General features: G+C 35.9%; 2 protein-coding genes across 5 annotated transcripts; one reads left to right on the top strand and one right to left on the bottom strand.

The window, feature by feature from the left end:
• Positions 1 to 131,220: 131,220 nt before the first annotated feature.
• Positions 131,221 to 253,125, bottom strand: ZW18 (Putative serine esterase family protein). Of its 3 annotated transcripts, none has more exons than XM_089797694.1 (16): positions 252,383 to 253,123; positions 252,157 to 252,243; positions 217,632 to 217,717; positions 198,136 to 198,290; positions 197,648 to 197,712; positions 197,238 to 197,432; positions 197,041 to 197,089; positions 165,125 to 165,406; positions 164,806 to 164,936; positions 164,230 to 164,422; positions 164,027 to 164,086; positions 163,666 to 163,932; positions 132,925 to 133,183; positions 132,617 to 132,822; positions 132,416 to 132,466; positions 131,221 to 132,328 (listed from the first exon to the last, which is right to left on the bottom strand). In XM_089797694.1, the coding sequence occupies exons 2-16, from the start codon at positions 252,225 to 252,227 to the stop codon at positions 132,041 to 132,043; spliced, it is 2,358 nt and encodes a 785-aa protein (XP_089653820.1). In that variant the 5' UTR covers positions 252,228 to 252,243; positions 252,383 to 253,123; the 3' UTR covers positions 131,221 to 132,040. The 3 variants fall into 3 exon arrangements, with proteins under 3 accessions (XP_089653820.1, XP_089653821.1, XP_089653819.1); XM_089797695.1 differs by lacking the exons at positions 252,157 to 252,243; positions 252,383 to 253,123 and adding exons at positions 218,181 to 218,221; positions 218,404 to 219,260; XM_089797693.1 differs by having other exon boundaries at positions 252,157 to 253,125.
• On the top strand, positions 244,997 to 250,831 carry LOC149542807 (uncharacterized). Of its 2 annotated transcripts, XM_089797697.1 has the most exons (3): positions 245,784 to 245,914; positions 246,057 to 246,775; positions 246,886 to 250,831. In XM_089797697.1, the coding sequence occupies exon 3, from the start codon at positions 247,313 to 247,315 to the stop codon at positions 247,781 to 247,783; it is 471 nt and encodes a 156-aa protein (XP_089653823.1). In that variant the 5' UTR covers positions 245,784 to 245,914; positions 246,057 to 246,775; positions 246,886 to 247,312; the 3' UTR covers positions 247,784 to 250,831. The 2 variants fall into 2 exon arrangements, with proteins under 2 accessions (XP_089653822.1, XP_089653823.1); XM_089797696.1 differs by lacking the exon at positions 246,886 to 250,831 and having other exon boundaries at positions 244,997 to 245,914; positions 246,057 to 246,490.
• Positions 253,126 to 288,358: the final 35,233 nt, after the last annotated feature.

Genomic DNA, 288,358 nt, shown 5'->3' with positions numbered 1-288,358 from the left:
TTTTTGAGAGACTATGAATGATTTTCCAATGGAGATTATTATTTTTTCTTTGTAAACTATTTTTTTTGCCATAAAAAAAAAAATTTGTCAAGTGTTTTACACCTTTCGCCAATTTTTTACACCTTTTCTAAAGGAGGGGTTTCTTAAAGTATACCCTATGCCACACTCTCAGCCATTTCATTTGGCCTTGATACATCTACAGTACATTATGTTGTGTTCTCATTGTTTTTTCTATTTGATATTGTAGCATATATAGTTGCTAATCTTTGTTTTATCTTGTAGGTACCACTTGTCCCTAGGGGACAAAGTGCAGGAGATGAGCCAGCACCCATTGATAAAGGAAAGGTAATTAGGTATTTTCTATTTGATTAAATATCGATGCATTCTTGTAAAATATTTGCGGTAATGAAATTAAATTACATTCTTTATTGTATATAGGGCATGGCTACTGGCAATGAGCCTATTCAGATTTTGTGTCGTAGATGCTCAAGCATTTCCATTTGTACCGAGAGCCCCATTGTATGTATAAGTATCATTTATTTTTTATTTTCCTTATCTTCATAAATAAATTTAAAATTGATTTCTGTGATATTAACAACTACTATTTTGTATCTCATAGGAGACTCCTATTTCCATGATTTTTATTTTTATTTTTTTCTTTGGTCATGTTCCTATGCCACTCAATGATATAAACTAATCTATGAGAGTGGTCGGGATGGTTCATGGTCATCTTTTGTTTTATGTCTATTAAAATGTACCTTTGAGAGTCTGAGGCATGTATATATGCCTTACAAATGACAAGGTCATTTTCTATCTGCATCATGCTTGTTTATGCAAAAGGTTTACATTTGCACTCCAACCCTTTAAGCCATGATGCATTGTATTCCATCTATCATATCAAAATAAAGCTCCAATAACATATAGTGCACTGTCTAAAAAGAAAAAGTCCTCACCTCATTCTAACTAGTCCTCATATCATCTCCTTGGTCTTCTATAATTCATCTCATTCACCACCACCATTATCATGTACTCTGATACATCCAAATCACCTTCATCTTGCATTCTTTCTTTTTTGCATCATCCTACAGTGTCTGTCAACCTTTTATGGCTCTCCACCAAGTCTTTCCTTAGTCTGACCTTTTTTTGACCAAGTTCCACCACATTTGACCATTTTCAACTAATTTAACCCATGTTATGACCTCTTTCCATTCTTTTGGGCATCCACACAAAGTTTCAAGTTATTCTGAGTCTAGTCGAGCTAATTTTGGCCCTCCAAGCCTTCTGGGGTGCAATCTACACTTTCAAGGCATAGTCTACACTTTTAGTGCATATTTGGGCTTCCCAAGTACACCTAGGGTGCACTTGGTACTATCATAGCACACTTGGCATGACCAAGTCCACCCTAGGTGCACTTGGGTGCATTTTGGGCACACTTGGAGTAGTTAGATGCCTAGAACTACTCCCGGAGCCCCTAGGTTGCAATCTAAAGCCCATAACATGAAACTACTCTTGTGCCCCTAATCAACCCCCGTTCTACACTCTGGACCTCATAACTTTCACATTTTAGCTCTAATTTGAAATTTGTCAATTGCTATGGCTTTTTCTTCTCATTGTCAACAAATTAACCTACCATATTCTTATCTAATTTAATTTCTTGGGGGGCATCCATATATATCACCCCTACTAGGTCATGTTGTTGTGGCTTTCTCATCAATGTTCTTAGACACAACGCTCTAAATCGCATTCTATCAAAGACAGGCAAAATGTAGACACTCAAAAATGGTTTGTGTCTATGGTTTCATCACATTTTCATACTAAATAATCCCATCTTGTCATTCCACTAATTATAATCTTTTGGCCAAATTGATTATATCTCAACAATGTCTATCATTCATATCCCCTTTCACATCATATCAAATCAACTCAAAATAATATCAAATCAACATGGAATCACCCTAAATCTACACAAAATCAACCATAACCAACCCAAAGCATGTCAGACATCCCAAATCAATCATCATCTATCTAATCCTAGATATTATTGTGGCTTTTAGTGCCTCAAAAACCTATCAATCTATCAAACCTATCAATGTAACCTTAGTATTATCATGGCTCTCAATGCTATTTCAAACTGGAATTCTTATCATTTGATCATTGACATTGTCGAGTCCCTCAATGTCAAGTCATGACACTACCATATCAATTTAATAACATTGACAACATATGTTGATGTTATTATGATCAACCATATCAATCAATCTCAACCCTTTGGCATTTATGATATTAGTCAAAATTTTGTGTCCTTAATTCTTTGTCATGTGTCCTTAATTCATGTCATGTGTCCTTGGCATGTTATCATTTTTAATCAAACCTATAAATCTAACCTTAGTACTATCATGGCTCTTAGTGCTAGGTCAAATCATCATTCTTGTCATTTAATCATTAACATTATCGAGTCCCTTAGTGTCAAGTCATGACCTCATCAAACCTTTTTAATAGCATTGATAGCATTCATCCATGTTATTATGATCAACCATATCAATCAATCTCAACCTTGTAGCATTTATGATATCAGTTAAATTTTACATGTCCTTAATTCATGTCATGTGTCCTTGTTGTGTTATCATTTTTAATCAATTAATCAATTTGACCATGGCCTTGGTCTACCCGTCACCATCCTAGTCAATCTGCATTATCATCACATTTTCATTAAAGGATACTATCATACTTCTTTAATCAAATTGGTCAATCATCTACTAATTTTCTCCATAGGATTAAATAATCCATAATTTAATACTATGTCATTTCACTATTTATTCTTCCTAACTAACCTTTTCAAATGATTGATATTTTATTATTTAATTGATTCATATTCACAAACTATGGGAATTTACAATTTCCTAGGTCCCATTTTCCACTCATAATCTCCAAATTCCTAATTTCTATTTGTGTGGATATATTGATTTTTAATTCAGATATTTGATATAATATTGACATAATCTTGACATCATCATGACACATCATGGATTCTCCATTTACACTTGGCTGAGATATGTCATAATCCATATATTCTTATTCCCTTATGCATGTCTATATTTAGATTCCATTCTTGGCTTTAAGTGGGTTTGAGGTGTCACATGACATGTCATAGATCTTCTTCCATTTTTAGCCATGTTTTACTTCCAATCATCATACAATCCTACATTTGGAATTTTGTGTCATATGTGTCATGGATTCTCAAAGGAATCTCTTGCCAAGTCACATATCCAAGGTGACTTTGGTCCTAAGTCCTAAGTCCTTCAAGTCCCTTGGATTTTGGTCTCTCATGCTCAAATCACTTCTTCTAGTACTCTCATATCATTATCATAGACTTTTGCTTCCTAAGTGTGTGCATTATAGGCAATCAGAGCTACATCATATGGAGAAGAAAGAAGGACATGGGAGCTACAAATGAAAGAGGGGGTTTTTAGATTTATGTTGCTTCCTTTGTTTGTTTGGCTTTCATGATAGACTAGAGGGTATTAATGTATGTTTATTGAGTTTGTGATTTTCTCATAGTATGTTAGATAGTAGCCCATTTTGTGGTCCTACAACTATTACATAGCTAAAGATGAAGACAATGAGGATGATGTAGATGGATATGATGAAGAGATAGTCTTTATTTCTATAAAAGAGGAATCCACTAAAAAATGAGTTATCAAAGAACAAGAGGAAGTAATTACACGAATGGGCAAGAAAAAATAATTAAATCATTGAAAATGGATGCACTTATCACATGATTGGAGATAGACAAATTTACAACCATGGATTACCCTACATGATAAAAGGAAAAGGTACAATTAATCTACCTTATGATATTGCATGTGATGAAGTTTATTGGGTTGATGCTTTACAATACAATCTTTTGGGTTTTTCATAATTGAAAAATAAAGGCAATAAGTTTGAGTTTGGTAATGGAAAATATAAAATATTTGAAAAAAAGTGTAAGACTATTTGCTACCATTGTATAGATAGAAGGTAATCTTTTTAAGTTACATACATCACTAGGATAGTATTTTATTGTGAAAGTTGAAGAAAGATAGTTATTGCACAAGAGATTATGTCACATAAAATTTGATAGTATAGAAAATGTGAACAAGAAGAAAACTATAAGAGGAATTCTAATAGTAAACAAATTGGAGATTTCTATCTATAAGGAATGTCAATTCAGAAAGATTACTTGTTCATGTTTTCCAAGCCAGGAATACTCAACACAAAATTTCTTAGATCTAGTTTACAAAGATATGTGTGGTCCTATTGATCTATAAAACTAACATGGAGATGAATTATTTATACTATTTGTTGATGGTTACTCAAGTATGGTGTCCATAATGTTTTTAAAAGAAAAATCAGGAGCATTTGATATATCTAGGAATTTAGAAGCATCACATAAAGGAGGTGAGTTTACATAAAATGAATTCAATCAATATTGTAAAGAGAATGAAATCAAAAGACAATTAAAAATACTAAGAACACCCCAAAAAAATGGTATTGTAGAAAGAAGGAATAGATCTATAATTGAATATGTAAGAATTTTTCTAAGTCAAAACAATGTATCACACAAATTTTGGAGAGAATTTATTAGTACAACAATATATACTCTTAGTAGGGTACAAATCAAGAAAGGAGTAAATAAAAAACCTTATGAAATATAGTATGGAAGAACACCTAATGTGAGCTATCTTAGAACATTTGGTAGTAAGTTCTACATAAAGAAAGATGAAAGAAATGGAAAATTTGACACCAAAAGTGAAGAAGGAATATTTTTGGGCTATTAAAAAAAAAGGAAGGCATACAAGTGTCTGAATTTGAAAACAAATAAAATAATTGAAAGTGAAAATGTAAAAATAAATGAATTCTCATAACAGAATGAGGAGAATAGTAGGAGAAAGTCTAAGGAATATGACGACTTGATTTACTTTGAAGTAGAGAAAAGAAACATTCAACAAACAAATATAGAAATTGATAACACTCTACTAACAATAACTCCACTATCAAATTGAGGAAGAAAATGCAAACACATAACTAGTTACACCAAAAAGGATCAAAATAAATCACATCTTGTCAAATATAATTAGAGACAAAAATGAAGCAGTATTAATAAGAAGTCAACTACGAACAAGAAATTATACATGTCTTATATTGGAAATAGAAGCAAAGATGGTGAAGGATGCTTTGAAAGGTGAAGACTAGAAATAAGCTATGAAGGAAGAAATTGATCAAATAGAAAAGAATAGTACCTAGTCACTAGTTTGTAGACTCAAAGATAAAAATGTTATCAGAACAAAGTGGGTATCTAGAAATAAGTTAAATGAAAGTGGTAAAGTAATCAAAAATAAAGAAAGATTGGTTTGCAAAGGATATGCCCAGGAAGAAGGATTAGATTATGGAGAAATAGTTTCCTTAGTAGCCAAACTTGAAGGAGTAAGGATATTGTTGGCATATGAGGGATTTAAAGTCTATCTAATAAATGCCCAGTCAGCATTTCTAAATAGAATATTGGAAGAGAAAGTGTATGTTGAGCAACCTAAAGGTTTTGTTACAAAGCAAGGAAAGGATCTGGTATGTAGACCACATAAATCCTTATATGGATTAAAACAAATTTTGTGCCTTTTATGAGAGATTATACATGTATCTTATCAAAATAGGATTCGTAAGAATAAGTGATAATTGTAACCTATATGTGAAAACTCAAAGTCGAGACAAGGTCTTAAATACTAAAATATTTTTGGATGAGATAATATTTGGAGGAGATGATGAACTAAGTAGGTAATTTGTGGAGGAAATGAGGAATGAATTTGAAATTTCTATGATTGGGAAGATAAAGTTCTTCATTGGACTTTGAGTACAATAGATGAAGAAGGGTATCTATACTACATAGTCAAAGTGCATAAAAGAAGCATGAAGACATTTAGAATGGAAGAATCTAAACTTATCAGTACACAGATGGTTATTGGTTGTAATTATCAAAAGAAGATGAATATTAAGAAGTGAAGGAAACCTTGTATAGGTAAATGATTGGGAATCTATAGTATGTTATTTACAAAAGACTAGGTATAGCTCAAGCTATAGAAATTGTGGTAATATTTTCATCATAGCCCAAGGAGACACATTAAATAGTAGTCAAAAGGATGTTCTGATATCTTGAGGGTACTCAAGCTTTTAGTTTATGGTATGAAAAGAAAGAAAATCTTGATCTAAAAATGTATAGAGATGCAGATTGGGGAGGTAATATTGATGATAGGAAGAGCACAAGTAGAGGAGCATTTTTTCTTAGAGAAAGGTTAGTTGCATCGATCAGCAAGAAGCAGACCTATATATCACATAATAGCAAAAGTAGAGTATGTAGTGGTTGCAATCAATTGTCAATAGGTTGTGTGGATAAAAAAAATTATGGAGCGTATGTAAGAACCAGTAGAAGAACCTATTGTTATACATTGTGATAAAACTAGTGCCATTCACATTTCCAAAAATATTGTATGCGCTCAAAAAAGAAACACATCCATAAAGTATCATTTTCTAAGAGAGTAGATATAGAATAAAGAAGTCAAATTAGAATACATTCCAACTAAGGAACAAGTTATTGATATCTTTATGAAGCCACTACTAAAATAAAGTTCTAAGTATTTAAGGAGTATACTTTAGGTTCTACCCTTATTGGAAGTTAAATAGGGAGATGTGATATGTATCAGTTCATGAGAAAATTAAAAGTATATTTTTATATGAACTGATAAAGGTAGTGGTTTCTCTAGAGTGTAGTAGTCAAGAAAAAAAGAACACGAAAATAATATGAACATCAAAATATGAGCAAGTTTAGCAAGGGTATGACACCTTTGGCATTGCTATCAAAGAGGGAGAAGGAAAATTATCAAATGAAAGAAAGAATTAGATGAAAGGAAGATTAGAAAGGAGGCAAAGATGATAATAAAGATGGATCATATTGAATGGGGTATATCAGCATAGATTTACATTGCCAATTGGTTTGCAATCAATGCCAAAGGTGGAGATTGTTGGCATAACTAATTTACAAGTTGATAACTTAAAGAGAACTATGATTAAATTATTCATAAATTATGTTTTCTTTCAATGATATCAAACAATTAATAAATGATTTAATGTTGTTACTATATCTTCCAAAATTTTATTAGTTGAAGGTACTAAGAAGCAATAGCTAAAAGAGGTAAGTGGAAAGTAATAGCTAAAAATGGTAAGTGGAAAGAGTTTTAAGTGGTGAATTATCTTATCAAAAAGAAGAAGGTTATTAAAAACTTATGTCTTATCAGTGAATTTGTCTTTTATCGATGAAGTTTAAATGTAAAGATAACTTTCTAGGTTAAGTTTAAGAGATAATTCATGAAGTTACTACATGCATGAAGGAGATGTCCTTGATATCATATGATTTAGGTTTAAGGTTTGAAAAGGATGAGAGAGAGGGGGGGATAATAGTTTTTGAAAGAAGAAGTGGAGTTATCAGAGCAAAGAAAGAAGGAAGAAGGATAGTGAATGGTATGAACTAGTATGTTGATAAACTTAATTGGATTTGATATAGCAAGGCATTACAAATCACAAATCATTAATACTTATGTTACTTTCTTATCATTGTAGTAGTCTGAATCCCTTGGAAGGGTGGCCTTAATCGATCTATTGTAAAGTCTCTAACAAGGTGACATTCTTTGATTAAAGTGTAAAAATCCTTTAACAAGGTTACCCCTAACAGAATAAAGATCCTAACAGATCTAGAGAGAAATTATGTTACAAGCTACACTTGATAGTGTTTTGTAACCCTTAACCAAGAAAGCTCCTCATATAGCATATTCTAGAAGATTACTTTATTTTTTGGGCACTTTTCTGACACTATGGTTTTTACCCTAATCGGTTTTCCACTAGATAAATTCTTGTGTTGCAATTATCTAATGTTTTTACTATTTGTTTTAAGTTTATTGTATGTTTAACCAATAATAGGACTATAGGTATAACTATAACTTATTGGTAAACTATGAGAAAGGAATAACATAAAAGTGAAAAGTTGAAATTTGGTCATTATTGATTCACCCCCTCCCCCCCTTAGTAATCAATCCTATATCTACAATAATGTCAACATGTTATGTCTAGTATGACAATACTAGACACAATCATGTTATGTCTATGTATAAGTATAGTAAATTGTGCAGAGGCTTAATAGGTATAATTAGGTCCGGTTAATGAAGCAACTACCCAAAAATGGATTGACTTCATCAAATAAATGATTGGATCAACTAAGGCACTATAAAAAAAAATATAAATCTTGAGTTTCATGCTTTGACTAAGCCATGCATGGGACACATTAGAAACATCACATTTTTCAGTTACTTCATTGTCTATTTTAGAACATTATGATAATGATTTTTTTTTAACACTATAAGGAAAACATGTGTATTACCAAAGACTACCCAAATCCCTCCACTGAAAGAGTGTGGTGGAGGGATGATGCACAGTGGGTTTTATACAAAGATTCAAATTTCAATTCTATCAAGGAAATTTTAGCTTCTAGAACTCATACCTTGGATCTTGAAACCATTCAGTATATTGTTCATCCAAATGATGACCCTTATAGAGAAGACCTAATTGCAATGCAACAATACAATGTAAGGTTGGGATAAAGGATAGAGATTATTGTGGTTGAACTAGAAGGTAAATCATCTTCTGAAGAAATGATAGAGACTTCATGTGAAGGCTCTAAGGTATGTTGATTTCTTTAAGTCAACTTTCTCTTTGATTGTTATCATGTAGGAAAATTTAGTGATGGTTTTTTTGTGTATGTCAAGAATAGGAGGAAGAGGGTCTAAAATTGAGCCAAGGGTGCATTACCATGAAAAACAAGGAAACCTAAAATAATATTCTTCTTGAATGGCTAGACAAATAATTAAGGCTCTAGCCAAGGTGAAATAAAATTTGATGTTCAACATTGATAGTGATGCAGGAGCATCCATACTGTAAGAGTAATCTTTCATCAACCAAAACTATTTTATTTTAGTTGTTTGAGTAAGGGTTATCTTAATGAAGAATTTTTGTCTATGAGGCTTTCTACTTAGTAAGTTAGTCATACAAGCTTGAAATGTCCTAATTTCAGAGGTGGATATTCATCTTTGATATATTAGCCTACCAATTGAGGCTCAGTTCCATATCATGAGTATTCATGTATTTATCATAGATTTTTGGTGTGCAATTTTGGTATAAAAACTTGAGGCTCAACTGAAGGGGAATGCAAAGATCTAGTGGTAGGAGATTTAGTTAGAGTGAAATAGAAGAGGAAAGGACAAAATCGCTAGATAGGACCAGATGCTTGCTAAATTGAAGAGACAATTCATTCCCATGGACTCTGAGTTGGATCTTCTAAAGAAAATTCAAGGGTTGACGTAAGTGGGAAGATCTATTCAAGAGTACTATCAAGTTCTCATTAGAACTAGTCATGTAGAATATTATAAGGAGAAATTTTCTCATTATCTTTATGAGTTAAGGAAAAGCATTTAGGAGGATCTAAGTCTAGTTCAAATGACTGGTATTGAGGAGGCATACTAGTTTTCCCTAAAATTTGAGTAGAAGCTAAGCAAAAAGTTTGATAGTAAGAGTAGTGGAAGAGGTTACACTAGATGATCTAGTGGACATTCTTATGGAGGTCAAAATGATGATCAAAATAAAAATAATGAGGCAAGAAGTAGCATTTAGAACTAGAGGGGAAAAAATTTAATCATTTCAAAGATCAAAATAATAGATATCAGAGAGCAAGAGGCAAAGGGAAAGGATTTGGAAGAGGAGGTTTTCATGGGAAAAAATTTAATTGCAGAGAAGAAGGGCATAGAATGTTTGAATATTCCCAATGCCAAGGAAGGACAAATTGAAGAAATGAAGGCTAGGCCAGAGTTGCACATATTGAGGAAGATGACAAATCATCCCATTCTGAATAAGTTGAAAGAGGAGAAGTCTTAGTTAATAGAAAAGTCCTATTGAGTGATGAAAATGAACATGATCAAAGGAGGATTTTGTTTCACACTAGGTGAAAATATGAAGATAAGTGTTATGATGTGATTATTGATGATTGAAGTACTAACAATCTAGTGTTAGAAAAGATGCACACAAAGTTAAAATTCAAGAGGCAAAAACACTCGAGTCCATACTGTAGACACCTTAATTTGATTACATCATTTAAGTAACCCTATTTAGTCATCACCTAAGGCATTATTAATTAATTCTTTAATATTTTATTTATTTATTTTCATCCCCTATTTAATTAACTCATTTAATTAGCTATAGTCTAATTGATAAATTTAAATGATAATCCAAAGTCTAAATTATCAATTAAATCTCCATTCTCCTATTAAATTAAATAATTGCACTATGCCTATTTAATTTAGTATCACATTCCCTTTTATTAAATAATTCATTTAATAGTAGCTAAGGAAATGGTAGAGAGGAGAAGGAAACTAGGGTTCTCAAATGTTGGTGGAAGGCATCGTGTATAGTAGAGCAGAGATCAACATGAAAGCTTTAGGTTTCCATGGAGACCACCCAGATTTTAGCCTAATAAGCATAAAGAGCATAGGGAGATCTAGAGATATGAACACTGGCACATGAATTATGGTTCATTCTACCAAAAGGATGTTACTCCCCCAAGTTCAGGATGATGGGAGATATAGGGAAATGGATCAAGAAGGACGTCAATAGGTGGCCAAAAGTAATCTACTTAACTAAGGACTCCCTAGAGACAAATAACAATAAGGCGATCAACATTCAAATTGATCTGAAGAAATGGAAATGGAAATCCACGGTATCTCTCTTGATACAAAGGGCTTTCTTTATGAAATGAGGTGGGGGGGGGGGGGGGGGGGGGGGGGGGGGGGTGCGCGGGGCGGGGGGAGGATGGCCATCTTTGGCAAAGATGAAACAATAGATTATAGATACTAGGCGCTTCTTTTTAATAATTATGAAGTCAAAACTAGAGAAAACTAGGGTTATGTTCAATGGTCCCTTTCTAATGGATGGAGTGGGTTTCTTTATTAAATATTTGGTTCCTAATTTCAAACCTAAACAAGAAAAGTTGGAGGAAGTGTTGATTTGGATCAAGTTGTACAATCTTCCTCATGAGTACTGGAACAAGGATATTTTCAAATTGATAAGGGATAGACTGGGTTCTTTCATTAAAGCAAATGAAGCCATTGAGCAAAAATATTTTAGATGTTATGCTAGGATTTTTATTTTGTGGAAATCTCATCCTTTAGTCCATCATGTTATTGAGATCAGAATGGCTAAGGGTTATTGGTGGCAGGAGATAGAGATTGAGGAAGCTATCAGCCGATGTAAACTATGCAAGATTTGGGGCAACAAAGAGGAAGATTATAAAGTTAACAAAAAAAGAAAGGAAATGGTGGAGTTAAGAATGGACTGAGCCCCTATAGGTACAGTAGGTGAAGAACCTATTCAAGTTGAAGTGGCAATTGAGTTCCTATTGGATCATGGCTTGGGTCTCAAAATGGATTGTCCTATAATAGAGGAAGATGTTGCCAATGAGGAAATGTTGGAACCAAAGTTTACAGGGACAAAAAATATTACTTTGGATGGTTAGGATGTTGATAGAGGGAAAGTCTTGAAGGCTACATAGGAGGATTCTTCAAATTTTTTGGAGGCTAGGATGGAAGATAATGAGTATTTGGATAACTAGGAAGGAGAGGAAGGGACTTATCTAAATGTTTTACACAAAATTTCTAAGGATCTAAAGGCCTTAGAGGTTGAGGATGGGATCAACACACTCTCCTCACCCATAAAAAGGGGGGTCTCTTATCCTAGAGGAATATTGGAGATTGAGGATTGGTTGGGAGATGGAGACTCGGTAAAAGAGGAAGGCCTAGGGAATGTAGAGCCACATACTATTTACAGACCAAATCATGCAATACTAATAAGCAGTCAAGAGGGTTGTAAAAGAAAAAGGGAGGAAAAAAAACTTGGAATTACTAGCAGATGCAAGGAATATGCATGGTCAAACCTTGAGATTTGGTAGGGACATTGTCTCTCCTAGGAGACTATGAAATTCTTTACACAGAATGTTAGGGGCTGAAATTCTCTTGACAAAAGATGCTTGATCAAGCAATCCCCTGATCAAGCCAAAAGTACACATTGTATGCATTTAGGAAACTAAGATGGAAGTAGAGGAGGCAGAAAAGGTTTTTGGAGTCAGAAAAAAATGGTTTGGGTTCTTTGTTTAGGTGATTGAAGCTTGGGAGGTTTGGGTATACTCTAGAATCCAAGACTTCTCAAGGGAGATCCTGTGGTGGAGGTAGGATTTTGGCAAGCTTTTAAGTTCTCTTCACCAATGATTAACTTTTCAATGGATTTAATCAATGTATATAGGCCCACTAAAATAGAAGACAAAAAGGTTGTTGGGGGGAGATTTTTTCTTTCGATGTGATTTCAAGTGATTTTAATGTCACTTTGACTATAGAGGATAAAAGGGGAGGGGTTTACTCTCTAGGTTTTGTACAGGAAGACTTTCATCTTTTCATACAAATCAATTTACTCTAGGAAGTACCTACTAAAGTTGGACATTACACATAGATAAATAGAAGGAAAGGCTTCACTTATATTGCTAAAATATTAAATAGAATTTTCCTATCAGGAGAATGGTAGATGTTACTGGTAGTCTTTGAAGGAAGAATTTTTGAATTATCAGGCTCTAACCATTATCTAGTCTCAATGGTGGTACAAAATGATGGCATATCAATCAGGTGCCCTTTCAAATTTGAATTAATGTGGTTTAGAGAGGAATGATTTTTTGATAAAGTGCTCCACCAATTGAAGGTAATGTGGCCTTTTGATTTTTTTCAAAGCTTAAACATCTTAAGGCCATGCTCAAGGAGTGGAACAAGAATCATTTTGGGAATATCTTTCAGAAGAGGGCAAGTATTGAAGCTGACCTTATGGCTTTAAATAGCAAAGTGTTGAGTACAAGGATGGATGATGTTGATTTTAGAATGGAGTAGGATCTTTTAGGTGAGTACAAGGAAGTCTTAAGAAGAGAGGAAATCTTCTTTAAAAAAAATCATAGGAAAATAGGATTAAGGCTGGAGATAGAAACATTAATATTTTCATAGCTCAATGAAGACCAGGCAAAGTATTAATCGAATACTATCCATTGAGAATCAATAGGGAGTTCTTTTGAAGGATATGGAAAGCATTAACAAGGAGGCTATGGAATTTTTTAAGGAGTTGTGGAGGGAGGATTAGGTGGATAGGGGTAGAGCACAAGAGTAGATTTTGAGTGTTATCCCATGATCTATTTTTGAAGAAGATAAAAAAATTCTTGTGGAACCAATCAAAATGAATGAATTGAAAGCTATTGTTTTTGGGCTTGGAGGTAAGAAGGTTCAAGGTTCAGATGGTTTCTAGGCCTTTTTCTATCAAAAATTTTGGGAGATTCTAAAGGATGAATTGTTGGAGGTTGCAGAGGAATCAAGAAGCATGGGTTTCATTTTGGAAGACTTCAAAAATGCATTGATTTCTCTTATCCCTAAGAAAACACATCCATCCAAGTATGAGGAATTCCAACCTATTTTTATTTGTAACATAGTTTATAAAATTATTACAAAAAATTTTGCAAATAGGTTAAAGTTGTTGTTAGATTCAATCATTATCGTAGAGCAAAGTGGCTTCACCCTAAATAGAAGCATTGTGGATAGTATGATAGTTGCCCATGAGGCAATCCATTTAGCAAAGAAAAGTAAGGAAAGAAAAATGATGCTCAAACTAGACATTAGGAAAGCTTATTATAGGGTCGATAGGGGTTTTCTTATGGAAGTCTTATGGAGGTTCAGCTTTGAAGACAATTGGTTGAATTGGATCAAGAGTATGATCTTAAATTTTAGAGCTTTAGTGCCAATGAATGGAAGTTCACAGGGGTTCTTTAGCACCAGTAGAGGAATTCATCAAGGAGATCCACTATCTCTTTTCTTGTGTATTATCTTGGTAGAAGCCCTAGGCAAATCTATTACAAGGAAAAGGGTCCAAGGATCATGGAAAGGCATTTTGATCACCCAGGGAATAGAGACATCGACCTACTCCTAGTTTATTGATGACACTTGTTTCTTTGGGGTTGCATCCATGGTGGAGGCTAAATGCATGAAATAGGCTCTAACCAAATATAGCATGGATTCAACGCAATCCATCAATTGGGAGAAATTAGAAATTTATTTTTTCAACACCGAAGTGGGGTCCCAAAGGGCAATTACAAAGTTTTTTGGAGTCAAAATTGGCACATTACCAGGGATATTTTTAGGCACGCCTCTCTTTGGTGGGGTAGGAAAAGGGCACATGTGCGACAAGTTGACTAGAGACTATAGGAAAAAGATGGAGAGCTAGAAGGGACAATGGCTGACTTTGGTAGGAAGAATCACAATGCTAAGAGTAGTTTTTCAGCCTTCCTGATCTACTAAATGGCTTGCTTTAAGATCCCTAAGGAAATTATTCTTTCAATTGCATGAAGTATGCAAAAATTCATTTGCAATGGGGCTAAGGAAGGTGAAAGGGTCCCTCTCATGCCCTGGTCAAAAGTTTATAGACCAAGAGGAAGGGGGTGCTAGGCTCAGGGACTAGTCTTTCCTTAACTTGTCTCTAAAAGCCAAACTGGTCTAGTAGATCTATAATGTAGGTAACCAAAGATGGGTCAAGAGCCTCTAAAATAAATATCTTGACATGATGGAAGATAATTGCATCTTGATAGTGGAAGATCCCCCATGGGGCTTTGCTATGTGGAACTTCATGATAGAGTGCAGATTTATAATCATAGACCACCTAACAAGGAAAATTGGGAATGGGAAGTAGGAAGAATTTTGGAGGGACTCTTGGGATAGCGTCCTTCAACTAGAGAATTCAAGAGTCTCAGAGTAGTTGGTAGATACTACTAGGTAGCAGTGGGGGCAAAAAGTTGAAATTTTCATTCAGATTCTAGCCAATGGCAAAGTAGTACAAGGAAAATGGAAAGAGTTTTCAGAATTAAATTTGAATCCAATAGACAAACTTAGCTTGCAATAGATTTTCAATGAAAGAAATTTAGTTCTTTCTAGAAATAGAGACCAGCTGATTTGGAGCAGCTCTAAGAGAGGTAAATATTTAGTCAAATTAGGATATTAGATCCTTGAAGGCATTCATAATCATATACCATGGGAACAAATTTTGTGCTTAAATAGTGCATGCCTTCCTAAGGTGGGAGCCTTCACACAGCTGGCAGGTAATGGAAATATTCTCTCAGAAAAGAGATTGCAAAAAAATGGGCTTTCAAGGTCCTTTCAAATGCCCTCTATGTAAAAATGAGGAAGAAACTATAGGCCATCTTCTTCTCCATTGTAGTTTTGCATAGAAGACATGGGACATGGTAAAATCTAAACTATGGTAGGCAAGCCCATTATCATCCACTTTAATAGAATGGTTGGAAGCCTAGCTAGTAAAGAAGAACAAATAAGTGTTTAGGTCAGCATGAAGGATCATTTCATCCATAACATTATGGGAGCTATGGAAAGAGAGGAATAAAAGGATTTTTTAGGACAAGGAAGAAGTTTGGTTGAGGTTTGGATACGTGCTTAAAAGGGTGATTATAGAAGTAATATCGTCTGCATCATTAGTAGATAATGCCCTAAACTCATTATAAACTAGTCATGATGCTTATTTACAATTTGATTTCACATCTATCAAGTACTAGCCCATTCATAGGCATATTGGGGCTAATCTAATCTTGAAAAGGGAGATAGTGTTATGGACACCTCCAAAGGAGAGATGAATTAAAATTAATTTTGACAAGGTGGTAAGGGGAAAACTAGGTGTATTAGGGTGTGGATGTATGGCAAGAGAACATAAGGGCAACATACTTTTGTTTACAACTAAATGCTTGTAGGATGGTACAAATAACATTGTAGAATGTTTTTTTGCTAGGGAAGATTTTGGATTAGGAGCAAAAATTGGATGTAAATGTATACATCTAGAAGGAGACTCATAAATCATTATAAATGGCATTAAGAGAGGAAAGATGGAGGTATGAAATTGGGATCAAAGTATATGACAAAATCAAGGAGCTACTTTTGGATTTTGATGATTTTAAAGTTTCACATTGCTTCCATGAAGCAAATAGAGTGGTGGATCAATTAGCCAATTTAGGTGTCAATTCAACATTAGGACCTCAATATGAATTTTTTGAGAACTTTCATCATCTTGTTGATTAAATAGGAGAGAAAATTTGTCTAGTCATTAGATTTAACAATTCAGTCCTGGTAGTTCAATTTGGAGTCTGAAAGGAATGGCATCATGATTTTGACTTACGATGACATTAATTATCCCAAGGTACACAAAGATCTCCATGTTACCAATGTATCCCTTGCAAGTATCAAAGGAGTGTTTGGCTTGCTTAAATACTTCATTTCAGAGAGATCTGAGGTAGTTATATTTAGGTTAAAGGTAGGGAAAGTTCATTTGTTTTTCTCTAAGTCAAAAATGGAGGAAAATTTTCCTTTCAGCTCAGATTCTTAGATACAAACCTCTGAAGGCCGAATATCCACATGGTGCCTGAAACATATCTTTGTTCTTGATGACCCAAGCTTTTTGAAAGATGTTCAATAGCTATTATGGCCAAAGTATCTAGAGGCTTTCTACAAGAGGAGGTCAAATTTGGATGTGGCATTACTATTTGTGGTTCTTGCATTGTTGGTGGGGGATCAAAAGAAGAGGTTCGTTGGGTCATGGCTACAAGTGTAGACAAGTAAGGGCTTTTGGGACTGGATGACAGTATTGAGCAAGTTGTTATAGGTATTTGACTTGAGATGGATTTTGAACCTTGGCGGATAATTGGTGGAGGGAATTCTTCCATTCAACCACTGGTGGTGTGACCCTCTTCAAATCTGCAAGGAACTCATATCCCCAAAGTAGAATAGGGTTGGAAAATGATCATGGAATACCTGACTGAGCACATTTGTGAAAAGAAGGAGGAGGAGTAAGGTTTTATGAAGGCCACACTAAGGAAGAGCATGCTAGCCCCTAGACAAAAAATTCACCATCCAATTACAAAGAAATATCATTTGCATGAGGGTGTGTCCACAATAGATGGAATACGGGTTGATGCCTCTCTACTTACTGATGAGGGGAAAGATAGTGGAAAGTGTCGTAGGTTGACTCAAGGGTTCCCAGTGAAGGATGACCACTCAACCCAACCTTTACTCATGAGGAAGTAGTGAATTGGTTCAAGAAGTAGCTAACAATGGGGTTGGTGGTGGCTCTTTTTGTTTTAGAGATTGGTTTTATGTAGGGGTGGGTGGTGTGTTCTATCAGAGTATTTATACTCTACTTTTTGTTTATCTAATGGTATCTCTAAGGGTAGAGTAAGGGTGGTTTAAACCATAAGGCTCTCAGCCATATTTCCATAATGTACTCTCTTTATCAATACCAATACAAAACAAATATTACTTATATAAAAAAAATCATTTAGTAAATCAATCCCTAACCCCTAACTATTCCTAAATCTCTATCATTAGCTAAATCTAACCCATTCACTCATGATAACTTCATTTAGACAATTAATTAAACCCACTTGAGTACCTAACCCACATGCACCCTAATTTTCCCTCTAATCCAAGCCTAATCCTCACCTTAATCATGTGCACAACTTTAATCCTAGATTAATAATTCCTAAGCCAAACCAAAGTCAAACCCCCCACCCACATGCATTAAAGGCTCTTACAGAGACTTAATGGCCTCTTATAGATCCCTTAAATGCTCTTACATTCCTCTTACACACACCATCCCCCTCATAACTCCTTTGTTCCCCCACTTTCCCTCCATTTTTCCCACCTTCTCGCATTCTCTCTCCTAATTGTGGTACTTATCTCAAGGCTATGGATTTGAGAAAGCACAATCCATGTGCTTTCCTTTCCTTACATCCTAGCCATCCCTCATCTTTGCATTTTGACCCTCCATACTCACATTGTTTTCCTATAAATGAAATCCTCTCCCCTCACAATCCATATCCACTTCTATTCTAATGCTATAATGCTATTTTGAGAGCGTAAAAACTACCAAATACCCTTATAATGGAAAAATGCATCCTCACTTGCACTATCTTTTACTATCCATTGAAAGCTCAAGGTACACTTGACCATACATCTTCATCACTTGTAAAAATCCTCTTCAACTTAGAGCTTCTTGGAGGAGTGAGGTTTGCATTCCTTTTGTTATCATCTTGGTTTCTTGTTGAAGGTCTTTTCATGTGTTAACTTTTTTTGTTTTCTTGAATGCTTTCTCTAATCTTAGTATTCCATTGGTAATAACAATATGGGTCTACATTTTGGCACACCTAATGGGAGCTCAAAATAGCTCATTCATTAATCTACTTCAATCTAGTTTCCTTACATAGTAACAATCTAATATTTGTTGTTGCTTGAGTGTGTTGCAAGGTCTAAACTAATCTTTGTGCTAGATTTATTATTGTATGACAATTAAATTGACTCTTTGTGTGTGTAGCATAACTATTTACTAAACTATTGGATCTTTATGATTTTGGAGTATGTTGAGTAGCTCCTAATTGTGCACATTCTCAACTGTCAAATTATCAAAATATTTTTTTTATGAAAGTTATGGGGCATTGCGTATAGATCTAGAAAACTATCCAAAAAATAAAAATTATGATAGTCAAATTCACTCTTGGTGTGTGGTGCATAACTATTTATTAAACCATTGGATCTTTCTAATTTCGGATTATGTTGGGTAGATCCTAATTTCACACATTCTATACAATTAGATTGTCAAAATAATTTTTTTATCAAATTTATGGGGTACTATTTACACGTTTATAAAACTATCCCAATAAAAAAAATTATGATAGTAAAATTCACTCTTGGTACATAGAGCATAACTATTTATTAAATAGTTGGATCTTTCTAATTTTGAAGTATATTGGGTAGATCCTAATTTCACACAATATCAATAGTCAAATTGTCAAAATAATTTTTTTAATGAAATTTATGGGGTACTGTTTACAGGTATAGAGAAGTGTCATAAACAAAATTTAAGAAAACTTTTCCTTTTTCTTTTTATTCTTCACTTTGTCATATTTGTGTTGACTAATTTGGAAGAAAAAGAGGATGCCTAGGATCTTGAGTAATTTCAAAGGTAAGTGAAACTTAGTGGTGCTTTCTTTTTATTATTATTTTGGTGATACTAATCAAGTTACTTCTTTGCAGCATTGCAGATTGGAGCATTCTAGAAATAATTAACAATGTGTCTTGTAGTTTTTCCTTAAAATTGTGTTACTTTTTGGAATGAACTTGAATGATTAACCATAGTCTTTGACTGAATTTGTTTAAATATTTATAAAATTAGATCCACTCTTGAATGATTAAAAAGGCTAAAACAATCAAATCCAATCTTGAGCGCCTAAATCAATTGGACAAATCTTTCATTGAATGAATGTTGCTAAAATCAATCTTGAATTCCATGGAATAAAATCTAAATATTTCATTTTGACTAAAAAATAAACACAATATTGAATGACAAGGATAAAAGAACCATTTCTATGACTCACACTTCAATTTTGGCATAAAATACTTTAACTCAATCTCAAATGCCTAAAAATAAATTAACATTGTAAATTGACACACTTTAACTTTGGGGCTTAAAAAGAACTCATACAATCTTGAATGATCTAAAGGACAATCACTCTTATTTCCTCCTTCTCAAAAAAAAATTTGTGATTTCCTTTTATTGAATTGATTTATTTTGTTGACCATCATTGTCAAGTTGGAAAGAACCTTGCATGCTAATCATGTGTGTCTTCAAATCATAGATAGAAAAATCTAAAAGATCCAAAGTGGAATTAATCATGTGTCTTATGTGTTTTAAGATGTGTTTTTTAACACATCTTTGAGCTATCTTTCTATAGTTGCAAAATAAAACCCTTTAAATAAATGATGCATGTATTGAAAGTTGTTAGCGAGAACATTCACAACAATCTAGGAGTGCTTCTAGCTAGTTCATCATCCTTTGGGAAGCATTTCCTCTTTCAATAGAAGCTCAAACTGGTAAAACCCTCTAGCTGGTATATAAATGAGAAGAAAGGTAAAAAAAAATTCTCCATCAAGCAAGTTATGGTGGTGCATTTCTAGGGGTAGCCTAAGGTGGGAAAACTTTTTGATGATTTTAGCATGTCCAAAATAGATCCTTAAGTGAATCACATACGTAACAAATAATTGGATAACTCCATAGATCTAATTACAAACCAAATTAGTATCCTACATGATTCACCTCTAAAAGTATCATAATCCTCATGGAGGGATCAATCCAAGTGGACTACTCAGATCACCCAAAGATTTTTTACACTCACAATTTGTACTCCATAGGATGAAAACATGCATTAGGTTTCTTTGAACTTGAGGTTCACTCATCCCCCAACATGTCAATTCTTGTGTGATACTTAGCATGGGAAAGGACTTGATTACTAGGACACTTCAAGGATAGTGTGTGTTTTAATTGTCTTATGTATAACATGACCTCATGAAATTTTTTTAAAAAAATACACATTGGTTACTATCAAGTCCTTTTGATAAAGTGATCACTTGTCTATCTCTCTCAAAGTTGCTTTGTCCTTTGAGAGATTTTTTTCTCACAATACATCCTATGTATCTTCAAAAGATTATTATGCTTGTCTCAAAATAGTTTTCAGCAAGTCCATTTCTAACAACCCTAAGTCTAATTTTCTCCACTTTATATCTTGTATCATCCATTGGTAAATCATTTCTTTCCCACTTAAACTCATTTTTTTATCAAAAGATTCATTTTTTTCAACCCAAGTGAAGGCATACTTAGTGTAGTCACTACCTCATAAGAGATTCATCCAAAATTCCAAAATATTTTCATCCTAATCACACCCATTTTGTTATCCTATGTTGCTTTCCTCTAGTATCATCATTGCTAAAGTCTTCCATCATGTCCTCCTTTTCTCTCCATGTCCTAACTAGCCGAGTTTTCTTCATCATTTACCACCCCATTTCCATCTTCCTTGTAGTCTGTCCTTCCTCCCATTCTAATATTAATCTAAATCCTAATATAATACTTAGTGTTCATTTGTATTCATCCTTCATCCCTACCCAACTCATCATCAGAACATGATATTGCAATCCTATTATGATGAGTTTGGTCATCCCACCTATTCTCCCACTCCATTTTATTCCAATGATGATGAAGGTATTGTTGACCATGATGGGTATATTGAAAGCCTTACAGATCTTCCTCCAAACATCCTCCAAAATCCAAACATTCCTTCAAACATCCTCAAACATCCAAAAATTCCTCCAAACTACTTCATCATGCCTCCATGCAAACCTGTTAGTACTCCTTATCATACCTTTGACAAGGGAAAATCAAATATTGTCCTCATCCACACCTCCTTACTATATCATGCCTACATGTTCCCCTCATACATTAGCCATCTCTCCATCTTCCTCCACCTTCATATCCCAATCTCTACCCTTCTAGAACAATGATAGTAGCTACATCCCTAGTCCAAACCCACCATCTCAATATCCTCCAAACCCCTTTCCAAATCCTCTAACCAATCCTAGTTATAAAATCCATCACCCTAATCCTCTTACTCTTCCCAATCCCACATGTGCATCTCCAAGGATTTTTACAAGAAAACCAAAAGAAAATATATCTCCCGCACCCATAATTCCTCTTCCATTATCCCATTGCTATAATCCTTATTTCATCCACCCCACTTATTGATCCCCTTCCATCTCCTACCTCCAATCCATCGAGTCCCTCCAAATCTTATACAAATATACTCCTCTTAGCATTACCTAAATCCCATGTAATGAACCTAATGAGTCCCTCCCCCCATCAACTCATCCCCATCAAAGAATCTCCCACCCATCCATCCACCTCACTTAAAGAAACCATACGTACATCTCTTATCGCACCATCCACTCCAATCCAATATTGTCAAGATCTTGTCCAAAAGCATGTTGAAATATCTTATGGGACAAAGGAAGATCCCACCATCCCACTTATTCCCTTACATTATCCACTTTTACCATTCACTCCATCTAAAAAGAAGTCACCATCTCCTCCATATCAAGATCCTACCCTTTCATACACCACTCCACTTCAATATCCTCTTGTTTCCTTCGTCCCTCCAAGTCAAGATCCATTTCCATCAATCCATAAAAATCAAGATCCTATCCTTCTATACCCTATGCTTCATGATTTTACATCTCCCATAATCCATTATGATATATCTACAGAAGAACTAACTATCATAACTAAAACTTCAACTTTTTCACCTATCAGTGGACTCACATCTTCTGTTCCAAATGTTGAAGATCATATTAAAGAAAGAAATAAAAGAGTATCTCTAGATTTTGGTGTTCCTTCAATCCCTTCATGATCCAAAGTCCTTCCATTTCCACCCCAAATTTATCTTCCATCTTATTCCACATCTATTTTGGGCCCTTATCCTACTACTTCTTTCCATCCCTTCATTTTGGGTCACTACATCCCTTATCTAAATCCTCCACCCTTTCCATTCATTTTGGGTCCTTATATACCTCATCCAAACCTTTTATCTCCTCCATCTATTTTGGGACCTACTCCTTCATCGCTTCCATCTATTATAGGTCCTTATACTTTATTCCCTCCATCCATTTTGGGAAATTATATGCATCCATATCCTATATTCCAATCCATCACTTCATCCCCTCAAATCCACAAGATAGATTATCAAAGGTGCACATCCTTGAATCCCTTCCAAACTTCAACCCCTATCATTCCATCCATAATCCCTCCATATCCTCCATGCTCTCATTCACATAACATGGCTAATAGAAGCAAATTGGATGCCAAAATTAAAAGGCATGAATCCAAAAATCCTCAAAAATCTGAGTATCAACATATCCCATCTACAAAACATGTTCAAGAAGATAAATATTTGATCCAAATAAAATAAAAATTCAAAAGGCCACAAAGGCTCAAGCTAAAAATGTTAAAAATCATGTGGATAGCCAAGATGCTCATAAAAGAAATGCATCTCAAAAAAAATCTCAATTGGAATCCATTCTCACTACTCAAAAAGCTTCATCCATTCATTCTTTATCCAAATCTCCATATATACATCCTTCATTCCCCCCAATCCATTTTGAGTCCCTATGCTTCTTATCCTACATTTTCAATCCTCCATCTTCCAACTTTACTTTTGGTCCTTATATTTCACCTACTCCATTTTCTCCTTAATCTTGTTTAAAACCATCTTTCTCGCTAGTTCATCACCTTTCAAGGTGTGTGCTAATGATGACCTTTCCATTTTCCTCATCCATTTACCCACAAGTATTAGGCCTTCCCATCCATTATATTCCAACTTCCACCCATCCTATCAACATCTATGAGTAAAATCCATCAAAAAAGTCAAAAAAGAGAAAAAGAAAAAAAAAAGTAAGTAAAGAAAATTAAAGCATCCACTAGTGAATACTTGGCAATTCAAGCGTCTTGGACAAGTAACATGATGCAAACTTGGCAAACAAGTGTCATGTGTAATACCTCCATAAAAAATTAAATACACACTTAGGGGCAGGTTCTAGCACCCACCATATCCTCCTCATCCCACCATATACACGTCTTATCCATTTACCTCCTCCCTCCTTCAGATCATGATAAAAAAATGAAAGGACACCACCAGATGCATGCTTTTGGGCACCTTTTTTGACATCCATTTCCCCATTACAACTTTTATCCACCTACCTTTTATCCACCCATTATTTCTTCCATATAATCCCTCCATCAACCTCATCCACCCATCATAATTACCCTCTTTCATTAACCTTTCCCATCCTAGCTTCCATCTACCACTTCATCCTCTTCTTGTCCAATCTTCCATCCTATCACACCCCTCATAATGACCCCCTCATGAATAAAATATGATAACTGAGGGCACTATATTTCTTAGAGACTATGTCATGTTCATCTTTCTATCTCCCCATTCTAGATCCATTTCCATCTAGTTATCCCCAAAACTATTCATCTCCCAATCCCTATCTTTCTGTATTCCTCTACCCAAATTCTTCTATCCACCATTCCTATTTTCATCTATCCTTAAACCTCCTAACATTGCCTCCATATTTCCATCACCTAGTACATCTCTTTTCATTAGTATCTAGCTCTAAGCTATCCCCATGTACCCCAATGTCATCCATTCATATCCTAAATGCTCCTAGAAATCTACCATCAAATACACCATCCCATTGCACATCTTTCAACTCATCCACTCACCTTCTTAATCTTTTGCCCAACCTTTTTGCAAGCCTTGGTCACAATCCAATAATTATCATTGGGATGTATCCTTCCCACTCCTTGTCTTAAGATATATCTTTCTATTCTCTTCATCACCCTATCCATCATCAATCCATTTTTCTTTTTCAAAACTTGACTAGGGTACCATCATATATTTCATCCCAAGATTTTTATCCCACTATCACCTCTCCTCAGTTTTCCATCTTCTATTTTTTCATCCTAAGCTCCTCATCCTACTATCACATCATCCTAAGCTTCTCATCCTACTATCTTCTCACCCTAAGCTTTTCACATGCTATCTCCTTATCCAAAGATTTTTCACATTGTACTATATCATATTAGTTCTACTATCCTATCATACTAAGATTTTTATAGTGATATTTGTAAATACCATGGTTAGTCAATTGTACATCCCCCAAATTCAATCCTTATCTTAGTACCATTGTATATCTCTCACCCCTTCATGTCAATTCATGTCTAATCAAAATCTATAGTTCTCCTCGCTATGCATTTCATAAATTCCTCATGTGAGATCCTTTGTCATCAAAGTGTTCTCCTAAAATTTTTAGTTTTCCTCAATCACATCATCCCTCTAGATACCACTAATAAATCATTGCAGGATACATGTATAATCTTGGTCCATGTGTCTCCCATACTACCAATCTCTTTGGCAAAAGGTTATTTTCTATTTATTTACTCTTTCTTTTGATATTGGATTTCAATTTTGGTTCTTTGATTATATTTTCTAAAAAAATTGGTTGTTCCCTCCTCAAGGTCACCATGATCTTTTATATCCTAGTGTGCTCTAAATGGGGCAATTCGAGAGAAAGATCTTGATCAGGTCATTTTGTTATTTATTTCTTCTTGTGAGTCAGTTGGACATGACCCTTGAATATTCCAAACATATGACCAATTTTGGTTACATGGTGTACTTTGGAAATATAATTTTCCTATGGGTTACCTAGTGTCATTTCCACTCTGACTCCTCTGATATTTACGTGTGATGTTGGATTAATCCTTGTGTATTTTTTTTGCATCAGTCCTATGTAATATTGGTAAAAAAGCCTTGATTTTAGTCGTAATCTTGGTATGTCTCTAATATTTCTATATTAAACTCAATGCTCAACTACATGGTGGTACTCTCCTTTAAAGAATCCTCAAGCTCAAGCTTCAATGGGTTCTATCTCCCTCCACTCCTCCAAAACACTAGCCACTTTTTAAAATCCTACAATATCCAATTAAAAAGCCCATCCAAGAATCCAATCCAATCATTCCTACAATCATGATCTACCAGCTCTATCAGTCCCAAAAGTATCCAAAGTTTCCACACCTCCTTTATCTCACCATCATCACCCACCTAGATTCAATTTAAATAGAAAATCTCCCCCCTATCCTAAACCCAAGTTCTTAACCCATGATTATTCTTATGCACATGGTTCTCCTTTGTCTCATTATCCCATAGTGAGAATCTAATTCCCTATTAACCCTCTCTTAGCCAATCTATGTCCTCTTGCTCACCATAGATTCTCTCACTTTTCTAAAAGCCATCAGGTCTCAACTTCTCTCCCCGCCACCTTCTTGAGGGGGCATCACATAGTCTATTATCGCCTCTTTCTTTTTGAGACTAGGGCAACTTTATTGCTTTAAAAATATTATTTGTGTTGTCTATGTTCAAACTTCTTTGAAATAGTGTTCTCCCAACACTATGTCAAAAATATAGACACCTAAATCTGATTACATCATTTAAGTAATCCTATTTAGTCATCTCCTAAGGCATCATTAATTAATTATTTAATATTTAATTAATTTATTTTCATCCCCTAGTTAATTAATTCATTTTAATTAACTATAGTCTAATTGATAAATTTAAATGATAATCTAAAGTCTAAATTATCAATTAAATCCACAGTCTCCTATTAAATTAAATAATTGCACTATGCCTAAGTAATTCAATCCCATGTCCTCTTTTATTAAATAATTCATTTAATAAATCAATCCCTAACCCCTAACTATTCCTAAATCTCTATCATTAGCTAAATCTAACACATTCACCCATGCTAACCTCACTTAGCCAACTAATTAAATCCACTTTAGTACCTAACACACTTGCACCTTAATTTTCCCTCTAATCCAAGCCTAATCCTCACCCTAATCATGTGCACAACTTTAATCCTATATTAAGAATTTCTAAGATAGACCAAAATCAAACCCCTCACTCACATGCATTAAAAGCTCTTATAGAGACTTAATGACCTCTTACACATCCCTTAAATGCTCTTACATTCCTCTTACACACACCATCCCCCTCATAACTCCTTTGTCCCCCAACTTTCCCTCTATTTTTCCCACCTTCGAGCACATCCTCTCTCCTTTTGATTCTTATCACAAGGCTTGGATTTGAGAAAGCATAATTCATGTGCTTCCCTCTTCTTACATCCTATTCATCCCTAATATTTGCATCTTGACCCTCCATCCTTGCATATATAAATGAAACCCTCTCCCCTCACAATCCATATCCACTTCTATGATCATGTTATGATGCTATTTTGGGAGCATAAAAACTACCAAAATAACCTTTTAATAGAAAAATCCATCCACACTTGCACTCCCTTTTACTATCCATTAAAGGCTTGAGTTACACTTGAGCATACATCTCCATCACTTGGACAAATCCTCTTCAACTTGAAGTTTCTTGAAGGAGTGAGGTTTGTATCCTTTTGTTACTGTCTTGGTTTTTTGTTGAAGGTCTCTTCATAGGTGTTAACTTTTTTTTTTTAGTTGAATGCTTTTTATAATCTTAGTATTCCATTGGCAATAATAGTCTAGGTTCTACATATTCCATATTATTTAAGTACAAGATGACCACAAGGTCATGGTCAATGAGTAATTTCTAGTGAAGTTCAAGATTAGAAGCTACTAGGATGAGGTACTTTGTGATATCATACCTATGGACATATATCATATGTTTCTAGGTAGGCTATGGAAGTTTGATAGGCATGTTGTACATGATGGGTAAGAAAATACCTACACTCTAGAAAAGGATGGAGTAAAACATAAATTGAAGCCATTAAAGGAGAAAGAAGAAAAGGTATGTAGTGCTACAAGAATATGTTTTGTTGATGGAAAGGAGTTTCTCAAGGGTATGAAGCATGAGCAAGTGTATTTTTCGTAATCCCAAAAGATGGTAAAGAAGAATTAGAGGAGGTACCTATAAAAGTTGCAGACCAGTGAGGAAGATCATTCACCAGATGGATTTGATTCTAGGAGCCAATTTTCCAAACAAGGTAGCACACAAAATGACAATAGCCAAAAGTGAAGAGATAAACAGACAAGTTCATGAGTTGTTGTAGAAGATGTTGATTCAAGAGAGTTTGAGGCCATGTGTTGTATTAGCACCAAAGAAGAATGGAGAATGGAGGATGTGCACATATTCATGGGATATAAACAAGATTAAAATAAAGTGTAGATTTCCATTATGAAGGATGGATGATATTATGAAATGTTTAGTTGGAGTTGTGTATTTCACAAAGATATATCTAAAGAGTGGGTACCATCACAATTACATCAGAGAAGGAGATGAGTGGAAGACTGCCCTCAAGACAAGGGGAGGATTGTATGAATGGTTAGTCATGCTTTTTGGGCTAACAAATGAACCTATTGGAAATATAAGAGGAGTAACTACGAGGGGAGGGGTGAATTAATTACTACAAAAATAATTCCAAATCCCTTAGATGTCAATACAAACTTCTTCCTAACCGAAATTCTTGCACTACTCGGTTACAACTAGATATACACTATAGCTCAGTTAACAAAGTAGTTTAATATATTAATGTGTATTATCCTTAGTAACTTAGTTGTAGAAACATAAAGTAGTAAAAAAAAACATGGATACATGAGACACCAATATCTAATGTGGAAACCCAATTTGGTAAAAACCACCAATGAAACTAGTCACAACTTTTCACTCTTTTGAAGTGAGCCCTAATAGGAGCCAACCTTGTTAAAGGTTACAAAACACACTGTTAAGTGTGACTCTATTAAAAGATTTGAATCACCCCATTAGGAGTGGCCTTGTTAGAGGTCTTTAGACACTTCAATCTAGAAATTCTACCTTATTAGAGGATTTACAAAATGACTATTAAGTCAACTCTATTAAGATATTTCTTCACTACTACAATTTTTAGATAGTAATAATAATTGACCTAATTTATGAAGAAACTAGCTTTGTTGATTAAGATCATTGTTTGAGTTTATCCTCTCAATCCTCCTTGATCATAATATTCATTGTAGCTCTTTGGATATTTTTTCTTCAATTAGATATCCTTCTTAATTTGCATCTTTTCATATTCTTCTTATTTCACACTTCAATCCATAACTTGACCTTTCATATATATATGAATCCCAATGCCAAGTTAGCTTGAATACCCTTTCAAACAATCATTTAACATCCACTAGGTCAGCTTGCATTAACCATTTAAATTGACAAATGTATTCTACTGTCAGTCAACTAACACTAAAAAAAATCACTCGATTATCATAGAAATCCTTTGGTAACCAACCTAAGTCAGTTTACTCTGAATTTCCTTTGGTAACTAACCTGACTCAGTTTATTCTGAACTCTCTTTGGTAACTGACCTGACTCGATATACACTGACCAACTAAACTTGGTTCCTTCTAACTTATGCTTGGCTAATGTTGGAGTCTTCTTTAGTGCCCAACTGATCTTGGTTAATACTAGTTGTGCTCAGTTAGAGTATGGCATTTATGTAACATAAATGATAATATACAATTGAATAATTGATTTCAAAAATCTCCCTCTTTGGCATTGATGGCAACACAACATGTCATTAGCAAAGAAAAACTTAGAGCAACAAAATGATTTATAAAATTTTATAATATCCTTAGGTTCATTCTAATTCTCCATCCATGACAACTCCCTCTAACATTTTATATTTGGACTCTATATGATCAAATTCTCTCTCTTGCTTAAATACAAATCTTTTCCTCTTATTAGTCTCTTATTGTTTGACATGACATCAATCTCTCCCTCAATGAATATGAAATCGATCAATCTCTCCCTCTTTGACTTCAAATGCCAAATACTTTATACAATAAATTTTGCAATGTACCTAATATATTGATTCATATGCAGTGTATTCTGAAATTCGTGCATTAACTTGATAATTTTGTCAATGAAGCTCTGTTGATGCACTATTGATGTGTACTCTAGTGAGCATCGAATAGGGGAATGACCCCTAGCTTACCTCTTAGATAAAAAAATGCATCTTTTGATAATGTCTTGGTGAATATTTTAGCAACCTACTCCTTGGTGTTTACATATTCCAATCTTACCTCTTTTTTATGAACTAATTCTCTAATAAGATAATGCTTGATTGCATTGTGTTTTTTCTTGGTGTACATCACTTGATTCTTGGATATGTTGATTGCACTTGTATTATCACAATATATAACCACTAGGTCCTTGAATTCTTCCTCCATTTCTTACAACAGTTGTTTGAACCAGGTTATGTTGGAACAATTAACTATTGTAGCAACATATTTTGCCTATGTTGTAGACTGAGAGATGCAATTCTTCTTCTTATGTGTCCATTATACTAACCTCTTTCCAAAAAAAAAATCTTTTCCACTAGTGCTTTTCCTATCATAAATGCTTCCTTTCCAATCAACATTAGTAAAGGATTCCAATTCAAAGTTTCCTCCTTTCTTATACCATAGACCATAGTCTTGAGTGCCTTTAAGATATCTCATTATTTTTTTAACTACCATATACGAGTTTCTTTAGGATTTGCAAAAAATCTTGCAACTATACCAACTGCTAATGCAATATTAGGCCTTGTGTGAAACACATACTAAAATTTCCCAATCATGGATTTGTACGTAGTTTGATTTACCTCCTTTGAATCATCATTCTTTGATAGTTTGTGTCCAATAGACATAGATATTCCAATTGGTTTTGAATTTTTCATTCTAAAGGTCTTCAATATTTCTTTGATGTATTTTGACTGAGTTGTGTAGATTTCATCCTTTATTTGATGAACTTGTAAACCAACAAAGAATTTTATCTCTCCAAACATTGACATTTCAAATTCTTTACTCATTTCTTTAGATAATGATTTACATAATTTATCATGACCTATAAATAATATATCATCCACAAATATTTCTACTAACAATATCTTATTATGTTAGCCTCCTTTAATAAACAGACTACTATTATCATTTGTTCTTTAAAAACCAATCATTACCAGATATCCATGTAGTATTTCATACCATGCTCTAGGAGCTTGTTTCAAACCATATAAATCTTTGTGTAACTTGCATACAGTGTCTCTTTTTATTTGGATCAATGAAACCTTCAGGTTGATCAATGCAGACTTCTTCCTCTAGAATCTCATTCAAAAAAGTTTATTTTACATCCATTTGATACACTTTTAATCCTTTATGTGTAGCTTATGCAAGTAGTGTTCTGACTCCTTCAAGACTAGAAACACAAGAAAATGTTTCTCCATACTCTATACCTTCTTCTTGAGCATATCCTTTACACACTAATCTTGCCTTATTCATTGACACTTTAACATTTTCATTTAATTCATTTCTAAAAACCCTCTTTGTACCAATTACATTTTTTTTCTTGGGTCTAGGAACAAGAGTCCAAGTATTGTTCCTTTTAATTTTCTCAATTTCTTCATTCAATGCCTCTATCAAACTTTCATTATTCAATGCATCTTTTATAGTTTTATGTTCAAATTCACTAAGAAAATAGGTACCTTTAAGTCTAATCCTTTTCATTATGCCTCACATTTGATCCCCAATTATTTAATCAAGTGCATGATGTCTTTTGACATATCTAGTAAGTACATGTTTCTTTTTTCTAGATTTTGGACTTGTTTCACTTGGTTCTCCATACTCAATTTTTTTGAGAACTTTTGGACTTTGCTCAGTTCTTGCTATCTAAGACTCAATTCCCATTGTCTATGATTTTAGTTCCTTTATCTATAACTTAGTTTCAATTGTCTTTAGCTTAGTTTAAATTGGCTACAACTCAGGTTGCACTATAGACTTGGGTGACTCGAGTGGTGCATTCTATTGAGGTCCAATCACATTTTATTGAACATGGGTAAAATTTCAAGCTCAAAGTAAACAAAAATTTTGTTGTCTTTAGGTTCCTTGTACTTTGTTCTTGATTCTTTTCTCCAAACTCATCAATTCTTATATAACACTTTCTATAACTTAATGATTAGTAAGATTCAAATAGTTATATGCTTTTCTCTTGTTGGAGTAGCCTAGGAATATGCCTTCATCACTTTTTCTTTTCTTTCTTCTTTCAAGATATAATATTTTCTTCCAAATACTTTGAAATAACAAACATTAGGTTTATATACATACCATAATTCATAGGGTATTTGATTTGTACCTTTCTTCAATTGAACTCGATTCAAGGTATAAAGTGCTATGCTAATTTCTTATTTCCAACATTTGGTTGCAAAATTCCTTTCTAGCATTAGTGTTCTTGCACAATCCATAATGGATCTATTTCTTCTTCTTTTTATTTCATTCTACTGAGGTGTACTAGGTGCAAATACTTGTCTTTTTATTCTTGTTTCATTGTAGAAGTCATTGAATTCATTAGAAATGAATTCTCCTCCTATCTGACCTTAGGGATTTTAGATTCTTTCATGTTTCTTTTTCAACTCTAGCCAAATACCACTTGAATTTTTTAGAAGCTTTAGATTTTTCTTTTAGTACATCACTATCATCATCCTAGAATAATTATCAACAAACAAAATAAAATAATTGTCTCCATTGTAGCTCTCTATACCTATTGATCCATAAAGATTTGTATGAACTAGTTCCAAAACTTCTTTAGAATTGTAGTTTTTACTTTTGAAACTAGTTTTTCTCATTTTTCCATTCTAGAATTGTTTGCATATGCCCATTTTAGGTTTCTTCATATTTGGAATACCTCTTACTCTTTTGTTCTTTCTTATAGTAACTAGATTATCAAAGTTTACATGACACATTATTTTATGCCATAGCCAACTTTCCTCTACTTGTGCTAAGAAATATGAAATTTTAGTGAGATCTAGATAGGATAAATTACCTTTAGTTTGATTTTCAATCCCAAATAGGTTTCCTTTACCATCTGTAAACTTGGTTTTCCCATTCATGAATTCTACCTTGTATCCAGTGTTGTTCAATTGTGCCACACTCAGAAGATTTTGTCTTAGTCCTTCAACCTGTTAAACATTGTCACATTTGATTCTATTAGTTAATTCAATGCATCATTTTCCTTTCACATATCATGGTTCATTGTTTCCAAATCTAACACTTCCACCATCATAGCGCTTAAAGTGTTCAAACTAAGTATTGTCACTAGTCATATGATGAGAGCAACCACTATCTATTATCCATGTGTGATTCTTGCTAACATGAGAGATAAGTGACATCTTTTCATTTTTCTCATCATCTAATTCATCTTTAACAATAATATATATCATTTCATCTTCATCATCAGTTTCCGAATCTTTAGCAATATAACAAGATTTCTTACCTTTATCTATGTAGTCCTTGTAGCTCTTGAAATCTTTCTTGCCTTTGTACTTGTTGAATTTTCAATCATCTTTGCTTTCTCTTTTTGGGCATCTTGCAGCAATGTGACCAACTTCTTCACAAGAGAAACAAATCAATGGAATTTTTCCTTTATATTTACCTTTGCCTTTTGGTAACCTTCTTGCAATAAGGGCTTCAATAGCTTAAAGATCATCCTCAAAATCATCATCTTCTTGACTATCAATCTATTTTCCTTTTGAGTTTCCTCCTTTTCTACCAAGAGTTAGTTTTTCTTTTAGTGTTGATTCTATATTGTTGGTGTTAAGAAGAAAATTATCAAAGTTATCCAACCCAAAATTTGTCAATATTCCCACTAGTCTATCCAAAGTTGTATCATTTTTTGGATCACATATTATTTCTCGAATAGCTAAAACTCTAATTACATAAATGGGAAGAAGAGTTCTTAATACCTTTTTGACTTCTATAATATCATGTATTTTTCCTCTTGTAGCTCTAATTGCATTGGCACTAGCTTTAATACTTTCCCTATATTTTGTAATGTTTTCATCTTCTTTCATCTTCATCTAATCAAGCTAGCCTCTTAGACTCTTTTCTTTGGCTCTTTTCAAAATCATATCCTCCATTGATTTTTTCTAGTTTGTTCCACATATCATAGGTTGTAGGACAATCTTTGACTTTATCAAATTTAGAGTAGTTGAGAGAGGTAGCAATGTCAATCATCATGTTGTGATTCTTCATGTCCATAATTTGAACCATAGTTAAACACTTTGGAGGTTCCACATATTGACTCTCTAAGAATTATAGACATGTATCTCCAGTGGTTCCGAAATGTAGCTTCATGGGTTTCTACCATGCTACAAAGTTATCTTTGTTCTCTCTTCTGTAAGATGTCTTGATCTTTTAGCTTAGGTCTTTGAAACCTTTCCTACAAGCACAAAATGCTCTAATACCAATTGTTGGAAATATAAGAGGATTAACTGAGAGGGGAGGGGTGAATTAGTTACTACAAAAACAATTCCAAATCCCTTAGATGTCAATATAGACTTCTTCCTAACCCAAATCCTTACAGTGCTTAGTTAGAACTAGATATGCACTATAACTTGGTTAATAAAGTAGTTTAATATATTAATGTGAATTATCCTTAGTAACTTAGTTGTAGAAACATAAAGCAGTAAGAAAATAACATAAACACATGAGACACCAAAATTTAACATGAAAACCCAATTTGAGAAAACTACCAATGTAACTAGTTATAACTTTTCACTCTTCTAAAGTGAGCCCTATTAGAAGCCAACCCTATTAAATGTTACAAAACACATTGTTAAGTGTGACCCTTTTAAAGGATTTGAATCACCCTATTATGGGTGGCCTTGTTAGATATCTTCATGTGTTTACAAAAAGTGTCACACTTCTATAAACTATTGTTCATGAGAGAACTAATGGAAGAGGGAGTCTTAAGAGGTGGCTTAGAGCTCTATATCTATGACATGAAAAGGCTATGAAATGGTGGCTCTCAAATGAACCAAGCTATACAACCCTTGCAAGATGCACCATAGAATGAGAGATTCAAATATGGGAGCAAGAATGCTAGCATCAAAGAATCTAGAATAAAATGCAATGCAAATGCAAGCTATTCTAAATGAAGTGCAAGTTAACAAAGAGAACTAAGCTAAAGCATAAATGAAACTAAGCTAAAAAGGATGCCATAGTGTAAGTAGAATGAGAGCTAAGCTAAAATGCAAAAAATATAAGAATGTTCTAAGTCTCCAAAATCACCAAAAAAACCTACAAAATAACAATAGCATGAGAGAATAAGATTTTTAAATGAGGAGAAAGCCCTCCCTTTTTAAAAAAATGGATGGTAGAGATTAAGAGGCAAAAGAGGAATAATCTAGGGAAGAGAATACATCTTGAGTGATCCATGTGCACAAGCATCTCAACCAGTCACAATTAATGGTTGACTTTTGAGAGAGTTTGAAATGTGTGGAGGAGAACTAAAGTTATTTTTAAAATAGAAGATTCCTCCCACCTAGAAAATTGTGCATTCATGTGTAGACAAAAATGCCTTTTCTTTTATTTCTAAAATAGGAATAATGATTTATGTGTGCACACTTAGGATAAGTGGGAAGTGGGTATTTTATTTAATTATAAGGGGGACGTGTTCTTTTAATCAAATATGAACCTAGGATAAAGTGGTCAAACTATAGGATAAAATCAAAAGATTTGATCAAGGATAAACATTACATAAATTATACAAAAATGCTAGAAAGGGGCTCATAGTCTAGATGACCATTTTTAGGTGATTACATTTTCCCCTCTTTGACTAATTGGTGATCAATCTAGGAACATATGCCATCAAAGAATACATAAGCCAATTAGGTAGTAATAGATAGAGGGATTTGATTTTGAAATGTAGAAAGAGATAGCAAGTCCTAAATGCACATCTTGATAGTGATAGTACTAAATAGTAGGATAGAGACGGTATTAGAACTCAAGAAGAGTACTAACACCAAGAAAAGAAGATAGAATAGATAGTTGTAGCAGAAAGAAATTTGTAAAAATGATAGAATATTCCTACTCCCTCAGAATTTAAATCAAAATGAGATAAAGGAGATGCATAAATAAGCTAGATTTAATCAAATCAAAAAAAAAAGAAAAGTTCATGATGATAGATAAGAGATGAAGACCAAAGAGTGACCACCAAGAAATAAAGATATGTCCTAGTTTGACTAAGTTTGACCAAGAAAGATAAAGCATAGGAATTAGGTCAAAGAAAGAAGAAAGATGAAATGAAATGAAAGTGAAGAGTGGAAGAGAGTAAAAATGATGAAAAAATGAAGAAATGATGATTTCCCCAACAAGATTCGAAGATTTAAGCCTCAATAGGATAGCCAACTACATAGAAGAATGAAAAAATTTTGACTAGCAAGATGAACACAAATTTGGATTTTGATCCTAAAAATGGATCCAGGATGTTAAGATTTGAAAAGATAGCTCAAAAGCATAGATGAGATGGTAAGATAGAAAAGAAGAGAAAATTGGAAAGAAGAGATAATATAATATCAAGAAGAGGTAAGAGAAGGATTAACACAGTTAGCTGACATATCTATGCAAGATAAAGAAGAGAGCTCTCTAAACATGCAAAATGCAAAGCTAAGCTAGAATGAACCCTAGAATGCAAGCTAGTATGAGAAGGTGCAATTGCAAGGGTTACATAAGTAGGTCCTAGTTTTATCATCAATCCTTATTAGGGACATTGGAAGATCATACAATCATCATTATTATGACTATGAGGATATGAATTTTATCTATATTAGATAGAAATGTGGAAATCCAACCTACGCATCAAAGACATATAGGTCAAGATAACTATGCAATTAGATTCCCTAAGTTTAGTATAGCAAGATTATACTTGTATCAAGGCATAAGCACCAAGATAACTCATGAGTGTGGTCTTACAAAAATAGTCAAGGATAACACATTTATAAGTCAAAGTGTCAACTAGGACAAGCATGAATGCTTTAAACATTGTAGATGAAAAAAGTATAACCATAAGCAGAAAGCAAGAAAACATGCCCCATGCCCCCAATCTTCTAGTCAATGACATCCTTGAAAGACTATTAGGGAGGGAAAATATAGCAAAGAAATCATCATAGGCAACACACAAAGAAAATAAAGATCAAGATAGCTCAGTCATTTAAGTGTTTAAGTGCATGTGTGTAAGTCACTTGGCCATTTCCTCAAGACTTGATTCTAATAGTGAGAAATATTGTAGCACCCTAGACTATAGGTAGACTATCCAAAAAGTTTTGAGAAGCACTTGATGTCAAGGAGATAGTGTTGAGGAACACTATTTTGCATGAGTTGCCAAAGAAACCCTAAAGCACAAGGAGACCTCAATAGGTTATGCAATTGTGCCCCTAAGATGAGGACAAGGAACAATTCTAAGATAGGAAACATGTTGCAGAGTAAGTGATTGAGACTGATAGACATAGGTGTGAGGGTATCAAGTAGTATATGTTTCTAGGTTTTCACAACTTGGCATATTTTTTCAAGACTTTTTTCAAAAAAAAATGTATTTTTGTATTTTTTATTTTTTTGGTGATACATCAAAGTGCCTATTGCTGGGTTTTTACTAAGATGATCAATTTTTTAGGATATTTTCTACTTTTTAAGGATTTTTTAGCATCATAAATGATTTTTTTGGATTTTTTAGAATGATTTAGAGATCACTAGCTCTCAAGCAAGATCACATCATTTTCTCCTGATGTCTATCAAGGTATGGGACATGATGGAGCAACAAGATAGTGGATAAGAAGAGATATATTAGAAAGGAGTATGAAGAAAGTGAAATTGATCCTCAAGGACTAACTTCTAAAGAGTACCCAAGCTAGGGAAAGAGGTGAAATAGTCATATGAAGCATGTTTTAGATAAGCCAAGAAAGGAGATAGCATGTAGGATAAGTAGTGGAAGAAAATAAGTGTGATAGCATATAGGATAAGCTATGGAAGCCAATAGCATGATAATGTGTAGTCCAAAAGAGTAGACATGTCAAGAGGCATAAGAACAATATTTTTCTTTATTGTGATCAAGACCAAGGGGGTCAAGTGGATATGATAGTGATAAGGTAAAAATAGGGATAAAGTTAGATATGAATGATATGAGTGAATGATAAGGGTGGGTTGAGCAATAGATAAGATAGCCAATGTGTTTGTATAGCTCAACGATGTCAATATCAAAGAGGAAGAGGGAATGGATGGATTATTCAAAAGAATTATGCATAATGCCTATTTTCCACTTGTTCATCATGGTACTTATCCAAGGTGCCATAAGAAGTAGTTTTCACCTTAGGATGAATTTTATTTATCTTTACTTTTGCTACCAAGGTGCCACAAGAAGTGGTTTTCACCAAGGCACCTTTTTCTTTTTCCTTTTTTTTTTCTTTTTAGAAAGAGCTCATGCTTTTTGAATTAGGATAGTGCTCCTATAGGAAAGATAATTCTTGATAAGTCAATACCATAGATAAGTATGCTTTAAAATGTTGATAAGGTGGAAGAAGAGAGATGGTAGTAGGATAAGTATATGGAGGATGAGAATTCACATCTTGAAAGAACTGAATGAGCAAGGATAGAAAGTAAGTGTAATATTTAGATGATTTCATGAAGGTAGGTGAAATATTGTGCAAGATCAACATTGACACACACCTTGAAGTGTTGTGAAATGATGGAGTAATAATGGAGGAAATAGTTTGAGTTTTAGATGTATAAAGTGGTAGAGTAATCTTGGAGGAAGATGGAGTATAATGATTTGAAAGCTTTAGAGGAAAATGTTTAGAAGAAGATGGAGTGGAAGCTTTTGGAAGCTTGAATGTCAACTTTGAAGTATTTTCAATATTCAATTCCTTTAAGAAAGACTTGGGAATCCATATAGATTTAGAGTCTTCATTGGATGTTTTAGAGTGCATTTCTTTAGTAATGGATTTAGGAACCCATAGTTTCTTTATTATAGCTCTTTGAGTAGTGGACTTTGCAGTCTCTTTTATGCATTTTCTTTCTTAATATTCACATGTTGATTAGAGGAGACATAAAGAACTTTTAAAGATGGATTCATGCATTTGTGTTTGAGTTGATCATCCAAATTGCTTCCAAAATACTTGGGACTAATAGATGAATAAGGCCAATATGATTGGTTTAGATGGAAAGGTGAACGTGAAGAGTTCAAGTATTAGTGTCTTTGTTGATCTTGAGGTGTGATAGGAGAGCTAGGAGTGGAAAATGTAGGAGATGAAGGATCATAAGGTCCCAATATAGATGGAAGGTTTGAAGGCTTTATCTTTGATGGATAAGGACTAAGGATAGATTTTGGAGATGAAAATGTATAGTGAGTAGGGATATCAGCATCTTTAGAGTGAGTAATGTGACCATGGACATCAATAGACTCATGAGTAGATTTGATAGGAGAAACACCTTTGATAGGAGCAATTGAAGCTTGAGCATAATTTTGAAGTGGATATGGAGAATTAGAACATGAGGGGACACTTTGATAGCATAGGAAGAGAACTTTTCTCATAATTTTTAGTAAGCTCGGGGGAAATAGTGGAATTGGTGTCTTCATCATATTTAGGAGGTGGATAAGACATAAGATATGGAGGAGTGACATTTTTAAGGAGATGAAGGGGTACTTGATCTTGATCTTTCTTAAAATTTATAGCTTTTTCTTTTTGAGAGTCCTCTTGACATGGAGCCACTTCTAAGGACAAGGAAGAAAGTATGGATTGCATGATAGGACCTTGAAGAGGTAATGAAGGACTAGCTGGAGTAGGAATGTAGGCATAGAATTTTATGAAGGTTGAGAATTTTTAGTTGTAGTAGTATGGAAAAGGTTTGCAGCCAAGTGAAGGTTAGCTTGAGTTTCTTTTAAAAGTAGCCCTTGAGGATAGGCATAGTTAATGTGGAAAGCATTAGGTTCTTTTTTTGGTAGAGGCATGTTGGAAAGATTTGAAGTATTGAGATATGCATTAGTGTTGAAAGAAATAGGGGTGTCAAGGAGACCATCACTAGACATATGTTCATCAACATGATCTTGCTCAAGAGAAGTATCCCCATCACATGAGTCATTAGAGGTATTAGTAATCCTGTCATCAATAAGACCTAGGATTTTATGTTTTAAATCTATGAAATCTAAAGTACTATGTTCATTAAGTTGATGATAAGCACAATAGATATCTAAGAATGGGTTCCCATAGGAGCTAAACTTAGGCAACGTGATGAGCTTGTTGCCAAGAAGAGTTTGTAAAATAACATTGTAACAATCTCCCAAGGGAGTAAAATTTCTCTCAAAAGTATGCAAAGAGTCCTTTTGTTGCTTCCTAAGTGAATAAAATGCATACATGTCTTCATCATACTGGTCAAAGATAGGCTTGTTGTGAAATTGTGGCATATGCTCCAAGGATGTATCATTTTCTAGCTCTCTAAAAAAGGCCTTTAGAGATAGTAAGAAAAGACAATTGTTGTCTTGAAATAGAGCATGTAGACCTAGAAGAAGAGGATGACCTTAAAGAGGATGACTTGTGTACATATAGAGAATGACAAAGAGAATCATCTGATGAATTTGTTTGTTCCTCAACTATTTTCTCAATCTAGCATATATTTTTATCATGCCCTTAGTCAAACAAGTGTAATCAGGCTCAGGGGTCTCTTCAAGTTTATTGTATTGAGTGCATAGGGTTTGTAATTCCCTAAAGAGTTCAAGAAACTTAGGATCATCTAGAATTGGTTGAAATTTGATAGCACAAAATTTAGATCCCATAGTTGTAGATGAAAAGCCAAGCATGAAAGAGACTAGAAGATAACTTGATGTTCAAAATATAGGAGGTGGAGTGTTCACTTGTCAAATGGAGGGTAGCAATGAGAAAATGACTTGTCAAACAAAATTTCCAAGAAACTTATGACATGAATGACTCAAGTCAATAGCTATGAAAGAAGCCCAAATAGCCAAGTAGATAGAGCAAGCAGGGTGACAAGTGAATAACTTTCCCAACCCAAGAGTGTAGTCAAGAAATTAAGTTAACCATTTCAACAAAAAGATAACTAGCAAGTGGATATAGACCATGAAGACAAAAAAACCAAGAGCGCTAAGACCAAAGAGTGACTTTAAGCATGTTCAAGCACTAGAGACATAGAAAATAAAAGTAAAATGATGATACTCCCCTTCGCAAGAAACACAAGCAAATGTTTGCACTTGATGTTTTGACTTGCTTGAAAAAGTTTTAAAATAGTTGATAGCATAGCAAGTTTGATGTTCAAAAGAAATTATTTTCCAAGAAAGATAGTGACAAATGGAGTAGTCTTTAAAAAATTGAGAAAGGGATAAATAAACCTTGCATGATACAATAAAATGTGAGGTCTCAAAATAAATCCCTAGAACTATCAACATGTGTATGTTCAAAGGATTTCCACAAGTCTAGCACATTTGAGAACACATCAAACAATATCTACCTAAAGGAAATGGTTCATTACTCAACAACTTATCCCACATTAAGTGATATTTTGCCTCACACCAAGTGGTTTCCCACAAGAGATATTGGCTTTTTCATGGAAATTCCATAAGCATAACCAAGGGAACACAGATGGTGAGTGTAAAATCTTGGGGTAATCTAGGTAATCCACTAGGGCTAATCCTTGCACCAATAATTAATTAAGTGGAAATATAAGGTAGTTACTAATGCAGGGTGTTGAGAAAAGACTTATGTTCATATAACTCCTATTTCTCCTAATAGAGGACAACTCACATTGCAATGAGTAACCTATCATGCAACCACAAGAGTACCTTAAGCATTCCTCCCTAGTGATCTCCTAATGGTCGCAATCCCACAAGCAATCATATTAGGTATGATAAGTGCTACATCTATTGAGTTTTTGTGTACTTGATAGCCTTGAGTTTATAGTGGGTTGGAATAGCCAGGTTCGCCCCACTTGGGTCATTCCTCTTGATTGCTCAAGAGCAAGCCCTCTAAAGGTTTTTAGACTAAACAAGAAGTGGATCAATTTTTGAAAGTCAAGATTTCTAATTCACCACTAGAGTGAAGAGCATACTCTCCTATCTCAAAATCCTTTCCCAAACACAAAAAAATATGTTCAATTAACCCTCTTCCTTTTGAAATCTAGAGGTGGGTCAAGATTTCTGATTCACCACAAGGATGAAGAGTATACTTTTCTACCACAAAAGACACTAATGATAAGATCTTAAGTACCTAATAAAATGAAAAACTAGTATAATGCCACACTTAAAAATGAAATGGAAGAATAGTAATTTTTTTGTTTGGTTTTTATGCTTTGGGCAGTCCTACAAACGAATGTTAGTAGCCCTTGCACATTTGAAGCTTTGACATGCATTCTTTTTAGCAATGAAATGAGAAACTCTCTACAAAAAAACCAAGGTTAGAGCATAATAACCAAGTAAGACCTACAACACAAAATGGTTAGTTGCATAAAAAATCCAAGTTATCTTCCAACCAAGTATATGCAAAGAAAGTGCAAGCTAATCACAAATGCTCTCAATTTTACTCTTTGCTTTTGACCTAGTCAACAAGATTGGACTTTTTTGCTATGATTTTAGATCCAAAAATAGAAATGCAAAGAATAGAACCTTACTAAAAATTAGAGAGATTTTCAAAAATGTAATAAATTCATAAATATCTCTTCATTTGTACCCTAGGGACCCATTTTGTCAAAATAGACCAAATTTATCAAATCAAGTTTTTGAGCCATAATATGACCTCTAAATTGAAAATACAAAGAATTGACCCCTTATATAATTTAAATACCTTTCTAAAAATGTGTATTTTTCTAAAAAATTCTCTAATTTTAAACCAAAAATGTTTTTTATGAAAAATAAAGAAAATTTCATAATGGATGCAAATCAACTCAAAAAAATATTCAAATAGCACTGAGACATGTTGAATGTATCCCCAACCTGTACAAAAAAATTCAGATACTAACTCAAATCAATTTGTAAGATATGCTCAAATCTTTCAAAAATGAGGATTTTTGCTTTCAAACAAATCTGCACAAGGGTTAGCCTTAAAACCAAAGTAATAAACCTACAAAACCACTTGATTAGATCTAATAAGTTGCTATAAAAAACTAGAAATGATAATGTCATCAAAATGCAAGCAAGAAAATGGAGCTAGAAACTTGGTTCTGGCCCCATGGTGGACACCAAAAAATGTGTATACAAAAAGTGTCACACTTCTATAAACCATTATTCTTGAGAGAATCCATGGAAGAGGGAGTCTTAAGAGGTGGCTTATAGCTCTCTATCTATTACATGCATAGGTTATGAGATGGTGGCTCTCAAATGAACCAAGCTATGCAACCCTTGCAAGATGCACCATAGAACGAGAGATTCAAAGATGGGAGCAAGAATGCTAGCATCGAAGAATCTAGAATAAAATACAATGCAAATGCAAGCTATTCTAAATGAAATGCAAGCTAACAAAGAAAACTAAGCTAAAGCATAAATGAAACTATGCTAAAAAGTATATCATAGTGTAAGTAGAATGAGAGCTAAGCTAAAATGCAAAAAATGTAAGAATGCTCCAAATCTCCAAAATCACCAAAAAAACCTGTAGCATAGTAATAGCATGAGACAATAAGATTAAATTATGAGGAGAGAGGCCTCCCTTTTAAAGAAAAATGGATGATAGAGATTAAGAGACAAAAGAGGAATAATCAAGGGAGGAGAATACATCTTGAGTGATCCATATGCACAAACATCTCAACCAATAACGGTTGAGAGAATTTGAAATGTGTGGAGGAGAATTAAAGTTATTTTTAAAATAGAAGATTCCTCCCACCTAGAAAATTGTGCATTCATGTGTAGACAAAAAATCATTTTCTTTTATTTCTAAAATAGGAATAATGATTTATGTGTGCACACTTAGGATAAGTGGGAAGTGGGGATATTAATTTAATTAAAAGAGGGACATGTTCTTTTTAATTAAATATGAACTGAGGATAAAGTAGTCAAACTATAGGATAAAATCAAAAGATTTGATCAAGGATAAGCATTAGATAAATTATGCAAAAATGCTAGAAAGGGGCTCATAGTCTAGATGACCATTTTTATGTGATTACACTTCAGAAACTTTAATCTAGAAAGTCCACTTTGTTAGAGGATTTAAAAAATGACTCTTAAGTCAACTCTATTAAAAAATTTCTTTAGTGCTACAATTGTTAGAGAGTAACAATGATTGACCTCATTTCTAAAGCAATTGAATTTAGAGATTTATGTCACTATTTTGGTTTATCCTCTAGATCCTCCTTGATTAGAATATTATTTGCATCTCTTTGTATATTTTTTCTTCAATCAAATATCCTTCTTAATTCATATCTTTTCATATTCTTCTTATCCCACACTTCAATCCATAACTTGACCTTTCATATATATGGATTCCAATGCCAAGTCGGCTTGAATACCTTTCAAACAATCATTTAGCATCCACTAAGTTGGCTTGCATAACCATTTGAATTGAAAAAAGTATTATATTCTCATTCGGCTAACATAGAAAATGAATCACTCAATTGTCACTGAAATCCTTTAGTAACCAATCTGAATTTCCTTTGGTAATCAACTTGACTTAGTTTACTCTGAGCTCTCTTTGAGAACTAACCTGACTCAGTTTACACTGAGCAATTGAACTTTGTTCCTTCCAACTTCTGCTTGGTTGATTTTGGAGTCTTCTTCAATGCCCAACTAAGCTCGGTTAATACTAGTTGTGCTTAGTTAGAGTGTAACATTTTTGTAACATCAATGACAATATACAATTGAGTAATTGATTTCAAAAACACTGAATGATTTCATGAGGGTTGTGAATGAGGTACTGAAGGATTTTCTGAGTAGGTTTGTTTTTGTTTACCTAGATGATATTTAGATATTTAGTAAGACATTGGAGGAGCATTTGATGCATATTTGAAAGGTGTTTGATAAGTTGAGGGAATAAAATTTGATGATAAACCTGAAGATGTACAATTTTTTGAAGGAATTGGTGTACTTGGGATTTGTAGTCTCAATGGAAGGTCTAAAAATGGACTCAAAGAAATTAAAGGCTATCCTTGAATGGACTACTCCAAAGAGTTCTTCAAGGGTAAGATCTCTTCATAGATTGGCTAGTTTTTACAGAAAGTTCATAAAAAAATTTAGCAGCATTTGTGAACCCTTGACTGAAACAATGAGAGTGGATAGGAAAGAACTTAAGTGGACTATAGGTGCAAATAAGATTTTTAATAAGTTGAAATAGAAATTTATAGAGTAGCCTATTTTAGTACTTCCAAATTTTAACAAGGTCTTCAAGTAGACTATCATACTAGTGGTACTACAATAGGAGCTATTTTGAGCCAAGAAGGTAGACCTATTACTTATTTTAGTGAGAAATTTAATGATGCCAAAAGAAAATATTATGTTTATTATTAGGAATTTTATGATATAGTTCAAGCATTGAAGTCATGGAGACATTAACTTCTTCCTAAAGAGTTTATTTTATATACTAATCATCAAGCTTTGTAATATTTGAATAGTTAAGGAAAATTAAACTAGAGGCATTTGAAGTGGGTTGATTTTTTGTAGAGTTATACATTTATTTTGAAACATGTGAATTGGAAGTCAAACAAAGTTACAGATTCTCTTAGTAGAAGACAACTTTTACAAATAGAGATGTATATTGAGATGGTTGGGTTCAAGAAACTCAGTAATTTGTATCCAACAAAACTTATTACACTTGGTAGGAAAAAGTGGTTTGATTTCATAATCCAAGATAGTAAGTTGTTCAAAGGATGTCAATTATACATTCCCAAAAGTTCTATGACAGAGAATTTCATTAAGGAGAAGCATACCAAAGGATCGATTGGACATTTTAGGAGAGATAGCACCATTTCTTTGGTTGAATTAAGAATTATTATTGGCTATAGTTATAGTAAGATGTGAAGAAGTTGTTGTCTAGTGTGGAGTCTAATCAATCCCCAAGTGGGAGATTGTTAGTTTGTGGTGATTGATCAAGGAAGTATTGTATTGTACATGTAATTATTAATTATAACCCTAAAGAAATTTAATACTTGTATAAAATGGCTTAGGGTTAGGGATTTTTTCATAAGGTGATGAAGAAATTGGTTCTTGCGGTGGTATTGAGCTGTAAGGGATTACAGATTGTAATCAAGTTGTAATCACTAGATCGTTAAAATATTGAAATTGCTCTTTGGTGGATGTAGCCCAGGGTTTGGGTGAACCACCTTAAATCTTGGTGTCTTGTGTTCTTTTCTGTGTGATCTATTTTTTTTTTTTATTGTTTATATTTGCATGTAATTGTTATTTCTATCTATGGTTAATAATAACAAGTGATATCAGAGCTAATTATTTTTTAGTTATCCTCTACAAGAAAGTTTCATAGTTGAGTGGGAGCAATGGTAGATGAGGTAAAGTTGAGGGTTGATAGGTTTAATGGATAGAACTTTCAATTATGGAAGATGCAAATGGAATACTATCTTTATCAAAAAGATTTATGGAAGCCGTTGAGAGGCAAAACCAAGAATTAGGGATCAATGTCAAGGAGGCAAATGTGGTAAGTAACAAATTCAAAGAGGATGCTTTGCTTCTATCTTTAGAAAGTGTTGATGATTTTTGGGTTTTAAATTCTGATGCTTCATTTATAGAGGTTATTTCATTTATTATGTCCAAGGGGATTTTGGACTTGTTTATTTGGGGGATAATGAACCCTGTTAGATTATTGGAAAGGGAAAAGTTAAGATTAAGTTGTAGAATGGGAATCATTGGATACTACATGAGGTAAGACATGTTCCAAGGCTGAGAAAGAATTTAATTTTAGAAGGGAAACTCGGTAATGAGGGTTGTGTAGTTACTTTTAATGATAAAAATTGGAAGGTTTCAAAAGGTTCCCTTATAGTAGAAAAAGGTGTGAAAGTAGGCACCTTATATCTTTGTACAAGTCATATTGTTCCTTCTACTTTAATTGTTTCAGAGAAAAAAGAATGTTCAAGAATAATTGTTGCAGTTTAGTAGGGAGAACAAATAGCTATTGTAGATTTTGATATAGCACTATGGCACAACAGACTTAGGAACATGAGTGAGAAAGGTATGAAAGTACTTCATTCAAAGAAAGCTTTACTAGGTCTAAAATGTGTTAATATGGATTTTTGTGGAAGTTGTGTGTATGGAAAATAAAAGAGAGTGAGTTTTGTGAAGATTGGGAAGAAAAATAAAAAGGAGAAATTAAAGCTTATGCATATAGATGTATGGGAACCATCTTAGATATCTTCCCTTGGTGGCTCTCATTATTATGTTACATTCATTGATGACACAACTAGAAAAGTATGGATTTATTTCTTTAGACAAAAATTTAATGTATTTCAAACTTTTAAGAAATGGAAATGCTTGGTTGAAAATGAGACTGGTAAAAAATTAAAATGTCTCAAATCTGATAATGGTGGTGAGTATTATAGTCATGAATTTGAAAATTATTTCTCCACTAATGGTAGTCATAGACAAAAAATTATTCCAAAGACACCATAGAAAAATGGAGTAGTTGAACACATGAATAGGACTATAATGGAGTGTGCAAGGAGCATGAGGTTGCATGTTGGGTTGTCCTTACACATGTGGGATGAGGCTATTAATACTATTGTATATTTGATTAATAGAGGTCCCTCTACTCCTTTAGGTTGTGGTATTCTAGAGGAAGCATGGACTAGTAAGAAGGTGAGTTATTCTTTTCTCAAAACCTTTAGTTGTGAAGCATTTTCTCACATAGATTTTGAAAATAAAACCAGCTAGAAGCTAAGTCAAAGAAATGTGTATTTGTTGGATATGGAATCAATCAATTTAGTTATAGGCTTTGGGATTTTGAAAATATATAATTGTAAGAAGTAAGGATGTCATATTCAATGAGAAAGTTTTGTACAAAGATTTGTTGTAGCAACATGAGAAGAAAGAAGATGATTATGTAGTGTTGAATGATACTCCAAAAGATGATTTTCTAGCCATTCCTCATGATGTGCAACAACTGCAACAAAAAATACCACACATACCAGTGAATGTTAGACAGTTAACAAGGCAAATTAGACCTCCAAAAAGATTTTCTCCTTCTTTGTATTCTATTTTACTTACCAATGCTAGTGAACCTAAATGTTATGATGAAGCTATGTAGGTGGAAACTAAGATTTAGTGAAAATCTACAATGAAAGATGAAATGGACTCTTTGCTAAAGAATAAGACATGTTATTTATGCAAGTTTCTTGTAGGTAGAAAGGCTTTATAGAATAAGTGGGCTTACAAGTTAAAATAAGAGGAAGGAGGTAAGAAAAGGTTTAAAGCCAAGTTAGTTGTAAAAGGATTTGCACACAAAAAAAGAATAGATTTTGATGAGATAGTTTCTTATGTTGTTAAAATGACTTCTATCCATACTATTTTAAGTATTGTGGCTACTGAAGATTTATATTTTGAGTAGCTTGATGTTAAAATAGTCTTTCTTCATGGTGATTTGGATGAAGATATATATATATATATATATATATATATGACTTAGCCACAAGGATTTGAGGTCAAGGGTAAGGAGAACTTAGTGTGCAAATTGAAGAAAAGTTTATATGGCTTGAAGCAAGCACCTCAGCAATGGTATCTAAAATTTGATAGGTTTATGCATGAGCAAGGATATAATAGGTGTCATTTAGATTATTATGTTTACTTTAAGAGGTTGGATGATGATAGCTAAATTATTTTATGTTTATATTTTGATGATATGCTTGTAGCTGGGTCTAACATGGATCATATTAAAGGGTTGAAACACCAATTAGCACATACATTTTCTATGAAAGATTTGGAGGCCGCAAAACAAATCTTTGGTATGAATATTTGTAGAGATAGAAAGAATAGAAAATTGATGCTATCTCAAGCTGATTATGTTGAGAAGGTGTTGCAATGTTTCTCTATGTAAATGCTAAATCTATCAACACAAGTTTACCTAGTCATTTCAAGTTGACTAAGGAGATGTGTCCCAAGACACAAGAAGAGGAGGATAAGATGTCCAAGACACCCTATGCTTCAGCTATAGGAAGCTTGATGTATGTTATGGTATGTACTAGGTTAGATATTGCACATGTAATTGGAGTCATTAGTAGGTATATGAGTCATCCAAGAATTGAGCATTAGAATGTAGTCAAATAGATTCTCAAATATTTGAGAGGAACATCCAATAAGTGTTTACACTTATGGGGCTCTACTACTAATTTACAGGGCTATGTTGACTCAAATTTGGAAGGGGATATTCATACCAAGTGGAGTACTACATGTTATGTCTTTACTATTGGTGGGGTAGTCATGTGTTGGGTTTTTAGGTTATAGAAGGTTAGTGCATTATCCACTTCAGAAGTAGAGTATGTTGCTACTACAGAGGCAGCCAAGGAGATGATATGGATTCAATTCTTCTTGGAAGAATTAAGACATCCTTAGGAGGATAATTAGTTGTTTACAAATAGTCAAAGTGTCATTCATCTTGCAAAGAATTCAGCTCTGCATTCTAAGCCCAAGAACATACAATTGCGGTACCATTTCATACGATCAATTTTGGAGGATGGACAGTTAAAGATCAACAAGATACATACAGATGAAAATCTAGTAGATATGTTTACAAAGGTAGTGAAAAGGGAGAAGTTGAATTCCTCTTCAACTTCATTTGGTCTTCTAGACTGAATAGCAATCAATGAACAACACAGTCTAGGGTGGTTTGATCTAGTGTGAGCCCCATGTGGTAGCAGTATTGCTATAGGATTAGTCTCCAAGTGGGAGATTGTTGTCTAATATGGAGTCTAATCAGTCCCCAAGTGGGAGATTTTTAGTTTGTGGTGACTAATTAAGAAAGTACTATACATACTTCATAAATTCTTTGGAACTTGGAGCATCACCCTGGAAAAAAAATTTGGACCCTATTTTATCAAGATTTTGGGCTGACATGTAATTATTAATTATAACCCTAAAGCAGTTTAATACTTGTATAAAAGGGCATAGGGTTAGGGGTTTTCTCATAAAGTGATGTAAAAATTGGTTCTTGTGGTGGTGCTAAGCTATAAGGGATTATAGATTGTAATCAAGTTGTAATCACTGGATCATAAAAATATTGGACTTGCTATTTGGTGGTCGTAGCCCAAGATTTGGGTGAACCATGTTAAATCTTGGTGTCTTCTGTTCTTTTCTATGTGATCTATTATTTTTTGATATTGTTTATATTTTCATGTAATTGTTACTTCTATATGTGGTTTAATCCTAGCAGATATTTTTATAGAGTTGCAGAGTATGTCATATGGAAAAAGGAGTGAAGGAAAATACAAGGTTCTATCTACCATTACGTGTACCAGATATGTCATGGGAGGATGTCATCATGTATTTCATTCTTAGATTACCAAGGACTCAATAGGTACATGATTCTATTTTTGTGGTGGTTAATAGGTTTTCAAAGATGGCATATTCCATTCCCTCCAAGAAGACTAGTGATGGTGTTCATGTGGTAGAGTTGTTTTCAGAGAAGTTGTGAGACTACATGGCTTGCCAAAGAGAATAGTTTCAAATTGAGATACCAATTTTTTTGGGTATTTTTGGCATGCATTATGGAAGAAATTGAAGATAGATTTGAAGTTCAATTCATCACATCATATATAGGATGATGGGAAAATAGAGGTGGTGAATAGGAGTTTGGCAAATTTGCTGAGATTTTTAATTGGCAATAAGCCAAAACGATGGAATCTAATTTTACCATGAGAATAATTTGCATATAATAATTATGTCAACAAGAGCACTACTAAATCAACATTACTAATTGTATATAGGAGTAGTCTAAGAAATGCTTCTTAATCAAGGTAATTGGATAAAGGATAAATAAGTAGTGCTAAAGCAGAAGAGTGTGTTGAACATTTGAAGAATATCTATGGGGAGGTGAGGAAGCACATTATCAAGATGAATACAAAGTACAAAGCTAAATTAGATGTAAAAAGGAGGTATAATAAATTTTAGATTGGAGATGAATTCATGGTTTATTTGAGAAAGGATCATTTTTCAGTGGGTACATATAATAAGCTGAAAATGAAGAAGTTTGGATCGTGCAAGATAGTGAAAAGGCATGATTCTGGAAATGACTGTGAAGTGGAGTTTTTTGTTGAATTGAATATTTTACCAGTGTTTAAAATTTTAGATTTGATAGAGTATTATGAAGGAGGTGATGGAGATGAAATGGCAAAAGCACAGTGGAGTATTCTAGTAGCTTATTTAACTACAAAGGAGATTGACAAGAGATTGGGTTGTTGTATTGGAAAAAGTATAAGGAACAAAACTTATGAAGAATACTTGGTCAATGGAAAGGGAGGCTCGTAGAAGATTCATCATGGCTAGAAAGGGAGGACTTAACCATCTTAGTTTTCCTCTAAACACCTGAGATGTAATGAGGTAACTTCTCAAATTACCCCAGGTGTTTAATGCAGGAGCATCTTAATGTAGAGTTGTTGTCTATGAGGCTTTCTACTTAGTAGCTCATTCATATGAGCTTAGAATATCCTAAATTCATAGGTGGATATTCATATTGGATATAGCAGCCTAACAGTTGAGGTTTAGTTCCATATCATGAGTATTCATGGATTTATTGCAGATTTTTGGTTTGCAATTTTGCTGTAAAAACTTTAGGTTCACCATTGAAGGCCTAAATATTCTTGAATGAGGTTCAAAATATCAATGGATGTGCATTTGTGCATATCTAAGCTTGTAGATTAGGAGTTGAGGATTTCAAAAAGTGGTTATAATAACCAATTAAAGCAATGGTTTGCAATTTATGGCCTTCCAAAGTTGGTATTACAAGCTAGGGTTGCCATTGCACCAAAAGATTGACCTGTCAATGTTAGATACAATGACTAGACTTATAGAGCACAGGAGGTAGTTAAGCCATGTCACAAATCCTATAGGGAAATGTTAGTAGTTGGTCCAAATCCCCCTCTTAGTGTTACCTAAGTAGATTTGAACCTATGACCATGCTTTGATACTACTAGTTACAAGCTAGGGTTTTCATTGCACCAAAAGATCAACTTGTCTATGCCCAATACAACCACTAGACTTATAGAACATAGGAGGTGGTTAAGCCATGTCACAAGTCCTAAATGAGAATATTGGTGGTTATTTGAACAATTGGGCCTACCAAAATGTCCAAAATAAATGTCAAAAATGTATATGGCTGACTCTATATGTATTGTTGGGGTTGATTGGCCCTAGGTATTAAGTTTGAATGTCTAGAACATTCTCGGGCAGCATGAAATTCCCTATTTAAGAAATACAGATTATACATGTGAAATATGGGCCTCAAATCCTCACACACACACTTCAACATAGTCATTACTTGAGAGATCATCCCAGAATGAACATTAAATTGTCCATCTGAGTAATCCAATAGAGCTACTTGTTGCCTTCTAACTAGAAGGATTTTTCCTTTTCTCTTAGACCAAGAAGTGGGAAACTAGACCTTTTAATAAAAAGGATTTATGTAGCTATATGATAATGCAATTAATCTATATGAAAGGAAATTCTAATCTAATAATAGACAAAAAAAATTAAGCTATATGAGTGCATTTTAATCTAGACGATATCAATGCTAAGCAATTATGAAAGTTATGAAAGCATTGAGCAATTGAGAATCTATTTTGATAGTAATTTGATACAATTCCATTCCCCTCCCTTTAATGAGGAATCAAAAGCCTCTTAAATAGAATTCTAGAATTAACCAATGGTCAAGATCAATCAAAATGAACTGTTGAGATTGAAGATGAGATTCAGTTCGGGGCAGGGGCCCTAGCTCGGTTGGCTAAATCTTCTCTATTGTAGGGGTTGGTCATGGGTTCTAATCTCTCCCATCCCCATGGTACTGGTGGGCATGTCGCACCAGCGCTACCAGTTACGTTAAAAAGTTTACCCGGTGCATTTAAAAAAAAAAAGAAGAAGATGAGATTCAGTTGAAATGGAACTTTCCTTGTGTGGATGAAGTTAACTATTTTAGATCTAAATGTGATGAAGAGTTAACTAAGTTTCACATGAGTGTGAGAACAAGTTAACTAAATCAATTCCAATTCAATAGATAGTTCACTCAAAGTTTCCATTTCAGAACTAAAAAGAAGATTTGGAGAAATTTTTTAATTAATAAAATGAGATATGACCTCATAAATGCATAAAAGTCAATAATTAAAATGAGGAAATTATTAAATTAAATGCATTTAATTCCTTTGTATTATTAGCTAAAGAAGTAATTTAATTAAATTAAAGTACAAAGACTTGTAATTTAATTTAATTTAATTAATAAGTTTAATGTAGGTAATTTGAGTCAATACTTAGGAATTAAATAAAGAGTGTGATTAACGCAGATTAGGATTTTTTATGTCTGACACTTAGGTCAAGTAGTGATAATTAGAATTAGAATTTCTTAGTGAAATAGGACTTAAGAATGATTGAACAAACCAGAATTGGTTAACATGGCAATGTGCCAATTTTGGGGTATTACATTTGCCCCTCTTTGAATGAATTTGTGAGTAGCACATTCAATTCAAAAAAATTAGAAGTATGAAGCATAGATCAAGAAATAAGATTAGTTTTGAAATTGATGATACAAAGACCAATTGATAAGATTTTAAAGGTTATCTCTAAAATGAAGCTTAACCTTAGGGAATCCAGATAGAACACCTAGATACTAAGATTGATAATCTTTTAAAGATTATCTCCAGAATGAAGCTTAACCTTAGGGGATCCAGATAGAACATTTAGATATATAGATTGATAAGCTTTTAAATATTATGTTCAGAATGGAGCTTAACCTTAAGGAATCTAGATTAAACACCTAGATACTAAAATTGATAAGCTTTTAAAGATTGTCTCTAAAACGAAGCTTGACCTTAAGGAATCCAAATAGAACACCTAGATACCAAAATTGATAATCTTTTAAAAATTATCTCCATAATGGAGCTTAACCTTAGGAAACTCTAGATAGAACACCTAGATACCTAGATTGATAAGCTTTTAAACATTATCTCTAGAATGGAGCTTAACCTTAAGGGATCCAGATAGAACACTTAGATACCTAAATTGATAAGCTTTTAAAGATCATCTCCAGAATGGAGCTTAACCTTAAGGGATCTAAATAGAACACCTAGATACCTAAATTGATAAGATTTTAAAGATTGTCTCCAGAATGGAGCTTAATCTTAAGGGATCTAGATAGAAAACCTAGATACCTACCCATAAAAGATAACAAGATCCCATCATGAGTCATAGAATCATCCCCATAATGAGGCTTGACCCTTAGGAGTTGAGGTTTAGATTGTCTGGATACCCATCCATCAAACTTTGATAAGGGCTGCTATAAGATGTGATCAGCTAATCAAAAGATGAGATAGATGACATAGATGTCAAATAAAAAGGGGAAAAGATGCCCTGAGTGATGAGATGCCCCGAGTGATGAGGACATGAGATTCAAATTCAGTTGAAATTTAGATTCAATGATGTAATCATCCTACCCCCTTAGGAGCAAAATTGAAAGATGACACACCATATATAAGATGTAGAATAATATATCAAGAGATATAGAAGAAATATGAGATTTTGAAGCATAGAGAAGAGAACAGAATGATCACAAGAAAATTTAGAGTCGATTTGAAGTGATTTTGAGGTCCAGAAGACTAAGTTCGACCATAGTTGATTTTTTCCAAAAATTTTGGAAAATCTTGAAGAGAATTATGATTTGAAAAGATTTCAAGATTCGCAAAGTATTAGAAAAGTGGACTGTACAAGCATTTGATCATGTTGGTCCCAAAATTTTAAAATGCAATTTTGAGCTACTTAAGTGTCTTGACCAAATTTCAAATTTGATCTCGAAAATGGATTCAAAGTAGTCAAATTAGCTAGGGGTGATTTTCACGTCAATTGGAACACTTTGACAAATTAGGTCAAAGCCTATATAAGGGCCCACAAAGTCATTTTCAAATCATTTGCACTTTTTTCTTTTGTGAAGAAGAGGGCTTTGAGGAAAAAATGGTGGTCTCCTTGTCTACACATTGATTCAAGCACTCCCAATGACATAATCGGCTAGCAAGCTATGGGCATCTGATGAGTAGTCAATAACCTTGCTTCACATTTAATTTTTCATGTTTTTGAGGTATTTTAGGTCATTTTTTGATGTTTTTAATTATTGTCTTATTAGTTCTCATGCAAGGATGTCTCTCCTCACATGAAGCCAATCAAACCTCATGCGAAGAAGTACCAACCTAGTACTTCATCGCGTGGCTTTGTGGGTTTTCTCGCATGGTGGATACCCATTTATCACATGAAAAACCCTAAGTTTGTTTCATTTTTTTATTATTATTATATAATTTCTCATGTGAAAAGGTGTATCCTCATGCAAAGATGTGCAATCTCACATGAGGACATAAGATCTCGTGTAAAATTCTAATGTTAAATTTAAGTTATAGTGTGGGAATTTTGATTTTTCATTACACTTTTGTGTTGTATTTCACCATGTTTATTTAGCAAAGATTGATTGTTTGCATGTTGTTCTCATGTGTGTGTAGGTTACTTTTGAGGATGTCAGATTTTGATCCCATTACCTGCCATATAGAGCTTTATTGCAGAGACTTGATGACACAGATATGGCTCACATTAACAGATTAGGCTTAGCATATCTTTGCTAGATTCCACCAGTGTTGGTGAATCATGACCTACTGACTGCACTGGTGGAGTGTTTCCATTCAAAGAAAAACACCTTCCATCTACCCCAGGAGGAGATGATGATCACGCTGGAGGACATCTATGGATACTAAGGATCCCATTCCATGAGCCAAGAGTGGTATATGACATAATACTGTAGATAGGCATAGAGGCAATGACAGCCATTATTGAGGAAGAGTTGATCATGGGTTGAGCCATTAGTTGGGATGAGCTTGTGCATACTTATGGGCACACACATAGATTGGCAATAGTTTTGGGGAAATTCATTAGTTTTTTCTTGATGCCTAACAGAGGCCAACACAGACTAGAGTGTGGATGGGATAAGATATTGTAGATGATGTTGGAGAACCCAAAGAGATATGGGTGGGGATGGTGCATGCTCACACACATGTATCATGAGATGCATGAGATAGTATATCATGAGCAAAATAGCATGGCCATCAAGTTTATGTTCTCCAGATCTGAGCCTAGGAGCACCTTCCAATAACTAGACCCATTTTTACTAATGAGCGACAACGAATGGAGCCATATATTTTCCAATACAAAGGCCATCTTACCCATACAACTCTAGGGAAGACTAAGCAGTGAAGGGGTCACCTTGATAACTTGGTGTCCATAATATGGTGGCCCTGGCGTGAGATAGAGGACTTGGATGATGAACCTCGGGAGATAGGGCACATGTTTGCTTCATGACAACTAATAGGTTGATCTATACAGATAGCAAAGAGATTTCCACTGACTCATGTGTGGTAGCAGTATGGGAGGCCACAAAATATCTCATAGGAGTATTGCTCCTATGAATAGTTAGCTAGAGATTTGGAGCAGGGGTGGTCTCCAAGATTAGATCCTAAGAGATCTATAATAGATGTGTGCAACTTGGTTGTGACATAGTGGGACTACCTACTAGCAAGAGCAGATCTAGGGATGACTCTTACATTTCAGGCTTACTTTGTGATTCATTCTTTCCCTAGGTTTATAGATCTGGTGGGGATGGCCACACCTATTCAACTAGTACATGCACCCTAGGGATCACAAAAATAGCCACAATAGCCACAACAAGTGAGACATAGGATGTGCTAGGTGTCAATCCTAGCTTGACAGATGGGAGTAGACCTAGGTGTAAGTGGTAGCAAGATAGGGCTGAAGAGGCAATAATTAGGAGATGGGATCATTGGGATCCATAAGAGGTGAGACACAGAGAACTTATATAGAGGTGAAGCAATTGGAAGAGCAAGCTAAACAGGGAGATTAGGAGATGTAGGACCAGCCTGCTGCAGGGACCCAGGATGCTTTAAGGAGAGATCAAGAGTCGATTCACACCACGCAATGACAATTGGGAGAGCTATAGATATAGGTGTCTATGAGGGACTCTCAGATTTGTATCTAGGAGCATGAGATCTAAGAGCTACAAGACTAGTTAAAGCAAGTGGCATAGAGAAAACAGTAGTAGCAGGATGAGATCTGGCTATAGTTAGCTCGAGCAACTTATTATTTTTTAGTAGTTGTGCCTGATGAGGCTGAGAAGGTGCCTTAATTTTTATATTAGGCACAAGAGTCTAGAGGTCCATGGCCTGCCACAAGACCAGATATGCCTCCTCCTTCTCCTCCTCTATCACCAGTTTTGATCTAGCTATGTATCCCTTGGTGTGCCAGCACCATTTTGTACCATTTTTTATTGACAATGATCGAGTAGCTTTCATTTTTGCACTGATGTACACTTATGATATCTATATGAGATTTTGATTCAAGTACCATTTCATGTGTAACTTTCTTTCTTTATAGCTTGATGTACATGATATGTTTATGCTTATGATTATGAATTGAAATATGATGTAATGTATGGATGCAGATTTGATTTTGATGTATGAATGTAGTGTATGATGAGATTATGTATGAAATGCAAAATTTGAATGAACTAACATCTTGTGTAATGTTCTCTTATTGTTGATAGTGATAGGTATCCCATGAAGATTGATAGGAGGAACCAAATGACCGAATGCTTATGTAGTCATGAAAAAAATGATACTTTGAAGAAGCCAACAATCCCTCATCAAAAATGAGGCAAGTGAATTAGTCATGGAACCATGTACTTATCCAATACAATTTGATACTAGATCCAATTCCTAGACTAGATGCAACCCTAGGTCTAGTTACCAATCTTTGACAATTATCATCACTAAGCATATAGTGAAACCCTAGATGTCATATAATCCCCACTAACATTGCAATCATAGGAATATGAATAGGATATCTGTTCTAGTTTTTTTGGGATTAAATGTAAGCATTTAAGGCACAAGAAGCCATAATGACTAGAACATTTGTCCCTTTTGATTTAGTAAGTGAACATAAGCATTAGAGCATAAATGCTAGGATGATCAAAATGTCTCTTATGTGTAGACATACTAGACACATGACAGATTAGTCTTGTTCTAAGTAATCAATATGTATTATGTCCACAATGACCCTTGCATTCATAACCTAAGATAGAAGTGTACTAAATATACTTGCAGTGACCTATATGTTCACTTAGCAAGATGAATATCAATATTTATTATAGTATAAAGAGTTCACTCCAACAAGCAAAGAGAAGAAACAACCTCACTAATTTATCCATATAAAAGGAGTCAAGGAACACACTACCATCCAATACAAGATGAGGCTCTTATAGTGGACACCCCTTTTATATGACTGCTTTAGATCATTGGAACTAAACCATCAAACAAAAACCAAACAAAAAATCATGCCCCTAGTCCTTGCTTCTCTAGTCAAAAGAGACATCATCAAGTTGCTCAAAGAGACATGATAATGTGAAAGAAAAAAAAACAAAGAGAAGCTCAGCATATCCTAAGAAAATTTATCATTTTAAGTTTAGTGTTTTGTTTTATAGGATTGATGTCAAGTGTCAATGTTTAGAACATATATTAAATAAATCTCTTCAATAGGGTGACAATAGTAGATAGACATAGTTAGAACAACTAGTGAATGAAGTCAAAGAGGAATCTTTAGTAAGAAGAACCTTAGTAGGAAAGTGAAGGACAGTAGATAGACATAGTTAGAACAACTGGTGACTAACATGAGAAAGATCTTCCATGAGAGGAATCTCAAAAAGTGACATGAGCAATAGTAGGTAGATGAAGTTAGAACAACTGGTGATTGTCATGAGAGATTATCTATGGGAGGAATCTCAAAAAGTGACACTATCAATAGTAGGTAGATGCAATTAGAACAATTGGTGACTGATGCTTAAGAGATTATCTATGAGAGAAATCTAAAAAAGTGACACTAGCAATAGTAGGAAAACACAGTTAGATCAACTAGTGAGTGTCATGAAAAAGACTCCTATGACACTGTAGGTTGTTGCCCCTAAGTAATGACAAGATTCAATCCATGGATACATGAGAAAAAATAGCAAACTAAAACAAGAAAGCAACTTTATAGGAAGCCAGAAGATGTGTTGCAAGATATAGCATTGGAACAAGAAGCACCTATTTACCAGGTTTTCACCTTCTTGGCAAAAAAAAAAAAATTCCTATCATGATGCCTATTTTCCAAGTTTTCATCAATGGCACTTTTTTTTTTCAATTTTTTTTCTATTTTTGATTTTTTGATTTTTTTTGTATTACCAAGGCACCTGTTGCTAGGTTTTCACCAAAATAATGATTTTTTCAACACTTTTTGCAAATTTTATTTTTTAGGACATTTTCAAAAAAAAAATAGAACCTTTTCAGAGATTACTAGCTCTCAAGTAGGATCATATCATTTTGTTCCAATGTCTAGCAAGGTGTAGGATGAGATGTACTAGCGATCTAGTGGATAAGCATAGATGGGTAGGCAAGGAGTATGAAGCAGTGAATGTTACCCTCGAGGAAAACCTTCAAAAGATTACCCAAGCTAGGGAAAAAGGATATAGCAATATAAGCTCATGGTATAGTGAAGGATATCACATAAGTAATCCAAGAAAAAAACCATGTCAAGAGATTGCTAAGAACTAAGTTTTCTTCTTTCTTTCGTTAATCAAGACCAAAGGGTTAAATGAATATAATAGCATAGTTTTTTTATGGAGGTTATGAGTGAATGACTTTTGGAAAGAGGAAATCTAAAGGATAAGTAAGATCATGATAGGATGTCATGGATGGAAGAATTATGCATGACACCGATTTACCAGGTTTTCATCATGGTATTTATCCAAGGGGCCACAAGGAGCAGTTTTCACCATAGGATGGATTTATTTATCTTTACTTTTGCTACCAAGGTGCCACAAGAAGTGGTTTTCACCAAGGCACTTTTTCATTTTTTTCTTTTAATTTTTTTTTTTTTTTTAATTTAGAAAGAGCTCAAGCTTTCTCAAGTTACATAGCATGCCTATAAGAAAGATAAGTTATGATAAGCCAAGGCCATAGCAAGGTATGTTCAAAGATGCTAATAAGGTAATGGAAGGGCAATGATAGGAAAATGAGAAGTAGATGAAGGATAAGGTTGTTATTTTTGGAAGACTGCAACAAGCAAGGATAGAAAGTAGGTGTAAGATTTAGAGGATTTCATGATGGTGGATGAGATATTAGGCAAGATCAACATTGACACACACCTTGAAGGTGATGGAATGATTGGAAAATCATGGACAAAATAGATATAGGCTTAGATATATGAGATAGCAAAGCCATTTTGGAGAAAGGTGGAGTAGAAGGTTTTGAAACCTTTTTAGGAAGATGTTGAGAAGAAGATGGAGTGGAAGCCTTGAGAAGCTTGAATGTCAACTTTGATTTATTTTTAATATTCAAGTCCATCAAAAGAGACTTGGGAATCCATATAGATTTTGGTTTTTCATTGGATGCTTTGGAACACATTTCTTTAATAATAGATTTAAGAACCCACATTTTATTTGGTTGAGCTCTTTGCATAGTGGGCCTTTGTGGTCTCTTTTGTGTATTTTCCTTCTTAACATTCACATGTTGATTAGAGGAGACATAGTGAACTTTTGAAGATGGCTTCATGCACTTGTGTTTGAGTTGATCATCCAATTTGCTTCCAAAGGACTTGGGGCTTGTGGATGAATGAGGCCAATATGAATGGTTTAGATGGAAAGGTGAATGTGAAGAGTTCAAGTATGTGTATCTTTGTTGATCTTGTGGTAGGGTAGTAGGGATGTTTAATGAGCTGAGAGTGGAAGTAGGAGATAGATAAACATAAGGTCCCAATATGGATGGAAGACTTGAAGGTTTTAGCTTAGATGGATAGGGACCAAGGATAGATTTAGAAAATTTGAATGGATCGTGAGTAGGGATATCAGCATCTTTAGAGTGAAAAACATAACTGAAGCCATCAATAAATTTATGAGTAATTGTTATAGGAGCAATACCTTTCACGGGAGTATTTAAAGCTTGAGCATAGTTTTGAAGTGAATGTAGCAAAGTAGAACAAGAGGGTAAGGGAACACTTTTCTCTTCAAAAGGAATTTTAGGTAGCATAGGAAAGTATCATTCTCTTGGTCTTTAATAATATCCTTAGGGATGGTGGAAGGAATATCTTGATCTTTCTTAGTAGAGTTGCATGACATGGGAGATAGAGGACTATGTGACTCTTCAAATGGAGGAATGAGATCTTGGAAGATTTGAAAGGAGATGAAGGAATCTTGGTCTTGATCAACACTTGTTTCTTCATCATTTAAGTAGTCCTCTTGACATGAAACCAATTTCAAGGATAAGGGAGTATCTAAATCTGTATTCAAATCTATTTCTAGAGTCTACATAATAAGCTCTTGAAGTTCAAAAGGAAAATTACTTGGAGAGAATTCATACGAATAGCAGGGCATGAAGACATATGATCTATGAAGGTAGTGAAAATAATTGCAACACAATATTTGTTGGCTTCAGTTTCTTTTAAAGTAAATCCTTAAGGGTACACATAGTTAATAGGGGGAGTAGCAAGTTCTTTGTTTGGTGAATATTTGTTGAAAATATTAGACACTTTAGAAGGTGATGGCATGTTGGAAGAAGTAGAAGTTTCATTTGAACCATTATTAGACTTGGTTTCATGATGTTGATCCTTCATGAGAGTAGAATCTCTAGTAGATGAGAGCTGAGATTTTTTAATTATGTCATTATCAAAGTGATCTTGGATCTTGTTTTTCAGCTTCTTACAATGTGAAGTTTTATGTAAGTTATGTCTATGATAGGCACAATAGTTACTCATAAAGGAAACTCCCACCAATGTGACCTTAGGTAAAACAATGAGTTTTCTTCAAGTTCTTCCAAGGTTGATTCATAAGATTTTCCAAAAGGTGTAAAATTATGTTTTGGTTTAAATTCCCAAAGTTTGTTTTCAAAGATACCTTCAAATTTCATGTGTACACTACTTTCCAAGGGTTTGGTTTCAACATTGTAAGAATTTGATGGCTCATTACCATTAGAGGTACTGGAATAACCTTGTAAGGAACAAGTGTTTGATGATTTTTTTCCTCTTCTTTTAGTCTTTTAAGTTGAGCACTTATTATTTCTATTTATTTCTTCATATTTATGAGTAGAATCCCTTCTTCCTCACTAGGAGTGTTAAACTAAGTGTATTTATTGCTTGCCATTTTGATGTATTGTGCTTCAAGTAGTGATAGCCAAGTTTTGGAACATAAGCCCATTTTGTAACCTATATACCTGGCTACCCTTAAAGACCCAACCAACTATTCTAGGGTAGGAATCCCAACCCAAGAATGCTAGGGAACATTCCATGTCCTATGGTATCCCTATTAATCCTAACCTTTACCAAAGAATTTTGTATCCTATGTACCCTTCAAGACCCAACCAACTATGGGCTACCCTTAAAGACCCAACCAATTATGAAATTCTCATCGATGACCCCAAACTCCATATTTTATGCCCATAAACTGGCCATTGTGGAGATCAAACATAAATCCCCATCGGTGACCCCAAACTCCCAATTTGATTCCCATAAACTGGAATGTTTATAGCCATAGAAAATGATGAAAAGCAATATCCTAAACAAGCACCACACAAGAATGTAGTGTCAAAGTGAGATAAGAGTATTGTATACTTGGGTATGAGTCATCTGAGTAATGATTGGAATAGCCAAGAATTATGACTATCATGACACAAAGTATGACAAACACAAAAGGACAAGTAAGATAAACAAGGAAACTAGTTCATGCATAGATCAAAAGTTTTCAACTAAGCAAGAGGTCATTGTTTTGACATTGTTTGCAGATAGAGAAGTGGTAAAATGTTTTAGACCATATTAGACTAGGAGTGTAGATAGCTTCAACGTAATAGTTCAACAGTTTTAGGATAAGACCCCACATGAAGATTCTCAGGGAACCATGTGAGAAGACCCAAAGAAGGCCATGAAGATTCAAAATAGTAATTTTGGACTAGTCTTCTCCCACGAGGATTTGCATAGAGCCACATGAGAGGTTGAAAATTTGGCAAAAGGACAAGATTCTAACATAAACAGACAAAGTTTGCAAGATCTCATTTGGAGATTTTCATAGGACTATGCAAGGACTTGTAGAGGGTTGTGAAAATAAGTGCTGATTAAAAAGGTTCTCCCACAAAATTTTGCAAAACTAGGTGTGAAAATGTGAACTAGACTAACAACTATGATAGAATTTTGAAGAAATTTTCCTAGTTTCAACTAGTTCTGGACAAATTTTTAATTATTTTGATAGATTTTAGATAGGTAGCAAGATGATTTTCAAGTTCTTGAACAAAATTTGGGTTTCAAAAAGACAATTTGTTTTCAAATAAACATTGGAATCAAGTAGTAGTCACAAACAATCCAACCAAGGACAAAGCAACTCAAAGGGACAGGGGAGTCTTGACCTTTTGTTTGTTTGATAGGTTTAGACACATTAAAGGCTCAATAAAAAACATGCTTTATCCCTATAACCAAAAATGGTAGAGGAAGAAAAACCTTTGTCCCACAACTTATGTACATGCATTCACCTCACACAACCATGTCACCCCACTATAGGGCACCCATGTTTTTGGTTTATTCCAAGGGCTTAATAACATATATGCTGAATGAACACCCTTTTGGTAGGGTTCAAGCATGTATACCACCTTCTAACACCCAGGTATATACCTATGGTGAGTTCTACAGGAGGGATTCTTCCCCCTCCTTGCACAAAGACTATGCCCCCTTTCAGAGGTGAATTAGGTAGCAACTAACTAAAAAAATTTACTTGGCTTCCATTCATATTAGTCACCAATGGCTTTGCAAGAGAAGTTAAGTCTAGAAACCCACACCAATATCTAAAAGTGCACACACTTGACTAGCAAGACTAGGATCAGCACTGGCCAGTATAATAGACAGAGCCTCCTCTTGATATATGATATCAAGGATCAAGAGGAAGAAATTAACATGGCTTTGGAGTCTTTTTCACTACAAAGCTTCTTTATTATAGTGATTTGGAATGTCTGGAAAAATGAGTGCTCACTTGGGTCATTCCTAAAGGTTGGATCACTCTAGCAGGCCCTCTAAGGGTTGACTCAGACTAGTGGTTCAGATCTAAGGGTCTAAGTTTCTGATTTCCCTCAAGGGGAAAGAAAACACTTTTCTACCTCATCACCTCACCCCAAACACACAAGACATGTTAATCACCAAGTTAGCTTAATCAATCTAGACTTGTCCTTTCTCAAGATTTTTATTCCCTAAAAGCAAATCATCGTCTCTTCATAGAAGAGGACTCATATTAAAGAACCACTAACTTGATTGCCTCCCTTGGATGTCATCTTTTAGAGGCTTCTAGGTTTTTTATTTACCCTTGGGCATGACTTCCAAGTGGTAAAGAGCATACTCTGCTATTCCCCTATCTTGCACCCTATGAAGTTCACAAGCCCTAATTATACTATGTATGAAAAGCAAAAGGAATACATGACATTTTGAGTGGGTTAAAAATAAGTCTTTGACATGAGTATCTTTGGCAAGCATCATGCAATCACACAATCAGTATGTGTTTCAAGTTGTTTTTGATAAAGATGTCTTTGTCAAGTGTCCTACAAACCACTATTATGCTATAGAAAACTAAAAATCCAAAAGAAAATGCTTCAAAGAAAACTCATTAGTCAAATGTAATGATAAACTAAATTCTAGAAAATTGTATTTTGCATGTGTTGTTGCAAAATTTTGCACAAAATCCTACACATTCCCGTGTGAGAAAATGTTGTGCACTACATGAGAAAGCATGCAATTATGCACTTTTTCAAGTGAGGAAGTGCAATGAAAGGGGCAAAATCTTCAAATCTTTGTGTGAAAATGAAATTTCTCACACAAAAATATGGAAATCTGTATAGATGAATGCGACAAAACCATTAAAAGAACACAAAACAGAGTAGATGAGGCCAGAAAATTTGATTTCTTGGCCCCACAATGGGCACCAGAAATGTATATGTGAAATGTGGGCCTTAGCTCTTCACACACACTTCAACATAGTCATTACCTAAGAGATCATTCTGGAATGAACATTAAATTTTCCATCTAAGTAATCCAATAGAGTGACCTATTGCCTTCGAACTAGAAGGATTTTGCCTTTGCTCTTAAACCAGAAGCAAGCAACTAGACCTTTTAGTATAAAGGATTTATGCAGCTATATGATAATGTGATTAATCTAGATGAAATGCAATTCTAATTGAATAACAAAAAAAGTAAATTAAGCTATATGAGTGCATTTTAATCAAGAGTATATTAATGCTAAGCAATTATGAAAGCTATGAAAGTATTAAGCAATTGAGTATCTATTTTGATAGTAATTCAATGCAATTCTCTTCCCCTCTCTTTAATCAGGAATTAGAAGCCTCTTAAATAGAATTCTAGAATCAACCAACTATCAAGTTCAATCAAAATGAATGGTTGAGATTGAAGACGAGATTTAGTTGAAATGGAACGTTCCTTGTGTAGATGAAATTAACCATTTCATATCTAAATGTGATGAAGAGTCAAGTGAGTTTCACATGAGTGTGAGAATAAGTTAACTAAATTAATTCCAATTCAAGAGATAGTTCACTCAGAGTTTCTATTTTGGAACTGAAGAGAAGATTTGGATAGATTATTTAATTTAATGAGATATGACCTCATAAATGCATAAACTATAATTAATTCAATAATTAAAATGAGGACATTATTAAATTAAATACATTTAATTCCTTTGTATTATTAGCTAAAGAAGTAATTTAATTTAATTCAAGTACAAAAACTTGTAATTTAATTTAATTTAATTAATAGGTTTGATGTAGCTAATTTCAATCAATACTTAGGAATTAAATAAAGAGTGTGATTAATGCAGATTAGGGTTTTCTACGACACTAAGGTCAATTAGCGATAATCAAAATTAGAATTGCCTAGTGAAATAGGACTTAAGAATGATTGAATAGACCAAAATTGGTTAATATGGCAATGTGCCAATTTTGGGGTATTACACACGTACATTGTCTAAGATGACTCTAGATGATAGTTCACAGCTTTGTCTTGCAGATTACTATAATGAAGGCACCCGTGTGGCTTAGCATATTGTAATACTAAATTCTATATTTCCATATTTGTGGTGATAATAAGAAACCCATATTTTGTTCTCATAAAATGTTGTTATTTCTTTGTTTTTGTTATGTGTTTATGCTATTAAGGGGATCATCCTTCATTAGATAGCCAATTTATTGTAGATCTTGAAATAATGAAACATGTTGATAAGTGCTCTGGTGAATGTATGGATATAATTGTAAAGGTGTACCAATTTCTCTCTCTCTCAATTTGAAACAAGAGAGATAAAATTTTCCATAAAATTCTAGTAGTTCAAGGTGTCATCTTTATCACAAGTTTTCCATGATAGTTGAGTAGTTGGATGTAATATCTTCATCACAAATTTTCCATGAAACTCTAGTAGTTGGACTTGTTATCTTCATCACAAGTTTTTCATGATAAGACCTATTATTGTTTTTGTCATCTTCATCACAATTTTTCCATGATAAGCTAGTAGTTACATGTACCATCTTCATCACAAGTTTTCCATGACACTCAAGTAGTTGGGGGTTCCATATTCATCACAATTTTTCCATGAAAATCTTGAAGTTGCAAGCGTCATCTTCATCAGAAGTTTTCAATGACAAACTAGTAGTTAGAGGTGTCATCTTCATCACAATTTTTCCATGATACCCTACTAGTTTTAGGTGTCATCTTCAACACAACTTTTCCATGATAGTCAAGTTGTTTCATGTCATATTCATCACAACTTTTCCATGATAGTCTAGTAGTGTCATCTTCTCTCTAGTTATAAATTTATTGCATATTCAATTGGTGTATCTCCTCCATTGACAAATATAAGTGCTTCTAAATACTTGTTGGTTCTAATGTGTCAAAAGTGGTCATAAGGGGTCTGAGTGTATCAAAAGGGACATTAGGACCCCTTAAGATCCCATAAGATCCCTTAAAATATAATTTATAAGTACATGATGTAGGAGCATCCTTGGTTGCATGGCTATCCTGCATATTTTCCTTCTTTCTTGTTGTTGTTGAGTTGTAATGTCTTACATTGTCAAATTTCTTAGTTTTTGTTGAGTTCACAGTTGGTGTCAAGTTCATAGTGGTTGTTTAGTTCCCTATGTCTATCGAGTTCACAATTGTTTCCAAGTTATCTTGTTGTCACCAAGATTTCTTTGGTTCCCAAGTTATTCTTTGGTTGACAAGTTCCTTTGGTTGTTGAGGGCTACCAAGTTTCTTTGGTTGTCGAGTGTTGTTGAGTTCATTGAGTTGTAGTATTTTGTTGGACATTTTCTTTGCTAAGTTGTATGTGTGTGGTTTCTTGTTGGAGCTGACCTTTGAATTTAATTTAGTGAAAGGTATTTGCTAAGAGCCGACTTGTGGCTTATCCTAGCATTTAATATGAGAGTTTATTTTGTTGTAATAGTAACAAGCTGACTTGTGTTCATGTATGTATTTAAAGAGGTCTATGGTAGAGTCTTAGAAAAAGGGTTTTTAGATGGTAGAAGCAAGATATGAGAAGAAGCAAGCTAAAATAAAAGTTTGATAATTGAAGATTGAATTTCAATTGTAATGTGGCCAAAACCCAAAAGGCCTTATAGCTGGGCATGTATCTGATTATCTTGGTGAATATATATAAAAGAATTTGTTCCTATATCTCGTGAGTCTATTGTTATTTGGTGTTTGTTTTCCACTATGTTTACTCCTACAAGCAGTTTGAATAGTTGGGTGTGTCTTTGGCCCTAGTTATCTCATCCCTCATTGTGTTAGTAATGTGCATTGAAGACCTTATATCACTACTTGAGCTAATAGTAGATGGTGAAAATTCATCATCATCATCTGACATAGGCTCACATGCATATCATGTGTTAAGTATAACCAAGGTGAATGTTCACTAGGTCTTTCTAGTCTCAATAATCTCACAAATCATTAGAGCCTAACAATATGCCACCACCACTAGATTTGGAGGGCATGGAAATTTAGTCATCATTATTCTATGTTTTACACTTAATTTCATATGTTCCAATCATTTTGTCACTTTTACACATGAGTATGTAGTTATGACTCTTCATGTTAATGGGGTATGTATTTTTTTCATTATTGTTAATTTTTTATAAATACTATTATTTTTGTGAAATAAACGTTTCTTTTGGATTTTCATAAAGCTTCTATACAACCATTGAATCCTGAGTCACAAAATTCTTCATAATGGAAAGAGAAAGAACAAGAACAAACTGACCTAGAGATGGACAGAAGTATCAAGTAGAGATGCAGGTAACATTTTTGAACTAAGTTGGCTTTGATATGATTTTTGATAACAGGAATGATTTATATGTTGTCATCCCTCCTATATCATCTTTTAAGATCATCTTAAGTTGTGTTTTAGTGCACCTTATTTCTCAAGGTATTTGTAGAGCTCATCAATGAATTTTAGATTTTTGTTTTGATGTAGGTACTATAAAATGATAAGGAGGTCTAGTTAGGAGATAGATTCATAATTGGTGACATGAATTAAGGTGAGATATCTAAGATTATTGTAGATCCAATGGGTTAATCTTCTTCATTAAGAAATATAAATGCTTCCAGAGAATTTTTGTCTCTAATGTATCAAAAAGGGTCATGAGGGGTCCTAGTGTGTCAAAGTGGAGATTACAATCCCTTAAGATGTTGTAAGATCCCATAAAATATATTTTTTGAGTACATATGCACTAAAGACCTTCTGTTACTACTTGAGCTACTAATAGATGGTGAGCATTTATCATCATCATCTAACATAGGCTCACATGCATATCTTACTTCTTTCTTTTTTTGATTTCCCCTTTCTAGCTCTTTAAGTCCTTATCTATAACTTTTTTCATGGGTCCAAGAACATCTTCCCCCTCTTTTTCATTAACTAGCTAGGCTTTGTCTTTTAAACCTATGTAATTAATTAGTAGGTTTATTCTAAATAGAATTCACAACTAGATTCTCCATAGCCAGTTTTCTTTTTTATCACTACAATATTTTCTCCTCAGCTAAACGTTTTGTAATTTTTCATAGACAATCACATTTTTCTCTTGACTAGTCCTTTAGGCATATGATTTAAAAGTTAGATCCACAAAAGGGTTAAAATATAGATCTACTAAAATAATAGTACATCTTAAGGAACACCTTATGGTTTTAATGTGTCGCATGGGGTCATATGGGATCATAAGTGGTGAGTGAATGTCCCTTTCAAGAAGTTCTAGGACCACATATAGCCACTTTTGACACATTATATCCATCAAGTATTCCCCAAGTGGATATACTACTATTCTTCTATCAGATCTAGATTTCAATCTTTTTGTGGATCTATAGGCTCAATCAGATGCCTAAAGGATTGGCCAAGAGAAAACTATGATTATATAACAACTAATTACAAAATGTTCAATGGAGGAGAAAATATTGTAGTGATAAAGAAGAAAATTGGCTATGGAGAATCTAGTTATGAATTATCTTAAGAATAAAATTATTAAAAACTTACTCAAGATTAAGAGACAAAGCCCACTTGGTTTATGGAAAAGAGTGGGAAGAGATTCTTGGACCCATGATAGAAGTTATAGATAAGGAATTGAAGAGCTAGAAAGGGGAAAGTAGGAAAGGAAAGAAGTAAGATATGCATGTGATTCTATGTCAAATGATGATGATGACGATGAATACTCATCATCTACTAGTAGCTCAAGTAGTGAAAAAAGGTCTTCAATGCACATGCACTCAAAAACAAAACAAAATAGATAGAGAAGTGACAAGTTTTATGGAATTATCCATAGATTAGTGTGAACTCTCTCTCTCTCTCTCTCTCTCTCTCTCTCTCTCTCTCTCTCTCTCTCTCTCTCTCTCTCTCTCTCTCTCTGACTCTCTCTCTGTCTCCTCCCTCTCTCTATCTCACTCTCATTGCTTCTAGTTCTTTATAATCTGATGGGGTTATAAAGAACTAGAAGCAATGGTTTTATTTCTTAATAACATGACCATGTTTACTAAATCATGATGTGATCACATTTATAACGTGATTGTGGTATTTCCAAATTCAATTTTTTTTAATTTTTTCTTGGCTCGTTAACAAGCCAATGCCCATTTTGAAATTTTATAAAAAGTACACATAACATGATTGTGTTATGTGTAATTTTGACTTTTTTTTCATGGTGTCTACTTTTTTCCACACCATCTTGTTGCACATTCCTATATATGAAGATAAGGAGACATGATAACCCCGAGATAGTGAATAATATCCTCCAAGGAAGGTGAGTGATTGATTACAAAATATGCAACATTTCTCTCATTACGAATAAGATACACCAAGTATAAGTGCAAAAAGACTTCCCATTGTGGATAGGAAAGAGGAAGGAGAATCCAAATGAAATATGACACCTCTAACGTATGATGATGTGTCACCATGTTATCAGTTGATGATGATTCTACAAACCAAATAGAATTAAACTCAATAGAAGGTGAAAAACAAGAAACCAGTGGTAACTAATCCATGTAAAAATATAGTTCGAAGCTACACCAATAAAATTGAAGGATATTCCTCCATTTAGGAAGAAATGGTGTCATAGTTGTACCAAAGAATCCTCCCCAATTAGTAGGAAGAACCTTCAAGATGAAGGATTTCTCAAGAAACTAAATAGGAATCTCCAACATAGGAGTATGATCAATCTAAACCATGCAATATGAAATGTCAAGTGAATCTTGGACTCGTGAACACCAATCTCCAAAGGCTGAAATGTCTTCTCTGAAGTGAAAAAGACCTCCTCCAACAATTGTATTAAGGATCTAGAATCATGTCAAAATTGTAAGAATGATCAAGTGTGATGAAGGATACTCCCCTTAACACCACAAACACATAATAGAAACAAAGAAATAACAACAATTGTTGAAAAAAAAATGTGGGCTTATTATTATCATTGTAAATGAATAATTGTAGAATCTTGAAATACAATATGAAAACCCACATCGGTGTGTTCCTTACAATAATTTGTAACACATGGTTGCAAAATATCACCCAGAGTTGTCATAGATAATGTACAAGTATTCTTTAAATAAGCATTTTTACACCATTTGGGAAGTTTCTAGACATCAAACCCTAACCCTTGAGACCAACTAACTCTAAAATTACATATAGAGTTGGTTCGATACACCTTTGACACTTATATTAGAAATTTTGGTTGCCCGTTTTAGAAATTAAAGTCCACCAATATAACTGAGAGAGGGGATGAATCAGTTATCCATATGTTATAACATTCATCAACCTTATTAATTATCATTATTATCAACAACCATAATAAGATACTCATACACAATAACACCATCTATGTTAACTATGGAAACCCTTGATCAAACAGAAAACCCCAGTGGGGATGGTATCCACAAAATGATGTACTAATATAAATGTCCCTTGTTAGAGGATGGATCCTATTAGGATTCAATGAAATAAATTTAGTACATATTAGTCCCTACTAGGAGACTTTGAATCCATGTTAGGAGATTCCAACCATGTTAACAATTTTGCCTACCCTTTTAGGAGTTATAGAAGGTGGATGGACCCACTATCCAAACAGCTTCAAGGGTAAGATCATTAAACTCACTATCAAACTAATCTTTGTATTATTCCTTAAAAAATAATAGAAATTTATAGCTCCTAATATGTCCTTTAACTAGACTTATCCTCTTTTTATCTCAATACCAAATCACCAACTTCACATCCAATAATCCCTTGTATTGTTACTTGTATTTACCAAACACTATTCTCTTTTTCACACAAACCACACTTCATACTTACTTCCAAAAAAGGAAAATATCCTTCCTTTATACCATGTCCTTAAAAAAATTCCTTGAGTTATCCTTGAGGCTTTCTCATTTAATTATAATAGGACCTCTTTAAGATAATTAATTATTTTACAATTACACAACATTGTTGGCTCACGGTATTTACAAATTCTCACATATGTGACCTCAAAATTTGTACACTCACTTACATCATAATTAGATTGTATAATTTTACTATATAACTAAACATATCATGATTTTATCTCTATTGGGAGATATAATCCAAACATCAAAATTTTCTTCTCAGGTACTCTATCTACAAACTGTCCTCTATAAATCAAGCATATCTTCCACATATCTTTGACTCTCTATATGCACACTTAACCACTTCATTGGGGAATAGTTTAGAACATTTACTTAAGTTCACTTGACTTGATCATCAATAATCTATCTGTACAACCTCGATCTATGTTTGCCACTCTGCCAGTCTTTATAGAAACAATACTATGTTGGCATCAATGGAAAATACATTCATGAATGCAACATGTCAATATACCCTAGTGCTCTAAAATTATTAGGATACTCCCCAAAAGGAATACCATCTACATTCATCCTAAAAATATCCCCCCTTTAGCATTGATGGCAATATAGATGAAAAACATCTAAGTTCCAAGAACACAAAAAAAAACTCAGTTGTTATTGTTGATCTCTTCTTTTCAAATCCTCTTCGTCAATCAAATTTGAAACTCACTGTTGCAAATAGATTGACATGAGTATGAGAATATGTTTCAATCATTGTTTTGTCACTAATGTCAAACCCGGTACTTGTTGGTAAGACAACTACCTAGTTGATTTGAGTAATATCATTTTGTGATTAATGAGGAGGTTTTGATCAAATGAGATTAAAAAAGAACCTAGAGGAAAGGTTGAGTTATTGTAGAAAAAAGAGTACAAATATTAGTTAAGATAGTGATGTTATAGTGTATTGATTATCCACTTGAGGTTACAAAGGTTGGATACATTGACTAAGTCTAGAAGAACAAGTAAGAAGAATTGAGTTTGTCAAGCTTGACTGAGTCTACAGTAGGTGCTAAGAAAAGTTAGTGCAAGCCGGGTAGAAAATTAGTTGGAGCTAAGAAAAGTGAAGTTTTAGTCTATGTCAAATGAGATAGTGTAAGCCAAGTAAATTTTAGCTTATTTTGAGAACCAGTAAACTTTAGCGCTTGCCAACTAATTGAGTTGAAGATGAGTGGAAAAATAGTTTAGAAGTTGAGTGATAGCATATTGATGCCTATTGCCAATATTCATGTTAAATCATAAATTTGATGAGATGACTATTTTTTTTCTTGAATTTTTTAAAGTGTGTGGAAGATAACCATGATGAGGTGGTGGCATGGAATTCATGGTAAACTATTTTGAGGAAAATTTAACAAGGATTGAAGAAGAAATTTCTAGAAGAGACTCAAATAAAAAGATGGGTAGATTCATTGAATCCTACCTAATCCTACCTAACCCTAAAATGGATGATGGAGGTTGAACAGAAAAATATCTTAATTTTCTATTTATAGAGATGGTTGGTTAGAAGAAAGGTTGGTCATATTTGGGAACCTAAGTTAGACAAGAGGTCTAAGGTATTGCTTCATTCAGTGACCAAATAGAAGAGACTATTATTGGCAAGAAAAGTAAGAAGGATTAAGAGTATAAATGCTTGAAGAGTGAACAAGCTATTAGAGTTTAAGTGTGTGAAAGCCAAGAAAAATGGAGGATTGAAATAGAGATCTAAAATCTACAAATGAGTTGTAATTTGTTGTTAGATCAAGCCTTATTGTTACTTTATAATCATTATCTAGTGTAAATCTTTTGGATTAAGATTGACCCAATAGTCATTTGTAAATCCTTTAACTAGGTGACATTCCAAATAAATGATCTAAATTCCTCTAACAAGGCTCACTCCTAATAGGGTGATTGAAATCCTTTGACCAGGTTACATTTAATAGTGTGTATTGTTATCTTTAATAGGGTTGGCCTTTCATAGGACATCACTTCAAAAGAGTGAGAATGAGTAGCATGTTATTGGTAGTTTTTCCCAAATTGGGTTTTTACGTAAAATTCTTGTGTCAAATGTGTTATTGAATCTATTATATTTTATGTTTACACTTCTACAAAGTTGTTTTGACCTAGGACAGTAATCTACAAGTTTAAGCATTGTATGATCTAATGGATGCATGCATGAATATATTATATGGATATGGGTTCACTAATTTTTGAAAAGTTTAATTTGTAAATCTAGACCTTGGATAACTGATTCACCCCTCCTCTCAGTTATTGTAAAGAATTCCAACACTCACTAGAGCACTACTCTATATGCATCTCTTTCTTATGATCAAGTTCAGTTGTTCACACTCTAATTTTTAGGAACAACTCTCATTCTTTTATGGTTGGAAATCAATTGTTCACAACTTCTCCCATTCAATGTTTCTCCTCATCAACAACACTTCTCCCCCATAGGAGATGTTTTCTATGAAATCTCTCCCTCATTCATACATAGGAGATGTATACTTCCTCTCCCCATTCATAGGATTTTTTTCATGAAATCTCTCCTACATTGACATCAATGACAAAGGCTTCATTATGGAAATCATTTGCTCCAAGTCTTCAATCAGCTCAAGTGTCCAAAGACACTATTCTAAACCAACTACAAAGATTCATTGATGACTATGCTCATCTTAGATACTACCCCATACAAGAAGCATCAATATTCAATCAAGTCAAATAATAGTGCTTTGTACCACTGGACTAATTCAATTTCTACATCATCTACTCAGAAGTAGGCAGGGGCATAACCCTAAGCATACCTCATAAATACTCAAATGTATCTCTAGGCAAGAACTTTATAAAGATATCTACAATCTTCTATTCAATACTTATTGTTAGACTAAAGTATTAATTTAATTTTTTTTATTAAATTACCTTTACTCCCTTCTTAGGATTTCACTTTATGCACTTTGCATTTTTCTTTAATTATTTTTTGGTTTGCATTAAATTTCATTCACCTCTTAGGGTTTCCCTTTTAGGTTTTTGATCTGCTTTTATATGGATGGATCTTTTGTAAATAGCTCTCATTCTTTTAAAGTCTAATAATATAATTTGCATATTCTTAGAGAAAAACCCTTGCCTTTTCTTTTCTTTTTCTTCTTTGTAAAAAGTTCCTGCATGTAGGTATTCTTCAGGATTTGTGGATTTGTATTGCTCAAATCCTTTATGGTATCAGAGTTAGATCTATGGTAGCTTGTTCAGTATTTGGAGAAAAAGAAGAATGGGGGTTTAACAAAACAAATGTAGCATTTTTGGGTAGTCTCTAATTTTTGAAGCACTTTATAGCCAATAGACCTTGCGGTTGGATTCAAAAGGCATCAAAACCCCCATTTTCATATAAATTTTGTCAATTTTGGACAACGTTGACCTAGGAGGAAAAAAAATTACATACTAGGGCTATACGGCCTTTGGTACACAAAACAAGATGAAAATTTCAAGAAAAATAAGTAATTTTTGAAGGGTTTTTGAGCTCACATGGTTAAAAAATAACCACAGTGATTACGAAAACTACTAGCGATCCTAACATCCACCGCGTTGACTACAAGCTATCATTTTGACCGTTCTGGCCCTTTCTCTACTAGCTTCTCTAGCCCTACCTACACACCACTACTCTACGGCTTGCACTCCACCTCCACCAGTAATGCCTCCTCCCCATAGCCTCTACTTGGCCACCACCACTACTGCCCCTCTATTGATAATCCACTAGTGGCTCTGCAGTTAGGCCAATCTACTACTCATCGCCCTACCCAAAGCCTAGTGGGGCTCAAGGGCTGAGGTTTAGCCCCTAAGGAAAAAAATTTTGCAAGTTTGCATTATTTTATCATTCCAAAGGCCCAGTCATATCTTTGGCTATAACTTGAGCATACAATGGTGTCTTTTTTTTAATCTGAAAGAAGCGTCACAAAGATGATTCAAAGATAGAGACAATGGTGTAGGTATTTTTTAGAATTTTTTCCAATTTGGTACCTATTTTTGTGCTTGAAGTCCGATAATGTCTTCCATATTTTGGGGGGCATAACTTGTTCATTATAGCTCTATTTTTTGATCTAGAAAAAGTGTTGGAAAGCCCTTCTTGAGCAATTTCTATATTCTCTGCCATTTCACCAGTATTTTATACTAGGTATTTTTTATATACATCTAAAGCTTTTTTCCTCTTTTCTTGTATGTGCATTCAAGTTGGGGTTTGTTTTTTGTATTGTTGGGGTGTTTTTTCATTACTTTCTATTATAATATTAGCATATTAGAAAGCTTCAAAACCCCTTCTTAAAATAATGGTTGAGACCTCTTCTTGTCTACTACTTCTAAACCCACACAACTATCATATATGGAAATCCCATATGCAGTGATTTCTCCATTCAAAGGGTTTGTGGTCTTGTCTAGATACAGTGTAGACAATTTTTCAAAGTCAATACCAGACTTCACAACATAGGAATAAGATAGATGAAGCCATCAATCTAATTTATTTGAATTTTTTAGATAGTTGACAGTTTCATCTTGATGAATGCTCCACTCCTCAAGAAATGTGGGACAAGTTTAACGACTTGTTTGGCACCATCAACAAGTTCAGAGCACTTTAGATTGAGGCAAAGCTTACTTCTCTTATACCTAATGCTTTCCCCTCTATTGAGGACTTTCTTATAAGGTTCAAATAATTGAGGACTTTATTACAAGGATGTGGGAAAGAGAAGATAGATAAGGAGTGCATCTATCTGATTCTCTCCAAGCTTCAAGGAAACTTTGAGATTTTCTCTTCTACCTTCCATTCCACTATGGATGCCTTGGGTCTCAAATTTTTTATGCCCACTTTTGAGGTCTTTTTTGATCACTTGAGTAGAGGGTAGTCCAAGCTTACACAATTGGATACTATCACAAACTCAAAGACATGGGAATTGGTTTCTCTGACATCTATAGGGAAGCGAAAGCAGAAATGAAAGCACAAGATAGATTTAGTAGGCAAATGAGAGTTCTTGTAAAATTTCTCCTAAATTAGATGCTAGGAAACCCTCTCAGAAGGGTAAATCTTCTAAGTCTGGTGAGTATTCCTCCATGACTATTAAGTACACAGGTGATCCTTATAGTTTTAGTGTCAAGGAAGGACATCTAGTTTCCATGTGTTGGAAATTTCTTGAGGTTTTAGAGGAGGCCATGCAGCAACATAGTATTATTTCTCTAAATCCATGACCTCCTCCTTCAAGGAAAGGAAATGCTCTATCTACATGAATGTTGTCTTCTATAGATACTTTGTTGGTCAAAAGGATAGTCTTGACAATTGACTATCAACACACATAACCATTTTAAATATATATGCCAAGTACACAATGTATGCTGAGCTAGAATTTCAATAAGTATCAAGCCACAATTGGTGTCGAGCAATACAGAACATACATTTGTTGAGAAAACTAGGAAAGCAATGTGTGCTAAGGAAACAAGGAAAGTTTGTGTGCTGAGTAATCCAGAAATGTTTAGATGCTAAACAATATAGGACATACATGTGTTAAGAAAACCAAGAAAGTAATAGGTGCTGAGAAAATTAAGAAAGTAATAGATGTCAAGCAATCTAGGAATTAGTTCATGTCGAGCATTAGTAATGAATGAGTGTCGAGTAACTCAGGATCAGCAAAAGAGTTTGTGCCATCATAAACTAAGATGTAAAATAGTTTTTGCATGACTCATGAAGGGATAAGAAGATAAGATTGAATCCTTACAATTACCTATGAAATCAACATGCAGCCAATCAAAAAATTAGAGACAGCATGCAACCAATAGGTGAAAACAAAGGATTTGAGCGAGAATTTGAGATTTAATATGGATCATAGATCCATACCTAAGCCTAAGTCTTTGCATTCTTTAAAAGGAGGTTGAAAACACATTGCATGTGTGGAAGAGAATAGTGTATGGAGAGATTATAGAAAAAATTTAGTATGAAGAAGAAAAGACTTAGAGGAATAGAGTAGCAATTCCATATCAAGTTGATCAGAACAGTACAAGGGACAAGGAACATATATAGAGATCAGATCAAGCAAAGATTAGAACAAGAAGAGTAGATCTAGTACCTAAACCCAGCAATTTGAGATTGCATTCAATCAAGTCAAATGTTCTAATACTTTCTCACCATTGTATTAGATGTTGAAATCCTATATTGATAGGTTAGCTTGACAGCTAGGTAGGAGAACCTTTGGAGAAGGTGATTGAAAATCCTATGTATTAGGTGGGGTTAAAAACCTATTATAAATCCTTTAATAGGGTGACACTTCATGTAAGTGTTTGTAAATCCTCTAACCAGGTCACTATTGACATAGTGTAAAGCCTTTAACAAGACAGGTCTTTCACAGGGCAGACCATCAGAAGTGGTTGAACATTGATTGTTGTAGTGATTTTTGTGGGTATCATCCCCACCCCAATTTTACCTTCTTATTCATGCAGGGTTTCTAGGTTATCAATTCTGGTGTTATGTGTTATTACATGTGATTAATTTTATGTTCTTTTATATGTTTACATGCATGCAATTTCTTTTTCAATTATGTGTTAATAAGGACAAAAAAAAGGGTTAAAAGTTGGTACTTCTGATTCACCCCCCCCCCCCCCCCTCCCTCTCAAAAGTACTCTTCCAATTTGAACATTCCAACAATTAGTATTAGAGAGCTGGTTCTCTCAAGGAGAATTCTAATAGCTTGGAGAAAAAGGTCAAAAGATGGAATTCTTCAAACTTGGGAAGATTATTGACAATCAAGTGATTGATGTGCAACAAGCTCTACACAAAGTAGAGGAAGCTAGGAAGGATCTAAGAAAATCCTTTAAAAGAAGGAAGGAGATAGCCATAGCTGAAAATGACATACACTACAAGGAGATTGACACTACACAAGTGTTTTCCAATGGAGATTCCAAGGAACTTGATGCAGCAATAGCAAAATTAACTGAGAAAAACAAAGCACAAGCTGAAGAAATCAGATTACTCAAGCCTGAACAAGAATCACAAGCCATAATGCTTTGTGAAGTGACTGAACAAAAGAAAAGAGCTATTGAAGACAAGGCCATGATAGAATATGACAAGAGAAATCTCACCAATAGGCTAGAAGAGAAGACAATTGAATTTGAAAAGATTTCAAATATGTAATTGGACACCTTAAGCCAGATGATGAATGTTCATCATGAGCTAAACATGAAGGACATTGAGATCTCCACCTTGAAGATGCAGAATGAACAATTGTAGAATGAATTGAAGAGAGAAAAGGAAATAGTAGAAAGTTACAACAAACCCAATGAGGCCATCAAGTACTTTGAGCAATTGCTGAAATCACTAAGGGCTAGTAATGATACTTCAAGACTTGGCTACATCAGCACTGAAAAAGGAGAATCATCCAAGACTATGAAAGTTAGAAGCAAGAAAGGTGAGAACACTAAACCAACTTGTCATTTTTGTGGTAAAAAGGGACATACTTCTAATGTGTGCAAAAGCAAGAATAGTCATCAGTATGATAAGCCTAGAAATGCAAATTTTGTCACAAGTGCAAAAAGCAAGGACATTCAACACAAGACTATAGAACCAAGACCATGAGGACACCAAGATTTGAGGATCACTGCTACAACTACAAAAAGTATGGACATAGAGCATTTGAATGCAGATCAAAGCCTATGTGGACACCTAATCAGCCTGCAAGAGGAATCAATCATGCACATCACTACAATTGGGATTACAATACCAAGTATAGTTGTCACTATTGTCAAGAGTATGGATACATTCCTAAAAATTGCATAAGGACACATTTCAAGGGAAGTTACAATAGGTGGCCAAACTAAAATACATGTTTTATTTGTTTGAAGACTGGTCATATCAGCAGAAACTGTCCTACAAAGTCAAAAGCACCAAAGACTAAAGTCAACAAAGGAAAAGAGAAGATTGATGTTGAACAAATAAGAGGAAAAATGTACAAGACATGGAAGAAGAAAGGTGAATGTAGCACATCAAATGGAGAGATCACTTCACCCAAGAGGTCAAGTGATCACACCTCATCCAATTAAGCATGAGACAAATACATGGGGTTGATACATATAAAGATGTATCATACATCAGCCCAAGAAAACATAGAAGTGCTACAAAGAAGAAATATGCAAGAGAAAAGATGCCAAGTTAAAAGTTAGAAGATTATGTCAAGCTACCTTTGGTTGCTGAATGAAACTCTAGTATATGTCGAGTTGAACAATCTAGTGGTTGCCGAGTAATTAACAATTTTAGTTGATGCCGAATAAGATGTGATAGTAGATGCCAAGTGTACAACTGTAATCACAAATGCAATAAATGCTAGGTTTTTAAATCTAATAAAGTTGAAAATCATTCATTTTTTGAATCATTCAAACACAAAGTTAAGTTGAACAGAGCAAAGAGACGATTCTGCAATGATCAAGCAGCGATTTGCAGTGATTCCAACAATGATTCAACTCAATTTCATTGATTCACGGGTATTTTCATTCAAATTCTCAGCTACATAGAGTTTGAAAGCTTATTTAATTTTAAACCCTAGTTTGGTAAATGATGGCATCTGGGTCAAAATCTACCAAAGGAAAGGAAGGTCTTGAAATTCAACTAGTCAGTAATGAAGTCAAATAGCCTTAATTTAAGCCAATTCCTAAAGTCACCTATAAGAGTGATCCCATTGGTGCCCTATCTATAATACCTAATAAAGTTATTATGCTTCAAGACATTTGAAAGTGTTATAACTATAAAGTTGGAGCCATAGGAGATTTGGAGATTTCTAATGCATTTGATAAATTGTGTGATAATGGAAAACTTAAAGATGAATTCTCCATAGTTGAGAAGAAGGATTTGACTAAAGCCCTAGTTTTCCCTATTGTTTTCAAAATAGAATGGATACACATAGTGTTGAGCAGAATCCATAATGGACCCTTTTGATTAGAGATAGGGCCAGTGAAGTTTACAAAGAAAACTGTCCATAGGGTTACTGGTATTCCAACCCTAGATCAGCCAAAGACCCTAAGAAGTGAAAAAAGAGAAGCCATAGAGAAGAATACAAGTGCAAAATGGAATAATAGGGGAATGTCAATAGACACCATTACAGAACCCCTACTAGATTTTTCTATGAGAGTCATATCCCACAAATTCTACTAGTAAAGTAGACTAAATAGTGTACCATGTATTGCAGTAGATGTAGCCTATAAATTGGTGAAGAAAGATCATACATTTGATCTTGCAGAGCTCATGTTATAGTAGATAAATGAGAATATGGGAGCTATAAGGAAGTCTAAGGGAGCTCAATGCAAATTTGGCTCAGTTTTGGTTTGTATGTTTTACTATATTATGAAAGAATTCCCTTCAGTAGGCAAGGTGAATTGGGATCAGAATTAAACCAATGTTGAGAAAATCAATGGATTCATTGAGAAGATGGGTGAGAATTTTGATGCCCAAATGACTAGCTATTTTGAGGACTTTAAGAAGTCCATGAAATAGAGGATGAGGATACCAATCTCACCATGTAAAGGACATTTTCTTTCTAGTGGATATTGATTATGCTTATATAAAAGTAGTCATACCTAGAGTGAGATGGCTTAGACCATTGGGCTATGAACTTGATGTTGATCAAGCCTCAGTAGTAATAGCAGCTCTACTTGCAGAGGAAATTGACAAGGCTACAAAATAATTTGGAACTTATGACCTTGTCAAATCAAGGGTGGTGGAAAACCTTAAGACAGCCACAGCAGTGAAAAAGAGGGACAATTTGATCAAGAAGATTAAGAAAATTTTTGAAGTTGGAGTGGAAAGCACAATAAAAGAAGACAAAGCAGGAGAAGAAGAAGAAGATAGTGAAAATGAAGAGGAAGAGCCAAAGCAAGGGCCTCTACAATTGACACAAGGCTTAGGTGAGGATAAAGAGGAAGGTGTCAAGGAAAAAGAAGTTGAGGAAGCACCTATCAAAACTAAGGTCACCAAGAGAAAGGCTAAAACTCCACTTGCTTCTCAACCCAAGACAAAGAAACTAACAAAACTTGTAGAAAAGAAGCCTACTATCAGAGCCACCACTAGAGCTACAACACAAAAGGCCAAAGAAGATGCAAAGAAGAGGAAGAAGACTACAAAGAAGACTATAGAGGAGCCAAAGAAAAGAAGAAAATATGTAACTCAACCTGACTCAGACGAAGAAAAGATAGAGTCAGAAGATAATAGTCAGTTCAAAGTGGTAAGTCATCCACCTAAGTCTTCAATTGATGAATTATGTACAAAGATTAGAAATGATGACTTGAAAGATTTAAAGAATTTAGATTTCAATAAGCTCACAAAGGAAGAGAAAAATAAATTAGAGGAATCTGTGTATACAATGATGGCATAGTACAAGCACACACCTCTAGAGCTAGATGGCTCAATGTCCAAAGAATTGTATAAAATAGTAGAAGAAAAATGGCATTTTTTCTTGCAAATGGAAAAGGAAATAAGGGAGTCTACTTTAGCTAGATTTTTGAATGATTTGACTAAGGGTCAAATAACTAATGTAGTCAAGAGGCACAATAGTAGATTTACTCCAAAGCATAGGGCATTTAGTATTTTGCAAAATAAAATTGAAAATGTTGTGAGCAAATCCACATAGTTGTGGAAAATAATTTATAAGAAAATTAATGATGTTTTTGATGAAGAATATAAGATAGAAATTTAGGCCAAGAAAAAGGAAATGAAAGAAACAGGGAAGAAGGAGGAAGATAAGAAGGAAGAGGGAAAGAAGGAAGAAGAGAAGAAAGGAGATGAAGAAAAGAAAGATGAAGAGGAGAACAAGGAAGAGGGGGAATCAAACAAAGGAGAAGAAAAGGGCACAGAAGAACAGTAAGAGCAAAGTGTGCAAGATACACAACTACCACCTCCTAGCCCTCCTCATGCCACCATCACACCTACAAAGATTATCAAGATTAAGGATGTTATTGACACTTCTTGTCAAAATGGAAATCCTTTGACTACAAAGGATCTTACAAAGATCCTTGACCAATCAACACAAGAAGCAAGATTATGTTCAATCCCAATACTGGTTAGTGTTAATGAATTGCAAAAGTCAATAGTAAAATCTAAAGAAGTCAAGGTGCAAACACAAGAACCACCTTCGACCACTCAAACTAATGGACTCTTATTGCTTCCACCTCTATCTCCACCAAAAACAATAATAGATGTAATTCAAGTGTCAAGTGCAATAGTAGGAATAGACGCAGGAAAAATAAAATAGCCAATAAGCACACCCCCAGCTATTGATAGTGAAAAGGAGAAACAAGCCGAAGAGAAGGAAGAGACAAGAGATGAGGAGTAGAATACCATACAAACTTTGGTTCAACTACCCAAAATAGGTACTCCCACTCAAACTCTTTAGAAGCCAAGCACTAAAATACTAGCATTGCAAGTTAGAACACCAGGCTCAAGCTCAAAAAATGTAGCCAGGAAAATTCAGTATGGAATTCTTGAGCTTGATGAGGAAATCACAATACCTTACTATGAATCCAGTACTCTCACTAAGGAGAAGATTAATGAAATACAGAGTGCACTAGATAGAAGAAGGAGACAAGAGGTATTGAGAAAATAATTTAAATATAAGTAAGCACTGAATGAGATAAAGGACATCTTCATGTATGCCTTCAGCTTGCAGAAACTTGATGAGTCAAGGCCAATAGTAGAGCAACTATCTGACATAGTTGACCAGGTGACAAATAAAGACTGTGATACAAATGCAGAATTAATGAAATGGTCAGAAAGGAAGTTTCAAGGAAATGTAAATGATCAAATATCTGGTGATATAGCACTATCTCAAGTTGAGTTGGCTAAGAAATTGTATACAATAAAAATTTTACTTGGGAATATATTTTCCCTATACAACAAGTTGTGTGATTTTTCCAACTTCACACAGGAGACTAGCTAGAGGATACTGAGTTTGGAGAAAAATCTAAAGATTTCTAGTATGCATCTCCCAACTAATCTATCTTAGAATCAGAAGCATTTTTCTGAAACACTTCACACACAAAGAGAATTAGTTGTATTAATAGAAGAGGAGGAAAATACAAAAGCTAAGTTGATGCAAATTCAATCCTCTATAACCCCTCACTTAGAGGTAATCCATAAGGAGCAAATGTACATAGAAATAGTCCTTAAGAAAGATTCAAATCTTTCTACCTTAGATGGACTTGTACATCTAGCAGCAGAGCTTTCCATCTAGCATAATTCATTGAACATTGCACTAGCAAATTGGGATGCAGCTTTGAAAATACTGCTGGAGGTAAATAGCACATTTTTGGCTAAGCATGGTATTACTCCATAGAACCCTTTGACATTAGTGTCAAAAAGGGGGAGATATATGTATAAGGGGGAGATATATGTATAAGGGGAGATATGTATATATGCAGATACTATGGGAGAATACCAAATTCTGAACCATTTTTTATTACATTATTTCATTCATTTTGAGAATAAAGTGGAAAGTTTGTAAATAGCCAAAAAGGGGGAGACTAGTAATAAAGGAGAAAGGGGGAGATGTAAAATTTTGAACTTCACACAAATCAGATATAGTACACATGCTTAGAATGTAGAAACAGGACAAAGGACAGAGAGAATCAGGTACATTAGCATAGAATTTTAGTTTCAAGAATGGACAAGGCATAATCAACTCAGGGGGAGTCATAAGGTATATTGTTACTTACAATATTTTTGAATTTTTGCATGTATGCCGAGCAGATAAAAGAATGTACTCAATAAGGTTAAGTTCATAAATGCTTAGTTAAGTGTTTTTGATACTCATGTCAAAGGGGGAGATTGTTGGTCAAAAGAATAGTCTTGACAATTGAGTGTCAACACACTTAACCATTTTCACTATATATGCCAAGCCAGAATTTCAATAAGTACTAAGCCACAGTTGGTGCCAAGCAATACAGAACATACATGTGCTAAGAAAACCAGGAAATTAATGTGTGCTGAGAAAACTAGGAAAGTTTATGTGCCAAGTAATCCAGAAATGTTCAGATGTTGAACAATATAGAACATTCATGTGCCAAGAAAACTAGGAAAGTAATAGGTGCTAAGCAAATTAGGAAAGTAATAGATGTCGAGCAATCTAGGAATCAGTTCATGCTGAGCATCAGTAATGAATGAGTGCCAAGTAACTCAGGATCAGCATAAGAGTTTGTGCCATCACAAACTAAGATGTAAAATAGTTTTTGCATGACTCACGAAGGGATAAGAAGATAAGATCGAATCCTTACAGTTACATATGAAATCAACATGCAACCAATTAGAAAATTGGAGACAGCATGCAACCAATAAGTGAAAACAAAGGATTTGAGTTGGAATTTGAGATTTAATATGGATTGCAGATCCATACCTAACCCTAAGTCTTCACATTCTTTAAAAGGAGGTTGAAAACCCATTGCATGTGTGGAAGAGAACAGTGTATGGAGAGATTATAATGAAATTTTAGTGTGAAGAAGAAAAGACTTAGAGGAACAGAGCAGTAATTTCATATCAAGTTGATCATAACAGTACAATGGACAAGGAACACATACAGAGATCAGATCAAGCAAGGATTAGAACGAGAAGAGTAGATCTAGTACCTGAACCCAAAAAATTGAGATTGCATTCAATCAAATCAAATGTTCTAATACTTTCTCACCATTGTATTAGATGTCAAAATCCTATATTAATAGGTTAGCTTGATAGCTAAGTAGAACCTTTGGAGAAGGTGATTGAAAATCCTATGTATTAGGTGGGTTTAACAACCTATTGTAAATCCTTTAATAGGGTGACACTTCATATAAGTGTTTATAAATCCTCTAACTAGGTCACTATTGACAGAGTGTAAAGCCTTTAACAAGGCAAGCATTTCTTAGGGCAGACCATCAGAAGTGGTTGAACATTGATTGCTACATTGATTTTTGTGGGTATCATCCCCACCCCAGTTTTACCTTCTTATTCATGGAGGGTTTCTGGGTTATCAATTCTGGTGTTATGTTTTATTGCATATAATTGATTTTATGTTCTTTTATATGTTTACATGCATGCAATTTTTTTTTCAATTATGTGTTAATAAGGACAAAAAAAAGGGTTAAATTTTGGTACTTCTAATTCACCACCCCCCCCTCTCAGAAGTACTCTTCCCATTTGAACATTCCAACATACTTGGATTCTTGATTCTCAAGCTTCACACCATATGACACACTCACCTAATTTGGTTACCTCACTTTCTTAGAGTGTTACTTCACAAATTGCAATTGGTGATTCTACATAGTTTTTAGTCACAAGTTCAAGAACTATCTCTTTAGAAGGTGGTTCACTACAAGATGTTATCTTGGTTCCTACCATTTCAATGAACCTCCTGTCTATCTTTCATATTTTTCATTTAGGCTATGGAAAGATAGTTGAGTTATCAACACATGATGTGTTTATTTGAGTCCTCCATGTTTCTAACTTGATTGTTCTTACTAAGAGTGTTGATCTTCAGTCTCACTTATATTAGTTTAATGGCTTTGAGAGATCTGATTCTATAGGTGCTTCTCTCATTACTCATGTAGGAACAATGAGAAAGCTTTGGCATGAGTTTTTTGGCCATGTCAACTATAGATTTCTATAGTAGATGGGTATACAGGAGCTAGTGATTGAGTTACCTCAAATCTCTTGTACTTACGGTGTGTCTATTAAGGTTGTGCACTTGGAAAACATCATAAAGATCCTTTTCTAGGAGGTAGATCCACATTTGCTAAGGCACAATTGGAGTTGACACATAATAATCTTATGTCATTTCACACTCCATCTTTTTTAGGTGCTCGATATGTGCTCACCTTCATAAATGAATTCTCTAGACACACATTGGTGTACTTTTGAAGTAAAAGTCTAATATATTTGATTCATTTTAAATCTGTAAGAAATTTGTGGAGGATTATGGTCTTTCTATCAGGTGTATACACATTGAAAATGGGGGGGAATATGTCAATCACTCTTTTAGAGATTTTTTCATTGAGCATGGTTTATAGCATTAGTTTATAGTTTTTCATAACCCTCAACAAAATGGGGTTTTAGAGAGAAAGAACAAGACATTATGGGAGATGGTCGATTGTATGATACAGTCTCAAGCTATGAGTTGTTCATTTTTGGCTAAGGCTCTCAATTGTGCCAATTATATTTAGAACTAGATGCCTCATAAGGCATTGCAACACATGACTTTTGAGGAGGCTTGGACTCGAGTCAAGCTAGATATTTCTACTTTTTTCATTTTTGGTAGTGAGGATAAGGTATTTATTCCATGGAGAAGAAGATTTGACCACTCATCTTTTTTTACTACTATAATTATGTGAAGGAATATAGGTTATTTGATCCTAATTCTAGAGATGTCTTATTTTGGTGAGATGTTCATTTTGATGAGTGTTATCCTCAGATGTAGTCATCATCACCAGCTTCTCCCTTACTACCCAATACCTCCTCTACTCCATAGGATTGTGTATCCTCTAAGGAAGATCTTGATATTGATCCCCCTTCACCACCTCCACCAATTTTTTAGCTAGTGCCCAAGTGGGCTTGTGCTATTGTTGATGCAATAGGAACTATGAAGGTGTTCCTACATATTCTGTCATACTCGTACTCAGACTTCTAGTACTAGACTCTTGATTTGTGCCATTTTAGATTATCCATATATATTTTCATAGGTAGTAGGACAATTAAAGTGGGATAGTGCTATGGGTGAGGAGTACTCTTCTTTAATAAAGAACCACACATTGGATCTTTGTCCTCTTCCAAAGGGAAGAAAGTTATTTCAGTATTGGTGGGTGTATTGTACCTAGTATACTATAGATGGTTCTATTGATAGGTACAAGGTACATCTTGTTGTAAAGGTATTTTCATAGGTTGAGGGTATTGATTACTCCAAGACCTTTTCTCCTTTTTTCCAACATGAATTATGTTTTCCTTTTACTCTCTCTTGCAATTTCATAGGGATGGATAGTTTTTCATATGGACGTAAACAGTATATTTTTGCATGCAGACCTTCATGAGGATATATATATACATATATATGGATCAACCTCATGGTTTCGTACAGGACTCTTCATTGGTATGCCGGCTTTGGAAGTTTTATATGATTTCAAGCAAGCCTATCGAGCTTGGTATGAGAAGATGGATTCCTTCTAGCTTGCTACATAGTTCACTTGGTGTCATTCTGATCCTAGAATTTACATTTAGTGTCATGGAACTAACATATTTGTACTTTTTCTTTATGTAGATGATCTCATCATTATAGGTAGATCACTATCCATGATATAGACTGTTCAGCAAGCCTTGAGAGAGTAGTTTGAGATGACAAACCTTGGAATTTTGTACTATTTTTTGGGCCTACAAGTTATTCAATCTTGAGATGGGATAGCCATACTCCAACAAAAGTATGCTCTTGATATGCTTCAGAGATTTAGCATGCTTGATTGCAAGCCTACTCTCATACCTTTTTAGTTGGGTGTTGTTTTATCTACCACTTTCACTACTCCTATAGTGGATTCCACTTTATATAAATAGCTTGTGGGTAGTTTGTTGTATCTGACACACACATCTTGTTATTTCCTTTGTGGTTGGGCTTGTCTCTTGATTCTCACATGAACCACATAAAATTTATTGGTAGGAATCCAAATTTTTCTTGAGGTAAATTAGGGGTACTACATATTATGGCATTCACTATACATTAGGTTATCCTCACACTATTGGTTACACAGACTCAATTTGTGCTAGCGATATTGATGATCTCAAGTCTACTTCTAGATTTGTCTTTTATCTTGGTTCTGGTCCTATCACATGGTCTCTCAAGAAGTAGCATGCTTGCACATTATCATCTATTAAGGAAGAGTATAGGGAAGTTATGCTACCTATTTAGGAGATTTTGTGGCTTCAATTGTTGATGCAAAGTTTGAATTTCCTCCTAATAGTCCCACCTTTCTATGGTTTAACAATCATAGTGCTATACACATTTCTTGCAACCCAACTAAGCATCAATGAACCAAGCACATTGAGCTTCACATGAACTTCATCGAGAATTTGATTCAAGATGGAACTCTAAGCTTGGAGTGCATTCCCACTATTGAGTAGGTTGTAGACATCTTTACTAAACCTTTTGCATCCCCACTGTATCTTTACCTAAGTTCTATACTTGGGGTGAAGGAAGTTGTCCTTGGGGGTTTCAATGATGAGTCCTTCCTTCCTTTTTTTCTTTCTATCTCTTTTTGGAGTAGGTTTTTTTTCCACTCAATTTTCTCTATTTATCCATTTCATAAAGATTTGGTTGTGATTGGGTACCTCATCAAGCTTTGTTGCAAGGACCCAAGTTTTCTTTCAACATTACATTTTAGTTTTCTTGCTCTTTCTACATTGTTTGTAGCTACATTGTTGCTCATCTTAAGGGAATGTGTTAGAATAAAGTGTTAATTTATTTTATTTTATTAAATTACCTTTAGTCTCTTCTTAAGATTTCACTTTATGCACTTTGTATTTTCATCTAATAATTAATTAGTAATTATTAAATGTCATTTACCTCCTAGGGTTTCTCTTTTAGGTTTTTGATCTCCTTCTATAAGGATTGATCTTTTGTAAATATCTCTCATTCTTTCAATCTGATAATATAGTTTGCATATTCTTAGAGACAATCCTTGCCTCTTCTTTTCTTTTTCTTCTCTATGACAGGTTCTTGCATGCAGGTATTCTTTGTGCTTTGTGGATTTGTATTGCTCAAATCCTTCACTTACATACTCTAATCTAATTTATTTTTATGCAACTTTCTCTCTCAAAATATGATACTTAATATATATATATTCTTAGTCTTAGAACACAACATAGGATTCTTAGGCATACTCATTGTACTTTTATTATCATAATGTATGATAACAAGTTCTAAAAACTCTATCCCAATATTCTTCAGCATCTACTTCATCCACATGTTCTTATTACAATTATTTGTTGTTGCTACATACTCTGCTTCAGTTGTACTCTATGATATACAATTGTGTTTCTTGCTTAGCCAAGAAATCTATCTTCCTTTAAGGAAAAATGTTCCACCACTAGTGCTCTTTCTACCATCCATATTGCTTTCCCAATCTACATCAATATATGCACGCAAAGTGTAATCTCTTATCTATCATACCATAATTTAAAATCAGGCATACCCTTCATATATCTCAATATTCTCTTTACTACTACATAATGAGATTCATTAGGATCAGCTTGGAATCTTGCTACTATGCCAACTATATTTTCTATATCTATTTTGGTGTGATTTAGATATTGCAAACCTCCAATCATAGATCTATATTTCTTCTTCTCAATTGTAGGTATCTCATCTTTGCTAGTTAACTTGTAACCAGTTATAATAAGTGTACCAAAAGATTTAAAGCTTTCCAAACCAAATATTTTCAAAAAGTCTTTCAAATATTTATCTTGTGATATGAAAATGTCATCTTCATTTTTCCTAATTTGTAAACCCAAGAAAAACTTTATCTCGCCAATTATACTCACCTCAAACTCAATCTTTATTTCATCAACAAACTTATCACTAGCTTCATCATTACCTCCAAATATTATGTCATCAACAAATATGAAAATTATCAATAATCTATTCTCAATATTTTTCAAATATAAATTACTATCTTTTATACCTTTAGCAAATCTAAGCTTACCCAAATATTTATCCAAACTTGCATACCAAGTTCTAGGTGCTTGCTTTAGACCATACAAATCTTTATTCAATCTGCAAACCATGTCCTTTTCTTTTGTCAAAGGGAATGCTTCATGCTTCTCAATTTAAACCTCTTCTTCAATCTCTCCATTTAGAAATGTTGATTTTACATCCATCTGATACACTTTAAACTTCTTGCTTGTTGCATAAGCCAAGAACATTCTTGTTCTTTCCATTTTTGAAATAGGGGTGAATATATCTTCATAATCTATACCTTCTTGTTGTGAATATCCTTTGCATACTAGTTTAGATTTATCATTTACAAATTCACCTTGTTTATTCATCTTATTTCTGAATACCCATTTAGTTCCTATAGCATTCTTGTCTTTGGGTCTAGGAGCCAATTCCCATTTCTCATTCCTCATAATCTGATCTAATTCTTCCTTCACTTCTTGAATCAAATAATCATCCTTGCATTCCTCATCTACACTCTTTGGTTTAGCTTAATAAATTAAGCATAATTCCTCATGTACTTTGTTTCTTGTCATCACTCATTTGTCTTTACTTTCAATAATCTATTTGGAAAAGTGATTCTTTGCCAATTCCTATTAGGTGTAGAAGTTTTTATCTCAACTCTTATCTCTTCTCTTAGTTCTAATCTTTGTTCTTCTCTTTGCTTAACAATTTGAACATCATTGATGCAAGTCATTGTTAGTCACAAAGAAAAATCCAACATTCTCTCTTTAACTCCAAACTTTTCATCTATCTTTACATTTGCACTTTCAACAAGTGTCTTAGTTATCTAATTAAAACATTGATAAGATTTTTTTTCAAAGAATAACCAAGGAACATACCTTCATCACTTCTTGGATCAAACTTACCAATATCATCAAAGGGAGTCTTGTGTGTACCTTTTCTAATTTGCACTTTGTTCATGGTGTATATTATTGTATTGATTGTTTCTCTTCAAAATATGTTTAATACATAATTATCAAACATCATATCTCTTTTTTCCTCTGATACAGATATGTTCCTTCGTTGTGCTATTCCATTTTTCTTAGGAGTCTTGGGTTCTTACACCTATCTCTTGAATATTTCATTTTCTTCACAAAAGATGTTAAACTCTCTAGAAGTAAACTCTCCACCTCTATCTAATCTCAAGCATTTAATCTTTATACCAAATTCATTCTCAACTATATTCTTAAACACCTTAAATTTTTCAAATGCCTCGAAACTTTTCTTTAAGAAATGCTACCCACATTAGTCTAGTGAAATCATCAACAAAAATCAAGTACCTTTCTCCATAGAATCCTCTTATTCTAGTAGGACCACTCAAATCTATATGAACAACTCCAATTTATCTATGATAATGAACTTTCTAGGAAATGAAACCTTCTTCATCTTAGCCATAATACATTCCTTCCAAAAAATATTAGTAGGCTTCATGATTTTAGGTAAATCTCTAACTACAAATGTACTACTAGCCTTCAAAATGTTATCAAAGTTTATATGAAAAAACCTTTTATGTCATAGCAAACTATTATCCACTTTTACAACCAAACAATTCATCTTAGTAGAATTTAATTGAAACACGTTACCTTTGAATCTTGTACCTCTTCCAATCAACTTACCATTTTTATATTTCATAATGCAAGTCTTCTCTATGAACTGTAACTGATAAGCTTTATCAACCAATTGTCCAACACTCAAAAAAGTATGCTTTAACCCATCAACAAAATAAACATCATCAGTATTATTCTTTCCATAAAAAGTAAAAGATCCTATCCCTATGATGTGATAGGTTGCATTGTTACCAACTCTAACTATTCCTCCATCACAATTTTTGAACTTGACATTGAACTTATTCATATCACCAATCATATAATGTGAACATCCACTGCCTATTATCCAATCATATTTTTTTTGAACTTGTGAAATGAATTCCTTTTCTTCTCTAATTTTTTTTTCATGATTTTATTCTTTTATAGCCACAAATCCTACTCCATCATCACTTTCACTCTAAACTCTTTCCTCAAATTCATCGTCTTCATTTGCAGACAAAAAATATCTAGGTCTTCTAGGCTTGAAATTTCACTTATACTTTCTATATCTTTTAGGACTTAGAAGAATAATCACTAAATTTATTGCAATTCCAACATTTAAACATTTTCTTATGATTAGTTCTCTCCTCACAAGAAGGGCTATCCCTTCTTCAATTTTCCTATCTTCTTCAGATCTGGATCTATTGTTGCTAGCATAGTCTCCATTAGTGCTCACACTTCTTGAAAAATAAGGATGAACACTTATAATGCACTAATAGATGTTTTCACTTTGGTCAATTCTCCAAATTGCCTCAAACTTGATTTTGTTGCTTCTGATCTTCCAAGAAAAGTTTCCCTAGTGAACTTCTCAATGTAGGTTATCAGAAGTTCAATCATTTGTGCTACTTGTTTGAATAATGGTGTTAAGGCTTTCATAATCTTCCATGAAATATCATCTTCATCTTTATATCCTTCACAAGACTTAATCCATGCAAAAATCTTAGATATTTTACCAACATAACTTCTCACATATTCATCTTCCATCATTTTAGCATATTGAAACAAACATATCCAATTCTATAATCTTACACTTTTTACATGTTTATCTCCTTCAAAAGTGGATTCTAAATCTTTCCAAATTTTATGATATGTCTCTAGTGATTTTATCAAACTATATTCTTTTTTAGGAAGAGATGACTATAATGTTTCTCTAGCTCACATACTGCGAATAAAGAGATCTCTTTCAACTTTACTGCATTCTTCAAGCTTGTTTTCTTCCACAACTACTTTGTCATTCTTTGTCAAAATCCAATATCCTAGACCCATGAATATAAAATGAGTCTTCATCTTATCCATACTATTTTCATAGTTAACTCCATCAAATTTAGCTTTCTTTTCTAAAGTCACTGGCCATTGATCTCCCAAAGTTGTTAAGCTTTCTCTTCAAGAACCCAATGCTCTAACACCAATTGTTAGAAAGTAAAGTCCACCATTATAACTAAGAGGAGGGGGGGTGAATTATTTATCCAACTATTATAACATTTATCAACCTTTTTAATGATCCGTATAATAAATAACCATAACAAGATACTCATACACAATAACACCAAATGTGTTAACTAGGGAAAACCTTCATCAAAGGGAAAAACTTGGTGGGGATGGTACCCACAAAATGATGTACTAATATGAATGTTCCTTGTTAGAGGATGGAACCTATTAGGAGTCAATTAAATATATTTAGTATATATTAATCCTTGTTAGGATACTTTGAATCCCTATTAAGAATTTTTCCAACCATGTTAGGAGTTGTAGAAGGTAGATGGACCCAATGTCCAAATAGCTTTAGGGGTAAGATCACTGAACTCATTGTCTAACTCATCTCAATATTATTCCTTATAGGATAATAGAAATTTATAGCTCCTTCTTTATCCTCTGACTAAACTTTTCCTCTTCTAGTCTCGATACCAAATCACCAACTATGCATCCAATAATGCCTTAGATTGCTTACTCACATTTACCAAATACTCTACTCTTGTTTGCACAAACCACACTTCATACTTACTTCTAAACAAGGAAAATAGCCTTCCTTTATACCATGTTCTCAAAGTAATTCCATGATTTAGCCTTGACGCTTTCCCAATTAATTAATATCCCAAAGATAGATTAAAATATCATGAGGATGATTTTCCTTGAATCTCCTCATGTGAATCCAAAACCTCCATATCCATAAACAAATTATAGGAAAAATTATTCTCATAGAGATTGTATTGTAAGGAATTCCTTCCTCATATAAATATGACAATGCATCATGCTCACTAAGATAGGTGAGAACTAACTTACTCCATTTCTTATAGTCTGTGTTGTCAATTTAATTAAATCATCCTCATCCATGGTGTACTAATCAATGCACCCCCCAAAATTAAATGAATCAAAGAAACCCCCAAAATGGATGATTTTGGTAGTTTATACTTAGTGAATGTGTAATTTCCACTTGTCAAAATGGACCAATGTGGATGTCTGATTTGGATGATTACAACAAAAAAACATAAAGTTATAGTAGACTCAATAAAATAAGACACAAGATATCTCAAAGATCTTATCAATTAGACGTGTCAAAATAGATCAAATGTTGAAAGTACCATTTCCACTTAGAATTACTACAAACTAATACTAGATCAGGAAATTAAACAAAAATCATGCACTTTCAAAAATAATAGCACCTAAAAATGTGTTTGCATAAACCCAAACAAACCTCTCTATAATTATTTTTCATAAATTTTCATTGTTGCACCTTCAAAATTTAAATTTCTCTAGATTTTTCCTTAGATAACCGACTTTGATGAAACAAAAGTCAATTTAGGGGTTTTTGGACCATTTGAATGTGATGTGAATTTCTGATTTGCACTAGCAACTCCAATCCTAATCTTCAACAAAACTATCTTCACTGGATATGCTATGGAATTCTCCTTTGGATCTAATACCATGTAAGCATCCACCTCAAGCTCTGATACCATGTAATAATATGCCTCAAACTCTGATATTATGTAACAATTTTCCTAAGGCAAAGAATGAAAATTCCAAGATCTAGAAGCTCAATTGAGAGCACAAGAGAGACAAAATAATATGATCCTCAAATGACTTGATTCAATGATGATCAAACTAATAATGGGCAATGGATGCTCAAATAGGATAATGAGATAATGAGATACAATGCATGTAGAAGTGCCTCAATATATAGGCAATGCAAGATATCTAGGAGTCATGCAAGTGATAAACTTAACAACTAATCACATGTGCACCAAAGGTGGAATATCCTTTATTGTGCATGAAAGTATGTACAAAAATGAGAGGATAAGATTACAAATGTGTATCACACAAAGAGAGGTGAGAAACAACATGTGCTCAAATAGAATGAAAATACCTACTTGTCTACATGATAACTAATATGAAAATGCATTCTCCTAATTAAACTTCATAATTAGTAATATTTAATTAAACCAATAGTTATACTATTTTTCATTTATGTCAAACTATTTGGCATATTATTTTGACTAGTTACCATATCTATAGATGATTACAATATAAAGAATATTGAGAAGGGCATATAGGTATGATTGTGAAGAACTTATTAGGTAATAGTTAGAACAAACAATGAGAAATAGTTAGTGATTTGATTTCTTATTAGGAGAATAAAGTCTAATATTTTTAAAGATTTCTTATTGGAGAGTTTGAGTCTTATTAGTAAATAAGGATTATGATCAGGTTAGTAGAAGAAAGAATATATAATTGGGGCTAAAATGGAATGAGGAATGTGAAGTTAAAGTCAGTGTTAGGGATTGAAAAGGAAAAGTAGGATGATACATGGGGAATGTAGTGATGACACATTAATAAATTTAGATAATATTTTCAATATTTTTTGTAAGAAACAAAGTAAATAATAATGTTGAGCAGACATAAAAAAATAAGATGATGGAATTGTGATCATTGGACCTAGGTTTAGGTTTTTATGACAAAAGAACATCTCCTTAAGGGAAGAAAGAAGAAGAGTTAGATATCATAATTGAGAAGAGGAGGTGAAAATAAGAAAGGTGTGAAAAGTCTTATCAAAGCATGGCAGTAGTAATTGAGTTATGATCATAGTTGAGAACATAAGGAGGATAATGATATGTAATTGTGTTATAATGATTTAATGGATCTAATATAGAAAGATAGTGCAAACTACAAATCACTTTGTTGATGTTACTTTCTTATCATTGTGATAGTTGAAATACCTTTAAAAGGTGTTTCATATTGTTCTATTGTGAATTCTTTATTAGGGCATCATTATTAGATTAGAGTGTTAAAATCCTTTAACAAGATTACTCCTAATAGAGTAAAGACCCTAATAGGTCTAGAGGAAATTCCTTTAACAAGTTAATAGATGGCATTATTTTTGTGTGAATTTTTTCTATTATGGATGAATAGTTGTTAGATATTTAAATCATAATGTTGCTATAGGTAGAACTAAATCTTATCGATGATAATACTCAAAGTTTATAAATTATTTTAATTAGTGATTATTGATTCACTCCCCCACTTGGTAATCAATCCTATACCTAAAGTAGGATGGGATAATATTCAAGAGACTCTTTCTTTTCATTCCACAATGCTCCATGAGATAAAACATAATCAAAGAAAAACATCAAGGAAGTTATGGAGGTCATTTTGGTCTTGACAAGATCTTGGAACAAGTAGTGGGGCTTTTCTTTTGGCCAATGATTCAAACATATGTTAGGAGGTTTGTGGGGTATCATAATATATGTCAAAGGAAAAAATGGACTTCATATAATTTATGATTGGATAAATCACCTTTAATACGTACTAAACCTTGGGATTCCTCTTAGTTTGGAATTTTCCTTAGCCTACTTAGAACACCTTAAGGTTTTGACAATGTTTATGTGATTGTGGACAGGTCTAGAAAGATGACACATTTTGTGCCTTACAAATGTACTAATGGTGTCTCTTACATAGTTTATTTATTCTTCAAAGAGGTTGTGAGAATCCATGGACTACCCCTCTATTAGAAAAATAAAGTCCATCAACACAACTAAGAGGGGGTTGAATTAGTTGTATGCTTAAACGACTTAAATTAACTTTATCCAATCTAAAACTTATACCCAATAAATACAAAAACCAAAAGATGAGAATTATGTACAATAACACAAGATGTTTTAACTAGGAAAACCCTTTACTAGAGGGAAAAATCAAATGGGAAAGATGCCCACAAGATCGTGTACTAATATAAAAGTTCCTTGTGAAAGGGTAGAACTCTATTAGTAGACAACTACATATAATCAATACATGTAGTTCATGTTAGGAGACTTTGAATCCCTAATATAATATACTAACTCTTTTAGTGGATACGTCAACCATATTATGAGTTGATAAGCAGTAAACTAAACCACTATCTAAATTGCTTCATAATTATCTTCACAGAAACATTCTCTAGGATAACATATCCAAGGGTGAACTAACTAATATAACTTCCTTTCCAATTAGTTCCTTTTAAGTTCTCAACACATCCTAAACATCATCTTCTATTATGATCTCATCAAATTCAGATTATATCCACATGATCATTCTTGTAAGCTATGAATACTTACACAATCAAAACATAGGCAAACTATCTTACAACCAAGGAAACGTATTTCCTTTATACCTTGTCTTAACAACTAATTTAGTCAACCTTAAAGCTTACCCAATGTATAATTAATAATATAGGATCTCATTAAGATATTACATTATATGTTACATTACAATTACAACTTCCAAAATAAATTCCAATACACACTATGTGACCAGTCTCCACATAATCTTTTATAACTCACACAATTCTTCAAATAAATTTTTGAAAACATAGATACATCATAAAGACATATCCAACAACATAATTCTAAGCCTTTAGAACCAAGTTTTTCAACCTCTAACCCGGTTGACTAAAACTTCTTTGCAATTCTGACTCTCATAACCAAAATACATATATGTTGACATCAATGACAAACTGAGCCATGAAAGAAACACATAAACACTCAATGATCTCCCAAACATGCTAACATTATCCCCCATAGGAATACCTTCAGTGTCCATGCTAAAAATCTCCCCCTTTGGTATAGATGGAAACATGTGATGAAAATACATCAATCTAAAAATACAAGACTAAAATGCTCCCCCATACACATTACTCTCCCATGATTATATCTCCCCTATTTACATAAGGTTTTTCGTGTACTTTTTCTCCCCCATTGACATCAATGAAAAATGTATCATTATGCCAAATTTAAAATATTAAATTCTCTCATTATTTCAATTATCTCTAAAACAATTTGAAAAAGTGGCAAGTACTAATAGATATTATTGTACAAATTTTTACCCAAGATTTCTCAATAACTCTACTCAAAAAGTGACTACTCCCCTAAAGTATTATCACCAAATATTTAATCTCAGTGTGGAATAAATCTCTAAATATACTAGGCTAATACAATTCTATATCAATTACTCTAAAGAAGGTTGGGGAATAACCCCAAGCATGCCTCTAAGGTACTCAAAAGTATCCTTAGCCAAAGGTTTAGTATATATGCCTACTATCTATTCATTTGTGCTAACATGCTCCAATCTAATTTCCTTCTCTCTTAGAAAGTGATATTTTATTGAAATATGTTTTTTCTTTCAATGTAGTACTGGATTCTTTTACATACTATCATGCTTGTGTTATCACAATGTATGATAATAGGTTCTAAAAATTCAATACATATGTCTTTCAACATTTTCTTTATCCAAATGATCTAATTATAGTTGTGTGTTGATGCTACATGTACTTTTGTGTCTACTATAGATTGTGAAATGTAAATTTCTTTCTTTCTTAGCCAAGAAATGAATGTTAAACCACTAGTACTCTTTATGTCATCTAAATTTCTTATCCAATCCACATCAGTGTATTCACTAAAATCTCCAATTTTCTTGATATAGTGAATACCTTTCTTGGAAAAGAGTTATTCTTCTATTTATCCATTACACATTCCTTGCAAACCATGTTAGAGGGTTTCACAATCTTAGATAGATCTCTTACAGCATTTTAGTACAGATCTTCACAGTGTTATCAAAGTTTATATGATAAATCTCTTATGTAATAACCAACTATCATCTACTTTAGCAACCAAACATGTCATCTCAGTAGGATTCAATTAACAAAAATTACCTTTAGTCCTTGTACTTGTTCCAATTAGTTTACCATATTTGTCTTTGATTATGCATATCTTCTAAATTGCAAAAGATATCCCTTATCACAAATTGTCCAACACAAAAAGTTATGTTTCAACCCATCAAAAAAATAGACATCTTCAGTGTAAGTTTTCCCATCAAGTGTAATATATCTTTATTCTTTAATAAGACATGATGCATTGTTTCCAACTCTAACTACTCCTCCATAAATACCATTAAACTAAAAAAATGTATTCATATCTTTGGTCATATGGTGAGAGCATCCACTATCTATAATCCAATTTGAATTTTTCTTTTCTACATGTGATACTCATGCCTTTTCTTCTTTTATGGGATTTCTTCTTTAATAGAAACAAATCCAATTTCATCATCTTCATCAACAAAGAAGCAATTTTTTATAATCCTACATCTGTAGGGCTTCCTAGGCTTTATCTTATTTTCTCTCTTAGTACATTGATATTAAAAATGACAAAATTATTTGCAAGTCCAACAAGAAAAAAAATTCTTACCTTTGGTTTTGTTTTTCATAAGTAATGCAAGTCCATCTATCTTCATTTCTTCTTCTTGTTTAGCTGTCAATTTTCTACCATAATCTCCACTTGTACTCACACTCCAGTTTAGTGTTCTTTTGTCCAACTTTTTACTTTTCCAAAGGAAATTTTTTTCTAGTCTAATTCTATTTTTTCTTCAATCTCTACCCAAATTCTTGTAATTTTCCAAATAGTGCTTCTTTTTTGAAGTTAGGTGTGACAATAATAATTTCTTCTATAGCTATTACCTTGTTCTCATAAGTTGGTGGCAATTATTTCAAGATAAATCATATAACTTCATCTTTTATAATTGTTCCATTATAACTCTTTATTCCTTTAACAATATCAGTTATTATTTTAAAGTGTGTCCTTTCTAATTCATCTTCTTTCATTTTAGCACTATTTATCATATCCTTCCAATTTTTTAATTTAGTAAAAAGAGCTTCTAATATAACCCAAATATCATGAGCACTATATAAATTCTTTACCTCAATAAATTTGTATTCAAGAATATCAATAATCAATGCCTCCCTTGCATACATGTTAAACATGAATAGTTCCTTTTGTTTAGCACTACATGTTCCCAAGTCCTTTTCTTCAATCATAGTTTTCTCATCCCTTATAACTAGCCAACAGTCAATACCCATGCATAGAAGATGTTTCTTTGTTTCCTTCTTCCAACTTTCATAGTTCTCTCTATTAAATTGTGTACTTTCTTTCCTAAATGTCATGGATCTCCTTAAGTTGCTAAGCCTCCTAATAAAAGACTTGATTCTTCAATACCATTTTTTAGAAAGTAAAGTCCACCAAAACAACTAGGAGGTGAGTCGATTGTGTTCTTAAATAACTTAAATTAACTTTATCATATCTATAGCCTATACCCAATAAATGCAACAACCACAAGATAAAAATCATGGACAATAACATAAGATTTGTTAGCTAAGGAAACCCTTGATTAGAGAGAAAACTCCAATGAGAAAGATGCCCACATGATGATTAACTAATATAAAATTCCCTTATGAAAGGGTGGGATTTTTTAAGGATCCAATTACATACAATCAGTACATGTAGTCCATGTTAGGACACTTTTAATCCATTCTAAAATATTCCAACTCTCTAAGGAGTTTCCTCAACCCTAGTAGGAGCTGATAAGAAGTCAAATGAACCCATTGTCCAAATTTCTTCAAAACTATCTTCACAAAATAATTCTCTAGGATAACATATCCAAGGGTGAACTGACTGATATAACAACTTCCTTGCCAATACAGTTTCTTTGAAATTCTCAACACATCCTCAACATCATCTTTTGGTCTAATCTCATCAAATTCATATTATATCTACCTTATCACTCTTGTAAGTTACAAATACTTACACAATAAAAAACAAATGAGCTACCTTACAACCAAGGAAACATCTTCCCTTTATATATTTTCCTAACAACTAATTGAGTCATCCTTAAGGTTTTCCCAATATACAATGAATAATATAGGACCTTATTAAGATATTACATTACATGTTACATTATAATTACAATGTGAACATATGATGTGTTACACTTATGTGACCATCATAGAATCATCACTAGCATCTACAACCTCAAACATATCAACACCAACATATCCTCAACCAAAATTTGAGCCTACAAAACCAAATTCCATCTCGCTTAACAGATACAAGTCATCTACTAGTAAACAATTTCCTATGGACTACTCTATGACCATTGTCTCCACATAATCTTTGGTAACTCGCATAATCCTCCAAATAATTTTCCACAAACATAGGTGTACGCACCCTAAAATGGTCGCCTAGACTATGGGCCCCCATTCTTCAATTTATCAAATGATGGAATCAATTTATCAATTTCTTGAATCAATGCCTTACAATATTTTCAATTAAAATTAATTTTCTTGATCAAATCATAATTAATTTAATTATTTCAATATATCCTAAAGTTTGGTCATTTCATCAATAATCTTATTTAAGTAAAAGAAAGCATCACTTTTAAATAGATAAAATAATCTTATTTATTTAAAATAAAATCTCTCTTTTAATTAAATAATTTTATCTTATTTAATTAAAATCTCTCTTTTAATTAAATAATTTTATCTTATTTAACTAAATCTCTATTTTAATTAAATAATCTTATCCTATTTAATTAAAATAAAACCTCACTTTTAATTTAATAATCTTATCTTATTTAATTAAAAGAAAATCAAGCTATTCATTAAATAAATAAATCCCCACTTAAAGTTCTCTTTTTGTTGAGAAAAGGAAATAAATTAAATAAACCAAATAAAAATAAATAAATATTCATTTTTTGCACATATTTCAAAGTGGTGGGATTTTTCCTCTCACTTTCCTTTTTAGGGATTTATCCCACATTCCTCTTGAGCATGCATTCCTCTCCACACTTTCCTTGATAAGGAGTCATCTCCTTCTCATTTTCATAGATCGAGATTTTATTGTTATGTTGCAGGTTTGGAGAGCAATTTTAGAGGAGAGCTTGAGCACTTGAGCTTGGAAATTACAACTTCTCTTTTTTTGTCTTCTTCTCTCATGCATCCATGGCAATCCATTTAGATTACTCTTGCACTTGCATGTTAGATTAGATTTATATTTTATTTTATAGAATAATCTTGCATTTGCATTTCCTTTCATATTTTAGTTTACTTTCATGCATTGTTATCATATAGAATAGCTTCCATTTTCATTTTCATGCATAGTTGATGATCATGGAGACTATAACTCTTGCTTTTACTCTTTGAATCTCTCATTTTATGGTGTAATTGCATGGGCACAAACTAGGTCTAAACTAAGGGCCTCCATTATAAACCCTTGCACTCCATGAATAGGGAGTTATGAGTCACCATTTGAGACCTCATTCTTGAGCAATCTTCGATATAATGATTCATAGAAGTGTGTCAACATTTTAGCACACATTTTTAGAGTCTACCATGGGGCAACCCACCTTTACATGTTGGTTTTGGTTATTTTTGGAGATAATCCACTTGTGTAGATTTGTTTGGAGATGAAAACCCTATATTTTTAAAAGTTTGATCATATCTACCAAATGGCCTGGAGGTTCAGTCTAAATGATTTTTTCAGGTTGGTTACATAACAGAAAAGCTTCAGTGAAAAATTTAGAATTTTCTAAGGTATTGCATATTTTTTATAATTTTTAATTTATTTTTCATAAAAAAAATTAATTTTCTATGTAAATTAGCATTTTTTTTTAAACTTTTACATTTTTGGAAAGGTCTTTAAATTCTGTGGGGGGTTTGTTTTTTGTGTTTTAAATTCGAATACAATATTATAGCTCATTTGATCAATTTATGAGAACTAGTCTATTTTGGGAAAATGGCTCCCTAGGGCACAAATGAAAAGATCTTTTTAAAATTATGACATTTTAGAAAACTCTCTATTTTTTAACATGGGTTTCTTTTCTTCATTTAGGGTTTGGGATCCAAATTCATGTCATATATGTCCAATCTTGTTAACTGGGTCAAAATTAAAATTTAAAAAAGAGCATTTAATGATAAGCATGCACTTATTTTTCACATGGTTCAATGTGTGATATGAGTTGTCATTTGGATTATTTTCTAGTCATTATTGCTCCTAACAATTGATTTTCAGATCTAACCCTAGGGTTTGCATAAGTTGAGTATACATTGCATATAATGTTTTCTTTTTTGCTTGTTTGCTTGTCTTTCTTGTTGGAGAGTTTGTGGCTTGCTTGTGCAGAAAAGCTCAACAAAAATAAAAATTAGGTAAAATCTTCTAAGAACATTGCATGGATTACTAGATATTTTGTTTAAAACTCTATAAAATTTGGTTTCCTTTCATTAAAATGAACCTCTCATGTGTCTTACTTGAGTGATTTCTTGCCTTCATAGATCACATTTCAATATCTGCTCTAAAAGAATGAACATAGATTTATTTTCTCGCATATCTATTACACATAGTAATTAGGCCCTATGGACACTATTTGTGGATCTTGAGAGAGTGGATTTCAATCTCTTCTTGACGATGGAACCACTTGTAGGTAGGGAAGGTGTTGATCAACTATAGGTTCAAACATTGTCAAGTCTTTGGCAACTGACAATATGTTCTCTCTTGAGAGAAATAGAAATCATTTTTAGTAGATAGACTTTGTTGAATTGGTATTTGCAATTTAGCTAGTCAATTAATGTGTTTTTTGTATTTTTGTGAGGTGAAGAGGCTAGAGGGTTATTCTATGCTCTCTTTGGGAGCATCAAAAACTTGGAACCCTTTAATCCAAAGCAAGTCCCCATGTGGTCCATGTTGTGAGTCTTCTTTGTTAGATAGGTTTAACCATAGTGGACATTCCCTTTATTGGGTAAACCACGTGGACAGAACCTTAAGCAGTATTAGCCATTCCTATTTTGGAGCAATAACTACTATATAAATGTCCTTGTGGAAGAAATCTCCATAGATGTGGGCTCTTTTTGGGCTATTAGATCTCATCAATAGCTCCTACTTGATTAAATTCTTAGACTATGTCAAAACCTCGATGTGTCGGGATTGGATTTTGCCCACTTGAGATTGCAAGAGTTGCAAAGTTAACCATTACTACAAATCATAGTGCAACCAAATTTTTCTTTTCAGGAATATGTGCATGACTAAAAAATATTTTGAAAACATACACAAGGAGAGTCCTTAGGGAGTAGAATACTATGTCACTATTTGTGTTCATGTGCAATGTTTCTTTGTCCCTTGCTCATTGTTTGAAGACAATTATTTTCTTGAACTCCCTGATTGTAGTCTTTCATGCCTAATTAATGTTAAAAATTTGTGAATGCATCTATTTGGTCAATTAAAATGAATAAAAATTGAGTTCCTGAGTCAAAAACAAACTTTTTAACTTGCTCAATTTGTTATTCTGTCAGTTTCAATCTTCCTCGGTCGATCTAAGTCAGATCAAGTCACTTACCCCATTGTTAGAAGCTTATTTACAATTTGGATTCTTTTTTTTTGACCTCTTGAACTAGTAATCTTTGATCTCACGAGTGACCTTTCTTACAATTGCTAAGCTAGAAACTGTCCTTGTTGAGAAGATAAACCTTTGGATCCTTTGATAACACATTTGGAGAGTCTTTGTAATCTCTTATCCATTCACTTCCATACAAATTTAAATTCAATTAATATAACTTGAATAAATCATCCTCTTGATCCATATATGTTAGGTTTTTCACCCATTCAGTGGGCACCTATGTGGTAGTGTTGGTTTATGCCTCTTGCAAAATTCTACCCTATCACCTCTCTTTTGGACAAGTAAGCACTTTTACTATCCTAGTTTGGTACCAACATTTCTTAGGGTCATCCTATCACCTAGTACCTTTTCTTTCATGCTAGTTACAACAATATATCAAGTAGAAAAAGGAAAGTGACCTCAAGTAGTCTTTAACCAATTACCCTTACTTAAAACTTGCCAAAAACATAAAGGAAAAGAACTCGTACTTGATCAATCACCCGAGAACAACTTAGAAGTTTGGGTTCATCCCAAGAGTAACCTTAATGAATTGAGTACACCCTTAGCATCTTGTCACTCAGATATAGATATGAATTACACAATGACTCGATGAGAGAGGGAATAAATGGATAAATTCCTTGATGACATATTTGAAAATCATAGAGATATTATTTCATTTGGTAGCCCGTCCCATGAAAATTAATTAGTCCCACACCTTACCTCAACTAGATTTCTAGATACACACCAAAGATTGGAAAGAGATAAGAGGCAAGCCTATCAAGAAGAATAATCACAACATTAAGACCAAGATGATGAACCTCATGGAACTCATGTGAATGCAACATACACCTATGAGTCGTTTAGACATTCAAGACCAAGTTCACTAGTCAAAACAACTTCAACATACATGAGTGAAAGACTTAATAAAATTGAGCATGAAAATAAAGCCTTCCTAGATGAACAAGCTAAAAAGGAAGAGCAATTTAGACTCCTAGAGTTAGAGAGAAAAACCTTGTTGTAGATAGAAAGGAAATCCTACCAGGAGGAGCAAGATAGACTCTTGGATCAACAACTTAATGATCAATTCAACAACATGCATTTTGGTGGTGGAAACAACTCTCCTCCATCCACCCCTCCTTAGACTCCACAAAGTGGAATATGTCCTTCACAAAGTGGAAGATGTTAAAGATCACCTTCAAAAAGTGGAAGACGTTCAAGAACACCTAGTTCATGATCTCCTAGCCCTAGAGGGAGGAGGGTTTCAAGAAATGATCATTATAGGTGATGAAAACCTATTAGGGAGTAGCTAAAAACCTAGAAACTAATACTAAGAGTAAATTTGGGTCCCAACAACAAGGCCTGATGAGGTACCCAAGCACAACCAAATCCCTAAGAAGAGGAGAAATGGAGAAAATCACATGGGAAAAACCCTACTCCAAAAAGAGATGGAAATAATATTGAAAAGATCTAGTGAAGGATTGAACAAGCCTCCAAACTAGGGAATGTCCCAAAAGATAGGAACAAAAGATGATCATGAAGAACACCACTGAAGCATGTAGAAGTGGAAAAGCTCTATCAAAAAGTAATTGTTGATTTGAAGAACCTCTACTGAAATAGAACCGACCAGGTAGAGAACACTTTAATCTACATGAGTGCTCACAAAAGACACTACTCGAATCAGGAGGCACATAAGGCAAACAAGTGAACTTGAAGATATAGATGACATAAAATACCAAAGCCTGAAGAGTTGATCAATTGAACATGGAAGATTATAACCAAAGTAGGAATGGAATAAAGAGTGTCTATATGGTAAATGATTCATCTTAATTAAATGCATAAGTACTCAGCCACTGCATCTACCTATTACATAGGAACAAATATTGAATACATAACTCACTTTAAGGAAGCATGAGAAATAACAAAAGAACCCCCCCCCCCCGCCCCTGCTAATGCAAACAAGGTTTAGGTGACAAGCAACTAAAAAAGTGGGACAAAAGAACTACATATCAAGGAAGCATGATCAAGATGCACAAAATAATACATATGTGTGTACTGAGGTGATCAATCTCAGACATATCATGAAGCTAATGCCATAGAAGGAATACTCAATGGCAAAGGAAGATGGCAAAAAAATGCAAAACATCGACCGCCCATAGAATTTTAATCAAAGTAGTGCATGTACAATAAGGCACAAGATATGGTGAATCCCAAGAATATAATAATATGCATGAGTGTCTTTAGATAACATTTCTTGAAGCAGGAGACAAAACAACTTTAAAAAAATACAGATACAATATAGCTCGTTATCTTAGTGTGCTTGCAAGAATGCATACAATGAATGTCTACAAAGATTAGAAGAGACACAAGGTAGATACAATAGATAGTACAACCCATGACAAATCATCTGAAGCAACAAAATTGATCCTTGTACCTGAAACAACCAAGATATCCACCAGAATGCAAAAATGAAAAAGATTGAATAGAATGTGCTTGGAGAAGAATTTGAAAAAACAAACAACATGACTAGAAAGAGCTCTGAACGACCTTTCCAACGATATAAAGAATTTCCAAATCAGATATCAGATGCTCAAGATATGTCTCCCAGAGTGAAAAATAGAACCCCTAACTTTGACAACATAAAAAAGCAACCAAGCATAATCAACAATAAAAATAACATGTACCATCACAACGAGCTCGGAAAGAGCTTTTCGATGATATATGATTTGTCTGAAAATACCTTTGTATGCCTAAGATATAAGCAAAAAACCATCAATAGGTTTTAAGGACAAAAAAATTCATACACGACAGTGGAAAGACCATCAATTTTTTCCTAAAATTTGATGATGTTAGCATTGATATGCGTCAAACTTGTCAATACTATGCTAATGTCATCATCCTTTTCCAAAAAGGTTTCTTTTTTTTTACTTTGTTTTTGCATGCCTTTTTAACTTTTTGCATGGGTTTTCTAAATTTTCGAAATAAGAAATTTTTCAATGCTTCAAAAAAGAATTTCATTTTTTTAAAATTTTAAAAAAAAATTGTTGTATCGGGAAGTGTGTCAAATATGGGGGCAAATTTATTTTTCCTTAGATTGCAACATCCGTGTCCAAATTAGACAAATTTTATATGAAAATAGGAGTTTTTGGGCACCATGAATCCAACGAGGTCTGTTTGGGCTCAAAGTGCACCAAAAAGGTGGGCCCCATATCCAATACAAAAGACCTGTAAAAATAACATATCTAAAAACTAAAACCAAACCTCATAAAGAGAATAGGGGCATGAAATTCTGAAGCTCTGATACCATGTTGTTGGTGAAATCTCAACCCCTCAAATCCCAAGAATCACTGCATGCAAACACTTGTTACAAAAAAAAGAGGAGCAAAAACTATGGAGATTTGAATTCAAAGATCCAGAGAAGATGAGACATTCTTGATGTGCAAAAAAGAATTGCAAATTTTATTGAATGAATGAATTATTACAAAGAGATCAATCCTTATAAATGAGATTAAAACCCTAAAAGGTAACTAACCTAGGTTGCATGATAATAATTAATAAAAGAATTAATTATTATATGCCCAAAGTTTAGCTTAAGTAAATTGGAGATAACAAGTGACTTAATAAATTAACTCAATATGTATTAATCAATAAGAAAATACTTTATTACTCTAACAAGTTAATGTCAAACATACTCTCGACTCTCCTACGTCTACAATTTGTAGAATTTACTTTTGTGTTAAGTCTAGACTATAAGATTTTATTTTCATTGTTTAATATTTGATCTCTATACAAACTATCGAGATCTCTATAAAAGCATTGGAGCATCACTGGTCAGAAAAGTGTTATGAACTTATGTTTTGCAAGTTGCAACGCAATCCCAGCCTTCTAGGACAGATCACAAATTGCAGTTATAAATTTGAGTTTCAACTTTCCAAGTAAGATCCTGAACACATTTTTCTTACCACATTTTTAAATTTTTTACTATAAGTGTAGTATGATGCGTAGAATTTTGCGTTTAATTTTGAATTTTATCATGCATTGTAAGCGTAAATTGTTTACATTCTAGGAGCCAAGTAACTTGCAAAGTAAAATATTAGAATTACAATTAAGGGTTTACATGTTGATCATGCATATAAATTGTAGTTTTGATTGTGTATATTTCTACAAAGTTTTCAATGATGATGAAAACATACAAGAGGAGTGGCATTAGCACTAATAGTGGGAGTGCAACTCAAAATAAAATACAAGGGGCAGGAAACCATTTTTTTAATTGCACAAACTAGTTAAAATGCTAGGTTTTATTAATGAATTCCATAATATTTGTGATCATGTTATCTATGGAAAGAGTATGAAGGCAACCATACATGCAATTCAAAATAAGTGGAATGTTCCATAAAAGAAGTCAAAATATCTTAAAGACAACAAAATATTAGGGTCCATTGTAAATAAATTTGCAACATGGACTATGGGAATTTCTTGCTTGGGGTTTCGTCCAATATTCCGTTGTCCAAAATTTGTAATGGTTTGTGTCAAAAATTATGATGAAAAAATAAAGGCAACTGTCAATCAAACTACACATTAGGTAATTATGTCGATAACACATAGTGAATTTTCTAGTTTATTGGACCTATGGTATGAAGCACAAAACCCAACCACATTGACCTGGAAAAACTACCAAAACATATGAGAACCTATGACCAAATAGGAAAAATGTGTATATCATAGGATTAACAGACGATTCAGCGTGTCTCATGATCATAAATCGCATTATGAATTGGCTATGTTTCCCATTGGGTTCAAGATATTATATCCCTACTATCAATTTATTTTGGTTTGGAAAGTAACCAAAGAGTGGGTGTCAATATTCTGAAAATGATTTTCAATATTCATTATCTAGTAAGATACAATTATATTGAGCACATTGTTCATGGCATACAAGGAAAAATTGTTAATGATTAAAACAAGTTCAAAATCACACTCATAGAAGATATTTAGATACATGACCTACTTGTGCTATCTTTTGTTATCAAAGCATCGTCAAATATTTGAAACAAGCAAGCTTCGGCTTAATTTTGGTAAACAAATATTTGAATGGATGAGTGATCCAAGGGGACTACAAACACTTTGTAGACTTCTTTTTGTACCCTTTTATCATAAAATTACAGGCACTTCAATGCCTAGGTTTTCTTTTTCTTGTAAACAATTAATTCAACTAGGAAGTCAAATTCAATTGGTTGACTGGTACTTTATGGAAGATCTCACTATATTAAGGTTTTATGGTTCAACAGTAGAACCCTACAAACTTACAATACAAGTGACAGAGAGGGTATTTTCATTGAAATATATATACCACATGGAAAGAATAGATGTACTCTTTCATGGTTAGTAAAAGAAAACAGTATTTCCTTCCTTTTCTATCACATATGGAAGGTTCACATTTGAGAGAAGAGCATTCAAAGTGAAACAGAAATTTTTTACAATTTTTGAATTTGATGTTGTGAGGCACTAGAAATATGATCCACTAAACATAATGGGTCCAAAGCTTGTACAGAATGGGAACTTGGCAAGAAAATTTCAGCATGAAAGTATGTTATTGATTGAAAATTTTAAATGCATGGACTCCTATGAAGTGGTCAAAATCGAGATGGAGAAATGCGCCAGTGAAAAAAAAATTCAATAGAGGAATTGTTAGCACAAGTTAAAGAATTAGACAATCAAAAAGAAAAAGTGTAGCCTATAACATCCTACAATTTCTACCAGAAAGTGAATCATCCAAGTGAAAAATATTTCTAAAGGCCATAAATAAAGACTATCTAGCTACACATTGGTGTCCATGAGAAATTAATGGTTTTTGGGAAATTAGGAAGAATTTCAAGAACCATAAGATCTCTGCAAATTTTAAAGACTTTCCTAAGGATGAAACATTTAGAAAAATTATGGGATATTGAGCATCCAAATGCAGCAGCAAAATAACATGACGTTGAGGATGAAGATAATGAGTATGGGGTTTCTAAGGATCCTACATCTGCCACCATAGGCATTACCATTGGTTCCATTGAATCCACTCCCCAAACTACTACTACTAGTACACTTGATTCAACTAGACAATATATTGTACTCAAACAGTAGAAAAGAAAATTATGGCGTAGGAGCAAAGATGATAGAAAAAAATGGGTTATCTAGGTGATGGTGGGTTGGGCCCAACAGGTCAAGGTCCTTGTTATCCATTCCCCCTAGAAAAGCCACCAAAACCTTATCATAATTTAGTCATTGCAAATGAATCACATGACCCATCAAGATCATCAAAAAAGGTGAACCCATGAAATTGCTCATCCTAGCTAAAATTTCAATGCCCACTGTTGGTACATCTTCAAAAAGGACATTATGAGTACACCTTGACCAGAATACTATAGTTGAATGTGCAAAGAACAAAAAGGTTTTGCATACTTGTACTAATACAATGCCAGTCACAATTCCCTTAGGAAAAATCCCTCAAAACAGTCCAAAGACTCCACTTGTCAGTGGCAGTGGGGCAAGATTAGGAAGGGGTGATGTTAATAATCCTCAAAATGTAATTATTACAACCTCGGGCATTAGTGGAGAAAAGTACAATATTGCAAGCGCTCCTTCTCCTTTCAAACATTGTATTGTGTTAGTAGACCTAGGTTTTCAAGTCAATAATTTTGTAACAAATATTAAAGAAACCAAAAAAAAAATAAGACATTCAAGAAGGATGTACTTGATGTGGCTCGTTCTGAAGCACTTGCATCAAATAGGATATTTTCAACACATAACCCAAATAAAGAAATGATGGAGTTCATGATTGTTTCACCCCCATAGCTAGATAATAATCCACTAGAGAGTGAGATAAATCCACCAAATTTTCATGTTAGCACCCTAACAATGGATTTCTCCAAAGTTTTAAAAAAAATGTGGACAAAGTTAGTGTGGCAAAAAAGACCAACTTTGTGGTCTACAATTCACTATGAGAGAGATATAGAGAGAGACGGAAGGGTTGGAAAAGGCAATTGAAAAGTTAAAAGAAGACCTGAAAAATGCAAAGGCAAAGGAGAAAGAAGCAGATAATAGGTGCAAAGAAAATGATAACAGTGCTTCCTCTCAAGAAGCAACTACAAAGATAGGAAATATGGAGGTAGAAATGAAAATTCCAAAGGAATAATTGGAAGAAAGCAACAAAAATATAAATGATGTAAATGTGGAAAGAGAAGCGGAAATCAAGAAATTGAAGGAACAATTGGAAGAAAGCAATAAAAAACTTAGGGATATTTTGAATCATGTTAATATGGATGCAAATGTAAAATTCAAAGAACGTGAGGACAAATTGCATGAAACCAATAAACAACTTGAGGATGAAAGAGAATCTGTAGTAGATATTTTCAAAAAGTTGGACTCTATTGGACATACAATCAATAACTTAAATAAGGAATTGGATAATGAGAGGGAAAAAGAAAACTCTAGGGAAGAGAAAGTAGAGAAAATAAAGAAACAAAATGAAAAATAGTTGTCACAAATGGTGCAAGAGATACAGAAGGAAAAGAAAAAGATCACAACCTACAAAAACAACTTGACTGAGTCAAATGACAAAAATAAAAATTTAGTCAAGGAAATTAAAGATAAAATGTTGGGGGGAATTATGCCAAATGATGATAGGTTGTGTGATTGACTGGTTTGAATTGCTTCACATTGTTTGAGTTGTTTGTGGTAGTATCAAAGAGAAGATTGAGAAGAGCAAAGACATTTTTAAGCTCAAGAATACTGCAAGATAGATTATACACATAATCAACACAAATAGTGACAAGTATTTGGCCAGCAATGAATTCATGACCGCATTAGTGCATCAATAAAGTCATCATTTATCATTCAAAATGCCAAAGTATAAGGGAGGGAGAGGAATATTTGAACTCGTTTGGGAGAAAGCTCACCAAGATGGATGACAGAGAAAAATTAATAATATGTCTTGGTTTTCTTAATTCTTTCCCTAGTAACTCATCAATGAAAATCGTTGGAAGGAACACTTACCAAAATGAGTTGGAGGCCAAAATGATGCTTGAAGTAGTCAAATTTCCTCATAATACAACTCCTGAAGGCTTTTGAATTGCATCAAACCATTGGAAAATATGAATGCACTATTGTGTAGCATTTTTTCAAGTAAATCTTCCAAATATGGGTCTTTGACGAAGTTGCAAGTCATCTACTATAACATAATAAATGTTCAAACTCTAGACAAAGCGGAATTCAACATCCTTTAAAAGTTGACTGAATCTTCAATTATTTTATATGACATCACTTAGAGTATGTGAAACTTGGAAAGTGATTTTAATCATCTTTGTAGTGTTTTCTTTATTTCTATTTCTACTAGTTTGATATGAGTTTAAAGTTTGAACTTTGTTTCTTGAATAGGATAAACGTAGCAGAATCCAAATGTTATTTTGTTGAATAGGTCTATCAAATGCAAAGGTAATAAATGCTTTTGATACTAAATTTGATGCTACTCTAAGACTCTTCCCATGAGGCAAAATGACCTGAAGATGTTATGACTCCCTTATCTCTATATTTCTATAGAAAGGAATTCACAACCATTTGCTAAATGTAATGGTTGTAAAGTTAGTACTTATTACTCATGATTATGAAACTAGGTATTCAAATTTAAATTTTGCAACATAAATTCATTGAATTGTATCAATTATCATGTCTAAAAAAGGTAATGAGAGTGAATATGAATTTTATCATCTAAATTGCTATATTTTTATTAAAATCATCAAGGATTGTACCATAACAATGTAGCATATGAGCGTCATAATGCAAATAAAAAATAATAGTAATGGTAAATTTTGAATGAATCATGATTGATGCATTATCTAACATGAAATGTACATGTTTGTTTGACATTAGACATTTAGAAAATGATATAAATTATTATGCATGATAGATGAATCATGATGAGATTTAGAGAATATTGTCCAAAATCCATAATGTAGACTGCAGTAATTACTAATAAGTAATAAATTCAAAGTTGACACATCATACTATAATTGTTAGACTTGCCGCAACATCTCATCATCCGAATCTTCGGATTCCTCAACATCAAATTTAAATAGTCCTTCGTTATGCTCCATGTTTTCTCCAATTTTCATACCTTCGCTTTCTTGATCCTCAACTTCAACATCAATGCTACCAATAATAGTACCACTACTTGAATTAGTGATCTCAATGACTAAAATATTGCCCAAACCTCTTTATATGACATTTCTTCCTCCATAATTTCAATGCTCTTTCATAAGGAAGATTATTGACTTGATATGTGGATGTATACAACCTCAAGCAATTTTCTAAATTCTTGTCTAATTTATTTCTTACCTTTGATTTTAGGAACCCCAATGCACAAAAAATTCTCTCATCCTCCACAAACCTTAATATCATGGTCAAACATAATTCAGCAAGCTTGAAAAAATATGATGTTGAATCGCACAACACTTCATTCTAAGCTAGATTTCTCCAAAGTTTGGTTATCGATCCTTCTTCTCTAGGGTTCCACATAAGATCATATTTTTCCTTCATTGTAATGGAAAATCAATATGACTTCTCTCTCAAATGAGATTCATCTAAAACTCTTTTTATAGTTATCCATCGTTTTCTTTGGTTTTGCAAAATTGATCTATCAAATCAGTAACTTATCTCTAAAATATTTAGGACTTTTCAAACTCCAATAATAGGGAAACACAATACACTTTGATTCAAGTAATTCATGTTGAGGAAATCTTTCTCTAATTTCTAAGGAAATATTATAAGAAATTTCCTTCATAGAATCCATTATAGACTCAACAATATATTCAAACACTTCCTTTGTAATAGTTAATTTTGGTTGTAGGGGTTTATTTTCTTTTCTCATGAACACGGGTCTTCCATACTAGTGCATTGGTATCTCAACGCCCTGTATATTGGTACATAACTCCCCCTTTGCATCAATCTTTAAAAAGTTGCCAAGACTATCCAAATTTGTGATTCTCATCCACCCTAAAAGTTTGTCATCTATGGAAAATGAATCTCAATTTCTATAGAGATTATCGAGGGTCACACATGTCATTTTACGTAGTGTATTTTATTCTACAATATGCATAAGTTTTTGTTGGATCTTCATCATTATATTTCTCATTTCCTCTAGCATGGGGAGAATGGTTGCTAATGTTAAGAGTATCTCTACATTACTTGACCTTTCAAGTAGCTCACCATATTTTTGTTGTCCACCCTTATCGTCACGAGTTGACTCCATTATACCAAACAACGATGGACATTCAAAAAGAACTCAATGAGATGGTTCATCCAAATAGATCCATCTGGTATCATTATCTTTAAGAAGTTTTTTCCCATGAGATAGTCCCTCATAAAACTGTTGGAATTCCCTAAATTGTCTATGACATTGACAAACATGCCTATAGCTCTCTTTGATGAAAACTTCAACTCTGTATATTTTTGAAGAGTTACTAACAATTTGAAAAGCTAGATTCATCTGTGGACCATGTAGTGAATGCCAACAACGTAAGGCTTAAGAAAGTCTTATAACTTTGTGACAAGACCATTCATGTGGTCTTGCATTACTGAAGCTCCATCTGCTCCAAGACACGCCAACTATTGGGCAATCATCATTTCATCTATAACTTCATAGTCAATTAGAGAACTCTTTACTAGTGCAAATATATTTTTTGTTGTTGAATTATCCTTCATTTTAAAAACGATTAATAGATTAGGTTTGCAGACAAAAATTTTTGAAGTTGATGAAAGATCAACCTCATAGCTCCCAAGAATCACCTGCATGCAAACATGTATCACAAAAAGAAAGAAGCAAAAGCTATGGAGGCTAGAATTCTCAGATCCACAGATGAGGCATTCTTCGTGAGCAAAAAAAAATTGCTATTATCAAAAGTAAATTGATTTATAAAGAGAGATCGTCCTTATAAAGGAGATCAAAACCCTAAAAGGTAAAACCTAGGTTGCATGATAATAATTAATAAAAGAATTAATTACTATATGCCTAAAGTTTATCTTAAGTAAACTAGAATAATAAGTGACCTAATAATTTAATCAATATTATTTAATTAATAAGTAAATACTTTATTACTCTTACACTCCCCCTTAAGATGAACTTAGGAAGTAACTAAAAACCTAGAAACTACTAATGAAAGTAAAATTGGGTCCTAGCAACAAGGTTTGATGAGGTACCCAAGCACAACCAAATCTCTAAAAAGAGAAGAAATAGAGAAAGCCACATGAGAAAAACCCTACTCCAAAAAGAGATAGAAAGAATGTTCTAGAAGATAGGAACAAAATGATGATCATTAAGAACACCACTGAAGCATGAAGTTGAAAACACTACCAAACTATTGATCTGAAGAACCTCCACTATATAGAACATGACCAGGAAGAGAAGACTAAGTCTGGAGAGTTGATCAATCAAAAATGGAAGCATCTTCATGGCCTCCAAAAATAGGAATGAAAGAATGTCTATATGGTAAATGATCCATCTCATTGAAATCCATAAGTATTCAACTATTGCAATCGCCTAGTACATAGGATCAAATATTGAATACATAGCTCACTCCATTGAACTAAGAAAGCAATAGAACCAACATAACCCCCCTATAATGCTGAGAGGTAAGACATGAATATTGAAACTGAATGCAATATCTCCTATAAGAAGAAGAACCAGGAACATTGAGAGTGCAAAAGAAGTACAAACACTTATATTGGCATGTATCATTGACACATCATGAGGCTAATGTCATGGAAGGAACACTCACTTGACAAAGGAAGATGGCGAATATGGCCAACATGAAACCCCCCAGGCACTTTATAATGTAGTGCAAGTACAACAAAACACAAAGATGTGCAAGATCCCTAAATGCAATAGGGTGGCATTTTATCTCTGTGTTTGCAAAAATAATACAAAAGGATATCAATAAAGGTCAAAAGAAACATGAAGTTGATCCAAGAGATAGTACAACCCATGAAAAATCATCTGAACCAACAAAATCGATCTTCGGACCTAAAACAACTAAGATATCCACCAAAATGCAAAAGAGTGAAAAAATGAATGGGATCTGCCTATAGCAAAATCTAGAAAATAGAATGTCTCAAGATGTCTCTTGGAGTGCAAAATAGAACCTCTGCATTTGACTGGATAAACTAGCAACCAAACAGCATCAAAAGTTCAAATAGAATGCACCACCATGACAGGCTTGGAACCAGCTTTCCAGCGATATCTCGTTTGCAAAAAATAGAGTTTGGATGAGCAAGTTATAGCCAAAAAACCACATGTAGGTCAAAAAAAAGCTAGAAGGGCAAAAAATAAAATAAAAATATAATGCCTCAGGATACGTTTCAAAATTTCTTGGATCGCATGCCCACAATACCAAAAACTACCTTAGGAAGCACACTAGTTTCCAAAACTATCTTAATTTGCATGCAAAAAATCTCGAAATGCATGCCAAAAATCTTGATTTCTACACCTTAAAATCTTGATGATCATGCCAAAAATCTCAATTTTTTAGCTGAAAATTCTCAGAAATCACAAAATTGTCACCTTGAGAAACGTGTCCAATCTAAGTGTAATATTTTTTTGCCTAAAATTTTATGTCCAAATTAGACAAATTTTATATGAAAATAGGGATTTTTGGGCACTCTGAGCTCAATGTTGATGTCCATTTGGGCTCAAAGTGAATTGAAAATTAGTGACCCCTAAAATTCAATAGAAAATAACTCTAAAAATTTAAACCCTTTGAAAGAAAAAGTACAAACCTAAAAGTCAAGACAAACCTCTAATAAACAGAACAGGAGCATGAAGATCTGAAACTCTAATACCATGTTGAAGTTGATGAAATATCAACCCCACAACTCCCAAAAATCACCTACATGCAAACACTTGTCACAAAAATAGAGAAGCAAAGGCTATGGAGGCTAGAATTCTCAGATCCATAGATGAGATATTCTTGATGAGCAAAAAGAGATTGCTATTATCAAAAGTGAATCAATTTACAAAGAGAGATCGTCCTTATAAAGGAGATCAAAACTCTAAAAGGTAAAACCTAGATTACATGATAATAATTAATAAAAGAATTAATTATTATATGCCTATAGTTTGGCTTAGGTAAACTAGAGATAATAAATGACTTAATAATTAAATCAATATCAGATATCAGGTTTGCCAACTTATTCAAAATGTCCCAATGGCACTAGCACTAACAATGGTTAGGAATCTTGTAAATGTACTTTTGATGTTGTAGCTTCCTGATTTTTGCCACTAAAATATGATGACAAGGTTTTTCGAGTGCATTTAGATGGCATTTCTTGGCTTGCACCACATGTAGGACTATTACTCTTGTTCATTATCGACTTTTTCTAGGAAATATAGGCTACCAAAAAAAATCAAGTTGTTCAAAAAGTGATAGATGACTATAGTCCATTACATATATTTATCTAATAGTATTCATTAGTTGTACGACCTACACTATAAAATATAGATGTCATAAGTCTCCTTGGTTACTGCATGACTCAATGGTATTGGCCACTGGTCCTAGGTGATAACTAGCCTCTTATAGTCTAACTTGTATCTACTAAATAAGAATGAACTAAAATTATAGAGAACAAATAGATAGGGGTCTAAGTTGCTCACTTTTGCCTAAATTGCAGTTGTCACACTCACAACTTGCTCGGCAATGATCTCGACAATTTAAGAAATTGAGACATCATTGTTGATTGGAATTGAGACAACCTATTGATCTATGAATGTATTTATACCACTCCTTTTTGGCAAATTCCGTGAGAATATTATATTGTATACAAAATCTTTGGCAAAATTTGCATAATTAAAAACACATCTTATGGAAATTCCAAGGCAAATATGGTCCATCCATTATATGGTCATACATAATATACTTTGCAAAATTGAATTAATGGGTGACACGCATCCGCATATTTGTGGGGTGAATGTCATCCCTCTCCTAAAATATTTTGTAAAACCAAAGGTGAATTGAGTTTGTCCAAAAAGTTTTGCTTTGAAAATCATAGGCGAATGTGTTTAATTTGTTGTGTGCAAAAAAAAAAAAAAATCGATTGGCTATTTTGTGTTAAATGGAGAGTTGATGGCATATATCTTGTGGTGACAAGCCCGAGGGTATGAACCATTTTTGGTAAACTTGGGACGATGCACCATACCACATAAATTTACCAAACCAACATTGGCCTATGAGCAAAATTTGCAAATTGGCGAATATTCGCTATGAAAGTAAACCCTACTCATGAATTGTATGATCTTTGGTTTGCAAGTTATTATTTTGTACTAGGGGGCTTTGGAAGTGTCTATAAGACTTTTGCTTGTGTAAGTGAACATGTGAATTTAGCCATGTTCCCTATTTTTATTAGCTTGAATAGATATTTTGTTCTTGCACTTAGTTACTTTATGGTGTGGAGTAGCTTATCTTAAGAAAAAAATTATTCAGTGCATGGTTTATCCTTGTGTTCCAAGGATCTTCAGGTGGGACATTACATTAAGGATCTTCCACCTAGCCAACTCATGCAATTACAATGCATACTAGACTCCAAATTCATCAAGAAGACTAGAAAAGGGGTATATGAGGAGCATCTAGTGAAATTGACCACTCTTTCTAAATCAAATGCTACTTGGATGACTAAAGTTAACATCATCAAACATGGCATCAAAGTACAAGCATTATCAACTCAAGGGACTTGAGTTCTCCCTACCTTGAAAGGATGGTGCAGGGACATTGATTATCTTTTTAACTAGGATAGGCATCTTAATGTCATGGTTTGTAATAAGGCCCTAAGGTTGTAAATCTTGTTTGTTCAAGCCTTAATGAGAGCCCAATTTGATTGTAAGGACCCTTCGGAGTGGTGAGAGACAATTCTGGCTCAAACCTACCATAGGTACAAAATGTAGGAATGATTATTAGGATTGATTAATTTAGTCCAAATAGGTGTCATTAGCGGTATAGAGGTGATTTGAGTCACTTGGAAGTGACCAAGAGTTTGGATGAGCAAAGTTGCTCAAAAGTTGTCAAATTGTTTTAAAGTTACTCCAATTTCTTGCACAAATTAGTTGCAAGCAATTGAAACTAATGCAAGAGCATGTTAAAGGCCTTCGGGAGTTGAGTGGAGAAGGTTGTGAATAGTGGACGTAATAATACATCACCTTGAGCAAGTTCCTTAACTGAATTCCATTTCTTTTACCAGTATTCCTATACATTATTGTTTTTTATTAAGTAAAATGGGTTTTGAAGGGTGCCTGAAAGCCTTTACACCTCAAAAAAAATTCAATGGAGCCCAAACAAAAAAATACAACAGACTAGAGGAGAAACAGGTCACTGACCAAAAAAAGTGACCAAAGTGGCCTCACAAATAATACAATTCACTTCTGTCGCCAAATTACAACTTCATAAAACCATTTAGGTCCCTTTAGTCCCAAAAGAGTGAGATTGAAGATGTCGATCAAAGGATTGTTGGGATCATTTGTGTTTTTTTTCTTTAACCTTTGTCCAACCTTCCTCCACCAAAGAAGCCTCCTCCTCCCAAACTAAAGCATCGACACCAAGCCCATCTGGAGAAACAATCAATACCATACTAGAAAGATTACCCATAGGTTCTTGACCCATAGAGGGAGGGGAAACCACTACATCCTTATACAATAATGGACCAAAACCCTGGTTAGACGGGAAAGAAACACAAGCACCCAAAGCAACCACAGGCGCAAGGGAAACCAAAGGAGTGGGGTCTTTAAGGACGGAGTAATGCTGATCCAAAGAACCAGCCCACCATTATTGTTATGTATGATCATGTACGCCCTTGTTTGGCCCTACAACTCATTTGGTGAGTTAGCCCTATGAGTTTTATGCTCAACAAAGTTGGTTTGAGGATTTAAACAACTTTGTGGAGGAAGAGTTATGGTTTTGAAGCCAAATTGGTTTAACCCTCAAGAACCTAGGGTTTGAATTAAAAATGGTTATATCCTAGCATTCCACTGTGGGAAATTCATAAGCCTTCTTGGAATGCTAGGCTAGGATGTAAATAAGAGGTCCATGCAAAATTTGGGGTTACAAGCATTGATTCCCTATTTATTAGGAGATGTCATAGGTTGATCACAATGTGGTGGTTAGTCGAGAGAGTAAGAAAGAAGCAAGTATTTGTACCAAGAAGGATGAATGGGTGGGAATCAATGGTAGATTGGAGTTCCTTGAGAAGATATAGACCCTAATTGAATGCCAATGTCAAGAGGTAAGCAGACTGGTGAAGGTTTTTCCACATGCTTGCTTAGTAGGTTTAGTACATCCTATTAGGCCTAAGTAAGCACAATTTGGGTTAAGTGAGTTAGAAGCAAAACCCATCTCTAGTTTTGTGTTATTGCTTAGAATCCCCAACAAGATAGTCAAATTTTTCTTTAAATATGTGGGTTGTTTGTGAAGATAATAAGAAAGAAGCAATATACTCAATTAGGAGGCTAGTAGAATTAGGTCTCCTATAGGCCTAACTAAGCTAGATCTCTTTGTTGGTTTTGTTTCTTGAATTCAAGGGATCCATTTGCACATTTGGAGTTAAGGTACAATGGGAACTCATTTGTCCTCGGTGGGAAACATGGTTATGTACAAGTTCTAGTGGGTAAAGGGGTTATGGGAAAAAGATACCGGAAGAAGGGTCAAGTTTCAAGGTCAAACAAGCATTGTGGATTCAAAATTCCACTTGATTGGTTAGGATTGTCATATTGAAGAGCTTGGGAAGGTGGGGGAAAAGTCTTTGAAAGAAGCCTTGGGAAGGTTAGATAGCTAGAGGAGCCAGTGGATGGTTCTTGAAGGAAAGATCTTGGAGGTTGAATTCCCTTGGTGTGTTTGAGACAACCACAATCCTTCTACATCATTGATCCATAGTATGATGAAGAATGCAAGGTTGTGAAAAGAGCTCTAAAAGGGAGGAAAACAAGCAAAGAAAATATAAAGGAATACAAGTAGTAGATAAAATTATAAAAAGATAATTATGTGCATGCTCAGTGGAAAGAGTCAATTTCTATAGGAAAACATAATCCTAAGGGCTTTTCCGAGAGAGTTACAATAGAGAAGGAAACAGTTGGAAGACATTATTACATATACTCAATGGTTGGAGTACACAAAATGTTTGAATGAGATGCTAAATGAGGAGGTTAACCCTCCTATAACAACAATTGTGTTGAATTATTTTATATAGAAGACATTATGTTGGGAATAAGGAAGCTAGCTAGTGGTAAAGCTCAGGACATTGATGGTTTTGCTGGTAGAATTTTTGAAATGGGGGTTAGAGATCTTGGCTTCACACATCAAGAGCAATTTTTAACAAGGTTACACAGATCGGCTTCTCAATTGATTTGACCACCGATGTGGTTATACCTCTTCACAAGAGTGGGGATGTAATGGGCACCCCTGAATGTCCCAAAAACTAAACCAAATTGTTGAAAGGAATTATGTCAAACAGTTTGCATTCAACTTCTTAAAACCCCTTATAACTCTGGAAATCAAACGTTTATTTGTTTGTTGTGTTTCGTGCATGGAATTGGTATCATACAACATAAACAAGAAAGAAACTACAACAATATGCAAAGTGGAAATGAACTGCTACTAATAAAATGTTATTTTCAGAATTCATAAAACCAAATACATGGCAGATTTATCAACTCACTAATTACTTCAGCAATATTGTCATAATACTCCAGCCCATGCTTACGAACTTGCTGCTACAATACTTTGTCCTCCAATCAGTCCACTACCTTCATAATACCATTCCCTCCAAGCGGCATAAGCGTCGGACAAGTAGTGAAGAAGATATGAGCAAAATATCAAATCTGCCTGTAGCCGGAAATGCAACTAAACTGCCTGATAATGAAGCCAATAAGAAAGAATTCCAAAGGCCAAACCCCAAGGGAATGACGTCTAGAATGTTACAAGAGAGGATAGACGTCCTCAAATGCCAGGAACAAAGCTGCAACTCACACACCAATTTCTTCTCATATTCAACCTGTCTAATGAAGCTACAAATGCTTCCTTTTATTCTATTCCCACGGGTCCGTTCAACTCATATGGGCAATGTGGGATAAAGATGTGTAATATAAAACATATATTAAAATACCCCTTATGTCTCCCTTGGGTACACATCACCATAAAATAAATATTAAAGTAACACTTTAATATTTTCCAATTAAATTAGACGTTACTTTAATAAAACTTCAGGCATTAAAATGTATTAGCAATCGGACTCCGAATAATGTGAGTGATAGCTCATCGGAAAGCTCTCACCGAGGAGTATCGAATCCAATCACCAAAATTGACCTGCACTGTGTCCTGCCGACTTACTAAAAATAGTAAGTATGCCTGAAACTGAGTAAATCAACTTCGTTTTGGCCCAAACTGGAAATGACTAGGCCAAAACACTCCAAGATCCCATTAAACCCTTCGTTAGCCCTCGGGACCATGTAGAACAAGGCTAACGCACACACACTTGGTCAATTGCTAAAATGGGGACATTACAGTCCGCTCCCCTTGAAATTGCTTGTCCTCAAGCAATCTCAGTCCAGCCTGCTGAATAACCTGCTCACTCTCCCATGTAGAATCTTCCTCCGGCAGATCTTTCCATCTGACCAAATACTCCTTCACTATCCTATTTCTAAGCTTCCTCTCTCTGGTATCTAGAATAGCCTCAGGTACTAACACAAGCTTCCCCTCCTCATCCAAAGGGGGTAAAACTGCAGAAGGCACTACACTCTGACCAATGGCTTTCTTAAGCCTAGACACATGAAACACATTGTGCACTTGATTGCCCTCTGGAAGCTCAAGCTCATAGGCGACTTTGCCCACTTTGCGAATCACCCTATAGGGACCATAAAATCTAGGTTTCAACTTTTCAGCTCCGCTCTTCTTGAGCGATGACTGTCTATATGGTTGTAGCCTCAAGTAAACCATATCCCCTACCTCAAAACTGTGCTCTATTCGGTGCTGATCAGCATACAATTTCTGTTGATTCTGGGCCTGTTGTATATTCTCTTTGAGCACTTTCAGGATGTCCTAACTATCCTGCAATAAGTTTTTGGCTTTGGGCACTCTACTGTCCCCCAAAACTAAATCCATGAAGCTAGGTGCTTCATAACCATAGAGTGCCATGAAAGGAGTCATCTTGATGGACATATGATAAGTGGTGTTATAACAATACTCTCCCATATGCAACCATCTGATCCAAGCCTTTTGTTGTGTAGTTACATAGTTCCTCAAATATCCTTCCACCCATTTATTCACAATCTCTGTTTGCCCATCTGTTTGCGGATGATAACTAGTGCTAGGTGTAAGATCTGTACCACACAACCTAAACAACTCTTGCCAAAAAACACTCATAAACTTACTATCCCGGTCGTTGACAATGAATCTGGGCAACCCATGTAACCTGAATATCTCTTTAAAGAAAAGATCTGCCACCTGTGTTGCTGTGTAAGTGGACGGAATAGCAATGAAGTGAGCAAACTTCGTCAAGCGGTCCACCACCACATAGATGCAATCCCTTCCCTGCACTCGTGGTAAACCAGTGATGAAGTCCATCGAAATACTTTCCCATTTCCTATCAGGAATGGGCAAGGGCTGTAATAAACCTGTAGGAAATGTGTGTTCTCCCTTATTCTGTTGACAAACCACACACTCCCTGACATACCTCTGAACATCATCCTTGAGCCCTTTCCATGAAAACCGCTCTCGGATCTGCCTGTAGGTCTTGAAGACCCCTGGATGTCCAGCTGTGGGTGCATCATGAAATGCTTTCAGTATCGCCTCTCTCAAATGTGATGACGGAATCAAATAAACCCTGTCCTGAACTCTGATCAATCCATCTATCACCTCATAGCGATCATCCTGTATGGTACCTGAAATCAATCCAGAAGCCCAAGCATCTCCGACATACTCTTCTATAATCCGATCTCTCCAATCTCCTAAAATCTCTGCCAGAGCACATAAGTGAGGTCTCCGAGATAAGGCATCAGCCACCACATTTTTCTTACCTTTGACAAACTCTATGTCAAAGTCATAAGCCTGCAATTTAGTCACCCATTTTTGTTGCCGCTCATTAAGATCACGCTGGCTCATGAAGTATTTAATACTATTGTGATCAGTCTTGATCACAAAACGTCCACCTACCAAATATGATCGAAATTTGGCCAATGCATGCATTATGGCCAACATCTCCCGGTCATAGACAGAATAACTTTTCTCAACTCCTCGGAGCTTCCTACTCTCGAATGCAATGGGATGCTTCTCCTGCATCAATACTGCTCCAATCCCATCACCTGATGCATCACAATGAAGCTCAAAAGGCTTCGTGAAATCCGGTAGAGCTAGAACTGGACATGAAGACATTACCTGCTTGAAATGCTCAAAACACCTCTGTGCTGCCCCTGTCCACACGAAAGCTCCTTTCCTGGTAAGATCTGTCAAGCGTGTAGCAATCTGTGAGAATCCCTTAACAAACCTCCTATAAAAACCACATAAACCAAAGAATCCCTTAAGCTGTGTAAGGTTTGTGGGAGTAGGCCATTCTACAATAGCTCTAATCTTTTCGGGATCAACCCGAACGCCATCTGCACTAATGATATGCCCCAGGTAAAGGAGCTCAGTCATGCCAAACTCACATTTAGATTCCTTGGCATACAATGACTCTCTCTCCAGAATAGATAACACCTCCTCTAGATGATGTAAGTGCTCCTCCCAGGTCTTACTGAAGACCAAGATGTCATCAAAGAAGATCAAGACAAATCTCCTCAGCTGCTTCTTGAATACCTGGTTCATACAACTTTGAAATGTAGCAGGTGCATTGGTTAGACCAAATGGCATAACCATGAACTCAAAGTGGCCATAGTGACATCGGAAGGCTGTTTTCTCAATGTCTTTTGCTCTCATCCTGATCTGATGGTACTTGGATCGCAAATCAATTTTGGTGAAGAAGCATGCCCCATGCAACTCATCAATCAGCTCATCAATCCTAGGAATGGGATACCTGTTTTGAATTGTTTTCTTATTCAGTGCCCTGTAATCGATGCACATGCGCATCGTCCCATCCTTCTTTACCAATACTACTGCTAAAGCAAAAGGGCTCTTACTGGGCCTGATATGCCCCATCTCCAACAAATCCTTAATCGCCTTCTCTATCTCATCCTTGTGTTTCTTAGGATGACGATAGGGAGTAATCATAACTGGATTGGCTCCCTCCTCGAGCTCAATAACATGTTCCATCCCTCTGTCAGGAGGAACCCCATGAGGAATATCGCTAAATACTTTAGCGTGTCTATCAAGTATCTTCTGGACATCTAGTGGATGACTCTTTTCTTGTGGCTCTGGTGAAGTTGGCATAATGTGGCACTCTGCCGCCCACTCTATGTCATCATGACGAAAAATTCTCTGCATTCTCCTCAAGGACACTACTCTGCAACCTCCATCTGAAAGCCCTCTAAGTACCACAGTTCTGCCCTCATGCTGGAATCTCATCTCCAATTTCGCTAGATTGAGTGTGAACTCAACTAGTGAAGCCATCCATGTCATGCCGAGGATGACATCATAATCTCCCATGTCCACAACATAGAACTCATCCTCCAACTCGTAGCCATCTCCAAACCTGATGCGAAGATTAGATATCTTCCGAGTGCATAATAACTTATCACCGTTAGCCACCATGACTCTAAACCCATCATGCTCCTCTGTCTGTAACCCTCTCCTGGCTACCAACTGTGCATCTATGAAGTTATGTGTAGCCCCAGTGTCAATAAGAGATATCACTTTCTGCCCCTGGATAGTACCCCTGACCTTAAATGTGATTGCCTTTTGGGCCCCTGTCAAGCGTGCCAACGATCTATCATCCTTTGGAATGTTGCTCTCCTCTATAGTGTTACCCTCATCTGAATCGGAGTGTTGATCCTCCCCTTCTGACTCTGACTCTTCTGCTGAAAAATACTCCATTTGATTTGCCTTAGCCTTGAGAGAACATTTATGAGATAAGTCCCAAGGCTCTCTACAATGGAAGCACAGCTTCTTCTTTCGAAGTTCATTCAAGGTTTCATTGTCTAGTCCTTTTGATCCTTCTTTGGGTTTGCTATACTCTTTCTGAAATGATTTCTTGTCTTTGTCCTTGCAGTAGGAAGAATCTGTTGAATGGTTTTTTCCTTTGTATACCGAAGGGGCTAAATCTCATGCCTTTTTAGTTGCTTCAGCTAACGTGAGTGGATCATGTCCCTTCACTCAACCTCGTAATGGATCAGCAAGACCATCACAAAATAACACCACCAATCTCCTAGGAGAGATATCAGTAACAAGTACAGACAAGCACTGAAACTCGGCAATGTAAGCATCCACAGAACCTGACTGTTTTAACTGTGCTAGCTCCTTGAAATGTAACTCGGGATCCTTAGTGTCAAATCTCCCAATCAATGTTTCGGTGAATTCCTCATAGGATGTAATATGATTATGCCCCAAAGTCACCATGCCATGATGCCACCATTCATGTGCAACGCCATCCAAGTGCATAGCTGCATACTTGATAGCCTCCTCCTCAGGCATAGGATTTAGCTGCAAGTATGTATCTACCTTCTGCACCCAAGCTCGTGCAATCATCTTCCCTGAAGCATCATAATAAGGTAAAGAAAGTTTTCCAACTTTCTTCCTCAGCTCAAAGTTTTGATTCCTCCCTCCTGCTTTAAGCATGTGTCTCATCCTCAAGTCCATATAATCTCTAAGAGAAATATCCGCCTGAAACTCTGGTCCACTAGCCTCCCAGTCCCTCCTGAACTGATCCTGTAACTCGGTAATTTGCGGTTCGTTTACTGGTTGAACCGGATCTCTGGGTGGAAACGTGGGTAGAAGAGGTCTTGAGCTCGTAGTCCGTGCTGGGCGTGCAACGTGTCTAAAGTTATCAGCCTCATTCCCATTGTTGTCGTGTCCATTATTACCATTAATGTTATTCTCAGGACCATTGTTGTTGCCTTGGCCTTCATGGTTATTGTTTCCCCCATTGTTATTGTTTCTCTCGTTGTTATTGTTTCTATTGTTGGCATCATCTGGATTAATATTGACACCCATCTGTCTAGCCGTGAGCTGCAACATCATGTACATTCGCCTATTCTGCTCCTGCTGCATACGCTGCCCCTGCTCTAATGTATCCAGTAACTGTCGGAACAGTACCTCCCCCTGATCTGGACCAGCATTTCTGCCTCCGCCTAATCCTGTATTCCTGTCATCTTGATCACCCATATTATTGTCCTGATCACAGAATATCTCCTCTGTGTCTGTATGGTTGAATTCAATGTCCCCCTGCACGGATGTACTAGACTGTTTGCTTTGCAAGTCTGAAATCCTATTTTGTCTTGCTCTGGTATCGTGAAAATTATAAGACCCCTGTCGCATGCTCAAACATAAATGCTTAGCCTGTGTTTTTTACTTATTTTTTCCCTCTATCCGGCTGTTCCAAATTCCCTATAAGACCTCCACAGGATGGCAGGACTTATAGCTCTGATACCACTGTAATGGGCACCCCTGAATGTCCCAAAAACTAAACCAAATTGCTGAAAGGAATTATGTCAAACAGTTTGCATTCAACTTCTTAAAACCCCTTATAACTCTGGAAATCAAACGTTTATTTGTTTGTTGTGTTTCGTGCATGGAATTGGTATCATACAACATAAACAAGAAAGAAACTACAACAATATGCAAAGTGGAAATGAACTGCTGCTAATAAAATGTTATTTTCAGAATTCATAAAACCAAATACATGGCAGATTTATCAACTCACTAATTACTTCAACAATATTGTCATAATACTCCAGCCCATGCTTACGAACTTGCTGCTACAATACTTTGTCCTCCAATCAGTCCACTACCTTCATAATACCATTCCCTCCAAGCGGCATAAGCGTCGGACAAGTAGTGAAGAAGATATGAGCAAAATATCAAATCTGCCTGTAGCCGAAAATGCAACTAAACTGCCTGATAATGAAGCCAATAAGAAAGAATTCCAAAGGTCAAACCCCAAGGGAATGACGTCTAGAATGTTACAAGAGAGGATAGACGTCCTCAAATGCCAAGAACAAAGCTGCAACTCACACACCAATTTCTTCTCATATTCAACCTGTCTAATGAAGCTACAAATGCTTCCTTTTATTCTATTCCCACGGGTCCGTTCAACTCATATCGGCAATGTGAGATAAAAATGTGTAATATAAAACATATATTAAAATACCCCGTATGTCTCCCTTGGGTACACATCACCATAAAATAAATATTAAAGTAATACTTTAATATTTTACAATTAAATTAGACGTTACTTCAATAAAACTTCAGGCATTAAAATGTATTAGCAATTGGACTCCGAATAATGCGAGTGATAGCTCATCGAAAAGCTCTCACCGAGGAGTATCGAATCCAATCACCAAAATTGACCTGCACTGTGTCCTGCCGACTTACTAAAAATAGTAAGTATGCCCTGAAACTGAGTAAATCAACTTCGTTTTGGCCCAAACTAGAAATGACTAGGCCAAAACACTCCAAGATCCCATTAAACCCTTCGTAAGCCCTCGGGACCATGTAGAACAAGGCTAACGCACACACACTTGGTCAACTACTAAAATGGGGACATTACAGGGGAAATCAACAATCTCGAGAATAATTGTACCATAATGGTGAATCCTCTTCTAGGTAAACTCTAAGAGAGTATGTTAGAGCGTAGAATCAATGATCAAGCATAAAAAGAGAAAGGGGCAAATAGATAGGTAAGTTTTATACCAAAACACTCTGTTGATCATTGCATCATTCTAAGATATCTCATTAAAAGATTGTGGGAGACATAGGAGAAAGCTTTTTGTCTTTTGGTAGATCTTAAGAAAGCTTTTGACATTGTTCCTAGAGATAAGCTATGGCATAGAATGGAAGAGTTGGAAGTTCCAAAAGAGTACAAGGATGTGTGTAAGTTGTGTGAACAGGTTTAAGTGAAAATCAAAACTAGGGAGAGCATGCCTAAATGTTTTGGGAAACAACATTGGGGTCAAACAAAGGTGCCCTTTATTCCCTATTTTGTTTGTTCTTTACATAGATAAGATGGAAGAGTGGCTAAACAAGATCGATGGGGAAGGCATACGGTTGGCAAGTTATGTAGTAAGGTTGCTTCTATATGTGGATGACCTTATCCTTATTGCTAAGTTTGTTCGAGATTTGTGAGAGCACTTGGGAAATTTGGAGGTCTTTTCTTAGAGGTAGGAAAGCAAGTCAATAGCTCTAAGACTAAAGTCGTGATATTTTCTTTGAAAAAGAAAAAACAGCAAGTGCATTAGAATGAGTACAAGTATCTAGGACTTGACTTCCATTATAGATTAAGTTTGGAGGCATGCAGATCAAGAAGAATATAAAGGGGATGGAAGGCCTCTTAACTTCTCCATAATAGATGCAGGAAAGTGGAATTATGGGATTGGAGGACTAGGAAGACTCTCTTTCACCTTTTATTGGTCCAAGTTATTCTTTACGGGTGTAAGCTCTAGGGGAGTAGCACATCAAATCCTAAATGGTGAAAAATAGAAAGAATCCAAAAGCATCTCAATACTATTAACCTCAAGGTCAAGTCTACATTTCTTTATAAGATCCTCCCACCAAAGGCGGGCATGTTTCCAATTGAAGCCTTGACAATTGTTTGCTTGCTAAGCTATCAGAAAAAGTGGAAAATATGGATAAACATCGCTAGGATGGTTGTCGATGAGGAATTGGAACATAGGGAAAAAAAACATGGAAGAAACAAAATACCAAATTGTTAAACATTTGGAACATTAATCTCCAAGAGTGCCCAAACATTAACACAAAGATAAAAAAGTGGGTGTTAGAGAAATCCAGGGCTGCCATGTGGACAAGTCAGATACATAGAAAAAAAGCCTATTATGTCAAAGAATTTAATCCCACATGGGGTCATGGTGATAAAATGTGTTTGGTATCTGCAATTGAAGTAAAGGCAAAAGTTCTACTTGTTCTACTAAAGACCAGCTCTCATCACTTCCGTTATAAAATTGGTAGAGGGAAGGTTCCCAAAGAAGTGTGGGAGGAAAGAATATGCACTTTTTGCAGCAAAAGGGTGGTGAAAACAGAGTCACATTATTAAAGAAGTAAAACCTATGAAGATATTTGTAGCCAATACAAGGACAACTTACGGGGAAACAAGATGGAGGAACTTTATGATGAAACAAGAATACACAAGACGGTTTCCTAATGCAAATCCACAACAAAAGGGGCAACTCGGAGAAATAACAGCAGACAAATTAACTTGTTCTTCTTTTAGTCCCTTAGACTACTGCTCTAGTGGATGTCACTAAAACTCCATTCATTCAAGACTGGTGTGAAGACTGCCTGGCATTGAAAGTTATGAAAAGGATTTTCTATCAAAAACTAGGAATTAACCTTTCCTGACAAACTTAGCCAGATATGCAAAAGAAAAGATATGATTTTTTCTACTATAAATGCTTTAATTAAGCAGTGCCCAATTTTTTATACAAGTGGCACAGTTTGAAAGAACCATAATTCTTTATTCATTGTGGCCATTTTAGTGATATTACATACAGGCTCCAAAAAAAATTGGCATGTATTCAACAATTGTTAGTTCATCAAGTACATTGCCCTGGATTCACATAATATGTGGAAGCCAATGCATTTTTGGAAAAAATATGCAGAAGGTAGCATTACAAAAGGTTTCTCTACACAATCAGTTGCATCAACAAGGCTGTGCCCTTGGAAAGTCACCACAACATTGTCAGTTATCCCAAACTCTTTGAATACGGAGCATCAAATATCTCATGCAGGGACTCATTTTAATATTTGTCTCCCTCGCCGAACCTTCTTCAGTACAAACGGAAGGTTTGCATGATTATTTCATGAATATTTATAAAAAGAAAAATCTGCCATGGGATCTCTTGAAGAGGTTGCAAAAATTTCCCAAAGCTCAGAGATTCCAATGTTTACAACAGATCCGCACCTATGAATTGGATCTGCCCACCTTACTAAGATCAATCTAGTAAGATGAGAAAGTCTTAATAATAAGAAGTCACCACAGAAGTACTGCTTAGCAACATCTGTTTATGTATAGTACATGTAATCTGGTCCCTTACAGGCAGTACAAAGCAAGACTCGGTTGGCATTATCGCTCCAGGGACCATCTAAAATGTCAACCATGAATAAGGTAATGCAGCTACAATACAATGTTGAAAAGCTCTCAGAAAAGTTTAGTTTCTGCAACATGTGCAATGCTAGCACTTAATGTTCTTCATGTGGTTATGGAAGCCATATGTATCAGTGGAGTAGACAATTGATAATATTCATGCAACATGATCAAGTAAACAGCTGAGAAAAGGACCACATTATGAATCTTGCAAATAAATCAGTTTCCAAGAATTCAATATGAGCAGCCCGACCAATCAAATTGTTCAAGGTGCGAGCCTGAGAAGATGTGTCGAAATTCACATCACAGCGTATAAATGTACGATCATTTGTATGGGGAAGTAATATTTGATCTAGACATTTTTTACGCATAATTGTATAAGCTGGTCCTTTCTTCAAGTCACGTGTTGCAGCATGACACCTTTCAATACGGGCCGAATGATAAGGCACATAACGATCCTGTGTACGTGCACCAGTCTATTTTCAATATAATGAAATACACAGCGTAATGTATTGGTAAGAATAAAGAATTTCCTATGAAGCTACCTGTGGAGAAGAGACTAAGATAAGGTTTTGGAAGTGCTCAAAAGTCCTTTCCTGGAGAAGAGGTCACCCAGATGTATATTAGAAATGTAAGTTGCATAGTTCAAATACGAATCTTTAACAAGAAAAAGTATTAATAAAGGCCCCTTAGTATCCAACTGTTTTCTTCAAATACTTGAAAAGATACAGTTTGCAGACTGAAACCTCGCTTAGCTTGTATAGAAAGGAGTTCTGAAGCTCCGCTTCATCTGTGAATGTTAGCTGATGCATGCAAGGAGATCCTTTAAGTTTCTTGAAAAGCCATAAGCCAGAATTGAACAGAGCATTTGTACTGTATAAATATCCCAAATGAGGTCCAGAAATGGACAAGAAGGTGTACAGGTTATTCAGGTACGGTTTCATTGCAGCATCTGAAATTCCATCCATGATCAGTTGAGTGTTTCTTTTTGCCACTTTAAATGAAAGCATAGTTATTTACACACAGAACAAGTTTATTTACTAGGAAAAAGTACCTGTTAAAGCAGATCTTATAATGATATTCCCAATTGAATGTCCAACAAAACTAAGTCTGAAACATTCATAAGTTGCACTTCTTGAACCTGAGATAAATTTGCTTTTCAAGAAGGTTGCAACTTCTTCTGCCAATCTTTGACCCATCTCTCTAAAATCACAAGTAGTTCTATCTTCATTAGCCTCTGACATAAGACACTGTGCCCCTGGATCAATCAAAAGCCACTGATTCCTCACAAGCCGTAAATCAAGGTGATGGCCCTGCCCAGTAAAATCAAAATATCATCAACTCGAATTTTGAAATGATATAAACAATAGAATCAAAACAATATTTCATAATAACAATGCAGATAGGATGTTCTTCCTGGTCCCATCGAAGATTGTTTGCATGTATTAGACGTCAAATTCAATAATAAGTATGCATACGTATCAGACCATCAAATATCTCATAATAGTATTGCTCTCGATATAGTAAGTCAGCATTAAATGGTACATATACAAAAGAAATTGTGCTATATAATAATTACAGTATTTTATTCAGCCACCAAAAACCACCTCTCATTATATATTATCAGTGTACATGGAAGAACGCTAATAAAAATTCCTAGAACAGCTTGTTCACTAATTTCCAAGGTGTTTTCAAGATGGACCTGTTTCGGGGATGTTTCCCTAGAGGGCCGTGTTAGGGAACAGCAGAGTACAACGATTATATGTGTGCGCGCGTGTCTATATATATATATATATATATAGAGAGAGAGAGAGAGAGAGGCCAAAAACTGATAACAGCAACTATCAATATGTAAATAAATCATAAGTGCAGCAATACAACAGTATAGTAAATTTCAATAAAGCAATATAACAGAACAGTCTCAAACATTGGAAAACCATGGTCTATCAATATCAAAACTTTTCAAACATGTATCCAAAAATCTCAATCATCAAAATACAACAGTACATGAAACTAAGCCTTGTTTGGGCTATAATTATCCAGATTCATCTGAAGCACTCTTACTTTCTGCCTGAATTGGATCATCCAATAGTAGCATGACCACCCCTAGTTGCACCTCCTCATTAATCCCATCGTGCTGCTGGGGTCTGTCAATTCTCAGTAGTCGGTCAGTCCTGAAGTCTCCAGAGACTATGAATTGCAGCTTGTTTTGAAGTAAGCATGCTCTCTTAATGGAGTGGATGAAGCCATAGGTGGACCAATTCCTATCTGCAGAAAAGGAACTCGCAATTTTGAAATCAACCAAATGACAAGTTGTTTCAAATTTGATGTGTCCTTCCCATGAAATCTCCACCATCCATGGGGTTTTTTTGTGCAATGGTTCTCTGATTAGCTAAATGTAGGACAGTGAAGATTGGAAAACTAACGCCACTATTCTCGAAGAATGGTTGGTTGCTACTGGTTAGACATTTTACAAAGGGCTGTTGTAAGCCCCTCTATCACCTCTTCATCCTTAGAAGGAAGCCTTCGGCCAGGTCGAGGTGCATATCACTCCATATTAAGATGGTAGACTGTAGATGAGCATATGAAGATGGGTTTTCATTGTATTCCACCACTTTGTAATAATAGGTCTATGATGCTCCTCATAAAATTGCATTTCAGGATCCTTTTGACAAATTGCTTGGGGAGCCTTTTGACAAATTGCTTGCTTCATTTGATCAAGCATGCCATCAAGTCTCATAGCTCTCTCCGAGGCTAGGAGAGGTTGTATACGCACACCGGATTTTTCCCCCACCTGGTCCTATAATATAGAAAATATTCATGCAAGCAACATTTAAAATTAAAATTTTGCAGTACAAAGTGTAACAAACTTTTGAAAATACATATATTTTCACATTGCTTAATTGATGTTAGCCCTCCAAGTGTCATTAAGTACTTCTTTCTCTCACTGCCTTCAATATCACTTGGATTGAAAACACTTTTCCAACCTCCATAGACAACCCAAGATTGTAGAGCATCTTGCACCTCCAACATGCTCTGCAACAAAATATAATAGCTAGCATATCTAGTCTCAACTGATTTGACGAATTATTTCTTTTAACAGGACTGCAATAGTGCAAGTGAAGTGTGATGGTTACGTATAAACAATTGTACGTCTCTAGCCTCCTTCATTGCTAGCTTCCCCTAATATAATTTACCAATGTCTTTCAAAGCGTGTACATGAGACAAAGTTCAAAAAATATGATTGTAAGCACTCTCAATCATCAAACCAGCCAACTTACAAACACAAGTTGAAACAGTCACAACCTTCCTAACATTAGAAGGCCCAATCTCCTCTATGGTCTCCTTCAAAATGGTAATTTAGAAATCACATCCTTAAGTTTCCTAGAACAATCAATAGCTATGAACCAACAAGGCATGTGACAATTGTTGGGTGGATATTTTGCAATCAACGGTTTGTTAAATATAAATTTTATCAACCTTATTAAACCTTACACATGTGAACAATATAATCAGCAACCATAAGAAGATACAAATACACAATAACACTAGATATGTTAACTAGAAAAACTCTTGATCAGAGGGAAAACCCTAGTGGGGATGGTACCCACAAAATGATGTACTAATATAAATGTTCCTTGTAAGAGGATAGACTCTACTAGGAGCCAATGAGATACATTCAATACATATCAGTCCCTATTAGGAGACTTTGAATTCCTGTAAGGAGATTCCAACACTGTCCGGAGTTGTAGAAGGTAGATGGACCCACTATCCAAACAACTTCAGGGGCAAGACCATTGAACTCGCTATCCAACTGGCCTCTATATTATTCCTTCCAAAATAATAGAAATGAAATTGATCTCCGCAACTCGAACTCTTGCTCTCTCCTCTTATTGTGTTAATACCGCACCAAATACTTTCTCAGATCTCAATACCAAATCTTCAAATTCACATCACACTAGTCCCTTTCATTGCTTACTCGCATTTACCAATTTTGCATATAACTTACAAAATTCCATCACAAGGAAAATAACCTTCCTTTATACCATGTCCTCAAAATAATTCTTTGAGTCGGCCTTGAGGCTTTCCCAATTAATTACAATAGGACCTCATTACGGTATTATAATTCATTAAATCTTTTCACAATTACAAAAAACAGTTGGCTCACAACAATTACAACTTTTCACAAGTGTGACCTCGGGCCTCATGCACTCCCTAATGTCATCCTCAAGCTGTCTGTCACTATCTAACTTCGCTCATCACAATTCTATCCCTATTAAAAGATACAATCCAAACATCATAAACCACTTCTCAGGTACTCTATCTGCACACTATCTTCAGTAAATCACAAATAACTTTTACATGTCTTGGACTTTCTACACCCACAATTGTCCACGTCATCAGAACACACTATAGAACATATCCTCAACTACGCTTAACCTCATCATCAATACATAGTCCATACAACCTCGTTCTTTGTCTGCTACTCTGCCAGTCTTTACAAAAACAATACTATGTTGACATCAATGACAATCACAGTCATGAATGCAACATGTCAATCACCGTGACAATCTCCCAATTGTTCTAGCAATGCTTGGGATACTCCCCCAAAGGAATACCATCAGCATTCATGCCAATAGACTCAACTCAAGGTAAGCAAGAAGTTGAGAGATTTTGAAAGGATATTACCAATAATCTTTCTTCTTAACTTTCAGCAAAGAATCCACTTACCCGGGAAGCGAGTAATGGATAAGATGAAATCTCTAACTACACTTCTTTCCAAAAGATGGAAACGGTGATGCTGATAAATCAACACTAACTCAAAGGCTATAGTTGAAAGCATACTGGTTTAGCTCTAGGCCCAATTTTAATCTATTTTATAATAATAACCTTTACTATTAGCGCGCAAAGACTTCCAAAATTGAAGAATTCTAACTATTTTCGTAAATTGAAAAAGCAATACAAGCTACAACCAAAGCTCCTAGTCTATGTCTTACCACAACTATTCCCGATGAAAGCTTCGGCTCCATTTTTTTCCTAATTCTTTATTTTCAATTATTTAAATCATACAACAATAGTATGAATCAAAGAAGACAGATGCAAATTGCAATCAAAGCTTCCACTTTGCACTTATCACAATTGTACTCAATCAAAGTTCAGCTCCATTGTTTCTTTGTATTCACTTTTTATCCAAAATTATGCTTGCTCAATTTCTTCAGAGCTTTCTTGCATACAATAAAAGATGATTTTTACAATGAGAGAGACGCTCCTTTTATAGGAAAAGAAGTGAGAAAAAAGAGGAAAAAGTGGGAGCAACTCAACCAACTTTGACCCGGTCAAACTAGGTGAGAGAAATTATTGGATTACATGTCATGAGGACATGCAACCAAATTACACGTAATTGCATCTCATGCAATTCATCCTCCAACTACAGACATGAAAAACAAAGAAAGAAAATGGGAAAAGTTGAAACAATCTTAGGGATTGTTCTGAAGGGCCTTGTACTTGGCAATGTAATCACGAACTATAGGAAGACCTGAGATTTCCATTGTCTTTGATATAACTTCAATTCTAACTGCATACATATGCTGATTTCACAACCTTGTAATTTGGTGAAAAAGAATCCCATAGGCGCTTTGCTATTGATTTGTATGCAGCGAACCTGTTCATCGTGTGTGATCCAAACTCTTCAAAATCAAGATCAGCATTAACGTTGATTTATACTCTTAGATTATTTCCTCTTCTCTGACCAAGTTGTCATGTTTAGTAAGGACATAGCATCCCATTCATTCCAAATTGCACATGATCTCTATCTCAATTGATTTATAGTCTTCTAAGGATGCTTACAACTTTTTTAGAAGTTTTCCCAGTGTCTCTTCTTTGTGACCCATGAGTCCCTAACATCTGTAAAACATTTCTAAAGATGGAATGACTTCGCATGCAATCATGTCGTCTAGATCAGCATTAGCCATTTGATCCCAATCACACAAAATCTCTTTCAAGGTATTGGCTTCTTGATTCAAAGATGCAAATAGGTCATGCAACATCTCTTCAACACCTCTGATACGTTCAAGAACTTTGACTGCATCTTTGATGGCCAGAACTCCTTCAGAGATAACCTCTCCAAACGAAGTCTCTGTTGCTTCAATTATCCATTTTTTTTGAGGTGTCTGAGATGTGGTGATTGTATGTTGTGAAGAATGTTCGTGAATGACATCATTTAGACGAGCACCTTCTTGCTTATGCTGATTCTTCTTCTCTCACAACTCATGATTGCTTTTTGACACATTGGCAAGTTCATCTTGATGATCTGATTTAGGATCTACAAGTTTTATGACTTAATCCCAACAATCAGATATACTTTCCCAATCCAAGTAGTAAATGCGTGGCTATGTATTTAAAATAGTTGAATTTACAAAGAAGAAGAATCTAGGATTGATACAGAGGAATTCTAACCAATTACATAAAGTTAATTTAATGCTTTTACTGAAGCAAATTAACATGATTGAAATGCAAAAAAGAACAACACATAATCAACTGATAGGAAGAGAAATGAGAGATAAGAGGCACAACATAATTTGATATCGGAGTTCGTCTAGGATGGACTACATCTTCGGGTCCTGCTCCAACTGGTGGACCGATCCAATTAACTCCAAAATCAAGTACAAAGTGTTACAATATCAACCCCTTCAAGTACAACAGCATTACTCTGCTTCAATGTACAGGACTGAAAAATGTCCTCCAAAAATTTCTCTCTCCTCAGCACTTGGTCATCCTAATTCCTTTCAAAGATTGAATAATCACAATAATTTTTCTATGTCCATATCTTGAAAATAACCTCCTACCCCCATTTTATACAAAAAATAGGCCTAAAATAGGCCAAAACAAAAAAATTAAAATAATAGGTCCTGTAACAAATTTCCCTTTCGAAATAGCCCCTTAGCCATCTTTCAATTTTGGCCTTATACCAATTTTGGGGTTCAAAACAATAACAAAATAACCATAAACCTTATTTTATAAGGTTGGCGGACAGTTTGTTATAATTAAATAAGACATTTGCCATATAAGTTTTTAAATGCCAAACTTGGTGTGGCGGCAAATGTTCTTTTGGTTGGGGGCACCAGTCGGGGTTTCCAACCCCACCAACAGCGCCCCACCTTTACCAAACTGGGCAGTGGCTTGCTTAAATAAAAGTTTTTCACCATTAGTACCGACCGGCTTGCTCCCATGGTGACCGCTACATGGACCTCTAACCAATTTTTTAAACAAATTATCGATGGCACGTGTTCATTCTCAATTGGACAAAGATAATTATCTGCCACGTGTCCACTTCCAACTGGACGAAAATAATTATGTAGATGCCATGTCACATGCCACATGTTTCCATGTCACCTATTTTGCCACATCAACATGATGACATCATCCGTACGGACATGCCACATCACTAGTCAACCTTTTCCTTGGCAAATTTTAACTGAGCATAACTTTTGCGTCCAGGCTCCGTTTTCGACGAAACGAACATCGTTGAAAAGCTATCAACAAGACCTTCAATTTGGTGCTGACTTTGACCAATTTTGGAGAGTTCCAAATTTTGCCTTTCTGATGACCTTTGACCTAGTGTTTGACCAACCTTTGATTGGCCATAACTTGAGCATACGGACTCCTTTTTTGTCCGTTCAAGTTGTGTTGGATTCTGAATTTTGAGGACTTCAACATGGTACTGATTATTGGAGATTTGGAGATACTTCCAATTTCAATGAAAATATCCTCTAGATCAAGCCTCCCCACTAAAAAAGAGTTTTCAAACCTCTGAAAGTTTATTTCTACATAAAATGAGGGCATGTTTGCCTCACTTGTCCAGTATCACTTGTACAAATTGCTGGAATTTTGAATATATGAACCATCAAACACATTATGAAGAACGAGATAGCACTACTAATACAATCAACCATAGTTGGAAAACTCGCCGAGTTTCCTAGCTCGGCGAGTATTTCTATAGTTAACTCGCCGATTCAAAAACTCGGCAGACTGGTAAAAACTAATCGCGAAAAACTCGCAATTTACTAGTGAGATTTTCGCTCGCGGCCTGTGACGGATTAAAGCAGCAGTGAATGTGTTTTTTTCTCATTTTTTCTTGTATTTGGATTGTTTAGAGCCTTGAGGAGTGAAGAGAAGAAGGTTTGGAGGCATTCTTGGCTGATTGCAAGTGATTCAAGGCGGATTTGAGTGGATTGTAGAGGATTCTAACCGATTTTAGAAGACAAATTTCTTTCCAGGTATGTTCATCTTATCATAGTTTGAAAACTTTTTATAGTTTTATAACAAATGTTCTTTTGTTTTTGTTGTTGTTAACTTGTTTCTAAATGTTTTTAAATCATTTAAAATCATTTTGATTTGAAACCCTAGCTTCTAAGGATATGGGTGAAGTTTGTTGTTTGCTAACGATATGGTTGAAGTTTGAAGTTTGAAACTTTGAATCATTTGAAACCGTAGCTTCTAAGTTCTAACTTTGTTTATTCATTTTTCTATATATTTATGTGTAGGGCAGCGGTCAACCATTAAAAAAATGACAAACCTGCAAGAAGAGTGGCCACAAACACCATACCCATCTGGATATATAGGCACTCGGCTTAAAAATGCAAGAGATAAGGCATGGCGGTATGCCTATGAAGCTCCAAATCCAAATGATATTGGGAAAGTGATATGCATTCCCTGTGAGAGAATTATTTCTGGAGGCATAAACCGCCTCAAATACCACCTTGCACGCATAAAGAAACATGACCCAAATCCTTGTCTCAAGGTAACTGATGAAGAAAAAAGATTCATCCATGCCCTACTTGCAGCTGCTGAAGAGAAAAAATTGAATAGGGAGAGGGCAAAATTAGCTATGAGGGCAGCCATAGCTGAATCAGAAGGAGCTCCTTTTGATATGCAAGAGGAAGAAGCACTTGAGAACATACCAAGATCTCTTCGTGTCCCACGGATCCGCAAATAAAATTTCTCATTTACCGGTTCCACTTCTTCTACATCTCCTACTTCTTCATCATCACCATCTAGATCGCCATCAGAGATAGGTGTTTATTTTGTACCCAAGAACACACCTGGAGCACAACCATAATTAGAGGGCACTGCATGGTTTAAGGAGGTGCATGAGCAAACTGATATTGCAGCAGCTGATTTTTTATTTTTCAACAATATCTCAATGAATGCCGCTGATAGTCCCTATTGGGTCAATATGGTGAATGCAATGACAATATCAGGCAAAGGGTACAAGCCGCCTAATCGCAAGGATATGAGTGGAAGGTTAGTATTTTACTATTTAGTAATTGTAAATAATTGTGATCACTTTAGTTCTTTGTTATATTTTAAATCTTAATTGTTATAACTTATTTCCTATTTTTTTACTAACACTTACACTTTATTTAATATTTGTAGGTTGCTTGACAAAGCAGTTGGTAGGGCAACATTGTTGATAGAAGACCAAAAGAAAGAGTGGAAGAAGTATGGCTGCACCATTTTATCTGATGGGTCGACAGATGGAAGAAGTAGAACCATTATTAACTTCTTGATTGCTTGCAAAGATGATGTGGTGTTTTGGAAATCTGTTGATGCCTCCAACAAAGTGAAAAATGCAGCCATATTGTCTTTAATGTTGGAGAATGTTGTCATGGAGGTGGGAATAGAGAATGTGGTGCAAATAATCACAGATAATGTAGCAGCATATGTGGCAGCAAGTAGATTTAATTTTTTATATTTGAATCAATATGAATCATGAATGTAATGCTATGGATAATGGTATTATTCAATTTAGATTTGATGTAATTTGTAAATACTAAATATGGAAAGTTTGTTACTGATTATTGATTTTTTGCTAATCTTTTAGGTAGAATCCTCCAAGAGAGGCATCCCACACTTTTTTGGTCACCTTGTGCAGCACACGTCCTTGACCTTCTTTTGGAGGACATAGGAAAACTTGATTGGGTGAGTCCAATTGTGGAAGATGCTAGGCGAGTCACGAAATATATCTATAATCACCCATGGGTTCTCAGTTTGATGAGAAAAGCCACTAAAAGCAAAGATTTGATGAGACCTGCTATGACAAGGTTTGCAACGGTCTTCTTCATGTTGCAAAGTATTCTTGACCACATATTGGCTTTGAAGAAAATGTTTGTGTGTGCTGATTGGGTTGCTTCACCTTACTCAAAGAAGCCCGAAGGAGAGGCTGTGGCACGAATAGTGTTTGATGATAGCTTTTTTGCAAAGGCTAAGGAGATTGTGGAGGTAACTTCATTATATTTTTAGTGTATTCAAATTTCATTATCAATTCATAACTTACTATGTTATTAACTAATTTGTATTTTTCAAATTTCAAATGTAGATGTCTCTGCCCCTGGTTCTGGTCTTGCGCACATGTGATGAGCAGCAATCCCCAATGGGAGGTCTTTATGAGGCCATGGATAGGGCGAAAGAGGCTATTAGAAGTTACTATCACGGGGATAGTCTCAAATTTGACCCCATTTGGGAAATAATTTATAGGAGGTGGAACAATATGCTCCACCAACCTATTCATGCAGCAGGCTACTTCCTCAATCCCAAATTCAAGTACTATGATAATTGATTGTCCTTGAAGTTGGGATTTTAATAAGTCTTTATTTTACTTTACTTTTTAAGGTTGTGTAGTAAGACTTGATATCATTTTCTATTTGTTTTAGGGCTGATGATTCCTACTCAGATCCTAATGGAGAGGTCATGGAAGGTCTCTCTAAATGCATTGAGAGAATGATATTAAGTGAAGAGGAGAGAGACCTTATTGTGACCGAACAACAAATCTATGTGGAATCAAGGGGTCCTTTGTTCTCTTCTATGCTAGCAAAGAGAGCAAGATCTACTCAAGCACCAGGTAAAGCGTCAAACTTTAAAATTTTTGCTAATTGATAAGTTGTGCTTCTGATTTTTTTTTTATTGCTTTATAACTTTTTTAATTTTGTTTTGCAAATGCTTGGTGGGCAAGTTGGGGTGGCAATACCCCCAATTTAAGGAAATTTTCTCTCAGAGTCCTATCCCAACCTTGTAGCTCATCCCATTGTGAGCGCAATTGGAGCTTATTTGAGTCCATCCATACAAAGAAAAGAAACAGATTGACTCAAAAACGGCTTAATGACCTTGTTTATGTGCACTATAATCTTAAGTTGCGCATAAAAAAAGCACAGCTCTTAGAACTATCTGGTCCGCTTGATCTAAATGAGATAGATCCTTATTCTGATTGGACAGCACAGGAGCCAAGTCCATTGTTTACACCAGATGAGATCGCTGATTTGGAGAGGCAGGCCATGGAGGGGGAGGCTAACACTGATTTTCAGTTCACTATGGATGACATTGAGGATGAGGACGAGGATGATGATGATTCAGGCGAGGATCAAGCATTACCATCAGGAAGAGATGCATCCTCTTTTAGGACGCCGAGCCAGTCAGTAGGGACGTCGAGCGAGAGGGCACAGCCACAGAGTTCACAGTCACGCAGCTCACGCCCTATCCCAGTGCAGGGTACTTCTTCTAGGACTAAACCCCCTCGCTTTCCTGCTAGTGCAAGTGGAAAGAGGAAGATGTGATTGACATTGTCAAATTGTATTTATGTATTTAGACTTTTAGTATTTACTTCTAGTTTGACAGATTGAAACTATTTAGTAATTTATTATTTTGCTTCCTACCATGAGCATTTTGAATGAGAATGCAATTTTGTACGCATTATACATTTATATATATCTAAACTTCGTTTCTTTCTTTTGTATTGTCTTTAATTAACTTATTAGATGCATCTTCTCATTAAATTTTGCAAAATAAATGTATATTTAATTAAATTTCAGCGATTTTTTAGGTTCCCGAGTTTTTTTTTTAAATTGCCGAGTTTTTCCTGATTAAACTTTTGGGAGGCTTGGCGAGTTTTTTCATTTGGTGAGTTTTCCAACTATGCAATCAACCATACATCCACCAGTGTTCATTGTTACATCCATCACCCACATAGTACCAACTAGTAGAAATCGAAGCAACAAAATTGAAATACCTGATGAAATGGAAAAAGTATCAACATTTTGGACCTTTCGCACAGAAACATCATTACAAAATGAACATCATTACATCATTACAAAGAGGAATTCCAAGAGTTAATGCCTTCTTCTTAAACATTTGTGTATACTCTTGTACAGATTGCCCTTTACCTTGCCTTAGATTTTGCCAATCCATAATGGCTTGTTGCATATAACCCAATGGATAAAATTGTTTCTTCAAAGCAGAAGTATATTCATACCAAGATGAAATGATTTTACCATGTGCAGCAAGATCATCCTGGATCTTACTCTCCCACTAGACTAATGCAATACCTCCCATTCTGAGAGTAGCTAGTTGGATTTTGGAAGAATCATCCAAAATATTTTGAACCCTGATATACACTTCAATTTGCTTAAGCCAACTATCCAGTTTTTCAGCATCCAATTCACCATTATATACAAGCAAATCGAACTTTACATCAAGCTTTAACAAGGGCGTCTTCACAGAATGTTTCTTTTTAGAAGTAGATAGAGAAGAAGAAGACGATGAAGAAGATGAAGAAGATGGAGATGAAGGTTTAGGAGGGTCACTACCACCTCCTACTCCTTTGCCTTTGCCAACTTTTGATGAAGATTTAGCTTCTTCCTTCTTCTTAGCCTTGTTCGCCTTTCTCAACTGTCGTTCATGCCTCTCTTGAAGAAGAATGTCCACCAAAGCTTTCAACTCTACAAAAGCTCTCTGAAAGGCTTCCACATCAAACTCAAAAAGATTTTGTTCAGATGCCATGACTCGCAAAAGAGATCTTCTTTTCCCAATCTCTAGATTGAACTCTACAAGTTCACCTTCTCCTTGTTTCAACTTCAACCTGGTTAACATTCACCACCTACAATTTCTCTGCAAAAACAGGCTTTGATACCAAACTTGATCTGATTGAGGATCTACATTTTTATGACTTAATCCCAACAATCAGATATACTTTCTCGATCCAAGCAGTAAATGCATGGCTATGTATTTAAAACAGTTGAATATACAAAGAAGAATCTAGGACTGATATAGAGGAATTCTAACCAATTACATAAAGTTAATTTAATGCTTTTACTAAAGCAAATTAACATAATTGAAATGCAGAAAAGAACAACACATAATTAGCTAATAGGAAGAGAAATAAGAAATAAGAGACACAACATAATTTGATATCGAAGTTCGTCCGGGATGGACTACGTCTCCGAGTCCTACTCCAACTGGTGGACTGATCCGATTAACTCCAAAATCAAGTGCAAAGTGTTACAATATCAACCCCTTCAAGTACAACAGCATTACTTTGCTCCGATGTACGAGACTAAATTATGTCCTCCAGAAATTTCTCTCTCCTCAACACTTGGTCATCCTTCTGATTCCTCTCAAAGATTTAATAATCACAATAATTTTTCTATGTCCATATCTTGAAAATGACCTCCTACCCCCTTTTTATACAAAAAATTTGCCTAAAATAGGCCAAAACAAAAAAATTACAATAATAGGTCCTGTAACAAATTTCCCTTTCGAAATAGCCCCTTAGCCATTTTTCAATTTTGGCCTTATACCAATTTCGGGGTTCAAAACAATAACAAAATAACCATAAACCTTATTTTATAAGGTTAAGGTTGGCAGACAGTTCATTATTATTAAAAAACACATTTTCCATATAAGTTTTTAAATGCCAAACTTGGCGTGGCGGCAAATGTTCTTTTGGTTGGGGGCACGGTGGGGGGTTCCAACCCCACCGGCGGCCCCCCACCTTTACCAAACTGGATGACGGCTTGCTTAAATAAAAGTTTGTCACCATTAGTACCGACCGGCTTGCTCGCATGGTGACCACCACATGGACCTCTAACCAATTTTTTAAATAGATTATCAGTGACACATGTCCATTCTCAATTGGACAAAGATAATTAATTAACTGCCACATGTCCACTTCCAACTAGACGAAAATAATTATGTACATGTCATGTCACATGCCACATGTTTCCATGTCACCTATTTTGCCACATCAGCATGATGACATCATCCGTATGGACGTGCCACATCACTGGTCAACCTTTTCCCTGGCAAACTTTGACTGAGCATAACTTTTGCATCCGAGCTTCGTTTTCGACGAAACGAACGTCGTCGGAAAGCTCTCAACGAGACCTTCGATTTGGTGCCGACTTTGACCAATTTTTGAGAGTTCCAAATTTTGCCTTTTTGATGGCCTTTGACCCAGGGTTTGACCAACCTTTGACTGGCCATAACTTGAGCATACAGACTCCTTTTCCGTCCGTTCAAGTTGTGTTGGATTCTGAATTTTGAGAACTGCAACATGGTATCGATTATTGGAGTTTTGGAGATACTTCAAATTTCAATTAAAATATCCTCCGAATCACTTGAGCATCCTTGTAAACACCACAACCGCGATTGTTTACCAAGCTCAATTTTAGTGAACTTGTAATCTGAATGGTTAAGCTCTTCAACTGGTTTATCTACCAAAGGTTCTACAATTTCTGCAAACTTAGTCTTTTCAGAATCCACCAAAATCCTTGAAACAATCTTGTCTTTCAAAGATTGACTTATTTTTCTTAATAGGAAAATTATCTAGAGGTACGACAACTTTTCTTCTCTTCATTTTGATTTTACCTGACCATGCAGGCAAACCAAAACCCTCATCTGTTGAAACAGGGATTGTGGCTACCACAAACAATTATCGTGATTGTATTTCCGTTGTGATCATGCATGCCTCAGTTTGTACAATTGAATTCATGGGTGCCTGATGAGAAGATTCTGTCATGAACAATTTGAAGCCAGCCATTGAGATTAGGATGGGAAACCTGACCTTCTGTGTGAGTTGGGAAATCTTCCAACACATTTCCCAAATTCTCACACTGTTGAGATGTGAGAATAGGAGGGGCTGCCGAAGAGATGGGGAGTGCTGACATGTTCACTTCTGAAGCAGGGATGGTAGATGTAAAAAATTGTGGAGAATGAATCCACATCATTGTCTACATCATCCAAGAAGGGTGTTTCTTGAATGGATTGGCCTTGAGTGTTTGTTGGTCGTGAAGGAGATATGATCATAATCTCTCCTTCCTCTTCATCTTCTTCATCAGACTCTTGAGTAAGTATGGGCGCTTGAGAGGATTCTTGAAGTGATTTTTATCCCTTTCCACTTTTAAGCTTAAACTTGAGAGATTTAGCTGGAACTGAGGAAGACGCACCATCGTTGCTTGTAATCTCCTCCTGAGATGTCCTTCCAACTGGTCCAAAATGATTACAATCTACCTAGAGATTAGGATATGTTCTCTTAAGATAATTGATCTTTGACCACTGAATAGTATTTGCCAAGATGAACTAGAATCTATCAAAGATTGAAACACCTTCTTTCTACTACCAATGTATGGGAAAAGGACACTGCTTGGCAAAGCCATCTTGATGATATTCTGGATCAAGAATGTTGCCATCATCTTTAATCTGAAAATTGGGTGGGATCTCAACCATGTTAAGATCAATGATTTGTTGCAATGTGAATCTGTAATAATGCATCTTCATGATATCTAGCACTAAGCGCAAGTCAATCCATATGTTTTCGATGCGATGAAAATGGGTGAATGCTCTTTAAATTTTTTAAAGCATTCCTCAATTATGAAAATGAAAATCAAACCTAGCTTTGAACTTCTTCAATGTGATAAGCTGAACTTTTGCTTCCATAGCTTTTGCCTTGTAGACTGAATCGATCATATATTGACCAATCACTAAGGGCTTGGTTGTAGTGATACCGAATCCTGGCCTGTGTTGAGTATTTTGATATATTTGCACCTCCATGAGTTGTTTGGCCAACTCCATCAAAATGAATTTATTAGTAGCATATCTAGGCAAGGCATATGGTTCTCATTTGAAATAACCAACTCTCAAATAAGTGAAAGTTGGAAACTGCAAAAAGATGCAACCAAATTGATTTACCCTATTCCAAGCTTCATCTGATACTCTTCTAATTACCAAATGTAAATCAAACTGACACTTGTAATGTCCAAAAAATGCATCTTGGACTCTCCTATAGAGATATTTGTTCTATGTGAAAGTGATTTGATCATAATAATTCCGAATAGGAACTTGAAGCCAATCCCCTTTGGTTGAACGACCTGAGAAATGACATTCACATTCCCACATTAAGCAATTGTTTGCATAGCATTGTACTAATAAACTCTCCCCAACAGTTGGGTTCTCCGTTATCAAAGATTTGAAAGATAAAATTGTAGATCCATGGTTCAAAGTCACTCGATTCTTTGAGGCCACATATTCTACTTAGGAGAGTAATCAAATCCTTACATTCCAGCTTGAAGTCAAATCTATAAATTTTTTGGGCCATCTTAAAAAGTTATTTCTTCTGACATCCAACCAATATGCATTTATATACCTTTGACAATCTGACTTCTTCTCATTCCATAACTCTAGAGACGTTTCTTTTGACAGGTCTACACACTCTGCATTCTAAGGTACTTTGAAGATCTGTTCAATAACTTTTGGGTCTAGACTACTGATAACCTTACCATCTGCATCATTGATTGTTTTAGTCTTAGTATTGAAATGTCGAGCACATCCAAAGAAGAATTTTGGTTCCACAGAAGCCATAGGAAAAGTAGACACCAAATGAATGTTACTTCTCTTGATGCGCCTCATCTCTCTATTGGAAGGAGCTTCGACCCTTTGTAAGAAATCAGCCATGTCAATGTGACAAATCTCTATGTCGAGTACTTGATCCAGAGGAGATGAGACATGGGATGCAGATGCATGAGCTAACTCCTTGTCATACTAGTACTTCATCTTTCCTTTCGACTTCATGAATGCAAGCATGTTTTATGCTGCAAAATGAAAATTCCAAAGGGTGAATAAATCATCGGAAGGTATTGATTCCATGATGATGTTGATTTTTGATTGGCAAGAGTGGATTTACAAGGAACAATATGTTCGGAGTATAGATTAGATACTCATAGAATATATGCAATGGCTTGGATAAGAAATGGAAAGCACATGTAAAGAGCAGAAATGGGACTTAGGAGGATGGAATGCATATGGGTAAGGATAAGGTTCATGTAAATGCTTTTAGGAATGTAAGCTAGGTGTATGAGGATGCATGCAAATGACGATTTTGGTATTTAAAGAGTGACCTTTTACCAAAATTGGGTTCTCTGGATGTAATTACATGTAAAGTGATTTACATGTAATTGTGTTTGATAAAAACATGCAATTAGATTTGGAGGATGTGATTACATGTAAGTAGGTATGGAGGATGAAATGACATGTAAATGAAAATGGATGGAATTGCATATATTGGAAAAATGGAGGTAATATGCTTTGACATGTGTTGGTGAAAAGATGTGATGTGTTTGCATGAAGAGGTGGAGCGTGAAAAGGTGTAAAATGCTCTTGCATTCATGTGAAAGAATCCTTAGTCTTTTCGAAAAAAGGAATTCAAAACAAGCAAACAACAAACAAAACTATGCACAAAACAAAAACATATCATTGGTTTTTGACTCAAAAATGACAAAATATCAAGTTGCTCTCCTATATGCAATTTTGAAATTGGAATTTGGGGAAATTCCAAGCATTTGAAAATAGATGTTTTCATCTTATTTGAAGGAAATTTGCAAAATACATGGCATGTCTTTGAACAAGTGTACAATGATAAGCCAAAATATGCAACAAAATAGCAAAGGTTTGAAAACTTCAACTTACTTGGAGCTCACAGAGCCAAATATGGAAGATTGATGGGTTTGAATGAATAACTTTCCTTCAAATTTGAATTTCCAAACAACTCCTTGACTATTTCAATGCTTGTAAATGCAATATCCTTTGGTCAATGCATGAGGCTTTCTTGTATGCTGATGTTTTTGGAGAAATACGTACCCTTGCTTTGAAAAACATGAAACGTTTTGGTAGAAAAGGTAAAAAATGTGCCTTCTAAATGCATGAATGTGGATTGGAAAGCCAAAACACCTCCTTCTAATGTGCCTTCTAATTATTGAATAGACATGTCCCATTAAGGGACATATCTCTTCATAGCCTTTGCTCATTAGAGGTTGTTGCCATTTGGAACACACATACCAAACATTATGCCACTGTTAATACATTTGCAGCAGATCCGAAAATTCAATAATGTATGGCAAACTAATGGAGATTACGGTGCTCAATGCAACCAAGGTTCAAATCCCCACTTGGCCCAAGACAGTGTTAATGTTGGTTGAGCCCACCTTGATTGTCATGCGTAGCGGTGGATGGGTGCACATGTATGGCAAGCTAATGGAGATTCGGATGTTAATAATGGAGATTACGATGTTCAGATCAATCGTCGATGGAAATGTAGATAATGATGGTCAACTCTCATGATTGCCGTTGGGCTAGGAGTGCTCACAAACCCTATGTTGGACCCACGTCGGGTATGTTGGTTGTGCCCCTTATGCTTGGCATCCCTATTGGGCTTCTTTGCTCGCAGGTCTTGGGTGTTGGATTTGGGAATGAAGTCCCCCAGATTTGTGGCTCATTGGTTCGTAGCTCTAGTCAAAGGCAAAATATTACCGATAAAAAACAAAACTTAGAAAACTAAAACATATCTTGGTTGTAGCTTCAAACTTGCAGTTAAGAATTTGTTTCTAACTTGAAATAAAACAAAAATCAGTCCACTTCACCTTTAATCAGTCTAATCAATCTTCTAGATCATGCCAATCGCTTCAACCAACAAACTCTCACAACAAGGAGCAAACATTGGGCAAATGAAAGAGAAAATATTACTATTGGGGTTGTATTTTCCTTTTTCTTACTCTATTTGTGATTTTAGGGTTTCTTTGTGGTATTGGAGTGTTTGAGGGGTCCCTAGACCACAATAGAACAAAAAAAAAAACTTGATTTTCGTTTTGTTTTTTGGCCTAGAAGAAACCCTTAGCCAACCCCGAGATGGCTAAGTGTCCTCGAACAGCTTGAGCACATCCTCTCCATTCCCTGACATTTTCCGACTATGGAGACACATAGAGGATATCCTCTTGATGTCCCACCAACCCAAAACAAGTAATGGATGGGAATGCATGCCTCCAGGGCATGGAACAAATCCCATGTAACCTTGTTAATTGTGAACAATGTCATAAACAAAGCTCTAAGATGGCTCACATCTCCAAACATACCAAACTAGATGAAATCCTCTCGACAAGTTAGTTTCCTTTATAGCTCTTCTGCTTTCGTGACATACCACACTTGACAACCAAATTAATCTAAAAGTGCCCTGTCCAAAGTAACAACCAATAGAGATGTTGTATGTTGATTAGCAGATTAGCAAATAGTGGATAGCGGATTCAGTGAACATTCCCATTTAGTTTGACACTTGTCTCTTGAGCTAAGTTAAAAGGATTCAAATGGAGATACTCATATGGCTATGCCATTTTTTTAAAAGCCAAAGCACATTATTATGTAAAAACATGCTTATGTGTCTGTTGTCGGTAAAATCTATATTGTAGCTAACGGGTAGAATTGTATTTGAAAGGGCACATGACAATTGAGTCACCCCTTCGGAGAAGTATATGTACATCGTCCAGAAGGGACTTTTCGGATATCATCATAATTATATTGTAAGCATTGGAGTGCATATTGTGTATATGAATAAAGTATCTATTCTCTGTGATATCTTATTGTACTACATGCGATAAGTATCCTTTTACCCTATACGGTAAACATTTGGCGTCGTTGCCAGTCAAACCTGGAACAAAGGAGGTGTTATGAAGATTAATGTCGAATCTGCTTAATAAAGATAGGAATAAGATAAAAGATAAGGATGAGATACGCACAGCACAAGAAGTTTTAATTTTAGCACAACAGGTGGAGCGCAGACAGAAGCTTCAACAGCTTACTGACAGACACCAAGGGGGTGAAGGAGCATAGAGGGAGGGAGTGCATTCACCTAGCAGACCGAGGAGTGTCGAGGAATTGCTAGACAAGACTCAACAGCGATTGAATTTGGTGGAAAAGACTAGGGAGGAGTTCCTTAACTTGTATACATTGAGGGTGGAGAATCCGAATGGAAGGGAAGTAACTCGCACGGCTCGAAGTGCCGAAGGAGCACTAGCGTGGAATGAACTCTTCATTCCCAATACACCTGACGAGTGGATACAAGCAAAGAATCAAACAACTTTGCTTCAAGAAGATCTTTTCTCACCGCGTAACGTAGTTGTCCAAAGTAGGTTGGTTGTCTGAAGCAGTGCGGTTGTGCAGAACAACGCGGGTGCTCAACGCAATGTGGGTAATCAGAACAGCGCGGGTGCTGAGAACAGCACGGGTACACAACAAGTACCACAGAATCAAAAGAAAGTAGCAATGGCAAGACCAAAGGAAAAATTGTCAAAGTTCAACGATGATGGGACGGCAAATCCGATCAAACACTACAAAACATGCAAAACAATATGGACGGCGAATGGTGTGACAGACCAGGATGACTAGGTCCGACAGTTCGCGGTCACCCTACCGGGTGTTGCAATTGATTGGTTTTCGGATGTCGATCCACAGAAATTAACTACATGGACAGAAGTTAGGAAGGAATTCATAGCAGAGTTTCGACTACTAAGGGACGATAATGAAATTGTGGCAAAAATATATAGTACGAAGCAGGGAAAGAATGAAATGATCCATGTGTATGCAAGAAGGCTGAAAGAGTTGGTGGGGAAGATGGAGAGCCAACCGACAGACGGATTAAAGCAATGATGGTTTGTTGAAGGGCTACGGTCAACACTAAAGAAGAAAATGAAAATTGTAACTCCAGAATCGTATATAGATGCATATAAACGGGCCATGGATCTGGGGAGTAAGCAAAACGAAGAAGCACAAATCATCGAACTCAAACAATTCATCTTCTGAAAGTAGCAGCAGCGACGAAGAATCAAGTAAGAAAGTTCAAGCATTGCAAAAGGATATGTTACAAATGATGGAGTTCAAAAATCTAAAGAAAAATACGGACTCAGTAAAAGGGGAATTGTGGTGTATAGAGTGTAAAGAGGAAGGCCACATGAAGGGCTCTACCAGATTGCGGGACATTCCACCAAGGAATGCCCATTCAAAATGAAGACAAAGGGACACTAGCAAATGTTACTAATGCACGAAGTGTCCACTCTAGGAGCAACAAACACGAACAATGACGCAACTTCTAGAGGATACTGTATCAATAACCAACATGGACGAGGTGGTAATAGTAATAATAATAACAATGGAGGCCGAAGTCGGATACAGTATGACTCGAGTGGACAATTGATGATACAATGTTGTGCGTGCAACCTCTGGTGGCACTTTGCCAAAGACTATACCATGAAGGGAACACCACAACTATTATGTAGATGGTGTGGTCTAAGAGACCATGAGGATTCAAAATGCCGGAAGCAAGGGGTGAACCTGTTAAGCATCGAAACATGTGAGGAGGAGAAACTAGCCATCACTCACAAACAAGCAAAGAAGGCAATATACCCAGATGCAGAGGAAGAAAAGAAGAGGTTGTAGCAAGCACGCATGGAATTGGAAAAACAAATGGAAACGGAAAAATTACAAGCAAAAGACACTATCGACACCTCAAAGAGAAACCTAGCAGAACAAAACATAATAAGGCAGGTAATGCAAATAAAGTTCCTATAAAATTAAATGACCTTCTTACAATGCCTCAATTGCGGACGGCGATACTGAACATGACACCACTTCCAAAAGCAAAGGAAGAGATAGGAAAGGATGGCAGCGGAACGACTGCAACAGACCCAGTGCTACTGGCACTCACTACAGGAAGACATCCGACAGTAGTAGAGATGAGTATCTTGGGAACCGTACTTACCACAATCATCGATGGAGGGTCAAGAGTAAAGTACTACTGGAGGATATATGGAAAAAGTTGGGACAACCTACATTGTGGCCACCTACATTTCAATTACTCAGTGCAGATCAGCACAAGATTAAGCCCTTACGGACCGTGATGGCACAGCCTGTAACTATCGACACACAACCATTCTTATCAGATTTTGTGGTTATTCCGTTAAAAAGAAAAGGGTATGACGCCATCCTCAGACAAGGCTGGCTAGTGCAAGCAAAGGTGAAACATGATTGGAAGCGGAATACCCTGTTCATGGAAGGCGGAGGCCGGAGATTTATAATCGACCTACACACACAGATGGTGGGTGAGGAGGCAACATCGTCAAATTCCGAAGGCAAGGGCAAAGGTGACGACGAGGGAAAGAAGAGAATGGAACCTAACGAAGGAGTATTGAGATTAGGAGGGTCGAATGATGATGACCTGTACTTGGTGAATGGCTTACTCCATTGGCCGATGGAGGATTACGAGCTCTTTTCGAGTTGTAACATGTTTGGAGTCAAAGAGGGAAAAGAAGGGAACAAGTTTCCGAAGCAGTATAGCAAAGTGAATGAGGGAGAAGCACATGTAGATGAAACACCAGTGCATACATTTAGTGATGACAAACCTATAAAGTATGAAGAGCCTACTATAAAAATGATGAACTTAAGAGATGAAGCCAATCCAAAAAATATTTTTGTGGGAGATGACTAGAATCCAGTCCTGAAGGCAGCAGCATTCAAAATATTTATGGAGTACAAAAGACATGTTTGCATGGACGTATACGGACTTGAAAGGAGTACCGTAGGAGTTATGTGTCCACTGGATACCGTTGATAGATAGTGCAGTACCCATACGGAAGCCGTTGTACCGGATGAGCAAAAATTATGTCGCACAAGTCACTGATGAGATCGATCAGATGCTAGAAGCAAGAATTATTTTTAGGGTTCAGACGAGCGGGTGGGTATCACCAATCGTGATGTCTCTAAAGAAGGATACCACACAGATAAGAATATGTGTAGACTTTCGATGCCTAAATGCAATAACGATTAAAGATCCATTTCTGATACCATTCACCGATAGCATTCTAGAAGAAGTTGCAAGGCATGAAATTTATTCATTCATGGATAGGTTCTCTAGATACAACCAGATATCCATTGCTGAAGAGGATAGGCTGAAAACAACATTCATAGTGAAAGATGTAGTATACGCCTATAACAGGATGCCATTAGAGCTGTGAAATGCTCCGGCAACGTTCTAGAGGATTATCTTGCACATATTTGATAAAATGTCTGTCGGGAACTTTAAGGCATTCCTAGATGATTGGTCAATTTTTAGCACAGAGAATAAACATATAACAGCACTTGGAGAATGCATGGAGAGATGCAAATGGGGGAGACTAGCACTAAATCCAAAGAAGTGCAGATTTATGGTGCCACAGGAGAAGCTATTAGGACACATAGTCTGCAAAGTGGGATTGAAGATGATTCCTGACAAAATCCGTGTAATTTTAGATATGCCACCATCGACGGATTTATCAGAAGTAAAATCATTCCGTAGACATATTAGATACTACCAAAGGTTCATCAAGAATTTATGAAAATATCCTACCCGCTAGACAAACTTACTTGCAAGGGAAAACCTTATAAATAGGAAGCGGAGCAGAATGAAGCTTTTGATGGACTGAATACGAGTTTGACCATAGTACCGATTCTAGCTTATCCAAACTAGGATAAGGAGTTCCATGTTCATGTTGATGCATCGAACTACACAATTGGAGCAACATTGGCACAGACAAGTGACCACGGACTAGATCATCCAGTATACTTTGCGAGTAGACTATTATCTAAAGTGGAGAAAAATTACAGTACGACAGAACAAGAAGCACTCGGAATGGTGTACGCATTACAAAAATTCAAGCATTATCTACTAGTGACACCATCCATATTTTATGTGGATCATCAAGCATTGTTATACCTTGTAAACAAGCTGATAATCCAGGGAAGGATAAGCAGGAGGTTGTTACTATTGTAGGAATTCACCTTCAAAACTGTGGTACGGCCGAGCAAGAGTCATGAAAGTGCGGATCATTTGTCGAGGATAAAATTAGGACAGCCATCGAAGGGAGTCAACAATGATTTTCCTAATGCACAACTATTTCACATTGCCGTACTACCATCCTGGTACATGCGTATCAAAGGGTATCTCTCGACGGGACAATTTCCTAGTGAAATCTCATCGAACGAGAGGAGGAAATTGGTGCAAAGGAGCCGAACATTTCAGTTGATCAACGGGTTACTGTATAAAATGGGACCCAATCAAATATTAAGATGGTACCCAATCAAATATTAAGATGGGACCCAATCAAATATTAAGACAGTGCGTGCTGGAAGAGGAGATTCCTAAGGTGTTGAAGGAAGCACACGAGAGATCAGCAGGAGGACACATGGGCCCAGACACAACTGCAAGGAAGATACTTCTAGCAGGGTTATGGTGGCCAATTATGCACAATGACGCCAGGGAGTGGGTAGTTGCCTGCTATACATGTCAGAGCTGGAAAACCACTTAAGAGAGACTTCATGCCTTCAAATCCTTCACAGGCACAAGAGCTATTTGAAAGATCAGGGTTGGATTTTGTCGAATCTCTTAAGGTAAGTAAAACTAGAAGATGCAGGTACATCGTGGTGGCAACGGAATATTTAACCAAGTGGATGGAGGCACGAGCACTACCGGACAACTCTGCAGTAAGCACAGCTAAATTTATCTATGAGGAGATAATCACAAGGTACGGGATTCCGCTGCAGTTGACAAGCGACCATGGGGGACACTTGTCAATCACGTTATTCAACTACTCACTACAAAATTCAAAATTTACCATTCTCTGTCGAGCTCGTACTACCCAAGAGCCAATGGACAAGTAGAAGCCACTAATAAGATCCTAATCAGGGTGATTTATAAGTCTTGTGCAGTTGAGGGAGAAGATTGGGAAGAAAAGCTACCATCAGCGTTGTGGGCATACCGCACTTCATACAAAGTATCTAAGGGACATACTTTGTTTCAGTTGATGTATGGGCAAGAGGCCGTGGTACCGACGAAATTCATGATACCAAGTTTAAGAATCACGATTGAGAACAAACTGGGAGATATGGAAAGCCTAAGGGAGAAATTATACAATTTAAATAAACTGGACAAGCAATGATTACATGCACGATGGGCCACACAAGTTACACAAAATAGGTGTAAGGTATGGCATGGCAAGCATTTAAAATTGAATAAATTTCAACTAAGCTAGTTAGTTTTGAAATATAATGGGCGGAACGAGATCAAACCAGGAAAATTCAAAGTAAAATGGATAGGACAGTACAAAATCCGCGAACTCGACGATAATGGAGCAATCAAATTATGGACGCTCCATGGGAAGGAAGTGTCCGACGCAATGAATGGGTCGAAGTTGAAAATCTATCGCGAAAGAAATAATACGCCCCCGCAGACGAACAAAAAATTGAGACAGTATAAAAATAGTAAATATTAATGTATATATGTAAAATAAGTGTAAAATAAAGAATAAAAAATTTCATAGCAAGCTAAAGACTATAAAAGAGATAAATACTAATATGCATAAAAAGGAAATATTATAGTAGGACAAGCATACTATATGGTATCAAGAGCTGTAAAGAAAGCATCGAGCCTTGATATCGTATGATATCAAGAAATTAGAGGGAAGTATAAATTCATAGCATACGGTCTTGAACAGGAAACAGGGAAACATTTCTATAAGATACTATATGGCTACCAGAAGCAGAGGTCGTACGACCAGCAACAGAAGAGCATATAAGCTCATCGTATGACAACAGAAGGTCATTGCAAGGTAATTGTACAGCTAGGAGAATACTACAAGGTAAAGTAAAATGGACATAGAGATACTCGTACGGGCAAAACATTGGGAGAGAGCTCACCGTACAGAAGAACAGTAAAGGAGATTACCGTACGGAAGGAGAGCAGTAGACACTGACACCGTACAACCATCAGAAAGCAGGTCATCGCTTGGAAGGGAAATATTATTGTACATCGTACGACACACAAGGAGAGTTTGCAAGGAACTATAGATACCGTATGAACAAGAGGAAAGTACCATACAGTGACAAAGAACCATAAAAGGAACCGAAATCAATATCGTACGGATTGGCCTTAGAGGATACAATACATTTGATGCAAACGTATAGACAATATAGTTGCAAGGACATACCCTACGGACCTAAAAGAGAAAACATTGTATGGCTAAGGAAGGCATCGAGCAACATCCGGAGAAGACATACCATATAATAATAAGAGTAGGGTATGCAAAGAGTTATCACCGGACGTACAAGAGCAAACATTGTATGGCTAAGGAGGGCATCGAGCAACATCCGGAGAAGACATACCGTACAATAATAAGAGTAGAGTATGCAAAGAGTTATCACCGTACGGCAGTCACAAAGGAACTATAAAATAAGTGGAAGAGAGGAAGCAAGTAATCCAATGTCGTACGGTTACACAGGGGCAAATAAAAAACCAAACACAGCAAAGGAGAAGGAAGAAGTCGTACAACCTCTCAAAGGAAGAAGTAAATTACATTCGTACCGCCACAGCAAATAGAGAAGGGCAGCTGTACAGTTTTAGTTAATACAAGTCGTACCATCATTCAAGAAGAAAGCAAGGGCACAATCAACTGCAACAACACATCTCACACCTCAGAATGTGGAGTTCGAGGGTTTGAATGGACTGGAGTGTAGAAAATGGTGGCAGGAGGCTCCGAATGATCACTTTGTAAAGGATAGCATACGAAGGGCACAGGTGGAATAGGTGTTGCGGATTGCAGTATTCTACATTCGCGACTTCGAAAGGTTTCTTCACACAATGCTAGAAACCTATGACATGTTCTCACAAACATGCTCATTTCCTTACCTCAAACAGAATTTAGTAATATCTTTCAAAGCCACAGACTTCACCAAAGTATTGGGTATACCAAGTCATGCGCAAGGAGGAAGGAAAATCAATAATAAACTAAAGAAACTTGACAGGAAAACCAAGGAGCAGTTGGTAGAATTAGTGTGTGGGAAATAGCCGGAGGCAGAAAGCGAAGCATTGATGGATTCTTCTAAGGCAAGAGGACTAAAGAAATCTGAGGTGTTGGAAGGACATTGGCATTGTCTGATGGATTTAGTTAAGAGCAGACTCACTAGTTCGAGTAGAGCATCAAACATTTCATTTTTGCAGGTAACCGTGATGAACAGTATCATGAATGGCATAGTGTATGATTGGGCATCCTTGTTGGCTAAGCGCATGCAAGAGTTCATGTCGCTACAACACAAAACCTTTTACATGCCACACTATGCCATCGGTCTATTTCTTAATGCTAACAAATAGATGATACCGAATGATATATTAGAAATCAAGCCAGGTCCGATAGAACCAGGTAAGCCACTGATTATGCAGTGGAGGCACCTTGATACTCCTGGAGGCAAAAGGCCATTGGACAGAAACGAATGCGACAGAAGGTAGTAAATTCTAAGCACGAGAACACAGATAATGGGAAACAGGACACATCTTCTGAGGACAGTGACTGAGAGGAGGAAGTGGAGGACGAGGATAATGAAGAGGAAGTCGAAGTTATTACAGCACTACCCTACTATTTTCAAGGACCCTCATAGCAACTTCCCACTCGCACTTAGTCCCCGCAGGCGTTCACATTCCTAGGTTCGGACAATTTAGGCAACCTATTGTCATGACGCCAATCATCGTAGCAGCCAGACCAATAGCACGGCCAGCAATATTAGCACCTTCAAGGAGTACCGAGCCTTCAGCCGCAGTACCTGATATAGCCGTACTAAAGGTAGCCATCGAGTTACTTGGAGGAGTTGGCGAAGAGGGCTTGCCAATCATACCAGTGGCAAAGGCTGATATAATTATCCCAAAGGAGAAGGACACTCATGTGGGAGTGATGGAGATATCGGCAGGCGAGGGTTTGAGGACGTTGGGTGTTCATTTGGACGTAGTGGGTTCAAATGTATGAGGTTTCACCATACACCAGCACCTCGAGCGACATACCTACACACACCTCTGTGAGAAGTTGCTCTAGAGAAAGATACTCTACAGGTGGAGGAGCATCACCCGACACTAACTTATAGACCACCACCTAGTACTATTGAGCGGATGGTAGAAGTAGTAGAGACGACCATGGGTGCCTAGCAGCAACACACAGTGGGGCCAGAGGCAGCAATAAGAGAGGTTATGGAGACATTCCTAGCTGATGTAGCGACTCGGGCTCGCCAAGTGGTGCCCTCTACACAGACAATTGCCTTGGATTCAATGGTAAATGAGTTGGACCACGTTGTATCCTTCATGAGGGTAGCGTGTCCAACAGCCTTTACAGTGTGTTTTGAGGACCGCGGATGGCCGAGTGTAGAGACTGTAGAGATGCGCCAAGATTGGGCCACTACGAAAGGGACAGGCATGGAGAGCTGCATAGAGGCTCTAACTGAGGAGATAGTTCGGCTACACAAGGAGGCTTATTATACCCTTTCGAGGAGCCAGGCAGACCCGATAGTCGCAGAGAGAGCTTGAGAGGAGTCAGCTACCAAGGTAAGAACAATGAGAGCAAAACTAGATGCAAAAAGGACAGCCTGGGAATCCGAGCGAGCAGCACTCTTGGTCCGATAGAGTTAGCTGCAATAGGTGGCAGCAGAGAAAGAACAGGTGGCAAAAGGGAAGGAGAAAGAGCTTGAAGACATTGCTGGAATGATGCAGTCATCTTTGGAACTTTAGATGGAGGCTTAAGCAAGAATTGAAAGTACGGAAGGAGCAAGTGTATAAGCTATGAGCAAAGCTGAACGAGCTTAGGGCACAGACGGCTACTACACTAAGGATGCATCCCTCTTCTTAGTGTCCAAATATTGATGTAATTATTTGTTTTGGCTGTAAATTGAGTTTTGTTGTAAGGGTTGTCTCTACTTTGTAGTCTAGAGATGACTTTACTTTTTGGAGGGGATGATATTGTCTGTAAAATCTATATTGTAGCAGACGGGTAGAATTGTATCCGAAAGGGTGCGTAACGGTTGAGTCACCCCTTCGAGGAAGTATATGTACACTGTCCAAAAGGGACTTTTGGGACATCATCATAATTATATTGTAAGCATTGGAGTGCATATTGCGTATATGAATAAAGTATCTATTCTGTGTGATATCTTACTGTACTACATGTGATAAGTATCCTTTCACCCTGTATGGTAAACAGTGTCATTTGTGCATACACACAGAAAGGAAAAACACACATGCTCTAGATGTTGAAATGTGCTATGTTTTTGGGCATATACTCTTTTATACCGACCAATTACAACTCTTCCTTATTTATGGCATTGATTTAGTCTATGTAAGCAACATGTTCTGTAGTGATGTCATTTTGAATTTTAACGCTCTCCTCCATTTTCAAGATTTCTATACTAGCAATGTTCTTTTCTTTTCATTTTATATCTAACTTTGCTAGTATTATCAATGCATTGCCAAATTGAATATTACAATGGTCCCAAATAAAAGTTTGTATTGATGCTCTTAGCACTCTGAGAAGAATGAATATGCTTTAAGTCAAGACACATATACCCAGCTAACTGTGTCTCAATAGCTTGTTCAATCCCTCTTTGAGAGAACTTGGACTACATACTCCTTTATCCACTCAATAACATGCAACTGATTAGCAAAAAAGAAGGCAAAGAAGCTAGTTGTGTGAATTCCAACTTGTGCCTTCTTATGCAACACATGATGAGAACAAGGAAGGGGTAATGAAGTATGGGATGTAGCCCCAGAGCAAGCTGGCTTGGACCAAGCAACCTTCACTTTTTGAAGAATCAGATAGCCAGCATACTTTTCTGGGAATTGTGTTGGAGCTGCTTGTGGTTCTTCTAAGCTACCTACATGTAATGTCAATGATGCTGATGATGTTAGTTTTGATCGCGACCAATATTATACTGATTTCTAATTGCATTAATTTAATATTGAACATAAATATATATCACGACATTCAAGCTTGGCAAATTGATATCAAGATATTACTGTACCATACAGAATTACGGTAGTTCTATTTTCCATATGCGTGATGGTTGGCCTCGTGAACTTAATTTCTGTTTTCATGATTTTTATATGCTTTTTGTGAGGTACCCAAGTTGGAAAATAAATTGCCATACAAGCATGCTGCATCCATGTACCCATATCCATACATGATTCCAATTTGGCAACTTAGGGAGGAAGCCAGCTTGGGAGAAATCTCCATAAGTGTAAGAGATTAATTCTTCAAAGCCACTAATTCCTTGTAAATTTACAGAAGTTTACTACATTGTGGGACCTTTGTGGGCATATTACACCTTCAAGAGGATGTTGAAACACATACACAGAAACATGATTTGCTCTAGCCTTCTCAATTACATTCCAACATCCATAAGACTAGCAACCCAACTGATTAACTAAGTAAAGTTGTACCTGAAAGAAACCCATTCTCGGTTATATATGAGGATGATGATAGATATAGCCTAGAGTCATACAGGCACCAAAAGGAAGCTCAAACATCTTGAATAATGTTAAAACAAAAAGATGGAATTCTAAATGCTCTAGCTCTTCCTTTATCAGAAAACCTTGGCAATATTGTCTTATCTGGCTTTTGTTTTAGCCATGAACAAATCCAAGACTGTCATCATTAGTGACATTTTTGGTTGTTGACATTTTCAACTAGGATCAAAACTTCCACTGATGTTTTTCTAGCCCCCTAAGTGTCCAGTTTATTTAAGTGATAAGCTATACCTGTTTTTGACCTTTTGAGTTCCCTATGACTCTATTTTATATTTCTACCTTATGAAAATAAATGTCTTGTGTCTTTTCATGACAAGTTTCATGAAAAGTCTTAATGAAAACATTTTAGTGGCAATGTATGCCACTCTGGATAAGGCATCCCAATCTTGGCTAATAGAATAGCCTGGCAACTCAGGAACCTTTGTCTATTACAAATGTTACATCTTTCTACTGAGTATAAGTCGGGAATCCAGAAAATATTATGGTTAGTTCTTGATATAGAATATAAATTATACTATTTGTCTCTTAAAGGAAGTGTCATTGGACCTCAACAAAAGGCAGAATTCTCTCGGAACTCAAGAGCAAGAGTCATCCTTATCTCCCTAATAACACCTACATAAAAAGAATTTTCTGTCAAAGTTCCCTGGTACTCACTGTAAAATACATTTACGGTTTTACCCAGTGTCTCCTGGATCTTTATTATCCCACATAGATCTTAAAAACTGTTGGCTATTGAGGCACTACCCCACTGCTAGCAAAATGTCAGCTCCATTTAACTTGGACATGAAGAGGAAGGTAGGCCCATGCTTGTAATTCAGGCTGATATTTTCATTTCAAATGAAAAACTAACCGTTCTTTGCATTTCAAAAGAAGAAACTTCTTTATTTTCATTTCAAAAGAAAAGCTATTTTTTCTGTATCTTACACCTTGTGTTGTATTTGACAATTGACAATGAAATCTGGCAACTCTTATGCACATTTTGGCAAAGCAGCTTACCATACCATATAAATATCTTTAAACTGCTATGTATCCTTGCATTGCCACCATCCTGTTGTAGCATTAAATCTCAGTGATGCTGGCTATTTTAGAGGGGACAACCATCTTGCCATTATCAGAGCTAAAGTAAGACAAGTTATTCATTTTAGCACATAGTTATCAGACATGACTAAGCATACAGCTTAAAGCAAATGAACCCAACACTTTAAACTGAACAATTTAATAGATCATCCAGAAAGGCAATGTCATGGTTTATAAAAATCAGGCAAATTTTCAAAAAGAACCAACCTGAAAACCATGTACAAACACCACCACTTTCAATAAACGTCCACTTCTCCCTGCTCCCTGATCAGCTGACTTTGGAGGCAATTTATCTCTTGATTTCATTGGTGTTACAAAATCTCCTTGCTCAAGAGAACCAGTAAAGCCAAAAGTAGTGCCCTCTTTAGCCTTACTCAATTTCTGGCATTGGACTGTATGTTGCTCAACATAGATAATTGGAACAAGAGCTATCTTACCAAATATCTGCAGATCCTGAAGGTAGCTACTGTTTATCTGCAATGGACTACCCTTTTTAGTCTTGAAAACCTTTCACAAATTCCAAAACACTTACTAGATTTTGAACAAACTGAGGAGAATGGATACATACCTTCATTTGTTCAATACCCTTTCGATGCAGATCAGCACGAGAAGCTGCAGCTACTGCAGGCTACACAAATAAAAATATATTGTAATAAAACATTGTCAATCAATTTCAACTAAAATAGAAAAAATACCAATCTATTGTGATTAACTATGCAACCTTATCAGCAATCATGGTCACCTAAAAATCTGATATTATATGTAACTTACATCTTCATAGGATTTCCTCGTAATATTTTTTCTTGCAGGTTGTATAGCCCAACCATTCACCTCAACAACTTCATTATTCAAGCTATGTTGTGGAATATTCATCTTAGTGTGTACCAGCCACAATGACCACTCCATATTTCTGTCTTCAACCCATACCTTATGCAGATACTCCATTATTGCTATCCTATATTTCCTGCAAAATGTATAGAATCAAGAAAAATTGGGTAAGTTGTCATTGTGGAGCAATTAATTTCAAGAAAATTGAAGGTATACAAAAAATGGAGAGGCAGTAATTTTTGCTTCATTTCATAAGCAGCATACTGCAAAGCTTCACTTCCTGTTCAATTCTGAGAAATCCAATGCCAAATACTGATAGAAACCTATTAAGTTATTCAATGCAAGGAACAGTGAACCTAAAGGACACACAGATTGAGGACATTTAAATGGAGGATAGTTTACCCTCCAATTCCATTCTATTAAGGTATTAACTTTACTAAGGAGTTCATTGTGGCAACAAAACAATTCCATAATTTCTGAAGAAAGAGGATTAGAATTATTGTGATTAGACATCGTTACCTATGAAATCTCAAAAATGCATTCCAAATAGAAGAAAGCTGACTTCCCAATGATTGGAGTCCTTCTAACATTTCTATCCTGGATACCTCTGATGATTGCGCACCTTTGGTCTTAAATGACCAATTTTCTGGCTGCCAAAATGAAGAAAATTTGGAATAAATTATGAACTCAATATTACAGATTTCCCACAGCCAATGATCATACAATTTGACTGGCCAATTACAATTACAGTGCTTGGTAAAAATTTTATCTTTCAATGAAAATACATTCAAGTAGGCATGCACAAATGCTCCTGCTATATTTTAAAAAACATCTCTACCTCTGAAACTGTCCTTAAAACAACTTCTGATTCTTCAAGCCTTGATTTCATTTCCATTATCATACCATTTGTAAGACCCCATACTTCTGAATTTTGCAAATCAAGCTTTTTTGCAAATAGTTGTATGGTCATCTCTTCTGTGTCATCCAAGTCATCAATTTTCTGATCAATTGCCCTAATCAAGCTGTGCAATTCATTAAGAAGAATATTACGAGAAGTGCAGAGTGTTTTCCATAAAGCAATGTCCATGGAATCAACTCCTGATTCTACATTGTTTGTAGCCTGCAGACATGAAAAACAATCTCAAAATTTACTAATTTAAAACATTATTTGTGGTTCAACATAACTTAAAATAATCCAAGAGGATCAAGAACATGCATTACAGAAAATGCAAATTTACAAAAGAACCACCCACATTGATCTGTGCCATTAGAGGTGAGTGCACTCTCACCAAGCTGTCCATGTTATTTTCTCTCTCGTTTGTATATTATGTCCTAGAACTAAAAGGTAGAGCTTAGTTAAGTCTCCAAACAGAATATAAAGTTAAGAGGGCACTGAATAGCAAGTACATGGCCATATGTGTATTTTAGTTAACATTATCATGCACTCAACCACATACACCCATTCATGATAATGGTGCACCTATGTGAAGACCCGTGTGGCAGTCATTTTATGATTCATCAATCAGAATATTTCTCAGATTTTCTATCCAGATCCCACATATGAAGGCTCTGCTTGTGCAATCTTGGACATGGCCTTCTTAGAATAAAAAGAGCACAAATTATCTATATTCAGAATAAAAGAGGCATATTGTTAGCAGTGTAGATGATAGCCCTGCCATTTTCATTTGATTTGAGAGGATATCATGGAAGTATAATAGAGACATCAGCTACTGAGCAAAACTCCCAAAATGTAGAAAATAAATTAACATCAAGAGTTGTTCGCCAATGGGATTAATTAAGGAAGCATAACACAGATTGTCCAGTGTATCTTAATGGGGAACACCAATAACAACTTAGCAGAAGATCGGCAGTTTATTAGATCCGCCCTAAAAGCTAACTTCTATATTTTATCGTTTCCATCTGTATTGTACGGCCAAACTAAAGTCGTATGTAATAATCTGGTTTTTTGCAATAAATCTGTGATTAGATCATTATATTTGGCATTAAATCTTGACGCAAATCTACGCTTTCTAATAGATTGCTGACTGTAAAAACAAACCAGACGATAACCCATTGTATGAGAACTGTCCACGCCTAGAAACAATTCTTTTTTGTAGTTATTCCACCAAATTGTACGAGTTATGTTTAGAAATTCAAGGTCCAGTACAGAGTGCATAAACCTTTAATCAGTCTTTTTCTCTGTTCAGTTTCTTTTCTTTCTTTGTCACCATTTCTGTTGTGACCATATGTAATAACCAAAATTATTAATATGTTTTCTTTATTCATATCTTGTCTATCCCAGTGAAATTTGGACATGGCGAGCCCACTTGGTATGATTAGTAGTGTGTTATTTAGTAGTGTGTTATTTAGTATTGTGTGTATTCAATAATTATTCTATGCTTGCATTTATTTTGTGGGTATCTGAACACGCAAACAAACTTATTCAGTCAGAATATTTATAATATTACGTGAAGTTTATAATATTTTTAATTAAGCTTTTGCTCTACTATGGCCACACCACTCCATGCCTTTGATAGCCTCTACAAATTCTTATAAAGGCTGTGAGGGTGATGACAACTCTAGTATTCTCTACTCCTTACATTAAAAAAATGGCATATATTAACAATAGGAAGGAGGTTGCGGATATTCTTCATCCTAGTGACAGGGTTTCCAAGGAATCCTTACAAGGGAAGCAAGGAATCGCCACCACATGAAATGGCTTCTTTACAGAACGCGGACAAAGTTAATGTTACATCCCAATTTTTGACCTAGATTGAAATATAGACGTTGAGGTTCACATGAAGTCAGTCGGCAGTTTAATTTGATATAATCTGGCGAAATGGTAAGATAGTTAGTCGTTATGATTTCAAGTGAAGATGACATGTTAGTTGATCGTTAATCGCGAATTCAAGGAATGAAGATGAAAGGTTAATTGTTATGATTATTTATGATTATATAATTTATAATTTAATTACAGAGAAAATTCTTGCAAGGAGCATGCCGAAGGGGTGGAAGCATTGTCAAAAAAGAATTAGGCAGAGCATCACCATCACTGGGCAGACGGGTAAAGGACCTAGCCAAAATACATCTACGGGGCTTGCATGAGTTATTTAATAATTTAATTAAATAATTGGGTTAAAATATGTAAACATATCTCTAAGGATTTTAATATATCTTTCATCATAATATTTTAATTAATATTTATAAACATTTATTTATGTATAAATGATTTGGCACCATTATAATTTAATTAATAAAGTAATGTTGCTTGTACATATAAGATTTTAATAACGTCAGAATTATAATAAATTATTATAATTCTCAAATTATAACTTTCCAACTCTATTTTTCCAATTTAATATTATTTACTTTTAAATGATAACATTTGGCAAATTGAGTTTTTCCAACTTCTCTTCCTTATCTTTAAATTGGAATTTTTGATGTTTTCATATAGTCATCTTGGAAATTCGAGGGGGCTTTCTTTATAACCAATGGGAGTCGGAAAGTCATTGTTTGTCTCTTTATGGAAGCCATGGATTATGATCTGGTAACCAATAGAAGCCAAAAGGTCTGGCCGTATCTTTATTATGAACCATCAACATATATCGGCATGCCTTTCTTTTTCTTTTTTACCCCTCTCAACTTTCATTCAAATCCCCATTAGCATCCTCATAGTTTGCAGAAATAATCCGAGTATAGACTGTGCTAACCAATGGAATTTTACTTTGCCACGGGACTCAGTATAAGTTGGTGGATTTATTCAAGTATGCAAGGCTCTTGCAATTGTTTGTCTTTCTGTCCTCTATGATGATATGGTTCGCTGTCAAACTTATCTTAATATTATATGACTTCTGTATGCTGCCGAGACAGGTATTGTTATGTAATCATATAGTCCGCAAGGTCAATGTGCCTGTTTTTCTTTATTTCCTGGTATCGTTATGTATTATGCGTAGAATCTTTTTGGGTCGTGTCTTTTATTATACCTGGCATCCTACAAAGTTATTCACCATCACTGTCCATGCTGGCAAACTCTGTATATTTGTAGTTGACGGTGAATGATTAAGATAAAATCATCATTTACTAAGAAGACATTGTTCTTGACTATTCTCTTTCAGCTTTCGTGTATTTTTTGTTTAAGACCAATTGTCTCCAGCTTTCAAGTATTATTCTTTAATTTTTACAAAATCATTCAATAGATAGCGAATGTGAGGGTCAAGTGTGTAGGAGTGATCAGTTTTCAATTATAGAGCTTCAGCATAGCAGTTTTATGTAATCAGTAGAGCTATAAATATAATTGTTTTGTAGAAGAGAAAATTGGTATCTTTTGTATAGCCTAATAGTGCTGTGGCATAGAATATATTGTGTGCCATCAAGAATGATAGGATGAGACTAAAACAAATATGTTAATAAGGGCATATCTCTTTTCTAGAACCGATTTGAGTATCCTGAGCTGGTTATTCATATAGATTGATGTAAGTTTATGGTATTCTGATATGAGTGAACACCAAGGAATTCACTAGGCGAAATGCCCAAATATGGTGAAGAAGGTGTGGAGTATCACATTGAATATAATCTGATAGCACTTGGAAGTCACCGGCTTGATGGCCTAAAATAGGTGAGGAGGTGCCGAGTATCTACAATAAACAAGAATGTTATCAGAATTAAATAAATAGTGAAATAAATAATGCATTAGATTATGCATGTTTCACTCAGGAAGAATGTTGTCAATTTTATGATCTTTAAAGAATATAATCACAAGATGTGAAATGATGAATGTATATAATCTTCTTGAATAAATGTTAGAGCCATCTACTCCGAGAAAGGAATCATCTATAAAATGAACCGGAATCAGTTATGACATTTCAATATTTATCATTTAATATGAATTAATTAATAGCTCATGCAGATTCCTGTCATGGTGATCTCCTGCTAACGAGTCGTATGGCGTGTTATATATCATGATGCCCAGTGCATGGAATGATATTCCTTGTCAATTCCGAGTAAGGAGGGCCTTTCTCGTTAGAGATCATGTGGGGATATATTGTGGTCCGAGATTGGGTGGCAAAGCCCCTAGCAATGTTTCACCTCTCAAGATGTCGGATATGCGTCAAACAAAGATAAGTCATGCATTCAATTGTTTATCCGAAATAGGTATTATCATTTTTATTGAGAAGGTAAGATTAAATTGAAGTATTTCATTGTTATCATCATTTTACTTTCATATAAATGAATAACGAATATAAGTATATTTCTAACCTTGAGATACTGTCACAGTTAAGCAATTAGAGGAAAAGGAATCTGAAGCCCTAATTGATTTGAGAGATGACTGGAACCCTAAATGATACAGTGGTATCGGAACCCTAATTGAATCCGTAGTATCAGAAGCCTTAGATGAATCCATGGTAGCGGAAGCCCTAAGTGGTAAAGCGGTATCAAAAGCCCTAAATGAACTGATGGTAATTGATGCCCTAATTGGTAAAATGATATGTGATGCCCTAATTTAAATTATAGTGGTATTTAGTTGTAATCATCAAATGATTTTTGAAATAGCAATTTTTAGATGATAATCGACTTGTGAAATTGTTATAGTGTATTTGTGGACTAATCCGGGCGGTTGCAGAAGCATCCTTTGTTGATTTTCAGTCTCAATTTTTCCGAGGTATGTGATTTTCAATTTCAGAAGTAATTTCATTTAATGGAAAGTCAAGTATTTAGTTAAGAAATTTTGTTTAACTAATTTTAACGGTAAAATCTTCTTCACATGAACATGAATGATATAACTGCCTTCTTATGAAACGAAGAAATAATTGTATTCTTTAAGTATGATAGATGTTAATTTAGAACCAGGAATCCGGTTGTTACAGTTTAAGAATTTGGTGGATGTTGTACGATGTGGGCATAGGGTTTGCAGAGATTCTGTGCCATCACCCTACCGATGGCTTCCCAAGCAAGGAATGTGCCAAAGGGGCTTTATATCTGAACAATATTTTTTGTCAATTTCCACCATAGGACTGTCACCCCCATGCACAATAGATGGTACAGATTAGCCATTTGATCTTTTGCAGAAAAATGCCTTGATCTATTAATTCACAAAGGTACAGCTGAAAAATTGAGTGATTTACATTCCTGGAATTTTTATTTTTTGGATTGAGTATTTGGACAAAGAAATTTGCCTTTCTCTCAATGCAAGAGGGCTTTTTATTATTGAGTTTGAATCTCTCGCTGACGAAGAATGGGAGCTGGAAACTAGTCCCTGGGTGTTCAAGGTGACTTTGTCTGTATGAAACCTTGGTACCCTTTATTTGATCCACAGACAGAAATTTTCCTCTGCCTTTTCCTTGGTGTGTCTTCCATATCTTCCATTTCAAGTCTGCGAATCAAACTGTCTACAGACCATAGGCAATGGTCTGGAGAAGTTTCATTGCAGCTCTAATGAAACGTTGAATTCATGCGTATTTGGGTGGAAATAGATCTCTCCAATGGTCTCCTTACTAAGAACACATTCAAGGTGGGTGACCTTCGTTGGAAGCAGTCAGTAGATTACAAAACAATTGCCTTCTGTTGCACAATATGCTTTTCTACTAATGACTTTACTGCCCAATGTCAAAAAATGCTCAGCCATAAGTGTGATTCTAATGGTAGGCCTGCATGGTGGATTGGAGTTATGCCCAAACATTATGTAATCCAACCTTGTCCTTAGAAATGGGTTTGCCTCAAGAAGGTGAATATCATTGTAAAGAAATATCAAGAGTATGATGTGTATTTGGGATCTCTTGGAAATATAATGTAGACTGGCTTCTTCCATAAGGAGCATTGTATGGTACTATCTACCTCTAGTATTTATTTAATTTATGCATTTATAAGATATTGGGACATATTGATCCATAAACATCTACTATGTTGTGTGTGACCTATCTTCTATCTTATAAACTGTCTTGTTGTCATTATTATGTGTGCAAATCTTATTAAATGGTATCAAAGCTACAAACTAGGCAAACGTGAGAATGAACCCATAGTTTTTGAAGATGTAAGTTTTTTCCAAAAATTTATTAGAGTTGACAAATTGTATAAGGAAGCTTCAAGCCAAATTTCAAATTTATTATCGCAAAAATGAAGAGAGTTATTCACAAAATTTTGTTAAGTTGCTTATATTTCTGAAAACCTTATCAAGATTCACAAAGGGTTTATCATGATAATGATAACAATATAGATGACAAGGAAAAATAAGTTGTTACTATGGATAACGATAATGAAGTAAAAGAAGAAGATGAGAGTGAGACGGACAAGGGAAGGGAAAAAAAAGAGAAGATGAAGAGAAGCAGCATCAAAATAATCCATTTTAACTCCAAGCTAGATTTAATTCTTTTATTTCATGCAAATATACTAAAGGAAAACATTATTATTTCTAAAGAACCTAGCAACACGTAATCTTTCACCAAATGGAACAAGCCAAGAAACTACAGCATATTTGAATTTTTCAAGATTTCGATCTCTCGAAGGATAAATAATTTGCATACAAAACTTTGTGGTTTATATATGGATGTGGTATTACTCTTTGGATATCCTTGGATAGAATATTTGGGAACAATGAACATTAATGTGCAAAAGAAGTTTATAAAGATTTGATGTAGAAGGAAAAACAGTTACATTGCAAGACATTACACTTGATGCAGAACAAGGGAAAGTCAAGTTAAAGCAAGCTCATGCATCTACAAAAGATTGCACCAAACAATCAAAGGAAAGCAAGAGGAGCAAGATGAGAGGGAAATGAGGAAAATACTTCCCTTCGTGATCTAATAAAACAAGTGGCAACAAATGGTGAAGAACAAAATAAGGTTCCACAAACAGAAAAAGGTGCATATACGTTTTCATCCATATCATTGTAAGGGGCGAGACTCTCGGAGGAAACCAATATGGTTGCATGATACTAAATGGAATCAGGAGGCCAATCACTGCAGACCTATATAGACTCAAAGAAGCAATTACAACTATTAATGGCATCATAAAAATAATGTATATTCAAGGCAGAAAAGAAGGGCTCACTATGGTGGTGAATCTTATCGAGGAGTGCAGAGAAATGTGGATCCAGGATGAGAAATAAGAACTATGTAGCCAAAATCAAGCAAAGATCACTTATAGATGATCGAATGACATTTGGAATGACTAGCAGCAATCTTACTATATTGCTTCTTTGAATGTTTTGAGAATGAAACATGTCAAGGTTGGATGACATGCTATGTACCTAAGAAAGTGATATTGTAATGTATACAATGGATGGATATGTTGAAACGTGGCTCAAATCCCTTAGGCCAGTCATACTGAGTTAACAACTATATTAGAAAATTAGGACTGAAGTTTTGCCATCCATTATTTAGTAGGATGCTTGCATGGTTTAGTTGTTTACCACTCCATCATGTTATTAGGTCTATAAAAAGAACATGAATATCATTGTTCATTTTAAGGATATGTGAAATATATAATATGTGTTCAGCAATATCATAGGAGATAACCAACTGAAAACAGAATTTCTGATAATAAAATCAGACTGTAAGGACAGAAAACTCACTCCATTGACTCCAGAAAGGGCACATCAAAGTGCCCAACTTCTTGAGTTTACCAGCAATTATCGCTTAATGCCGATGTACACAGACAAACCTCAGAAAAGTCTGATGTTTTAGTCAATCTGAAAAGACAGCTAGAGAAAAATGTTACCTCCTTGTGGGCAATATGTCTTGGAAAGTCCAAATCTCCAGCTATGGCTGCAAATAACCTCTCAAAGTGAATTGCCTGTTGGCTAAAAATTTTGTAAGTCACTAAGACAACAACTTACAAAATGTTAACTTTAGGCAATTGTGTACTGAGATAAATCTCTCCTCTTGGTGAAAACCATAGGTGGCTACAACAAAAACCTCAGTGAAATTGTCAAATGGGCAGTTCTCTGAATCAACTCCTTTTTTTCAGGAATGATATTATGGTAACAACTACTACTTGCAAATTAACAAAAGGAATCTACTATTATGGTAATACTGTTGGCTTCGTAGTTGATGAAAGAAGTAAGAACAACTCTTAAGACAGCACTTAATTTGTTTTATTGATAATAAGAACCCAAAGCCTCTTATGATCAAAATCCATTTTGAAGAATAAAGTGAACAGCTAACAAGGTACAAAGTATCTTGCCAAATATCCAAATTGAAATAATATACTAAAAATTTAAGCACAAAGTCTTTAGTCCTAATACTTGCAGCCACTATTAAACTATAACAATTTTGTTTCCAGAAGCTCAAAGTCTTCATGAAACAAAACAGAACACAAAGTTTGAGAAAACCTGCTTCTTTATTCAATTCCGAAAGTTTTGTATCAAGAAACACAAAGTTTTCAGGTTACAAGCACTTCAGCACAGCCTCCTTGTATAAAGCAAAAGATGATTATTTATATAAGAAAAGGAAAGAGAGAGGTGGAGAGGAAAAGGGAAACCCTTAGCCACCTTGAATTATTCTTCTAAGAAACTCCTAACTACCTTTGACTTGTTCTAAGTTGCATGCCTAATGCTGTTGCACCTTGATTACATGAAGCGTGTATACAGGTGTATGTTTCCTTTATTTATAAAGTTCAATTGCTTCTATATGTAATCTGTCAATACTACTACTACTTCTAAAAAGCACAAGAAAGAACAAAGAAGTACTCTTAAGCACTTAGAAAGATCATTGTAACATATCCATGAACTCGCCGAATTTTTGCAACGATTCCTATAGAATTGTCATATTCGATTCTCCCGTGCTACATGCAACAACAAATAACTCGCAGATGAAATCTGTGTTCTCTAAAGTACCATTGGTAGACTTCTTTATTTTATTTTGGAGATCACGAAGTGAAAATCTGTAGCTTGTGAGAGTAGAAATCTCTCCAAAATCAAGTCTTCCACCCCAAGCTGTAGGCGAATAACTTCCTCAAACTCTATTATGAGAACTCCCTCATCAAAGAATTATCCATCTTAGTGGTGATTGCACATGTCAAATGCTGAAAACCGTTGTTGATCACGTGCTCTTGGTCTCGTAAACATTTCATTGCTACTTCACCCTTAACCACTAGGCTTGCAGCAATTTATCCTTGTTGTCCATTAGATGCAAGGTGTTGTAGTACATCTCAACTAAAGAGAAAATATTGTAATCACGCAAAACATCTAAGTCAACTTCGCTCATAGTCCTCCCATACATTCAAGTCCACATTAAGAGACTTGATTTGTTAATGAAATGAATTAAGAAGTTCCTTCAACCTTGCTGAAATGTCTCTTCCATGTCTAAATATCTCGAAGCTATCTCTGATCACATCTACCCCTTTGGTCACCAGAGCATCACATTGGTTGTCAATGGGATTGGCTTTCTTTATAATCTGCCCCACATACTCTAAAGATTCAGCTGTTAAAGATGAAGCCTTCATCTTCTCAATAATATCATCCAGTCCAACATTCTCTATCTTAAGCCTATTCTTCCTCTCCCACATCTTATCATTCTTTTGTGTGAGCATACTGAGAGACTCATAGGTATCTTGTTGACAATCCAAGTGAAATTGTTCATTAAGTTGAATGGTGGTGAACTTTTAATCACTGGTTTACATAAACTCTGGTGGCTTTTTTTCAACAAGGGGCTCAACTACCTCTGCATATTTGGTGTTATTGGCACTTACCATGATCCTTAATACCACCTTGGCCTTGTTTATCTTGGGAACCTTGGCCTTCAGTACCACATTGAAATCATGATCTTCATGTGGGAGCTCCTCTTTCTTCCTCTTTTGAGTAATTGTGGTAAGTCAAGGAGGAACAGTAAAGAAAGAGGATCCTATGACAACAGTGGTAACCAGAGTGGACACTAGATCATCCTTTGCAAATGTATCTACAATAGGTGGGGCCTCAAACATAATTGCCACTGGAGTTCGGTTTTTATGTGTCAATCTATGATGAACTGCTCAAATTGTGTCGATGAAGTATTCATCGATACCACAGAGGGAGCCACAACATTTGGGATAAACATGGTTTATGCATTGAACACACTCTTGAAGTGGTGATATAGTGAGCAATTGAAGAGATAGGCTTAGCTAATGTGATTGGAATTGGGTCTTCATGGAATGGTGGCTACTTAGAAGGAAAATCTATGGTTAGCATGCAAGGGTGAACCTATGAACTCATCTGAGACTGGTGCAGAATCTGGAAGGACAGTGGCAACCAAGAATTTTGAAGGAGGTTCCTTTGGAGAACACTTTCTCGACGAATGAGGAAGCTTGTCATCACTAAGAACAATGTCAACCTTCTGAGGTTCAATAGACTTCACCTTGAGCACACGTCCCTTGCCATTGTTGCCCTTGATGGTGAGCTTCGGGATAGGTGTCATCGAAGATTTTGTGTCATCCTTCTATTTACCCCTCACTTTAACCCTTAGACCAATTGGACAAGTAGGATCAAACTCTTTTCCCCACTTCACCTTTATGGCTTTCAACACTCTTTTCTTTAACCAAATGTTTGTGTTGGCAAGAATAGATTGAAAATGGTCCCAAATAGAGACGTTTTCCTTGGAGTAATGAGATGGAGGCGAGATGGGCAGCCTATGAAGGTGTTTCTTAGTGTACTCTAGATCCAGGTTTTGATCATCATCTTCAACCCCTCCAAGGATCACTGCGAGATTGAAGTGCACAACCTTCTTTAGGGTCAATCGGCAATAATCCATCTTGTCGATATCAAGCTTTGTGCCCAAATCAACCCAAATATCTTCAAGACGATAGACATGAATGTATGATTTTTTGATTTATCATTCACTCCTCGCCAATCAAAGCAAGCACGTGCCATAAACTACTTCAAGGTGATTCTTTGAAGTTCAATTCAATGAGAATGATCTTGTCAATAGGATATCCTAAAAGAGTATATGGTTCATCCCTAAAACAACCAACTCTCATGTAGGTAAAGATGGGAAACTAGAGGAAGAGACAACCATATTCATTCACCTTTGCCCATGTTTCATCTAATACTCACTTCTTTGGCATCTCCTTCTCGCATAAGCATGTCTAATGCCCAAAGAAGACATATTGTACCCTCCTATAGTGCATGCGACTAGATCTTAGAATGAGCTGGTCAAAATACTCGCATTCCAGCATTGTCATGAGGTCACCCCTGGTAGAAAGACTTGAGAAGAATCCTACGACAGCAGAAATGTATACCAGGTATGAGTTCATATAGAAGGTACCAATGAAAGAAAGATGAGATAGCTTCTCCAATATCATGTCACTTATCATCTTTCCCCAAAAGATCTTTTGCTTTAAATAAACAATGAGAGAGATGTACTTGTACATCCATGGCTCAAAAACATTAGACTCCTTAAGGCTGGCAATGCGACTGAGCAAAGTGATGAGATCATTGATCTCGTCAATGAAATGGGAATGGCACACACCCTATGGTGATTTAACAAGATTTGGCCTCTTGTTGATTAACCAGTTGGCATTCACATACCTACTGCATTCAGCCATATCATTGTTCCATCTTTCCAAGGCCTTTTGTTTGGTGGTGTTAGTCAACAATGGAACAGGTGGAACTCAAAAGATCTGGTCAATGGTTTCTTGATCCAAACTAATGATGGTCTTCCCATCCTGATCTTTGATTGTTCTTGATGGAACATCCAGATTCTTGGCACATGCAAATATGAACGCGGGCTCATGAGCAACTACCTAGGAGGAGAGTTGAAACTAGATGAATGCCACTTTATTTTGAGGAAATCTTCGATATCCAATTGTGAGATATCAATTTCCTTGACGACTTCACAATAAGAGGAAACTTGCGAAGGAGGCATGGAGTTATGATATTGATCATACTAGTCTTCATTTTATCTTTATTTACCCTTACCTAGAGCAATGTCCTCCACCATAACAAGTGTGTATGCGCAAGCAACTGTGACGTGAAAATTCCAAAACGTATGTATATCTTCAGGAGGAGGATCCATACTGAATTTTTGAGCATTCAAGCTTGGAATCTAGGACTCCTGTAATGGAAGGTATGGATGGAAGTTATTGGGACAGAAAATGCAAAGGATAATTTTAGATCAAAACACTGTTTTATATGGTAAAATACCCAAAAACGTGTTTTTGAAACATAAAAGCATGTGTGGACAGCAAGGGCATTCTATGGAAAGAGAATGAAAAATGAATGGAAGGAGGTTTGTTTATGATGAGACTTTGTATTTTCATCATAAACAAACATGTGCGCGTATGCAAGAAACCACCATTATGGATTTTTAAAACATATGGCAGCAGCATGCAACATGTGAAAGGAGCGTATCAAGCATGGAAATGGAGGTTTTTTGCAAGCAAAGCATGTGGTAAATGAACATACTTTGTTAAAGTTGTTTTCAAGAACAAGGTTTTTAATCCCAAATGCATGTACAAGCAAGATGAAGTGCTTGCACGTGCAACTTAAAAGTAGACGAAAAATAGAAGGAGCACATCATATATGCATGCAAATCTAAAAATCGAAATGAAGAGACTTGCATAAACAAGACAACAAATATATACAACAAAAAGCCCTATGATAAATGACAAGGAATTATATATTTTGCCTCAAGAAGCAAGAGAAGAAGTCTTTTAATCGAAATGAAGAGACTTGCATAAACAAGACAACAAATATATACAACAAAAAGCCCTATGATAAATGACAAGGAATTATATATTTGCCTCAAGAAGCAAGAGAAGAAGTCTTTTAAACACTTACAAGTAATCTAAAAGTGCAATCAAAGAGATTTATTGTACTTAGAATGATTGTAAGATGAGCATTAAATAGACTTCCAATCTTGACTCGGTCCTTGCAAGTAATGAGCCAAAATACATAGCTTGCCATGTGTAGAAAGTTAGAGATTAACATTGCACCATTTTAGCAACTGTTTGACCAAGCAATGTGCAAAACGCAAAGCATATGGGAAATAGCGTACCTTGAAAGAGTTGAATGCAAGCTAAGAAGGATAGGAAATGCTTTGGAACTTACCTTGAGACAAACACTTGTTGATTGATGGTGCAAAATGCTCAAAACTAAGGCATTTTTGGCCAAAGAAGTGCCCCAAATAGTTTAAGGAATGAGCAAAAACCTCAACAAACTCAACTTTTGAGTAGCCAAATGTGATTCTTGGATGATTTAAGGCAAGAATGACTTATAGGTCATGAAAACCCATCAAGAAATGCTCCAGAAATGAATGACTAAACACTGTCAATCCTGTTTTTGAAGAAAATGCTCGAAAAGGTGAACTTTTCAAAGCCAAAAACATGTGATGTTGGGCTAAAATTAGCCACTTTTGCATAATATACCCAAACACCTTATGTTTTTGAGCGAGATGTGGTTTGAGTTGCAAAAGCATGTGCTTTTGCACCAAAAATTGCCACATTAGCGCTTTGTAGTTATAAAATCAATAAGGGCACACTTTTTGGAGATGAAAGCACGTTCTTTTGGTTATAGAATCAACATCTTTAGTGATTTTGGTCTAAAATGCATGTTATTAAAGTAATGACATGCATTTGGATGGTAAAAATTGCCACCCTTATGCATTTTAACACTGACGTGCGTAATGGCATGCTTTTAGGATTAAAAAGCACGTGTTCTGGAGTCCAAAAAGCCCACAATACACAAACATATTCAAAAACCCATTATATTATTGTAATGACGTGTTTTTGAGGGCGAATAACACATCCTTTTGCAATTGCATGTGCTTTTGGGTTCAAATTCCCACCTATATACATTTTATAACTAACTCAAGTTAATAAACACATTAATAAACTTTAAGACCACAATAACACATGCTATTGGGTTCGAACTCCTCGCTTATAATCACTTAACTGACTAAAAAACATGTTATTGTATTTAAAAAGTTCACTTATATGCTTTTAGGACTTAAATTTATTGGCAGTGGGTTTTTAATAGGTGTTTAGTATGTTGATATATGCTTTGAGTGAAAAAAAAAAAAAACCACCATTCTACATTTTTAATGTCTCGTGTAATTAAATTTAATAAAATTACTATAGTTTTCAATAACATAACATGAAAATAGACTTAAACGGGCTAATTTTCATAAAACATTAAAAACTATGATCTAATCAAATCATGAGCTAAAAATTTAAAATGGATGTCAAAATCCACTTTAAATATTAAAAATAATTTTATTTCGTGCACTTGCCAATTAAAAACCCACTTTTTGAAGTTTTTTTAATCACAACGTGTTGTTAGTCTGAAAACCTCAAATTTTCCTTCATAACTTAAGCTAGGCAACTCTGTTTCAGGCCTAAGTTAGCTCGGAATGAACGGGATTACAAGGGCTATTAACATAAGGCAAAAACAAGACTCAAAACTATTTACAAGAAGAAGAAAAACGCACAAAAGACGTGAAAGTTTACCAAAAATCGAGCTTTTGCAATCAAAGAAGAAAAACTCTTTTTTGCAAACATTGGGGATTGAACTTAATGGTAACTTCCAAAAGAAATGCACTAACAAAGTTACATAGTGTACAACTCATGGATAACGAATTGCATTAATGACACTTTATAAATATGTTAAAAACAAAGAGGCTATACCTACGAATTCATGAGTAACTTGTGTAGGGTTGCTTCAATTTTGTAAAGTCAAAATTGAGGACAACATTGCCCAGGGTAGGAAAGAAGTATAAATCAATACCTAGAATTAACTGTGCCTTTCCTTCAAAAGATACAAGAAAAATATGAATTCGGCCACTTAAAAAAGAACACATCCAAAAATCAGAAAACTCACACCCGCACTTGAAAACAACTCAAATCACTCCCAAACTCACACGGCAGAAATGACACTTCACACCAAATATCACAAACCCACATCGAAAAATTGTGAGATACTTCATCACTCCAAACCACAAAACTACTTACGAGCTTCAAGAACACTGAAAACCTGCAACTATGACAAGCAAACAACTTGGATGGATCTTTCACCAATAATCCAATAATCTGAATGAGACATTTTGTCCTAAACTAATCAAGGCATTAACTCAAAAATCATACTGACAACATAACAACATATCAACTTAAACATAAACCAAATGAGAACTCAAAACCTGTCATCTGTGGGGACTCGTCCCTTGCCTTGGTACCCCTATCACTTTAACTTTTTGGGGACTCAAAGATTCTGAGATTTCGGATTTCATTGCCTAAGAAAACAATTTATACTACTAGTGACACAAACTCAAGATTCGATTTTAATACAGAAATATTGTTGTTGTGAGTTTTGTGACCACTCCAACATGCAGAATAATATTCTAGCATGCAGAATTAAATACTAAGTATCATATCCTCTCTTGAACAAGGAAACTTCAAATGCTAAACATAGTAACGAATGTGTGATCAAATGAAGCAACCCCAAGGTTTACAATGCATACGTATGACTTTATGTTGGATATAACTCAATTTAATAATGAGATATGTTGGTAATCATGCAGGGACTTGTGCTATTCATTCATGGAAATCTATCAGTTTATCAAATAATGAATGATTTGGCAATGTGAGTACTTCAACTTATCCTCACAACAATTTTGAAATAAAGTGCAAAAGAGATTGGATTTAGAAATCTACTCTACTACTACCAACACAAGAGACTATCGGTGATGAAGTAAAACCAAACCAAACAATGCTTCAGCAAGTGAAACAACTACAGAAATTCTGAAAGGGTTTATAGCAGACTCGTCTCAGTGGTGGGCTCTTGTCTCTTGTTCCAAAACATTTTGAAGGGGGCGGCCTTTTCTACTTTTCCTTGGATGGACTTTGGGTTCTTAGTACCAGAGCCAGAATACAAAATTTTGTTTTACTAAAAAAGTTCAAATAAAACAAATTTAACGTTTTGAAAAAAGAAAATTTAAAATTCTGGGTGCATGGAGTTTTTCCTAAAAAATCATATGCAACTTTTTTGAGTTGCTTCTTCATCTGAAACTTGTGGCTTCTTTGGTGTCACTAGTTTGGTGAATCACATGCCCTTTTATCTAGGATTTCTAAATTTTTGAAAGTCATTAGTCTAGTTCGGTTCGCATTTTTTCATCTATACCCTTCAGAGACAAGATTTCTTCCAAATACCTGTGAGTTTTCTTAGGATTTCTTCCACTTCAAGCACCATCTTTTGCATTTTTGTGTTTCTTTTCTGCATTTTGTTCGTGCATCTTCTGAACTATACAGCCAAATTGTGTCCTTTGTGGTCAATTTGGGTTAAAAACGAGCATTGTTTGTGGGATTATCATCCTTCATTGTGGTCATCTTTGGTCCTCACTCGATCTCTTTAATCATTTCTGGTTCTATGACCTATTTTTTCTCATTTGTGGTTCTATTCTTCTCCTTTTCCTTGCCTTAGATAGTGTGCAATGGCATCTTTGACCAACATTTTATTGGAAGGCAAACAAATATTCAATGGCAAGAACTACAATACTTGGAAGTAGTGTATGATGACGATTTTTGACTATTGGTGTCTTAACAAAATTGTGCTGGACATGACAAAATCTCCCAAGGAAGCAGGCAAAATGAGGGATAGATTTGATGGGTGGAATCAAGAAGTTGTCATGGACATCAAATCGTCACTGATGATCAGCTCTTGCAAGTTCCTTCCGGTAAAACAGCTGCAAAAATTTGGATTCATTTGAAAGGTTTGCATGAAACCTCAGACAAAAGTCATGCATTCTTTCTTAAGAACATGGTCTTCTCAATCATGGTGGATGATCAAGTATCCCTACAAGATCATCTCATCAAGGACATCCATGATCAATTGGAAGCCATTGGTTGGAAAATGGAAGAGACACGTGCTGATCACCTTGAAGAGTCTCCTATCTTCCTATGAGCACTTTGTTGGAACTCTCAACATTGCTTCCACTCATTTTTTATGTTTAATTTTCTAATCTTTGCATAATGCTTCTACAACAAGGTCCCTAGAAACAACAATCTGGCAATGCTACCAGCTCATCCAACACTCAAGCCTTCTTGGCTAAATTTTAAAGTATCTATCACTTCTCTCAGTCTTCTTAGCAGAATCCTTCTTCATAGTCATCAGAAGGCGCAAAGAAGAAAAATGTTCAATGCAACTACTACCATAAGTTTGGTCATATGAAGTTGGAGTGTTGAATACACCTAGCTACTCAAACCAAGCAATCTCGTTCACCGCCTCAAGCACATGTTGCAAAGAACACTAAGCCAAGTGAATCTACCTTATTCATCTTCATGGCTAAAAGACATGCAAATTGTGTAAAAATCTCTGCCTGGTATATTGATTCAAGGGCCTCTCACCACTTCACTCATCATCGAGATTGGTTCAGACTTCCAACCATTCTTTTATTCAATTCTTTTTGTATTAGAAGGGTACATTGTAGTCAAAAGAGGTAATATCCATATTCAGTCGAGAGGAAGGAAACTGGTTTTCCTTGATTTGTACTATGTTCTAGGCATGGAACTCAATCTTCTATCTGTCAGTCAAATTCTAAGACATTCTCCTCAACTTGACATGACCTTCAATTCACATCAATGCAGTATCAACGATCGGGAAACTTAGTCCACAGTTGTCGTTGATGTTGAAGATCATGATCTTTTCAGACTTGTTGACTATGGGGATTCTCAAGAGCTTTCTATGGCAGCCCATCACTCCTCTGTTAGTAAATGTAAGCATCAGTAGTATTGGTAATTGAATGTGCACTATCTTTCTCAGCTTGTTCAAGAAGATCTTACCACTGGATTGTCGGAGATTCAGACCCAAAATCTTGGAGTTTACAGAGCGTGTCCAGTTTGAAAGCAACATCGCACTCCTTTTTCATATGGCTACTCGTAGAGAGCTTCTAAGGTATTACAACTGATCCATGTTGATGCTTGTAGACCTATGTCTACTCCCTTTGTTACAAGGTCTAAGTAATTTTACTTTTTGGTGATGATTTCAGTCGTAAAATGTAGGTGTATTTCCTTCGTCAAAAATCAAAGGTGTTTGTTGAATTTTGAAAGTTCAAAACATTTGTAGAAAAAAGAATCTAGTTAACATATTATTACTCTAAACACTAACAATGGGGGATAAATTTTTCCCCTGCCTTCTCCCATTTCTATGATCAATGTGGCAGAAAGTTCCAATTAACAAAACCCTACACCCTTCAGCAAAATAGTATCGGGTGTCGAAGCCACAAAATCATGGTAATGGCTTGTGGCCTATGCTTGAACACAAGAAAGTTCCAAAGAAATTTTGGACTGAAGATATCCACATTGGTGTTTATTTTCTCAACTATTCTCCTACAGTGATTGTCAAGAAGAAAACACCGGAAGAAGCCTGGTCAGTTCATAAGCCCAGAATCAATCATCTCAAAGTTTTAAGCTCCACTGCATTTGTCTGGATCCCTAATGCTAAACACACTAGGTTATGTGCCAATAGCCAGAAACTCATGCTAACTAGCTACACTGATTATCACAAAGCCTACCACCTAGTTGTCATAAAGACTAATCATCTCATTTCAATCATGATGTAATCTTTGATGAGGAATGAGAGACATTTCAACTCTCTCCTCCAGTTGTGAATTCAAAAGATCAATCTCTTGAAGCTCAAGACTTTGATATTTGTCTCCCATTAAATCCACCTAATGGGAGGACTTCAACTAAGACGGCTCCAATTGTTCCTGAACCCGCCTCTTCACCAATTTTTTTCTTGCAAGCTCACATAGACATACAACCACTTGAATTTACTCAAGATTCATTCGATTGTCTGTTTGATGATGAAGATCCCCTTGCACCTCCTACATCAGATGTCAACACTTCTAATCTATGGCCTAAATGGTGGGCTAACACAATTAGCAATCTTCATGATGATGAGCTCATTAAGGGTAGAACTTCCTGGAAGGAGCATGCCTTCTGACTCTATATACTTTTCTCTCATGGCCAGACTATGTATGAACCTCAAAAATACACAAAGACAAAAGGGATACCTAAGGGGGAAGAAGTTATGCAAACTAAGCATAATAGCCTATTCAAAGATAACACTTGGGTTCTGTCAAATCTTCCTTTAAGAAAGGAACTCATCACCCAAATGGGTCTAGAAATGTCTCAATAGGAACGAATTGACTATAAAGAGGCATTTTCTCCCATTACAAAGAGGAGAACCATCAAATTAGTCCTTACCATGGTGGCTCAGTGTAACTATAAGGTTCGTCAAATGGATATCAAGAGCGCATTCCTAAATGGTGAGTTACAGGAAGAAGTCTCCATGACAAATCCTCTTGGATTCAAGGTTGTCGATAAAGAACACCAAGTACTCAAACTAGTGAAAGTACTCTATGGCCTCAAACAAGCTCCTTGGGTTTGGTACATGAAAATAGATAAGTACCTCACAGATACCGGTTTCCAAAGGAGCCCTCCTGACTCAAATTTGTATGTGAAGACTACTAGCAATGATATCATTGTTCGTTTTTATGTTGATGATTTAATTATCATGGTAGTTTTGAATCGTTAAGGGAATCAAACAAAATCTCAGACTTTTGACAAGATCAACCATGGGCTTCTTCACTACTCCTTAGGTGTTGAGGTTTGGCAGCAAACACATGGCATCTTCATCTCTTAGTTTAAGTATGCACAGGCTCTGCTGGACAAATTCAAAATGCAAGATTGTAAACCTATATCTACACCAATGGAGTTTGGTCTCAAGTTATCTGCCACTAGAAATGATATCAATTTTATGTTGAGTTACACATCTCGCTTCATGTCAACTCCCATTTCAAATCATTGGCGTACACCAAAACACATCCAATACTATGTCAAGTGCACTCCTAGTTTTGGTATCTTCTATGGACGAACCAAATATACCCAACTCCTCAATTACACAGACTCGAACTAGGGAGGCTTTGTTGATGACAAAAAGCCTACGTTCGGGTATGTTTTTAGTTTGGGCACAGGTCTTATCACTTCAACCAGTAAGAAACAATAAGTCATATCTCTTTCTTCAACGGAAGCTAAATATCAAGGAAGAGTCAAAGTAGGTTGTCAAGCAATTTGGTTTTGTAGGACGCTTTCCGATATCCATACGTCTTAGGCAGGCCTTCACCCCTCTTTTGTGACAATCAAAGGGTCCTCTAACTTATCAAAAATCCAATCTTCCATTAGTGCACCGAGCGTATTGACATTCACTCTCATTTTATCTGTCAGCTGGTTGAAGATGGATCCATGGAATTACAGTTTGTTCCTCCCATTAACCAGAATATCAATATTCTCACCAAGTCCCAAATTCCAAAGAAGTTTGTCAGATCCAAAGGGCACCCCGGTGTCATTTATAAGGTGACCATTAAGGAAGGGTATTAAAAGAATATCTCCTCGGTTAATTTATTTCTATTTTAATGGTCACTTCTAGATATTGCAAATATCATATATAATAGAATGTTTTTTTCTAATATTTGAATGTTTCTTTTTAGAAACATCTCGATTATAAACTCTATAAGAACAATTCATTCTTTGTAAATGAATCGGTCAATTATTTTCCAATTTACCTCTTGTTATAGATATGTTTAGTCAGACCTTGTGGCACTTTGAGTTCCTTGGAAGTTGCAGGTGTTGATAACCCAACGTTTTTTCTGCGCTACCAATAACACAACATATTTTCTAGTTGTTCTTTGACAGCAGGTATGCAAACTGTTTGTATGCCGCTGTTTTTTGGCGTGAAGAGATAAAATGTTCCAAGTGTCTTTTCATATCTTGAGGGCAATTGTTGGTTGCGAATGTTGTTGTAGAGATTGACTAGTGAATGATGAAGAGAAGGGGACTATATGCTGCCATAACCAAATAAAAATCTGATTTTACGTATTGATTGTAGATTTAACTTGCAGAGAGAACAAGTTTTGGGAGGAGGAACATATGTTGAGATATATGCAGATTGTAAATGGGGGAATGTTGTTTCTGTTGAAGTTACAGTAGATATAAATTCTTCAATGAGAGGAGGATTTCTGAAAGAAAAAAGATAGTATAATAGCTTCTGTCATTGGTCAAATCTGCAGACTGACATAAGGCAGGTTTGTTTCAGTGTGCTAGATGCCTATATTTATTGATTGGAGTTTTGATGATCATTCTAGAAAAATAAAAATAGATTGATATAATAGGGGTGTGTGTGTCCAATGATTGTATAGGCAGATTGTTTATGTTCTTTGGTAACTTTGTATCTTGTGTTTTTTTTTAAAGAGAAGGATCTGAATAAGAGATTGTCTTCCTTATCCAGAGATCCACTGAAGCTGAAAGACAGAATACTAATGCTTTGTTTATAAACTTGTTTAAGAGCAATGTGTAATCATGATTATTATTATTATTGCAGATGAAAATGGCGATCGATGATGTATAGTGAAACAGACTCTCCCTTTGTATCTTGCTTAGCATACTTTGATCTTATTGTAAAGTGGTTGGTGCTCCTTAAAGTTGGTGCTTCTAAATTTGTAAGGGGTTGGTGCTCTTAGTGTCAGTGCCCTAAATGTAGTCAATGGGACATTTGAATTGCCAGTGAGGCTTGGAGTTGGTGATCCCAATTGTAACTAGTGAGGTTGCCAGTGAAGCTTAGTAAAATTATATTTTATAGTGGTTTTTCACCCTTTTAAGGGTTTTCGAATCAAATACTGGTGTCATATGATCTACATCTATATCTCTTGTGTGCCAGGATTTATATACCAGGATTCAATATACTTCTTGATATGTATTTATGGTGTTACGATGGCTGCTCGAAGTATGGATATAAAGCTGTTTCATTAATTGTAGAATTTTATTTGATGAATAAGTTGAATTTTGATAACCACTGATTCAAAACTTGTGCAAACTTAGCCAACAACAAAAAATGTGCAAATTTGTAAATCCCTCCCCGATCTAAAACACAATCCCAAAGCTAGGTACGTCTAGAGTCAACAGCATCGTGGAATCACCTAGAACCCATATGATTCCAATCTCTACCACACAGTAAAGGGGGTACACTGATTTTGATAATATATATCAAAAAATTATCATAACTATGAGTTAGCATATGATGGATATAACAAAAAATGGTCTCAAAAAATTGATCAACATGACAAATCTTGGACACCTGCATTATTGTCTTAGACTAGAAATGTGGCAAAAGATACCAAATGAAATTCACCACGATATTGCTCAAAACATTAAGGATGGAAATTGAAATCCCATGTCAAAACAAATGGAGATAGACTGCAATTTTGGAGACATGATTCATCAACTCAAGTGAATGCTACTCTTTAGCACCAGCTGATTAGTATTCTCAATTACCTGAGTTAAACCACACCAAATATCACTTATGCTGTCAAATATCTTTCAAGGTTTTTATTTGCAAGAACCTAAGGCTTCTTGAAAGAGACAAGGCGAGTTTTGACATACATCCATGGTATAATCAACAATAACCCTAAATGAAAACACATGCACATTTTCCTCTGACAAGATACACAAATACATGCTATGCAAGGTCTTTTTATGGTAGGAAATCTAATTCAAGCTGTGTTTTTGGAGGTTTGGACTGATATCATGGGAGAGGATAAAGCAAATCATTGATAGTTGTCCATCCATAAAAGAAAAACATTTCCCAATAGGTGGATCTATTTGTGAAACAATATGGTTGTCACATCTTGACAAGAATGGATGTGCTTGAGAAACAACAAACTATTCAATTTGGTGACAATTAAGTGTAATAATCTAAATTTAAATTTATATTCAAAATGCCAACTGTATAGCTGAGATGGTTTTTTGTTGAACAGTTCTCAGACAACCTGAATAAGATCTATTACCACTGTATGTAAACTCTGCTATTCTGAATAATAAATCCAAACCAGACTACAAGGTATATTGTCAAACAGTTGGCACGAAATCACCATTCCTCAGCATTATACATCTTATACTCTTCATACAATTTATTTACCTATAAAATAGCAATGGATTTATAATAGGAAAACACAATCACACGGAACTATATTGGATTTAAAACTCGAATAACCAGGTCCATGCTTTATGACGTATATCATTGGTTTAAACTTTACACAGCAAACAGAAAGACCATATTCCCGTGACAGTAATATTCAGTAAAAATAAAGCAAAGAGAGTGTGCAATGGACAGACCGTCAACAAGGGAGAATGTCACTGCTGGAGTTGATGGACGCTCCAAATACTCAGCAGAACACACTTCATGATACCCGTCCAACTGGCCAACTGTCTCTGTACCCTCTCCTAGCTCACATTTGATGGAATGCACAAGTTCAACCCGTGGAGGTGATAATAATCCCTGCCGCAGCCCACTACAAATCCCGTGAACTCACCAGTTCCCTTCCATACCACTGTCCGCCATGATGCTCACGTCTTCTATTAGTTCACTAGTCATAGTTCAAATACTCCTCTCAAACCGTCGTCAGTCTGTAATACTCACGTGTAGAGGAAACACAACTGGCCACGTCTTTCCATAAGCAACCTTGTGAATGCAGGTGGGAAGACTGTCAGCAAGGAAGAATGGCTATCAATTGTGGTTACCATCCTCGAACTCCAAGACCCCGGAGAACTTATACGTTCAGTGGGTAAGAACTATACTTATCCCTGGTATTAAACTAATATCTGCTACTCGTTCGGCTACCCACTAATCACTGTCATTTCCACCATATCCCATATAAACATTTCATATAAACCACATGTACTTATTGTCAAGCTTCCTGCACTGAATACTTCCCAATTTTCTGCCCTGAACTAGAGTTAACTTCTAAAGAGGAGTTTGGGGTGACGTCCAACCTCCTCGGAAAGAACTGAACTCGAGGGGTTTCATCCTCAGAGTTTCAATCAGTCACATTAAAGCAACCAAAGTGTGCCGATGTATTGTATTCATAAATTCTTGTGCGTAAATCCCAATGCAAGCTCCTTTTATAACCTCGAAGTGAGGGGAACAACAATGAAACAAGGAATGTGGGATAAAACATAATTTCGTCCTTTAGTCACTTAAGTCACTTTATAAAACAAATGACTTTATAACATAAAGTAACTTTACCCATGCACACTTTAATTAAATAAATGAAGTACATAATATAAAATCTCTAATGTGACTGGTAGGCATCCTGATAGCTAATGTCGTTAATCTATCCGGATGTGGAGATAGATTAGTTGGGCGCCAAAACCTAGTGCGGAGAAGGGGACATGACAATCCTCCCTTCTCAAAATTGCTTGCCCTCAAGCAATCTCAATGTTGGGTGCTGCAGAATAGACTCACCCTCCCAGGTGGCGTCCTCATATGGTAAGTCTTTCCAACGAACTAGATATTGCCTAACAGTCCTATTATGCAACCTCCTTTCCCTAGTTTCAATCACCTCTTCGAGCACAAAAAAAAGTTTACCCACCTCATCAAGCGGAGGTAAACTCTCTAAAGGCACAATCTACTGGCCAAAGGCCTTCTTGAGGCATGAGACATGAAATACGTTGTGGATTCGGCTATCACCTAGCGAATCCAACTCATAAGCAACCTCTCCCACCCTCCTGGTGATGCAGTAAGGTCCGTAAAATCTGGGCTTAAGTTTCTCTGACCCACTGTTCTTCAAGGAGCTCTATCTATACGGTTGCAGACGAAGGAAAACCTTGTCACCCAGCTCAAAACTCCGCTCGGAACGATGCCAGTCAACATATAATTTTTGTTGGTTATGTGCCTGCTGAATATTATCCCTGAGAGCTCTGAGGATGTCCTGCTGATCCGAAATCCAATCTTTGGCCAATGGCGCACTACTGTCCTGTAAATCTAAATTAATAAAGGAAAGAGGCTCATAACCATAAAGGGCGCGGAAGGAAGTCATCCGAATAGACATATGATAAGTGGAGTTGTAGCAATACTCCCCCAAATACAGCCACTTAACCCATGCTCTCTGCTGACCTGCAATGTAATTCCTCAAGTACCCATCCACCCATTTGTTCACTATTTCAGTCTGACCATCCATCTACGGGTGATAACTAGTGTTGGAAGTTAACTCTGTACATGTCAATCTAAAAATCTCCTACCAAAAGGTGCTAAGAAACCTACTGTCCCTGTCACTCACAATAGTCTTGGGTAATCCATAGAGTCGAAAAAGCTCTCAAAAGAACAACTCAGCCACCTAAGAGGCTAACCAATCTGCGGCAATCACGAAGAAGTGCGCGAACTTAGTTTGTTTGTCTACCACCACAAAGATGCAATCCCGACCCTAGACCTTAGGTAGCCCTATGATAAAATCCATGGAGATGGTCTCCCACCTCTGAGCTAGAATAGGGAGAGGCTGAAGTAAACCTGCAGGAAAGCCCTCTTCAAACTTGTTCTGCTAACAAGTCTGGCACTTGCTAACATGCTGCAATACATCGTCCTTTAGCCCCTTCCAAGAGAATCTCTCCCTGATCTGCCTATAGGTTTTGAAAAAACCTGGAATGCCCTGCTAATGGTGCATCGTGTATGGTGTGCATAATATCCCCTTTTAGTTTAGATTCAGGTACTAGGTAGATTCTATTTTTGTAATATATAACATCATTCATCATCTTGTACCGCTCGTCCTGAAGTATACCATCCATAATTAGACATGTGTGAGCATTTTTTAAATACTCCACTAACAGTTGGGACCTCCAATCTATTGAAATCTCAAAAATAGCGTAACACTCTAGCACTAGGGGCCTTCGGGAAAGAGCATCAGTAACTATATTATTTTTTCCCTTGACATACTCAATGTCAAAATCGTAAGCTTGGATCTTGCTGACCCATTTTTGCTGCCTTTCATTCAACTCCTTCTGTTCCAGAAAGTAGCGTAAGTTGTTATGATCGGTCTTCACTGTAAATTTACTTCCCACCAAATACTGCCTAAATTTGGCTAAGACATGCATTATGGCCAGCATCTCCTTATCATAAGTGGAATATAGTAACTCGCCACCCTTAAGTTTCCTACTCTCAAAAGCAATGAGATGACAATCTTGCATCAATACTGCCCTATTCCGCTTCTCGAAGCATCACACTCTAAAACGAAGGGTCTAGAAAAATCAAGAAGTGCTAGCACTAGACATGTACTCATCACCTGTTTCAGTTTATCAAAAGCTGCCTTAGAATCTTCTGTCCAACTAAATGCCCCTTTCCATGTCAAATCAGTAAGGGGTGCTGCTACCTGGGAAAAACCTCTAGCGAACCATTGATAATAGGAACAAAGACCAAGGAAACGCCAAAACTCAGACACATCTCACGGTGGTGGCCAATCCAAGATTGCCTGTATCTTCTCCTGATGTACCTTAACCCCCTCAGCACCAATCACATGACCCAAATAGAGAATCTCAGTTAACCCAAATTCGCACTTAGACTCTTTTGCAAATAAAAAATGTTCCTCCATGAGGCTAAGGACCTCATCCAATACTGCAAATGTTCTTCCCAAGTCCTACTAAAGATTAATATGTCATCAAAGAAAAGCCAACACACTCTTCCTTAGCTATTTTTTGAAAACATGGTCCATGCATGACTGAAAAGTGGTTGGTGCATTAGTGAGCCCAAATGGCATCACCAAGAACTCATAGTGTCCATTGTGGCATCTCAAAGTTGTCTTATGCACATCCTCCTCTTAGACTCCTATCTATTGGTATCCTGATCGAAGATCTATCTTCGAGAAATAAACAACCCCATGAAGCTCATCTAGTAACGATTCAATGCGGGGAATCGGATACCTGTTTTTAATGGTTCTCTTGTTCAGGGCGCGGTAATCTATACACATCCGAAGGGTGTCATCCTTCTTCTTAACCAACACCACTGAAGAGGCAAAAGGGCTAGAGTTGGGTCTGATATGTCCCATATCTAAAAGCTCCTTGATCGTCTTGTCTATCTCTTCCTTGTAGTGCTTGGGGTGACGATAAGGAGTGGTAATGACGGGATTGGCATCCTCCTCTAGCTCAATGATATGCTCAAACCCTCTATCTAGTAGAATTCCCAGAGGTATATCCTCAAATACCCTCTTGTACTTGTCTAAGACTATTTGAATGTCACAATGATATTGCTGTCCTATATCCTGTATCTCCTTCGAAGAGATGAAGCACTGTGTCGCCCATTCAATATCATCATGTCTCAAAATGGCCTCCATCTTGTGAGCTATTATCAATCTAGGTCCACTATCTAGTATGGCTTTTAGGAATACTAACCGATTACCTTGTGAGAATTCCAACTGCATGGTCTCGTGATCAAAGGTGTACCTGCGAAGAGTCCTTAACTACTGTTTACCCAAAATGGCATCCAAACCATCCAAATCAACAACATAGAAGTCAGTTTCCAAAATATAATTGTCAAACTGTATATGAAAACTGGCTACTTTCTCTGTACACCTCAAAACTTCACCGCCTACTACCTTCACCTCAAACTCAGGTATGTTAATTGTCTGCAAACCTCTCCTAGATACCATCCAAGAACTAATGAAAATATGAGAGGCTCCTATATCCAAGAGGCAAACAATGCGTTGACCCTTAACCACACCCTTCACTCTAAAAGGATGACATGCTAGATCACTAGAAAGAGTGGCTATAACCAGGGGTTGTTCCGTGATGGCTTTCTTCTTTTTTCTTTAAGGGGTTGCTCCTCAACTTCTTCTTCCTCGCTGTCCTCAACATCTTCACCTTCTTATTGCTCCCTTTCATCCTCGGAAAGAACCTCAACATAGTGAATCTTGCCTTTACCAAGGCATCTGTGATCAGGGGTCCAAGGTTCCCTACAAGTGAAGCACAATTTCTTCTTCCTGAGTTCATTACAAGTTTTAAAATCCAATCTGGGGCGATTTGGTTTTTGCTGGTTTTTGTTTCCTTGACTCGATGTAGATCCTTTGTAAGGTTCTTTTGGAGGCTGTAATATCGATGAAGGTGAATCCAAATCATGGGTGATCTGAATCGCGTCATCCAGGGTGTTCAGTTTAAGTACCTTAACCGAACCCCTAAATCTGTCCTGAAACCCCTCTGTGAATAACATCACCTTGCGTTGCTCTGACATATCTGGCACCATGATTGATATACGCTGAAACTCATCAATGAACTTATCTAAAGACCCACTCTGACGTAACTGAGCCAAATCCCTGTAATTGACTTCAATATCTTTCCTGTCAAAGCGAGTGATCAGCTTGGAGCTGAAAATCTCGTATGAACTTATGAGGCCATGATCTTGGGGGACTAATCCATGATGCCACCAATTGTACACAACTCCCTCAAGGTGCATAGTTGCAAATCTAATGGCTTCCGCTTCAGCCATGGGCTTAAGTGTCAAATAGGTATCCAACTTGTGAATCCAAGCTCTAGCGGAAGTCTGACCATTGCCATCAAAGGTGGGGAACGTTAGTTTGTTCCTAGCATGTTTTAGGTCCTTGTTAGGTGCTCTTGGTCTCCGATCCTACTGCTCCCTATCAGTCTCTCTTTTCTGATTTAAATACTGAACAAAGGTCAAATTTTGTTTAATTGGATCCGGAAACAAATCTCACTCATCAAACGTTGCCATAATATTGTCCGGTAATAAATTTGGAGCTGTTGGTGGTACAGCTTCTTCTACATTAAAAACTGGCATTAAGGCCCTGTCAGTGTTATGTGTGGGAGCTCTAGCTGCTTGGGGAGATCTAGCTATACTACCGCCTTCACTATGATGGCTTGGAGCTCTTCCATGGACTGGGACCAACTGCTGCATAGTATCCGCTAATTGCTGAAGAGCATTAGCAATGTTGTTCTATCCATCTTTGATAGCCTGCAACGTTTCCCGAACTTCCCTATCCTGTTCAGTTTCATCATGTGCCATTTGAATGTTGTTTTATGGTTCAACCTGTGTCCAATGTCCAACCTGTTGAGTAATATAAGCTTGTTCACCTGTTCCAAAAGTTATTTCCTATCCACAATAAAACTGTCTTCAATATGGATATGATCTGAAGAATCTACTTGTTCCGGCTGTAGGTGACTGAATTTATGTTGTCTTCTACTCAATCCTGGCTGTCATTTTTTTTGAGTAAAAATTAGTCTACAAAAATTTCATTATTTCCCACAAGATGGCAAGTCTTGTGGCTCTGATACCTCTGTAATATTCTAAATTTAAATTTATATTCAAAATGCTAACTATATAGCTGAGATGGATTTTTGTCAAATAATTCTCAAACAACTTGAATAAGATCTATTACCACTGTATGTAAACTCTGCTATTCTGAATAATAAATCCAAACCAGACTACAAGGTATATTGTCAAACAGTTGGCACGAAATCACCATTCCTTAGCATTATACATCTTATACTCTTCATTCGATTTATTTACTAATAAAATAGCAATGGATTTATAATAGGAAAACACAATCACACGGAACTATATTGGATTTAAAACTCAAATAACCAGGTCCATGCTTTATGACGTATATCATGGGTTTAAACTTTACGCAACAAATAGAAAGACCGTACTCTCGTGACAGTAATATTCAATAAAAATAAAGAAAAGAGTGTGCAATGGACAGACCGTCAACAAGGGAGAATGTCACTGCTGGAGTTGATGGATGCTCCAAATACTCAGCAGAACACACTTCATGATACCCGTCCAACAAGCCGACTATCTTTGTACCCTCTCCTAGCTCACGTTCGATGGAGAATGCACAAGCTCAACCCATTGAGGTGATAATAATCCCTACTGCAACCCACTACAAATCCCGTGAACTCACCAGTTCCCTTCCATACCATTGTCTGCCATGATGCTCATGTCTTCTATTAGTTCACTAGTCACAATTCGAATACTCCCCTCAAACCGTCGTCAGTCTGTAATACTCGTGTAGAGGAAACACGATTGGTCATGTCTTTCCATAAGAAACCTTGTGAATGCAGGTGGGGAAGACTATCAGCAAGGAAGAATAGCTCTCAAATGTGGTTACCATCCTCAGACTCCAAGAGCCCGGAGAATATATATGTTCAGTGAGTAAGAACTATACTTATCCCTGGTATTAAACTAATATCTGCTACTCATTCGGCTACCCACTAATCACTGTCATTTCCACCATATCCCATATAAACATTTCATATAAACCAAATGTACTTACTGTCAAGTTTCCTGCACTGAATACTTGCCAATTTTCTGCCATGAACTGGAGTTAACTTCTAAAGAGGAGTTTGGGGTGACGTCCAACTTCCTCGGAAAGAACCGAACTTGAGGGGTTTCGTCCTCAGAGTTCCAACTAGTCACATTAAAGCAACCAAAGTGTGCCAATGTATTGTATTCATAAATTCTTGTGCGTAAATCCCAATGCAAGCTCCTTTTATAACCTCAAAGTGAGGGAAACAACAATGAAACAAGGAATGTGGGATAAAACATAATTTCGTCCTATAGTCACTTAAGTCACTTTATAAAATAAATGACTTTATAACATAAAGTAACTTTACCCACGCACACTTTAATTAAATAAATGAAGTACATAATATAAAATCTTTGATGTGACTAGTAGGCATCCTAATAGCTAATGCCGTCAATCTATCTGGATGTGGAGATAGATTAACCGGGCACCAAAACCTAGTGCGGAGAAGGGGACATGACATTAAGCGATGTTGAATTCCATTTGCAATCCATCTCTTCATAAATGCACTCAACACATTGAGGTTTAGTGTCACTACTCCATGAGAATGTCCGAAAGCAAATGAATCAGCTCCAAAATTATTCAGCTCAAGGATATGTGGTGACATCTTTACCAGATCCCATGCAGAAAAGAAGTTCAAAACACTTTTTTATTTGTACTTTTGAAAAATTGTTGTAAAATGAGGGGATTATTGGATTAAAATTAGAATAAGTATCTAATGAACTATCGCATCATTGAATAAACATTGAGAATAGTAATAACATTATATTTAATAAATGGAGTTTGCTAAACTCAGTTTGGTGGTTGTCAGATATTCCTAGCTTGGTCGGTCAATCTATTTGACTGACTTATCTTTGTATATATTGTATTCTAACTTCAATTATATATCTGCTTATCGTTCTACCCAATTTTACCAAATGGATTGGATGACCATGTTTAAGATGGATTATTGACATATTTAAAGGTTTTGATTTGTATTCATATTATATTTCAATTATATTGAGAAATGTATTCATTGTACTAGAGATTGTAGTTGCTATGTGATGTACATTTTAAAATGTATTAAAATTTGGGGTTCCCTTTTGGCCATTGTTATACTATAGAGAAAACACTTTTTTTCTATAAAAATGTACCATATTTGCATCTATATGTCAACTTTTCAAGGTTTTCTGTGCTTATTTTGACTTGATGGATATTTATAAATGGAAATTATTAAAGCAGGAATGACTTCTTAAATCCTTTCCTGACCTCCATTCAGGTGTATTTGGTAGCTATTAAAGATCTTTTTTTAAAGTGCATTCGATGTGATCATAAAATAGTTGAATGGAGTGTGGGGAAACTGAAGAATAATCAATATCAGTATTTTCTATGTTCACTTGAACTGAAATGTGCAACCCTGCAACAAACAATATTAATAAGGACACATTTAGCAGCAACATTTTTTTTTCCAAAGGGGTGCATACAAGATAATCAACTCATTTAGCAGCAGACTAAACCATTGAATCGACTTCACAGCAGTTGAGTATAAAGATAAGGAATAAGGATTGCTATACAAGACAAACCTCAAGAAAACAGTAGAAGTAATCTCAATTTTCACTGCTTAATAAACGATAACATAGAAAACACCATTTCAGCAAGATGGCAAGATGTCAGCTTAAGGAATCACCTGAGCAGTCCCTGCTTGAAACTCACTGTGTGAGTTTGTCTGACCTTCACTGTAATATCACAGTTCTAAGTGTTACACTGGGAAAAGAATATTTAGCACACTATTAAACGGTATAAATTAAACAATAACTGTTCTTTATGCAATTAAAAAATGCAGGTGAAATATCATTTGGAGGATTTGTATATCTGTTCACAAACCTAAGAGACATTTGTAAAGGAACAGAGGAGGTAGCTTTCAACAGGACAACATGTACACTCATATCAACCAATACCGTATGAAGTGTGTCAAAATGAAGAGGGCAATAAGAATGCAACCCCAAAAGAGCCTTTGGAGGGACACGAATCTCATGTACTGAAGCAGGAAAGTTGTCCATATTATATTGCACTTCGTTCCTGAAAAGGGCAACATGCATAGTTGAGAATAGCAGCATTTTTCATCTTATTAAGCCGCTCTTATGATCAAAAATGACCATCAACAGCAATAGAATCTTAAAAGTTGATAGTTAATGTTTCTATGTAAGCTTTTAACTATATGAATCCACAAAAAATAAAAGAATAGTCCCAACTGTGAATGAAAAATTCACATTTAAATTGAATTCAATACTTACATGTCATTGTTTGTAGGAGCATACAAAAGCTCAAACTTTAGCAAGACAGGAGAGGACAAAAATCTCTGGAAACAGCATACAAAAACTCAAACTTTAGCAAGATAGCAGAGGTCAAAAACAATTGCAGAGCTCTTATTGGTGCCATGATACCAATTTTTAACAAGCTAATAGAAAACGCTCAACATTTGCTATAAGACAAGCAAAGATTACTGACAGCTCCTAATGCACATAGAAGCAGAATAGAATGGGTAACATTCCTCCCTGAACTCGCAACCAGAATACAACTCTACTAGTGAAACTATAATAATAAAAGAGTTGCACAATTTAATTAAGCATCAAACAAACGTCCTAAGGGTAGACACTTTGAAAAAAAAGGTATTCCAGTTCAACAGGCATCAAAAGCAACAAGACCATAGGATTCTGATTACAAAGAAAGATAGCTGTATAACATAAATCAAAAGTTTATACTACTTTATTCAAGTCAGTACCTCAGTCATCCTGACAGATAAATTGAAAGACACCATAACTGACAACATAACATCCTGCCGTGCATACTTAATCCGAAAAGGACGAGTGAAAAAGCTGTGATCAGCATCATTTATTTTCCACACTGCTGCAGTATCCTCCAACACTGAATCCGGTGCTACACAAAAGACCCAAAACAGTTAACCAAAATTATGTTCTTGTAAAAACATATAAGATACAATCATGGGAAAAAAAGAAAAACTAAATGGAAAAAGGGTTGCAGTATCCTCCAACACTGCATCCGGTGCTACACAAAAGACCCAAAACAGTTAACCAAAATTATGTTCTTGTAAAAACATATAAGCTACAATCATGGGAAAAAAAGAAAAACTAAATGGAAAAAGGGTTTTCAGCAATAACTGGCCAATCCAAATTTGAGGACTTTCCCAATCTATTATTTTTTTTTTCCAAATTAATTATTTCTTCTTGCAGTGCACTCATCACACCGGCCGCTTAAAGAATTCTGGATTTTTTGTAAAACTATGTATGCTAATTCAAACGAAGTTGTAAAGAAGGTGACTCAAATTTAAATTCCTACGTCACAATAAAGCAACCACAATTGAGCAGTAACGCCCATGTGGTACCATTCCATGTTTTCCTTACCCTTAAGCTATTTAACATGTTTCTATTAAACATGTTTCTATTAAGGTGTCCCAGAGTATGTCAATCACTCTCAACCAAGAAAACTTAAAAAGTCTAAACACGGGAAGTCTGGGGAAGATAATAGAAGTCCAGGCATGATTGAAAGAGTCGATAGGCAGAGCATTCCTATTGATAGAGGCAGTCAGTGTTCAAGCCCAAGTGCGGAGATCTCCAGAACGTGACACCTCTAAGCACTTTTATGGACAGTGTTTTCCCCTCCGCTTTTGTATATATTTTGACACCAACAAAAACCAGTGTAAGTCCTAGGCATGCATTGTGAAAGAAATTATGAGGAAAGGAATGTATCATTAATCCAAGAACTCCCTAACATGAACCTTAAAAATTACATAAATCAGACTCGGTGAATAATGCTTGCTTTCTTATAAAGTTTTAAGTACATTGCATAGAAAATGGTAATTTTCCTGTTTTAAGTACATTGCATAGAAAATGGTAATTTTCCTTAGTGTTGTAATGTTTAGGAGATGAAATTGTAATAGTTGCATAACATAAATCGAAGTAGTGATTGAAACATATAAGATAACAAAATCAACACGAGATATTACCTAGGAAAAACCCAATGTGGAAAAACTCCAAATGAGTGGAAATGTGGCTTCTTATGCCTCTATCTACATGCAAGAGTAAAGCCAACAGTCCTCAATTGAGACCTCCAAATTCTCAAATGCTCTCCTATGCTTTCTATATAATGCATCTTGCTTCTACAACCTGCTCTAGTACTCTATGCTGCTACACCTACATGCTACAACTCCAAACCTGCCAACCCATATGTATTAAATGATCCCCAAGCAGTGTATTTACACAGTTTAAACTTTACTAGCAACTGGATCAAACAGAAATCCCGAGGTATGCAGGAAATTGTGCTTCTTGGGATCTGTTTGAGTGTGTTGATTTGACTTGTGTGAGGGAGGTTGTATGAGTAACAATCTGCCACATAATGTTGCTCTATGCAAGACGCTTTGGCTGTCAGGTATGATTGATTTGCATCAGCATATGAAACACAGGATTCCAAATCACCCTTGAACCTTCTACATCTCTCCCTAATTCTGCCCCACACAGACCTACAACTCTGTTCTTCTAGGATTACAAAGTCTGAGCAATTTAAAGCAAAACCTATCCATATGATTGATTCTCATCTGCCCGTGCATCCCAGGAAGTCCAGATCACCTTTGAACCTTCTAGATCTGTTTGACTCTGCCCCTGCATTGACTTGCAAAGCTTCTCTATCTGAATTCAAATTATATAAAGCCCTAACCTTCTATGGATGTCATTTGAGTATTTAAACTAAAAAGGCTATGCAGCTGTGATGTCCCCATACCAATTTGCCCTCAAATCAGCCCTAGAATCACAGATGTGACAAGTTAAGGTTAGTATTACATCTTACCCAGTAAAGTATCTCTTCAAGCTGTGATCCTGGATTTGAACCCTATAATCATAAAACATGCACATGTATTACATATATATGTATATCTATAGCATTACTTCAACACATATTATATACACACACACACATACTCCCTTCCCAATTTGCTCTCAAATCAGCCCTAGAATCACAGATGTGACGAATTAAGGTTAGTGTTACATCTTACCAAGTAAAATATCTCTTCAAGCTGTAATCCTGGATTTGAATCCTATAATCATAAAGATGCACGTGTATTACATAAATATATATATCTATAGTATTACATATTAGTCTATAAGACATGTTATTCACATAATATCTATATCATTATTTCAACACATTCTATAAGAAGCATGATAAGCTCACCCGAAGCCATCCCACACTAAGCCCAAGAGTGGCACTTTAGCCCTCTCGGCCCCGGTGGCAGGTAACATGAACATCCACCCAAGATCCCTACCAATTGGGGTGCTTGTACCTACTTTCTCTATCCATGCTTCATCTCCTAAGATTAGTAGCCATCATTACATAGTAGGAGAGGAGATTGTAATGGAGGTCCTTGATTGTCCTATCTAAGCCCAAGAGCAGACCTTTGGCCCTCTTGGTCCCGGTGGCAAGCAACATGGACATCCAACCGAAGTCCCTACCAAGATGGCAATACACATGATTCCTCTTTCGCTCACAGCTCCTTCCTTCTATAATGATGAAAGTTTACAAACAAACTACTGATACACGCATTCTATATAAAATCATATATAATCATATATATGTAAAGATAATTAACTGACAAATAATGCATAGGCAATGATAATACCACAAGAGTAATTACAAGATTAACTAGATGCTGGAATCACAGTTCTGAAATACAGGGGTCTGTATCCCCGATCTCGATGTTCCTGCAATTACTTTCTGTTCTTAATGATAGTAAATGATGTTGTTGTATGCTGGTGACCTTCTGTCTCTTGATGCTGAAGAATATACTTCAGATTTCTGTGCCAGTGTACCTGCTGTTTAATAATGAATTTTGATTGTATTCTCTGTTCTTGCATGCCCTTCTCATTGCAGCCCTCCTCTACCTATATCTTATGATTCCTTGGGAAGTTGCGTCCTTTGAAAGGGGATGTGTTACTTTCTATTTAATTATTTACTTCATTTCTGTTCGCACTTCTTCATTGTTGACTATTTCATCTTGATCACTGATTAATTAGTATTTAGAATGCGGTTTGATTATTGTTAATCACTGTTTATGCTTTGATTGTTGTTTGCCTTTATGAATCGATCACTGCCTTTATTCCTTACATACTGATGATGTGAGGGCATAACACACTTCCTTTAGTTATTTTATTTCCTTACTCAGATTGTCCATTTCCTCATGCAGCTTGTCTATATCCTTACTCATCTCATCCATTTCCTTTGCTGATGCTTTAGCAATTTCTTCTCTTAATGCTTTCTCATCTTCATCAAATTTCTGTGACATAGCTCTCTTCTTGCTTTCGAAGTAATCTCTTATACAGACACATCTGCTCACCCTTTGTCTTTGACAACTTAATTCAATTCTAGTCATTGTTGCCAATGTTCCAGATGTTGCATCATTATGCTCTGAAACTTCTTTCCTTTCTCACTCATTCATTTCCGAGGAACCTTGTTGGGTTCTGGCATAGTGTTGCTGTAGATTATGAAAAGCTGTCATTGGCTTAATCATCTGGATTGCCTTGCCTTCTGCATCATCTTCTGCAATATGATTTTAGTAAGCAATACCATGTCTTCCATTTTCTGTGTCTTCATGGCATGGCAAATAGGTGGCAATCCATTTAATCCTTGTATTTTCTGTCACACACTCAAACGCGGGGAATGATAGGTTCTATACTTGCAGAAAATCGTGAAATCTCATTCAAAAAGACAATTTTCTATCAACTGTCAGAGGGACATGACAGCAACATAAGCTTTATTTGCATCCTGAAGTTGCTAACTTGGGGGGAAACTAATGTCACAGAAACTACAGGATACCAACAGCTACAATTTAGTCACGTGTATGATTAAAACTATATATTATCTCTTGTAACACACTAGAGGAACCTTCATTCCCTGGAGAAACAACTCTGAGACATGGTTAATTAAATGAAGGATTACACAAGGACACACTACAGACCCTTGCTGCCTGCCAACATCCCCTTTCCATTTCCACCGGTCAGGGACAACCAGGAACAGCAAGAGATATCCCCTGTTAGTCCCTGAAATTTTGAAACATGGAAGAAGCACCCCTGAAACAGCAAGAAATAATTAGATAAATCCAAGTAATGTCTGAGACATCCCTCAACCATCACAGGGATCAACAGACCTCCACACAAAAATTTTACTAAAAAGCGTGTTTTATTAAAAATAACTGCTGAAAACAAGATAAAACGAAAAGGGCGAATGCAGAGTCCACAACAGCCCCCATATCAAACCCTGGACCTTTAAATAAAGGCCACTCAATTTGCAACCGACACTTATTTGCTAACAGTTTCAAGGGCAGGACTGCAGAAGCTATGAAGAGAGAAAAGAAGAGGAAGGAATCGGTTTGGACCATATTGGATAAGTTGCAATTTGATATAGCAGTGACTTATCGATTTGGATATCGATATTCCTAGATAAGGCATAGCCATAGTATGTCCAATTGGAGTAAATGTTATTATCTTTCCTACACCTACTGGGGATGTTTGTAGATACTGAGCTTTTACCCATTATATGGGTTGATGAGAAAAATAAAACTATATTGCTACACCGAATCTCAAAATTGATGCATTATTTAAATATCTAAACTTGAATTTCCTGCCATTCCCAAGAAAAGACTTCCAGCATTGCTATCCTTGAAACTTGCAATGATATTTTCTGTCATCCCAAAACATTTCCCCACTGTTCCCATCCCAGAAATGTCATGGAATATAACCTAGATGAAACCACACTATGGTTCACAACTGTCCGCAGGCAAGAAGCTACAAATAATGTTGAAAAATAAACAAATAAAACTAAATATAAATCATTCTCAAAATATTCACGTACATAAATGACAAGACTACAGAGTTCTTATTTAACAGATCAAGCCAGTTTAGAGGATGGTTATGGCAAATAAAATGGCTGAATTTTGTTGTGGGCAACAATGACATGGAAGATCAATATTACTTCAACTTTTGGGTATGCTAAATCTAGGAGCTCGTTATTAGAAGAATCAGTTTCAGCCAAAAAATATTTGAATTACAGACTTCCACATGCAGAAACCAGTTTTCTACAGCCTCAGCATCACTATAGCAGCTTTCACTATGGCCTCTGCTAATGTTTGTGTCACAAACAGCTTCATATTCATGTATGTCTTGTCCTAAATGAGAACCTCAGGCATTCTTATAATGCATTGGATCCTATTGATTTGGCTTTTTACACAAGTCATTCCCTTCCCAATAAAATATTAAAAGTCCCTTTGACCATTTACCTCCTCCAAGACAGTTACTTGTATTCAATTTTGACTTGGTGAGCCCTACCACATTCATCTTTGATTGAACTTCAATCACTTGCTAAGTTTGCATTATTTTCATCTTTATTTGGCTCACTTTCAGTCATCACAATTAATGTTATTTGACCCCTATCTTTCCACACTGAAACTTTGATTTATGATAACAAAAGACATGAAATACTGAACAAGGGACTACTTGTGCCACCATGAATTCGATATGCTTAAAACTGCAAAAACAATTAGCAAGATTTTCATGTATCTTCTCAACATTAGGGCTTTAGAATACTTAGAAATAAATAGGGTGCCAACTGCCTTCATTACATTCTGCTCAATAGGTAAAGCCGCTCCATTATCCACTTCTGTCCTCCAAAATTGATGATATATTCCAAGGCACTGGTCATTTTTATTTTCATGCTGTCCATTTTGCACTGAACATAGTTTTTAATTGTGATGTTAGAAAAGCATGAGCATATGGCTCTTTTTTTGTGTTATATATTTTTTCATTTCAACAACTTGTTTCATTTAACATAGACCAGCCAACCTCACCTGTACACTGCAGTTCTTACATTATGCAACTCAAAAAGTATGACCAATTCTAAAGCAAATATTTGTTACCGGGTGCTAGGCAAAAAGCCCCTATTTCAAGTCTCGTCTGGACCTGATCCACCATGGAGACCGCTCAGGGTCCCACACTTCACTATAGGTCTATCTACGACAAGCAGCCAATTTGTTGGGAATAGAACTAAAGTAATGTGATTTTCGACACAGTTTTTTACTTCTAGATTTGATCAAAAAGCAAAGTCCCCTGAAACCCTAAAACTTGGATTTGAATGCATTTTAAAGGTGAAACAAAGTCATTTTGGTGAATGTAAAACAAAATATTCCTTTTATTGTTAATGCAAAATGATGTGCCATGAAGTTTTGTGTGGTTTTGGAGGTCTTATTTTTCTGCCCCCAAACCATGCGGACTACCACGGTCCCACGCTTCGAGTGTGCCTGCAGAAAAATTGTCGGAAAATAGTGCCTAAGTGATGCAAATTTCAGCATTTTTGTAACTTCTAAGTTTGACCAAAAAGCATAACCTCCCCTCCAACCCTAAAACTTGGATTCAAATGCTTCTTAAATTCAAAATGGTCATTTCTATGAATGCAAAACAAAACATTCCTCTTATTGTGAAAGCAAGATTTTGTGTGCCACAAAGGTCTGTGTGATTTTAAAAGTCTTCATTTTCCACCGCCAAACCCATTCAAGTAGGCACTGCCCCTTGACCCTAATGGGGGGTGTTGTCATCAAACCTACATTAATCTCATTCACTTTTCCAAGTACTCTACAGAGTTTGAGCTATGCTTCCAAACTTCACTACAAGTATAATCTTCCCTAGTGTTACTTGATGCTTGCTTTCATTCTCCTCTGGAATTAGGGAGGGTTATTCTTTATCATTTGATAATATGAATGTGTAGACACCCAAAAATGGACAGACTTACGAGATTACATTTAACACACTAATTATTCTTCTATTAATTAAGGGTTCTTAAATTGTTAATTAATCACCTTTATTCCTCTATTATCAAATCTTTGCATCATTTAATCATTCCCTAATTTTAATTAAATAATTAAGTTTATTTAATTAATTGATCATTATCAGTTAATTAAATTCAATTTCCCATAATTTAAATAATAATTATTGATCATTTAAATTAATTAATTTATTCCTCTCAATTAAATTAAATTTTATAATTTAATTTAAGTTTACCTTCATTTCACATCAATCTCAATTTCTGGTTAATTTCTATTTAATTTCATTCAATTTCAACTAATTTCATTGTTCAAATTTAATTGAATTTTTAATTCAATTAAATCTTCTAAAATCTGAAAAACCAATTTTATGAGGAAATATAAAATTTAAAAATTAGAAAATCTTCATAAACTACAAAATCAGTTAATCTGAAAATCCAAAATAAAAAATGATTTTAATGTTTCCATTTTCAATTTTTGGAAACTTTGTCTCTCCAAAAACTACAAATATCTTAGATTTTATCCTCTGTCTTTTTCGGTTTAAAATTGAAAACTTTCCAATTATTCCTCCAGTCTCTTTCATCCTTGTCCATCGATCATGATTTTCCCAAATCGATTTCAATCGTTTATGGATTTCCAGAAAATCTATATAAACAACCCTCCTATCTCTTAATTCAATCACTGACTTTCACATCAAACCTTTGTCAATTTTCTATCATCCTTCTATCATTTGAAATCATATATTTTAATCATATTTCTCGGCTCGGAGTCTAAATGCTGCCAAAATCACAGCTAAATACACACTTCATACGATCAAAGAGAAGCAACAAAAGCTTGGAGTATTTGTTGGCTTGAATGCATTCATTTGTGTGTCTTCTTTCTAGTAATATGCTCCTTATTTTGTTGCTCATAGGCTCATATTTAGTAGTTTGAATTTATTACTAGATCATTCAGTGTTACTAACCCTCATTTCTTGAGCGAGCAGATTTAAGCCTATACATATTGGTGAACCCAACGTGAAAAATTTTCAAAAAAAAAAGAACAAAATCAAGAGAAAAATTTCATCCAATAGTGAAAACCTGGCAAACAGGCGCTTTGGATAAGTACCATGATGAAAACCTGACAAATAGGAATCCTGCTAAGTTATGAACTTCTTGAATTCCATACTTGGGGGAAAATTTCATCCATGCTTTCCTATCATATCGCATCCCTTTCATTTCCTCTATTGTCCTATGTACCTCATATCCCTTACCGTATCCACATTCATATCCCATTTGTTTTCCAACTTTGATCTTGACAAGGCTTTAACTATCCCTAGAAACATCACATGTCCTATCTGCTTCATGTTGTCCACATCCTTTTGGTCCATATCCATTATCCTATCCACATCCCTTAGATCCATATACATTATCCCATTGATATCCCTTTGGTCCATATTACTTATCTTATCACAATCTTCAATCCATATCCCTTATCTTGTCCATTCTTCATCTTGCTTCGCCTATCATTATCGTATCCAAATCCCTTTCTTAATCTTGATTGAAAAAAGGACATGAAAATGAATACATGTTTTCAATATCCTCTTGACATGTCCAACCCTATAAAACCCATGAAAGTAAGTGTACCATATCATTACCATATCTTGTCATATCTAATCACTAAGTTTGTCAAAAAAATGTTATCATATCCTGTGGATAGTCCTTAACATCCAAACATCTCCAAGGAATACTAAGGAACCTTTTTCCTTCATCCATCTACCAGTCCATCCATCAATCCCTTGCCTTGCTAGACATTGGGGGCAGTCTTAAAGTCTTGAAAATCTTCAAAATCATTCGAAAAATGTCCTGAAGAAAAATAATTCAAAAATATTCAAAAACTATCCTAAAAAAAGTTCAAAACCATTCAAAAAATGTCCTGAAAAAAATCTTCAAAACCTTTCAAAAAATGTCATTTAAAAATCTTCAAAAACATTCAAAAAACTGCCATGAAAAAATTGATCAAAAACATCATATATGATCCATAAAAAATTCCTAAAAAATCAAAACACGTCATTTTTTTGGCAATAAAATATTTATGCATCATAACAAGCAAAAAAATGTGACAATCAAACATCAAACCAAACCAAACAATGGGCTTCACAAATCAAGAATGGACTCATGAGACACATTAATCAATCAACATCAAAACAATACAATTAATGATCAGTAAAGTTGTTGACAAAATCCTTTATGTTAGTCCATTATTGATTAATCTTTCATAATTATGTTCCTATGCTCCTCAAGGATACCACTGAGTGGTGAGAGACGCTATAATGGTTCATCGTCTTATTTTCTTTGATAAAAATGAATACATGTTTTCAATATCCTCTTGACATGTTCAACCCTATAAACACCCTGAAAGTAAATGCACCATATCATTACCATATCTTGTCATATTTAATCCCTAATTTTGTCAAAAACATGTTATCATATCCTATGGATAGTCCTTAACATCCAAACATCTCCAAGGAATACTAAGGAACCTTTTTCCTTCATCCATCTACCAGTCAATCCATCAATCCCTTGCCTTCCTAGACAATGGGGGCAGTCTTAAAGTCTTGAAAATCTTCAAAATCATTCGAAAAATGTCCTGAAGAAAAATAATTCAAAAATATTCAAAAACTATCCTGAAAAAAGGTTCAAAACCATTCGAAAAATGTCCTGAGAAAATCTTCAAAACCTTTCAAAAAATGTCATTTAAAAATCTTCAAAAACATTCAAAAAACTGTCATGAAAAAATAGATCAAAAACATCATATATGATCCTAAAAAAATTCCAAAAAAATCAAAATGCATCATTTTTTTGGCAATAAAATCTTTATGCATCATGACAAGTGAAAAAATGTAACGATCAAACATCAAACCAAACCAAACAATGGGTTTCACAAATCAAGAATGGACTCGTGAGACACATTAATCAATCAACACCAAAACAATCCAATTAATGATTAGTAAAGTTGTTGACAAAATCCTTTATGTCAATCCATTATTGATTAATCTTTCATAATTATGTTCCTATGCTCCTCAAGGATACCACTGAGTGGTGAGAGAGGCTATAATGGTTCATCATCTTATTTTCTTTGTTTGATGTTTGTGGAGTTTTTTAATAGAATTCTGGGGCAAGGATGATGTCGGCTGAATGTGATAAGAACTGTCACGCATCTGGCAGTCACACACACCCATGAAATGAGACAACCCAGAATGATATTGAAACATTACTTATTTGTTTTCTGCTTGTTAATCAGAGATAGTAGTGGTATCTAGATGGTTAATATCTAGGTGCACTTATATCTTTCTTTTTAATAAAGCACAATGATGAAAACCTATGAAAAATATTTAGCAATGACTCAATACATCATCATACTTGATAGCACGAGATAATTCTCTTAAATCATTCTTCTAGCTCATCCATGTTTCTCACTAATATTTCTTCTATAAATCAAATCAGTCAAATCATTAATTTGTCAACAAAAATTCAAAACTTTCTACCAATCAGTCAATCAATGAATGATCATATGTCTTGTACAGGACATATATTTCCTGAAACCAGACGTTGTCGCTTGTTTTATACAAGGTGTATCTTCCCTGAAACCAAACACTATCACTAGTCTTATACAAGATGAGTCCTTCCTGAAACTAGACATGATTCTTATTAAGCAATCTTTATCAATCAAACAATCATCATCATCTAACTGAGTCTTCACTTCTTACTCTTTCATCATTTCATCTAATATTTCTCATCTTCTATCCAGAGATCATTCATGCCTTTCTCGCACAATCTCTCAAGGGGGCATTCAGTCCACTTGCTATCACTAGGGCAAGCTGGGGCAAAACCTAATTTGAAATTCTTTGATACCATACTCATAATCACATTATATCAAAGAGGGGCAAATGTAGACACCAAAAATGGAAAGACTTACGAGTTTACATTTAACGCACTAATTATTCTTTTATTAATTAAGGGTTCTTAAATCGTTAATTAATCATCTTTATTCCTCTATTATCGAATCTTTGCATCATTTAATTATTCCCTAATTTTAATTACATAATTAAGTTTATTTAATTAATTGATCATTATCAGTTAATTAAATTCAATTCCTCATAATTTAAATAATAATTATTGATTATTTAAATTAACTAATTTATTCCTCTTCATTAAATTAAATTCTAAATTTAATTTAAGTTTATCTTCATTTCACATCAATTTCAATTTCTAATTAATTTCTATTTAATTCATTCAATTTCAACTAATTTCATCTTTCAAATTTAATTAAATTTTTTATTCAATTAGATCTTCTAAAATCTGAAAAATCAATTTTATGAGGAAATATAAAATTACAAAATTACAAAATCTTCATAAATTACAAAATCAGTTTTTCTGAAAATCCAAAATAAAAAATGATTTTAATGTTTCCATTTTCAATTTTTAGAAACTTTAGCTATCCAAAAATTGAAAATATCTTAGATATTATCCTTTGGTCTTTTTCGGTTTAAAATTGGAAACTTTCCAATTATTCCTCCAGCCTCTTTCATCCTTGTCCGTGATCATGATTTTCCCAAATCGATCTCGATAGTTTATGGATTTCCAGAAAATCTATATAAACAACCCTCCTGTCTCTTAATTCCATCACTGACTTTCACATCGAACCTCTGTCAGTTTTCTATCATCTTTCTATCATTTGAAATCATATATTTTAATTATATTTCTCAGAGCTCGGAGTCTAAGTGCTGCCAAAATCACAGCTGAGTGTACACTTCATTCGATCAAAAAGAAGCAACAGAAGCTTGGAGTTTTTGTCGGTTTGCATGCATTCATTTGTGTGTTTTATGTCTAATAATATGCTTCTTATTTTGTTGGTCATAGGCTCATATTTAGTAGTTTGATTTAACTATTAGATCATTCAATGCTACTACATATTGGTGAACCCGACATGAAAAATTTTCAAAAAAAAGAAGACAAAAATCAAGAGAAAAATTTCGTCCAATAGTGAAAACCTAGCAAACAAGCGCTTTGGATAAGTACCCTGATGAAAACCTAAAAAATAGGAATCATGCTTAAGTTATGAACTTCTTGAATTCCATACTTGGTGGAAAGTTTCATCCATGCTTTCTTATCATATCGCATCCTTTTCATTTCCTCTATTGTTCTATGTACCTCATATCCCTTATTTTATCAACATTCATATCCCATTTGTTTTCCAACTTTGATATTGACAAGGCTCTGACTATCCCTAGAAACATCACATGTCCTATCTGCTTCATGTTGTCCACATCCTTTTGGTCCACATCCATTATCCTGTCCACATCCCTTAGGTCCATATCCATTATCCCATCGATATCCTTTTGGTCCATATTACTTATCTTATCACAACCTTCAGTCCATATCCCTTATCTTGTCCATTCTTCATCTTGCTTCACCTATCATTATCCTATCCAAATCCCTTTCTTAATCTTGACTGAAAAAGGACATAAAAATGAATACATATTTTCAATATCGTCTTGACATGTCCATCCCTATAAATCCCATGAAAGTAAGTGCACCATATCATTCCCCTATCTTGTCATATCTAATCCCTAAGCTTGTCAAAAGCATGTTATCATATCCTGTGGATAGTCCTTAACATCCAAACATCTCCAAGGAATACTAAGGAACCTTTTTCCTTCATCCATCTACCAGTCCATCCATCAATTTGCTAGACATTGGGGACAGTCTTAAAGTCTTGAAAATCGTCCTGAAGAAAAACAATTCAAAAATATTCAAAAACTCTGCTGAAAAAAGTTCAAAACCATTCGAAAAATGTCATAAAAAGATCTTCAAAAACTTTCAAAAAATGTCTTGAAAAAATCTTCAAAAACATTCAAAAAAATGTCATGAAGAAATTAATCAAAAACATCATAATATGATCCTAAAAAAATTCCAAAAAAATCAAAACACATCAATTTTTTGGCAATAAAATATTTATGCATCATGACAAGCAAAAAAATGTGACAATCAAACATCAAACCAAATCAAACAAAGGGCTTCACAAATCAAGAATGGACTCATGAGACACATTAATCAATCCAATTAATGATTGGTAAAGTTGTCGACAAAATCCTTTATGTAAGTCCATTATTTATTTATCTTTCATGATTATGTTCCTATGCTCCTCAAGGATACCACTGAGTGGTGAGAGAGATTATGATGGTTCATCATCTTATTTTCTTTGTTTGATGTTTGTGGAGTTTTTTAATAAAATTCTAGGGCAAGGATGCTGTAAGGTGAATTTATAAGAATTGTCATGCATGTAGTAGTCGCACACACCCATGATGTGAGACAACCTAGAATGATATTGAAACATTCCTTGTTTGTTTTCTGCTTGTTAATCACAAATAGTAGTGTTATCTAGATGGTTAATATCTAGGTGCACTTATATCTCTTTCTTTTCAATAAAGCACGATGATGAAAACCTGTGAAAAATATCTAGCAATGACTCAATACATCATCTCACTTGATAGTACGAGATCAATTCTCCTAAATCATTCTTCTAGCTCACCCATGTTTCTCACTAATATTTCTTCTATAAATCAAATCAATCAATCCATCAATTTGTCAACAAAATTCAAAACTTTCTACCAATCGGTCATTCAATCAATGACCATATGTCTTGCAAAGGACGTATCTTTCCTAAAACCAGACGTTGTCACTTGTCTTATACAAGGTGTATCTTCCCTAAAACCAGACACTATCACTAGTCCTATACAGGATGAGTCCTTCCTTAAACCAGACATGATTCTTATTAAGCAATTTCTATCAATCAAACAATCATCATCATCTAAGTCTTCAGTTCTCACTAACTATTCTTCTCTTTCATCATTTCATCTAATATTTCTCATCTTCTATCTAGAGATCACTCATGCCTTTCTTGCACAAACAATCTCTCGAGGGGGCATACAGTCCACTTGCTATCACTGGGGCAAGCTGGGGCAATACCTAATTTGAATTTCTTGATACAACGCTCATAATCACATTATATCAAAGAGGGGCAAATGTACACACCCAAAAATGGAAAGACTTACGAGTTTACATTTAACGCACGAATTATTCTTCTATTAATTAAGGGTTCTTAAATCATTAATTAATCATTTTTATTCCTTTATTATCGAATCTTTGCATCATTTGATCATTCCCTAATTTTATTTACATAATTAAGTTTATTTAATTAATTGATCATTATCAGTTAATTAAATTCAATTTCTCATCATTTAAATAATAATTATTGATTATTTAAATTAAATAATTTTTTCCTCTTCATTAAATTAAATTCTAAATTTAATTTAAGTTTATCTTTATTTCACATCAATTTCAATTTTTGATTAATTTCTATTTAATTTCATTCAATTTCAACTAATTTCATCTTTCAAATTTAATTTAATTTTTATTCAATTAAATCTTCTAAAATCTGAAAAATCAATTTTATGAGGAAATATAAAATTTAAAAATTAGAAAATCTTCATAAACTGCAAAATCAGTTTTTCTGAAAATCCAAAATAAAAAATGATTTTAATGTTTCCATTTTCAATTTTTGAAAACTTTATATCTCCAAAAATTGAAAATATCTCAGATTTTATCCTTTGCCTTTTTTGATTTAAAATTGGAAACTTTCCAATTATTCCTCCAGTCTCTTTCATCCTTATCCGTTAATCACAATTTTCCCAAATCGATCTCGATAGTTTATGGATTTCCAGAAAATTTATATAAACAACCCTCCTATCTCTTAATTCCATCACTGACTTTCACATCGAACCTCTGTCAGTTTTCTATCATCTTTCTATGATTTGAAATCATATATTTTAATCATATTTCTCAAAGCTCGAAGTCCAAGTGCTGCCAAAATCACAGCTGAGTGCACACTTCATACGATCAAAGAGAACCAACAGAAGCTTGGAGTATTTGTCAATTTGCATGCATTCATTTGTGTGCTTTATTTCTAATAATATGCTTCTTATTTTGTTGTTTGTAGGGTTGAATGAATTTATTAGTTTAGCGTATTGATTAAATCAGTGCTACTAATCAATTTGTTTGAGTCTTGTAGATTTCCACTACGATAGGATGGTGATGACATTTTGGAAGACCCAGACAATCATGCTTGATCAGTGTGCTTGATATTATCTTTTTTATTTTCAAATATAAAATATATCATGACATTCATATTTGACTGCTTGGGATTCAGTATTGTAATATTTTCCTATTTTTCACAGTGGAGTATATATGATGCTATGTATAGTATTTTGAACTTAATTACTATTCCAAATATGTATTATTAAACTTAGGCATGATGAAGGCTTATTATAGACTGAACTGGGAAATTCCTTTACAAAGTATAAATAATTTGGGCTTTGCTCACAAATGGCGTCAATGGATTAACTCTTTTGTCTTCGAGACTAAATTTTTAGAGTTTGTTAATGGTATCCCAGTTGGATTTTTCAGCACCTCTGAAAAAGTAAGGCGAGGAGATCCCCTATCTCCTTTCCTCTTCATATTCCTTGACTAGAGCAATTGCAAGATCTCACTCTCAAGAAAGATGGAAAGGAATAGATATTCCCAGAACAAACATATCCATGACCCACTCTTTAATTGCAAATGATACTCTTCTCTTTGGAAAATCAACAGTGTAGGAAGCAAAGGGGATTAACATGATTTTAACTGATTATTCCACAGTTTTAGGTGAAAAGATAAATGCAGGTAAGTAAAAAGTAATTATTCTTAGTACTTCTTCAATACTTGATTTCAAGCATGTCTATCTTCCTTGTCAATATTTGGGCATTCCTTGTTTTGCAGGTCCAGATGAACCTGATTTTTGGATAAAATTATGTTGCCAATTCAAATTTGGGTATCTTCAAGGAAAGCAATTGGATACCAATGGCAGGAAAGGTAAATATGACAAAAGCAGTCCTATCAGCTACACCAGATTATATTATGTCGGTACTCAACCTCCCAAAAAAGGTATGGCTAAATATAGAGAAGGGCATTAGGAATTTCCTTTGGAAAAGGAGTTTGGATTCTAAGAAAAAGAGTTAAATTCCTCTAGTGTCTTGTGACAAACTATGTGAAGATAAAAAACTTGGCGGTGCTGTTATGCATAACCTTGAAGCTAGAAATCTGGCCTTAAGTGCCAAATTTATCTAGAATCTATCTGCAATACCTTCATCTAAGTGGACAATAGCCTAATAGGTAGAGGAGATGTTAGTATACTCATAGCCTAATCCTTAATGCCTCTCTATAGAGGATAGGTTGGTGCTGTGTAGAGAGAGGCAGAGTAAATCCTCACAAGGAAAGTGGGTCCCAAGATGGATACTGACATGTATTTCCAATGCTAGGAGCAAATATGATAACTTAGGTAAATCTCCATCCTCTTTAGGGTTGATGTTCAGAAGAAAAGTAAAGAGTTGGGTTAAGTATATTAAATGTCAAATGTATTATAAATCATTAACTGAAAGTAAAGAGTTGGGTTAAGTATATTAAATGTCAAATGTATTATAAATCATTAACTGTCTCTAATTTAATCTGATTTAAATGCATATTGATGAATGTTAATAATTGGGAGTTGACAGCCTTCTAGTAGGGAACATTACAGAGGCTAAGTAAATTGCCATTTCCAAGAGCAACCCAAACACTAATTGGGAGTTTTAAGGTAAAATCAAGTAAATTCCTAGTTGAGGGCATTACAAACAAGCTGGAGGCAGTGTTTGTTTTGGATAGTGACAGAATATAGCAGGTGGCAGTACCAGTGAAGGGCTGCGTCAAAGAACTTCACCGAGGATGTTGTTCACATCCCAGGTTGTTTCTTTATTGTTATCAAATTGAATGAACTTCCTTTACTCATATGCTCAGGAGCACAGTGGGCATTAGATTATGTCAAAGACTTTTTACTTCCTCGGAGGACATTATTATTATCTACATAATGCAATTCAAAATTATGGTTTGCCTAATGGAAATGCTCAAATTGGTGGTCTTTATAGACATAAAGGTCTAAAGAAAAACTCAGGATTCCTCAATGTTTATATCCCCCACAAAAGAGCATTCTAGGGAGTAGGGAGCACGAAAAATGAATTGTTGCAGCTGCCATATGGAACAATACAAAAGAACATGGAATTAGTCATGCAACATTATGGGGGAAGGTTATAGGGCAGTAATTTGCCAGCAAAATCATGTGGCACATCCTCCATGCAAGTGGTGAGCTCCATTAGGGACCAATTATGTGTATTTTACTACATAAACATTTGCAAACTGTGTTGTATGAATGATTTGTTTAGGTGTGCTTTTGTTTCCTAAAACATGCATTTTTTATGTTCTATCACTCCTCTAGATGCTATCTTTAGGTTTTATCAGATATTAGGCTATATGAATGTTATTTCAGATATAATGAGCCTTATAGAATCAGCTACTTTTGTTTGCTGTTACATGCCACTTTGGTGTGCTGTCATTCCTCTAGATGCTCTCTTAAGTTTTTTCTCAAATATCAGGCCATATGAATGTTATTTCAGCTATAATAAGCCTTGCAGATTCAGCTCAGCTCGTACTCATTTTCTAGAAAATGTTGGAAATCTGTATATTTAAGCCTTTTTGAATTATTTAGGCCTTATGTTGGGGGGCCATTTTCAGCAGCTTACTGGCACAAAACTTTCATATACTTGTACAATGTAATTAATTACTACTTTACTAATATTAAGTTCATGGTTTTGCCTTTTATTTTAAAAAATGAATAGATTTCAAACAGCAGATGGCTTTCTGGGGCAAGGTATCAGAGGAGCAGCTCAAGCTTATTTTCACTACTATTTCTTCATCTTACTGGTACACCAGATGATGGGAAATGACTCTGTTCTCAAAATTCAAGCATAGAATATACACAGATGTGGTGTCTCTATCCTGTGCCTGGGGATTGGGATTGGATGGTGAAGATGTGGTGAAGAGGGTGGTCAAAAGATGTGTGAGACCAGAGTGGAGAGTTAGGTTGGATGCAATTCTGTCTTTGCCAGAGCCAAGTCATGGTTTCGTTGCCACTATTGAGGATTGGATTGGAATGTCGTGCTATCCCCCTCATGTACATCCTTTCATATGATGGCGAGCACTGGAGGACAAGGAGATACAGAAAGGGGACGCTAGATGGACATGGGGCTTCATTAAAAGGTCATGTGAATGACTAGGAAATCGCACTGGCAGCAGGGATCCGAAGGAAGACCTGTAAAAACAAGGACTCAAGGTCCAGATAGCGGTTTATTGGAGGGGAGAAGACCAGTGAACAGGTGGTAGGGGCAGAGTGGGAGAGATTGTGATGGTGGTGCTGCTAGTTCGTGCGTAGAAATGTTGTTCGGGGGAGGGGTCGTGCAAGGAGAAGCCAAGGAGAAGGTAACCCTTGAAGCAAATGGAGTTCTGTTCAATGCTATGCAATTATGTATCATTTCGAGCATGAGTGGTTAAGCAAGTGTGGATGATTCCTTTTTTGTATCTATTTTGTCTTTGGGAGTCTGGTCTGTGTATACTGGTTTCAAATGTATATCTTTGTGGATAATGACCAGGACCATTTTACATAGAGTAAAAGGTCTTTCTTTAATGATTACTGGGCTGGTAGATAGTAGGTATAGTTTGAAGAGTTGTTCTTGATGCTGGAAGTATGTGTATCACAGTATTATAAAACAGACAAGGGTGGTAGTGAAGCAGATAGATAGTATTTTCCCTATATGCAGACTTAATTTCTATGCATTTTGAAGCTCATATTTATTACCAATAATATATATTAAAAAAACATATCTTCCAAAATATAGATGTACAGATTTCTAACTTTTATATGTTTCAATATGAACAACCCCAACTCCAAGACATTGACCAAGCATGGAAAGCAAGGGATAAGAAATCAATTCTGTGCCCATGCATTAGAAAAAATATAAAATATCAATCTATCTAGAGAGAGAGAGAGAGAGAGAGAGAGAGAGAGAGAGAGAGAGAAGATCTGACCGCAATATGCATGACAGATGGAAATTAATGTTTCCTCCATTCATTGTGACTGATATATCATATATAAGTTATCTAAGCAGATATTAGAAGGAACCAATTCATTAATCATTTATTTTTATCTAAAGAATATGCCTACTTAAAATAAAATCTTGATTCTAGTGAATGGTCAATAGTCATTTTATTTTAACAAATGTGGATATCACCATCTTGGAGTCCAGGTATTGTGATTATGTAATGCTAGAATTGTTATAATGTCATAAAATTCACCTAAATGTAAGAGTCCTGGGAAGTGGCTCTCATGCAAACCATTATATCAGGTTGAAAAATATAAATATAATATGTTTAACCCCAACGCCCAACAAAAAATACCTTCATACTGCACCACACGAGCAGGGAAGCCAGGAGCAACTTCATCTGAACACTCCCATCTCATGCTGACTTTTAATTGATACCATCTGCAAATAATAAATGTCCAAAAGGAGAGTAAGCAAATAATCCTCTTTGCACAAACGCAGTCCAATCATATCTCATATAGAATAAATGCTTATTTAATCAGATGCAACAAACTGCTATTCATTATTATCAAAGATTAGTGGAAAATAAACATCTCACATATAAATAAAATTGTTTAATTGAAAAGACAAGTCTCAATTTTATGACTAAAGTCAAAATTGAGATGCAAAGGAGCAGATGGAATGCAGAAATTGTTGGACTTTGAAGCAGTATTTAGCATCAAACTATCATTCAACACTAGCAATTGTCTCTATAGTTAATGAAGAAATCCGGAAAAGTAACTTCTGTTTTTATTACAAGTTGCAATAAGAAAAAACTAAGTTAATCCTTCTGCCGTTCCAACCCAAGGAAATTCTGCAAAAGAGGATTCACATACTAAATTAGAGAGAGGAGGAAACCTCAAACCTTAGAATCATGGGGACTAAATTAGCAGCCCTACAATTTTCCTGCACCAAAGATAATGAGGAAAAGGAATGAAGATCTCAATCAGCATTATGGCATTAGACAATGATGAATACATGACAAATATTCTGGCAGAGTTGGATAATACAGGAGAAACACAAGTGGTCAGAAAATCCCCATGCCAAACAAAAGCCACCTAATTAGGCAGCAAATAAAGGAACAATACCTATATATAGTTCTGCTCCAAGGAACTAAGATCGATGAAGTGCATTGCATAACTTGTTTGAAAAGGATCCGATGTCGACCAGTAGTAGCTTCACTGAGCTCTGCTGGAGGAACAGCTATGTTTTGGAACCCCAACATTATATCATTTATACTTACTTCTAAGTCCAGTTGCTTTATCAATATCTGCATGTACGATCTGAAAGAAGTTTTGCTTTTACCATTTTCAATGTGATACACTGAAAGGGACCCACCCAAAAAGAGCATCTGTGGGGAATCTAGAAACCTTGAGAGCAGCACATTAGGAAACCAACTGGATTTTATTGAATGATTTCAATGCAATACTAAAAGCCTCTGGAAAAAGGTCAGCTCTGTACAATTATGATATATCCCAATCCATGTCAGAATTTGAAAAGGTTTATCAAAAAATAGTTCCTATTTGATAATTTATCAAAGGAAGGATCTTATTTGATAAATTTATCAAAGAACTGTTCCAAATGAACTGTAGTCTTATAGCTATATTGAAAATGGCCGGACTCAAACTTTTCTTTACTCTGAGTAGCTTGTTAAAGGCGTGAAGTGTCCCTTTGAAGTCCTTGCTTTTTCAAAATTTGTTCAAGAGCTTATGAATTTGTCAATTGATGATGACCCAAACATCAAGGTGTTCAATTTAAGTTTGAAGTTGTGGATCTGAGATCCAACTTTTGAAGTAAAACACAAAAAAATTGTTTAATACTAATGTAAAAGGCTCTAGATGCTCTATTTTTTCCAACAGTGTGAAAAAAATTATAAGAAGCAGCAAGGAAACAAAAGAATTGAAGTTAATGGAAACATATGAAAGAGCCTAGACAAAATTTCAGCACATTCTAGAACTCGGGAGACTCCCTGGAAAAATAAAAGTTAATTGTTTTCAAGAGGGGAGCAGAAAACAAAATTCTTCCATATGTCCATTGTATTCAAAAGAAATAGAAACCACTGATATCTATGTTCATACCTTCACAGTTTTACTGCAAACATGAGCTCCCGTGGATATCAAGCATGAAAAGTCTGTGACTGGGGCTTAGCTCATAGAACAATCTCAAGGATCAAAAGGCCAGACTCATTTTCTGATATTCAATTAGTACTTAAATTCACTTGCAAGAAAAGGGAGGATAAGAACCAAATGAAAATACAGAAATAGAATTAAACTAAGTGAACAATCTGAGATCATTCACTGGATGAGATAACTAATATATAATTTCACAGTTTGTGCAGAGCAATAATCAAACAAGATTGTGACTTCAGCATTCACAAAGTAAAAAAGAAATCTAGTTATGAACAAACAGAAGAGGGACACAAAAGGTCACAACTTAATATTAATCATATGATCTTGCACATAGAAATGCAAAGATCAGTAAAGCAAGACTGGAAACCTGAAGGCTACTGAAATTGAAAAATAAATGAGAAAATATCACCCTGCAAAGCTCTTTGGCATTGGCATACCAAGTACAACCTATCCTACAAATGAGCATGTCACTCTGATTAATATAAATTATAAAATAGAGAAGCGAGACTAAAAATCAGATTATAGAGAAGGCAATGAATGCCTTGATCACACCTTTGCACCTGCACGTAACTGTTTTCATGAATTAGCTCCTTCAAGCAACACATGAATGGCAGCCATTATATTCGAAGTGGAGTAAAAGCATGTGTTGAAAGTTGAACACATCTTAAATGTTGTAACATGATTGTTGGGGAACTTCTTGTATTTTAAAAAAATGGCCACTGATATCTGTAAATCTAATCATTCATATTCATTAAATGCAGCCAACTACGAAGAAAATAACATAATCAAAAAAATTGAACCCCACCATTTGAGAATGTAGATGCGCTAGCCAATGGCACAACAGAAAAACTGGCAATATGGAACAACCTTGTGGAGGAGTGTGATTTGTTGGATGATCCAAGACATGATCAATCAGACAAAGCTCACGTGTCCAAAAATCAATTTATGACAATATTACGGCCAACCCAACTACAACGAGGGAGCCATTGACCAATGGTGCAAGAGAATTCAATTTTCAGACGGACTTTTAGGGATGAAAGGAAGCACCATGTGGATGCCATTATGTCCATACTGCTTTTATTTGCCTCTTTGTGGCCACACAGGCAGAAGGAAACGGTCCCACCACAAATTGATAGCATGCATGGACCACCAACAAATGGCACAATGAGAACCATTAACAACCTCTGCAATCTTGTGGAGATGTGTTGGCCATTGAATGAGAACATGGTCTAACAATTGGCACATTGCTGAAAAGTTTTCAACTCTAACAGCCTTTTATAGCTGCAAAAGTTTGTGAAGAATCCTTGTTGGCATCATTTCTGTAAAAAAATACTCTCCTCAAATAAATGTAAAGAAAAGATAAACCCACCCCATATAACTTGGAACTTTTGTGACCGTTGGCACAACAAATATGAAGTGTTAGATTGAAACTATTTTGGCCTTGTATTAAAATCAATGCTCACTCCTTCATTCTGACAAGATTATTTTGACATGTCCCAATGATGCTCGAAATGTCGAACTTGAAAGCATAACCATGCAGAACTCCTTGAAACAGAATACTGGCAAGAGAAAAATAAAGAATAGAATAACAATACAACAAATAGAACAATCTGGAAAAAAAGCATCTGCATCTCCACAAAATAATCTTCGAAGAAACAAGAAAAATGACCTTAAACTGAATAGACAGCTGAAGCTCTAGAAGAATCACATGAAGAAACTGGCGACACCCAATAAGACCAGGATAGAAGCTACTGAAGGATCAAAGCTTAGGCTATCTCATTATGTCAAAAACTTCTCAAATAAAATCTCAATAACAATCAGGATCAAGAAGATCTCACTATAAATGTTATATCCATAATCTCAGAGGAAATCAATGACAATAGAATGGAACTGATGACTAAAGAGGAGGTTACAAAAGTTGTAGTTTTTCTTGGAGTGGACAAGGTCCTACTTGGATAGCTTAAAAGCTAGTTCTCTTGAACATGCTAATATATTCTGCATAATAATGTGACAGATGAAATTGAGTTATGTATGATGGGAGTCTTCAAAGAATGAAATGCAATATTCCTAGCAGTAACTCCAGAAAACGAGGAGGCTGAATATGTTCGTGCTTACGACTCCATTGCCTTCAATAAGTCAATTTGTCAATTTGTAACCAATTTCATGGCTAACCAATAAAAATCCTGCTACAACAAAACTATGTAGGAACTCCAAGGTCAACTTATTGCTGGAAAACAAATTCTAAATGAACATTTGATTGCTCATGAAACCACCTGCTCCCTAAATTGCAAGGATTTAAAAGATAGAGATAAGGCTTTAAAAGTACTGTTTCAACCCGAGGCTTTTTTATTTTAGATTTTTTTTCCATAAATTAATGAGGTGTATTAGCAGATGTCATGCTCAACAAGACACCAATAGGGACCTAGTTGCCAAGAACGCAAATGTGCACTTTCATGACTAGCATCTGAACCTGCAAGCACAAAAGTCCATCTGAGCCACAAGACTCTTGATTATTCTAACCCAGCAGAAGTTTGAACCCAAGTGACCAACTAAAGAGCCATCTTAAGTTTTGACCATTCCACTGTGCCATCAATGGTCCTTCTTTATCCTAGTATTAAAAAGTGCCTACAAATTACAAGCTATTTCGAATCCTCCAACAAATTAAGAGAAGACACCCTCTATCCTCTTACAGGTTCAATATCTACGCAAAAATATTTGATAGAACTATAGCCTTGTGGAAAAGGCTATTATCTCAGGAATCTGTAGAGTGTGCAAGTACCTATCATCATCAAGTTCATCTCTCACCATAGTGTGTGGACAACACTTTGCTAGCAAGGGTATCAACTAAATTTGAAGCTAAAAGTCTTGACAATTTTGGACACCTATAAGATTGTTTCATGTCAAAAGATATATTTTGTCCATGCCATGTCCCCATTTCTTGGACTGAAATAATTTAATAATATTATTTTAAGCAATGATTTTAGCAATAGCAATCATGGCATAAGGTTTGCCTAATTGATCTTCTCACCATCCTTTTTCTCAAACAGGTCTGTAGGCAACAAATTAGATTCTTTCCCCACTTTTATGTATTTCTGCCATCGGTTTCTTAGCAACTCGACAATCTTTAGTGTTATGCCAACAAAATTTATGAATTTCACACCGCATACCTATGTCCTTTGGTGTCTTTGTAAAACCCTTATTCAATGTTGGTGATTGTGAGGAGAATCCTGAAATATCCTTGCTAATAGATTCAAATCCAAAGATAGACAATTGTATGCTAACTTAAATCAAATTTGAAGTCTTTCAGTATCCATAGAGCCTATCTAATTACTCAGTTGAGCCTTATTGCATTTAACTCATTCATTCAAAGTTCTTACTGAAAACAGATAGAACAATGTTATTTAAGAACTGATAAATACTGTCAGAAAAATTCCAGTGCCTGTGGTATTCCATTCTTCACAGTCAGAGCTTGGTTGGGCGTCCAAGCTCTAGACTACCAAGGGTTTCGTCCTAGTGTATCTGCAGACCTTTCTGCAGAAGAAATATATAAATCAAGGATATAAAGAAATACCAGCAAACTTAACATCGCTACCTTATAAAGACTCCACACCAAAAAATAACTCGAACAGCCACGAAAACCTAGATTTAAGGCAATTTATTTGAAGATTATCCCGCCACAATATTCCATTTGCCTTTATGAAATTAAAACGTGTAAGGAAAAAACCCCCAAGGCTCCACTCATGACCGAAAGTAGGAGTCACTTAAGAGACTTTAGTCAATCTGGCCCACACACGTCTCCTTTTATTTCATAAAATCAACTAAGTTTGGGAGACACACAACAAAACAGACTCAGCAAAGCAGTTATTGTAGTTTGATATGAAATGCTCTGCCCAGGAATCCTTGGAAACAAGGATAAATCAAAGAATAACATTTATTTTTGTTAAAAGATAGTATCATCCAACATATAAACATTACGCAATCGGAAGAATAGCACACTACCAAAGATTCCCAAGCCCTCGAATTACATTCCAACTGTCAACTACCAACTAAGTGATTAACATGCAAGGTTCATCCATTGCCAATGCTTGCCATGCCTACTTATTGCTTGCAGGGATGTTCTCTTGTCAGATTTATCCTTCTACCAGCTGGATGCATTCATTTTGACTTTTCCTATCACTTCCAAGAGCAAGTTGCATACAAAGATCAGATTTTATTCTGATATTCATTTATTGCTCTTCTCTGCAGCTTTAACCCCATCATTGTTGGGGTTTGAAACTCAAATGTAGAATCTGGGTTATGCCTGAACCCTATAAAGGCAAAGTTTGTACATAATTTATGGGTTCTTCTCTGGTTTTTTGCAGCAGCATTATGCTCTGCAACTGCATTCCTTTTGCCTTCCATTAATGAAACACTTGTTTTACCTGTTCTTCCATTTAGTTATTTTGTGCAGACTTTTGTCTTGTGTTGGATGTTATTTTTCATGTTCTTAATTTGCATGTTGTGTTTATTATCCTAATAAGTGTTGTGTTGTGAACTTTTTCTTCCTTTCAACATTTTACTAGTTTCTAACCTGCATATAAGTTTTTTGAAGGTAGAATAGAGTTAAGACCTTTGTATTCGGGCATTTCATTGATGTGTAGTGCAGTCATAGGAAGAGTTAGTAACCAAGTTTCAATCAGGTGCATCACCCTCTTTCCCTTCAGCGGTTTAAACTTATGCAATCCTTCTCCCTTTTCCTTCAAAATTTTAGTTTAAATGCATTCTAATTGTAAGGAAGCCGGCCTTCTTCAAAGATTCAACCTCAGAGTGCAAGTCCCACACTTGGAAGTTGTTTCCATGTTACATGAGGTCACTTGGGGATAACACGTCGAGCAAGGGTGCAGACTTTTGTGTCAACAGTAATCAAAATAATGTATAGTCATCCAACCATCTCATCATGCAAATAAACAAGTAATAATAAACTATGAATTTTTTGGGTCAAAATAGTCATGAAACAAAATGCAAAAAATGAGAGGCACTACATTATACTATAATTAAGGGGGGGGGCATTACAGTCCTTCCTTCTCGAGATGGTTGGTCCACAAGTAATCATAAATTAGGATGATGTAGTATTCCATCGCCTTCACATAAATCATCACCAACAAGCCCCTTCCACTTTATGAGATACTCTCGAACAATCTTATTCCTTAGCTTCTTTCCCTCTAATCAACAATGCCTTCAAGTTCTAGAATCAATTTTCCCTTTTAATCCAATGCTGGCAACTCAAAAGAGGCAATTGTTTGTTGTCCCAATGCCATCTCTAGGCAAGAGACGTGAAAAATATTGTGAATCCTTGTAATAATCTTCCTGGAAGATATTGAAAGGATGCAGAATTTCTAACCACAAAATTTAATCAAATAGTTGGCATTCACAATACTACTGTTGGTCAATGACTCCCTGTAGCTTAGTTATGACCATGATTCACTCTAACTTTCAGATGTCCAATTCATTGATTTAATATTTAGAAAGACTCATAGTATTGATATATTAAATACATTAAATTGCAATTCAGAGTTACAACAAGGTAATAATGCAACAAACTTAATATTGTCTGCTATCTAATTGATTCCCTATATGCTATTGAAAATTGTACAGAAGCAACTCAGACTTTTAGGAGTTTACAGAGATACAACCTCAGACTGAATTATAATAAATAAACAGTACAAATGATATGGCAATGAAATATCCGTTCACTAGGAGATGTAAGCCTATGCAACTAGCGAAGTAATAATGCTGCTAGAAGGTAAATGGCCACGTGAACTAACTGGAAACCACCATGAGTGTTCTCAAACTCCCGTTTTGTATTATATGCCAACCTGATTCCATTCTCCCCTTCTCAGTAGGTGTTACAGCTAGGGAAGCTCGACCAAGATCTGAAACTAATGCCGTCCTCCAACTTACATTCCTATTGCATGCCCGATACCTGGTAATTGTTATCTCAGACATGAGATTCTCTACTGGAACCTGCTCACGTGAGTTCTATTTTCTTCCCTTGACTACGGCCGACTTCTCTTACCGTATGCTGCCCTCACATGGATTATATACTGATATGTTGCTTCATTCCAGTTCACTTCCAATATACTCCTTATTATCTCTTTGTGGCAGATGAGTTGAGACCACTCATGGTTCAGACTTTATATGAATCGCTCAACACTTGGAGATGTACCTCTACAAGTACTTTGGCTACTCCCTTAGCTCTGAATTTATTATCTGTTGTTTCTACTACCAAGTAAAAACCAGAATACCAATACTGGACTATACGTACTAGTTCCTTCAAATGACTACCAATACTTGGCTCACTTTATTGTTGAACTTCCACTCCTTGCAAATCTTTAATGTATCAATCTAGAAATACAATTCTGAAGTGAAAATGAGTTACTAGGTTTTCATCTAGCCTTACTACTTTCCTCAAGGGGTTTCATCCTTAGGAAATATCCAATCACATTTAAGCAACCTTAAGGATTTTGTGGAAATATCATATATTCGTGCTGTGAATCCCAAGGCAAAAAGCTTTCTTAAATAAACTCGAAGTGTAGGGATATACAAACATCTTAGCAATGTGGGATAAAAAAACTATTTCATCTTTTAGTCACTTAAGTCATTTTGTCCTAAAGTGACTTTAACTAATTAAGTACTTTATATTTCAATCCAATAAAATAAAGTGACTAAAACCTTAGGATTTCCCATTTAAATCTCCTCAACTAAAACCCAAACTTCTGTGACTGGCTGGCATCCTAAAACATATGTCGTTAGCTTATCCAAATGGAAAGATAGACCAACTAGGCGCCATTAAGGCTAGCGTGGAGATGGGGACATTACAATCCTACTATTGGAAATATAAGAGGAGTAACTAAGAGGGGAGGGGTAAATTAGTTACTACAAAAATAAATCCCAGATCCCTTTTGATGTCAATACAAAATGCAAACAAATAACTAAATATTGTTGAAGCTTGGTAAACACACAGAATGTTGTAACTCAATAGTAACTGGATTAGCTCGATAAAAGATTAATATAAGAACCATTAGATGTTATCTGTGATTACCATTTACTTTAACTTAGTTGCAAACACATAAAGAAAATAGCATGAACACTTTTGACACCAGGATTTAACGTGGAAACCCAATTTGGGAAAAACCACCAATAGCAACTAATTACTGATTTTCACTCTTCTGAAGTGAGCCCTATTAGGAGCCAACCCTGTTAAAGGTTAAAAAACACACTATGGTGTACCAGGAGCAGATACTTGTCCTTTGATTCCTCTTTCAATGTAGAAATGGTTGAATTCATGGGAAATGAATTCACCACCTCTATCTAATCTTAGGCATTTCAACTTCTTTCCAGTTTCTTTTTCTACTCTTGCCAGATACCATTTGAATTTTTGAAAAGCTTCTGATTTTTCTTTGAGGTACATGGCTGTCATCATTCTAGAATAGTCACCAACAAAGAGAATGAAAAACTTTTCTCCACTATAACTCTCTATTCCAATAGGTCCACATAAGTCTATATGAACAATTTCCAAGACTTCTTCTAACTAATAGTCTTTGCTTTCGAAGCTTATCTTTCCCATCTTACCAATTTGGCAATTCTTGCATAGACCCATGTCAAGCTTCTTACTCTTTTATGATTGCTTATCTTAATCAGATTACCAAAGTTAACATGACATAAATAACCAGCTTTCTTCTACTTGAGCAATAAAACATGAACAATCACTAAGATCAAGATAAAATAGATTACCTTTTGTTTGTTTGTCAGAAACCAACCAAATTTCCTTTCCCATCCAACAATTTCGCCTGTCCATTCATGAATTCTACCTTGAATCCAATGTTATTCAGTTGTGCCGCACTCAGTAGATTATGCTTTAGTCCTTCAACCCAATAAGCATGATACATGCAAGTTCATTGTTTCCAAATCTTACACTACTTCCATCATAATGTTCCATATGCTCAAATTTTGTTTTGTCACCAGTCATATGATGTAAGCAGCCACTGTCAATAATCCATATATCATTTTTGCTAACATGAGAGATAAGTGTCATCTTATCTCCTTCATCATCAGATTCACCTTTCACTGCAATATAAACCATTTCATCTTCACTGTTATCAAAATCTTTAGCTATGAAACAAGATTTTTTACCTTTGTCCTTGAAGTTCTTGTAGTTCTTGGAGTCCTTCTTGCCTTTATGCTTGTTGCTTTTTTTTTCATCCTTCATTTTCTTGTTTGGACACCTAACAACAATGTGACCAATTTCTTCACAAGAAAAGCAGATTAGAGCAACTTTACCTTTGTACTTCCCTCTTCCTTTGGAATACTTCCTTGCAAGCAGGGATTCAACAACTTCAAGATCATTGTCTGAACTTTCTTCTAATGATCCATCTTCTTCACTTCCTGATTGACTGGATTTTGACTTTTTACCCTTTTCTTTGAGTGAGAGTTTAGCTTTAAATGCAAATTCAATATTCTTTGAAGCAGGAACATAGTTATCATAATTGTATAACTCAAAAGCTATTAATCTACCAAATAGAGCATCCAACCCTATCTTATTAGTTGGATCACATCTCATTTCTTGAATAGCAGATACTCTAATTGCATAAACAAGAAGAAGAGTTCTGAGCACTTTACTTACAACAATTTCCTCTTTGATGTCTCCTCCAGATGCTTTGATTGCACTTAGACTGGCCTTGATTCTTTCCACATATTTTTCAATGTTTTCATCTTCTCTCATTCTCATTTGATCAAATTGTCCTCTAAGGCTTTCTGCTTTGGCTCTTCTCACATTGTCATCTCCTCCATAGATATCTTTTAGTTTATTCCACATTGCAAAAGTAGTTTTACAATCTTTTACCTCATCAAATTCAACATAACCGAGAGCAGATGCAATATCAATCATCATGATATTATGATTCTTCTTTTCAGCAATATCTTCAACTGATAATGTTCCAATGGGAGACTTATATTCAAAATCAAGAGACTTGCAACCTAAATCACTGATGGTAGCCAGATGCAATCTCATCAGTCTTTGCCATGCTGCAAAGTTGTCTCTGTTCAGCTTAGGAATCTCTCTTTTGTAAAATATCCCGATCTTTAGCTTAGGTCCTTGAAACCTTCTCTGCAAGCACCAAAAGCTCTGATACCAATTGTTGGAAATATAAGAGCAACTGAGAAGGGAGGGATGAATCAGTTACTACAAAAATAAATCCCAAATCCCCTTTGATGTCAATACAAAATGCAAACAAATAACTGAATACTATTGAAGCTTAGTAAACACACAAAATGTTGTAACTTGGCAATAACTGGATTAGCTCGGTAAAAGATTAACATAAGAACCATTAGATGTTATCTGTGATTACCATTTACTTTAACTTAGTTGCAAACACATAAAAAAAATAGCATGAACACTTTTGACACCAGGATTTAACATGGAAACCCAATTTGGGAAAAACCACCAATAGCAACTAGTTATTAATTTTCACTCTTCTGAAGTGAGCCCTATTAGGAGCCAACCCTGTAAAAGGTTACAAAACACACTATTAGGTGTGATCCTATTAAAAGTTTCTATCACCCTATTAGGAGTGGCCTGGTTAGAGGTCTTGGAAACAATTCAATGGAATTGCCACCTTGTTAGAGGATTTTCAAATAGCTATTAAGCTAGCTCTGTTAAGCGATTTAGATCACTGCTACAATGGTTAGAGAGTAACAATAAAATGACCTGATTTATATGCAACTTAATTGCTGATTTTAGATCTCTGTTTTGGCTTGTACTTGATCCTTCCTGATCGAATATGACTTTGTTGCACCACAAGGATATTCTGCTTATCCTTCAAATTCACTTCTTCTACTTACAAATAGATCTTCAATCACATCACCATATTTCGCACATTCTCTTGCACTCTCTTGTACACTTATTTTTTCTTTACTTTGAAATCACAACTTGACCTTATACTTATACCTTTCACTTTGTCAAGTCAGCTCAAATACAACTTACAATAATCAATATTCATCATCTTAGTCGACAGGAATCAATAGATAGATTAATTAAACTCAATACAACAAAATCATAAAATCCTTTGCTAGCCGACCCTGCTCAGTAGAAACTAACTCAAAAATGATTTCCTTTATTAACCAACAAAAGCTTGGTTAACACTGCAAACTTACAAAAATTCTTTGGCAACCGAGTGAGCTCGATTATCAATGGTTCCATCCAACTTCCCTTTGTTACCCGAGTGAGCTTGGTTAACACTTGCTTTTTGCAACTTTTCCTTCAATGCCCGAGTGAACTTGGTAGACACTGCCTTCCGAACTAGGCAAACACAGGAACGCTCGGTAGACACTACGAACTATCTTCACTGCCCGAGTGAGCTTGGCATATACTAACTAATAATGATTATGACATTTGTGTAACATCAAAGACAACACACAATTAACCAATTGTATCCAACACCTACTTCTCGTTGGTAGTTCAAGTTCACATGTCACTTCTCCAATCATCCTCACCACCTTTAAGGTCCATAGAACCTTGAATTTAACTTTTCTACTTCATTGTTCTTCAAATAAGAGTGCCTATAAGGCTACAAGCAGAGGAAAACCAACTCTCCCACCTGACCTAACTGAACCCCTAAACCTCTTGTCTTGCCTTTCTAGACGATTTCTTGCCTTTCCGTTGATTCAAGAACTGATTTAAATCTATTAGATGTCTCACATCGACAGGTAATTGCATGTATTCACCTTGAGCTGCAATAGTATCTTTTGTGACGTAAGTTTCTTCCTCCTCTACCTCCGGTTTGGGCTCCATTTTGATCTGACAAGGTAGAGAGTGGGACGTAATGGTCGATCAGACCTGGTATCTTCTGTTCTTGCAACATTTAAAGCTGCTGTCTTGATTTTCATGCTTGGTTTCACTTCTGTTGTGCGATTGTTGGACCTTCCAATCTCGAGTGCCCAACTCTTATTTGCCCCATAGCAGTGACCATACAATCCTAGAATTGTTGCATCGTTGTTGCTGCTGTCGCATCTGTATTTGTTGGGCAAAAATCGTTAGGAAATCATACAATCGATTATTTAGTTCCCTTTGTGGACTGCCATCTCTTCTTCCTTTCATTTCTACTTCTGAAGAATTAATTCTTGTTTCTTCCTGGTGCCCAGACCTACTTCTTGTATTGTATCTACATGATTCAGGCCCTCTGGAGTGCATAGAACCCTGTTACACTAACATGCAACAAGAAAACACAAAAAGGTACAAAAAAGCAGACTGAAACCCCACAGGTAGGCAGGGTTTGTGGCTCTGATACCACTGAAATATTCTTGCTAATAGATCAAAATCCAAAGATAAATAATTGCATGCTAACTTAAATCAAATTTGAAGTCTTTTGGTAACCATAGGGCCTATCTAATTGCTCAGTTGAGCCTTATTGCAATTAACTTGTTTATTCAAAGTTCTTACCATAAACAGATAGAATAGGATTATTTAAGAACTGATTAATACTACTGGAAGAGATCCGTGATAAGGTAATACTGGAATCAACTAGCATAGTTCAGATGCCTCTTACAATACGTGGCTGAGAGATCTGTGTGTGAACATAGCCCAAATGGGTACCTACAGATGAATAGATGATGAAGAAATCCCCACCTGTAGCTGAAGGCTCCTCCTACATCTGCAATATGTTTCCCTTATGACTCGGCCAATTCTTTAGTCCTTTAGTTCCTCTTAGAACAATAATCTACATAGTTGTGTGTCTATTCTAGTGCCTGTGGTATTCCATTCTTTGCAATCATAACTTAGGTGATCGTCCAAGCTCTAGACTACCAAGGGTTTCATCCTGGTATATCTGCAAACCTTCTGCACAAGAATATATAAATCAAGGATATAAAATGATACTAGCAAACTTAACATCACTGCCTTATAAAGAATCAGCACCCCAAAAAGCTCAGACAACCGAGAAAGCCTAGATTTTAGGTGATTTATTTGAAGATTAGCCCGCCATAATAAATAGAAGATTCCATTTGCCTTTTTTGAATTAAATCATCTAGAGATAAGGGAAAACCCCAAGGCCCACTCATGACTAAAAAGGAGGAGTCACTTAAGTGACTTAAGTGAATCCACACACACGTCTCCTTTTATTTCATAAAATCAACAAAGTCTGGGTGACTCGCAAGTAAACAGACTTAGCAAAGTTGATTATTGCAGTTTTCCTGTAAACTCGCTATTATATCCTCCCTTTGATTTGTTGTTTGCCAAATAATCCTTTTTCCCCTTTTGCTTGAATTTCTCTTTGATTTTGGTTGCATGTTGTATTAGTTTCTCATCATTCAAGAAAGCCATCTCAATTTGAATATATCAATACATCCCACTACATAATTCAAAACCCAATGTTCTTATGTATCTTGGATGCTAAGCTTTGTGGATGATGCATGAGATGTAGTCTTGAAAAGATTGGTCCTTTTTGTTGAAGCAACTGCCATCTCCTCATGTGTCTTCTAGACAAGATCCTTTCTTGATGTATTTCGAATATTCTCACCATGTTGAGCTATCATTTATCTTCCCCTCAATTTTTTGACCATCGTGAACTTCTCTAGACAATAATTTAGCCTTCCATGTGTTTACCGCATAGGTTAATTAAGAAATGCACACAGATAATGAACATGAACAGTAGAACTCCTTAGATTATTCGCATATGCCAACAGATTACATAACTGGTGATAAGATCAGATATCATAAGATGATTTACAATGACCCAAGGGGGTGTATAAATACTTTCCGCCGAACCTTCCCGAAGAGGTCTGTCGGCTACAAAACAATCCTAATCTACCCATCGGCCCGTCAGCTACAAAATCTTTATCGACGACAACACCTTGTCGAACAAAATACAAACTCTGCCGACTACATCATCCCCCCCAAAAAGAAAAGTCGTCTCGTGACGACTAACAAAATAGGAGACAACAACATACAATACAACAAAAAAACACTAAAGAGAAGGCGGTGCCCCTGAAGAATGCTGTTGCCAACGCAACTCATAGACCTGCTCCGTCCGGATGCTCAAATCCTTCTGTATCCGTGAATTAACCTCGACAGCCTCCTTCAGGAGGAGCACCACATCCATAGCCTACTTCCTTGCTAACTGCAACTCCTGTTCTACTGCATCCTTATCCCGTACAGCCGCTTCCTTATCCTGCAACAACGCTGCCCTTTCAGTTGCCCATGCTGCCTAATGAGTGGCCAAATCCGCTACTAACTTCTCTCGAGCCTCCCTCTCAACCGCCAGAGATCTCTCGGGAGCAATCTTGTCTGCTGCCCTATCCTCCTCCACACGCCTGCGGACATAATAAATCTCCTTATACAGTGCCGCAATCTCATGTACCAGCTTCTCCAGCAGAGTGTTGCGCAGCCCTAACTCCGGCTCACTGGTCCAATCCACCAACATCTCTGGTGTCTCGATTGCTGGCCAACCCCTCTCTTCAAAACATGAACGAAACCGCTACGGGCAGATCTCCTTGATGAAAGCTCGAACCAAATGCCACTCCCTCCGCCGAGTCATAGCCTGCAATGCCACATCATGTCCCTTCCGCAACGCAACCTTCATAGCCCTAAGGTAGTCTCTGTACCTGTCCTCATCCGACCCATAATCCTCCTTTGCAAAGCCCTCCATCGTCCATTCGGCATCACTATTTTGTTCCTCATCTGCGGGGAGCATGCCCACATCTGTCGCGGCCTCCTCTGCTATCGGCGCAACCACGGCCTGTGACACCCCCACCTCCTGAGGCTCTGGTACTGTAGCTGATACTCCTAGGTGCCTGGGGGACTGGATGGACGAACCAACCTCAGCAGGTATAAGTCGGAACTGCTGTCTCAAGAAAGTGTTGGCTCTATCCATCACCTCCAACTGCTCTGACTGTACAGACTCCATGCCCTCCTCCTGCTGTGCTAGATGGGCTAACGGGCCTGTCTATACTGGCTCGGCGGATGCTAACAAGGAAGACGAAATGGTGACGACTGCATCACAATCAATCACCTCCAAGTGAACCTGGGGCTCAAGCTCTGGCACTAGTAATTCGACACTCTGCGAGGCTGGCTCCACTAGAACAACATTTGTTATGGCCGCGGAAAGTCTCTCCTGGAGGGGTTGCTAGTGTAATGACAACTGTCGCCGGTGGGACACGCTCTGCTATTGCCCAAGGGACATCTGCTACAGTCGGCGGGGTCATCACAACTGGTGCATGGCGCTGACCAAAAGGGGGAATGTGTGATGTGGGAGCAGACAAGTGTGCCGAAGTTAAAAACTGTGGCGGGGTAAAAAAATGTGGGCCCACTATCTGCTAGTTCGCTGCCAACCTCCGCGAAAGTACTCTCTTCCTCATACTCTGCCCCGCTACTTTCCGAAGTCTCCTCCCGTCTACTGTCAATGTCCATGCGCACCGCCTGCAATCCTCGAAATACCTTTTGCTGTCCCACGACTGTCCCACCTATGTCCAGATGTCTCCAATAAAATATCGAAGGCTCTCCCTGTGCCAACTTCCCCCGAGGTGGCGCTTCAAAATCATCCATGGGTATCTGATTAACCGTTGCCTCCAGAAACAAACCAATCGCATGATATGGGATAAAAAATGTGCGATGCTGAAGCGTCATGAGTTCCTCCATCCTATCGGCAAGGCCCGAAGCCCAATCATACACCGTACCCTACATGATACCATTCATGAATACAACCGGTGGTAATGCAATATCTGAAGCCCGAGTCGCACTTGTCAACCTACTCTTGATCACATCCATAATGCACCTCCAGTTACCCTCCCGAATGAAATCTCTGCAAAGGCCTCTGCATTTCGACCCCTTAACCACTGAATCCATCTCCTTGGGTGAAAGATCACGACCGTATCCAATGTTCCTTCTGTTCCTGAGAGAGCTTATGGTTCTTAATTTCCACCTTCTTACCGCCGGGGCCAGGAATGCCAAAAACCCTCGTGAAATCCCTAGGCTTGAAAGAGACTGTCATCCAGTGCTTTTTATACAAAAATGTGCTCGTTCAGGTGTGTCGATTATATGCTTCTATCATGGTCCTCAATACTGATTCGAATAACCGGGTGGAAAAAACTGGAAGCTGGATGGCCCAATGTACCTCTGCCCGCATCAAAATCTGCTTAATCTGGTTTGCCTCCAAGGTCTCCTACCACCATCTCCAGCATTCACTGCCATTAAGACCCTCAAACTGGACTGTGAGATGAGTGAGTTCCTCCCTGACTTTCTGTTTCTTGCTACTAGAACCCAACGGCCCTGCAACCCGGATCCCAGATGCCAAAACCCTTGCATTCTTCTCCATATTTGCTGCCAGCTGACTCTTCCACTGCTTCCATTTGCCTGCCGATTCCATGCAATAACGGCTTCTTCCTCCTTATATCATATACGATTCGCCCCTTTGTATGCACAAAATAACTGAAGCAGAGGTTGAATGACTCGCCGCAGAAGAATTTTTAAAAAGTCACCAAAATTGCAACACCCTCGGCGAGGGAGAGGTCTCCCGCACGACACACTAGACTTCATGCAACAACTCAGGAGACACCTACAAATTCCATGGAAAGAGGGCAGGACGGGGTGCTATGAAATCAACTGCTCTGCAACCTCCAATGGATTCCCACGCACCTCTGTTAGTTTGATTTCAAATACCAAAATTAATGACTGTGCCACCTTTGCTTCCTCAAGATACGTTGTTGATTGGCTAAGCTTCCTAGATTCTTTAATTGCCAATCAAGGCTCGAACCTGCAATCACCAAGTGGAACCAAGACACCAGCCCACAGAGTAAAGGATTTGTCGAAAAGAAGACGCACGGGCACCAAGTACACCTGCGGAAGATAGCTCCTGGTCCGTGGAAAAGAGGAAGATCACGCGTGAGGGAAACAAACTAGGAACAGACTCGAGCAAGCCCTTCAATGCATGCCGCCTCTGCCTCAAACCATTGATAGATCCTCTGTGCTTCCTCTTAATATTTTTCTTCTCCCTTCACCCTTAATATGAGATGCGTATCGAACTCTCGATTATGTCTACGCCCAACAAAGAAATAACATTCGTGGAGGAAAAAGGATCTGCGGGAGTGTGGAAAGACTCTGCGAAAAGGCAAAAGAATGCGCAGAAAGAGAAGGCCCCGCAAAAATGTGTCTGCGGACAGTCTGCCCGCGGGACACAGACCGCAGAACAGTCAGCCCACAAGATGTGGTCCACGGGAAATACAATCTTTTTTTTTTCTTTTTTCTTTTTCTTTTTTTTTGAAAAAAATATACACGCCTCAATTTGGCGTCGAAGCATCGCCGTCCTCTAACGACAACAATGACGAAGGAATCATCTAGGCATACGGCAACGACGACGACATCTTTCTAGCTTGGTATATTTTCAATTTGGATCCATTGACTGCCTGAAGTACCTCTTGCCCGTCCAAGGTTGACAATTTGATCGCTCCAATGTCGCCGACCTATATCTAGTAGGGTCCGACCCATCTAATCTTGAACTTCCCTGATTTGATTTCATTGCGACCGTCGTACTTCAACACCAACTGCCCCGACTGGAACCGGCTGAGTCTCAAATGCTTATCATGCCAGACCTTGCGTCTGTTCTGTGTCACTTCTGTTGCCCACTGCGCCAACAGTTGCTTCTCCTCGAGCCTATTCAAATTATGCAGCTGCTCCATTAAGCTTTTGACGTCACCTAGCTTATTTTCCAGTGCTATTCGCAAGCTCGAAATCATAAGTTCCGCTGGTACCACTGCCTCTTGTCCGAACATTAACTGGAATGTCGTGTGCCCTGTCGTCACCTTATACACTGTGCGATAAGCCCAAAGGGCGGCGAGTAAGTTTTCCTCCCAATCTACACCTTCAACCGCGCAAGACTTGTAGATGATTGATACCAGGATTTTATTTGTAGCCTCGGCCTGTCCGTTTGCTCTCGAGTAGTACGGACTCGACAGTGAATGACAAATCTTGAATTGGGTGGTGAGCAATCGAATGACATGATTAACAAAATGTCCTCCCCTATCACTTGTTAACTGTAACAGAATTCCATGCCTGGTAATGATCTGCTCGTAAATAAACTTTGCTGTGCTCATGGCCGAGTTATTTGGTAATGCGCGTGCCTCCGCCCACTTGGTCAGGTACTCCGTTGCGACAATGATGTACCGGCATCGCCTACCCTTACTCACCTTCAAGGGTCCAATGAAATCCAATCCCCACCGCTCAAAGAGTTCCTACGCGTGGGAGGGGTTAAGTGGCATGAAGTCTCGCTTGAGCGGCTTCCCGACCCGTTGGCAAGTGTCACATCCAACGACCCATTCCCGCACATCGTTGTACACCGTCGGCCACCAAAGTCCTGCGAGCAATATCTTCTGCCCAGTGGTGTCGGGTCCCATGTGTCCTCCTGCGAGACCCTCATGTGCTTCTTTTAACACCCACGGTATCTCCTCTTCTAACACGCACCGCCGAAGAATATGATCCGGTCCCATTTTGTAGAGCAATCCGTTGATCAACTGAAAAGTATGGCTCCTGATTATCAACTTGCGCCTTTCATTTGTTGGCATCTCACTAGGAAACTGTCCTGTTGACAGGTATTCTCCAATACTCCTGTACCAGTCCGACAGTACTGCAATCTAAAACAGCTGTGCGTCGGGAAAGTCATCATTCACCCCCTCTGTCGGTTCCCCTGTTTTGATCCGCGACAGGTGATCGACGCTGACATGTTTCTTCCCTGGTTGGACAATGATTTTGAAAGTAAACTCCTGCAACAGAAGTAGCCATTTGTTGATTCTCCCTTGAATGACAGGTTTATTGATCATGTACAACAGAGCCTGGTGATCAACATAGAATACGAACAGTGTGGCGAGCAAGTAATGATAGAATTTTTGCACGGCGTAGACCATTCCCAATGCTTCCCGTTCGATCGTACTGTAATTCTGCTCCGCTTTTGATAACAATCGACTGGCAAAGTATATGGGGTGATCTAACCCGTGGCTGGCCGTCTGTGCCAAGGTTGCTCCAATCGCATGATTCGAGGCGTCAACATGCACATGAAACTCCTTATTCCAGTCCAGATATGCTAAGATGGGTGCAGTAGCCAGTCGTACTTTCAACCCTTCAAATGCCTCATCCTGTTCCTTGTCCCATCTGAATGATTCTCCTTTACAGGTTAACCTATCCAGCGGGTATGACACCTTGGCAAAAATTTTGATAAATCTCCTGTAATAGCCTATATGTCCGAGAAAAGACTTTACCTCTGTCACATTAGTAGATGGCTGCATTTCCAGGATGACTCTCACTTTGGCTAGGTCAGTCTTCAATCCTTCCTTACAGACGATGGGTCCGAGCAGTCTTCCCTACGGAACCATGAATCTGCACTTCTTGGGGTTCAAGGCCAGCCGCGCTCTGCGACATCTCTCCATACATTCACCGAGTGCTGCCAGGTGTCTGTCTTCCGCGCTAAATACCGACCAATTGTCAAGGAACGCTTTGAAGTTTCCCACAGACATCTTGTCAAAGATGTGCAGTATAATCCACTGGAAGGTTGTCGGCGCGTTGCACAACCCAAGTGGCATCCGATTGTATGCATAGACCCCATCTTCGACGACAAATGTGGTCTTTATTTTGTCCTCCTCCGCTATAGACATATGATTGTATCCGGAGAACCCATCCATAAAGGAGTAATTCATGTCCGGCGACCTCCTCCAGAATGTTGTCTGTAAACGGAATCGAAAAGGGATCCTTGATCGTGACTGCATTGAAACATCGGAAATCCACGCATATCCGAATCTAGGTGGTGTTTTTCTTCAGTGAGATAACTATAAGCGACACCCATTCACTTATCTGCACTTTGAAAATAATTCCGGCCTCCAACATCCTGTTGATTTCTTCCCTGACCCGTGCCGCGTAGTTCTTGTTCATCCTGTAGGGTCGCTTTCATACAAGTACCGCTCCTTCGATTAGTGGAATGCGGTACACACAACTCCGGCGGTACTCCCCTCAAGTCCTTGTATGTCCATGCAAATACATCGTTGTATTCCAAGAATATCTTGAATGCTGCCGCTTTTAGCTCCGGATCCCAATTATCTCCTACCAGAATGTTCTTCGGTGTTGCTTCATCCCCCAAATTCATTGCTTTTAATGTAGCTTCATTATACTTGATTGTCTCCCCTTCACTGAATGCATGGGCAAGTGTAACATCCAACGGTGCATCCCCCTCGTTTACCTCCGTGAACTCCTTCGGAAATTCATCCCCCCTCGGACCTTCCTCAATTGTCAGTACATTGCAACTCTGGAATAGTTCGTAATCCTCTATTTGCTAGTGGTAGAGACCATTGACCGAATCCAAGTCATCATCTGTTGATCCTCTGTCCAATCGCAAGACTCCCTCTCTATCTGGTTCCATAGGTTGTCTCCCTTCATCCTCCTCTCCCTCGAAATCTGATGACAGGGCCTCTTCCCCGACCATTTGGGTGTGCAGATCAATAACAAATCGCCGACCTTTACTTTCGAGTGCCAAGGTGTTCTTCTTTCAATCGTGTCGTACTCTGGCTTGAATAAGCCATCCATGGCCAAGGATAGCGTCATACCCTTTTCTCTTCAACGGAATGATGACAAAGTCCAACAAGAACGACTGTGTGCCAATCGTCACCAGTTGTGCCATGAGTATGCCCAGAGGTTTAATGCCATGCTGGTCCGCTGTGAGCAATTGAAATGTAGGGGGCCACAGTGTCAGCTGCCCCAGCTTCTTCCAGGTCTCCTCGGGTAAGACATTTACGCCGGACCCTCCGTCGACTATTGTGTTTGTGAGAACATGTCCGAGGATCCCCATCTCGACAACAGTAGGATGCTGGCCAGATGTGAGGGCTAGCAACATTTGGTCTTCTCCACCTTCAGCAATTTCTTTCCCTGTACCTTGTTCCCCGAGTATCCTCGGAGCTGGCGCAATATTTGTGAGGGCGGATCAAAGCTGGGGCATTGTAAGAAGCAAATCATTTATCTTGACTAGTACCTCTGTCTGCAAAAATTTTCGTACTATGTTTTGTTCCTCGGAATTCCTCGTCGAAATGCCGGTGATGTCCTTCAACTAAGATGTTTCCGCCTGCGATGCTTTTTCAATCTCCACCCGTGCTTTCGCAAATTTCCTCCGCCGGGTCCAAGTACTCTTTTGCTTGCCTTCATGTGATTGCCAACACCTCTTCTTCAACCGTCCCGACAGTGATCAAGTTGACTCCAGATTTTGGACATTTGGCATCATCATGGTCGCCAAGTCCGCACCATCTGCATAATAGTTGGGGTGTATTTGCAGTTGGACATTCCCAAGCAAAGTGCCCCCATAAGTTACATGCACGGCATTGTACGATTGGCCGTCCGTTCACATCATACTGGATTCGGCTTCTGTTGGTATTGTTAGTGTTATTGTTTGCATTGTTATTGTTATTCTACCCACGTCTATTATTCCTATATCCTCCCGACGTAGCACTAGCATTATTGGTATTTCCGCTACTGCCTGACGGGGATGCCTCCTGTGTAAGCAGTACCTACAGAGATCCTTTGGTTTTCATGTTAAAGGGACATTCCTTGGTTGAATGGCCCATGATCTGACAAATGTCACAAAATTGGTTCTTTGGACAGGATCCTTTAGTATGACCGTCGGTCTTACACTCCGTGCACCACAGCTCACTGCCCTTTGTCTCCTTCTACATATTTTTAAACTCCATCATACGAATCATGTCTTTCTTTAGGGCGCGGACCTTCTTGCTACTGCCTTCATCGTCACTGCTATCTTCGACAAAAGGCTCATCATCATCAGAATCAGATGAGCTAGTCTTCTTCTTCTTCTTTGTCTTTTGCTCACTTTCGAGGTTCAATGCTCTGTTATAGGCTTCCGTGTATAGCGATGGTGGCACAATTTTCATTTTCTTCCGCAAGTTTGGGCGTAGACCTTCCACGAACCACCTTTTTTGAAGTCCGTCCACCGGCTTATTTCCATTTTGTTTATCAAATCTTTTAATTTCCTAGCATAGACGCGAATAGTTTCATTCTTCCCTTGCTTAGTATTGAAGATCTCTGCTACAATTTCATTATCGTCACGCAACAGTTGAAATTCAGTCAAAAACTCCTTTTTAATGTTATTCCAACTGTCCAACTTCTACGGATCTGTACTAGTAAACCAGTCAATTGCCACACTCCGTAGGGTGGCTGGAAATTGCCTCATCCAGTCGTCTTCATCAGTTATCCCATTTGCCCTCCAGATCGTTTCACATGTTTTGCAATGTCGAATGGGATCGATCGTACCATCGCCATCGAACTTTGGCAATTTCTCGTTTGGTCCCGCCATCACAATTGGTTTTTGTAAACAGGCGTTGCTCAGTCCTGCAACATTGGCATTGTTCACTCCCACATCGTGGCTTTGCACTCCCACACCGGTTGTCTGCACTCCCGCACCAGCGGACTGGTCTCCCACATCGGCGGACTATTCTCCCACATCGGCGGACTGTTTTCCCACACCGGTGGTCTGCAATCCCACATCAGCAGACTGTTTTCCCACGTCGGCGGACTGTTCTCCCACACCGGCGCTCTGCAATCCCACACCGGCGGACTGTTCTCCCACACCGGTGGTCTCAACAGCTATGAACCTTGATGAAGAAGGATCTTCTAAAGTTGTCCCTTGTGGAAGTGTATCCCGGACGAAGAGTTCAGTCCATGCTCTTGCTCCGTCGGCACTCCGAGCCGTGCGAGTCGATGCTCTTCCGTCTGGATTCTCTTCCCTTGGCGAACACAAATTCAAAAACTCCTCCCGTGCTTCTTCCACCAATTCCACCCGCTGTCGAGTTTCCTCCAATAATTCTTCTGTGCTCCGGTTTCCATCGGCAATCTTCTAGAATCTCCTTCGGCATTCGACTTGCTATGCCAAAATTAAATGTTCTTGTGCAGTACGGATTCCATCTTTTCCCTTGGCCTTATTTCGATCCTTGTTAAGCTGATTTAGCATTAATCTTCATTCCTCCCACCTTCCAAGTTCATACGGCAACAGCGCCAAATGTTTACCGCATAGGTTAATTAAGAAATGCACACAGATAATGAACACGAACAGCAAAACTCCTTAAATTATTTGCATATGCCAACAGATTACATAACTGGTGATAAGATCAGATATCATAAGATGATTTACAATGACCCAAGGGGGTGTATAAATACTTTCCGCCGAACCTTCCAGAAAAGGTCCGTCGGCTACAAAACAATCCTAATCTACCCGTCGGCTACAAAATCTTTACCGACGACAACACCCTGTCGAACAAAATACAAAATCTACCGACTACACCATGATTGTTTCAAATGGCATTTAGCTTTGAGGAGAGTGAATGTCATCTTCTTGGAATCAAAGAAGAGATTCACAGAAATTGTTTTTCTAAATTTGATAATTAGTCATCCACAGCATCCACATCAATTTTTCCTTCAAAGTTTGGGATCAAAGTTCATTTGTACCTTGAAAAGGGTAGGACCACTTAATGGTATTTATGTATTGATTGCTTGTCCATATGTAGGAGCAAGCAATCAAGAATTGACTCATCATCATCTCCTTGTGTTGTTTTCTCAATTATTTTTTCAACCATCGCCTTGAAGCTTAGTTGGTATGTTCACTAGCTATATGGCTTGATCAAGGTCCAATTCGCACCAAATATGGATACCAATCACTCTATGTTTTGAAGCCCCAATTTAGGTGGAACATAAAAAAAATTGGGACAGTCACCATATCTAGTCTAAATCCTGCCAACCCGTTAGCAGAATGTGTTTAGAGCTTCAACACTACAAGCATACAGGGCAAATTCAAAAATCATCATCATCCATGAGACTACATCTCGTCCAACTCAAACCTGTTTTGGAGCATTATAATAAAACTAGGAAGTATTATCTTTAAAATTTGTTAATTTTCTTTTATTTTGTATAATTTTAATTTAATAAGTGTAATATATTTAAAATTAGATAATATATTATTTTATTTAATAATAATATATTTGACTATATTATTTAATAATCTAATTTTATTTCAAATCTATTTGAAGACTTTATGTTGTTTTTTGTTATTTATATGATACTATGTGACATTCTAATCTTAATCCATGTTTCTAGGAATTTGGATGGATAGATGTATGTATGTATGTCTATATACAAACACATATGCATACGTATTACATATATATAACAATTTTTACATTGTTTTTTGTACTAACGAATCCAAAACTGAATCTTACATTGTTTTTACATTTAAATTTTGGTGTATTGGCATTACATTGTTTTTACATTTAAATTTTGGTGTATTGGCAAACTGAGTTCTCAAACTGAAATCTGAACCTGATCCCAAACACGCAACTTAGCCTGAAAAGGTATTTGACGAATCACCGTGTTCTTCAACCATCATTGATCTTGTGCATCTCAAAGGAATATACCCTAATAGATATTTCTCAGCCTTTGATAACTCGACCTTGTGTAATGTGACATACAAGAGGGAATGGGATTTGTTACCACAAATCCAAATTCAGCTAGAAATTTGGGTAACAACATCTAGTAAGGAAGTAGCAATTTGTGAAAGAAGAGAATTGACAGTTTTGCAAGCTTGCTGCCTCCCAAGACTATCTTTAATCACTTCAAATTCAACATATATACATTTGAAATGAATGTCAAAGGTCACCAGATCCTTGGAAGTCAAAATGGACAATTGAATATGGACAAATCAACTAACAAAACTGAAATTTTAAAAAAGCATATGGATTTTGGTAAACCAAATTGGCAGGCTTGTAACTCCTAGCCTATTGAGAAATTTGAACTTCTTTGAATGGTTGGAAAGATCTCCAAGGCCCCGTTTGGTTGGAGGAATTGGGCAGGAATAGGAAAATCTAAATGCTTGCATTTGCCAATTCGACGTTTGTTTGCAAATACAAAATTGGAATTAGACTTCGCCTATCCTAATTTGACCCTAAAATGAGCATAGCGGAATTCCTAAAAAAGATGGAATGAGAATAGCTTATTCTTATTCCAGTTTTTAATAAACCCAATTTGATGGGTTGTCAAGTCCATGACTTTGCCACTTGATTGTATTTTCTCACTCAAATGTATTTTTGGACTATTTTCTCCGTTCATCATAAGATATAAAATAGGTCAACATTATTCTACGTTTTATATGTGTTTTTTATTTAAATGACGAAAAAAACTAATATCAGATTTGATATCTTTTCTAAACATTCATAAAATTATCTTTACAAATACATTTTGTGTTTAGTCTTATAATTAAACAATGTTGAAAGATCATTTAAATATCATATTAATGATATCGACTTATTTGTATTTTTTATTTTCTTTAATATATTTTAAAATAAAATGATTTTAGTTTTGATCTTACACTCATTAAAAGAATTTTGATCTGTCTCATTATACTAATTTGATTTAATTTATAATATTTCCTTTGAATTTCGATGAATTTCAATGGTTGTGGTATATCTTTCACTTATAAAGTCAATTTAAAATATAAAATAAAAGGTTAGTTAAAATAATTTGGCTTTTTAAAAAATTAAGAAAAAAACCATTTTTTATAAATAAAAAACTTGTTTATTTAAAATATTACCAAACAAAAAATAATAATTTAATTATCAAAATTTTAAAACAAAACTTATTCCAATTCCTATTTCAAATGTTGCAACCATAGATGGAAGACTCGCCGGTTACTCGGCGAGTTTTAAACACTCGCCGAGTATTTTGGGACGGCGAGTAAATCGCCCAAAAACTCGCCTGTCAAAAAACTCGGCGTGAGTCCAAAAACTCGCCGAGTAATCGGCGAGTTTTAGTCAAAAACTCGGCGAGTTAATGTAAAAAACTCGCAGTTCAGGGAACCTGTGGCCAATGACGCCTAAATAGGTCAAAATGCATTGTTTTTTGCATTGTTTCTTTCATTTGTGTGGAGCAAAGAAGGTTTTTGCTAATTGCAAGTGATTAAAGGCAGATTGGAGTGGATTTTGGAGGATTCTAACCGAATTTAGAAGAGAAATTTCTTTCCAGGTATGTTCATCTTATCATTGTTTGAAAACTTTTTATAGTTTTAAGCAAAGCTTTTATTGTTTTTGTTGTTGTTTGTAAATGATTTCAAATCATTTGAAAGTTGAAACCCTAGTTGTTCTAAACTTCTAGCTTCTAAGTTCTAACTTTGTTTATTCGTTTTTCTATAAATTTAATTATTTATGTGTAGGGCAACGGACAAGCATTAAGAAAACATGACAAACCCGCAAGAAGAGTGACCACAAACACCATGCCCATCTGGATATATAGGCACTCAGCCTAAAAATGCAAGAGATAAGGCGTGGCGGTATGCCTATGAAGCTCCAAGTCCAAATGATATTGGGAAGGTGATATGCATTCCCTGTGAGAGAATTATTTCTGGAGGCATAAACCGCCTCAAATACCACCTTGCACGCATAAAGAAACATGACTCAAATCCTTGTCTCAAGGTAACTGATGACGAAAAAAGATTCATCCATGCCCTACTTGCAGCTGTGAAGAGAAAAAATTGAATAGGGAGAGGGCAAAATTAGCTATGAGGGCAGCCATAGCTGAATCTGAAGGAGCTCCTTTTGATATGCAAGAGGAAGAAGAAGCACTTGAGAACATACCAGGATCTCTTCGTGGCCCATGGATCCACAAACAAAATTTCTCTTTTACCAGTTCCACTTCTTCTACATCTCCTACTTCTTCATCATCACCATCCGGATCCCCATCAGGGATAGGTGGTTATTTTGTGCCCAGGAACACACCTGGAGCACAGCCATCATTAGAAGGCACTGCATGGTTTAAGGAGGTGCATGAGCAAACTGATATTGCAGTAGCTGATTTTTGGTTTTTCAACAATATCTCAATGAATGTCGCTGATAGTCCCTATTGGGTCAATATGGTGAATGCAATGACAATATCAGGTAAAGGGTACAAGCCGCCCAATCGCAAGGATATGAGTGGAAGGTTAGTATTTTACTATTTAGTAATTGTAAATAATTGTGATTCACTTTAGTTCATTGTTATATTTTAAATCTTAATTGTTATAACTTATTTCCTAATTTTTTACTAACACTTACACTTTATTTAATATTACTCCTAAATTTTGTAGGTTGCTTGACAAAGCGGTTGGTAGGGCAACATTGTTGATAGAAGACCAAAAGAAAGAGTGGAAGAAGTATGGCTGCACCATTTTATCTGATGGGTGGACAGATGGAAGAAGTAGAACCATTATTAACTTCTTGATTGCTTGCAAAGATGATGTGGTGTTTTGGAAATCTGTCGATGCCTCCAACAAAGTGAAAAATGCAGCCACATTGGCTTTAATGTTGGAGAATGTTGTCATGGAGGTGGGAATAGAGAATGTGGTGCAAATAATCACAGATAATGCAGCAGCATATGTGGCAGCAGGTAGATTTAATTTTTTATATTTGAATCAATATGAATCATGAATGTAATGCTATGGTATTATTCAATTTAGATTTGATGTAATTTGTAAATACTAAATATGGAAAGTTTGTTACTAATTATTGATTTTTTGCTAATCTTTTAGGTAGAATCCTCCAAGAGAGGCATCCCACACTTTTTTGGTCACCTTGTGCAGCACATGTCCTTGACCTTCTTTTGGAGGACATAGGAAAACTTGATTGGGTGAGTCCAGTTGTGGAAGATGCTAGGCGAGTCACGAAATATATCTATAATCACCCATGGGTTCTCAGTTTGATGAGAAAAGCCACTAAAGGCAAAGATTTGATGAGACCTGCTATGACAAGGTTTGCAACGGTCTTCTTGACGTTGCAAAGTATTCTTGACCACATATTGGCTTTGAAGCAAATGTTTGTGTGTGCTGATTGGGTTGCTTCACCTTACTCAAAGAAGCTCGAAGGAGAGGCTATGGCACGAATAGTCTTTGATGATAGCTTTTTTGCAAAGGCTAAGGAGATTGTGGAGGTAACTTCATTATATTTTTAGTTTATTCAAGTTTCATTATCAATTCATAACTTACTATGTTATTAACTAATTTGTATTTTTCAAATTTCAAATGTAGATGCCTCTGCCCCTGGTTCTAGTCTTGCGCACATGTGATGGGCAGCAATCCCCAAGGGGAAGTCTTTATGAGGCCATGGATAGGGCGAAAGAGGCTGTTAGAAGTTACTATCACGGGGACAGTCTCAGATTTGACCCCATTTGGGAAATAATTGATAGGAGGTGGAACAATATGCTCCACCAACCTATTCATGCAGCAAGCTACTTCCTCAATCCCAAATTCAGGTACTATGATAATTGATTGTCCTTGAAGTTGGAATTTTAATAAGTCTTTATTTTACTTTACTTTTTAAGGTTGTGTAGTAAGACTTGATATCATTTTCTATTTGTTTTAGGGCTGATGATTCCTACTCAGATTCTAATGGAGAGGTCATGGAAGGTCTCTCTAAATGCATTGAGAGAATGATATCAAGTGAAGAGGAGAGAGACCTTATTGTGACCGAACAACAAATCTATGTGGAATCAAGGGGTCCTTTGTTCTCTTCTATGCTAGCAAAGAGAGCAAGATCTACTCAAGCGCCAGGTAAAGCATCAAACTTTAAAACTTTTGCTAATTGATAAGTTGTGCTTCTGATTTTTTTTTTTATTGCTTTATAACTTTTTTAATTTTGTTTTGCAGATGCTTGGTGGGCAAGTTGGGGTGGCAATACCCCCAATTTAAGGAAATTTGCTCTCAGAGTCCTATCCCAACCTTGTAGCTCATCCCATTGTGAGCGCAATTGGAGCTTATTTGAGTTCATCCGTACAAAGAAAAGAAACAGAATGACCCAAAAACGGCTTAATGATCTTGTTTATGTGCAATATAGTCTTAAGTTGCGCATAAAAAAGGCACAACTCTTAGAACTCCCTGGTCCGCTTGATCTAGATGAGATAGATCCTTATTCTGATTGGACAGCACAGGAGCCAAGTCCATTGTTTACACCAGATGAGATCGCTGATTTGGAGAGGCAGGCCATGGAGGGGGAAGCTAACACTGATTTTCAGTTCACTATGGATGACATTGAGGATGAGGACGAGGATGATGATGATTCAAGCGAGGATCAAGCATTACCATTAGGAAGAGATGCATCCTCTTCTAGGATGCCGAGCCAGTCAGTAGGGACGTCGAGCAAGGGGGCACAGCCACAGAGTTCACAGTCACGCAGCTCACGCCCTATACCAGTGCGGAGCACTTCTTCTAGGACTAGACCCCCTCGCTTTCCTGCTAGTGCAAGTGGAAAGAAGAAGATGTGATTGACATTGTATTGATGTATTTAGACTTTTAGTATTTACTTCTAGTTTGACAGATTGAAACTATTTAGTAATTTACTATTTTGCTTCCTACCATGAGCATTATACATGAGAATGCAATTTTGTACGCATTATGCATTTATATATATCTAAACTTTGTTTCTTTCTTTTGTATTGTCTTTAATTAACTTATTAGATTCATCTTCTCATTAAATTTTGCAAAATAAATATATTTTTAATTAAATTTCAGCAGTTTTTTAGGTTCCCGAGTTTTTTTTTTAAATCGCCGAGTTTTTCCCGATTAAACTTTTTGGGGGCTTGGCGAGTTTTCCAACTATGGTTGCAACCAAACATAGAATATGCATATTTCAACTCCTCTTCCAGGTAAAGCAAACATGTCCAAATGATATTCCAGAACTTATTTTGAGAATGCATGAATACCAGAAAAGAGCTTATTCCAGCATAGATGAATGCCGCATTCGGCAATTCTTGTAGCCAAATGGGCCTCAAAAGAACTAGTTTGACTTTCTTGGAATACAACTAATGGACACCATACCTAGTGAGGCACTGGCAATATTGTGAAATTAGAATTGACAATTTGGCAAACTTGTTTAAAATGTGTAAGCCTCTCAAGGCTATCTTTGATCACTTCAGAATCAACATATGTGTGTTCGCAAAGAATATCAAAAGGTCACCACATCCTTGGGAGTCAAAATGGATAGTTGGATGGGGACAAATTAACTACCAAAACTGAAATTTTCAAAATGCTTATGATTTTGGTAAACCAACTTGGAGGGCTTATGAGTTACGACTCCTAGCCTGGTGGGAAAAAATTGATTTTCTTTAAGTGGTTGGAAAGATCTCCAAGATGTTTGAGTTTCTTGGGATGCAGCCATTGGCAACCATTCCAAGAAATCAACTGAAGTCCTCATGCCAAATTCCACTTTGAAGGCCTTCAAATATGCAAATTATTAAAAAATAGAAAAAATGGGAAATATAGACTATAGCATGCACGCAAACCACCCAAGTTTTCCTGGATCGATGAGATATCAGATAACCAAGCCCTCTTCATGGAAGCCCATCCCAACTCTCATGATTCTAGTTTTATGTGCTTGTGATCTAGGAAGGGATAGATTAACTAAAAACATTGATGAGATTGTATCATGAAAATAGAAAATTTATGGTAGAGACTTTGTGTTCTTTTAGAGTATTTCCTAATTGAGAGAGGAGAGAGTTGTTTCCAATACCAAGGTATCGCAAGACCTGAAGTAATATTGGTTGTTCTAGCAGAAAGAAGAGTTCATCTCTTTTACTGTGCCTTTGTAAAAAACTTGCTGTCTTGAATAGCCAGAATATACCTATCAAATAAATGAATGAAAGATTTTAATAATGTCCGCAAGGCCAAAGCAGCCTATGGGACCCCTAAGAAATAAGACACCCCAGAATAGGGTGCCTGAACATTAGGCCTTTTGAAACTATTTATTTATGTCAATTCTTCGACGATGAATTTTGATCAATAAGTTTGCTGTCCTGTCTAGGTACAATTCTTCAAAAAGAGTAACTGAATTGCCAGAGAGAGAGTTGTTTCCAATACCAAGGTATGGCAAGACCTTAAGTAATATTGGTTGTTTTAGTGGAAAGAAGAGCTCATCTCTTTTACTGTGCCTTTGTCAAAAACTTGCTGTCTTGTAAAGCCAGAATATACCTATCAAATAAATGAATGAAAGATTTTAATAACGTCCGCAAGGCCAAAGCAGCCTATGGGACCCCTAAGAATAAGACACCCCAGAATAGGGTGCCCAAACATTAGGCCTTTTGAAACTATTTCTTGATGTCAATTCTTCGACAATGAATTTTGATCAATAAGTTTGCTGTCCTGTCTAGCTACAATTCTTCAAAAAGAGTACCTGAATTGCCATCTTACAGAATATCCTCATATCTGGACCAGATGTCCTTGTATGGATGAGGCCATTTAAAGTGTGTGGAAAATATCATGAGTTTTCTTAACCAAAGATAATGAGCTTCATCGAGATACCAGAATTGATCTTGCTTGCAGTTTCATGAGTAACATCTGTTGGTAGGATCCTTGTCTTAGAATTGGAGATGGTGTAAGCCCTTAATTCAATTTGAGTACATTGGAGATGGTATAGATCATTCTTATTTTAATTTGAGGCATGGATTTGAAAAGCATTCTACTTAGTTAGGGTCAATAATCTCACTTTATTTTTTTATGATATAAAGTCCCTTAACCTCTTTCATTTTTAACCAAACAGTTATACTGATTGGTGTTGAAAGCTGATCAATGTAAATATGGTCTATTACCAATTTTATTTTTGAAAAATCCATGGTATTCTGGTACAATTGTGTTCTCTGAATTTTTACAAACGTGTTTGGTTCCAACAGCCCAAATCAATAAAGTTTACCAGAAATTTCCAGGTGTGAGTACCGGTTGAGATTCTCCGAACTATGTGTATTTCAGATAACATCTACCTGTCATTCAACAAGGTTTTTTATAACACCAAACAATCTGAGGTATAAGCATTTTACACTCCATTTTTTTATGTGGGGTAGGTATTTCATAAGGTGTCACAATGTGTTGACTCAAACAAACAAATTTCTTTTTTCAAAATTTGGCAGCTTTCTTCTCATTTTTAACCACCAATTTTAATTCAGTGGCACATGCAATTGCTGATTCAACCATCAAGGAATTATTTTGAAGGAAGGATTTATATGGAACACTTCTGGGTGTTTCGTGGAACTATTATTGGCCTGCTTTCCCTTTGATCCGTGACTTCTAAAGCCTATTGAGATAAGACATTTTCCTGATGTCTATATTCATCCTGCATTTTTATTCTATCCCACCCTCTCGTAGTGTCAATGGTGGTGGCTCAAAACAATCTTACATATCATACCTGGAGAAAATATATGAAAAGATCAGTTTCTTGTCAACTCAAGAATGTCATCAATAACTTTGGCTTCTTTCACCATCTAGCTTTTTTTACATTGCTAAGCCCAATATTGCAAATAGATGTTTGACGATATTATTCTTTGTTATCTGGGTTTCGTGGCTTTGGAATTGCTGTGCTTTAGGCTCAAAAAAATGTTTGTTGATCTGTAAATGCCTTGAGCAATAACAGAATGAACTATTGTGTCAGAGAGATGGATTGGAAGCAAAACATAGGAATAACTAATCAGGAATTCGACTGATTATTATATGAAGAATATAACCATGATTACTGAATATGTTGACAATTTTTTCGTAACCTGCAACTGCAGTGCTGTAAACGCATGTAACATTTAAATTTACAGAGTAAAGATAAGCCAGATCAAGAAAAGAAAGATAGAAACAGCATCACCACGTTCCAAATTGACCATTGGGGTCACATAAAAGAAAAACGAAAAAAGTAGTCTTCTCAGTTCCAACATCCATGATTCAATGGGAAGACATAAATATTAGGCTTGTGGAATCAAACAGCAGCAGATTTTTGGATTTAAAATCTTCTTAACTGCAGAAGCCAGTATGGAAGTTTGTGTAACACAGTATGATATAGAGAAGAGTGTTGGGAAGTTCTCATTGTGTACAATAGCCATAAAATAGTCTTGTTGTATATGATATGTAAATAGGAAATAATGCAATCTATTTGAGTAGTCATTTGTTAATGCTTCCCGAAATGGATTTTATACAACATCAATCTGGGTGATATGCGATGCCTTTGATCTAATTCTTATAAGAACCGCTAATGATTGCGTAGTCTGTTGTGTTTTTGGACTATTTTAATCAGATTTACATTAATAAGAATTTCAAATTTCATTATTTGAGTAAAAAAAAACGCATACTTTCAGGTCCGAATTGTCCATTAACAATTACAGATTAGAACAAGCTTATTCAAATTGTCACAAGGTTTCGACGTAAAACAAAATCAAACTTTACAACTAATTTCAAATAGCCTCTGAATCGTTACCGCCGAATTTCTGTTGATTTGGAATTTCGATTGATCAGCTTTAGGCAAAAGCCAATCTAAACGATTTCTTTCAGAACCTAACCAAATATAGTTGTGTTCTAATACCACTTTCCTTCAATTCTTCTAAAATCCACGTCCCGTATTAATACCCAAACTTTCAGCACATCATGTTTATTCTAGACATTTGCTTCTAACGTAGCCGCTAAGAAATCAGAAAGTCGCGCTTCAGAATTCAAAAAGCTTTTTTTAATCCCAATAAAGATTGAAGATTCCTTTTTTCCTTTTTGCTGAAAAAAACACAGGTTCAGATGCAAAGATGAAGATGAAAGAGATAGTCCACTGTTGTGCCAACTAAGCCAAAAAGGCGAATTGGGTCAAGCATAGAGAAAGAACAAAGTAAGAAATTCGGCATACCCTTGCTGGAAGAGATCGAGGTTGTGAAAGCGGTGAATGTAAACTGCAATCTCATGCAGAGCCTCGGGCATGAGCGAGGAGGTGCCACTGTCAAGACATTGAGACTCCGGCGCAGTCAAAGCCAGAGGAGATGATGCCTTCGGATCCGCCCCAATCAAAAACTTGAGACGGCGCAGCATCATACAATGACAAGGATAGAAAAAAGAAACAATAATACAATAACTACCTCCCTTTTCACAGACGAAAGTATTTCTAAGCAGGAGGTCCCTAAGGGGCCCCGCGGAATGAAACCAATTCTCTGATCTCAAAAGCACAAAATGTCTGCGCAGCAACGGTGGAATTCACACTACCTACTAATAAGTACCATTAATTTCCCCCCTATCAGCTCGGAAATCCAGCGCACAATGTCAAAACGACATCACTCCTGAGTCCTTCCATTTCTCTGGCCTGGTAGTCAGGGAATAGCCGTAGCCGTCTCGGAAGGAGGCAGAACACTGGAAAAGATAGAAATTTTGCAACGAATGAACTGAAGTCAAAGCTCTACTTCAATCGCTGAATGACCACCGTAACAGAGTGGTTACGTGACTGCACATTTTAGCATAAGAAGGGCACTCACTATTGAGAGGACGTGTGTTTCAAAGGTTTAATCGACCGCCAAATTTAAGCCTCGACGGTGCCGACAGAGAAGGCCTCTGGGCCGTTCGATTTTGGATCGTACGGCCTCGAAGCTTCCGCGGAGATGTAGAGGATATGTCGTTGGCATTGCCATGTTTTTGGACCACATATATAGAATTGTGGGTTGCGAACAGACTGGAATGAATAGAAGGAATTGCACCCAAAGTTTTGGAATTGATGAGTGTTCGTACGAGGATGTTCTGTGCTTAAATGGCGGAACGAATACAATCTCATATTTTACAGCTCCCACGGCGGAGCATGAGAGAGCGAAGATCATAGCATGCTACAATTTTGACTCAGCATTTATTTACTCGTTGCTCCAAATAAAGCCGAATGGGCATATCTTTTAAAGTATTTGATTAGGGAGTATCTGGCGGTGAAATTTGTACTTTTTTGTCAAATTTTATTGTTATTATCTATTTGGCTTGTTCTCACAATGGGTTATCTATTATTGTGTCAAATTTTAATCTATTTTATATTTGCTTCTGGGTGACTCATTGGCTGGATCAACAACGTAATCTACTGGAATGGCTAAGGCTGGTAGCTCTGTAGGTGTTGCTGCCTATGCTCATAGAATTGTAGGGGATCATTAGGAACTGGGTCTCACTCCCTAGAAAATGGTAGGCAACTGAGTAAACAACAGAATCATCAGCCCCCCGGGTTCTACCTCAATTCTAGAGAGGGGGGGCGATAAAATAGATTAAAATTTGACACAATAATAGATAACCCTTTGTGAGAACAAGCCAAATAGATAATAACAATAAAATTTGACAAAAAAGTACAAATTTTACTGTCAAATACATGACCCAAGGGCTCTTTTTGACTTCAAACCCATTAGTTTATGTAATACTATCTACAGGATCTTCTCTAAGATAATAGTGAATCGTCTAAAGCCGCTTCTCCACAAATTCATAGGAAATACTTAGAATGGGTTTGTCCCAAGTCGCCATATTCTGAATGTTGCTATCACTACTCATGAGGTGCTTCACTCGATGGATAAGAGTGATAATCCTGGTATGGCTCTAAAGTTAGATATTTCCAAAGCTTATGATAGGATTAGTTGGTCCTTCTTGTATAAAATCATGGAGAAGATTGGTTTTAGTCAGAGAGTTATTAAAATAATCAGGAAAATGGTTGAGATTGTCAATTACTCGATGTTGGTTGATGGTTTACCCTAGGGAAAATTCAATGGGGAAAGGGGCCTAAGGCAAGGAGACCCTATCTCTCCTTACCTGTTCATCATGGTTGTTGAAGTGTTGGGAAGAGCTTTCTTCAGAAAGGTGGAAAGGGGAGAGATCAAAGGCATTAAACCGGCCACCTCCCTCCGGACAGAGGTTATACAACAATTCATGGATGATACCTTCCTTAGTGGGGACTCTTTAGTGTAAGAAGCTAGAGCCTAGAAACATGTCCTAAAGATCTACGATGTTAATGCTAGAAAATTAACTTGGATAAAAGTAAGGTGTACTTCTTCAACATTAAGCCGGATATTCAAAGAAGGGTGCTAAATATTTGAGGATGCAATGTTGCCTCCCTCCCTGACATGTATTTGGGGCTTCCTTTGACTATTAAAGAGGTAAGTAATCACTTTTGGAATATTATTTTGGAAAAGATGCAAAAGAAGATAATTGGGTGGAAAGGTAAACTTTTGAGTAGTGCAGGAAAGCTCCAACTCCTGACATCATCCCTCCAAGGTATCCCTATTTACTTCATCTCCCTGTTCAAAATCTTTCACGCCATGGCTGAGAAATTGGAGAAAATCCAAAAAAACTTCCTTTGGTCAGGGGGGGAGAAGAACAACTGAGTTTGGTGAGTTAGGGTATTGTGTGTAAACCAAAGAGTAAAGGGGGTTTAGGTATCAGAAATATTACTTACTTGAATAATGCTCTTCTCACTAAGATTGTTTGGAAACTGAAAGGATGAGGCAAGCTAATGTAAGATCCTCAAAGCTATGTACTTAGGGAATTTGAAATATATTTACTATATCTGGAGGGATGATCTTCCCTCGAGATCTAGGATATGGGGTAATATCATTAAAAAGAGAAGTTTGCTTAGGGAAGGAGTGAGGTGGTTGGTGGGTGACAATAGTCAAGTAAGATTCTGGGAGGATACTTGGATAGAGGGCAAACCACTGGTCCGAACGAAGTCTGGTATTCTCAGAGAGCATCTCCAACCGCAGGTGCGAGGTAAGGTGATGGATTTCATTAGACCAGGTAGGAGGTAGGGGAAGATACAATCGCTTCTAGGATATTTAGATGGGGGCAGTCTAGTGGAGGACCTTGAAGAGCTTCTTAGAGGTTATAGAATTCTGGGGGTGGCTTAAGAAGACACCTTCATCTGGAAGGCTACCCCATCAAGGGATTTCTCAGTTGGTTTCATTTATAGGATAATTTTTTAGAAGGAAATGGAGCCTAATTGCTAGCAAAAAATATGGTTTAGCCAATTGATTCTGAAAGTCAATATTTTATGGTGGGTCACTATGCGTGGGAAGATCCTAACTACTGATAACCTAAGAAAAATGGAATTCTAATTACCTAATAGATGTTATATTTGTAAAGAGGAGGAAGAAAGTATCCCCCATCTGTTCTTGGAATGTAGCTTTGATATTAACATCTGGGGAAGGTTGCTTCAGAAGATGGAGATGTTGGATAATGTTGTCCTTGATGTCACACAAATGTCATATCAGTCATTAGTCTCAAGATTCACCGAGCTCAGACAGTCTACAAATGCAATCTACAGTGCCAACCAAGGTCACTCGGACATCGAAGGAAATGTGGAAGACAGTGTTAACCGAGCTAACTCGGTCAACAAAGGAAAGGTGAAAGAAAGTGATCACCGAGATCACTCGGTCAACGAAGGAAATGTGGAAGTCAATATTAACTGAGCTTCACTCAGTCTCCAAAGGATAGTTTCCACCGAGCTCACTCGGTTATCTTAGGAAACTCAGTACTTACCGAGTTCTCCCGACGATTGAAGGATTGTCACGAAGTTCGCTATATTAACCGAGCTCAGTCGGTTAACACAGGAATTATTTTCTGAACAAAGTTTACCGTGCAGGGTCGGCCAGTATAGAGATTTGCAAATTAATTACTTCTAGCTGACTGTTGTAATTGTTTTTTTAGTTAGTGATTCAAGCCGACTAAGATAATCTGAAAGGTATATATGGTAATTCAAGTTATGAATTAAAAGTATGTGAGATTATGAAAAAGAAGTTATGAATGCGAATTATAGTATGAAATGAAAAGGCGAATGTTGAGCAAAGTTTGATGAAGGATCAGATGTGTTGAAGGAGCTGTAAAGTTGTATTTGATCAATAAGGATCCAGTCAAGCATAATAGAGATTTGTAATCAGCAAAGATAAGTTGTACATTATATCAGGTCACTTCATTGTTGCTTTCTAACCATTGTAACAATGAATTCAAAATCTCTTAACAGAGTTGGTTTAACAACCATTCAATAAATCCTCTAACAAGGTGACAGTTCAGTTGAATTGTTCTAAAGACCTCTAGCAAGGCCACTCCTAACAGGGTGATTAAATCCTTTAACAGGATCACACCTAACTGTGTGTTTTTGTAACCTTTAATAGGGTTGGCTCCTAACAGGGCTCACTTCAGAAGAGTGAAAAACAGTATCTAGTTACATTGGTGGTTTTTCCCATATTGGGTTTCCACGTTAAATCTGGTGTCTCTTGTGTTCTTAATTGCTAAATTGCTTTGTGCATGATAACATATCAGTTCTTAATATTTGTCATTTGCTGCATTATCAAGTTTCAGCATTTCATATTAATCAGATCAAGGAGATATTCAGACATCTTAGGGACTGTGAAAGTTTTTGGAGTAACTGATTCACCCCCTCCCCCTCTCAGTTACTCTATTCTCATTTCCAACAAGAGATGGTGTGGGTGTTCCATAAGGGGATTGATCAATTTGTTGTGAATTGGCAATGCATGTTTCACCACCCTCTCCTATCCAAATGTGGAAAGTTATCCCCCTCGTGTCTATTGGGATATTTGGAAGGAGAGGAATAATAGGGTTTTCAAAAATGAAGAAAGAAGTGAGGAGATTATTACATGTTTGATCTTCAAGTTGATAGTGGAGAATATGCAAAATTGCAAGTGGCAGGAAACCATTGATATTACCCACTGTGAGTGAACAAAGGATAGCCAGATGTTGGAATCTGGAGGAAGGATTCGTGAAGGTTGAAAATTCCAAACAACCTACAAGAATAAGCACAAAATGGATCCCCACTAAGGATAACTAGGTTAAACTTAATTTTGATGGCACAGCGAGAAGGAAGGGTTTGGTAGGAGGGGGTGTGGTTAGAGACAGGAATGGCATAATGTTGTTAGCTTATGCTGATAATTTAGGGAAAGCCTCAAATAATGTTATAGAGACTATGGCTCTCCTTTGAGGCCTGAAACTGGTAATTGGTGTGGGATGGGAGAACGTGGTTAACGAAGGAGACTCAAAAATTGTTGTAGAAATGGTGAAAGGCAATATGAAAGCTAGGTGGGTGATCAAAAGGGTGATTGAAGAAATTTGGCATTTATTAACTATTCTGAAATGTTATGACAATCAACATATCTATCGAGAGGGTAATGTAGTGGCAGACGCGATGGCGACATTGGGTCTAAGAGTGTGTGGCTTATGTTGCTGGAGAGAAATATGGGCGTTGCCAAATTTGGTAAGACCTTTACTGAATAAAGACAATTACCCATGATTGGGCCTACTTGGATTGGTTTCATGATTTTGGTGACAACTCAATGCTGAGTGGATTGATGGGGCCGGATCACTATGGACAAATGACAAGAATTGATGGAAAGGGTACTTCAAATAATAAATTTGTGTGGTTCAAGAGGGAAAGAAAATTAAAGTATGATTCGAGTGTATTTTTTATGATTTACTTTATCATAATTTTGTACTAAATAATGAGTAATAATTCAAAATTCAAATGGCTTTGGCTTCTTGGTAATGATGACATGGAGTGGAATTTGGGAAGTCATAGTTGGCACGTGATAATAAATCTGAGAAGTGCCACGGGTATTCATGACACTAAAAGCTTTTATGGGTACTTTGTGCAACTTTTTTTTTTGCATAATAAAGACTATGATTTTAAAATTTACCTTTGGTTTACAGCTTTGAAAGGTGTGAGAATTGTGGTGAAAGTTTTTGCAATGGGGGGATATTTGTTGTGTATCGAGCCTTCGATGATTGAGGACAATGCCCGAAAACCCCTAACCTAGTACATGCTTAAGGAGGGGGGTTTGGGTTCCTATTCATGGAGGCAATGAATGGTTATGATGAGAGTTATTCTCAACAATTTGTGAATTCTTAGGAAGGTAGAAAGGTGACGATTAATGGGATTATGTTCTAGGTATCTAAGGAAATTATTTCTTTGGCGACAAGCCTTGCGATGAAGGGTAGAAAATGGAAAAAGGTGACTAGGGTTGCGGGCAAAGCCAACCTAGATTGCTTCTTTTAGGATGGAGAATAACCCATTCGCTATCATGGTGGGTTTTTGAGAGAGAAGCTTCTGAAGCCATGGAATGAGGTGTGTCTGGTGTTGATGAAGTATCTTACCTTAGAAGGGAGGTATGGAGTGTCCTATTATTACCATTTTCCTCACCTAAATCATTTCTACCATTGTGATAGTATGTCCATTCCTTTCTTTTCGTTACATAAATTAGTTGATATTGTTTCAGATGTTACGAAAAAAATGAAAAAGGGTGTCAATTTTACAATCCTTCACTAGGGTTTGATTTTCCACCTTTACCAATTCCATCTAGCCTTGTTACGTCCTAGGATTGTGGAGGTTGATATCCTAGCTCTTCATAACCCCCATCCCCACCATGCCCCTTTGAGAATTATCGACCCTAGGGCCCCTACCCCCTGACCATCTCCAAGTGGGTCCCGTGAGGAGAGAAAGACAATCCCACCTATGAAAAGAATGAAAATGTAGAAAGGGAAGGAGAAGGATCTAGAGGAGTCAAAGAAGAAGTTAGAGGTGGAAGACGAACATCGGGGAGAATAGCTAAAACAAATGCCAAAAGGAAAATGAGGACCACTGCCTCACAGGAGGAAGATTCAAATTCTGAAGAAACAACCCACCCCAAACAAAAAATTAAACAAAAGACTTCAAACTATGGTTTGGGGAATGAGGAGGATAAGGAGGTGGAAATCTCTAACTCCTTTAAGTCAAGCTCGGGTAGTAAGGATAAGGGGAGCAAAGAGGTGACCCACGTCTCTACATCTCCTACTATGGGCATGGTGGACCTCACATAGGATCAATTCCTAGAAGCAGTGAAAAGGGCCCCCTCCCCTGTGATGGTGTCCTCCCCGGCTAAGGCGCACTTCTACATTCAAGGTCACTTTTCAACCTTCAATTTTGACCAAGGTCTTTTTCTGGCTTGTTCAATTTTTTTTGTTTGTTTATGAGCCCAATTTGGTCAAAATTTTGACCAAATCATGCTCATAAACGAAAAAAAGGAGTGCGTGAGATTTATTTCACAAATTTAGCATTTTGGGCAGGAGCTAATTTGGAGGTTTGCATTCCGGGGAACTGAACTTTGAGATAGGGGAGGGATTTTGATTTTGGGGGCAGGAGTTTCTAGTGTTTGCCTAAATTTTTTTTGTTAATTTGTTATTATTTCTTGAAGGTATCAGAGCTAAGGATTGCAGGAGCTAAATAATCATATCTTGTGGGAGTTGAGGATTACAGGAGTTGAGGATTTTAGGATTGCTAGGATTGTGCCTAGAAAGATCATAATATCTTTTGGTGATTAGGATTTGAGATTATGAGACTATGTGTATGAAGTTTTAAGCCGAGAGTAGAGGTAAGTCAGGCAGCATTGAGATAGTGAGGGTTGGGTTTTCAATGCATAACTTTTCTACCACAAGATGCATTAGCAGCACCCTGTATAATTTCAGGGAACCCTCACTAATCTGCTTTAGTAGTGTAGTGCCCCTTTGATGATGGTGTTGTTGTTTGAGAAGGAAGCATTCAAAGAAATTTATCTTGCAATATACAAGAAGCTCAAAGTTCATAAAGATTTCATCTATGTTTAATGGCAGAAGGATCTCAAGCAATATAATCTTCTAGTGCTCTTAAAATATGCCTATATGTTTGTGTGATTATGATTTATGTTCAATATCGAATGAGATTGATCTCTTCTTTTTGTAGATTGTTGCTTGTAGAGTAGCAATCACGATATACAATTTTGGTGCAATAGAATTTAAAGATACACCTATGTACAAGGAAGTTATTGATTCTCAAGGATTGTTTAAAGAGGCACTCAAAACACCTAAAACTCTATAAGAGGTATGTAACTCAAAATTGAAAGAATGGAAAGTGATTTTACTATCTACATTTGTGATTATAGATTGCTAGAGAGTGGGCATTGAGATTATTTTGAGTTTACTTATCAATGATAAGATCTTGGCAAAAATGAAGTCAGTTGAGTGTCATGAATAAGGATAGGAACTTCATTCATGTGTGGATTATACTATAATCATCTAGCATAGATTCAATCAACATGATCAATGTCATAATCATATATGAAAGATACTTTAAATAAATTAGTTAATGAAATGAAAAATAAATTTCTAATTAGTAAAAACAAATAATTAACAAAATTTGAATAAATAAGACAATATAATTTAACTAAATGAATAATTATATAAATTAATAAATTAATGATATAAATATGATTAAACAATAACTCATTCCTTCGTAGATAAATGCATAAAACAATGATAACACAACAAAAATCAAACTTTGGTGACTGGAAGAATAACACTAACATCTGCTAAAATAACCCCTAAATAGCTAAGATGATTGTAAAGAGATCTCAATTGTTTTAATAAATATATTAGAGATATACATGTTGGCAATTCCTCTCACAGCAGGATCTAGTAGTTGCTGCCAACTGGCCGGCAACACTTGAATCTTGTCAATGCATATCTTTTGCAACCAATTACATGAGCCATATGCATATTCGGTTCCAGGTGCCTATGGAAACAATAAGCCATCTCTAGTAGTTTTATTACTAGCGATTGAAGCTATTGATTTAGTTGATCAAGAACAAGACCCAACACCAATTTCATAAAGGTTGTTAGGATTCTTATAAAGGTGGATTTCATCTCTTACAATTGTTTCTATACCTTCTATGCTCAAATTTTATCAGATTTTGATATGTCTATAGGTTGACCTTAGGAGATATTTTTGAAGGAAATAGTGTTCTTTAGATATGACTGGTATACAACGAGGGCTATTTTTTTAGGATTTTATTTTCGTTACATAGAAGTTAGCTCTAGCTTTTCCTTGTGCATCTTTTATTGCATTTTCCTCAACTTAATTTCAAATATGTTCTTCATGAAAGTATCATTGTTTATCTTACTAATAAATGACAATTATACAAATTCAAATGCTTCTCCTGCATTGCCTTTTCCTCCTAAACCTCAAATTAAATTTCTTCTCTTCTCCCTTTAGAATTTGGTGATCCTATTCCTAATAATCCCCACAAGCTCAATTGGTTGTTCATATTTCTCATTCATTATCTTAATTTCCACTACACCTCTTTTCTCTTTGACTCATGGATAATTGGTATTCTCTAAGTTCTTCCACTCTACCTATCAATATACTTGATTTTTTTTATGGCTATCCATAGACAATTATAGTAAGTATAAAAGAAGAGTTTTTCAAAAAACAAAAATCTTGAAGATATTGATGCTAGGTAAATAGAGCCCCAAGATCATATTCTAAATTGAATGTTTTATAAATTACTTTAGCTGACAACTAGATGATAGTGACTCGCCTTCTACTACTGGTGCTTTAGCTCTCACTACTTATCAGATTTGTTTCTCTCTTTGGATATGATAATTAAGGTTCTCTCTTGCTATATCAATGCCTGGATTTACTCTTCTTTTTAAGTGATATATTTGTATTTTTAAAAAACATTTGTAATATTAATGCTTGTTTCATTAGAAAAAAAAAGTGCATATACAACAAAAGGTCAACTGGCAACAACTATAGAATGAAAGTATATAGAAGATTTGAAAAACAATATAACATACAATCTTAGACCATGTTTGAATTTGATGGGCATCAATATGATGTTTCCAATATTATGTTAAGGTTATGATTGACCCATACTTTGATTTTGTTTGAAGTTTGTATCATTTTAACACTTGATCATGCTTGATTCAAAGCTTTTCTAATATTAAGCTCACCATGATTGTGTTGTCTTGACTCTAACTCTTATTATTCTAATTGTGAAGCTCATTAAATTGAATTGTTTTTGAGACACTTTCAATTGAAGAATAGATGAATACCTAGAATTATATCATAATCGTAGTGATGATGCTAGAAGTAGAGAGATGAATGAGAAATATGGGAGAGTATTTGCATTATCTTCTAAGCATTTATGGATAAACACAATAATTATGTAAATATTGTAATTTGTATAGCATCTTATAGCTTGGTTCTCATTTCAACAATGAAAGGACTGTGGCATACTATGCTTATTTTGTAGGGTTATGCTTTTGTTTGAGGCTTAAAATGTTGCTGCTCTTTTCCATTATTATTATGTTCTTTGAATAACTTAGCTAAGGTTTCAATTCAAGTACTTAGCTTAGATCAAAAGCAACATCTGTTACTTGGAGTATGAGATACTCTATTCAATTTTACTTCTTAGCCCTCTTTCCAATAAGGTTGGCTTAGAGTGTCATGTCTTGTTTTCTTCTCACCATGTCTTTTCATTTTATGCCAATACTTGTTTAGGATCTACATTTCAAAGTGAGAAGTATCCTTTGTGCTATGCAAAAAGCCCTTGCACACTCCGATCAAAGTAGTGTTGATCAATAACTTTTTTTTTTTTTATGCATAGCATACATAGACATCATGCCTCCTGCTTCACTGCCCTAAATGTTCACTTTGAGGTTGTTGAATAGTTCTAGAAAACTACAGCTTGGGATCTTGATATAACTACTTTGAGGTTGCTAAACAATTCTAGAAAGAGAGATCTTGGAATCAAATACAACTACTTTAAGAGCAAGCCAAAAAACCAATCTCGCTAATAGAAAATAATCTCTAAGGCTCATCTTCTTGATAGAAATTTAGAAAGAACCTAACATAAATTTTCAGAAATCATTATACACAAGATAATCTCTCTCTCTCTCTCTCTCTCTCTCTCTCTCTCTCTCTCTCTCTCTCTCTCTCTCTCTCTCTCTCTCTCTCTCTCACACACACACACACACACACACACACACACACACACAGTAAGAACCCCAAATAGGCTCTACGCTGATCACTGTTTGTTTCCCTGGGTGTAATAATTGTTTTTGGTTTGTTTTTGAATGTTTTAAGCTGTTTTTGGGTTTTTGAGTTGATGAAAAGAAAATACAAATACTGAAAACTAATCTACCTCAAATTATAACTCAAATCTGATCAAATTCATTTATTCAGATGGCTCCTAATGTTTGTACAATACTTATTGCTGGAAGCATACATTAAAAACATCATCATTAATAGTTGAAAAAAACCTGATTTTTGTCTCCGATACGCAACCACGCTGCTGGTTGCTTCCTCCTTGGGCAGCGCCTATCAAAAACCGCAATATTAAATCTCTGATTTTTAATTCACTGTAGCGCTGTACTGTTCACAGCACTGTAGCTGCTATTATAACCCCTTCCAACTTGTAACAGATTCATCCAATTCTTTCCTACTAAACACAATATTGACTCCAGAATGAAGTCAACTCACAGGCAAAATTCAAGTGATATTTCACACCCTCAAATTGCATCAACTCTGAAGATACTACGTCCTCCACAGTCCGAATTCTTCTCAAACTTGTAGAAACCCTTGTTGCCACAACTTCAAGAAATTTCATAAGGCAAATTTTTTAAGCACTTCTCATAACCTGCTCTTGAAGGAAGACAAGGTTTGTTTATAAGGACTCCTCGACTCCAGAATGAGTCTCCACGCTCAATGTGGGATAAAAGATATAATAATAACATAAAAAATGTTATTACATTAAAACTTAGAAAATCCCTTTTAATTTTTCCATAAGCTTGGACCCACAATTAATTGAAACAATGGCCCCTTTTATGATATCATGACCCTCACTTAAGTTATATATTATAACTTAACAATATAGGCTCAAAACCAATAATGTTTATTTTAACTAAATAAACATTAATATCTCCATTATTACTCAACATTTTTGAATGTCGTTTGGACTGGGAGCTAACATGATAGAACTGCATATGACCATACCCCTTTTCTAAAAATAGCAGGGGTCTATCTTTATAACTCCAAAACTACTAAAAATAGCCTGACCAAGCCAAACTCAAAGGAAAACTCATCATAAACAAACTCTGGCAACCCAGAAGAGTACTCTACTTTGGCCCTTGGAGGATCTCCACACCAAGGTGACCCTCTATCCAATCTTATTAGCCTACGAGGGTCTCTGATAGGCTAATCACCAGCTAAAGTGATGTCTCTAGCTAGAAGGGGACATCACAGTCCGCCCTCCCTGAAATTGCTTATCCTCAAGCAATCTCAACTCTGGATGCTGTAAAATCTCCTCGCTCTCCCAAGTAGCATCCTCTACCGGCAAATCCTTCCACTTCACCAAATATTCTCGGATGGTACGTTTCCTCAAGTTCCTCTCTCTAAAATCAATGATAGCCTCCGGTATCAAAACAAGTTTTCCCTCATCATCCAAGGGTGGTAGTACTGTAGAAGGCACAATATGATGCCCTAGCGCCTTTTTGAGGCGTGACACATGAAAAAAATTGTGCACCTTGCTCTCCGCCGGCAAGTCTAACTCATAAGCCACCTCTCCCACTTTCCTGATAAGCCTAAATGGACCATAGTATCGTGGCTTGAGTTTCTCGGCACCACTCTTCTTGAGAGTGGATTGACGGTAAGGCTGCAACATAAGATACACCATGTCTCCAACCTCAAAAGTCCGCTCAGTCCTCTTCTGATCTGCATACTGCTTTTGCTAATTTTGTGCCTTAGTTAGATTATCCTTGAGAGTCTTAACAAGGTCTTGACTCTCCTGTAACAAATCACCTGCACTGGGCACTCTACTGTCACTCAAAAGCAGATCCATAAAATTGGGTGCCTCATACCCATATAGGGCCATAAAGGGTGACATCTGAATAGACATGTGATAAGTGGTATTGTAGCAATACTCACAGAGATAAATCCATTTTACCCATGCCCTCTGTTGCCCTACTATATAATTTCTGAGATATCCCTCCACCCATTTGTTTACTATCTCTGTTTGACCATCTGTCTAAGGGTGGTAGCTAGTACTCGGAGTGAGCTTTGTCGCACACAACCTGAATAGCTCCTGCCAAAAGTGACTCATAAACCTGTTGTATCTGTCACTTACAATGCTCTGAGGTAAGCCATGTAATCTGAATATCTCTTTGAAGAACAACTCTGCCACCTGTGTAGCAGTGTATGTAGCAGTGATCGGAAAGAAGCGTGCAAACTTTGTAAGGTGATCCACAACCACATATATGCAGTCTCTGCCTTGGGCTCTAGGCAGTCTTGTGATGAAGTCCATAGACAAACACTCCCACTTCCTATCAGGAATCGAAAGTGGCTGAAGTAAACCGGCTGGATAGGAGTGTTCTTGCTTATTCTGCTGGCAAGTGGGACACTCCCTAACATATTGAAGTACCTCTGCTTTGAGCCCTTTCCATGTGAATCGCTCTCTAATCTGTTGGTATGTCTTGTAGAAACCAGGATGTCCTGCCATACGTGAATCATGAAAAGATTTCAAAACCACCCTCCTCACTACTGATCCTGGGACCAAAAATATTCGTCCTTTGTAAATGATGAGCTCATTCACAAGGGTGTATCTATTGTCCTGAATAGTCCCATCTATGAATCCAGCTGCCCAAGAGTCCTTTGCATACTCTGCAAGGATCAAGTGTCTCCAATCCTCCGATATGTCTGTCAATAAGCTCAAATGGGGCCTACGTGATAAGGCATCAGCAACTACATTCTGTGTCCCCTTAAAATATGTAATGTCAAAGTCATAGGATTGTAACTTGCTCACCCACTTTTGCTGCCTATCATTGAGATCTCGCTGCCCCAAAAAGTGTCTTAGGCTATTATGGTCGGTTTTGATACAAAATTTGCTACCTACCAAATATTGCCCGAATTTGGCCAAAGCATGCATAATGGCTAACATCTCCTTATCATATATGCTGAAGCTCCGCTCTGGCCCTCTCAATTTCCTGCTCTCATAAGCAATAGGGTGCTTCTCCTGCATAAGCACCGCTCCAATGCCCTCTCCGGAAGCATCACAATGTAGCTCAAAAGGTTTGCTGAAATCTAGTAATGCTAACACTGGACAAGAAGTCATCAACCCCTTAAATTTCTCAAAACACTCCTGTGCCTCAAGAGTCCACAAGAAAGCTCCCTTTCTCATCAAATCTGTCAAGGGTGCCGCATGCCTGGAATATCCATCCACAAACCTTCTGTAGAAACCACATAGTCCTAGAAAGCCCTTCAACTGTGTAAGGTTCACCGGTGAAGGCCACTCCACAATGGCACGAATCTTTTCAGGATCCATGCACATGCCCTCTACACTGATGATGTGACCCAAGTACAACAACTATGTCATGCCCAAATCACACTTCGACTCCTTTGCATACAAGGATTCTCTGTCCAATATACCCAGCACCGTGTCTAGGTGAACCAAGTGCTCCTCCCAAGATCTACTATATACCAAGATATCATCGAAGAAGACAAGTACAAATCTCCTCAACTGAGGATGGAAAACCCTATTCATTGTTGCCTGAAAAGTAGCAGGTGCGTTAGTTAGCCCAAATGGCATAACTACAAACTCAAAATGGCCACAATGACATCTAAATGCTGTCTTCTCGATATCCTGCTCTCTAACTCTGATCTAGTGATAACCTGATCTCAAATCTATCTTTGAGAAGAAGCAAGCTCCATGAAGCTCATCTATCAACTCATCGATCCTGGGAATGGGGTATCTGTTTTTAATCATCTTCCTATTAAGCACTCTGTAATCAATGCACATCCTCAATGTCCCATCCTTCTTCTTTACTAACACCACTGAAGAAGCAAAAGGAGACTTACTTGGTCTAATGTGGCCCATAGAAAGTAACTCCTTTATGGTTTTATCAATTTCATCCTTCAACCTCTTCGGATGCCTGTAAGGTGTAATCATGATGGGCTTAGCCCCCTCCTCTAACTCAATGATGTGCTCAATACCTCTGTCTGGTGGTCTACCTGGTGGAATGTCACTGAACACCTTAGAGTGTTTAACTCTAAGCTCCTAAATATTAGGAGGATATTCAATCTTATGATGTCCCTCCTGTGATGGCATCAACATGCACTTTGCTGCCCACTCTACCTGATCATGTCGAATCAATCTAGCCATTCTACGAAAAGAGACTATCCTGAGATCACTGTCCCTGATTGCCTTAAGAATATGTGTCTTCCCATTCACTTTAAACCTCATCTCCATCTCCTTGAGGTTAAGAGTGAACTCACCAATATCGTGCAACCAACTCATCCCAAGAACTATATATGTATCTCCCATAGGTACAACATAAAAATCTGCCTTAAAGTCATAATTATTAACTTTCAATGGGAGTCCAGTGATCCTACGATCACATTTGAGGACATAGCCATCCACTACCCTCACTCTAATTCCCCCAAACTCCTCTGTTTGTATGCCACGCTTCTCCACCATCCTAGCATCAATGAAATTATGAGTGGCATCTGTATCAACCAAGGTTATGACTCACTATCCAGCGAGTACTCCTCTCATCCGGAATGACCCTTCTTGCTTAATACTAGTGAGACGAGCTTCCCTAAGTTGCCCATCTCCTTCCCCATCCTTGGACTCCATTTTAGACAAGTTTTCAGCCTTGTCTTCCTCTTTTTCACCATCTATTTTCTCTATATCAAACTGCTGATCTGAATTATCTGATTCTGATTCCTCATAGTATGCCCACATAACTCTGTTAGCTTTTCCCTTTGGCCTAAGAGGACAATCATGGTTTGCATCATAGGGTCCCTTACAGTAGAAACATAATTTTTTCTTCCTCAAATCGTTTAATGTTTCCTTGTCAAAAGGTGTTGGAGTTTTATCTTTAGAATCATTTTAAAAATCAGTCCTCTCTGGTTTTTTATAAAATGGTTCGTTATCCTTACTAGAAGATGCTCCTTTGGATTGAAATTTGTTTGTTGGGACTGCATGTTCCATACTTCTTGCCTTTTTCATCGCTTCCTGTAAAGAAATAGGATCAAATGCCTTTATCCAACCTCTTAGTGGTTCGGATAGGCCCTCAATGAAAAGAACTATCAATCTATGCTCTGAAATGTTTGGCACCATGACTGCCAACCGCTGAAATTCACCAATGAAATACTCCAAGTTGCCTGTTTGTTTTAGCTGTGCTAAGTCCCGGAAGTAAATCTCTGGATCTTTTTTGTCAAATCTTTCAACCAACCTATCCACGAAGTCCTGGTATTCTGTCACTTGGTTATGCTGAAGTGTTACCATACCATGGTACCACCAATCATGTGCTATTCCCTCCAAATGCAAGGTGGCATATTTGATAGCTTCAATCTCTATCATTGGCCTCAGTGCCAAAAATGTGTCAAGCTTAAGCTATCATCTTACCACTCCCATCAAATGTAGGCATAGTAAGCTTGCCTGTAGCCCTCTTCAGCTCACTATTTTGACCTCTAGGCCTCCTATCTTGTCTGAGTGACCTGTAATGCTCTCTCCTCTGATTTACAAAGTGTTCAAAGGTCATCCTCTCCCGAACCTGCGGAGCTAATAATTCCCATTCATCATTTGCAGCCATGAGTGCATTTGCGAATATGGGGTCTCCTGTCGCCTCCTCTACCGGAGCTTCTTCTGGCTCCTCCGGAACAAATGTAGGTTGTGTAGGCCTATCAGCTATTCTGGAATGGGTCTGTTGTGGTCTCTGATTACCTGTAGCACTCCTGTTATCTCCCTGTTCTCCCGGCTCCCCATTTTGTCTAACAGGTGGGTTCATCCTTTCTACCATAGTAGTGAGTGCCTGTAATGCCTGTGCCATCTGTTGCTGCCCTGTAACCATAGCACGGTAGAATTCTCTGGTATCCTGATCATCATCATTCCTCCTATTTCTAGGTGGACTACCATCATGCCTCTCTTCCATATTTCCTGTTTCCTATAACTGTTCTCTTTCAATCGAAGCTCTCCTACGAGTATGGTACCTGTGTGGTCCAATTTTTGGTGGCTGCATATGACTCCCCAAACCCTCAAGATGGTAGGAATGAGGCTCTGATACCAATGTAAGAACCCCAAATAGGCTCTACGCTGATCACTGTTTGTTTCCCTGGGTGTAATAATTGTTTTTGGTTTGTTTTTGAATGTTTTAAGTTGTTTTTGGGTTTTTGAGTTGATGAAAAGAAAATACAAATATTGAAAACTAATCTACCTCAAATTATAACTCAAATCTGATCAAATTCATTTATTCAGATGGCTCCTAATGTTTGTACAATACTTATTGCTGGAAGCATACATTAAAAACATCATCATTAATAGTTGAAAAAAACCTGATTTTTGTCTCCGATACGCAACCACGCTGTTGGTTGCTTCCTCCTTGGGCAGCGCCTATCAAAAACCGCAATATTAAATCTCTGATTTTTAATTCACTGTAGCGCTGTACTGTTCACAGCACTGTAGCTGCTGTTATAACCCCTTCCAACTTGTAATAGATTCATCCAATTCTTTCCTACTAAACACAATATTGACTCCATAATGAAGTCAACTCACAGGAAAAATTCAAGTGATATTTCACACCCTCAAATTGCATCAACTCTGAAGATACTACGTCCTCCACAGTCTGAATTCTTCTCAAACTTGTAGAAACCCTTGTTGCCACAACTTCAAGAAATTTCATAAGGCAAATTTTTTAAGCACTTCTCATAACCTGCTCTTGAAGGAAGACAAGGTTTGTTTATAAGGACTCCTCGACTCCAGAATGAGTCTCCACGCTCAATGTGGGATAAAAGATATAATAATAACATAAAAAATGTTATTACATTAAAACTTAGAAAATCCCTTTTAATTTTTCCATAAGCTTGGACCCACAATTAATTGAAACAATGGCCCCTTTTATGATATCATGACCTTCACTTAAGTTATATATTATAACTTAACAATATAGGCTCAAAACCAATAATGTTTATTTTAACTAAATAAACATTAATATCTCCATTATTACTCAACATTTTTGAATGTCGTTTGGACTGGGAGCTAACATGATAGAACTACATATGACCATACCCCTTTTCTAAAAATAGCAGGGGTCTATCTTTATAACTCCAAAACTGCTAAAAATAGCCTGACCAAGCCAAACTCAAAGGAAAACTCATCATAAACAAACTCTGGCAACCCAGAAGTGTGCTATGCTTTGGTCCTTGGAGGATCTCCACACCAAGGTGACCTTCTATCCAATCTTATTAGCCTACGAGGGTCTCTGATAGGCTAATCACCAGCTAAAGTGATGTCTCTAGCTAGAAGGGGACATTACACACACACACATTTTGTTCAACATATTTATAGGATTTTCTGGATCTTATTTTATAGGTAACAACTCTCCAAATATGAGTTGTTTTGACAACTCTTACTACAATCCAAACTATAATTACTTCCAATTGTAGGAGATTTTTTGGATTTTATTTTATAGGTTAGAAATTAGGCTAGGGCTTGCTACAACTGGCTCCATTGGGTGCATAAAACTAATCTATTGGTTTGGTGACCTTCTACAGACCAAGAATGAATTGTTCCATCTAGAAAATCTGACCCGCAATCTTCCCTTGATGAATAGTTGCTCAAACAACGCATTCTAAGGCTAAATGCATAGTCATATTTAGCCTAGGACATCAAGTTTGAAGTGGCTAATGGGCTTTTCCTATCTTGAGCCTTTGAAGTCTCAAAATGCATCCTACCTACTTGTGTTTCAACAAAGGGCATCAATTTCCATTACTAAAATTGCAAGTTATGGCCATTTCTTAGCTTCAAACCCTTGAAATGAGGGTTTCAAACTTGCGATCAAAAAAATTGCTATATAACTACCTTGAAACTCAATCAAATTCAACCAAATAAATTTCAATTAAAGGTAACATAGGAATTCAACTTCACATGTGCATCATCTATCTGTACCAATTCATACAGAGTTGTACAAAACAAATTTGCTCTAGAAAATAGGTTTTTCCCTTCATAAAATGTTGATTCTTCTGTACTTGATGATCAGTTATGAAATGGACAAAATGAGTCTTAAATACCTTCATCCAATTAGTTCAAAACAACTTTTGATGGTTATGAATGTTAGGAGGCCAAAAAGACATTTTTTACAACTTTTCCAAAATTGTATTTTTGCATATTTGCAATTTCTTGTCAAATATGACAACTTTTTGCATTTTTTATCGTAATGGACACCAACTGATCCCAAACCTTTAGGAATGGTAGGAAATACATATCTAAGTTGAAACAAACATATTTTTCATTATTGAACACCAAAACACTCAAAAACCAAGAATTGCCTGTGTTTTAGTGATGAAGTTCGAAAACTAGTAAAATAAAACATATTTAAGAATTTACATCTTCAAGAAGAATTAAGAATGAAGTGACACAAAGGAGGATACTAGCAAAGAGCATTATAGGCAAAAAAAAATTCATTGATTATAATATGGGTGAATTTGATCGAGGTGACCTAATTTTTCTTTCAAAACCATATATGCAGATATAAAAATTAAGTACAACATGTCCAATATATTTGTAGATATACACATTAATTAGACCAAATTTCTATTTCAATACCATATGTGTAGATATAAACATCAAGTAAAACATGTCCAATATTTTTGGAGATATACACATTAATTACACCAATTTTTTCTTTCAAAATTTTATGTGCAAATATAAACATTAAGTACAACATGTCCAATAATTTGCAAATATATTTTCCTATGAAGAAAGATCACGCATGGGAATATGAACCCAAAAAAAAAACAAGACAATTGCTAGATTGTTGTAATGTCCCCTTTTTCTGGGACATTATAATTGTGTGCCAGATCACTTCGCCTAGGTTTTAGGGGCGAAAAGATTCTTTACGGGGTTCAGTGCGAGGTTTGGCCTAGACATTTCCAGTTTCAGACCCATCAGAGCAATTTTGGTAGGTTGTTTAGATACTTACTATTTTTAGTAAGTAAATAGAGCTCAGTATTCTTGATATACCAGTGTTGATTTGGAAGTGTCTCGTCGAGAGCTTTCCAACATGCTATTGCACGTGCTTATCTGAGTTCATTTGATTAGTTATTATAATGTTTGATGATTATATTGTTTACTGACTAAGCGACTATTAAATTTCATTCAACTTGTCACTTTATTTTTAAAAAGGTAATAAGTTCACTTAAGTGACTAAAGGACAAAAACCTTTTTTATCCCACATTGCTTAAAAGAGTGTGCATCACATTGGGAAAAGTGATAAAGGTACATCAGACATCACATGGGATGTTATGAAGATTATATTATTTAAAACAAATATTAATCTAGAGCTAGAAATAATTGTTGGTTATTTCTTTGAGGACACAAACCATTGAAGAAGCATTTGAAGGTTGGACGCAAACCTAGCCTTCTTACAGGTTTAATCTACATTACCAATCTGACTGTCATTCCTATTTATAAGATTGGTTTATTGGGATTGTTGCATGTTATTGTATTGTTGTTGTATAATACAGTAACGTTAATGGACAACTATTTGTATTAATCTGTTGGTTTATGTATAAACTTCTGAATATTAGGGAAATAAAATAATCTTTTATGAGTTTTCTTGTATACAAATGTGCTGGTTAGAAAATGATTAAAGTTTTGGAATTTATATTGAATATTGGTTTTCTATTCGGATTTAAATTTACACTTTTTATCATGAGTTTTTTGGTAAAATATCTAGAAAGGGATATTACAACAGTATCAGAGCTAAGAATCCTGCCATCTTGTGGAAACAACACGAGAACTTATGAAAAGATATATTGTGAGTTCTGGTTGCTTAAATGTGATTGGTTTGGAACTATGAGGACGAAAACCCTCAAGTTTTGGAGTTCTAAGGAGGTTGAACATCACCCTAATCCTCCTACATTCAGTAGAATACAAGTTTGGGCAGAGAATCGACAAAGAAAAAGTTCAAGAAATTGAAGATGAGGAAGGTATGAGTTTTGGATAACTGGCCATCTTAGAATTCTGATTTTTTTTCTTTTTTCATAGCTACGTTTTCCAGTGGTAGCCAGTGGTTTCAGAACAAGTTTCTATAATGGGCACCTTGGAAATGCCCAAGAACTAAACCAATTGATGAAAGTGATTTTAATGTCTTTGCATAGGTTTCAATCCACATAATATGAGCAAGAAGGAATTTATGCAAATTGAAGATTGAACTGCTGCTGAAATAATAGTAGATCTCAATCAAATACATAGCAATGAATTCCAAAGGCCAAACCCCAAGGGAATGACATCTACAATGTTACAAGAAAGGATGAACGTCCTCTAGTGCCAAGAAAAGATATGTAACTCACACATCCGAGTTCTTATCAATTGCCATTCATAATAATCTGATTCTCAACAATGACTCTCCCACCCCTATTTATACTTTTCCTACACCCTTCTATAAGGGAATCAAATATTAATTAATTGAAAGTACTAGAAGCTTCCCCCTTCCAATAATTAATGCACTCTTTAGAAACTCCTCCCTTGCAATACAATAATTAGTTGTGCTTCTAGAAAATTAAATTACTAGAGGCTTCCCCCTTTCCAATAATTAATACGCACTCTAGAAGCTTCTCACTTGTAATACAATAATTAAATTAATTAAATATGAAGTCATCTTTTAATTTTTAATTTATTTAATGACTTTATAGGAAATTAATTTAATTTCCTCTTATGTTCCATTAGCCTTTGGAGAACATGAAGGCTAAGAACTCCAGTTAGTTGCTAAAAGATGGGGACATTACAGTCCACCCTCCTTGAAATTGCTTGTCCTCAAGCAATCCAACAATTCAATGAACTCCAACCTCCACCTGAGCCCAAATGTAGTAGTATGTAACATCTCTGTGGGCATTAAGCCAACTTCAAACCAACATCATCAGGATCAACCATATGTCTTGTAGCCTAGCATCCAAGACTTGTGTTGATGATGTAGAAGTCAAAATGTCATTAGAAGGAAAGTCTGTAGAAGATTGATGAAAACTCTTCTTCCCTGTATTCACCCACATAATAGATATTGGACTAGAATCTTGATCATCATCATCATGCATTGAAAAAGATGTAGCTACAGGCAAGCCATATGCACTCATGCCAATTGTATCAAAAATAGGTGTAGCCAAATCAAAATATACAAACATAAGAACATCACTAACTTCCGCAACAACAAACTGAATTGAATCTATAGTTGATGAGAACTCATAATCATCAACATGTGCACCATCATTAGAACACATATCAACAACTACATGCATACTACTAAACTCCTCGTTGGATGGTTCAACTGACATAGAAGTGGCTGCTAATATGATAGTTTCCTTGCATTCTCCTAATCCAACTATTGTTGCATCACCATGCCCTAACAAAGCCTCGTATGTGGACTCCTGACTATCACCAACATCATAGTTGGGTGGCTCTATACATGTCTCGATCCCACCTGAGGAATCAACTACCTCCTGCACTGGAGAAACACCATGAGATCTCACATACAAATCTTCAATATTGATACCCATCTGTCTTGCCATAAGCTGCAACATCATATCCATTCGCCTATTATGCTCCTGTTGCATACGTTGCCCCTCCTCTAATATGCCCAGTAATTATCTAAACATCACATCCTAATATGGACTGATATACATTTTGTCAAACACTTTTTCCTCTATTTGACTATCCCAAATTCCCTATAAGACCTCCATAGGATGGCAGGACTTATAGCTCTGATACCACTATAGTAGGTAGCTCTAATACCACTATAATGGGCACCCTAGAAATGCCCAAGAACTAAACCAATTGATGAAAGTGATTTTAATGTCTTTACATAGGTTTCAATCCACATAACATGAGCAAGAAGGAATTTATGCAAATTGAAGATTGAACTGCTGCTGAAATAATATTAGATCTCAATCAAATACATAACAATGAATTCCAAAGGCCAAACCCCAAGGGAATGACATCTAGAATGTTACAAGAGAGGATGAATGTCCTCTAATGCCAAGAAAAAATATGTAACTCACACATCCAAGTTCTTATAAAATATCATTCACAATAATTTGATGCTCAACAATGACTCTCCCACCCCTATTTATACTTTTCCTACACCCTTCTAGAAGAGAATCAAATATTAATTAATTGCAAGTACTAGAAGCTTCCCCCTTCCAATAATTATTGCACTTTCTAGAAACTCCTCCCTCACAATACAATAATTAGTCGTGCTTTTAGAAAATTAAATTACTAGAGGCTTCCCCCTTTCCAATAATTAATACACACTTTAGAAGCTTCTCGCTTGTAATACAATAATTAAATTAATTAAATATAAAGTCATCTTTTAATTTTTAATTTATTTAATGACTTTATAGAAATTTAATTTAATTTCCTCTTATGTTCCACTTAGCCTTTGGAGAATGTGAAGGCTAAGAACTCCAATTAGTTGTTAAAAGATGGGGATATTACAGTTTCAGATCGCAGGAAGAAGGTAGTGCAGGCAGTTTATGCAATAGAAGGCATTGCTCCAGACCAAGTTTTGACTACTACACATTGTAATAGCTTTGAGGGACACTTCACGAGTTGAGTTCCAACCAACGAATTCCAGGCATGGGTAGAAAATCGCGGGTCACTGGGAAGTTGAAGTGTGTCACACCAGTTGGAAAATTTGTGTTTATCATTCCCATCAATGAGTGGTTTTCAACAGGAAGGCTGGGGTTTAATGTGACGTCGACAACAAGCATTCAATGTTTGGATATCATGTGACAGTCACAGGTTGGGTGTTAGAGTTGTGAGGAAGAAACCATTCGGGGTGGAAGCATTATTATCTAGCGATATTGCAGAGACCTTACAATGCAGGCTAAGTGTGGAAGTCAATAACCTATCCTAGTCATTCGTGGGTGCCAATCAACTCCACTAAAATTTTGAACTCAATTCCCAACTTGACATTAAGAAATATGGGTAGTAGATAGACACCAATAGACAAGCTCTCAGCGACAAATGCAGGTATTCAGTATTCTGCACAAAGTGAAGCCATTTGCGCAGCTGAGTAACCTCATTTAGAGGCTGCCATTACCATTGGTAATACATGATTTTAATGTCAAACATTGCTAGTATCAGTCTGAATGTAGTCAACGTGAATGGAGGGTGGTCGGGCAAAGTGATACCAGTTGGGATGGTTGATATTCAGTGAATATGCATGCCCAAATTTCGTAGCCAGCTTGGGGAAGACACACATTAAGTTTGTGGGTGTCGCAGGTTGTTCTTTACCCGTAACTGGCAGGGTATCATGACAGATAGAGTGAGCATGAGTTTTGATTATCCTTAGCTTGTGTAGGCATCACATGTTTCTTAGTCGAGTTATGTTCCACATTTTAAACAACATGAGGGAAGTTGGGATTTAGGCTCTCAGATAACCGACGTGAACAGTGGTCATGACTGCGAAAGGAGAGCATACATAGTTGGATGCAATCTTCAATAGAGGGAACTATTTCATTTCATATTTCTTTTAATCTGTCAGAGCTTTAAAGGATTAGGTGTTGGTGCAAGTTCAACAGTTCTGTGAGTTTTAGATACAAACAAAACTATTGCAGTAAAGAAAATTTCTCGAGGATACAAAGGAAGGTATTCATGTGACTGCCTTGCAAGAAATAAAATTGTTGAAGGAGCTGAAGGATCCAAACATAATACAATTGATGGATGCTTATCCACACATACAAAATTTACATATGGTTTTTGAGTTTTATGGAGAGTGATCTTAAGACTAGTCATAACAAAGAAGGGAGGCATCATAGTATGGGATTAGGCATTTAGTAATGAGTCATGCTCTCAATAGTGGCAATACGTTATAGATATCCGCAGTAGGAGAACAGTCTCATACGGTTGAGTGTATTCCAAACTCACAACATCTGTACTGGTCTTGTAGTGAAAGAAGATTTTGTTTCTAGCACCGGGTAGTATTCTCCAGTATCACAAGAAGGTTAGAGTGCAAATTCAACTAGGTATTGAAGGCCCTTACATGCGTAAGAGCACACAAAAAATCATGGAGGACAGGTTCAGCCCACTGTAGGTTGCAGATTGCATTTAAGGCAAGGACATGAACGTTGAGGGTAATGCTCACAATAATTGAAGCAATAGTTATAGTTACCTTGATTTCGAGAATCAACAAGTAGAAAATATATAATATTTTGTCATATTAATTATTTCGTTCTCAAGAAAATTTCAATGCAACAGTAAATTGGAGACAATCATTTTCTTACTCAAGGCATCCAATGACACACCAACTGTTTAACAAAATGCACCAAATATAATAGTAGGAACAGTTGAACGTAATTATCAAAGATATATGAACTTTGTTTAATGTTGAGCACCAAACTATTTGTTAGATTGTCATCAGTCATCCTAGAATTTTCATTGTCAGCTAAGAGTGGGTTGGTGTCGAAATAGTCTCCAGTTTTGAAGGAGTCTTCAACTCATACTCATTGAAAAAAATTGTATATTCACCATCATTGACTACAAGCATGGGAAGTTATGTTCAAAGATTGAGTTGTTAGGGCACATCCATTAACTCCATTCTATCATGATTATTCTTGGTATTCCAAACAACAACATACATTATCACTGCACAAACTAAAACATCATATCAGCAAGCTTGCAAACTACTTAACAAGATTAAAATAGAGGAAATACCTGGCTATAAGTTGCAACAACAGTTAGCCCAAAATTTCCAATCTGAAATGAGGGCTGAAATAATGGGCATATATGATGATTACCACAAATTCCCTCCAAAGATTTAGAAAGAATTACCTTTCACGGACTATGTTGACTTTCATCTAGAGCTGCAAAACAAGATGGCTATGATAAGAAAAAATACTATGATTTGGCCCGAGGTCTCCTTACAGAGAACAGTTACGGAGAATTACATAGGGAAAATATCAATCAACCTAACAGTAGTACTAATAATGGCACAAGTATACTAAAAGGTAATTGGGAGACAGAAGTATCTTATGGAGTTGTTTACACTAGTCCTTCTGATGAGCAAGTTAATGGCCCATGTAGTAGAGTTGACCAAACTGCCAACATTGGCAACTCCAACATCTTATTTGGTGACATGAAAATTAACTTGGATGAATTTTATGATGATACCAGGCTAGAAATTATGTCAAGTTTTGAGGAGGAGAAAATGGACCACAATGTTGGTGGGATAAATGATCTAGCACACATTGAGTTAGAGGATTTATCTAAAAAATGTTGTTCCCCCAAGTGGTGAATAATTAAAAAAATTCTATGGAGAGCAGCCCACCCGTGTTTGAAGGAGATGGTCAAAAACCATTTTTGCTCCTTGACTTATTGGATATGCTTTTGGTCAAAGAGGACAAGATTGTCCAAGTGTTGACAAGAATGGATGATTCTTCCAAATTGGTTGAGGATCTCATGTAGAAGGTTGTGATAAAAGAGAGACATGGGAATGTACGTGGCATTACAAGTCCTCTTTTAAATACTATCTTTGAAATGTTGAAAATGATAAAATATGAGTACTTGCAACTATTAATGGATAGAGATCTAGCAATAAAATTTGGAAGGGACAAGGAGAGTGAAGTAGATGAGCTATGTCTTCAATTAAGCATAACACATTATTCCATACACAAAGCTGAAAATCAAACAAGTGTTTCAACTTTGTCTGTGTTTCAACTCTCTGATATATCAAAGTTCTAGAGATTAGGACTACTTCTCTTACACCAGAGTGATATAACAGTGGATTTAGATTGGCCGAATCTATCATTAACATCATAATAGATATTATAGGAGTGGTATAATGGTACAGTGGTGCAGGTATTGTAGGAACTAGTCAATGGTATCTCAGATAGAGTACGAATCCTCACTTGGGATCCAGGTGGAGCATCCCTAGGTATTACCTTTGGTTGGGGAACTAGGAGGAGAGTTTGGTTGCTATCATCTTGGCATGGATATGAGTATATTTTTGAACCTCCATTTTTACTTGACAGTACAGACTTGCAGGGTCACTCATGGAGTGAGGCATTCATTCTGACCAATGGTATTGGCACACATGGCAGTAATATGTGGTAGTTGGTGTCCCTTTATGGTGAGACTTGGGATCCTGACATTCAGTTATTTGGCACATTGATTCTTATTGTACTATTTCACCCTTCTGAGTTTGGCAAGATGCATACCGAGGTACATTGGTTGAGGAGTAGAACCTCATTCTCAAGGTGAGTATGGGATCCTGGCATTTGGTTTTTGTAGGTATGAGCAGATTGCTTCAGGGAAAGCAATCTTTAAGGAGGGAGGCTTTGTAATATCCCTTTTTTCTACGACATTATAATTTTGTGTGCCAGATCACTTCGCCTAGGTTTTAGGGGTAAAAATATTCTTTACGGGGTTCAGTGCGAGGTTTGGCCTAGACATTTTTAGTTTCAAACCCATAAGAGCAATTTTGGTAGGTTGTTTGGATACTTACTAGTTTTAGTAAGTAAGCAGAGCTCAGTATTCTTGATATCTCAGTGTTGATTTGGAAGCATCTCATTAAGAGCTTTCCAACGAGCTATTGCATGTGCTTATTCAAGTTTGTTTGATCAGTTATTTTAATGTCTGATGATTATATGGTTTACTGACTAAGTGACTATTAAAGTTCATTCAACTTGTCACTTTATTTTTAAAAAGGTACTATATTCACTTAAGTGACTAAAGGACAAAAATCTTCTTTATCCCACATTGCTTAAAAGAGCGTACATCACATTGGAAAAAGTGATAAAGGTACATCAAACTTCACATGGGATGTTATGAAGATTATATTATTTAAAACAAATATTAATTTGGAGTTGGAAACACTTGTTGGTTATTTCTTCAAGGACGCATACCCTCAACGAAGCATTTAAAAGTTGGACGCAAACCTAGCCTTCTTACAGGTTTAATCTATATTGCCAATTTGACTGCCATTCATGTTTATAAGACTGGTTTATTGGGATTGTTGCATGTTATTGTATTGCTATTGTATAATACAATAATGTTAATGGACAGTTATTTGTATTAATCTGCTAGTTTATGTATAAACTTCTAAATATTGGGGAAATAAAATAATCTTTTTTGAGTTTTCTTGTATGCAAATGTGCTGGTTAGAAAATGATTAAAGTTCTGGAATTTATATTGAATATTGGTTTTCTATTTTGATTTAAATTTGCACTTTTTATCAAGGGTTTTTTGGTAAAATATCTAGAAAGAGATATTACAATTGTGGTCTTAGTTTTGAAGAAAAGTTGATAAATGTAATTGTCCTTGAAAAAAGTGTAAGGGCTTAAAGAATCAAATAATTCTAATCATAACAACCTAGAGTCATTGTAGGCAACATGGTTACGTTGAAGGGGGCCACATTTTTTGTCGATTGGTGAATGTGGATTTCCAACTGGAGGAACATGGAGGTGTGAATATCCAAGTTGAAGATAACACTCCCATGGAAAAAGATAACAATGTGCCAGAGGACATGATTGAAGAAGATACCAGTATTAGTGCACTTGATGAAGATGCTCACAATTATGGTAATAGCGCATCTGATAATGATGATGAAGATGGTCTTGATATACCTATACTTGACAAGGCATACGGGCCCCTATACCAAGGCTCTCAAACAACTCTCTTTGCTATAGTGTTGTTGGTGAACTTGAAGGTTATGAATGGTTTATCTAATGTAGCAATGTCATGTATGCTAAGGAATGCTATTTTTGTCATCTTCAAAGTTAGTATACCATTACTATTCATTATATTAATAATTCATATTTTTTGTTGTAGGTTAATAGGTGAGTTTTTATTACCACCATTAAACATTCTCCCTTGTTTGTATCAAGAATTATCTACCATTATGAATCAAATTGGAATGAAGTATCAGACAATACATGCATATCCCAATGATCACATTCTATATCATAAACAACATAAATTTGCAACAAAATAACCTGCAAGGAAACTTGTAAGAAAAATATAACCGTTTCCACATAACCCATGATAGATCTGAAATAAATAAGCAATTAAAATCCAGATGCAAGAGAATAGACAACATACCCAAAAAAATGTGACACAAGATATACCCTAAAAAACCCTCATTGAGGGAAAAATCTAGCCTCCAAAAGCATCCATCACCATGTATTATTCAACAAATATATCATTACAATACAACCATGGAAGCCTTCAAAGTCATTGCCACAACTAAGTAATCCATGTGAACAAGCATGAATCCACACATCCCATGCCATACTGCCAACCTTCACAAATGCTCCCTTAGCTATCAAGCCTTGTCCTACTCGACTCTTGCCTTTTTTTCTTTTTCCTTCTCACACAACAACTACCCTTGTGGCTCCTTATATAGTAGCAAGTCCCACAAAACCACCAAGTGGTATTACATAAATTGTGTGCTAAAATTATTGTGCTACCTAACCCCTTGACCCCACATTTAATATTAAAATTTTAATTATTTCTCCAATATTAAATAATTACATGAAATATTATCACAATCTTACAATACAATTCATCAAGAATATCCCATGGAAATCTTTACATGTTGTACGTCCATCTAAGTGCAACATTACATAATAAAATAAAATAATATAATACAACAACATTATGCAATGTGTGAAACACCCATTATCTCAACAATCTCCCACTTGTTGTATACATTGCATAGGGTCAATCCATAGCCACATAGATGAACAAGGGAACAATCCCTCTTAGAATATCCAGCATCATGGATCAAAGTATACCATGTGCTCCATCTTGGTACCCACAACAAAAGTCAAAGTATCCAACATCTCAAACATGAATGATCTCACCTCGTATTATGCCCTTGCCACCGAACATACATAGAAGCCATCCAAAGAGAAATCCAACCAACTTGCCGCATTAGAAGATCTTAAGATCATGTACCAACTAAAATGCCAAGCACAAAAAAACTTAATCCAAATGTAATCATATGTATTCTGTAGTTGTCAAAATATCTATAGATGAGATAATAACCACAACAAGTACCAAACTCATCCAAATATCCATACCTCCAATGGTACCACAACACATAAACCAATAATGTGCAAGAACAACTCTCATAACAAGTCTCCCACACTCTCCCAACTTCTCCACAACCAATAGAGGAAAGAGGTAAAGAAATAACCATGTCATCTCTCACATGACATGCATGAGCACAAAACAATGATCACAATCTCTAACCAATCTCAAATCTAATGTAAGCAAAACTAAACATCCAGAAAGATGACCAAGACCAAAGAGAAACCATGCAAATCATAACCTGTATCATGTCCTTCTACACAAACCTACATATGTAAATTTTGCAAGTATGATCTCCTCCATAAAACCCCAACAAGAAGCCTCAACAATACCCGAACCATATTATATAACTAATCATGGATGTAAGCCTCTCACAAGAAGATCAGACTCATTAACCATTCCTAACTCAAGGAATAACCATTCCTAACCAAGGAATATGCCTAATATAAAACCATCTCTCAAACTTAACCACCATAACAACACATGCAAATGGAGATAACAAATGCTAAACCATTTTTAAAATGAACTCTCCAAAATTAACTCATGTACCATAGCTCAAGATCCATATCCATGAAAGACAAGCATAAACATAATCCACCTGAGACAAATAATGGGCTATACCTCTCAAGTAGCAAACTGTCGAGTAGACCAAGAATGGGGAATGAGAATGCTCATCAAGATATCCAAGTCTCCAACCAAGACTCAACTAAGAACAATATCCTCTCAAGTCCATATTAGGTGAATGCCCCTCAGACTCTCCTACTGAAACCACCAACTGTCCCAATAAATACTTCTCTAATCCAAGAGAAATCACCCTCTCTAAATATCCATGAGCATCTATAACCAATCAATCAATGCCAACTCCAAATGCAACATAGCAATATCATAAAGTGTCCAACTTATGATCAATGTACTCAATACATAGAAACTAAACCAAGATCAATGTCAAAGTTCCAACCTTGGCCTCAAGAACATAAATATGACAACGTGATCTAACCATCTCAACCAAAGAGATAATATGCTCCATATGAGCATACTATAACATGTCAAAAATCTAAATTCTTATCAAAAGTATACCATGACATAATAATGAAACCATCCTCACACCAAGGATAACATGCCAAATGAAAGCATAAATCACACCTTTACCAAGAACCCCATAAGTCCTCAAGATGCAACCATCTCCACACATCATGAAGAAAACCATCTCCATATACCATGAAGAACCATCTCCACATACCATGAAGATAACCAAGAACCCCATGAGTCCTCAAGATCTAACCATCGTCATACACCATGAAGATAACAAGTGCACCATGCAAATGTTAAAGGTGCTTCTGCAGCAACAAGATCTAAGACAAACTTTCAACATCTGCAAACACTCAATAAATATATCAATGGCAAAAAAATCCCACTAAACCATGGTACCAAGTAAAGCTTGAGATCATAACATCCATCTCCTACATGAAGATCTTTTAGGCCTACACTCACACCAAAGTGTCAGTACTAAGTGAAACCAAGATCTCCAAACCTAAGAAGATACAAACCAAACCAGGAACTAATCGTGCACTATCACCTCATCACTATCACAAGCTCCCACTAAACTGTATATCCAAGCTATTCATGACATCATGATGAAAAAACCATCCTCTAACCATGAGAATCAACCAAGGCATCAACCATCAAAGAACTCATAGTGCACATCATGAGCTTCTCAAAAGAAACCGAATAATCATGATCCTCAACCAAGAAGATATACCACCATAATTAAATCAGAAATCCAAATCAATGAACATCAAGGATGTACTTGCATATCCAATCATGTCATGCCAAAATCTATGACACTATGATCACATTCATGAATTGAACATTTGACACTCAATATGTCCAACTTGTCAGCATAAAATAGTCAACCACAATCCTCCACCATGACTATACCTAGTAACAACATCTCATCCCTTCTACATGAAGAAAAATTAGAAAATCATATGACTTAGGGCATAAACAACCCAAATCCAAGCCACCAATTTCAATATGCACCAATAATGAAAGATCAATGGGTAAAGACAACTCATAACCAAACTATAAATGCAACCTATAAGTATAGATTGCTTACAACACTGCACAACTTGTAGACCCAACAAGTCATCATACATATCCAAACCAAATAGTGATAATCATATCATCATGAGACAAATCTTAAATATGAACTGATACAATGACATCAAATCTAAATCTCTGAAACATACAATGTTGTAAACTCACAATGCTACCATAGTCAATATATACCATAAATTGTTCAAATTAATATATCACTACATAAACCATGTCAAACCTACACCAAATATAAACCAATGCGTAGATCTTTCTACAAGCTTTCCGTTGACTACTTGAAGTCCAAAATCCAACTCCGTATGCCCAAGTTATGCCCTAATTTGTGCTCAAAATAAATAACATCTAATTTTTGAGCTCTTTAAACCTAAAAAAATGTAAAAATCATAAAACCAAACCTATATCAAGTTGTAGTGCTCTGAATTAGCTTTCCAATGCCAGTAAGAAGTTTGAAATCTGATATCCTGAGAGAAAGTTATGGTCATTTTACTAAGACAGTCTTTTTACCATTTTCACTAAGATTTTTTTTTTATGATGAAAATTTTGATGGGATTAAATTTGATGGCCATCACAGGTTGAAACTTAAAAACTCTCTTATTTTCTTTGAACATGGCCAAACTATGGCATATTATATATCAAAATTAATGGAAACATCGACCCAAATCCAATTGCGAGGTCTATTTTTACCCATGAGCTCATTTATGCAAACTCCCCCTAAAACCCTCATTTAAATGAAACATCCAGAAAACCCTTTTGTCTAAAAATAATTCACATGCCCAAAATATACCAATATCCTATCACAACAACAAACCCAAAACCCTCAGATCTACAATAAACAACTAATATACCTTGTCATTTCTTTTATTCTCGTGCATTCTCATGGATTCAGTATAGGCTTATAGTAATAAAATCATAGCTCTGATAACACTTGTAAAGAAACTTGCAAGAAGAATATAGTTGTTTCCACATAACCCATAATAGATCTGAAATAAATAAACAATTAAAGTCTACATGCAAGAGAATAGACAACATACCCACAAAAATGTGACACAAGATATACCTTGGGAAACCCAGCCTTCAAAAGCATCCATCACCATGTATTATTCAACAAAAATATCATTTCAATACAACTATGAAAGTCTTCAAAGCCATAGCCACAACTAAGCAATCCATGTGAATAAGCATGAATCCACACATCACATGCCATGCTTCTAACCTTCATAAATGTTCCCTTAGCTAACTTGTTAAGCCTTGTCCTACTTAACTCTTGCCTTTTTGCCTTTTTCATTCTCACATAACAACTACCCTTGTGGCTCTTTATATAGTAGCAAGTCCCACAAAACCACCAAATGGTATTACATAAATCATGTGCTAAAACTAATATTAGAATTTTAATTCTTTTTCTCAATATTAAATAATTACATGAAATATCATCACAATGTTACAATACAACTCATCACGAATATCCCATGGGAATCTTTACATGTTGCACATCCATCTAGGTGCAACATTACATAATAAAATAAAATAATATAATATAACAATATTATGCAATGTGTGCAACATCTATTATCTCAACATAACTTAATTGTTATATTAGTATATATTAGTTGGATCAAATAACAAAAAATGTGTCTCACAAGGTTTTTCGGTACATTCACATTATTTTGTGTCTTGAATAATTATTCAGGGCACTAGTTTGGCACAATTTATAGATTACCATGCACACAATAGAAATCAAGATGACATTATGTAAATGCCTGTAGATGGTTCTGCACTTAATGAGATGGTCCTACACTTAATGAGATAGAAAAAACATGACCACACTTTAAAGAAGAACCTCATAATCTCAAGCTTGCATTGGCAATGGACGGTGTTAATCCATTTGGAGATATGAGATATGTTTACTTAGTGTGGCCTTTTTTTGCTATTAACAATAACAATCCTCCTTGAATGTTCATAAAGAGGGAGCGCATGATGTTGTCAATGATTGTATCAGGCATTTTTTCATTTAATAGTTATCTAAATTAATTTATAAATAATGCATCAAAATGGTTATTATGATTATGTAATGTTAATGTTCATTCAATTACTAGGTAAGTACCAAGTTAAAGATATGAACATGTATATTAAGCCCCTTATTGATGGGTTGTTGAAGTTATGGAATGGCTTCACTATGTATGACATCTTTAGACCAATAGGACAAAGACAATTTCAATTCCATGCAATGCTTGTATGGACAATACATGATGCCCCTAAACTAACTCATTTTTGTGGTATGTTTATTGCTAAGGTCACATATTTTTGGTCTGTTATAGTGCTTAGACATTATTGTTGTATGTTTAAATTGCCCATGATATTTGTACAAGATCCAATTGTACATGATCTTTTAGGTCTTCAGACAAAAAAAAAATTGCATGTTCAGTTTGTGGTGTAAAGATAAAATCTCGTCATTCAAGAAGTTTAGGAATACAGGTGTTCGATGAGTTTAGGCATTTTCTCCCCAATAATTGTAAGTATCGAATTATTGAAAAACATCTTTTTAATGAGAAAGAAGAGACAACATCAAAGACACAAAGAATGACACATCATCTATGGAAGTTTGAATACAATCAACTAAATTGCCGAGGTAATGTCCAATTTGTAGTCTGAAGTTTGAAATTTATATTTTGATATTCTCTTTTATTTATTAATGATATAATTGATACTCCTGAAGGTCGTCAAGGCATAAATGACCAACTTTGTAAAGGAATAAAAAGTTATCATACTCAATTTAGTAGGTTATCATACTACAAGGATCTTTCAATCATGTGTTTGTTTGATATTATGCATATTAGAAAGAATGTAACTAAGACACTATGAAAAATATTGGATGGAAAGCATGATAGAGAAAAAAAAATATCAAAATTTGTAATGACATTCATAAATCCAATCATGTAGTGAAAAATTTCATTGAATCAAATAGCAATAGAGACTGCATAAATACAAGTACCCTTCCTTGGTTATTAACGAAGCAACAAAGTGATGCACTAAAAGAAGTCATAAAAATAAAAAATAAAAAATCTCACCAGATTTGCTACAAATATAAGCAGTCTTGTATCAAAGAAAAGTGATTTTGGGCTGGGTTTGAAAACACATAATTGGCATACTTTCAAGATGAGTCATGTTCTCTATTTATAATATATTTGTAAAATTTCATGTACTACCTATTATATTTCTTCGATATATTGAAAAGATCATTTTTTAATGATTGTAATATGTCTTACCTCTATTCCTCCCACACTAATTTAACAACAATATTAAATAAGTTATATATGATCTTGGAAAATACGTGAGGTTAGAAGTGTTATTTCTTAAATTTTTTGTACATATATTATATTTATGACTTGCTTTACTTTTTATGTAATATATTGTCTATTTTGATCTAAAATCTTGTTTATATGTTCTTGCATGTTTAATCTCTTTTAGGTGGTTATCATATAAAGAAATTGATAAAAAAAAATATAAAATATTGGAAGAGAAAAATTCTAAGCTTATGTGTGAAATGCAAAAGTGTCTACATTCAACTTTTTTCAATGCTCAAGAACATTACCTTATACATCAAGTTGAGGAGATTGAATTGTGTGAACCTATACAAATTAGGTCAATGTGCATGTTTGAGAGACACTTGAAATTTATGAAGAGTTTGGTTCAACAAAAAGCACATCTTGAGGGTTCTATGGTAGAGGAATATATGGTATACCAAACCACGGTGTACATTAGTGAATATCTTCCCAAGTTTGCAGCAAAGATCCATGTAGATTACATTTGGGATTCCAATTCTATTAATAAATTTGAAGGAGAGTACTTGACGGGGAAAGGTAGATTGAAGAAAGTGAGAGGTAATTATAAGATGTTATTGTACTTAATTAATTATTATCCATCATCAATATATGTTTTTTCTAACTAGTCTAATTATTTTCTTTATAGTTGGTCATGAGTGGGATGCACTACATTTGTATATTGCAAACAATTTTGATTGGATGACGGTATGAATTCAACAGTCTCAAGAAAATGGTCACT

This window comes from Cupressus sempervirens, chromosome 8 (assembly GCF_028749045.1).
Source record: "Cupressus sempervirens isolate cs-2001-9-10 chromosome 8, ASM2874904v1, whole genome shotgun sequence".
NCBI classification, from domain to species: Eukaryota; Viridiplantae; Streptophyta; class Pinopsida; order Cupressales; family Cupressaceae; genus Cupressus; species Cupressus sempervirens.
Note: the sequence above shows the minus strand (reverse complement) of the source record. Positions and strands in the feature narration are given on the sequence as shown.

Bases quoted from the DNA above. Each gene is read 5' to 3' on its own strand.
- LOC149542807 (XM_089797696.1), top strand. From the start codon at position 245,830: ATGTTGGAGAATGTTGTCATGGAGGTGGGAATAGAGAATGTGGTGCAA. The intron at 245,915-246,056 runs GTAGATTTAATT...CTAATCTTTTAG, and splicing joins AGCAGCATATGTGGCAGCAG to GTAGAATCCTCCAAGAGAGG.
- ZW18 (XM_089797693.1), bottom strand. From the start codon at position 252,338: ATGATGCTGCGCCGTCTCAAGTTTTTGATTGGGGCGGATCCGAAGGCA. The intron at 217,718-252,156 runs GTATGCCGAATT...TATTATTTGCAG, and splicing joins CTCGATCTCTTCCAGCAAGG to ATGGTATCAATTAAAAGTCA. The intron at 133,184-163,665 runs GTTGGTTCTTTT...TTTACTGGGCAG, and splicing joins TGTTTGTACATGGTTTTCAG to GGCCATCACCTTGATTTACG.